The sequence below is a fragment of the Pseudophryne corroboree genome, unplaced genomic scaffold (genome assembly GCF_028390025.1).
Source record: "Pseudophryne corroboree isolate aPseCor3 unplaced genomic scaffold, aPseCor3.hap2 scaffold_396, whole genome shotgun sequence".
Taxonomy (NCBI): Eukaryota; Metazoa; Chordata; class Amphibia; order Anura; family Myobatrachidae; genus Pseudophryne; species Pseudophryne corroboree.
In genome coordinates, this window is record NW_026970037.1 from 396,486 (window position 1) to 599,712 (window position 203,227).

The following is a 203,227-nucleotide window of genomic DNA, read 5'->3' on the forward strand; positions in this document are numbered from 1 at the left end:
GTATTGTACCTTTGCATTTTTCTCCCAAACGAAAGACACTAGAATGAAAATTTTAAATCCTACTGTTAGTGCTTCATCTACACGTTATAGCCCTGAATTTTCCAATGCCTAGCTCTTTGCAAAAGAGAGATATCGACAAGGAAAAGCTGTATTGTACCTTTGCATTTTTCTCCCAAACGAAAGACACTAGAATGAAAATTTTAAAGCCTCCTGTTAGTGCTTCATCTACACGTTATAGCCCTGAATTTTCCAATGCCTATCTCTTTGCAAAAGAGAGATATCGGCAAGGAAAAGCTGTATTGTACCTTTGCATTTTTCTCCCAAACGAAGGACACTAGAATGAAAATTTTAAAGCCTCCTGTTAATGCTTCATCTACACGTAATAGCCCTGAATTTTCCAATGCCTATCTCTTTGCAAAAGAGAGATATCGGCAAGGAAATGCTGTATTGTACCTTTGCATTTTTCTCCCAAACGAAAGACACTAGAATGAAAATTTTAAAGCCTCCTGTTAGTGCTTCATCTACACGTTATAGCCCTGCATTTTCCAATGCCTATCTCTTTGCAAAAGAGAGATATCGGCAAGGAAAAGTTGCATTGTACTTTTGCATTTTTCTCCCAAACGAAAGACACTAGAATGAAAATTGTAAAGCCTCCTGTTAGTGCTTCATCTACACGTTATAGCCCTGCATTTTCCAATGCCTATCTCTTTGCAAAAGAGAGATATCGGCAAGGAAAAGCTGTATTGTACCTGTGCATTTTTCTCCCAAACGAAAGACACTAGAATGAAAATGTTAAAGCCTACTGTTAGTGCTTCATCTACACGTTATAGCCCTGAATTTTCCAATGCCTATCTCTTTGCAAAAGAGAGATATCGGCAAGGAAAAGCTGTATTGTACCTTTGCATTTTTCTCCCAAACGAAAGACACTAGAATGAAAATTTTAAAGCCTCCTGTTAGTGCTTCATCTACACGTTATAGCCCTGAATTTTCCAATGCCTACCTCTTTGCAAAAGAGAGATATCGGCAAGGAAAAGCTGTATTGTACCTTTGCATTTTTCTCCCAAACGAAAGACACTAGAATGAAAATTTTAAAGCCTCCTGTTAGTGCTTCATCTACACGTTATAGCCCTGAATTTTCCAATGCCTATCTCTTTGCAAAAGAGAGATATCGGCAAGGAAAAGCTGTATTGTACCTTTGCATTTTTCTCCCAAACGAAGGACACTAGAATGAAAATTTTAAAGCCTCCTATTAGTGCTTCATCTACACGTTATAGCCCTGAATTTTCCAATGCCTATCTCTTTGCAAAAGAGAGATATCGGCAAGGAAAAGCTGTATTGTACCTTTGCATTTTTCTCCCAAACGAAGTACACTAGAATGAAAATTTTAAAGCCTCCTGTTAGTGCTTCATCTACACGTTATAGCCCTGAATTTTCCAATGCCTATCTCTTTGCAAAAGAGAGATATCGGCAAGGAAATGCTGTATTGTACCTTTGCATTTTTCTCCCAAACGAAAGACACTAGAATGAAAATTTTAAAGCCTCCTGTTAGTGCTTCATCTACACGTTATAGCCCTGCATTTTCCAATGCCTATCTCTTTGCAAAAGAGAGATATCGGCAAGGAAAAGCTGCATTGTACTTTTGCATTTTTCTCCCAAACGAAAGACACTAGAATGAAAATTTTAAAGCCTCCTGTTAGTGCTTCATCTACACGTTATAGCCCTGAATTTTCCAATGCCTAGCTCTTTGCAAAAGAGAGATATTGGCAAGGAAAAGCTGTATTGTACCTTTGCATTTTTCTCCCAAACGAAAGACACTAGAATGAAAATTTTAAAGCCTCCTGTTAGTGCTTCATCTACACGATATAGCCCTGAATTTTCCAATGCCTATCTCTTTGCAAAAGAGAGATATCGGCAAGGAAAAGCTGTATTGTACCTTTGCATTTTTCTCCCAAACGAAGGACACTAGAATGAAAATTTTAAAGCCTCCTGTTAGTGCTTCATCTACACGTTATAGCCCTGAATTTTCCAATGCCTATTTCTTTGCAAAAGAGAGATATCGGCAAGGAAAAGCTGTATTGTACCTTTGCATTTTTCTCCCAAACGAAAGACACTAGAATGAAAATTTTAAAGCCTACTGTTAGTGCTTCATCTACACGTTATAGCCCTGAATTTTCCAATGCCTATCTCTTTGCAAAAGAGAGATATCGGCAAGGAAAAGCTGCATTGTACTTTTGCATTTTTCTCCCAAACGAAAGACACTAGAATGAAAATTTTAAAGCCTCCTGTTAGTGCTTCATCTACACGTTATAGCCCTGAATTTTCCAATGCCTATCTCTTTGCAAAAGAGAGATATCGGCAAGGAAAAGCTGTATTGTACCTTTGCATTTTTCTCCCTAACGAAGGACACTAGAATGAAAATTTTAAAGCCTCCTATTAGTGCTTCATCTACACGTTATAGCCCTGAATTTTCCAATGCCTATCTCTTTGCAAAAGAGAGATATCGGCAAGGAAAAGCTGTATTGTACCTTTGCATTTTTCTCCCAAACGAAGGACACTAGAATGAAAATTTTAAAGCCTCCTGTTAGTGCTTCATCTACACGTAATAGCCCTGAATTTTCCAATGCCTATCTCTTTGCAAAAGAGAGATATCGGCAAGGAAATGCTGTATTGTACCTTTGCATTTTTCTCCCAAACGAAAGACACTAGAATGAAAATTTTAAAGCCTCCTGTTAGTGCTTCATCTACACGTTATAGCCCTGCATTTTCCAATGCCTTATCTCTTTGCAAAAGAGAGATATCGGCAAGGAAAAGTTGCATTGTACTTTTGCATTTTTCTCCCAAACGAAAGACACTAGAATGAAAATTGTAAAGCCTCCTGTTAGTGCTTCATCTACACGTTATAGCCCTGCATTTTCCAATGCCTATCTCTTTGCAAAAGAGAGATATCGGCAAGGAAAAGCTGTATTGTACCTTTGCATTTTTCTCCCAAACGAAAGACACTAGAATGAAAATGTTAAAGCCTACTGTTAGTGCTTCATCTACACGTTATAGCCCTGAATTTTCCAATGCCTATCTCTTTGCAAAAGAGAGATATCGGCAAGGAAAAGCTGTATTGTACCTTTGCATTTTTCTCCCAAACGAAAGACACTAGAATGAAAATTTTAAAGCCTCCTGTTAGTGCTTCATCTACACGTTATAGCCCTGAATTTTCCAATGCCTAGCTCTTTGCAAAAGAGAGATATCGGCAAGGAAAAGCTGTATTGTACCTTTGCATTTTTCTCCCAAACGAAAGACACTAGAATGAAAATTTTAAAGCCTCCTGTTAGTGCTTCATCTACACGTTATAGCCCTGAATTTTCCAATGCCTATCTCTTTGCAAAAGAGAGATATCGGCAAGGAAAAGCTGTATTGTACCTTTGCATTTTTCTCCCAAACGAAGGACACTAGAATGAAAATTTTAAAGCCTCCTATTAGTGCTTCATCTACACGTTATAGCCCTGAATTTTCCAATGCCTATCTCTTTGCAAAAGAGAGATATCGGCAAGGAAAAGCTGTATTGTACCTTTGCATTTTTCTCCCAAACGAAGTACACTAGAATGAAAATTTTAAAGCCTCCTGTTAGTGCTTCATCTACACGTTATAGCCCTGAATTTTCCAATGCCTATCTCTTTGCAAAAGAGAGATATCGGCAAGGAAATGCTGTATTGTACCTTTGCATTTTTCTCCCAAACGAAAGACACTAGAATGAAAATTTTAAAGCCTCCTGTTAGTGCTTCATCGACACGTTATAGCCCTGCATTTTCCAATGCCTATCTCTTTGCAAAAGAGAGATATCGGCAAGGAAAAGCTGCATTGTACTTTTGCATTTTTCTCCCAAACGAAAGACACTAGAATGAAAATTTTAAAGCCTCCTGTTAGTGCTTCATCTACACGTTATAGCCCTGAATTTTCCAATGCCTAGCTCTTTGCAAAAGAGAGATATTGGCAAGGAAAAGCTGTATTGTACCTTTGCATTTTTCTCCCAAACGAAAGACACTAGAATGAAAATTTTAAAGCCTCCTGTTAGTGCTTCATCTACACGTTATAGCCCTGAATTTTCCAATGCCTAGCTCTTTGCAAAAGAGAGATATCGGCAAGGAAAAGCTGTATTGTACCTTTGCATTTTTCTCCCAAACGAAAGACACTAGAATGAAAATTTTAAAGCCTCCTGTTAGTGCTTCATCTACACGTTATAGCCCTGAATTTTCCAATGCCTATCTCTTTGCAAAAGAGAGATATCGGCAAGGAAAAGCTGTATTGTACCTTTGCATTTTTCTCCCAAACGAAGGACACTAGAATGAAAATTTTAAAGCCTCCTATTAGTGCTTCATCTACACGTTATAGCCCTGAATTTTCCAATGCCTATCTCTTTGCAAAAGAGAGATATCGGCAAGGAAAAGCTGTATTGTACCTTTGCATTTTTCTCCCAAACGAAGTACACTAGAATGAAAATTTTAAAGCCTCCTGTTAGTGCTTCATCTACACGTTATAGCCCTGAATTTTCCAATGCCTATCTCTTTGCAAAAGAGAGATATCGGCAAGGAAAAGCTGCATTGTACTTTTGCATTTTTCTCCCAAACGAAAGACACTAGAATGAAAATTTTAAAGCCTCACGTTATAGCCCTGAATTTTCCAATGCCTAGCTCTTTGCAAAAGAGAGATATTGGCAAGGAAAAGCTGTATTGTACCTTTGCATTTTTCTCCCAAACGAAAGACACTAGAATGAAAATTTTAAAGCCTCCTGTTAGTGCTTCATCTACACGATATAGCCCTGAATTTTCCAATGCCTATCTCTTTGCAAAAGAGAGATATCGGCAAGGAAAGCTGTATTGTACCTTTGTTTTTTTCTCCCAAACGAAAGACACTAGAATGAAAATTTTAAAGCCTCCTGTTAGTGCTTCATCTACACGTTATTGCCCTGAATTTTCCAATGCCTATTTCTTTGCAAAAGAGAGATATCGGCAAGGAAAAGCTGTATTGTACCTTTGCATTTTTCTCCCAAACGAAAGACACTAGAATGAAAATTTTAAAGCCTCCTGTTAGTGCTTCATCTACACGTTATAGCCCTGAATTTTCCAATGCCTATCTCTTTGCAAAAGAGAGATATCGGCAAGGAAAAGCTGTATTGTACCTTTGCATTTTTCTCCCAAACGAAGGACACTAGAATGAAAATTTTAAAGCCTCCTATTAGTGCTTCATCTACACGTTATAGCCCTGAATTTTCCAATGCCTATCTCTTTGCAAAAGAGAGATATCGGCAAGGAAAAGCTGTATTGTACCTTTGCATTTTTCTCCCAAACGAAGTACACTAGAATGAAAATTTTAAAGCCTCCTGTTAGTGCTTCATCTACACGTTATAGCCCTGAATTTTCCAATGCCTATCTCTTTGCAAAAGAGAGATATCGGCAAGGAAATGCTGTATTGTACCTTTGCATTTTTCTCCCAAACGAAAGACACTAGAATGAAAATTTTAAAGCCTCCTGTTAGTGCTTCATCTACACGTTATAGCCCTGCATTTTCCAATGCCTAGCTCTTTGCAAAAGAGAGATATTGGCAAGGAAAAGCTGTATTGTACCTTTGCATTTTTCTCCCAAACGAAAGACACTAGAATGAAAATTTTAAAGCCTCCTGTTAGTGCTCCATCTACACGTTATAGCCCTGAATTTTCCAATGCCTATCTCTTTGCAAAAGAGAGATATCGGCAAGGAAATGCTGTATTGTACCTTTGCATTTTTCTCCCAAACGAAAGACACTAGAATGAAAATTTTAAAGCCTCCTGTTAGTGCTTCATCTACACGTTATAGCCCTGAATTTTCCAATGCCTAGCTCTTTGCAAAAGAGAGATATTGGCAAGGAAAAGCTGTATTGTACCTTTGCATTTTTCTCCCAAACGAAGGACACTAGAATGAAAATTTTAAAGCCTCCTATTAGTGCTTCATCTACACGTTATAGCCCTGAATTTTCCAATGCCTATCTCTTTGCAAAAGAGAGATATCGGCAAGGAAAAGCTGTATTGTACCTTTGCATTTTTCTCCCAAACGAAGTACACTAGAATGAAAATTTTAAAGCCTCCTGTTAGTGCTTCATCTACACGTTATAGCCCTGAATTTTCCAATGCCTATCTCTTTGCAAAAGAGAGATATCGGCAAGGAAATGCTGTATTGTACCTTTGCATTTTTCTCCCAAACGAAAGACACTAGAATGAAAATTTTAAAGCCTCCTGTTAGTGCTTCATCTACACGTTATAGCCCTGCATTTTCCAATGCCTATCTCTTTGCAAAAGAGAGATATCGGCAAGGAAAAGCTGCATTGTACTTTTGCATTTTTCTCCCAAACGAAAGACACTAGAATGAAAATTTTAAAGCCTCCTGTTAGTGCTTCATCTACACGTTATAGCCCTGAATTTTCCAATGCCTAGCTCTTTGCAAAAGAGAGATATTGGCAAGGAAAAGCTGTATTGTACCTTTGCATTTTTCTCCCAAACGAAAGACACTAGAATGAAAATTTTAAAGCCTCCTGTTAGTGCTTCATCTACACGTTATAGCCCTGAATTTTCCAATGCCTAGCTCTTTGCAAAAGAGAGATATCGGCAAGGAAAAGCTGTATTGTACCTTTGCATTTTTCTCCCAAACGAAAGACACTAGAATGAAAATTTTAAAGCCTCCTGTTAGTGCTTCATCTACACGTTATAGCCCTGAATTTTCCAATGCCTATCTCTTTGCAAAAGAGAGATATCGGCAAGGAAAAGCTGTATTGTACCTTTGCATTTTTCTCCCAAACGAAGGACACTAGAATGAAAATTTTAAAGCCTCCTATTAGTGCTTCATCTACACGTTATAGCCCTGAATTTTCCAATGCCTATCTCTTTGCAAAAGAGAGATATCGGCAAGGAAAAGCTGTATTGTACCTTTGCATTTTTCTCCCAAACGAAGTACACTAGAATGAAAATTTTAAAGCCTCCTGTTAGTGCTTCATCTACACGTTATAGCCCTGAATTTTCCAATGCCTATCTCTTTGCAAAAGAGAGATATCGGCAAGGAAATGCTGTATTGTACCTTTGCATTTTTCTCCCAAACGAAAGACACTAGAATGAAAATTTTAAAGCCTCCTGTTAGTGCTTCATCTACACGTTATAGCCCTGCATTTTCCAATGCCTATCTCTTTGCAAAAGAGAGATATCGGCAAGGAAAAGCTGCATTGTACTTTTGCATTTTTCTCCCAAACGAAAGACACTAGAATGAAAATTTTAAAGCCTCCTGTTAGTGCTTCATCTACACGTTATAGCCCTGAATTTTCCAATGCCTAGCTCTTTGCAAAAGAGAGATATTGGCAAGGAAAAGCTGTATTGTACCTTTGCATTTTTCTCCCAAACGAAAGACACTAGAATGAAAATTTTAAAGCCTCCTGTTAGTGCTTCATCTACACGATATAGCCCTGAATTTTCCAATGCCTATCTCTTTGCAAAAGAGAGATATCGGCAAGGAAAGCTGTATTGTACCTTTGTTTTTTTCTCCCAAACGAAAGACACTAGAATGAAAATTTTAAAGCCTCCTGTTAGTGCTTCATCTACACGTTATTGCCCTGAATTTTCCAATGCCTATTTCTTTGCAAAAGAGAGATATCGGCAAGGAAAAGCTGTATTGTACCTTTGCATTTTTCTCCCAAACGAAAGACACTAGAATGAAAATTTTAAAGCCTCCTGTTAGTGCTTCATCTACACGTTATAGCCCTGAATTTTCCAATGCCTATCTCTTTGCAAAAGAGAGATATCGGCAAGGAAAAGCTGTATTGTACCTTTGCATTTTTCTCCCAAACGAAGGACACTAGAATGAAAATTTTAAAGCCTCCTATTAGTGCTTCATCTACACGTTATAGCCCTGAATTTTCCAATGCCTATCTCTTTGCAAAAGAGAGATATCGGCAAGGAAAAGCTGTATTGTACCTTTGCATTTTTCTCCCAAACGAAGTACACTAGAATGAAAATTTTAAAGCCTCCTGTTAGTGCTTCATCTACACGTTATAGCCCTGAATTTTCCAATGCCTATCTCTTTGCAAAAGAGAGATATCGGCAAGGAAATGCTGTATTGTACCTTTGCATTTTTCTCCCAAACGAAAGACACTAGAATGAAAATTTTAAAGCCTCCTGTTAGTGCTTCATCTACACGTTATAGCCCTGCATTTTCCAATGCCTAGCTCTTTGCAAAAGAGAGATATTGGCAAGGAAAAGCTGTATTGTACCTTTGCATTTTTCTCCCAAACGAAAGACACTAGAATGAAAATTTTAAAGCCTCCTGTTAGTGCTTCATCTACACGATATAGCCCTGAATTTTCCAATGCCTATCTCTTTGCAAAAGAGAGATATCGGCAAGGAAAAGCTGTATTGTACCTTTGTTTTTTTCTCCCAAACGAAAGACACTAGAATGAAAATTTTAAAGCCTCCTGTTAGTGCTCCATCTACACGTTATAGCCCTGAATTTTCCAATGCCTATCTCTTTGCAAAAGAGAGATATCGGCAAGGAAATGCTGTATTGTACCTTTGCATTTTTCTCCCAAACGAAAGACACTAGAATGAAAATTTTAAAGCCTCCTGTTAGTGCTTCATCTACACGTTATAGCCCTGAATTTTCCAATGCCTAGCTCTTTGCAAAAGAGAGATATTGGCAAGGAAAAGCTGTATTGTACCTTTGCATTTTTCTCCCAAACGAAAGACACTAGAATGAAAATTTTAAAGCCTCCTGTTAGTGCTTCATCTACACGATATAGCCCTGAATTTTCCAATGCCTATCTCTTTGCAAAAGAGAGATATCGGCAAGGAAAAGCTGTATTGTACCTTTGTTTTTTTCTCCCAAACGAAAGACACTAGAATGAAAATTTTAAAGCCTCCTGTTAGTGCTTCATCTACACGTTATAGCCCTGAATTTTCCAATGCCTATTTCTTTGCAAAAGAGAGATATCGGCAAGGAAAAGCTGTATTGTACCTTTGCATTTTTCTCCCAAACGAAAGACACTAGAATGAAAATTTTAAAGCCTACTGTTAGTGCTTCATCTACACGTTATAGCCCTGAATTTTCCAATGCCTAGCTCTTTGCAAAAGAGAGATATCGGCAAGGAAAAGCTGTATTGTACCTTTGCATTTTTCTCCCAAACGAAAGACACTAGAATGAAAATTTTAAAGCCTCCTGTTAGTGCTTCATCTACACGTTATAGCCCTGAATTTTCCAATGCCTATCTCTTTGCAAAAGAGAGATATCGGCAAGGAAAAGCTGTATTGTACCTTTGTTTTTTTCTCCCAAACGAAAGACACTAGAATGAAAATTTTAAAGCCTCCTATTAGTGCTTCATCTACACGTTATAGCCCTGAATTTTCCAATGCCTATCTCTTTGCAAAAGAGAGATATCGGCAAGGAAAAGCTGCATTGTACTTTTGCATTTTTCTCCCAAACGAAAGACACTAGAATGAAAATTTTAAAGCCTCCTGTTAGTGCTTCATCTACACGTTATAGCCCTGAATTTTCCAATGCCTAGCTCTTTGCAAAAGAGAGATATTGGCAAGGAAAAGCTGTATTGTACCTTTGCATTTTTCTCCCAAACGAAAGACACTAGAATGAAAATTTAAAAGCCTCCTGTTAGTGCTTCATGTACGCGGTATAGCCCTGAATTTTCCAATGCCTAGCTCTTTGCAAAAGAGAGATATCGGCAAGGAAAAGCTGTATTGTACCTTTGCATTTTTCTCCCAAACGAAAGACACTAGAATGAAAATTTTAAAGCCTCCTGTTAGTGCTTCATCTACAAGTTATAGCCCTGAATTTTCCAATGCCTATCTCTTTGCAAAAGAGAGATATCGGCAAGGAAATGCTGTATTGTACCTTTGCATTTTTCTCCCAAACGAAAGACACTAGAATGAAAATTTTAAAGCCTCCTGTTAGTGCTTCATCTACACGTTATAGCCCTGCATTTTCCAATGCCTATCTCTTTGCAAAAGAGAGATATCGGCAAGGAAAAGCTGCATTGTACTTTTGCATTTTTCTCCCAAACGAAAGACACTAGAATGAAAATTTTAAAGCCTCCTGTTAGTGCTTCATCTACACGTTATAGCCCTGAATTTTCCAATGCCTAGCTCTTTGCAAAAGAGAGATATTGGCAAGGAAAAGCTGTATTGTACCTTTGCATTTTTCTCCCAAACGAAAGACACTAGAATGAAAATTTTAAAGCCTCCTGTTAGTGCTTCATCTACACGATATAGCCCTGAATTTTCCAATGCCTATCTCTTTGCAAAAGAGAGATATCGGCAAGGAAAAGCTGTATTGTACCTTTGCATTTTTCTCCCAAACGAAGGACACTAGAATGAAAATTTTAAAGCCTCCTGTTAGTGCTTCATCTACACGTTATAGCCCTGAATTTTCCAATGCCTATTTCTTTGCAAAAGAGAGATATCGGCAAGGAAAAGCTGTATTGTACCTTTGCATTTTTCTCCCAAACGAAAGACACTAGAATGAAAATTTTAAAGCCTACTGTTAGTGCTTCATCTACACGTTATAGCCCTGAATTTTCCAATGCCTAGCTCTTTGCAAAAGAGAGATATCGGCAAGGAAAAGCTGTATTGTACCTTTGCATTTTTCTCCCAAACGAAAGACACTAGAATGAAAATTTTAAAGCCTCCTGTTAGTGCTTCATCTACACGTTATAGCCCTGAATTTTCCAATGCCTATCTCTTTGCAAAAGAGAGATATCGGCAAGGAAAAGCTGTATTGTACCTTTGTTTTTTTCTCCCAAACGAAAGACACTAGAATGAAAATTTTAAAGCCTCCTATTAGTGCTTCATCTACACGTTATAGCCCTGAATTTTCCAATGCCTATCTCTTTGCAAAAGAGAGATATCGGCAAGGAAATGCTGTATTGTACCTTTGCATTTTTCTCCCAAACGAAAGACACTAGAATGAAAATTTTAAAGCCTCCTGTTAGTGCTTCATCTACACGTTATAGCCCTGCATTTTCCAATGCCTATCTCTTTGCAAAAGAGAGATATCGGCAAGGAAAAGCTGCATTGTACTTTTGCATTTTTCTCCCAAACGAAAGACACTAGAATGAAAATTTTAAAGCCTCCTGTTAGTGCTTCATCTACACGTTATAGCCCTGAATTTTCCAATGCCTAGCTCTTTGCAAAAGAGAGATATTGGCAAGGAAAAGCTGTATTGTACCTTTGCATTTTTCTCCCAAACGAAAGACACTAGAATGAAAATTTTAAAGCCTCCTGTTAGTGCTTCATCTACACGATATAGCCCTGAATTTTCCAATGCCTATCTCTTTGCAAAAGAGAGATATCGGCAAGGAAAAGCTGTATTGTACCTTTGCATTTTTCTCCCAAACGAAGGACACTAGAATGAAAATTTTAAAGCCTCCTGTTAGTGCTTCATCTACACGTTATAGCCCTGAATTTTCCAATGCCTATTTCTTTGCAAAAGAGAGATATCGGCAAGGAAAAGCTGTATTGTACCTTTGCATTTTTCTCCCAAACGAAAGACACTAGAATGAAAATTTTAAAGCCTACTGTTAGTGCTTCATCTACACGTTATAGCCCTGAATTTTCCAATGCCTAGCTCTTTGCAAAAGAGAGATATCGGCAAGGAAAAGCTGTATTGTACCTTTGCATTTTTCTCCCAAACGAAAGACACTAGAATGAAAATTTTAAAGCCTCCTGTTAGTGCTTCATCTACACGTTATAGCCCTGAATTTTCCAATGCCTATCTCTTTGCAAAAGAGAGATATCGGCAAGGAAAAGCTGTATTGTACCTTTGTTTTTTTCTCCCAAACGAAAGACACTAGAATGAAAATTTTAAAGCCTCCTATTAGTGCTTCATCTACACGTTATAGCCCTGAATTTTCCAATGCCTATCTCTTTGCAAAAGAGAGATATCGGCAAGGAAAAGCTGCATTGTACTTTTGCATTTTTCTCCCAAACGAAAGACACTAGAATGAAAATTTTAAAGCCTCCTGTTAGTGCTTCATCTACACGTTATAGCCCTGAATTTTCCAATGCCTAGCTCTTTGCAAAAGAGAGATATTGGCAAGGAAAAGCTGTATTGTACCTTTGCATTTTTCTCCCAAACGAAAGACACTAGAATGAAAATTTAAAAGCCTCCTGTTAGTGCTTCATGTACGCGGTATAGCCCTGTATTTTCCAATGCCTAGCTCTTTGCAAAAGAGAGATATCGGCAAGGAAAAGCTGTATTGTACCTTTGCATTTTTCTCCCAAACGAAAGACACTAGAATGAAAATTTTAAAGCCTCCTGTTAGTGCTTCATCTACACGTTATAGCCCTGAATTTTCCAATGCCTATCTCTTTGCAAAAGAGAGATATCGGCAAGGAAATGCTGTATTGTACCTTTGCATTTTTCTCCCAAACGAAAGACACTAGAATGAAAATTTTAAAGCCTCCTGTTAGTGCTTCATCTACACGTTATAGCCCTGCATTTTCCAATGCCTATCTCTTTGCAAAAGAGAGATATCGGCAAGGAAAAGCTGCATTGTACTTTTGCATTTTTCTCCCAAACGAAAGACACTAGAATGAAAATTTTAAAGCCTCCTGTTAGTGCTTCATCTACACGTTATTGCCCTGAATTTTCCAATGCCTAGCTCTTTGCAAAAGAGAGATATTGGCAAGGAAAAGCTGTATTGTACCTTTGCATTTTTCTCCCAAACGAAAGACACTAGAATGAAAATGTTAAAGCCTCCTGTTAGTGCTTCATCTACACGTTATAGCCCTGAATTTTCCAATGCCTATCTCTTTGCAAAAGAGAGATATCGGCAAGGAAAAACTGTATTGTACCTTTGCATTTTTCTCCCAAACGAAAGACACTAGAATGAAAATTTTAAAGCCTCCTGTTAGTGCTTCATCTACACGTTATAGCCCTGAATTTTCCAATGCCTATCTCTTTGCAAAAGAGAGATATCGGCAAGGAAAAGCTGTATTGTACCTTTGCATTTTTCTCCCAAACGAAGGACACTAGAATGAAAATTTTAAAGCCTCCTATTAGTGCTTCATCTACACGTTATAGCCCTGAATTTTCCAATGCCTATCTCTTTGCAAAAGAGAGATATCGGCAAGGAAAAGCTGTATTGTACCTTTGCATTTTTCTCCCAAACGAAGTACACTAGAATGAAAATGTTAAAGCCTCCTGTTAGTGCTTCATCTACACGTTATAGCCCTGAATTTTCCAATGCCTATCTCTTTGCAAAAGAGAGATATCGGCAAGGAAAAGCTGTATTGTACCTTTGCATTTTTCTCCCAAACGAAAGACACTAGAATGAAAATTTTAAAGCCTCCTGTTAGTGCTTCATCTACACGTTATAGCCCTGAATTTTCCAATGCCTATCTCTTTGCAAAAGAGAGATATCGGCAAGGAAATGCTGTATTGTACCTTTGCATTTTTCTCCCAAACGAAAGACACTAGAATGAAAATTTTAAAGCCTCCTGTTAGTGCTTCATCTACACGTTATAGCCCTGCATTTTCCAATGCCTATCTCTTTGCAAAAGAGAGATATCGGCAAGGAAAAGCTGCATTGTACTTTTGCATTTTTCTCCCAAACGAAAGACACTAGAATGAAAATTTTAAAGCCTCCTGTTAGTGCTTCATCTACACGTTATAGCCCTGAATTTTCCAAAGCCTAGCTCTTTGCAAAAGAGAGATATTGGCAAGGAAAAGCTGTATTGTACCTTTGCATTTTTCTCCCAAACGAAAGACACTAGAATGAAAATTTTAAAGCCTACTCTTAGTGCTTCATCTACACGTTATAGCCCTGAATTTTCCAATGCCTAGCTCTTTGCAAAAGAGAGATATCGGCAAGGAAAAGCTGTATTGTACCTTTGCATTTTTCTCCCAAACGAAAGACACTAGAATGAAAATTTTAAAGCCTACTCTTAGTGCTTCATCTACACGTTATAGCCCTGAATTTTCCAATGCCTAGCTCTTTGCAAAAGAGAGATATCGGCAAGGAAAAGCTGTATTGTACCTTTGCATTTTTCTCCCAAACGAAAGACACTAGAATGAAAATTTTAAAGCCTCCTGTTAGTGCTTCATCTACACGTTATAGCCCTGAATTTTCCAATGCCTATCTCTTTGCAAAAGAGAGATATCGGCAAGGAAAAGCTGTATTGTACCTTTGCTTTTTTCTCCCAAACGAAAGACACTAGAATGAAAATTTTAAAGCCTCCTATTAGTGCTTCATCTACACGTTATAGCCCTGAATTTTCCAATGCCTATCTCTTTGCAAAAGAGAGATATCGGCAAGGAAAAGCTGCATTGTACTTTTGCATTTTTCTCCCAAACGAAAGACACTAGAATGAAAATTTTAAAGCCTCCTGTTAGTGCTTCATCTACACGTTATAGCCCTGAATTTTCCAATGCCTAGCTCTTTGCAAAAGAGAGATATTGGCAAGGAAAAGCTGTATTGTACCTTTGCATTTTTCTCCCAAACGAAAGACACTAGAATGAAAATTTAAAAGCCTCCTGTTAGTGCTTCATCTACACGGTATAGCCCTGAATTTTCCAATGCCTAGCTCTTTGCAAAAGAGAGATATCGGCAAGGAAAAGCTGTATTGTACCTTTGCATTTTTCTCCCAAACGAAAGACACTAGAATGAAAATTTTAAAGCCTCCTGTTAGTGCTTCATCTACACGTTATAGCCCTGAATTTTCCAATGCCTATCTCTTTGCAAAAGAGAGATATCGGCAAGGAAATGCTGTATTGTACCTTTGCATTTTTCTCCCAAACGAAAGACACTAGAATGAAAATTTTAAAGCCTCCTGTTAGTGCTTCATCTACACGTTATAGCCCTGCATTTTCCAATGCCTATCTCTTTGCAAAAGAGAGATATCGGCAAGGAAAAGCTGCATTGTACTTTTGCATTTTTCTCCCAAACGAAAGACACTAGAATGAAAATTTTAAAGCCTCCTGTTAGTGCTTCATCTACACGTTATTGCCCTGAATTTTCCAATGCCTAGCTCTTTGCAAAAGAGAGATATTGGCAAGGAAAAGCTGTATTGTACCTTTGCATTTTTCTCCCAAACGAAAGACACTAGAATGAAAATTTTAAAGCCTCCTGTTAGTGCTTCATCTACACGTTATAGCCCTGAATTTTCCAATGCCTATCTCTTTGCAAAAGAGAGATATCGGCAAGGAAAAACTGTATTGTACCTTTGCATTTTTCTCCCAAACGAAAGACACTAAAATGAAAATTTTAAAGCCTCCTGTTAGTGCTTCATCTACACGTTATAGCCCTGAATTTTCCAATGCCTATCTCTTTGCAAAAGAGAGATATCGGCAAGGAAAAGCTGTATTGTACCTTTGCATTTTTCTCCCAAACGAAGGACACTAGAATGAAAATTTAAAAGCCTCCTGTTAGTGCTTCATCTACACGGTATAGCCCTGAATTTTCCAATGCCTATCTCTTTGCAAAAGAGAGATATCGGCAAGGAAAAGCTGTATTGTACCTTTGCATTTTTCTCCCAAACGAAAGACACTAGAATGAAAATTTTAAAGCCTCCTGTTAGTGCTTCATCTACACGTTATAGCCCTGAATTTTCCAATGCCTAGCTCTTTGCAAAAGAGAGATATTGTGCTTCCTAGCTGTTTTTTATAAAATCACTTAATTAAATCTAACTCTGATTACGTCAGAGAAGGCCAGGTACCCTACACCATAAGAGGGGGTTTGAAATTTTGACTTGTCTACTTAAAGATCACCAAAATCTGATGACAAGGTCAATTACATCCCTGGGTGGGATTGAACCTCCAACCTTTTGGTTAATAGCCCATGTAAGTGCAAGAAATCCTGAAGCACTCACTCATCATGGGAAAGTACCAATGTGTATCTTGATTATTGACTTTTTAAAGTTTTTCTAGGAAACGTTCTAGATGAATGATTATTAGCCTTTGTCAGTATTGACTTTTGCAAGGTGTCTCTGTGGCGCAATCAGTTAGTGTGTAAGGCTATTAACCAAAAGGTTGGTGGTTCAATCCCACCCAGGGACTTAATTGACCTTGTTATCAGATTTTGGTGATCTTTAAGTAGACAAGTCAAAATTTCAAACCCACTGTTATGGTGTAGGGTACCTGGCCTTCTCTGATGTTTAGATTTGATTCAGTGATTTTATAAAAACAGCTAGGAAGCACAATTTAGCAGTGGGTTGCAGAGAAAAAGAAATATGCTGGCAGAAAAATCCAATTGAGTGATTAAACAGCTCTTCATTTTCTGGCTTTATTTTTATACTAACAAATTTGTTCTCTGAAAAGTGTCCACAAAGCCAAGTCTCTGATTAACACCTTTGTAGGGATGGTTTTTCACCTATTACTAAATTAAACTTGCTTCATTGGAAAGGCAGCAAGATGCATCCTCATTTCAATGTCTACTGAAATAATACAGGTTGACACCAGGAAACATTAACGCCACTGCATCCTTGCTGCTTTCGCATGTGGAAGTCTGTTTAATGTGAAAACAAGGTGATATCTAATTAGCACACAGGTAAGGAATTAAGAAAATCTTTATTTAAGGGTGAAGATGTTTCTCACAAAATCGTTGCCCCAATGCATCATTGAAATTCAAGCTGGAAAGATGATTTTAATATATCACTTGTACATTTTGCATTGCTCTTCTGGTGACAATGTAGTTTGTTTTGTCAATTACCATTTTAATAATCGGGTAAAGAAAATTAATTGGATTTTTGAAAGAAAACAATACTGTCAATATACTATTAAAACAAATTAAAATGGTAAAAGTTATTGTACTTTAAGTAAAAATAAAAGAGCAAAAATATCAATCCCAGTTTTTGATTACTTTAATTAACAAAAAAAAATGCACATAGCAGAGGATAGTTTCGATCAATCAACCTCTGGGTTATGGGCCCAGCATGCTTCCATTGCACTACTCTGCTGCTCATGGAAGTGTAAGAGATCCTGAAGACTAAATTGATTAAAGGCCTAAAAGTACTGGACTATAAGGAAAGACTTACTAGGCTGAATATTTATACACTAGAAAAGAGGTGCCTAAGAGGAGATATTATTAATATCTTCAAATATGTAAAGATACATAACAAAGAGTTATCAGAGGAATTATTTATTAAACGAACACGTGGTCACTCGCTGCGACTGGAGGAAAGTTCAGAACGCAATGGAGGAAAGGTTTCTTCACTGTTAGGGCAATCAGGATGTGGAATTCCCTGCCAGGGAAGGTGGTAATGGCGGACTCTGTAATTGGATTTAAAAAAGGAATGGATACATTTCTGAATGAAAAAGCTATCCAAGGTTATAATACTTAAAATATCAACATGGTTAATCCGGGGGTAACATGAGTTATAGTAGCTAACTAGTCATAAAACATTATTCAGCAAGTATGTAGAATCATCACAACTTAAAACAGGTTGAACACGATGGGCAATTTGCCTCTATTCAACCTCAAAAACTATGTTACTATATTACTATGTTATTGTAGTATACAGAACACCACAATGCAATGAGCAGTGATAGTGAGCACTGATGAGGATACTAGAACTGACACTGAGCAGCAAGATGCAGCACTGGACTATTAGTAATGTACTGTAGTATGCTGAGCACCACAATGCAGCACAAGACAATGAGCAGTGATACTGAGCACTGATGAGGATACTACTGAGAACTGACACTGAGCAGGAGAGACACACTACTAGTATTACTGAGCAGCAATAAGTAACCACTGATACTGAGCACTGATATTGAGATTTCCACTGAGAGAACATAGCCACGTCCTCTCCGCTCTCTCTTCAATGCACGAGTAAAAATGGCAGCAACGCGCAGCTCTTTATATGGAATCCGAATCTCGCGAGAATCCGACAGCGGGATGATGACATTTTCCCTTGTTCAGGTTTTCCGAGTCAGGCGGGAACAACCGAGCCTGCCTCGGACCAGTGTAAACAACGTGGAGTTCGTGGGGAATTCGGTTCTCGGAGAACCGAACCCGCTCCTCTCTACCTTATACCCATCAATTTTTTTATTTTCAATCTAAGCCCCTGCAGTTTTCTGTAAGCATCTGCTTCGCTATGATGATCAACAAGTCACAAGGGCAAACACTCAGGGTTTGAGGCGTAGATCTTAGGACCAGCTGCTACAAGCATGGCAGAGGTGTCACTATCACTGGTGACACCCAGAGAGGTGGCGAGGGAGATTGTAATGCAGTGCGCGCAGATAAGCAGCGCAATGGTAAAAGGAGGCATGGTTTCATAGGTAGGGGCGTGGCCTGGTGGCCTGAATCTACATTTTGTTGCTCCGGGTGTCCCGGGGGTTGGGGGCTGCACCCGGGGACTAGTGTGTGAGCGGTGCTGGCTCCTGCACAGTGACAGGGCATGGCCACCCAGCATGACGCCTCCCTTCTTGACCATGCTGTAATTGCAGTCGCACTGCAGTTCAGCGTGATCATAAAAAATGGTGTAGGCTCCTGCTGGTGCAGACTGTATGTGCGCGCAGGAAGCCGCCACCATTTTTGTGATCACAGCGGCTGAATGTGATGTCATACAGCCGCTGTGACCACGCCCCCTGTGTCTCCTCCGTTGCAGACCCCATTTTGAAGCCTTGCCCCCGCACCGCTCCATCCCTGACTTGGAAATGGAGTGTTGCTGACCCACCTCTCCCCCCCTTCCCCGCCCCGATTGACAGGCAGAGGCGATCACATTCTCTGCGGGGTGCCGCAGAAAATGCAGGCACATGCGTATGCTCTTAGCAATTTTTGCAGTTGGATCGCTTATTGCGATTGCAATCCAACCTGAATCAGGCCCTATTACCTATCACAATGCGCTGCGGGCAGTACAAAATTGGGTTAATATAGGAGAAAAACCCCCAGACCTGTGCTCCTTAACTGTACCTGGTGGCTAGTGGAGCGGCTGCCCAGTAATCAGTGTCCACCGCAGTGCGCACACGGCCCACCCCCTACGGCCTCGCTCCCCTTCATCAGCGGCCTCGTGATCCGGAAGGGTGGTGTGTGTGTGACTGACCTTAGGATGAAACCGGAGCCTCCGCTGCAGTGACCCAGCAACCAGGGCACGGGAGTATACAGCGCCGCTGGGAGTGATGAAGCTGCAGTAAAGATGTCTATTAGACCTAGCCTGCTGCAGCCCTTGTAGATTCTCATAAAACAAGTTCTTCTTTTCTTGTCAAAATTAATAGCTAAGAATAGGCTGCCTGAGGCAGGCCCCTGTTAATTGGCCTGCTACTGAAGGCACCAACTACAAACTGAGCTCCCTGTTCATGGAAGCGGGGTTATAGAGGAGAATGCACTGAGCTTCTTGGGAACAGTCAAAAGCTTTGAGCCGGTTGGTGCCTCAGATCAAGATCCTACTCTACACCCCAATGTGAATCCTTGTGGAGTCCAGTGTACCCCACAGAAGAAATTAATGTGTCACACCCATTGGCAGCAACCTTAGAATAGCTGCTGACGGGCACAATTGAGAAAGGAAGGGGGGGGGGGGACATTTGAATCCAGCACATAGATGCAATTCAAATATGTAATTTGTACCTTCCTATTTTAAAATATAATGGATGAACCTCACCCTGTGAGAACAATCTTCATGATCAAGAGATCTAATATGTAAAATAAGTATGAGTTGGGATAGGGCTGGGGAGGGTGGCAGCTCGGGCAGCCCCTCCCCCGTCAAGTTAAGGAGATTCAACTGAGGAAGCACAAGGGAACTCTCGTCTGGGGACAACAACTGCAGGGAGACCACATCTTTTCAGATGAACATGGGAGGGCGGAAGGCTGCCTAATACTGAAGCACCATCAAATATCAAACCATATCCAACAACTAGTACAAGCATTCCTGGGGGAAGGTCTGCAGCAGACGGATTTGCATACGGTGATGTCATCCAAGCAGTGGGCCAAAGTTGGCTGGAACCCTCATCTGCATATAAAAAGAGAAAAGGGGCATGCAGGGCATGGCGGCCTTTTGCAGTGCTTGGATGACCCCTAGTTCGCATTAAACACCCCCACCCTCCTTTGGTGTGGGGCTCATGTTGGCCATGCCCCATCCCCTGAAGCATTCATGCTGATTTCTTGCAGCAGCTGGGCACTGTAACAGCTCCAGAGCTGCTCTGTAAGGCAAGTAAAAGGGTGTGGGCCCTGCAGCACCACCTGTAGTTCGCATTGTGCGTTGGAAGGCACAAAGTAAGCAGACGGGAGGAGAAGTCAGGATAGTACACAAGGGCATCCTTTTCTCTTAGTCCGTAGAGGATGCTGGGGTCACATTAAGAACCATGGGGTATAGACGGGATCCGCAAGAGACATGGGCACTTTAAGACTTTCAAAGGGTGTGAACTGGCTCCTCCCTCTATGCCCCTCCTCCAGACTCCAGTTATAGGAACTGTGCCCAGGGAGACGGACATTTCGAGGAAAGGATTTATTGTTAAACTAAGGTGAGCATCTTACCAGCTCACACCTTAAGCATGCCGCAGAACGTGGCATTCAACAGAACACAAGCCAACGGCATGAACAATTGCAGCAAAAAGCTGACCAGAACCGTAACACAACATGTGTATAACCACAAGTAATAACTGCAGACACAGTATGGACTGGGACGGGTGCCCAGCATCCTCTACGTACTAAGAGAAAAGGATTTACCGGTAGGTATTAAAATCCTATTTTCTCATACGACCTAGAGGATGCTGGGGTCACATTAAGAACCGTGGGGTTATACCAAAGCTCTTGAACGGGTGGGAGAGTGCGTACGACTCTGCAGCACCGAATGACCCAACTTGAGGTTATCATCAGCCAAGGTATCAAACTTGTAAAACTTAGCAAAAGTGTTTACTAAATAGCTGCTCGGCAAAGTTGCAATGCCGAGACTCCCCGACCAGCTGCCCAGGATGAACCCACCTTTCTAGTAGAATGGGTCTTCACCTAATTCAGTAACGGCAATCCTGCCGTGGAATGAGCATGCTGAATCTTACCACAGATCCAGCGCATAATGGTCTGCATGGAAGCAGGACACCCAATCATGTTGGGAGCATACAGGACAAACAGAGCCTCTGTTTTCCTAATCTGAACCGTTCTGGTGACATAAATTTTCAAAGTTCTGACCACAGCCAGAGACTTTGACTCAACGAAGGTGTCAGTGGCCAAAGGCACCATGTGGAAAGATGAACCACCTTCGGCAGAAATTGTTGACGTGTCCTCAATTCTGCTCTATCTTCATGAAAGATCAAATAAAGGCTCTTGTGATACTGCATGGTTTGTACTGTTTTCCATGTGCTCCCAGATCTTTCAAGCAAGTAGCATGGTCAAGAAAGTTCTGTTTGAAAAGAAACAAACATTTACTGTCATTGTTATGCAAATAAACTTACATTAAAGCTAACAAGAAAGCACACTCGTTCTGTCTTTAAACTGATAAAAGAAACCCCAATAATATGGGGCATGCAAAAATTGAGATAAAACTCAGTTTTGCTCCTCTCCACGGAAATCTTTAATAAAAGGCGAAATATTTGTTAGTTCTGAAGAGAAACCAGAGCATGACCAAGATTCCACCTGTCGCCTGAGTGCCATGCCAGCAGTTCTCATTCAGCTCAAAGTGAGCACCCAATTTGAATGAAAGAAAGCAGATTTCTCACCAGGCTTCCCCTTGCTATAAACATGGTTTGTACTCTTTTCCATGTGCTCCCAGATCTTTCAAACAATTAGTGTGGTCAAGAAAGTTCTGTTTGAAAAGAAACAAACATTTACTGTCATTTCTATGCAAATGAGCTTACATTAAAGCACACTCGTTCTATCTTTAAACCAATAAAATAAAACCCCAATAAGATGGGGCATGCAAAAATTGAGATAAAACTCAGTTTTGCTCCTCTCCACGGAAATCTTTAGTAAAAGGCGAAAGATTTGTTCGTTCTGAAGAGAAACCACAGCATGACCAAGATTCTACCTGTCGCCTGAGTGCCATGCCAGCAGTCCTCATTCAGCTCAAAGTGAGCACCCAATTTGAAAGAAAGAAAGCAGATTTCTCACCAGGCTTCCCCTTGCTATAAACATGGTTTGTACTCTTTTCCATGTGCTCCCAGATCTTTCAAGCAATTAGTATAGTCAAGAAAGTTCTGTTTGAAAAGAAACAAACATTTACTGTCATTTCTACGCAAATGAGCTTACATTAAAGCACACTCGTTCTATCTTTAAACTGATAAAAGAAACCCCAATAAGACGGGGCATGCAAAAATTGAGATAAAACTCAGTTTTGCTCCTCTCCATGGAAATCTTTAGTAAAAGGCGAAAGATTTGTTCGTTCTGAAGAGAAACCAGAGCATGACCAAGATTCCACCTGTCGCCTGAGTGCCGTGCCAGCAGTCCTCATTCAGCTCAAAGTGAGCACCCAATTTGAAAGAAAGAAAGCAGATTTCTCACCAGGCTTCCCCTTGCTATAAGCATGGTTTGTACTCTTTTCCATGTGCTCCCAGATCTTTCAAGCAATTAGTATGGTCAAGAAAGTTCTGCTTGAAAAGAAACAGACATTTATTGTCATTGTTATGCAAATAAACTTACATTAAAGCTAACAAGAAAGCACACTCGTTCTGTCTTTAATCCGATAAAAGAAACCCCAATAATATGGGGCATGCAAAAATTGAGATAAAACTCAGTTTTGCTCCTCTCCACGGAAATCTTTAGTAAAAGGCGAAAGATTTGTTCGTTCTGAAGAGAAACCAGAGCATGACCAAGATTCCACCTGTCGCCTGAGTGCCGTGCCAGCAGTCCTTATTCAGATCAAAGTGAGCGCCCAATTTGAAAGAAAGCAGATTTCTCACCTGTCTTCTCCTTGCTATAAGCATGGTTTGTACTGTATTCCATGTGCTCCCAGATCTTTCAAGCAAGTAGCATGGTCAAGAAAGTTCTGTTTGAAAAGAAACAAACATTTACTGTCATTTCTATGCAAATGAGCTTACATTAAAGCACACTCATTCTATCTTTAAACCGATAAAAGAAACCCCAAAAAGATGGGGCATGCAAAAATTGAGATAAAACTCGGTTTTGCTCCTCTCCACGGAAATCTTTAGTAAAAGGCGAAAGATTTGTTCGTTCTGAAGAGAAACCAGAGCATGACCAAGATTTTTATCTGAAAATATGTGTTCTCCCTGCAGTTGTTGTCCCCAGATGAGAGTTCCCTTGTGCTGCCTCAGTTGAATCTCCTTTACTTGACAGGGGGATGCTCGAGCAGCGACCCTCCCCAGCTCTAGCCCAACTCCTACTTACCTGCCAGGTGAGATACTATGATCATGAAGGTGCTTCTCCCAGGGCAAGGCTCACCCATTGCACTCTGGGTGTGCTGCTTCTGCGATTTCCCCAAATGTGGGAAACTTGACTGCATAATTTGTGTTTCCCCTGGTCGGCTCTCGTATAATTCAGATCTCTTTGTCTCAGGTCTCTCTCCAGCCTAGTTTGTTGTCTGTTTCTACTTCTCTTTTCTTGAGCCGCTCCCTTCTATGCCCTTGCGCACTATCCTGACTTCTCCCGTCTGCTTACTTCGTGCCTTCCAACGCACAATGCAAACTACAGGTAGTGCTGCAGGACCCACACCCTTTTACTTGCCTTACAGAGCGTCTCTGGAGCAGTTACAGTGCCCAGCTGCTGCAAGAAATCAGCTTGAATGCTTCAGGGGCTGGGGAATAGCCAACATGAGCCCCACACCGAAGGAGGGTGGAGGTGTGTAATGCGAACTAGGGGTCATCCAAGCGCCGCAAAAGGCTGCCATGCCCTGCACGCCCCTTGTCTCTTTTCATATGCAGACGAGGGTTGAAGCCAACTTTGACCCACTGTTTGGATGACATCACCATATGCAAATCCATCTGCTGCAGGCCTTCCCCCAGGAATGCTTGCACTAGTTGTTGCATTTGGTTTGTTGTTTGGGGGTGCTTCAGTATTAGGCAGCCTTCTGCCCTCCCATGTTCATCTGAAAATATGTGTTCTCCCTGCAGTTGTTGTCCCCAGATGAGAGTTCCCTTGTGCTGCCTCAGTTGAATCTCCTTTACTTGACAGAGATGTGCCTGAGCAGCGGCCCTCCCCAGCCCTATCCCAAATCATACTTATTTTGCATAGGCGATACCATGGTCATGAAGATTGTTCTCCCAGGGTGAGGTTCATTCATTGCATTCTGGGTATGCTGACCCCTGTGATTTCCCCAAATGTGGGAAACTCGACTGCATTATTTGTGGTAGTGGGGGACTGTGTTTGTGCTTTCCTCTGGTCAGCTCTGGTAAAAATCAGATTTCTTTATCTCAGATCTTCCTCTAGCCTTGTTCTTCTTTCGAGAGTTCCCTTGTGCTGCCTCAGTTGGATCTCTTTCACTTGACAGGGGGGTGCCCGAGCAGCGACCCTCCCCAGCTCTAGCCCAACTCCTACTTACCTGCCAGGTGAGATACTATGATCATGAAGGTGCTTCTCCCAGGGCAAGGCTCACCCATTGCACTCTAGTTGTGCTGCCCCTGTGATTTCCCCAAATGTGGGAAACTTGACTGCATAATTTGTGTTTCCCTTGGTCGGCTCTCGTATAATTCAGATCTCTTTGTCTCAGGTCTCTCTCCAGCCTAGTTTGCTGTCTGTTTCCACTTCTCTTTTCTTGAGCCGCTCCCTTCTATGCCCTTGCGCACTATCCTGACTTCTCCCGTCTGCTTACTTCGTGCCTTCCAACGCACAATGCAAACTACAGGTAGTGCTGCAGGGCCCACACCCTTTTACTTGCCTTACAGAGCAGCTCTGGAGCAGTTACAGTGCCCAGCTGCTGCAAGAAATCAGCTTGAATGCTTCAGGGGCTGGGGCATAGCCAACATGAGCCCCACACCGAAGGAGGGTGGAGGTGTGTAATGCGAACTAGGGGTCATCCAAGCGCCGCAAAAGGCCGCCATGCCCTGCACGCCCCTTTTCTCTTTTCATATGCAGACGAGGGTTGAAGCCAACTTTGACCCACTGCTTGGATGGCATCACCATATGCAAATCCATCTGCTGCAGGCCTTCCCCCAGGAATGCTTGCACTAGTTGTTGCATTTGGTTTGTTGTTTGGGGGTGCTTCAGTATTAGGCAGCCTTCTGCCCTCCCATGTTCATCTGAAAATATGTGTTCTCCCTGCAGTTGTTGTCCCCAGATGAGAGTTCCCTTGTGCTGCCTCAGTTGAATCTCCTTTACTTGACAGAGATGTGCCTGAGCAGCGGCCCTCCCCAGCCCTATCCCAAATCATACTTATTTTGCATAGGAGAGACCATGGTCTTGAAGATTGTTCTCCCAGGGTGAGGTTCATTCATTGCATTCTGGGTATGCTGACCCATGTGATTTCCCCAAATGTGGGAAACTCAACTGCATTATTTGTGGTAGTGGGGGACTGTGTTTGTGCTTTCCTCTGGTCAGCTCTAGTAAAAGTCAGATTTCTTTGTTTCAGTTCTTCCTCTAGCCTTGTTCTTCTTTCGAGAGTTCCCTTGTGCTGCCTCAGTGTGTATGGTTATTAATCAAAAGGTTGGTGGTTCAATCCCACTAAGGGACGTAATTGACCTTGTTATCAGATTTTGGTGATATTTAAGTAGACAAGTCAAAATTTCAAACCCCCTGTTATGGTGTAGGGTACCTGGCCTTCTCTGATGTAATCAGAGTTAGATTTGATTCAGTGATTTTATAAAAACAGCTAGGAAGCACAATTTAGCAGTGGGTTGCAGAGAAAAAGAAATATGCTGGCAAAAAAATCCAATTGAGTGATTAAACAGCTCTTCATTTTCTGGCTTTATTTTTATGCTAACAAATTTGTTCTCTGAAAAGTGTCCACAAAGCCAAGTCTCTGATTAACACCTTTGTAGGGATGGTTTTTCACCTATTACTAAATTAAACTTGCTTCATTGGAAAGGCAGCAAGATGCATCCTCATTTCAATGTCTACTGAAATAATACAGGTTGACACCAGGAAACATTAACGCCACTGCATCCTTGCTGCTTTCGCATGTGGAAGTCTGTTTAATGTGAAAACAAGGTGATATCTAATTAGCACACAGGTAAGGAATTAAGAAAATCTTTATTTAAGGGTGAAGGTGTTTCTCACAAAATCGTTGCCCCAATGCATCATTGAAATTCAAGCTGGAAAGATGATTTTAATATATCACTTGTACATTTTGTATTGCTCTTCTGGTGACAATGTAGTTTGTTTTTGTCAATTACCATTTTAATAATAGGGTAAAGAAAATTAAGTGGATTTTTGAAAGAAAACAATACTGTCAATATACTATTAAAACAAATTAAAATGGTAAAAGTTATTGTACTTTAAGTAAAAATAAAAGAGCAAAAATATCAATCCCAGTTTTGGATTACTTTAATTAACAAAAAAAATGCATATAGCAGAGGATAGTTTCAATCTGCCTACCTCTGGGTTATGGGCCCAGCATTTTTCCATTGCAGTACTCTGCTGCACATGTAAGTGCAAGAGATCCTGAAGCACTCACTCATCATGGGAAAGTACCAATGTGTTTCTTCGTTGGTTGATGGAAGAAACATCTTACAAAAACTCTCCAGATTATTGACTTTTTAAAGTTTTTCTAGGAAACGTTCTAGATGAATGCTTATTAGCCTTTGTCAGTACGGACGTTTGTAAAGTGTCTCTGTGGCGCAATCTGTTAGTGTGTTTGGTTATTAATCAAAGGGTTGGTGGTTCAATCCCACCCAGGGATGTAATTGACCTTGTTATCAGATTTTGGTGATCTTTAAGTAGACAAGTCAAAATTTCAAACCCCCTTCTTATGGTGTAGGGTACCTGGCCTACTCTGATGTAATCAGAGTTAGATTTGAATCAGTGATTTTATAAAAAAAACAGCTAGGAAGCACAATTTAGCAGTGGGTTGCAGAGAAAAAGAAATATGCTGGCAGAAAAATCCAATTGAGTGATTAAACAGCTCTTCATTTTCTGGCTTTATTTTTATGCTAACGAATTTGTTCTCTGAAAAGTGTCCACAAAGCCAAGTATCTGATTAACATATTTGTAGGGATGGTTTTTCACCTATTACTAAATTAAACTTGCTTCATTGGAAAGGCAGCAAGATGCATCCTCATTTCAATATCTACTGAAATAATACAGGTTGACACCAGGAAACATTAACGCCACTGCATCCTTGCTGCTTTCTCATGTGGAAGTCTGTTTAATGTGAAAACAAGGTGATATCTAATTAGCACACAGGTAAGGAATTAAGAAAATCTTTATTTAAGGGTGAAGATGTTTCTCACAAAATCGTTGCCCCAATGCATCATTGAAATTCAAGCTGGAAAGATGATTTTAATATATCACTTGTACATTTTGTATTGCTCTTCTGGTGACAATGTAGTTTGTTTTTGTCAATTACCATTTTAATAATCGGATAAAGAAAATTAATTGGATTTTTGAAAGAAAACAATACTGTCAATATACTATTAAAACAAATTAAAATGGTAAAAGTTATTGTACTTTAAGTAAAAATAAAAGCTAAAATATCAATCCCAGTTTTGGATTACTTTAATGAACAAAAAAAAAATGCATATAGCAAAGGATAGTTTCAATCTGCCTACCTCTGGGTTATGGGCCCAGCATGCTTCCATTGCAGTACTCTGCTGCACATGTAAGTGCAAGAGATCCTGAAGCACTCACTCATCATGCGAAAGTACTAATGTGTTTCTTCATTGGTTGCTGGTGAAACATCTTACAAAAACTCTCCAGATTATTGACTTTTTAAAGTTTTTCTAGGAAACGTTCTAGATGAATGCTTATTAGTCTTTGTCAGTATGTGCTTTTTGCAAAGTGTCTCTGTGGCGCAATCGGTTAGTGTGTTCAGCTATTTATCAAAAGGTTGGTGGTTCAATCCCACCCAGGGACGTAATTGACCTTGTGATCACATTTTGGTGATATTTAAGTAGACAAGTCAAAATTGCAAACCCCCTCTTATGGTATAGGGTACCTGGCCTTCTCTGATGTAATCAGAGTTAGATTTGATTAAGTGATTTTATAAAAAAACAGCTAGGAAGCACAATTTAGCAGTGGGTTGCAGAGAAAAAGAAAAATGCTGGCAGAAAAATCCAATTGAGTGATTAAACAGCTCTTCATTTTCTGGCTTTATTTTTATGATTACAAATTTGTTCTCTGAAAAGTGTCCACAAAGCCAAGTATCTGATTAACATCTTTGTAGGGATGGTTTTTCACCTATTACTAAATTAAACTTGCTTCATTGGAAAGGCAGCAAGATGCATCCTCATTTCAATATCTACGGAAATAATACAGGTTGACACCAGGAAACATTAACGCCACTGCATCTTTGCTGTTTTCTCATGTGGAAGTCTGTTTAATGTGAAAACAAGGTGATATCTAATTAGCACACAGGTAAGGAATTAAGAAAATCTTTATTTAAGGGTGAAGATGTTTCTCACAAAATCGTTGCCCCAATGCATCATTGAAATTCAAGCTGGAAAGATGATTTTAATATATCACTTGTACATTTTGTATTGCTCTTCTGGTGACAATGTAGTTTGTTTTTGTCAATTACCATTTTAATAATCGGGTAAAGAAAATTAATTGGATTTTTGAAAGAAAACAATACTGTCAATATACTATTAAAACAAATTAAAATGGTAAAAGTTATTGTACTTTAAGTAAAAATAAAAGAGCAAAAATATCAATCCCAGTTTTGGATTACTTTAATTAACAAAAAAAAATGCATATAGCAGAGGATAGTTTCAATATGCCTACCTCTGGGTTATGGACCCAGCATGCTTCCATTACAGTACTCTGCTGCACATGTAAGTGCAAAAGATCCTGAAGCACTCACTCATCATGGGAAAGTACCAATGTGTTTCTTCATTGGTTGATGGAAGAAACATCTTACAAAAACTCTCCACATTATTGACTTTTTAAAATGTTTCTAGGAATCGTTCTAGATGAATGCTTATTAGCCTTTGTCAGTATGTACTTTTGCAAAGTGTCGCTGTGGCGCAATCAGTTAGTGTGTAAGGCTATTAACCAAAAGGTTGGTGGTTCAATCCCACCCAGGGACTTAATTGACCTTGTTATCAGATTTTGGTGATCTTTAAGTAGACAAGTCAAAATTTCAAACCCCCTGTTATGGTGTAGGGTACCTGGCCTTCTCTGATGTAATCAGAGTTAGATTTGATTCAGTGATTTTATAAAAACAGCTAGGAAGCACAATTTAGCAGTGGGTTGCAGAGAAAAAGAAATATGCTGGCAGAAAAATCCAATTGAGTGATTAAACAGCTCTTCATTTTCTGGCTTTATTTTTATGCTAACAAATTTGTGCTCTGAAAAGTGTCCACAAAGCCAAGTATCTGATTAACACCTTTGTAGGGATGGTTTTTCACCTATTATTAAATTAAACTTGCTTCATTGGAAAGGCAGCAAGTGATGTCATCCAAGCATTGGGTCAAAGTTGGCTTCAAACCTCGTCTGCTTATGAAAAGAGAAAAGGGGTATGCAGGGCATGGCGGCCTTTTGCGGTGCTTGGATGACCCCTAGTTCGCATTAAATAATGCAGTCGAGTTTCCCACATTTGGGGAAATCACAGAGGTCAGCATACCCAGAATGCAATGAATGAACCGCACCCTGGGAGAACAGTCTTCATGACCATGGTATCTCCTATGCAAAATAAGTATGATTTGGGATAGGGCTGGGGAGGGCCGCTGCTCAGGCACATCTCTGTCAAGTAAAGGAGATTCAACTGAGGCAGCACAAGGGAACTCTCATCTGGGGACAACAACTGCAGGGAGAACACATATTTTCAGATGAACATGGGAGGGCAGAAGGCTGCCTAATACTGAAGCACCCCCAAACAACAAACCAAATGCAACAACTAGTGCAAGCATTCCTGGGGGAAGGCCTGCAGCAGATGGATTTGCATATGGCGATGTCATCCAAGCAGTGGGTCAAAGTTGGCTTCAACCCTCGTCTGCATATGAAAAGAGAAAAGGGGTGTGCAGGGCATGGCGGCCTTTTGCGGCACTTGGATGACCCCTAGTTCGCATTAAACACCTCCACCCTCCGTCGGTGTGGGGCTCATGTTGGCTATGCCCCAGCCCCTGAAGGATTCAAGCTGATTTCTTGCAGCAGCTGGGCACTGTAACAGCTCCAGAGCTGCTCTGTAAGGCAAGTAAAAGGGTGTGGGCCCTGCAGCAATACCTGTAGTTCGCATTGTGCGAGACCCCTAGTTCGCATTAAACACCCCCACCCTCCTTCGGTGTGGGGCTCATGTTGGCCATGCCCCAGCCCCTGAAGCATTCACGCTGATTTCTTGCAGCAGCTGGGCACTGTAACAGCTCAAGAGCTGCTCTGTAAGGCAAGTAAAAGGGTGTGGGCCCTGCAGCACTACCTGTAGTTTGCATTGTGCATTGGAAGGCACAAAGTAAGCAGACGGGAGGAGAAGTCAGGATAGTGCACAAGGGTATAGACGGGAGGGGCTCAAGAAAAAAGAAGTGGAAACAGACAGCAAACTAGGCTTCCAATGCACAATGCAAACTACAGGTAGTGCTGCAGGGCCCACACCCTTTTACTTGCCTTACAGAGCAGCTCTGGAGCTGTTTAATCACTCAATTGGATTTTTCTGCCAGCATAATTTTTCTCTTACGTCCTAGAGGATGCTGGGGATTCCGTAAGGACCATGGGGGATAGACGGGCTCCGCAGGAGACATGGGCACTTTAAGAAAGACTTTAGATCTGGGTGTGCACTGGCTCCTCCCTCTATGCCCCTCCTCCAGACCTCAGTTTACTACTGTGCCCAGAGGAGACTGGGTGCTTTTCAGGGAGCTCTCCTGAGTTTCCTGACAGAAAGTATATTTGTTAGATTTTTTTATTTTCAGGGAGCCTGCTGGCAACAGACTCCCTGCATCGAGGGGCGGAGGGGAGAGATGCACACCTACTTCTGTGAGTTGATAGGCTCTGCTTCTTAGGCTACTGTACAGCATTAGCTCCAGAGGGATCGGTACGCAGGTCTCACCCTCGCCGTCCGTCCCAGAGCCGCGCCGCCGTCCCCCTCGCAGAGCCGGAAGATAGAAGCCGGGTGAGTATGAGAAGAAAAGAAGACTTCAGAGGCGGCGGAAGACTTCATGATCTTCACTGAGGTAACGCACAGCAGTAAAGCTGTGCTCCATTGCTCCAATACACCTCACACACGGCAGTCAGTGTAAGGGTGAAGGGCGCAGGGGGGACGCCCTGGGCAGCAATATAGACCTCTCTTTGGCAAAATAAATATATATGCAGCTAGGCACTGTATATATATATATAAGAGCCCCCGCCATTTTTTTACTATATTTGAGCGGGACAGAAGCCCGTCGCTGAGGGGGTGGGGCTTCTCCCTCAGCACTCACCAGCGCCATTTTCTCCACAGCACCGCTGAGGGGAAGCTCCACGGACTCTCCCCTGCTTATACCACGGTAGAAAGAGGGTCTTAAAGAAGAGGGGGGCACATAATTAGGCGCATATATATATGGAAATACAGCGCTACTGGGTAAACATAAAATTATTGTGTTTTTTTCCTGGGTCATATAGCGCTGGGGTGTGTGCTGGCATACTCTCTCTCTCTGTCTCTCCAAAGGGCCTTGTTGGGGAACTGTCCTCAGATAAGAGGATTCCCTGAGTGTATGGTGTGTCGGTACACGTGTGTCGACATGTCTGAGGTAGAAGGCTCTCCTAGAGAGGAGCAGGAGCAAATTAATGTGGTGTCTCCATCGACAACGCCGACACCTGACTGGATGGATATGTGGAATGTTTTAAGTGCTAATGTAAACTTATTACACAAGAGATTAGACAAAGCTGAAGCTAGGGAACAGTCAGGGAGTCAACCCATGCCTGTCCCTATGTCGCAGGGACCTTCGGGGTCTCAAAAGCGCCCACTATCCCAAATAGTTGACACAGATACCGACACAGATTCTGACTCCAGTGTCGACTACGATGATGCAAAGTTACAGCCAAAATTGGCTAAATGTATTCGATATATGATTATTGCAATAAAAGATGTTTTGCACATCACAGAGTCCCCTGTCCCTGACACGAGGGTACACATGTATAAGGGAAAGAAACCTGAGATAACCTTTCCCTCCTCACATGAGTTGAACGAATTATGTGAAAAAGCTTGGGAATCTCCAGACAAAAAGCTGCAGATTCCCAAAAGGATTCTTATGGCGTATCCTTTCCCGCCAATGGACAGGATACGGTGGGAATCCTCCCCTAGGGTGGATAAAGCATTGACACGCTTATCCAAAAAGGTAGCGCTGCCATCCCAGGATACGGCTACCATCAGGGACCCTGCTGACCGCAAGCAGGAGGTTACCCTAAAGTCCATTTACACACATTCTGGTACCTTACTCAGACCGGCAATTGCGTCGGCCGGGGTTGTAGCGCGGTGGCAGCATGGACAGATACCTTATCAGCAGAGATTGAGACCCTAGATAAGGATGCTATGTTATTGACCATAGGGCATATAAAAGATGCTGTCCTATATATGAGAGATGCTCAAAGTGACATTAGTCTACTGGGTTCTAGAATAAACGCTATGTCGATTTCTGCTAGACGAGTCCTATGGACCCGGCAATGGACAGGTGATGCCGACTCAAAAAGGCATATGGAGGTTTTACCTTACAGGGGTGAGGAATTGTTTGGGGAAGGTCTCTCAGACCTAGTCTCCACAGCTACAGCTGGTAAATCAAATTTTTTGCCTTATATTCCCTCACAGCCTAAGAAAGCACCACATTATCAAATACAGTCCTTTCGATCACAGAGAAACAAGAAAGTACGAGGTGCGTCCTTTCTTGCCAGAGGTAAGGGCAGAGGGAAGAAGCTGCACAACACAGCTAGTTCCCAGGAACAGAAGTCCTCCCCGGCCTCTACAAAATCCACCGCATGACGCTGGGGCTCCGCTAAAGGAGTCCGCCCAGTTGGGGGCACGTCTTCGAGTTTTCAGCCACATCTGGGTTCATTCGCAGGTGGATCCCTAGGCAATAGAAATTGTTTCTCAGGGTTACAAGCTGAAATTCGAAGAGGTGCCTCCTCGCCGGTTTTTCAAATCGGCCCTACCATCTTCTCCCCAGGAAAGGGAGATAGTGTTAAATGCAATTCACAAATTGTATCTTCAACATATGCAGATGAGGGTTCCAGCCAACTTTGGCCCACTGCTTGGATGACATCACCGTATGCAAATCCGTCTTCTGCAGACCTTCTCCCAGGAATGCTTGTACTAGTTGTTGCATTTGGTTTGTTGTTTGGGCGTGCTTCAGTATTAGGCAGCCTTCTGCCCTCCCATGTTCATCTGAAAATATGTGTTCTCCCGGCAGTTGTTGTCCCCAGATGAGAGTTCCCTTGTGCTGCCTCAGTTGAATCTCCTTTACTTGACAGAGATGTGCCTGAGCAGCGGCCCTCCCCAGCCCTATCTCAAATCATACTTATTTTGCATAGGAGATACCATGGTCATAAAGATTGTTCTCCCAGGGTGAGGTTCATTCATTGCATTCTGGGTATGCTGACCCCTGTGATTTCCCCAAATGTGGGAAACTCAACTGCATTATTTGTGGTAGTGGGGGACTGTGTTTGTGTTTTCCTCTGGTCAGCTCTGGTAAAAGTCAGATTTCTTTGTCTCAGATCTTCCTCTAGCCTTGTTCTTCTTTCGAGAGTTCCATTGTGCTGCCTCAGTTTGACCTCCTTCACTTGACAGGGGGGTACCCGAGCAGCGACCCTCCCCAGCTCTAGCCCAACTCCTACATACCTGCCAGGTGAGATACTATGATCATGAAGGTGCTTCTCCCAGGGCAAGGCTCACCCATTGCACTCTGGGTGTGCTGCTCCTGCGATTTCCCCAAATGTGGGAAACTTGACTGCATAATTTGTGTTTCCCCTGGTCGGCTCTCGTATAATTCAGATCTCTTTGTCTCAGGTCTCTCTCCAGCCTAGTTTGCTGTCTGTTTCCACTTCTGTTTTCTTGAGCCGCTCCCTTCTATGCCCTTGCGCACTATCCTGACTTCTCCCGTCTGCTTACTTTGTGCCTTCCAACGCACAATGCGAACTACAGGTAGTGCTGCAGGGCCCACACCCTTTTACTTGCCGTACAGAGCAGCTCTGGAGCTGTTACAGTGCCCAGCTGCTGCAAGAAATCAGCTTGAATGCTTCAGGGGCTGGGGCATAGCCAACATGAGCCCCACACCGAAGGAGGGTGGAGGTATTTAATGCGAACTAGGGGTCATCCAAGCACCGCAAAAGGCCGCCATGCCCTGCATTACCCTTTTCTCTTTTCATATGCAGATGAGGGTTCCAGACAACTTTGGCCCACTGCTTGGATGACATCACCGTATGCAAATCCGTCTTCTGCAGACCTTCTCCCAGGAATGCTTTTACTAGTTGTTACATTTGGTTTGTTGTTTGGGGGTGCTTCAGTATTAGGCAGCCTTCTGCCCTCCCATGTTCATCTGAAAATATGTGTTCTCCCTGCAGTTGTTGTCCCCAGATGAGAGTTCCCTTGTGCTGCCTCAGTTGAATCTCCTTTACTTGACAGAGATGTGCCTGAGCAGCGGCCCTCCCCAGCCCTATCCCAAATCATACTTATTTTGCATAGAAGTTTCCATGGTCATGAAGATTGTTCTCCCAGGGTGAGGTTCATTCATTGCATTCTGGGTATGCTGACCCCTGTGATTTCCCCAAATGTGGGAAACTCGACTGCATTAATTGTGGTAGTGGGGGACTGTGTTTGTGCTTTCCTCTGGTCAGCTCTGGTAAAAGACAGATTTCTTTGTCTCAGATCTTCCTCTAGCCTTGTTCTTTTTTCGAGAGTTTCCTTGTGCTGCCTCAGTTGGATCTCCTTCACTTGACAGGGGGGTGCCCGAGCAGCGACCCTCCCCATCTCTAGCCCAACTCCTACTTACCTGCCAGGTGAGATACTATGATCAGGAAGGTGCTTCTCCCAGGGCAAGGCTCACCCATTGCACTCTGGGTGTGCTGCTCCTACGATTTCCCCAAATGTGGGACACTTGACTGCATAATTTGTGTTTCCTCTAGTCGGCTACTCGTATAATTCAGATCTCTTTGTCTCAGGTCTCTCTCCAGCCTAGTTTGCTGTCTGTTTCCACTTCTCTTTTCTTGAGCCGCTGCCTTCTATGCCCTTGTGCACTCTCCTGACTTCTCCTGTCTGCTTACTTTGTGCCTTCCAACGCACAATGCAAACTACAGGTAGTGCTGCAGGGCCCACACCCTTTTACTTGCCTTTCAGAGCAGCTCTGGAGCTGTTACAGTGCCCAGCTGCTGCAAGAAATCAGCTTGAATGCTTCAGGGGCTGGGGCATAGCCAACATGAGCCCCACACCGACGGAGGGTGGAGGTGTTTAATGCGAACTAAGGGTCATCCAAGCGCCGCAAAAGGTCGCCATGCCCTGCATACCCCTTTTCTCTTTTCATATGCAGATGAGGGTTCCAGCCAACTTTGGCCCACTGCTTGGATGACATCACCGTATGCAAATCCGTCTTCTGCAGACCTTCCCCCAGGAATGCTTGTACTAGTTGTTGCATTTGGTTTGTTGTTTGGGGTGCTTCAGTATTAGGCAGCCTTCAGCTCTCCCATGTTCATCTGAAAATATGTGTTCTCCCTGCAGTTGTTGTCCCCAGATGAGAGTTCCCTTGTGCTGCCTCAGTTGAATCTCCTTTACTTGAAAGAGATGTGCCTGAGCAGCGGCCCTCCCCAGCCCTATCCCAAATCATACTTATTTTGCATAGGAGATACCATGGTCATGAAGATTGTTCTCCCAGGGTGAGGTTCATTCATTGCATTCTGGGTATGCTGACCCCTGTGATTTCCCCAAATGTGGGAAACTCGACTGCATTATTTGTGGTAGTGGGGGACTGTGTTTGTGCTTTCCTCTGGTCAGCTCTGGTAAAAGTCAGATTTCTTTGTCTCAGATCTTCCTCTAGCCTTGTTCTTTTTTTGAGAGTTTCCTTGTGCTGCCTCAGTTGGATCTCCTTCTCTTGACAGGGGGGTGCCCGAGCAGCGACCCTCCCCAGCTCAAGCCCAACTCCTACTTACCTGCCAAGTGAGATACTATGATCAGGAAGGTGCTTCTACCAGGGCAAGGCTCACCCATTGCACTCTGGGTGTGCTGCTCCTACGATTTCCCCAAATGTGGGACACTTGACTGCATAATTTGTGTTTCCTCTGGTCGGCTACTCGTATAATTCAGATCTCTTTGTCTCAGGTCTCTCTCCAGCCTAGTTTGCTGTCTGTTTCCACTTCTCTTTTCTTGAGCCCCTGCCTTCTATGCCCTTGTGCACTCTCCTGACTTCTCCTGTCTGCTTACTTTGTGCCTTCCAACGCACAATGCAAACTACAGGTAGTGCTGCAGGGCCAACACCCTTTTACTTGCCTTACAGAGCAGCTCTGGAGCTGTTACAGTGCCCAGCTGCTGCAAGAAATCAGCTTGAATGCTTCAGGGGCTGGGGCATAGCCAACATGAGCAGCAAGATGCAGCACTGGACTATTAGTAATGTACTGTTGTATGCTGAGCACCACAATGCAGCACAAGACAATGAGCAGTGATACTGAGCACTGATGAGGATACTACTGAGAACTGACACTGAGCAGGAGAGACACACTACTAGTATTACTGAGCAGCAATAAGTAACCACTGATACTGGGCACTGATATTGAGATTTCCACTGAGAGAACATAGCCACGTCCTCTCCGCTCTCTCTTCAATGCACGAGTAAAAATGGCGGCAACGCGCAGCTCTTTATATGGAATCCGAATCTCGCGAGAATCTGACAGCGGGATGATGACATTTTCCCTTGTTCAGGTTTTCATAGTCAGGCGGGAACAACCGAGCCTGCCACGGACCAGTGTAAACCACGTGGAGTTCGTCGGGAATTCGGTTCTCGGAGAACCGAACCCGCTCCTCTATATATACTATATTACTATGTTACTGTAGTATACAGAACACCACAATGCAATGAGCAGTGATAGTGAGCACTGATGAGGATACTAGAACTGACACTGAGCAGCAAGATGCAGCACTGGACTATTAGTAATGTACTGTAGTATGCTGAGCACCACAATGCAGCACAAGACAATGAGCAGTGATACTGAGCACTGATGAGGATACTACTGAGAACTGACACTGAGCAGGAGAGACACACTACTAGTATTACTGAGCAGCAATAAGTAACCACTGATACTGAGCACTGATATTGAGATTTCCACTGAGAGAACATAGCCACGTCCTCTCCGCTCTCTCTTCAATGCACGAGTAAAAATGGCAGCAACGCGCAGCTCTTTATATGGAATCCGAATCTCGCAAGAATCCGACAGCGGGATGATGACATTTTCCCTTGTTCAGGTTTTCCGAGTCAGGCGGGAACAACCGAGCCTGCCTCGGACCAGTGTAAACCACGTGGAGTTCGTGGGGAATTCGGTTCTCGGAGAACCGAACCCGCTCCTCTCTACCTTATACCCATCAATTTTTTTATTTTCAATCTAAGCCCCTGCAGTTTTCTGTAAGCATCTGCTTCGCTATGATGATCAACAAGTCACAAGGGCAAACACTCAGGGCTTGAGGCGTAGATCTTAGGACCAGCTGCTACAAGCATGGCAGAGGTGTCACTATCACTGGTGACACCCAGAAAGGTAGCGAGGGAGATTGTAATGCAGTGCGCGCAGATAAACAGCGCAATGGTAAAAAGGAGGCATGGTTTCATAGGTAGGGGCGTGGCCTGGTGGCCTGAATCTACATTTTGTTGCTCCGGGTGTCCCGGGGGTTGGGGGCTGCACCCGGGGACTAGTGTGTGAGCTGTGCTGGCTCCTGCACAGTGACAGGGCATGGCCACCCAGCATGACGCCTCCCTTCTTGACCATGCTGTAATTGCAGTCGCACTGCAGTTCAGCGTGATCATAAAAAATGGTGTAGGCTCCTGCTGGTGCAGGCTGTAGAGAAAAGCTGCTGTGACCACGCCCCCTGTGTCTCCTCCGTTGCAGACCCCATTTTGAAGCCTTGCCCCCGGACTAAGAGAAAAGTATGCCCTTGCGCACTATCCTGACTTCTCCTCCCGTCTGCTTAATTTGTGCCTTCCAACGCACAATGCGAACAACAGGTGGTGCTGCAGGGCCCACACCCTTTTACTTGCCTTACAGAACAGCTCTGGAGCTGTTACAGTGCCCAGCTGCTGCAAGAAATCAGCTTGAATGCTTCAGGGGATGGGGCATGGCCAACATGAGCCCCACACCAAAGGAGGGTGGTGGTGTTTAATGCGAACTAGGGGTCATCCAAGCACTGCAAAAGGCCGCCATGCCCTGCATGCCCCTTTTCTCTTTTCATATGCAGATGAGGGTTCCAGTCAACTTTGGCCCACTGCTTGGATAACATCACCGTATGCAAATCCGTCTGCTGCAGACCTTCCCCAAGGAGTGCTTGTACTAGTTGTTGCATATGGTTTGATATTTGATGGTGCTTCAGTATTAGGCAGCCTTCCGCCCTCCCATGTTCATCTGAAAAGATGTGGTCTCCCTGCAGTTGTTGTCCCCAGATGAGAGTTCCCTTGTGCTGCCTCAGTTGAATCTCCTTTACTTGACAGAGATGTGCCTGAGCAGCGGCCCTCACCAGCCCTATCCCAAATCATACTTATTTTGCATAGGAGATACCATGGTCATGAAGATTGTTCTCCCAGGGTGAGGTTCATTCATTGCATTCTGGGTATGCTGACCCCTGTGATTTTCCCAAATGTGGGAAACTCGACTGCATTATTTGTGGTAGTGGGGGACTGTGTTTGTGCTTTCCTCTGGTCAGCTCTGGTAAAAGTCAAATTTCTTTGTCTCAGATCTTCCTCTAGCCTTGTTCTTCTTTCGAGAGTTCCCTTGTGCTGCCTCAGTTGGATCTCTTTCACTTGACAGGGGGGTGCCCGAACAGCGACCCTCCCCAGCTCTAGCCCAACTCCTACTTACCTGCCAGGTGAGATACTATGATCATGAAGGTGCTTCTCCCAGGGCAAGGCTCACCCATTGCACTCTGGGTGTGCTGCCCCTGCGATTTCCCCAAATGTGGGAAACTTGACTGCATAATTTGTGTTTCCCCTGGTCGGCTCTCGTATAATTCAGATCTCTTTGTCTCAGGTCTCTCTCCAGCCTAGTTTGCTGTCTGTTTCCACTTCTCTTTTCTTCAACCGCTCCCTTCTATACCCTTGTGCACTATCCTGACTTCTCCTCCCGTCTGCTTACTTTGTGCCTTCCAATGCACAATGCAAACTACAGGTAGTGCTGCAGGGCCCACACCCTTTTACTTGCCTTACAGAGCAGCTCTGGAGCTGTTACAGTGCCCAGCTGCTGCAAGAAATCAGCTTGAATGCTTCAGGGGATGGGGCATGGCCAACATGAGCCCCACACCAAAGGAGGGTGGAGGTGTTTAATGCGAACTAGGGGTCATCCAAGCACCACAAAAGGCCGCCATGCCCTGCACGCCCCTTTTCTCTTTTCATATGCAGATGAGGGTTGAAGCCAACTTTGACCCACTGCTTGGATGACATCACCGTATGCAAATCCGTCTTCTGCAGAACTTCCCCCAGGAATGCTTGCACTAGTTGTTGCATTTGGTTTGTTGTTTGGGGGTGCTTCAGTATTAGGCAGCCTTCTGCCCTCCCATGTTCATCTGAAAATATGTGTTCTCCCTGCAGTTGTTGTCCCCAGATGAGAGTTCCCTTGTGCTGCCTCAGTTGAATCTCCTTTACTTGACAGAGATGTGCATGAGCAGCGGCCCTCCCCAGCCCTATTCCAAATCATACTTATTTTGCATAGGAGATACCATGGTCATGAAGATTGTTCTCCCAGGGTGAGGTTCATTCATTGCATTTTGGGTATGCTGACCCCTGTGATTTCCCCAAATGTGGGAAACTTGACTGCATTATTTGTGGTAGTGGGGGACTGTGTTTGTGCTTTCCTCTGGTCAGCTCTGGTAAAAGTCAGATTTCTTTGTCTCAGATTTTCCTCTAGCCTTGTTCTTCTTTCGAGAGTTCCATTGTGCTGCCTCAGTTGGATCTCCTTCACTTGACAGGGGGGTACCCGAGCAGCGACCCTCCCCAGCTCTAGCCCAACTCCTACTTACCTGCCAGGTGAGATACTATGATCATGAAGGTGCTTCTCCCAGGGCAAGGCTCACCCATTGCACTCTGGGTGTGCTGCCCCTGCGATTTCCCCAAATGTGGGAAACTTGACTGCATAATTTGTGTTTCCCCTGGTCGGCTCTCGTATAATTCAGATCTATTTGTCTCAGGTCTCTCTCCAGCCTAGTTTGCTGTCTGTTTCCACTTCTCTTTTCTTCAGCCGCTCCCTTCTATACCCTTGTGCACTATCCTGACTTCTCCTCCCGTCTGCTTACTTTGTGCCTTCCAATGCACAATGCAAACTACAGGTAGTGCTGCAGGGCCCACACCCTTTTACTTGCCTTACAGAGCAGCTCTGGAGCTGTTACAGTGCCCAGCTGCTGCAAGAAATCAGCTTGAATGCTTCAGGGGATGGGGCATGGCCAACATGAGCCCCACACCAAAGGAGGGGGGAGGTGTTTAATGCGAACTAGGGGTCATCCAAGCACTGCAAAAGGCCGCCATGCCCTGCATGCCCCTTTTCTCTTTTCATATGCAGATGAGGGTTCCAGTCAACTTTGGCCCACTGCTTGGATAACATCACCGTATGCAAATCCGTCTGCTGCAGACCTTCCCCCAGGAGTGCTTGTACTAGTTGTTGCATATGGTTTGATATTTGATGGTGCTTCAGTATTAGGCAGCCTTCCGCCCTCCCATGTTCATCTGAAAAGATGTGGTCTCCCTGCAGTTGTTGTCCCCAGATGAGAGTTCACTTGTGCTGCCTCAGTTGAATCTCCTTTACTTGACAGAGATGTGCCTGAGCAGCTGCCCTCACCAGCCCTATCCCAAATCATACTTATTTTGCATAGGAGATACCATGGTCATGAAGATTGTTCTCCCAGGGTGAGGTTCATTCATTGCATTCTGGGTATGCTGACCCCTGTGATTTTCCCAAATGTGGGAAACTCGACTGCATTATTTGTGGTAGTGGGGGACTGTGTTTGTGCTTTCCTCTGGTCAGCTCTGGTAAAAGTCAGATTTCTTTGTCTCAGATCTTCCTCTAGCCTTGTTCTTCTTTCGAGAGTTCCCTTGTGCTGCCTCAGTTGGATCTCTTTCACTTGACAGGGGGGTGCCCGAACAGCGACCCTCCCCAGCTCTAGCCCAACTCCTACTTACCTGCCAGGTGAGATACTATGATCATGAAGGTGCTTCTCCCAGGGCAAGGCTCACCCATTGCACTCTGGGTGTGCTGCCCCTGCGATTTCCCCAAATGTGGGAAACTTGACTGCATAATTTGTGTTTCCCCTGGTCGGCTCTCGTATAATTCAGATCTCTTTGTCTCAGGTCTCTCTCCAGCCTAGTTTGCTGTCTGTTTCCACTTCTCTTTTCTTCAACCGCTCCCTTCTATACCCTTGTGCACTATCCTGACTTCTCCTCCCGTCTGCTTACTTTGTGCCTTCCAATGCACAATGCAAACTACAGGTAGTGCTGCAGGGCCCACACCCTTTTACTTGCCTTACAGAGCAGCTCTGGAGCTGTTACAGTGCCCAGCTGCTGCAAGAAATCAGCTTGAATGCTTCAGGGGATGGGGCATGGCCAACATGAGCCCCACACCAAAGGAGGGTGGAGGTGTTTAATGCGAACTAGGGGTCATCCAAGCACCGCAAAAGGCCGCCATGCCCTGCACGCCCCTTTTCTCTTTTCAAATGCAGATGAGGGTTGAAGCCAACTTTGACCCACTGCTTGGATGACATCACCGTATGCAAATCCGTCTTCTGCAGAACTTCCCCCAGGAATGCTTGCACTAGTTGTTGCATTTGGTTTGTTGTTTGGGGGTGCTTCAGTATTAGGCAGCCTTCTGCCCTCCCATGTTCATCTGAAAATATGTGTTCTCCCTGCAGTTGTTGTCCCCAGATGAGAGTTCCCTTGTGCTGCCTCAGTTGAATCTCCTTTACTTGACAGAGATGTGCATGAGCAGCGGCCCTCCCCAGCCCTATTCCAAATCATACTTATTTTGCATAGGAGATACCATGGTCATGAAGATTGTTCTCCCAGGGTGAGGTTCATTCATTGCATTTTGGGTATGCTGACCCCTGTGATTTCCCCAAATGTGGGAAACTTGACTGCATTATTTGTGGTAGTGGGGGACTGTGTTTGTGCTTTCCTCTGGTCAGCTCTGGTAAAAGTCAGATTTCTTTGTCTCAGATTTTCCTCTAGCCTTGTTCTTCTTTCGAGAGTTCCATTGTGCTGCCTCAGTTGGATCTCCTTCACTTGACAGGGGGGTACCCGAGCAGCGACCCTCCCCAGCTCTAGCCCAACTCCTACTTACCTGCCAGGTGAGATACTATGATCATGAAGGTGCTTCTCCCAGGGCAAGGCTCACCCATTGCACTCTGGGTGTGCTGCCCCTGCGATTTCCCCAAATGTGGGAAACTTGACTGCATAATTTGTGTTTCCCCTGGTCGGCTCTCGTATAATTCAGATCTATTTGTCTCAGGTCTCTCTCCAGCCTAGTTTGCTGTCTGTTTCCACTTCTCTTTTCTTCAGCCGCTCCCTTCTATACCCTTGTGCACTATCCTGACTTCTCCTCCCGTCTGCTTACTTTGTGCCTTCCAATGCACAATGCAAACTACAGGTAGTGCTGCAGGGCCCACACCCTTTTACTTGCCTTACAGAGCAGCTCTGGAGCTGTTACAGTGCCCAGCTGCTGCAAGAAATCAGCTTGAATGCTTCAGGGGATGGGGCATGGCCAACATGAGCCCCACACCAAAGGAGGGGGGAGGTGTTTAATGCGAACTAGGGGTCATCCAAGCACTGCAAAAGGCCGCCATGCCCTGCATGCCCCTTTTCTCTTTTCATATGCAGATGAGGGTTCCAGTCAACTTTGGCCCACTGCTTGGATAACATCACCGTATGCAAATCCGTCTGCTGCAGACCTTCCCCCAGGAGTGCTTGTACTAGTTGTTGCATATGGTTTGATATTTGATGGTGCTTCAGTATTAGGCAGCCTTCCGCCCTCCCATGTTCATCTGAAAAGATGTGGTCTCCCTGCAGTTGTTGTCCCCAGATGAGAGTTCACTTGTGCTGCCTCAGTTGAATCTCCTTTACTTGACAGAGATGTGCCTGAGCAGCTGCCCTCACCAGCCCTATCCCAAATCATACTTATTTTGCATAGGAGATACCATGGTCATGAAGATTGTTCTCCCAGGGTGAGGTTCATTCATTGCATTCTGGGTATGCTGACCCCTGTGATTTTCCCAAATGTGGGAAACTCGACTGCATTATTTGTGGTAGTGGGGGACTGTGTTTGTGCTTTCCTCTGGTCAGCTCTGGTAAAAGTCAGATTTCTTTGTCTCAGATCTTCCTCTAGCCTTGTTCTTCTTTCGAGAGTTCCCTGGTGCTGCCTCAGTTGGATCTCCTTCACTTCACAGGGGGGAACCCGAGCAGCGACCCTCCCCAGCTCTAGCCCAACTCCTACTTACCTGCCAGGTGAGATACTATGATCATGAAGGTGCTTCTCCCAGGGCAAGGCTCAACCATTGCACTCTGGGTGTGCTGCTCCTGCGATTTCCCCAAATGTGGGAAACTTGACTGCATAATTTGTGTTTCCCCTCGTCGGCTCTCGTATAATTCAGATCTCTTTGTCTCAGGTCTCTCTCCAGCCTAGTTTGCTGTCTGTTTCCACTTCTCTTTTCTTCAGCCGCTCCCTTCTATACCCTTGTGCACTATCCTGACTTCTCCTCCCGTCTGCTTACTTTGTGCCTTCCAATGCACAATGCAAACTACAGGTAGTGCTGCAGGGCCCACACCCTTTTACTTGCCTTACAGAGCAGCTCTGGAGCTGTTACAGTGCCCAGCTGCTGCAAGAAATCAGCTTGAATGCTTCAGGGGCTGGGGCATAGCCAACATGAGCCCCACACCAAAGGAGGGTGGAGGTGTTTAATGCAAACTAGGGGTCAGCCAAGCGCCGCAAAAGGCCACCATGCCCTGCACGCCCCTTTTCTCTTTTCATATGCAGACGAGGGTTGAAGCCAACTTTGACCCACTGCTTGGATGACATCACCATATGCAAATCCATCTGCGGCAGGCCTTCCCCCAGGAATGCTTGCACTAGTTGTTGCATTTGGTTTGTTGTTTGGGGGTGCTTCAGTATTAGGCAGCCTTCTGCCCTCCCATGTTCATCTTCAGGGGATGGGGCATGGCCAACATGAGCCCCACACCAAAGGAGGGTGGAGGTGTTTAATGCGAACTAGGGGTCATCCAAGCACCGCAAAAGGCCGCCATGCCCTGCACGCCCCTTTTCTCTTTTCATATGCAGATGAGGGTTGAAGCCAACTTTGACCCACTGCTTGGATGACATCACCGTATGCAAATCCGTCTTCTGCAGAACTTCACTTGACAGGGGGGTGCCCGAGCAGCGACCCTCCCCATCTCTAGCCCAACTCCTACTTACCTGCCAGGTGAGATACTATGATCAGGAAGGTGCTTCTCCCAGGGCAAGGCTCACCCATTGCACTCTGGGTGTGCTGCTCCTACGATTTCCCCAAATGTGGGACACTTGACTGCATAATTTGTGTTTCCTCTAGTCGGCTACTCGTATAATTCAGATCTCTTTGTCTCAGGTCTCTCTCCAGCCTAGTTTGCTGTCTGTTTCCACTTCTCTTTTTTTGAGCCGCTGCCTTCTATGCCCTTGTGCACTCTCCTGACTTCTCCTGTCTGCTTACTTTGTGCCTTCCAACGCACAATGCAAACTACAGGTAGTGCTGCAGGGCCCACACCCTTTTACTTGCCTTTCAGAGCAGCTCTGGAGCTGTTACAGTGCCCAGCTGCTGCAAGAAATCAGCTTGAATGCTTCAGGGGCTGGGGCATAGCCAACATGAGCCCCACACCGACGGAGGGTGGAGGTGTTTAATGCGAACTAAGGGTCATCCAAGCGCCGCAAAAGGCCGCCATGCCCTGCATACCCCTTTTCTCTTTTCATATGCAGATGAGGGTTCCAGCCAACTTTGGCCCACTGCTTGGATGACATCACCGTATGCAAATCCGTCTTCTGCAGACCTTCCCCCAGGAATGCTTGTACTAGTTGTTGCATTTGGTTTGTTGTTTGGGGTGCTTCAGTATTAGGCAGCCTTCAGCTCTCCCATGTTCATCTGAAAATATGTGTTCTCCCTGCAGTTGTTGTCCCCAGATGAGAGTACCCTTGTGCTGCCTCAGTTGAATCTCCTTTACTTGAAAGAGATGTGCCTGAGCAGCGGCCCTCCCCAGCCCTATCCCAAATCATACTTATTTTGCATAGGAGATACCATGGTCATGAAGATTGTTCTCCCAGGGTGAGGTTCATTCATTGCATTCTGGGTATGCTGACCCCTGTGATTTCCCCAAATGTGGGAAACTCGACTGCATTATTTGTGGTAGTGGGGGACTGTGTTTGTGCTTTCCTCTGGTCAGCTCTGGTAAAAGTCAGATTTCTTTGTCTCAGATCTTCCTCTAGCCTTGTTCTTTTTTTGAGAGTTTCCTTGTGCTGCCTCAGTTGGATCTCCTTCACTTGACAGGGGGGTGCCCGAGCAGCGACCCTCCCCAGCTCAAGCCCAACTCCTACTTACCTGCCAAGTGAGATACTATGATCAGGAAGGTGCTTCTACCAGGGCAAGGCTCACCCATTGCACTCTGGGTGTGCTGCTCCTACGATTTCCCCAAATGTGGGACACTTGACTGCATAATTTGTGTTTCCTCTGGTCGGCTACTCGTATAATTCAGATCTCTTTGTCTCAGGTCTCTCTCCAGCCTAGTTTGCTGTCTGTTTCCACTTCTCTTTTCTTGAGCCCCTGCCTTCTATGCCCTTGTGCACTCTCCTGACTTCTCCTGTCTGCTTACTTTGTGCCTTCCAACGCACAATGCAAACTACAGGTAGTGCTGCAGGGCCAACACCCTTTTACTTGCCTTACAGAGCAGCTCTGGAGCTGTTACAGTGCCCAGCTGCTGCAAGAAATCAGCTTGAATGCTTCAGGGGCTGGGGCATAGCCAACATGAGCAGCAAGATGCAGCACTGGACTATTAGTAATGTACTGTTGTATGCTGAGCACCACAATGCAGCACAAGACAATGAGCAGTGATACTGAGCACTGATGAGGATACTACTGAGAACTGACACTGAGCAGGAGAGACACACTACTAGTATTACTGAGCAGCAATAAGTAACCACTGATACTGGGCACTGATATTGAGATTTCCACTGAGAGAACATAGCCACGTCCTCTCCGCTCTCTCTTCAATGCACGAGTAAAAATGGCGGCAACGCACAGCTCTTTATATGGAATCCGAATCTCGCGAGAATCCGACAGCGGGATGATGACATTTTCCCTTGTTCAGGTTTTCCGAGTCAGGCGGGAACAACCGAGCCTGCCACGGACCAGTGTAAACCACGTGGAGTTCGTCGGGAATTCGGTTCTCGGAGAACCGAACCCGCTCCTCTATATATACTATATTACTATGTTACTGTAGTATACAGAACACCACAATGCAATGAGCAGTGATAGTGAGCACTGATGAGGATACTAGAACTGACACTGAGCAGCAAGATGCAGCACTGGACTATTAGTAATGTACTGTAGTATGCTGAGCACCACAATGCAGCACAAGACAATGAGCAGTGATACTGAGCACTGATGAGGATACTACTGAGAACTGACACTGAGCAGGAGAGACACACTACTAGTATTACTGAGCAGCAATAAGTAACCACTGATACTGAGCACTGATATTGAGATTTCCACTGAGAGAACATAGCCACGTCCTCTCCGCTCTCTCTTCAATGCACGAGTAAAAATGGCAGCAATGCGCAGCTCTTTATATGGAATCCGAATCTCGCAAGAATCCGACAGCGGGATGATGACATTTTCCCTTGTTCAGGTTTTCCGAGTCAGGCGGGAACAACCGAGCCTGCCTCGGACCAGTGTAAACCACGTGGAGTTCGTGGGGAATTCGGTTCTCGGAGAACCGAACCCGCTCCTCTCTACCTTATACCCATCAATTTTTTTATTTTCAATCTAAGCCCCTGCAGTTTTCTGTAAGCATCTGCTTCGCTATGATGATCAACAAGTCACAAGGGCAAACACTCAGGGCTTGAGGCGTAGATCTTAGGACCAGCTGCTACAAGCATGGCAGAGGTGTCACTATCACTGGTGACACCCAGAAAGGTGGCGAGGGAGATTGTAATGCAGTGCGCGCAGATAAACAGCGCAATGGTAAAAAGGAGGCATGGTTTCATAGGTAGGGGCGTGGCCTGGTGGCCTGAATCTACATTTTGTTGCTCCGGGTGTCCCGGGGGTTGGGGGCTGCACCCGGGGACTAGTGTGTGAGCTGTGCTGGCTCCTGCACAGTGACAGGGCATGGCCACCCAGCATGACGCCTCCCTTCTTGACCATGCTGTAATTGCAGTCGTACTGCAGTTCAGCGTGATCATAAAAAATGGTGTAGGCTCCTGCTGGTGCAGGCTGTAGAGAAAAGCTGCTGTGACCACGCCCCCTGTGTCTCCTCCGTTGCAGACCCCATTTTGAAGCCTTGCCCCCGGACTAAGAGAAAAGTATGCCCTTGCGCACTATCCTGACTTCTCCTCCCGTCTGCTTAATTTGTGCCTTCCAACGCACAATGCGAACAACAGGTGGTGCTGCAGGGCCCACACCCTTTTACTTGCCTTACAGAACAGCTCTGGAGCTGTTACAGTGCCCAGCTGCTGCAAGAAATCAGCTTGAATGCTTCAGGGGATGGGGCATGGCCAACATGAGCCCCACACCAAAGGAGGGTGGGGGTGTTTAATGCGAACTAGGGGTCATCCAAGCACTGCAAAAGGCCGCCATGCCCTGCATGCCCCTTTTCTCTTTTCATATGCAGATGAGGGTTCCAGTCAACTTTGGCCCACTGCTTGGATAACATCACCGTATGCAAATCCGTCTGCTGCAGACCTTCCCCAAGGAGTGCTTGTACTAGTTGTTGCATATGGTTTGATATTTGATGGTGCTTCAGTATTAGGCAGCCTTCCGCCCTCCCATGTTCATCTGAAAAGATGTGGTCTCCCTGCAGTTGTTGTCCCCAGATGAGAGTTCCCTTGTGCTGCCTCAGTTGAATCTCCTTTACTTGACAGAGATGTGCCTGAGCAGCGGCCCTCACCAGCCCTATCCCAAATCATACTTATTTTGCATAGGAGATACCATGGTCATGAAGATTGTTCTCCCAGGGTGAGGTTCATTCATTGCATTCTGGGTATGCTGACCCCTGTGATTTTCCCAAATGTGGGAAACTCGACTGCATTATTTGTGGTAGTGGGGGACTGTGTTTGTGCTTTCCTCTGGTCAGCTCTGGTAAAAGTCAGATTTCTTTGTCTCAGATCTTCCTCTAGCCTTGTTCTTCTTTCGAGAGTTCCCTTGTGCTGCCTCAGTTGGATCTCTTTCACTTGACAGGGGGGTGCCCGAACAGCGACCCTCCCCAGCTCTAGCCCAACTCCTACTTACCTGCCAGGTGAGATACTATGATCATGAAGGTGCTTCTCCCAGGGCAAGGCTCACCCATTGCACTCTGGGTGTGCTGCCCCTGCGATTTCCCCAAATGTGGGAAACTTGACTGCATAATTTGTGTTTCCCCTGGTCGGCTCTCGTATAATTCAGATCTCTTTGTCTCAGGTCTCTCTCCAGCCTAGTTTGCTGTCTGTTTCCACTTCTCTTTTCTTCAACCGCTCCCTTCTATACCCTTGTGCACTATCCTGACTTCTCCTCCCGTCTGCTTACTTTGTGCCTTCCAATGCACAATGCAAACTACAGGTAGTGCTGCAGGGCCCACACCCTTTTACTTGCCTTACAGAGCAGCTCTGGAGCTGTTACAGTGCCCAGCTGCTGCAAGAAATCAGCTTGAATGCTTCAGGGGATGGGGCATGGCCAACATGAGCCCCACACCAAAGGAGGGTGGAGGTGTTTAATGCGAACTAGGGGTCATCCAAGCACCGCAAAAGGCCGCCATGCCCTGCACGCCCCTTTTCTCTTTTCATATGCAGATGAGGGTTGAAGCCAACTTTGACCCACTGCTTGGATGACATCACCGTATGCAAATCCGTCTTCTGCAGAACTTCCCCCAGGAATGCTTGCACTAGTTGTTGCATTTGGTTTGTTGTTTGGGGGTGCTTCAGTATTAGGCAGCCTTCTGCCCTCCCATGTTCATCTGAAAATATGTGTTCTCCCTGCAGTTGTTGTCCCCAGATGAGAGTTCCCTTGTGCTGCCTCAGTTGAATCTCCTTTACTTGACAGAGATGTGCATGAGCAGCGGCCCTCCCCAGCCCTATTCCAAATCATACTTATTTTGCATAGGAGATACCATGGTCATGAAGATTGTTCTCCCAGGGTGAGGTTCATTCATTGCATTTTGGGTATGCTGACCCCTGTGATTTCCCCAAATGTGGGAAACTTGACTGCATTATTTGTGGTAGTGGGGGACTGTGTTTGTGCTTTCCTCTGGTCAGCTCTGGTAAAAGTCAGATTTCTTTGTCTCAGATTTTCCTCTAGCCTTGTTCTTCTTTCGAGAGTTCCATTGTGCTGCCTCAGTTGGATCTCCTTCACTTGACAGGGGGGTACCCGAGCAGCGACCCTCCCCAGCTCTAGCCCAACTCCTACTTACCTGCCAGGTGAGATACTATGATCATGAAGGTGCTTCTCCCAGGGCAAGGCTCACCCATTGCACTCTGGGTGTGCTGCCCCTGCGATTTCCCCAAATGTGGGAAACTTGACTGCATAATTTGTGTTTCCCCTGGTCGGCTCTCGTATAATTCAGATCTATTTGTCTCAGGTCTCTCTCCAGCCTAGTTTGCTGTCTGTTTCCACTTCTCTTTTCTTCAGCCGCTCCCTTCTATACCCTTGTGCACTATCCTGACTTCTCCTCCCGTCTGCTTACTTTGTGCCTTCCAATGCACAATGCAAACTACAGGTAGTGCTGCAGGGCCCACACCCTTTTACTTGCCTTACAGAGCAGCTCTGGAGCTGTTACAGTGCCCAGCTGCTGCAAGAAATCAGCTTGAATGCTTCAGGGGATGGGGCATGGCCAACATGAGCCCCACACCAAAGGAGGGGGGAGGTGTTTAATGCGAACTAGGGGTCATCCAAGCACTGCGAAAGGCCGCCATGCCCTGCATGCCCCTTTTCTCTTTTCATATGCAGATGAGGGTTCCAGTCAACTTTGGCCCACTGCTTGGATAACATCACCGTATGCAAATCCGTCTGCTGCAGACCTTCCCCCAGGAGTGCTTGTACTAGTTGTTGCATATGGTTTGATATTTGATGGTGCTTCAGTATTAGGCAGCCTTCCGCCCTCCCATGTTCATCTGAAAAGATGTGGTCTCCCTGCAGTTGTTGTCCCCAGATGAGAGTTCACTTGTGCTGCCTCAGTTGAATCTCCTTTACTTGACAGAGATGTGCCTGAGCAGCTGCCCTCACCAGCCCTATCCCAAATCATACTTATTTTGCATAGGAGATACCATGGTCATGAAGATTGTTCTCCCAGGGTGAGGTTCATTCATTGCATTCTGGGTATGCTGACCCCTGTGATTTTCCCAAATGTGGGAAACTCGACTGCATTATTTGTGGTAGTGGGGGACTGTGTTTGTGCTTTCCTCTGGTCAGCTCTGGTAAAAGTCAGATTTCTTTGTCTCAGATCTTCCTCTAGCCATGTTCTTCTTTCGAGAGTTCCCTGGTGCTGCCTCAGTTGGATCTCCTTCACTTCACAGGGGGGAACCCGAGCAGCGACCCTCCCCAGCATTAGCCCAACTCCTACTTACCTGCCAGGTGAGATACTATGATCATGAAGGTGCTTCTCCCAGGGCAAGGCTCAACCATTGCACTCTGGGTGTGCTGCTCCTGCGATTTCCCCAAATGTGGGAAACTTGACTGCATAATTTGTGTTTCCCCTCGTCGGCTCTCGTATAATTCAGATCTCTTTGTCTCAGGTCTCTCTCCAGCCTAGTTTGCTGTCTGTTTCCACTTTTCTTTTCTTCAGCCGCTCCCTTCTATACCCTTGTGCACTATCCTGACTTCTCCTCCCGTCTGCTTACTTTGTGCCTTCCAATGCACAATGCAAACTACAGGTAGTGCTGCAGGGCCCACACCCTTTTACTTGCCTTACAGAGCAGCTCTGGAGCTGTTACAGTGCCCAGCTGCTGCAAGAAATCAGCTTGAATGCTTCAGGGGCTGGGGCATAGCCAACATGAGCCCCACACCAAAGGAGGGTGGAGGTGTTTAATGCAAACTAGGGGTCAGCCAAGCGCCGCAAAAGGCCACCATGCCCTGCACGCCCCTTTTCTCTTTTCATATGCAGACGAGGGTTGAAGCCAACTTTGACCCACTGCTTGGATGACATCACCATATGCAAATCCATCTGCGGCAGGCCTTCCCCCAGGAATGCTTGCACTAGTTGTTGCATTTGGTTTGTTGTTTGGGGGTGCTTCAGTATTAGGCAGCCTTCTGCCCTCCCATGTTCATCTGAAAATATATGTTCTCCCTGCAGTTGTTGTCCCAAGATGAGAGTTCCCTTGTGCTGCCTCAGTTGAATCTCCTTTACTTGACAGAGATGTGCATGAGCAGCGGCCCTCCCCAGCCCTATTCCAAATCATACTTATTTTGCATAGGAGATACCATGGTCATGAAGATTTTTCTCCCAGGGTGAGGTTCATTCATTGCATTTTGGGTATGCTGACCCCTGTGATTTCCCCAAATGTGGGAAACTTGACTGCATTATTTGTGGTAGTGGGAGACTGTGTTTGTGCTTTCCTCTGGTCAGCTCTGGTAAAAGTCAGATTTCTTTGTCTCAGATTTTCCTTTAGCCTTGTTCTTTTTTCGAGAGTTCCCTTGTGCTGCCTCAGTTGGATCTCCTTCACTTTACAGGGGGGTACCCGAGCAGCGACCCTCCCCAGCTCTAGCCCAACTCCTACTTACCTGCCAGGTGAGATACTATGATCATGAAGGTGCTTCTCCCAGGGCAAGGCTCACCCATTGTACTCTGGGTGTGCTGCTCCTGCGATTTCCCCAAATGTGGGAAACTTGACTGCATAATTTGTGTTTCCCCTGGTCGGCTCTCGTATAATTCAGATCTCTTTGTCTCAGGTCTCTCTCCAGCCTAGTTTGCTGTCTGTTTCCACTTCTCTTTTCTTCAGCCGCTCCCTTTTATACCCTTGTGCACTATCCTGACTTCTCCTCCCGTCTGCTTACTTTGTGCCTTCCAATGCACAATGCAAACTACAGGTAGTGCTGCAGGGCCCACACCCTTTTACTTGCCTTACAGAGCAGCTCTGGAGCTGTTACAGTGCCCAGCTGCTGCAAGAAATCAGCTTGAATGCTTCAGGGGATGGGGCATGGCCAACATGAGCCCCACACCAAAGGAGGGTGGAGGTGTTTAATGCGAACTAGGGGTCATCCAAGCACCGCAAAAGGCCGCCATGCCCTGCACGCCCCTTTTCTCTTTTCATATGCAGATGAGGGTTGAAGCCAACTTTGACCCACTGCTTGGATGACATCACCGTATGCAAATCCGTCTTCTGCAGAACTTCCCCCAGGAATGCTTGCACTAGTTGTTGCATTTGGTTTGTTGTTTGGGGGTGCTTCAGTATTAGGCAGCCTTCTGCCCTCCCATGTTCATCTGAAAATATGTGTTCTCCCTGCAGTTGTTGTCCCCAGATGAGAGTTCCCTTGTGCTGCCTCAGTTGAATCTCCTTTACTTGACAGAGATGTGCCTGAGCAGCGGCCCTCCCCAGCTCTATCCCAAATCATACTTATTTTGCATAGGAGATACCATGGTCATGAAGATTATTCTCCCAGGGTGAGGTTCATTCATTGCATTATGGGTATGCTGACCCCTGTGATTTCCCCAAATGTGGGAAACTCGACTGCTTTATTTGTGGTAGTGGGGGACTGTGTTTGTGTTTTCCTCTGGTCAGCTCTGGTAAAAGTCAGATTTCTTTGTTCAGATCTTCCTCTAGCCTTGTTCTTCTTTCGAGAGTTCCCTTGTGCTGCCTCAGTTGGATCTCCTTCACTTGACAGGGGGGTGCCCAAGCAGAGACCCTCCCCAGCTCTAGCCCAACTCCTACTTACCTGCCAGGTGAGATACTATGATCATGAAGGTGCTTCTCCCAGGGCAAGGCTCACCCATTGCACTCTGGGTGTGCTGCCCCTGCGATTTCCCCAAATGTGGGAAACTTGACTGCATAATTTGTGTTTCCCCTGGTCGGCTCTCGTGTAATTCAGATCTCTTTGTCTCAGGTCTCTCTCCAACCTAGTTTGCTGTCTGTTTCCACTTCTCTTTTCTTCAGCCGCTCCCTTCTATACCCTTGTGCACTATCCTGACTTCTCCTCCCGTCTGCTTACTTTGTGCCTTCCAATGCACAATGCAAACTACAGGTAGTGCTGCAGGGCCCACACCCTTTTACTTGCCTTACAGAGCAGCTCTGGAGATGTTACAGTGCCCAGCTGCTGCAAGAAATCAGCTTGAATGCTTCAGGGGATGGGGCATGGCCAACATGAGCCCCACACCAAAGGAGGGTGGAGGTGTTTAATGCGAACTAGGGGTCATCCAAGCACCGCAAAAGGCCGCCATGCCCTGCACGCTCCTTTTCTCTTTTCATATGCAGATGAGGGTTGAAGCCAACTTTGACCCACTGCTTGGATAACATCACCGTATGCAAATCCGTCTTCTGCAGAACTTCCCCCAGGAATGCTTGCACTAGTTGTTGCATTTGGTTTGTTGTTTGGGGGTGCTTCAGTATTAGGCAGCCTTCTGCCCTCCCATGTTCATCTGAAAATATGTGTTCTCCCTGCAGTTGTTGTCCCCAGATGAGAGTTCCCTTGTGCTGCCTCAGTTGAATCTCCTTTACTTGACAGAGATGTGCATGAGCAGCGGCCCTCCCCAGCCCTATTCCAAATCATACTTATTTTGCATAGGAGATACCATGGTCATAAAGATTGTTCTCCCAGGGTGAGGTTCATTCATTGCATTTTGGGTATGCTGACCCCTGTGATTTCCCCAAATGTGGGAAACTTGACTGCATTATTTGTGGTAGTGGGGGACTGTGTTTGTGCTTTCCTCTGGTCAGCTCTGGTAAAAGTCAGATTTCTTTGTCTCAGATTTTCCTCTAGCCTTGTTCTTCTTTCGAGAGTTCCCTTGTGCTGCCTCAGTTGGATCTCCTTCAGTTTACAGGGGGGTACCCGAGCAGCGATCCTCCCCAGCTCTAGCCCAACTCCTACTTACCTGCCAGGTGAGATACTATGATCATGAAGGTGCTTCTCCCAGGGCAAGGCTCACCCATTGCACTCTAGGTGTGCTGCTCCTGCGATTTCCCCAAATGTGGGAAACTTGACTGCATAATTTGTGTTTCCCCTGGTCGGCTCTCGTATAATTCAGATCTCTTTGTCTCAGGTCTCTCTCCAGCCTAGTTTGCTGTCTGTTTCCACTTCTCTTTTCTTGAGCCGCTCCCTTCTATGCCCTTGCGCACTATCCTGACTTCTCCTCCTGTCTGCTTACTTTGTGCCTTCCAACGCACAATGCGAACTACAGGTAGTGCTGCAGGGCCCACACCCTTTTACTTGCCTTACAGAGCAGCTCTGGAGCTGTTACAGTGCCCAGCTGCTGCAAGAAATCAGCTTGAATGCTTCAGGGGCTGGGGCATAGCCAACATGAGCCCCACACCAAAGGAGGGTGGAGGTGTTTAATGCAAACTAGGGGTCAGCCAAGTGCCGCAAAAGGCCACCATGCCCTGCACGCCCCTTTTCTCTTTTCATATGCAGACGAGGGTTGAAGCCAACTTTGACCCACTGCTTGGATGACATCACCATATGCAAATCCATCTGCGGCAGGCCTTCCCCCAGGAATGCTTGCACTAGTTGTTGCATTTGGTTTGTTGTTTGGGGGTGCTTCAGTATTAGGCAGCTTTCTGCCCTCCCATGTTCATCTGAAAATATATGTTCTCCCTGCAGTTGTTGTCCCCAGATGAGAGTTCCCTTGTGCTGCCTCAGTTGAATCTCCTTTACTTGACAGAGATGTGCATGAGCAGCGGCCCTCCCCAGCCCTATTCCAAATCATACTTATTTTGCATAGGAGATACCATGGTCATGAAGATTTTTCTCCCAGGGTGAGGTTCATTCATTGCATTTTGGGTATGCTGACCCCTGTGATTTCCCCAAATGTGGGAAACTCAACTGCATTATTTGTGGTAGTGGGGGACTGTGTTTGTGCTTTCCTCTGGTCAGCTCTAGTAAAAGTCAGATTTCTTTGTCTCACATTTTCCTCTAGCCTTGTTCTTCTTTCGAGAGTTCCCTTGTGCTGCCTTTGTTGGATCTCCTTCACTTTACAGGGGGGTACCCGAGCAGCGACCCTCCCCAGCTCTAGCCCAACTCCTACTTACCTGCCAGGTGAGATACTATGATCATGAAGGTGCTTCTCCCAGGGCAAGGCTCACCCATTGTACTCTGGGTGTGCTGCTCCTGCGATTTCCCCAAATGTGGGAAACTTGACTGCATAATTTGTGTTTCCCCTCGTCGGCTCTCGTATAATTCAGATCTCTTTGTCTCAGGTCTCTCTCCAGCCTAGTTTGCTGTCTGTTTCCACTTCTCTTTTCTTCAGCCGCTCCCTTCTATACCCTTGTGCACTATCCTGACTTCTCCTCCCGTCTGCTTACTTTGTGCCTTCCAATGCACAATGCAAACTACAGGTAGTGCTGCAGGGCCCACACCCTTTTACTTGCCTTACAGAGCAGCTCTGGAGCTGTTACAGTGCCCAGCTGCTGCAAGAAATCAGCTTGAATGCTTCAGGGGCTGGGGCATAGCCAACATCAGCCCCACACCGAAGGAGGGTGGAGGTGTTTAATGCAAACTAGGGGTCAGTCAAGCGCCGCAAAAGGCCACCATGCCCTGCACGCCCCTTTTCTGTTTTCATATGCAGATGAGGGTTGAAGCCAACTTTGACCCACTGCTTGGATGACATCACCATATGCAAATCCATCTGCGGCAGGCCTTCCCCCAGGAATGCTTGCACTAGTTGTTGCATTTGGTTTGTTGTTTGGGGGTGCTTCAGTATTAGGCAGCCTTCTGCTGCACCCTGCTTTGGTGTGGGGCTCATGTTGGCCATGCCCCATCCCCTGAAGCTTTCAAGCAGATTTCTTGCAGCAGCTGGGCACTGTAACAGCTCAAGAGCTGCTCTGTAAGGCAAGTAAAAGGGTGTGGGCCCTGCAGCACTACCTGTAGTTTGCATTGTGCATTGGAAGGCACAAAGTAAGCAGACGGGAGGAGAAGTCAGGATAGTGCACAAGGGTATAGAAGGGAGCGGCTGAAGAAAAGAGAAGTGGAAACAGAAAGCAAACTAGGCTGGAGAGAGATCTGAGACAAAGAGATCTGAATTATACGATAGCCGACCAGGGGAAACACAAATTATGCAGTCAAGTTTCCCACATTTGGGGAAATCGCAGGGGCAGCACACCCAGAGTGCAATGGGTGAGCCTTGCCCTGGGAGAAGCACCTTCATGATCATAGTATCTCACCTGGCAGGTAAGTATGAGTTGGGCTAGAGCTGGGGAGGGTCGCTGCTCGGGCACCTCCCTGTTAAGTGAAGGAGATCCAACTGAGGCAGCACAAGGGAACTCTCAAAAGAAGAACAAGGCTAGAGGAAGATCTGAAACAAAGAAATCTGACTTTTACCAGAGCTGACCAGAAGAAAACACAAACACAGTCCCCCACTACCACAAATAAAGCAGTCGAGGTGAGGTTCATTCATTGCATTTTGGGTATGCTGACCCCTGTGATTTCCCCAAATGTGGGAAACTCGACTGCTTTATTTGTGGTAGTGGGGGACTGTGTTTGTGTTTTCTTCTGGTCAGCTCTGGTAAAAGTCAGATTTCTTTGTTTCAGATCTTCCTCTAGCCTTGTTCTTCTTTTGAGAGTTCCCTTGTGCTGCCTCAGTTGGATCTCCTTCACTTAACAGGGGGGTGCCCGAGCAGCGACCCTCCCCAGCTCTAGCCCAACTCCTACTTACCTGCCAGGTGAGATACTATGATCATGAAGGTGCTTCTCCCAGGGCAAGGCTCACCCATTGCACTCTGGGTGTGCAGTCCCTGCGATTTCCCCAAATGTGGGAAACTTGACTGCATAATTTGTGTTTCCCCTGGTCGGCTCTCGTATAATTCAGATCTCTTTGTCTCAGATCTCTCTCCAGCCTAGTTTGCTGTCTGTTTCCACATCTCTTTTCTTCAGCCGCTCCCTTCTATACCCTTGTGCACTATCCTGACTTCTCCTCCCGTCTGCTTACTTTGTGCCTTCCAATGCACAATGCAAACTACAGGTAGTGCTGCAGGGCCCACACCCTTTTACTTGCCTTACAGAGCAGCTCTGGAGCTGTTACAGTGCCCAGCTGCTGCAAGAAATCTGCTTGAATGCTTCAGGGGATGGGACATGGCCAACATGAGCCCCACACCAAAGGAGGGTGGAGCAGAAGGCTGACTAATACTGAAGCACCCCCAAACAACAAACCAAATGCAACAACTAGTGCAAGCATTCCTGGGGGAAGGCCTGCCGCAGATGGATTTGCATATGGTGATGTCATCCAAGCAGTGGGTCAAAGTTGGCTTCAACCCTCGTCTGCATATGAAAACAGAAAAGGGGCGTGCAGGGCATGGTGGCCTTTTGCGGCGCTTGACCGACCCCTAGTTTGCATTAAACACCTCCACCCTCCTTCGGTGTGGGGCTCATGTTGGCTATGCCCCAGCCCCTGAAGCATTCAAGCTGATTTCTTGCAGCAGCTGGGCACTGTAACAGCTCCAGAGCTGCTCTGTAAGGCAAGTAAAAGGGTGTGGGCCCTGCAGCACTACCTGTAGTTTGCATTGTGCATTGGAAGGCACAAAGTAAGCAGACGGGAGGAGAAGTCAGGATAGTGCACAAGGGTATAGAAGGGAGCGGCTGAAGAAAAGAGAAGTGGAAACAGACAGCAAACTAGGCTGGAGAGAGACAAAGAGATCTGAATTATACGAGAGCCGACCAGGGGAAACACAAATTATGCAGTCAAGTTTCCCACATTTGGGGAAATCGCAGGAGCAGCACACCCAGAGTGCAATGGGTGAGCCTTGCCCTGGGAGAAGCACCTTCATGATCATAGTATCTCACCTGGCAGGTAAGTAGGAGTTGGGCTAGAGCTGGGGAGGGTCGCTGCTCGGGTACCCCCCTGTCAAGTGAAGGAGATCCAACTGAGGCAGCACAAGGGAACTCTCGAAAGAAGAACACGGCAAGAGGAAAATCTGAGACAAAGAAATCTGACTTTTACCAGAGCTGACCAGAGGAAAGCACAGACACAGTCCCCCACTACCACAAATAATGCAGTTGAGTTTCCCACATTTGGGGAAATCACAGGGGTCAGCATACCCAAAATGCAATGAATGAACCTCACCCTGGGAGAACAATCTTCATGACCATGGTATCTCCTATGCAAAATAAGTATGATTTGGAATAGGGCTGGGGAGGGCCGCTGCTCTGGCACATCTCTGTCAAGTAAAGGAGATTCAACTGAGGCAGCACAAGGGAACTCTCATCTGGGGACAACAACTGCAGGGAGAACACATATTTTCAGATGAACATGGGAGGGCAGAAGGCTGCCTAATACTGAAGCACCCCCAAACAACAAACCAAATGCAACAACTAGTGCAAGCATTCCTGGGGGAAGTTCTGCAGAAGACGGATTTGCATACGGTGATGTCATACAAGCAGTGGGTCAAAGTTGGCTTCAACCCTCATCTGCATATGAAAAGAGAAAAGGGGCGTGCAGGGCATGGCGGCCTTTTGCGGTGCTTGGATGACCCCTAGTTCGCATTAAACACCTCCACCCTCCTTTGGTGTGGGGCTCATGTTGGCCATGCCCCATCCCCTGAAGCATTCAAGCAGATTTCTTGCAGCAGCTGGGCACTGTAACAGCTCCAGAGCTGCTCTGTAAGGCAAGTAAAAGGGTGTGGGCCCTGCAGCACTACCTGTAGTTTGCATTGTGCATTGGAAGGCACAAAGTAAGCAGACGGGAGGAGAAGTCAGGATAGTGCACAAGGGTATAGAAGGGAGCGGCTGAAGAAAAGAGAAGTGGAAACAGACAGCAAACTAGGCTGGAGAGAGACCTGAGACAAAGAGATCTGAATTATACGAGAGCCGACCAGGGGAAACACAAATTATGCAGTCAAGTTTCCCACATTTGGGGAAATCGCAGGGGCAGCACACCCAGAGTGCAATGGGTGAGCCTTGCCCTGGGAGAAGCACCTTCATGATCATAGTATCTCACCTGGCAGGTAAGTAGGAGTTGGGCTAGAGCTGGGGAGGGTCTCTGCTCGGGCACCCCCCTGTCAAGTGAAGGAGATCCAACTGAGGCAGCACAAGGGAACTCTCAAAAGAAGAACAAGGCTCTGAAACAAAGAAATCTGACTTTTACCAGAGCTGACCAGAGGAAAACACAAACACAGTCCCCCACTACCACAAATAAAGCAGTCGAGTTTCCCACATTTGGGGAAATCACAGGGGTCAGCATACCCAGAATGCAATGAATGAACCTCACCCTGGGAGAATAATCTTCATGACCATGGTATCTCCTATGCAAAATAAGTATGATTTGGGATAGAGCTGGGGAGGGCCGCTGCTCAGGCACATCTCTGTCAAGTTAAGGAGATTCAACTGAGGCAGCACAAGGGAACTCTCATCTAGGGACAACAACTGCAGGGAGAACACATATTTTCAGATGAACATGGGAGGGCAGACGGCTGCCTAATACTGAAGCACCCCCAAACAACAAACCAAATGCAACAACTAGTGCAAGCATTCCTGGGGGAAGGCCTGCCGCAGATGGATTTGCATATGGTGATGTCATCCAAGCAGTGGGTCAAAGTTGGCTTCAACCCTCGTCTGCATATGAAAACAGAAAAGGGGCGTGCAGGGCATGGTGGCCTTTTGCTGCGCTTGTCTGACCCCTAGTTTGCATTAAACACCTCCACCCTTCTTCGGTGTGGGGCTCATGTTGGCTATGCCCCAGCCCCTGAAGCATTCAAGCTGATTTCTTGCAGCAGCTTGGCACTGCAACAGCTCCAGAGCTGCTCTGTAAGGCAAGTAAAAGGGTGTGGGCCCTGCAGCACTACCTGTAGTTTGCATTGTGCATTGGAAGGCACAAAGTAAGCAGACGGGAGGAGAAGTCAGGATAGTGCACAAGGGTATAGAAGGGAGCGGCTGAAGAAAAGAGAAGTGGAAACAGACAGCAAACTAGGCTGGAGAGAGACCTGAGACAAAGAGATCTGAATTATACGAGAGCCGACCAGGGGAAACACAAATTATGCAGTCAAGTTTCCCACATTTGGGGAAATCGCAGGAGCAGCACACCCAGAGTACAATGGGTGAGCCTTGCCCTGGGAGAAGCACCTTCATGATCATAGTATCTCACCTGGCAGGTAAGTAGGAGTTGGGCTAGAGCTGGTGAGGGTCGCTGCTCGGGTACCCCCCTGTAAAGTGAAGGAGATCCAACTGAGGCAGCACAAGGGAACTCTCGAAAGAAGAACAAGGCTAAAGGAAAATCTGAGACAAAGAAATCTGACTTTTACCAGAGCTGACCAGAGGAAAGCACAAACACAGTCTCCCACTACCACAAATAATGCAGTCAAGTTTCCCACATTTGGGGAAATCACAGGGGTCAGCATACCCAAAATGCAATGAATGAACCTCACCCTGGGAGAAAAATCTTCATGACCATGGTATCTCCTATGCAAAATAAGTATGATTTGGAATAGGGCTGGGGAGGGCCGCTGCTCATGCACATCTCTGTCAAGTAAAGGAGATTCAACTGAGGCAGCACAAGGGAACTCTCATCTTGGGACAACAACTGCAGGGAGAACATATATTTTCAGATGAACATGGGAGGGCAGAAGGCTGCCTAATACTGAAGCACCCCCAAACAACAAACCAAATGCAACAACTAGTGCAAGCATTCCTGGGGGAAGGCCTGCCGCAGATGGATTTGCATATGGTGATGTCATCCAAGCAGTGGGTCAAAGTTGGCTTCAACCCTCGTCTGCATATGAAAAGAGAAAAGGGGCGTGCAGGGCATGGTGGCCTTTTGCGGCGCTTGGCTGACCCCTAGTTTGCATTAAACACCTCCACCCTCCTTTGGTGTGGGGCTCATGTTGGCTATGCCCCAGCCCCTGAAGCATTCAAGCTGATTTCTTGCAGCAGCTGGGCACTGTAACAGCTCCAGAGCTGCTCTGTAAGGCAAGTAAAAGGGTCTGGGCCCTGCAGCACTACCTGTAGATCGCATTGTGCGTTGGAAGGCACAAAGTAAGCAGACAGGAGGAGAAGTCAGGATAGTGCGCAAGGGCATAGAAGGGAGCGGCTCAAGAAAAGAGAAGTGGAAACAGACAGCAAACTAGGCTGGAGAGAGACCTGAGACAAAGAGATCTGAATTATACGAGAGCCGACCAGGGGAAACACAAATTATGCAGTCAAGTTTCCCACATTTGGGGAAATCGCAGGGGCAGCACACCCAGAGTGCAATGGGTGAGCCTTGCCCTGGGAGAAGCACCTTCATGATCATAGTATCTCACCTGGCAGGTAAGTAGGAGTTGGGCTAGAGCTGGGGAGGGTCGCTGTTCGGGCACCCCCCTGTCAAGTGAAAGAGATCCAACTGAGGCAGCACAAGGGAACTCTCGAAAGAAGAACAAGGCTAGAGGAAGATCTGAGACAAAGAAATCTGACTTTTTCCAGAGCTGACCAGAGGAAAGCACAAACACAGTCCCCCACTACCACAAATAATGCAGTCGAGTTTCCCACATTTGGGGAAATCACAGGGGTCAGCATACCCAGAATGCAATGAATGAACCTCACCTTGGGAGAACAATCTTCATGACCATGGTATCGCCTATGCAAAATAAGTATGATTTGGGATAGGGCTGGGGAGGGCCGCTGCTCAGGCACATCTCTGTCAAGTAAAGGAGATTCAACTGAGGCAGCACAAGGGAACTCTCATCTGGGGACAACAACTGCAGGGAGAACACATATTTTCAGATGAACATGTGAGGGCAGAAGGCTGCCTAATACTGAAGCACCCCCAAACAACAAACCAAATGCAACAACTAGTGCAAGCATTCCTGGGGGAAGGCCTGCAGCAGATGGATTTGCATATGGTGATGTCATCCAAGCAGTGGGTCAAAGTTGGCTTCAACCCTCGTCTGCATATGAAAAGAGAAAAGGGGCGTGCAGGGCATGGTGGCCTTTTGCGGCGCTTGGCTGACCCCTAGTTTGCATTAAACACCTCCACCCTCCTTTGGTGTGGGGCTCATGTTGGCTATGCCCCAGCCCCTGAAGCATTCAAGCTGATTTCTTGCAGCAGCTGGGCACTGTAACAGCTCCAGAGCTGCTCTGTAAGGCAAGTAAAAGGGTGTGGGCCCTGCAGCACTACCTGTAGTTCGCATTGTGCGTTGGAAGGCACAAAGTAAGCAGACAGGAGGAGAAGTCAGGATAGTGCGCAAGGGCATAGAAGTAAGCGGCTCAAGAAAAGAGAAGTGGAAACAGACAGCAAACTAGGCTGGAGAGAGATCTGAGACAAAGAGATCTGAATTATACGAGAGCCGACCAGGGGAAACACAAATTATACAGTCAAGTTTCCCACATTTGGGGAAATCGCAGGAGCAGCACACCCAGAGTGCAATGGGTTAGCCTTGCCCTGGGAGAAGCACCTTCATGATCATAGTATCTCACCTGGCAGGTAAGTAGGAGTTGGGCTAGAGCTGGGGAGGGTCGCTGCTAGGGTACCCCCCTGTAAAGTGAAGGAGATCCAATTAAGGCAGCACAAGGGAACTCTCGAAAGAAGAACAAGGCTAGAGGAAAATCTGAGACAAAGAAATCTGACTTTTACCAGAGCTGACCAGAGGAAAGCACAAACACAGTCCCCCACTACCACAAATAATGCAGTTGAGTTTCCCACATTTGGGGAAATCACAGGGGTCAGCATACCCAAAATGCAATGAATGAACCTCACCCTGGGAGAAAAATCTTCATGACCATGGTATCTCCTATGCAAAATAAGTATGATTTGGAATAGGGCTGGGGAGGGCCGCTGCTCATGCACATCTCTGTCAAGTAAAGGAGATTTAACTGAGGCAGCACAAGGGAACTCTCATCTGGGGACAACAACTGCAGGGAGAACACATATTTTCAGATGAACATGGGAGGGCAGAAGGCTGCCTAATACTGAAGCACCCCCAAACAACAAACCAAATGCAACAACTAGTGCAAGCATTCCTGGGGGAAGTTCTGCAGAAGACGGATTTGCATACGGTGATGTCATCCAAGCAGTGGGTCAAAGTTGGCTTCAACCCTCATCTGCATATGAAAAGAGAAAAGGGGCGTGCAGGGCATGGCGGCCTTTTGCGGTGCTTGGATGACCCCTAGTTCGCATTAAACACCTCCACCCTCCTTTGGTGTGGGGCTCATGTTGGCCATGCCCCATCCCCTGGAGCATTCAAGCTGATTTCTTGCAGCAGCTGGGCACTGTAACAGCTCCAGAGCTGCTCTGTAAGGCAAGTAAAAGGGTGTGGGCCCTGCAGCACTACCTGTAGTTTGCATTGTGCATTGGAAGGCACAAAGTAAGCAGACGGGAGGAGAAGTCAGGATAGTGCACAAGGGTATAGAAGGGAGCGGCTGAAGAAAAGAGAAGTGGAAACAGACAGCAAACTAGGCTGGAGAGAGACCTGAGACAAAGAGATCTGAATTATACGAGAGCCGACCAAGGGAAACACAAATTATGCAGTCAAGTTTCCCACATTTGGGGAAATCGCAGGGGCAGCACACCCAGAGTGCAATGGGTGAGCCTTGCCCTGGGAGAAGCACCTTCATGATCATAGTATCTCACCTGGCAGGTAAGTAGGAGTTGGGCTAGAGCTGGGGAGGGTCGCTGTTCGGGCACCCCCCTGTCAAGTGAAAGAGATCCAACTGAGGCAGCACAAGGGAACTCTCGAAAGAAGAACAAGGCTAGAGGAAGATCTGAGACAAAGAAATCTGACTTTTTCCAGAGCTGGCCAGAGGAAAGCACAAACACAGTCCCCCACTACCACAAATAATGCAGTCGAGTTTCCCACATTTGGGGAAATCACAGGGGTCAGCATACCCAGAATGCAATGACTGAACCTCACCCTGGGAGAACAATCTTCATGACCATGGTATCGCCTATGCAAAATAAGTATGATTTGGGATAGGGCTGGGGAGGGCCGCTGCTCAGGCACATCTCTGTCAAGTAAAGGAGATTCAACTGAGGCAGCACAAGGGAACTCTCATCTGGGGACAACAACTGCAGGGAGAACACATATTTTCAGATGAACATGTGAGGGCAGAAGGCTGCCTAATACTGAAGCACCCCCAAACAACAAACCAAATGCAACAACTAGTGCAAGCATTCCTGGGGGAAGGCCTGCAGCAGATGGATTTGCATATGGTGATGTCATCCAAGCAGTGGGTCAAAGTTGGCTTCAACCCTCGTCTGCATATGAAAAGAGAAAAGGGGCGTGCAGGGCATGGCGGCCTTTTGCAGCGCTTGGATGACCCCTAGTTTGCATTACACACCTCCTCCCTCCTTCTGTGTGGGGCTCATGTTGGCTATGCCCCAGCCCCTGAAGCATTAAAGCTGATTTCTTGCAGCAGCTGGGCACTGTAACTGCTCCAGAGCTACTCTGTAAGGCAAGTAAAAGGGTGTGGGCCCTGCAGCACTACCTGTAGTTCGCATTGTGCGTTGGAAGGCACGAAGTAAGCAGACGGGAGAAGTCAGGATAGTGCGCAAGGGCATAGAAGGGAGCGGCTCAAGAAAAGAGAAGTGGAAACAGACAGCAAACTAGGCTGGAGAGAGACCTGAGACAAAGAGATCTGAATTATACGAGAGCCGACGAGGGGAAACACAAATTATGCAGTCAAGTTTCCCACATTTGGGGAAATCGCAGGAGCAGCACACCCAGAGTGCAATGGTTGAGCCTTGCCCTGGGAGAAGCACCTTCATGATCATAGTATCTCACCTGGCAGGTAAGTAGGAGTTGGGCTAGAGCTGGGGAGGGTCGCTGCTCGGGTTCCCCCCTGTGAAGTGAAGGAGATCCAACTGAAGCAGCACCAGGGAACTCTCGAAAGAAGAACAAGGCTAGAGGAAGATCTGAGACAAAGAAATCTGACTTTTACCAGAGCTGACCAGAGGAAAGCACAAACACAGTCCCCCACTACCACAAATAATGCAGTCGAGTTTCCCACATTTGGGAAAATCACAGGGGTCAGCATACCCAGAATGCAATGAATGAACCTAACCCTGGGAGAACAATCTTCATGACCATGGTATCTCCTATGCAAAATAAGTATGATTTGGGATAGGGCTGGTGAGGGCCGCTGCTCAGGCACATCTCTGTCAAGTAAAGGAGATTCAACTGAGGCAGCACAAGGGAACTCTCATCTGGGGACAACAACTGCAGGGAGACCACATCTTTTCAGATGAACATGGGAGGGCGGAAGGCTGCCTAATACTGAAGCACCATCAAATATCAAACCATGGCCCTCATTCCGAGTTGATCGCTCGCAAGGCGATTTTAGCAGAGTTACACACGCTAAGCCGCCGCCTACTGGGAGTGAATCTTAGCTTCTTAAAATTGCGACCGATGTATTCGCAATATTGCGATTACAAACTACTTAGCAGTTTCAGAGTAGCTTCAGACTTACTCTGCATCTGCGATCAGTTCAGTGCTTGTCGTTCCTGGTTTGACGTCACAAACACTCCCAGAGTTCGCCCAGACACTCCCCCGTTTCTCCGGCCACTCCTGCGTTTTTTCCGGAAACTGTAGCGTTTTTTCCCACACGCCCATAAAACGGCCTGTTTCCGCCCAGTAACACCCATTTCCTGTCAATCACATTACGATCGCCGGAGCGAAGAAAAAGCCGTGAGTAAAAATACTTTCTTCATTGTAAAATTACTTGGCGCAGTCGCAGTGCGAATATTGCGCATGCGTACTAAGCAGAATTTCACTGCGATGCGATGAAATTTACAGAGCGAACGACTCGGAATGAGGGCCCATATGCAACAACTAGTACAAGCACTCCTGGGGGAAGGTCTGCAGCAGACGGATTTGCATACGGTGATGTAAATCCAAGCAGTGGGCCAAAGTTGACTGGAACCCTCATCTGCATATGAAAAGAGAAAAGGGGCATGCAGGGCATGGCGGCCTTTTGCAGTGCTTGGATGACCCCTAGTTCGCATTAAACACCCCCACCCTCCTTTGGTGTGGGGCTCATGTTGGCCATGCCCCATCCCCTGATGCATTCAAGCTGATTTCTTGCAGCAGCTGGGCACTGTAACAGCTCCAGAGCTGTTCTGTAAGGCAAGTAAAAGTGTGTGGGCCCTGCAGCACCACCTGTTGTTCGCATTGTGCGTTGGAAGGCACAAATTAAGCAGACGGGAGGAGAAGTCAGGATAGTGCGCAAGGGCATTCTTTTCTCTTAGTCCGGGGGCAAGGCTTCAAAATGGGGTCTGCAACGGAGGAGACACAGGGGGCGTGGTCACAGCAGCTTTTCTCTACAGTCTGCACCAGCAGGAGCCTACACCATTTTTTATGATCACGCTGAACTGCAGTGCGACTGCAATTACAGCATGGTCAAGAAGGGAGGCGTCATGCTGGGTGGCCATGCCCTGTCACTGTGCAGGAGCCAGCACCGCTCACACACTAGTCCCCGGGTGCAGCCCCCAACCCCCGGGACACCCGGAGCAACAAAATGTAGATTCAGGCCACCAGGCCACGCCCCTACCTATGAAACCATGCCTCCTTTTTACCATTGCGCTGTTTATCTGCGCGCACTGCATTACAATCTCCCTCGCCACCTCTCTGGGTGTCACCAGTGATAGTGACACCTCTGCCATGCTTGTAGCAGCTGGTCCTAAGATCTACGCCTCAAGCCCTGAGTGTTTGCCCTTGTGACTTGTTGATCATCATAGCGAAGCAGATGCTTACAGAAAACTGCAGGGGCTTAGATTGAAAATAAAAACAATTGATGGGTATAAGGTAGAGAGGAGTGGGTTCGGTTCTCCGAGAACCGAATTCCCCACGAACTCCACGTGGTTTACATTGGTCCGAGGCAGGCTCGGTTGTTCCTGCCTGACTCGGAAAACCTGAACAAGGGAAAATGTCATCATCCCGCTGTCAGATTCTCGTGAGATTCGGATTCCATATAAAGAGCTGCGCGTTGCTGCCATTTTTACTCGTGCATTGAAGAGAGAGCGGAGAGGACGTGGCTATGTTCTCTCAGTGGAAATCTCAATATCAGTGCTCAGTATCAGTGGTTACTTATTGCTGCTCAGTAATACTAGTAGTGTGTCTCTCCTGCTCAGTGTCAGTTCTCAGTAGTATCCTCATCAGTGCTCAGTATCACTGCTCATTGTCTTGTGCTGCATTGTGGTGCTCAGCATACTACAGTACATTACTAATAGTCCAGTGCTGCATCTTGCTGCTCAGTGTCAGTTCTAGTATCCTCATCAGTGCTCACTATCACTGCTCATTGCATTGTGGTGTTCTGTATACTACAGTAACATAGTAATATAGTATATATAGAGGAGCGGGTTCGGTTCTCCGAGAACCGAATTCCCGACGAACTCCACGTGGTTTACACTGGTCCGAGGCAGGCTCGGTTGTTCCTGCCTGACTCGGAAAACCTGAACAAGGGAAAATGTCATCATCCCGCTGTCGGATTCTCGCGAGATTCGGATTCCATATAAAGAGCTGCGCGTTGCCGCCATTTTTACTCGTGCATTGAAGAGAGAGCGGAGAGGACGTGGCTATGTTCTCTCAGTGGAAATCTCAATATCAGTGCTCAGTATCAGTGGTTACTTATTGCTGCTCAGTAATACTAGTAGTGTGTCTCTCCTGCTCAGTGTCAGTTCTCAGTAGTATCCTCATCAGTGCTCAGTATCACTGCTCATTGTCTTGTGCTGCATTGTGGTGCTCAGCATACTACAGTACATTACTAATAGTCCAGTGCTGCATCTTGCTGCTCAGTGTCAGTTCTAGTATCCTCATCAGTGCTCACTATCACTGCTCATTACATTGTGGTGTTCTGTATACTACAGTAACATAGTAATATAGTAACATATGGTAACATAGTTTTTGAGGTTGAATAGAGGCAAATTGCCCATCGTGTTCAACCTGTTTTAAGTTGTGATGATTCTACATACTTGCTGAATAATGTTTTATGACTAGTTAGCTACTATAACTCATGTTACCCCCGGATTAACCATGTTGATATTTTAAGTATTATAACCTTGGATAGCTTTTTCATTCAGAAATGTATCCATTCCTTTTTTAAATCCAATTACAGAGTCCGCCATTACCACCTTCCCTGGCAGGGAATTCCACATCCTGATTGCCCTAACAGTGAAGATCATAGTATCTCACCTGGCAGGTAAGTAGGAGTTGGGCTAGAGCTGTGGAGGATTGCTGCTCGGGCACCCCCTGTCAAGTGAAGGAGATCCAACTGAGGCAGCACAAGGGAACTCTCGAAAGAAGAACAAGGCTAGAGGAAGATCTGAGACAAAGAAATCTGACTTTTACCAGAGCTGACCAGAGGAAAGCACAAACACAGTCCCCCACTACCACAAATAATGCAGTCGAGTTTCCCACATTTGGGGAAATCACAGGGGTCAGCATACCCAGAGTGCAATGAATGAACCTCACCCTGGGAGAACAATCTTCATGACCATGGTATCTCCTATGCAAAATAAGTATGATTTGGGATAGGGCTGGGGAGGGCCGCTGCTCAGGCACATCTCTGTCAAGTAAAGGAGATTCAACTGAGGCAGCACAAGGGAACTCTCATCTGGGGACAACAACTGCAGGGAGAACACATATTTTCAGATGAACATGGGAGGGCAGAAGGCTGCCTAATACTGAAGCACCCCCAAACAACAAACCAAATGCAACTACTAGTGCAAGCATTCCTGGGGGAAGGCCTGCAGCAGACGGATTTGCATATGGTGATGTCATCCAAGCAGTGGGTCAAAGTTGGCTTCAACCCTCGTCTGCATATGAAAATAAAAAAGGGGTGTGCAGGGCATGGCTGCCTTTTGCGGCGCTTGGATGACCCCTAGTTCGCATTAAACACCTCCACCCTCCTTCGGTGTGGGGCTCATGTTGGCTATGCCCCAGCCCCTGAAGCATTCAAGCTGATTTCTTGCAGCAGCTGGGCACTGTAACAGCTCCAGAGCTGCTCTGTAAAGCAAGTAAAAGGGTGTGGGCCCTGCAGCACTACCTGTAGTTTGCATTGTGCGTTGGAAGGCACAAAGTAAGCAGACGGGGAAGTCAGGATAGTGCACAAGGGCATAGAAGGGAGCGGCTGAAGAAAAGAGAAGTGGAAACAGACAGCAAACTAGGCTGGAGAGAGACCTGAGACAAAGAGATCTGAATTATACGAGAGCCGACCAGGGGAAACACAAATTATGCAGTCAAGTTTCCCACATTTGGGGAAATCGCAGGGGCAGCACACCCAGAGTGCAATGGGTGAGCCTTGCCCTGGGAGAAGCACCTTCATGATCATAGTATCTCACCTGGCAGGTAAGTAGGAGTTGGGCTAGAGCTGGGGAGGGTCTCTGCTCGGGCACCCCCCTGTCAAGTGAAGGAGATCCAACTGAGGCAGCACAAGGGAACTCTCAAAAGAAGAACAAGGCTCTGAAACAAAGAAATCTGACTTTTACCAGAGCTGACCAGAGGAAAACACAAACACAGTCCCCCACTACCACAAATAAAGCAGTCGAGTTTCCCACATTTGGGGAAATCACAGGGGTCAGCATACCCAGAATGCAATGAATGAACCTCACCCTGGGAGAATAATCTTCATGACCATGGTATCTCCTATGCAAAATAAGTATGATTTGGGATAGAGCTGGGGAGGGCCGCTGCTCAGGCACATCTCTGTCAAGTTAAGGAGATTCAACTGAGGCAGCACAAGGGAACTCTCATCTAGGGACAACAACTGCAGGGAGAACACATATTTTCAGATGAACATGGGAGGGCAGAAGGCTGCCTAATACTGAAGCACCCCCAAACAACAAACCAAATGCAACAACTAGTGCAAGCATTCCTGGGGGAAGGCCTGCCGCAGATGGATTTGCATATGGTGATGTCATCCAAGCAGTGGGTCAAAGTTGGCTTCAACCCTCGTCTGCATATGAAAACAGAAAAGGGGCGTGCAGGGCATGGTGGCCTTTTGCTGCGCTTGTCTGACCCCTAGTTTGCATTAAACACCTCCACCCTCCTTCGGTGTGGGGCTCATGTTGGCTATGCCCCAGCCCCTGAAGCATTCAAGCTGATTTCTTGCAGCAGCTTGGCACTGCAACAGCTCCAGAGCTGCTCTGTAAGGCAAGTAAAAGGGTGTGGGCCCTGCAGCACTACCTGTAGTTTGCATTGTGCATTGGAAGGCACAAAGTAAGCAGACGGGAGGAGAAGTCAGGATAGTGCACAAGGGTATAGAAGGGAGCGGCTGAAGAAAAGAGAAGTGGAAACAGACAGCAAACTAGGCTGGAGAGAGACCTGAGACAAAGAGATCTGAATTATACGAGAGCCGACCAGGGGAAACACAAATTATGCAGTCAAGTTTCCCACATTTGGGGAAATCGCAGGAGCAGCACACCCAGAGTACAATGGGTGAGCCTTGCCCTGGGAGAAGCACCTTCATGATCATAGTATCTCACCTGGCAGGTAAGTAGGAGTTGGGCTAGAGCTGGGGAGGGTCGCTGCTCGGGCACCCCCCTGTAAAGTGAAGGAGATCCAACTGAGGCAGCACAAGGGAACTCTCGAAAGAAGAACAAGGCTAAAGGAAAATCTGAGACAAAGAAATCTGACTTTTACCAGAGCTGACCAGAGGAAAGCACAAACACAGTCTCCCACTACCACAAATAATGCAGTCAAGTTTCCCACATTTGGGGAAATCACAGGGGTCAGCATACCCAAAATGCAATGAATGAACCTCACCCTGGGAGAAAAATCTTCATGACCATGGTATCTCCTATGCAAAATAAGTATGATTTGGAATAGGGCTGGGGAGGGCCGCTGCTCATGCACATCTCTGTCAAGTAAAGGAGATTCAACTGAGGCAGCACAAGGGAACTCTCATCTTGGGACAACAACTGCAGGGAGAACATATATTTTCAGATGAACATGGGAGGGCAGAAGGCTGCCTAATACTGAAGCACCCCCAAACAACAAACCAAATGCAACAACTAGTGCAAGCATTCCTGGGGGAAGGCCTGCCGCAGATGGATTTGCATATGGTGATGTCATCCAAGCAGTGGGTCAAAGTTGGCTTCAACCCTCGTCTGCATATGAAAAGAGAAAAGGGGCGTGCAGGGCATGGTGGCCTTTTGCGGCGCTTGGCTGACCCCTAGTTTGCATTAAACACCTCCACCCTCCTTTGGTGTGGGGCTCATGTTGGCTATGCCCCAGCCCCTGAAGCATTCAAGCTGATTTCTTGCAGCAGCTGGGCACTGTAACAGCTCCAGAGCTGCTCTGTAAGGCAAGTAAAAGGGTCTGGGCCCTGCAGCACTACCTGTAGATCGCATTGTGCGTTGGAAGGCACAAAGTAAGCAGACAGGAGGAGAAGTCAGGATAGTGCGCAAGGGCATAGAAGGGAGCGGCTCAAGAAAAGAGAAGTGGAAACAGACAGCAAACTAGGCTGGAGAGAGACCTGAGACAAAGAGATCTGAATTATACGAGAGCCGACCAGGGGAAACACAAATTATGCAGTCAAGTTTCCCACATTTGGGGAAATCGCAGGGGCAGCACACCCAGAGTGCAATGGGTGAGCCTTGCCCTGGGAGAAGCACCTTCATAATCATAGTATCTCACCTGGCAGGTAAGTAGGAGTTGGGCTAGAGCTGGGGAGGGTCGCTGTTCGGGCACCCCCCTGTGAAGTGAAGGAGATCCAACTGAGGTAGCACAAGGGAACTCTCGAAAGAAGAACAAGGCTAGAGGAAGATCTGAGACAAAGAAATCTGACTTTTTCCAGAGCTGACCAGAGGAAAGCACAAACACAGTCCCCCACTACCACAAATAATGCTGTCGAGTTTCCCACATTTGGGGAAATCACAGGGGTCAGCATACCCAGAATGCAATGAATGAACCTCACCTTGGGAGAACAATCTTCATGACCATGGTATCGCCTATGCAAAATAAGTATGATTTGGGATAGGGCTGGGGAGGGCCGCTGCTCAGGCACATCTCTGTCAAGTAAAGGAGATTCAACTGAGGCAGCACAAGGGAACTCTCATCTGGGGACAACAACTGCAGGGAGAACACATATTTTCTGATGAACATGTGAGGGCAGAAGGCTGCCTAATACTGAAGCACCCCCAAACAACAAACCAAATGCAACAACTAGTGCAAGCATTCCTGGGGGAAGGCCTGCAGCAGATGGATTTGCATATGGTGATGTCATCCAAGCAGTGGGTCAAAGTTGGCTTCAACCCTCGTCTGCATATGAAAAGAGAAAAGGGGCGTGCAGGGCATGGCGGCCTTTTGCAGCGCTTGGATGACCCCTAGTTCGCATTACACACCTCCACCCTCCTTCGGTGTGGGGCTCATGTTGGCTATGCCCCAGCCCCTGAAGCATTCAAGCTGATTTCTTGCAGCAGCTGGGCACTGTAACTGCTCCAGAGCTACTCTGTAAGGCAAGTAAAAGGGTGTGGACCCTGCAGCACTACCTGTAGTTCGCATTGTGCGTTGGAAGGCACGAAGTAAGCAGACGGGAGAAGTCAGGATAGTGCGCAAGGGCATAGAAGGGAGCGGCTCAAGAAAAGAGAAGTGGAAACAGACAGCAAACTAGGCTGGAGAGAGACCTGAGACAAAGAGATCTGAATTATACGAGAGCCGACGAGGGGAAACACAAATTATGCAGTCAAGTTTCCCACATTTGGGGAAATCGCAGGAGCAGCACACCCAGAGTGCAATGGTTGAGCCTTGCCCTGGGAGAAGCACCTTCATGATCATAGTATCTCACCGGGCAGGTAAGTAGGAGTTGGGCTAGAGCTGGGGAGGGTCGCTGCTCGGGTTCCCCCCTGTGAAGTGAAGGAGATCCAACTGAGGCAGCACCAGGGAACTCTTGAAAGAAGAACAAGGCTAGAGGAAGATCTGAGACAAAGAAATCTGACTTTTACCAGAGCTGACCAGAGGAAAGCACAAACACAGTCTCCCACTACCACAAATAATGCAGTCAAGTTTCCCACATTTGGGGAAATCACAGGGGTCAGCATACCCAAAATGCAATGAATGAACCTCACCCTGGGAGAAAAATCTTCATGACCATGGTATCTCCTATGCAAAATAAGTATGATTTGGAATAGGGCTGGGGAGGGCCGCTGCTCATGCACATCTCTGTCAAGTAAAGGAGATTCAACTGAGGCAGCACAAGGGAACTCTCATCTTGGGACAACAACTGCAGGGAGAACATATATTTTCAGATGAACATGGGAGGGCAGAAGGCTGCCTAATACTGAAGCACCCCCAAACAACAAACCAAATGCAACAACTAGTGCAAGCATTCCTGGGGGAAGGCCTGCCGCAGATGGATTTGCATATGGTGATGTCATCCAAGCAGTGGGTTAAAGTTGGCTTCAACCCTCGTCTGCATATGAAAAGAGAAAAGGGGCGTGCAGGGCATGGTGGCCTTTTGCGGCGCTTGGCTGACCCCTAGTTTGCATTAAACACCTCCACCCTCCTTTGGTGTGGGGCTCATGTTGGCTATGCCCCAGCCCCTGAAGCATTCAAGCTGATTTCTTGCAGCAGCTGGGCACTGTAACAGCTCCAGAGCTGCTCTGTAAGGCAAGTAAAAGGGTGTGGGCCCTGCAGCACTACCTGTAGTTCGCATTGTGCGTTGGAAGGCACAAAGTAAGCAGACAGGAGGAGAAGTCAGGATAGTGCGCAAGGGCATAGAAGGGAGCGGCTCAAGAAAAGAGAAGTGGAAACAGACAGCAAACTAGGCTGGAGAGAGACCTGAGACAAAGAGATCTGAATTATACGAGAGCCGACCAGGGGAAACACAAATTATACAGTCAAGTTTCCCACATTTGGGGAAATCGCAGGAGCAGCACACCCAGAGTGCAATGGGTTAGCCTTGCCCTGGGAGAAGCACCTTCATGATCATAGTATCTCACCTGGCAGGTAAGTAGGAGTTGGGCTAGAGCTGGGGAGGGTCGCTGCTCGGGTACCCCCCTGTAAAGTGAAGGAGATCCAACTAAGGCAGCACAAGGGAACTCTCGAAAGAACAAGGCTAGAGGAAAATCTGAGACAAAGAAATCTGACTTTTACCAGAGCTGACCAGAGGAAAGCACAAACACAGTCCCCCACTACCACAAATAATGCAGCTGAGTTTCCCACATTTGGGGAAATCACAGGGGTCAGCATACCCAAAATGCAATGAATGAACCTCACCCTGGGAGAAAAATCTTCATGACCATGGTATCTCCTATGCAAAATAAGTATGATTTGGAATAGGGCTGGGGAGGGCCGCTGCTCATGCACATCTCTGTCAAGTAAAGGAGATTTAACTGAGGCAGCACAAGGGAACTCTCATCTGGGGACAACAACTGCAGGGAGAACACATATTTTCAGATGAACATGGGAGGGCAGAAGGCTGCCTAATACTGAAGCACCCCCAAACAACAAACCAAATGCAACAACTAGTGCAAGCATTCCTGGGGGAAGTTCTGCAGAAGACGGATTTGCATACGGTGATGTCATCCAAGCAGTGGGTCAAAGTTGGCTTCAACCCTCATCTGCATATGAAAAGAGAAAAGGGGCGTGCAGGGCATGGCGGCCTTTTGCGGTGCTTGGATGACCCCTAGTTCGCATTAAACACCTCCACCCTCCTTTGGTGTGGGGCTCATGTTGGCCATGCCCCATCCCCTGAAGCATTCAAGCTGATTTCTTGCAGCAGCTGGGCACTGTAACAGCTCCAGAGCTGCTCTGTAAGGCAAGTAAAAGGGTGTGGGCCCTGCAGCACTACCTGTAGTTTGCATTGTGCATTGGAAGGCACAAAGTAAGCAGACGGGAGGAGAAGTCAGGATAGTGCACAAGGGTATAGAAGGGAGCGGCTGAAGAAAAGAGAAGTGGAAACAGACAGCAAACTAGGCTGGAGAGAGACCTGAGACAAAGAGATCTGAATTATACGAGAGCCGACCAAGGGAAACACAAATTATGCAGTCAAGTTTCCCACATTTGGGGAAATCGCAGGGGCAGCACACCCAGAGTGCAATGGGTGAGCCTTGCCCTGGGAGAAGCACCTTCATGATCATAGTATCTCACCTGGCAGGTAAGTAGGAGTTGGGCTAGAGCTGGGGAGGGTCGCTGTTCGGGCACCCCCCTGTCAAGTGAAAGAGATCCAACTGAGGCAGCACAAGGGAACTCTCGAAAGAAGAACAAGGCTAGAGGAAGATCTGAGACAAAGAAATCTGACTTTTTCCAGAGCTGGCCAGAGGAAAGCACAAACACAGTCCCCCACTACCACAAATAATGCAGTCGAGTTTCCCACATTTGGGGAAATCACAGGGGTCAGCAAACCCAGAATGCAATGAATGAACCTCACCCTGGGAGAACAATCTTCATGACCATGGTATCGCCTATGCAAAATAAGTATGATTTGGGATAGGGCTGGGGAGGGCCGCTGCTCAGGCACATCTCTGTCAAGTAAAGGAGATTCAACTGAGGCAGCACAAGGGAACTCTCATCTGGGGACAACAACTGCAGGGAGAACACATATTTTCAGATGAACATGTGAGGGCAGAAGGCTGCCTAATACTGAAGCACCCCCAAACAACAAACCAAATGCAACAACTAGTGCAAGCATTCCTGGGGGAAGGCCTGCAGCAGATGGATTTGCATATGGTGATGTCATCCAAGCAGTGGGTCAAAGTTGGCTTCAACCCTCGTCTGCATATGAAAAGAGAAAAGGGGCGTGCAGGGCATGGCGGCCTTTTGCAGCGCTTGGATGACCCCTAGTTTGCATTACACACCTCCTCCCTCCTTCGGTGTGGGGCTCATGTTGGCTATGCCCCAGCCCCTGAAGCATTCAAGCTGATTTCTTGCAGCAGCTTGGCACTGCAACAGCTCCAGAGCTGCTCTGTAAGGCAAGTAAAAGGGTGTGGGCCCTGCAGCACTACCTGTAGTTTGCATTGTGCATTGGAAGGCACAAAGTAAGCAGACGGGAGGAGAAGTCAGGATAGTGCACAAGGGTATAGAAGGGAGCGGCTGAAGAAAAGAGAAGTGGAAACAGACAGCAAACTAGGCTGGAGAGAGACCTGAGACAAAGAGATCTGAATTATACGAGAGCCGACCAGGGGAAACACAAATTATGCAGTCAAGTTTCCCACATTTGGGGAAATCGCAGGAGCAGCACACCCAGAGTACAATGGGTGAGCCTTGCCCTGGGAGAAGCACCTTCATGATCATAGTATCTCACCTGGCAGGTAAGTAGGAGTTGGGCTAGAGCTGGGGAGGGTCGCTGCTCGGGCACCCCCCTGTAAAGTGAAGGAGATCCAACTGAGGCAGCACAAGGGAACTCTCGAAAGAAGAACAAGGCTAAAGGAAAATCTGAGACAAAGAAATCTGACTTTTACCAGAGCTGACCAGAGGAAAGCACAAACACAGTCTCCCACTACCACAAATAATGCAGTCAAGTTTCCCACATTTGGGGAAATCACAGGGGTCAGCATACCCAAAATGCAATGAATGAACCTCACCCTGGGAGAAAAATCTTCATGACCATGGTATCTCCTATGCAAAATAAGTATGATTTGGAATAGGGCTGGGGAGGGCCGCTGCTCATGCACATCTCTGTCAAGTAAAGGAGATTCAACTGAGGCAGCACAAGGGAACTCTCATCTTGGGACAACAACTGCAGGGAGAACATATATTTTCAGATGAACATGGGAGGGCAGAAGGCTGCCTAATACTGAAGCACCCCCAAACAACAAACCAAATGCAACAACTAGTGCAAGCATTCCTGGGGGAAGGCCTGCCGCAGATGGATTTGCATATGGTGATGTCATCCAAGCAGTGGGTCAAAGTTGGCTTCAACCCTCGTCTGCATATGAAAAGAGAAAAGGGGCGTGCAGGGCATGGTGGCCTTTTGCGGCGCTTGGCTGACCCCTAGTTTGCATTAAACACCTCCACCCTCCTTTGGTGTGGGGCTCATGTTGGCTATGCCCCAGCCCCTGAAGCATTCAAGCTGATTTCTTGCAGCAGCTGGGCACTGTAACAGCTCCAGAGCTGCTCTGTAAGGCAAGTAAAAGGGTCTGGGCCCTGCAGCACTACCTGTAGATCGCATTGTGCGTTGGAAGGCACAAAGTAAGCAGACAGGAGGAGAAGTCAGGATAGTGCGCAAGGGCATAGAAGGGAGCGGCTCAAGAAAAGAGAAGTGGAAACAGACAGCAAACTAGGCTGGAGAGAGACCTGAGACAAAGAGATCTGAATTATACGAGAGCCGACCAGGGGAAACACAAATTATGCAGTCAAGTTTCCCACATTTGGGGAAATCGCAGGGGCAGCACACCCAGAGTGCAATGGGTGAGCCTTGCCCTGGGAGAAGCACCTTCATAATCATAGTATCTCACCTGGCAGGTAAGTAGGAGTTGGGCTAGAGCTGGGGAGGGTCGCTGTTCGGGCACCCCCCTGTGAAGTGAAGGAGATCCAACTGAGGTAGCACAAGGGAACTCTCGAAAGAAGAACAAGGCTAGAGGAAGATCTGAGACAAAGAAATCTGACTTTTTCCAGAGCTGACCAGAGGAAAGCACAAACACAGTCCCCCACTACCACAAATAATGCTGTCGAGTTTCCCACATTTGGGGAAATCACAGGGGTCAGCATACCCAGAATGCAATGAATGAACCTCACCTTGGGAGAACAATCTTCATGACCATGGTATCGCCTATGCAAAATAAGTATGATTTGGGATAGGGCTGGGGAGGGCCGCTGCTCAGGCACATCTCTGTCAAGTAAAGGAGATTCAACTGAGGCAGCACAAGGGAACTCTCATCTGGGGACAACAACTGCAGGGAGAACACATATTTTCTGATGAACATGTGAGGGCAGAAGGCTGCCTAATACTGAAGCACCCCCAAACAACAAACCAAATGCAACAACTAGTGCAAGCATTCCTGTGGGAAGGCCTGCAGCAGATGGATTTGCATATGGTGATGTCATCCAAGCAGTGGGTCAAAGTTGGCTTCAACCCTCGTCTGCATATGAAAAGAGAAAAGGGGCGTGCAGGGCATGGCGGCCTTTTGCAGCGCTTGGATGACCCCTAGTTCGCATTACACACCTCCACCCTCCTTCGGTGTGGGGCTCATGTTGGCTATGCCCCAGCCCCTGAAGCATTCAAGCTGATTTCTTGCAGCAGCTGGGCACTGTAACTGCTCCAGAGCTACTCTGTAAGGCAAGTAAAAGGGTGTGGACCCTGCAGCACTACCTGTAGTTCGCATTGTGCGTTGGAAGGCACGAAGTAAGCAGACGGGAGAAGTCAGGATAGTGCGCAAGGGCATAGAAGGGAGCGGCTCAAGAAAAGAGAAGTGGAAACAGACAGCAAACTAGGCTGGAGAGAGACCTGAGACAAAGAGATCTGAATTATACGAGAGCCGACGAGGGGAAACACAAATTATGCAGTCAAGTTTCCCACATTTGGGGAAATCGCAGGAGCAGCACACCCAGAGTGCAATGGTTGAGCCTTGCCCTGGGAGAAGCACCTTCATGATCATAGTATCTCACCTGGCAGGTAAGTAGGAGTTGGGCTAGAGCTGGGGAGGGTCGCTGCTCGGGTTCCCCCCTGTGAAGTGAAGGAGATCCAACTGAGGCAGCACCAGGGAACTCTTGAAAGAAGAACAAGGCTAGAGGAAGATCTGAGACAAAGAAATCTGACTTTTACCAGAGCTGACCAGAGGAAAGCACAAACACAGTCTCCCACTACCACAAATAATGCAGTCAAGTTTCCCACATTTGGGGAAATCACAGGGGTCAGCATACCCAAAATGCAATGAATGAACCTCACCCTGGGAGAAAAATCTTCATGACCATGGTATCTCCTATGCAAAATAAGTATGATTTGGAATAGGGCTGGGGAGGGCCGCTGCTCATGCACATCTCTGTCAAGTAAAGGAGATTCAACTGAGGCAGCACAAGGGAACTCTCATCTTGGGACAACAACTGCAGGGAGAACATATATTTTCAGATGAACATGGGAGGGCAGAAGACTGCCTAATACTGAAGCACCCCCAAACAACAAACCAAATGCAACAACTAGTGCAAGCATTCCTGGGGGAAGGCCTGCCGCAGATGGATTTGCATATGGTGATGTCATCCAAGCAGTGGGTCAAAGTTGGCTTCAACCCTCGTCTGCATATGAAAAGAGAAAAGGGGCGTGCAGGGCATGGTGGCCTTTTGCGGCGCTTGGCTGACCCCTAGTTTGCATTAAACACCTCCACCCTCCTTTGGTGTGGGGCTCATGTTGGCTATGCCCCAGCCCCTGAAGCATTCAAGCTGATTTCTTGCAGCAGCTGGGCACTGTAACAGCTCCAGAGCTGCTCTGTAAGGCAAGTAAAAGGGTGTGGGCCCTGCAGCACTACCTGTAGTTCGCATTGTGCGTTGGAAGGCACAAAGTAAGCAGACAGGAGGAGAAGTCAGGATAGTGCGCAAGGGCATAGAAGGGAGCGGCTCAAGAAAAGAGAAGTGGAAACAGACAGCAAACTAGGCTGGAGAGAGACCTGAGACAAAGAGATCTGAATTATACGAGAGCCGACCAGGGGAAACACAAATTATACAGTCAAGTTTCCCACATTTGGGGAAATCGCAGGAGCAGCACACCCAGAGTGCAATGGGTTAGCCTTGCCCTGGGAGAAGCACCTTCATGATCATAGTATCTCACCTGGCAGGTAAGTAGGAGTTGGGCTAGAGCTGGGGAGGGTCGCTGCTCGGGTACCCCCCTGTAAAGTGAAGGAGATCCAACTAAGGCAGCACAAGGGAACTCTCGAAAGAAGAACAAGGCTAGAGGAAAATCTGAGACAAAGAAATCTGACTTTTACCAGAGCTGACCAGAGGAAAGCACAAACACAGTCCCCCACTACCACAAATAATGCAGCTGAGTTTCCCACATTTGGGGAAATCACAGGGGTCAGCATACCCAAAATGCAATGAATGAACCTCACCCTGGGAGAAAAATCTTCATGACCATGGTATCTCCTATGCAAAATAAGTATGATTTGGAATAGGGCTGGGGAGGGCCGCTGCTCATGCACATCTCTGTCAAGTAAAGGAGATTTAACTGAGGCAGCACAAGGGAACTCTCATCTGGGGACAACAACTGCAGGGAGAACACATATTTTCAGATGAACATGGGAGGGCAGAAGGCTGCCTAATACTGAAGCACCCCCAAACAACAAACCAAATGCAACAACTAGTGCAAGCATTCCTGGGGGAAGTTCTGCAGAAGACGGATTTGCATACGGTGATGTCATCCAAGCAGTGGGTCAAAGTTGGCTTCAACCCTCATCTGCATATGAAAAGAGAAAAGGGGCGTGCAGGGCATGGCGGCCTTTTGCGGTGCTTGGATGACCCCTAGTTCGCATTAAACACCTCCACCCTCCTTTGGTGTGGGGCTCATGTTGGCCATGCCCCATCCCCTGAAGCATTCAAGCTGATTTCTTGCAGCAGCTGGGCACTGTAACAGCTCCAGAGCTGCTCTGTAAGGCAAGTAAAAGGGTGTGGGCCCTGCAGCACTACCTGTAGTTTGCATTGTGCATTGGAAGGCACAAAGTAAGCAGACGGGAGGAGAAGTCAGGATAGTGCACAAGGGTATAGAAGGGAGCGGCTGAAGAAAAGAGAAGTGGAAACAGACAGCAAACTAGGCTGGAGAGAGACCTGAGACAAAGAGATCTGAATTATACGAGAGCCGACCAAGGGAAACACAAATTATGCAGTCAAGTTTCCCACATTTGGGGAAATCGCAGGGGCAGCACACCCAGAGTGCAATGGGTGAGCCTTGCCCTGGGAGAAGCACCTTCATGATCATAGTATCTCACCTGGCAGGTAAGTAGGAGTTGGGCTAGAGCTGGGGAGGGTCGCTGTTCGGGCACCCCCCTGTCAAGTGAAAGAGATCCAACTGAGGCAGCACAAGGGAACTCTCGAAAGAAGAACAAGGCTAGAGGAAGATCTGAGACAAAGAAATCTGACTTTTTCCAGAGCTGGCCAGAGGAAAGCACAAACACAGTCCCCCACTACCACAAATAATGCAGTCGAGTTTCCCACATTTGGGGAAATCACAGGGGTCAGCATACCCAGAATGCAATGAATGAACCTCACCCTGGGAGAACAATCTTCATGACCATGGTATCGCCTATGCAAAATAAGTATGATTTGGGATAGGGCTGGGGAGGGCCGCTGCTCAGGCACATCTCTGTCAAGTAAAGGAGATTCAACTGAGGCAGCACAAGGGAACTCTCATCTGGGGACAACAACTGCAGGGAGAACACATATTTTCAGATGAACATGTGAGGGCAGAAGGCTGCCTAATACTGAAGCACCCCCAAACAACAAACCAAATCCAACAACTAGTGCAAGCATTCCTGGGGGAAGGCCTGCAGCAGATGGATTTGCATATGGTGATGTCATCCAAGCAGTGGGTCAAAGTTGGCTTCAACCCTCGTCTGCATATGAAAAGAGAAAAGGGGCGTGCAGGGCATGGCGGCCTTTTGCAGCGCTTGGATGACCCCTAGTTTGCATTACACACCTCCTCCCTCCTTCGGTGTGGGGCTCATGTTGGCTATGCCCCAGCCCCTGAAGCATTCAAGCTGATTTCTTGCAGCAGCTGGGCACTGTAACTGCTCCAGAGCTACTCTGTAAGGCAAGTAAAAGGGTGTGGGCCCTGCAGCACTACCTGTAGTTCGCATTGTGCGTTGGAAGGCACGAAGTAAGCAGACGGGAGAAGTCAGGATAGTGCGCAAGGGCATAGAAGGGAGCGGCTCAAGAAAAGAGAAGTGGAAACAGACAGCAAACTAGGCTGGAGAGAGACCTGAGACAAAGAGATCTGAATTATACGAGAGCCGACGAGGGGAAACACAAATTATGCAGTCAAGTTTCCCACATTTGGGGAAATCGCAGGAGCAGCACACCCAGAGTGCAATGGTTGAGCCTTGCCCTGGGAGAAGCACCTTCATGATCATAGTATCTCACCTGGCAGGTAAGTAGGAGTTGGGCTAGAGCTGGGGAGGGTCGCTGCTCGGGTTCCCCCCTGTGAAGTGAAGGAGATCCAACTGAAGCAGCACCAGGGAACTCTCGAAAGAAGAACAAGGCTAGAGGAAGATCTGAGACAAAGAAATCTGACTTTTACCAGAGCTGACCAGAGGAAAGCACAAACACAGTCCCCCACTACCACAAATAATGCAGTCGAGTTTCCCACATTTGGGCTGGTGAGGGCCGCTGCTCAGGCACATCTCTGTCAAGTAAAGGAGATTCAACTGAGGCAGCACAAGGGAACTCTCATCTGGGGACAACAACTGCAGGGAGACCACATCTTTTCAGATGAACATGGGAGGGCGGAAGGCAGCCTAATACTGAAGCACCATCAAATATCAAACCATGGCCCTCATTCCGAGTTGATCGCTCGCAAGGCGATTTTAGCAGAGTTACACACGCTAAGCCGCCGCCTACTGGGAGTGAATCTTAGCTTCTTAAAATTGCGACCGATGTATTCGCAATATTGCGATTACAAACTACTTAGCAGTTTCAGAGTAGCTTCAGACTTACTCGGCATCTGCGATCAGTTCAGTGCTTGTCGTTCCTGGTTTGACGTCACAAACACTCCCAGAGTTCGCCCAGACACTCCCCCGTTTCTCCGGCCACTCCTGCGTTTTTTCCGGAAACTGTAGCGTTTTTTCCCACACGCCCATAAAACGGCCTGTTTCCGCCCAGTAACACCCATTTCCTGTCAATCACATTACGATCGCCGGAGCGAAGAAAAAGCCGTGAGTAAAAATACTTTCTTCATTGTAAAATTACTTGGCGCAGTCGCAGTGCGAATATTGCGCATGCGTACTAAGCAGAATTTCACTGCGATGCGATGAAATTTACAGAGCGAACGACTCGGAATGAGGGCCCATATGCAACAACTAGTACAAGCACTCCTGGGGGAAGGTCTGCAGCAGACGGATTTGCATACGGTGATGTAAATCCAAGCAGTGGGCCAAAGTTGACTGGAACCCTCATCTGCATATGAAAAGAGAAAAGGGGCATGCAGGGCATGGCGGCCTTTTGCAGTGCTTGGATGACCCCTAGTTCGCATTAAACACCTCCACCCTCCTTTGGTGTGGGGCTCATGTTGGCCATGCCCCATCCCCTGATGCATTCAAGCTGATTTCTTGCAGCAGCTGGGCACTGTAACAGCTCCAGAGCTGTTCTGTAAGGCAAGTAAAAGGGTGTGGGCCCTGCAGCACCACCTGTTGTTCGCATTGTGCGTTGGAAGGCACAAATTAAGCAGACGGGAGGAGAAGTCAGGATAGTGCGCAAGGGCATTCTTTTCTCTTAGTCCGGGGGCAAGGCTTCAAAATGGGGTCTGCAACGGAGGAGACACAGGGGGCGTGGTCACAGCAGCTTTTCTCTACAGTCTGCACCAGCAGGAGCCTACACCATTTTTTATGATCACGCTGAACTGCAGTGCGACTGCAATTACAGCATGGTCAAGAAGGGAGGCGTCATGCTGGGTGGCCATGCCCTGTCACTGTGCAGGAGCCAGCACCGCTCACACACTAGTCCCCGGGTGCAGCCCCCAACCCCCGGGACACCCGGAGCAACAAAATGTAGATTCAGGCCACCAGGCCACGCCCCTACCTATGAAACCATGCCTCCTTTTTACCATTGCGCTGTTTATCTGCGCGCACTGCATTACAATCTCCCTCGCCACCTCTCTGGGTGTCACCAGTGATAGTGACACCTCTGCCATGCTTGTAGCAGCTGGTCCTAAGATCTACGCCTCAAGCCCTGAGTGTTTGCCCTTGTGACTTGTTGATCATCATAGCGAAGCAGATGCTTACAGAAAACTGCAGGGGCTTAGATTGAAAATAAAAACAATTGATGGGTATAAGGTAGAGAGGAGCGGGTTCGGTTCTCCGAGAACCGAATTCCCCACGAACTCCACGTGGTTTACATTGGTCCGAGGCAGGCTCGGTTGTTCCTGCCTGACTCGGAAAACCTGAACAAGGGAAAATGTCATCATCCCGCTGTCAGATTCTCGTGAGATTCGGATTCCATATAAAGAGCTGCGCGTTGCTGCCATTTTTACTCGTGCATTGAAGAGAGAGCGGAGAGGACGTGGCTATGTTCTCTCAGTGGAAATCTCAATATCAGTGCTCAGTATCAGTGGTTACTTATTGCTGCTCAGTAATACTAGTAGTGTGTCTCTCCTGCTCAGTGTCAGTTCTCAGTAGTATCCTCATCAGTGCTCAGTATCACTGCTCATTGTCTTGTGCTGCATTGTGGTGCTCAGCATACTACAGTACATTACTAATAGTCCAGTGCTGCATCTTGCTGCTCAGTGTCAGTTCTAGTATCCTCATCAGTGCTCACTATCACTGCTCATTGCATTGTGGTGTTCTGTATACTACAGTAACATAGTAATATAGTATATATAGAGGAGCGGGTTCGGTTCTCCGAGAACCGAATTCCCGACGAACTCCACGTGGTTTACACTGGTCCGAGGCAGGCTCGGTTGTTCCCGCCTGACTCGGAAAACCTGAACAAGGGAAAATGTCATCATCCCGCTGTCGGATTCTCGCGAGATTCGGATTCCATATAAAGAGCTGCGCGTTGCCGCCATTTTTACTCGTGCATTGAAGAGAGAGCGGAGAGGACGTGGCTATGTTCTCTCAGTGGAAATCTCAATATCAGTGCTCAGTATCAGTGGTTACTTATTGCTGCTCAGTAATACTAGTAGTGTGTCTCTCCTGCTCAGTGTCAGTTCTCAGTAGTATCCTCATCAGTGCTCAGTATCACTGCTCATTGTCTTGTGCTGCATTGTGGTGCTCAGCATACTACAGTACATTACTAATAGTCCAGTGCTGCATCTTGCTGCTCAGTGTCAGTTCTAGTATCCTCATCAGTGCTCACTATCACTGCTCATTACATTGTGGTGTTCTGTATACTACAGTAACATAGTAATATAGTAACATATGGTAACATAGTTTTTGAGGTTGAATAGAGGCAAATTGCCCATCGTGTTCAACCTGTTTTAAGTTGTGATGATTCTACATACTTGCTGAATAATGTTTTATGACTAGTTAGCTACTATAACTCATGTTACCCCCGGATTAACCATGTTGATATTTTAAGTATTATAACCTTGGATAGCTTTTTCATTCAGAAATGTATCCATTCCTTTTTTAAATCCAATTACAGAGTCCGCCATTACCACCTTCCCTGGCAGGGAATTCCACATCCTGATTGCCCTAACAGTGAAGATCATAGTATCTCACCTGGCAGGTAAGTAGGAGTTGGGCTAGAGCTGTGGAGGATTGCTGCTCGGGCACCCCCTGTCAAGTGAAGGAGATCCAACTGAGGCAGCACAAGGGAACTCTCGAAAGAAGAACAAGGCTAGAGGAAGATCTGAGACAAAGAAATCTGACTTTTACCAGAGCTGACCAGAGGAAAGCACAAACACAGTCCCCCACTACCACAAATAATGCAGTCGAGTTTCCCACATTTGGGGAAATCACAGGGGTCAGCATACCCAGAGTGCAATGAATGAACCTCACCCTGGGAGAACAATCTTCATGACCATGGTATCTCCTATGCAAAATAAGTATGATTTGGGATAGGGCTGGGGAGGGCCGCTGCTCAGGCACATCTCTGTCAAGTAAAGGAGATTCAACTGAGGCAGCACAAGGGAACTCTCATCTGGGGACAACAACTGCAGGGAGAACACATATTTTCAGATGAACATGGGAGGGCAGAAGGCTGCCTAATACTGAAGCACCCCCAAACAACAAACCAAATGCAACTACTAGTGCAAGCATTCCTGGGGGAAGGCCTGCAGCAGACGGATTTGCATATGGTGATGTCATCCAAGCAGTGGGTCAAAGTTGGATTCAACCCTCGTCTGCATATGAAAATAAAAAAGGGGTGTGCAGGGCATGGCTGCCTTTTGCGGCGCTTGGATGACCCCTAGTTCGCATTAAACACCTCCACCCTCCTTCGGTGTGGGGCTCATGTTGGCTATGCCCCAGCCCCTGAAGCATTCAAGCTGATTTCTTGCAGCAGCTGGGCACTGTAACAGCTCCAGAGCTGCTCTGTAAAGCAAGTAAAAGGGTGTGGGCCCTGCAGCACTACCTGTAGTTTGCATTGTGCATTGGAAAGCACAAAGTAAGCAGACGGGAGAAGTAAGGATAGTGCGCAAGGCCATAGAATGGAGCGGCTTAAGAAAAGAGAAGTGGAAACAGACAGCAAACTAGGCTGGAGAGAGACCTGAGACAAAGAGATCTGAATTATACGAGAGCCGACCAGGGGAAACACAAATTATGCAGTCAAGTTTCCCACATTTGGGGAAATCGCAGGGGCAGCAAATCCAGAGTGCAATGGGTGAGCCTTGCCCTGGGAGAAGCACCTTCATGATTATAGTATCTCACCTGGCAGGTAAGTAGAAGTTGGGCTAGAGCTGGGGAGGGTCGCTGCTCGGGCACCCCCCTGTCAAGTGAAGGAGATCCAACTGAGGCAGCACAAGGGAACTCTCGAAAGAAGAACAAGGCTAGAGGAAGAACTGAAACAAAGAAATCTGACTTTTACCAGAGCTGACCAGAGGAAAGCACAAACACAGTCCCCCACTACCACAAATAATGCAGTTGAGTTTCCCACATTTGGGGAAATCACAGGGGTCAGCATACCCAGAATGCAATGAATGAACCTCACCCTGGGAGAACAATCTTCAAGACCATGGTCTCTCCTATGCAAAATAAGTATGATTTGGGATAGGGCTGGGGAGGGCCGCTGCTCAGGCACATCTCTGTCAAGTAAAGGAGATTCAACTGAGGCAGCACAAGGGAACTCTCATCTGGGGACAACAACTGCAGGGAGAACACATATTTTCAGATGAACATGGGAGGGCAGAAGGCTGCCTAATACTGAAGCACCCCCAAACAACAAACCAAATGCTACAACTAGTGCAAGCATTCCTGGGGGAAGGCCTGCAGCAGATGGATTTGCATATGGTGATGCCATCCAAGCAGTGGGTCAAAGTTGGCTTCAACCCTCGTCTGCATATGAAAAGAGAAAAGGGGCGTGCAGGGCATGGCGGCCTTTTGCGGCGCTTGGATGACCCCTAGTTAGCATTAAACACCTCCACCCTCCTTCGGTGTGGGGCTCATGTTGGCTATGCCCCAGCCCCTGAAGCATTCAAGCTGATTTCTTGCAGCAGCTGGGCACTGTAACTGCTCCAGAGCTGCTCTGTAAGGCAAGTAAAAGGGTGTGGGCCCTGCAGCACTACCTGTAGATTGCATTGTGCGTTGGAAGGCACGAAGTAAGCAGACGGGAGAAGTCAGGATAGTGCGCAAGGGCATAGAAGGGAGCGGCTCAAGAAAAGAGAAGTGGAAACAGACAGCAAACTAGGCTGGAGAGAGACCTGAGACAAAGAGATCTGAATTATACGAGAGCCGACCAAGGGAAACACAAATTATGCAGTCAAGTTTCCCACATTTGGGGAAATCACAGGGGCAGCACAACCAGAGTGCAATGGGTGAGCCTTGCCCTGGGAGAAGCACCTTCATGATCATAGTATCTCACCTGGCAGGTAAGTAGGAGTTGGGCTAGAGCTGGGGAGGGTCGCTGCTCGGGCACCCCCCTGTCAAGTGAAAGAGATCCAACTGAGGCAGCACAAGGGAACTCTCGAAAGAAGAACAAGGCTAGAGGAAGATCTGAGATAAAGAAATCTGATTTTTACCAGAGCTGACCAGAGGAAAGCACAAACACAGTCCCCCACTACCACAAATAATGCAGTCGAGTTTCCCACATTTGGGGAAATCACAGGGGTCAGCATACCCAGAATGCAATGAATGAACCTCACCCTGGGAGAACAATCTTCATGACCATGGTATCGCCTATGCAAAATAAGTATGATTTGGGATAGGGCTGGGGAGGGCCGCTGCTCAGGCACATCTCTGTCAAGTAAAGGAGATTCAACTGAGGCAGCACAAGGGAACTCTCATCTGGGGACAACAACTGCAGGGAGAACATATATTTTCAGATGAACATGGGAGGGCAGAAGGCTGCCTAATACTGAAGCACCCCCAAACAACAAACCAAATGCAACAACTAGTGCAAGCATTCCTGGGGGAAGGCCTGCAGCAGATGGATTTGCATATGGTGATGTCATCCAAACAGTGGGTCAAAGTTGGCTTCAACCCTCGTCTGCATATGAAAAGAGACAAGGGGCGTGCAGGGCATGGCGGCCTTTTGCGGCGCTTGGATGACCCCTAGTTCGCATTACACACCTCCACCCTCCTTCGGTGTGGGGCTCATGTTGGCTATTCCCCAGCCCCTGAAGCATTCAAGCTGATTTCTTGCAGCAGCTGGGCACTGTAACTGCTCCAGAGACGCTCTGTAAGGCAAGTAAAAGGGTGTGGGTCCTGCAGCACTACCTGTAGTTTGCATTGTGCGTTGGAAGGCACAAAGTAAGCAGACGGGAGAAGTCAGGATAGTGCGCAAGGGCATAGAAGGGAGCGGCTCAAGAAAAGAGAAGTAGAAACAGACAGCAAACTAGGCTGGAGAGAGACCTGAGACAAAGAGATCTGAATTATACGAGAGCCGACCAGGGGAAACACAAATTATGCAGTCAAGTTTCCCACATTTGGGGAAATCGCAGAAGCAGCACACCCAGAGTGCAATGGGTGAGCCTTGCCCTGGGAGAAGCACCTTCATGATCATAGTATCTCACCTGGCAGGTAAGTAGGAGTTGGGCTAGAGCTGGGGAGGGTCGCTGCTCGAGCATCCCCCTGTCAAGTAAAGGAGATTCAACTGAGGCAGCACAAGGGAACTCTCATCTGGGGACAACAACTGCAGGGAGAACACATATTTTCAGATAAAAATCTTGGTCATGCTCTGGTTTCTCTTCAGAACGAACAAATCTTTCGCCTTTTACTAAAGATTTCCGTGGAGAGGAGCAAAACCGAGTTTTATCTCAATTTTTGCATGCCCCATCTTTTTGGGGTTTCTTTTATCGGTTTAAAGATAGAATGAGTGTGCTTTAATGTAAGCTCATTTGCATAGAAATGACAGTAAATGTTTGTTTCTTTTCAAACAGAACTTTCTTGACCATGCTACTTGCTTGAAAGATCTGGGAGCCCATGGAATACAGTACAAACCATGCTTATAGCAAGGAGAAGACAGGTGAGAAATCTGCTTTCTTTCAAATTGTCGCTCACTTTGATCTGAATGAGGACTGCTGGCACGGCACTCAGGCGACAGGTGGAATCTTGGTCATGCTCTGGTTTCTCTTCAGAACGAACAAATCTTTCGCCTTTTACTAAAGATTTCCGTGGAGAGGAGCAAAACTGAGTTTTATCTCAATTTTTGCATGTCCCATATTATTGGGGTTTCTTTTATCGGATTAAAGACAGAACGAGTGTGCTTTCTTGTTAGCTTTAATGTAAGTATATTTGCATAACAATGACAATAAATGTCTGTTTCTTTTCAAGCAGAACTTTCTTGACCATACTAATTGCTTGAAAGATCTGGGAGCACATGGAAAAGAGTACAAACCATGCTTATAGCAAGGGGAAGCCTGGTGAGAAATCTGCTTTCTTTCTTTCAAATTGGGTGCTCACTTTGAGCTGAATGAGGACTGCTGGCATGGCACTCAGGCGACAGGTGGAATCTTGGTCATGCTCTGGTTTCTCTTCAGAACGAACAAATCTTTCGCCTTTTACTAAAGATTTCCGTGGAGAGGAGCAAAACTGAGTTTTATCTCAATTTTTGCATGCCCCGTCTTATTGGGGTTTCTTTTATCAGTTTAAAGATAGAACGAGTGTGCTTTAATGTAAGCTCATTTGCGTAGAAATGACAGTAAATGTTTGTTTCTTTTCAAACAGAACTTTCTTGACTATACTAATTGCTTGAAAGATCTGGGAGCACATGGAAAAGAGTACAAACCATGTTTATAGCAAGGGGAAGCCTGGTGAGAAATCTGCTTTCTTTCTTTCAAATTGGGTGCTCACTTTGAGCTGAATGAGGACTGCTGGCATGGCACTCAGGCGACAGGTAGAATCTTGGTCATGCTGTGGTTTCTCTTCAGAACGAACAAATCTTTCGCCTTTTACTAAAGATTTCCGTGGAGAGGAGCAAAACTGAGTTTTATCTCAATTTTTGCATGCCCCATCTTATTGGGGTTTTATTTTATTGGTTTAAAGATAGAACGAGTGTGCTTTAATGTAAGCTCATTTGCATAGAAATTACAGTAAATGTTTGTTTCTTTTCAAACAGAACTTTCTTGACCACACTAATTGTTTGAAAGATCTGGGAGCACATGGAAAAGAGTACAAACCATGTTTATAGCAAGGGGAAGCCTGGTGAGAAATCTGCTTTCTTTCATTCAAATTGGGTGCTTACTTTGAGCAGAATGAGAACTGCTGGCATGGCACTCAGGCGACAGGTGGAATCTTGGTCATGCTCTGGTTTCTCTTCAGAACTAACAAATATTTCGCCTTTTATTAAAGATTTCCGTGGAGAGGAGCAAAACTGAGTTTTATCTCAATTTTTGCATGCCCCATATTATTGGGGTTTCTTTTATCAGTTTAAAGACAGAACGAGTGTGCTTTCTTGTTAGCTTTAATGTAAGTTTATTTGCATAACAATGACAGTAAATGTTTGTTTCTTTTCAAACAGAACTTTCTTGACCATGCTACTTGCTTGAAAGATCTGGGAGCACATGGAAAACAGTACAAACCATGCAGTATCACAAGAGCCTTTATTTGATCTTTCATGAAGATAGAGCAGAATTGAGGACACGTCAACAATTTCTGCCGAAGGTGGTTCATCTTTCCACATGGTGCCTTTGGCCACTGACACCTTCGTTGAGTCAAAGTCTCTGGCTGTGGTCAGAACTTTGAAAATTTATGTCACCAGAACGGTTCAGATTAGGAAAACAGAGGCTCTGTTTGTCCTGTATGCTCCCAACATGATTGGGTGTCCTGCTTCCATGCAGACCATTATGCGCTGGATCTGTGGTAAGATTCAGCATGCTCATTCCACGGCAGGATTGCCGTTACTGAATTAGGTGAAGACCCATTCTACTAGAAAGGTGGGTTCATCCTGGGCAGCTGGTCGGGGAGTCTCGGCATTGCAACTTTGCCGAGCAGCTATTTAGTAAACACTTTTGCTAAGTTTTACAAGTTTGATACCTTGGCTGATGATAACTTCAAGTTGGGTCATTCGGTGCTGCAGAGTCGTACGCACTCTCCCACCCGTTCAAGAGCTTTGGTATAACCCCATGGTTCTTAATGTGACCCCAGCATCCTCTAGGTCGTATGAGAAAATAGGATTTTAATACCTACCGGTAAATCCTTTTCTCTTAGTACGTAGAGGATGCTGGGCACCCGTCCCAGTCCATACTGTGTCTGCAGTTATTACTTGTGGTTATACACATGTTGTGTTACGGTTCTGGTCAGCTTTTTGCTGCAATTGTTCATGCCGTTGGCTTGTGTTCTGTTGAATGCCACGTTCTGCGGCATGCTTAAGGTGTGAGCTGGTAAGATGCTCACCTTAGTTTAACTATAAATCCTTTCCTCGAAATGTCCGTCTCCCTGGGCACAGTTCCTATAACTGGAGTCTGGAGGAGGGGCATAGAGGGAGGAGCCAGTTCACACCCTTTGAAAGTCTTAAAGTGCCCATGTCTCTTGCGGATCCCGTCTATACCCCATGGTTCTTAATGTGACCCCAGCATCCTCTACGGACTAAGAGAAAAGGATGCCCTTGTGTACTATCCTGACTTCTCCTCCCGTCTGCTTACTTTGTGCCTTCCAACGCACAATGCGAACTACAGGTGGTGCTGCAGGGCCCACACCCTTTTACTTGCCTTACAGAGCAGCTCTGGAGCTGTTACAGTGCCCAGCTGCTGCAAGAAATCAGCTTGAATGCTTCAGGGGATGGGGCATGGCCAACATGAGCCCCACACCAAAGGAGGGTGGGGGTGTTTAATGCGAACAAGGGGTCATCCAAGCACTGCAAAAGGCCGCCATGCCCTGCATGCCCCTTTTCTCTATGGAATCCGAATCTCGCAAGAATCCGACAGCGGGATGATGACATTTTCCCTTGTTCAGGTTTTCCGAGTCAGGCGGGAACAACCGAGCCTGCCTCGGACCAGTGTAAACCACGTGGAGTTCGTGGGGAATTCGGTTCTCGGAGAACCGAACCCGCTCCTCTCTACCTTATACCCATCATTTTTTTTATTTTCAATCTAAGCCCCTGCAGTTTTCTGTAAGCATCTGCTTCGCTATGATGATCAACAAGTCACAAGGGCAAACACTCAGGGTGTGAGGCGTAGATCTTAGGACCAGCTGCTACAAGCATGGCAGAGGTGTCACTATCACTGGTGACACCCAGAGAGGTGGCGAGGGAGATTGTAATGCAGTGCGCGCAGATAAGCAGCGCAATGGTAAAAAGGAGGCATGGTTTCATAGGTAGGGGCGTGGCCTGGTGGCCTGAATCTACATTTTGTTGCTCCGGGTGTCCCGGGGGTTGGGGGCTGCACCCGGGGACTAGTGTGTGAGCGGTGCTGGCTCCTGCACAGTGACAGGGCATGGCCACCCAGCATGACGCCTCCCTTCTTGACCATGCTGTAATTGCAGTCGCACTGCAGTTCAGCGTGATCATAAAAAATGGTGTAGGCTCCTGCTGGTGCAGACTGTATGTGCGCGCAGGAAGCCGCCACCATTTTTGTGATCACAGCGGCTGAATGTGATGTCATACAGCCGCTGTGACCACGCCCCCTGTGTCTCCTCCGTTGCAGACCCCATTTTGAAGCCTTGCCCCCGCACCGCTCCATCCCTGACTTGGAAATGGAGTGTTGCTGACCCACCTCTCCCCCCCTTCCCCGCCCCGATTGACAGGCAGAGGCGATCACATTCTCTGCGGGGTGCCGCAGAAAATGCAGGCACATGCGTATGCTCTTAGCAATTTTTGCAGTTGGATCGCTTATTGTGATTGCAATCCAACCTGAATCAGGCCCTATTACCTATCACAATGCGCTGCGGGCAGTACAAAATTGGGTTAATATAGGAGAAAAACCCCCAGACCTGTGCTCCTTAACTGTACCTGGTGGCTAGTGGAGCGGCTGCCCAGTAATCAGTGTCCACCGCAGTGCGCACACGGCCCACCCCCTACGGCCTCGCTCCCCTTCATCAGCGGCCTCGTCATCCGGAAGGGTGGTGTGTGTGTGACTGACCTTAGGATGAAACCGGAGCCTCCGCTGCAGTGACCCAGCAACCAGGGCACGGGAGTATACAGCGCCGCTGGGAGTGATGAAGCTGCAGTAAAGATGTCTATTAGACCTAGCCTGCTGCAGCCCTTGTAGATTCTCATAAAACAAGTTCTTCTTTTCTTGTCAAAATTAATAGCTAAGAATAGGCTGCCTGAGGCAGGCCCCTGTTAATTGGCCTGCTACTGAAGGCACCAACTACAAACTGAGCTCCCTGTTCATGGAAGCGGGGTTATAGAGGAGAATGCACTGAGCTTCTTGGGAACAGTCAAAAGCTTTGAGCCGGTTGGTGCCTCAGATCAAGATCCTACTCTACACCCCAATGTGAATCCTTGTGGAGTCCAGTGTACCCCACAGAAGAAATGAATGTGTCACACCCATTGGCAGCAACCTTAGAATAGCTGCTGACGGGCACAATTGAGAAAGGAAGGGGGGGGGGACATTTGAATCCAGCACATAGATGCAATTCAAATATGTAATTTGTACCTTCCTATTTTAAAATATAATGGATGAACCTCACCCTGTGAGAACAATCTTCATGATCAAGAGATCTAATATGTAAAATAAGTATGAGTTGGGATAGGGCTGGGGAGGGTGGCAGCTCGGGCAGCCCCTCCCCCGTCAAGTTAAGGAGATTCAACTGAGGAAGCACAAGGGAACTCTCGTCTGGGGACAACAACTGCAGGGAGACCACATCTTTTCAGATGAACATGGGAGGGCGGAAGGCTGCCTAATACTGAAGCACCATCAAATATCAAACCATATCCAACAACTAGTACAAGCATTCCTGGGGGAAGGTCTGCAGCAGAAGGATTTGCATACGGTGATGTCATCCAAGCAGTGGGCCAAAGTTGGCTGGAACCCTCATCTGCATATAAAAAGAGAAAAGGGGCATGCAGGGCATGGCGGCCTTTTGCAGTGCTTGGATGACCCCTAGTTCGCATTAAACACCCCCACCCTCCTTTGGTGTGGGGCTCATGTTGGCCATGCCCCATCCCCTGAAGCATTCATGCTGATTCGGATTCCATAGAGAAAAGGGGCATGCAGGGCATGGCGGCCTTTTGCAGTGCTTGGATGACCCCTAGTTTGCATTAAACACCCCCACCCTCCTTTGGTGTGGGGCTCATGTTGGCCATGCCCCATCCCCTGAAGCATTCAAGCTGATTTCTTGCAGCAGCTGGGCACTGTAACATATAAAGAGCTGCGCGTTGCTGCCATTTTTACTCGTGCATTGAAGAGAGAGCGGAGAGGACGTGGCTATGTTCTCTCAGTGGAAATCTCAATATCAGTGCTCAGTATCAGTGGTTACTTATTGCTGCTCAGTAATACTAGTAGTGTGTCTCTCCTGCTCAGTGTCAGTTCTCAGTAGTCTCCTCATCAGTGCTCAGTATCACTGCTCATTGTCTTGTGCTGCATTGTGGTGCTCAGCATACTACAGTACATTACTAATAGTCCAGTGCTGCATCTTGCTGCTCAGTGTCAGTTCTAGTATCCTCATCAGTGCTCACTATCACTGCTCATTGCATTGTGGTGTTCTGTATACTACAGTAAGATAGTAATATAGTATATATAGAGGAGCGGGTTCGGTTCTCCGAGAACCGAATTCCCGACGAACTCCGCGTGGTTTACACTGGTCCGAGGCAGGCTCGGTTGTTCCCGCCTGACTCGGAAAACCTGAACAAGGGAAAATGTCATCATCCCGCTGTCGGATTCTCGCGAGATTCGGATTCCATATAAAGAGCTGCGCGTTGCCGCCATTTTTACTCGTGCATTGAAGAGAGAGCGGAGAGGACGTGGCTATGTTCTCTCAGTGGAAATCTCAATATCAGTGCCCAGTATCAGTGGTTACTTATTGCTGCTCAGTAATACTAGTAGTGTGTCTCTCCTGCTCAGTGTCAGTTCTCTGTAGTATCCTCATCAGTGCTCAGTATCACTGCTCATTGTCTTGTGCTGCATTGTGGTGCTCAGCATACAACAGTACATTACTAATAGTCCAGTGCTGCATCTTGCTGCTCATGTTGGCTATGCCCCAGCCCCTGAAGCATTCAAGCTGATTTCTTGCAGCAGCTGGGCACTGTAACAGCTCCAGAGCTGCTCTGTAAGGCAAGTAAAAGGGTGTTGGCCCAGCAGCACTACCTGTAGTTTGCATTGTGCGTTGGAAGGCACAAAGTAAGCAGACAGGAGAAGTCAGGAGAGTGCACAAGGGCATAGAAGGCAGGGGCTCAAGAAAAGAGAAGTGGAAACAGACAGCAAACTAGGCTGGAGAGAGACCTGAGACAAAGAGATCTGAATTATACGAGTAGCCGACCAGAGGAAACACAAATTATGCAGTCAAGTGTCCCACATTTGGGGAAATCGTAGGAGCAGCACACCCAGAGTGCAATGGGTGAGCCTTGCCCTGGTAGAAGCACCTTCCTGATCATAGTATCTCACTTGGCAGGTAAGTAGGAGTTGGGCTTGAGCTGGGGAGGGTCGCTGCTCGGATACCCCCCTGTCAAGTGAAGGAGATCCAACTGAGGCAGCACAAGGAAACTCTCGAAAAAAAACAAGGCTAGAGGAAGATCTGAGACAAAGAAATCTGACTTTTACCAGAGCTGACCAGAGGAAAGCACAAACACAGTCCCCCACTACCACAAATAATGCAGTCGAGTTTCCCACATTTGGGGAAATCACAGGGGTCAGCATACCCAGAATGCAATGAATGAACCTCACCCTGGGAGAACAATCTTCATGACCATGGTATCTCCTATGCAAAATAAGTATGATTTGGGATAGGGCTGGGGAGGGCCGCTGCTCAGGCACATCTCTGTCAAGTAAAGGAGATTCAACTGAGGCAGCACAAGGGAACTCTCATCTGGGGACAACAACTGCAGGGAGAACACATATTTTCAGATGAACATGGGAGAGCAGAAGGCTGCCTAATACTGAAGCACCCCAAACAACAAACCAAATGCAACAACTAGTACAAGCATTCCTGGGGGAAGGTCTGCAGAAGACGGATTTGCATACGGTGATGTCATCCAAGCAGTGGGCCAAAGTTGGATGGAACCCTCATCTGCATATGAAAAGAGAAAAGGGGTATGCAGGGCATGGCGGCCTTTTGCGGCGCTTGGATGACCCTTAGTTCCCATTAAACACCTCCACCCTCCGTCGGTGTGGGGCTCATGTTGGCTATGCCCCAGCCCCTGAAGCATTCAAGCTGATTTCTTGCAGCAGCTGGGCACTGTAACAGCTCCAGAGCTGCTCTGAAAGGTAAGTAAAAGGGTGTGGGCCCTGCAGCACTACCTGTAGTTTGCATTGTGCGTTGGAAGGCACAAAGTAAGCAGACAGGAGAAGTCAGGAGAGTGCACAAGGGCATAGAAGGCAGCGGCTCAAGAAAAGAGAAGTGGAAACAGACAGCAAACTAGGCTGGAGAGAGACCTGAGACAAAGAGATCTGAATTATACGAGTAGCCGACTAGAGGAAACACAAATTATGCAGTCAAGTGTCCCACATTTGGGGAAATCGTAGGAGCAGCACACCCAGAGTGCAATGGGTGAGCCTTGCCCTGGGAGAAGCACCTTCATGATCATAGTATCTCACCTGGCAGGTAAGTAGGAGTTGGGCTAGAGATGGGGAGGGTCGCTGCTCGGGCACCCCCCTGTCAAGTGAAGGAGATCCAACTGAGGCAGCACAAGGAAACTCTCGAAAAAAGAACAAGGCTAGAGGAAGATCTGAGACAAAGAAATCTGTCTTTTACCAGAGCTGACCAGAGGAAAGCACAAACACAGTCCCCCACTACCACAATTAATGCAGTCGAGTTTCCCACATTTGGGGAAATCACAGGGGTCAGCATACCCAGAATGCAATGAATGAACCTCACCCTGGGAGAACAATCTTCATGACCATGGAAACTCCTATGCAAAATAAGTATGATTTGGGATAGGGCTGGGGAGGGCCGCTGCTCAGGCACATCTCTGTCAAGTAAAGGAGATTCAACTGAGGCAGCACAAGGGAACTCTCATCTGGGGACAACAACTGCAGGGAGAACACATATTTTCAGATGAACATGGGAGGGCAGAAGGCTGCCTAATACTGAAGCACCCCCAAACAACAAACCAAATGTAACAACTAGTAAAAGCATTCCTGGGAGAAGGTCTGCAGAAGACGGATTTGCATACGGTGATGTCATCCAAGCAGTGGGCCAAAGTTGGCTGGAACCCTCATCTGCATATGAAAAGAGAAAAGGGTTATGCAGGGCATGGCGGCCTTTTGCGGTGCTTGGATGACCCCTAGTTCGCATTAAATACCTCCACCCTCCTTCGGTGTGGGGCTCATGTTGGCTATGCCCCAGCCCCTGAAGCATTCAAGCTGATTTCTTGCAGCAGCTGGGCACTGTAACAGCTCCAGAGCTGCTCTGTACGGCAAGTAAAAGGGTGTGGGCCCTGCAGCACTACCTGTAGTTCGCATTGTGCGTTGGAAGGCACAAAGTAAGCAGACGGGAGAAGTCAGGATAGTGCGCAAGGGCATAGAAGGGAGCGGCTCAAGAAAACAGAAGTGGAAACAGACAGCAAACTAGGCTGGAGAGAGACCTGAGACAAAGAGATCTGAATTATACGAGAGCCGACCAGGGGAAACACAAATTATGCAGTCAAGTTTCCCACATTTGGGGAAATCGCAGGAGCAGCACACCCAGAGTGCAATGGGTGAGCCTTGCCCTGGGAGAAGCACCTTCATGATCATAGTATCTCACCTGGCAGGTATGTAGGAGTTGGGCTAGAGCTGGGGAGGGTCGCTGCTCGGGTACCCCCCTGTCAAGTGAAGGAGATCAAACTGAGGCAGCACAATGGAACTCTCGAAAGAAGAACAAGGCTAGAGGAAGATCTGAGACAAAGAAATCTGACTTTTACCAGAGCTGACAAGAGGAAAACACAAACACAGTCCCCCACTACCACAAATAATGCAGTTGAGTTTCCCACATTTGGGGAAATCACAGGGGTCAGCATACCCAGAATGCAATGAATGAACCTCACCCTGGGAGAACAATCTTTATGACCATGGTATCTCCTATGCAAAATAAGTATGATTTGAGATAGGGCTGGGGAGGGCCGCTGCTCAGGCACATCTCTGTCAAGTAAAGGAGATTCAACTGAGGCAGCACAAGGGAACTCTCATCTGGGGACAACAACTGCCGGGAGAACACATATTTTCAGATGAACATGGGAGGGCAGAAGGCTGCCTAATACTGAAGCACGCCCAAACAACAAACCAAATGCAACAACTAGTACAAGCATTCCTGGGAGAAGGTCTGCAGAAGACGGATTTACATACGGTGATGTCATCCAAGCAGTGGGCCAAAGTTGGCTGGAACCCTCATCTGCATATGTTGAAGATACAATTTGTGAATTGCATTTAACACTATCTCCCTTTCCTGGGGAGAAGATGGTAGGGCCGATTTGAAAAACCGGCGAGGAGGCACCTCTTCGAATTTCAGCTTGTAACCCTGAGAAACAATTTCTATTGCCTAGGGATCCACCTGCGAATGAACCCAGATGTGGCTGAAAACTCGAAGACGTGCCCTCAACTGGGCGGACTCCTTTAGCGGAGCCCCAGCGTCATGCGGTGGATTTTGTAGAAGCCGGGGAGGACTTCTGTTCCTGGGAACTAGCTGTGTTGTGCAGCTTCTTCCCTCTGCCCTTACCTCTGGCAAGAAAGGACGCACCTCGTACTTTCTTGTTTCTCTGTGATCGAAAGGACTGCATTTGATAATGTGGTGCTTTCTTAGGCTGTGAGGGAATATAAGGCAAAAAATTTGATTTACCAGCTGTAGCTGTGGAGACTAGGTCCGAGAGACCTTTCCCAAACAATTCCTCACCCCTGTAAGGTAAAACCTCCATATGCCTTTTTGAGTCGGCATCACCTGTCCATTGCCGGGTCCATAGGACTCGTCTAGCAGAAATCGACATAGCGTTTATTCTAGAACCCAGTAGACTAATGTCACTTTGAGCATCTCTCATATATAGGACAGCATCTTTTATATGCCCTATGGTCAATAACATAGCATCCTTATCTAGGGTCTCAATCTCTGCTGATAAGGTATCTGTCCATGCTGCCACCGCGCTACAACCCCGGCCGACGCAATTGCCGGTCTGAGTAAGGTACCAGAATGTGTGTAAATGGACTTTAGGGTAACCTCCTGCATGCGGTCAGCAGGGTCCCTGATGGTAGCCGTATCCTGGGATGGCAGCGCTACCTTTTTGGATAAGCGTGTCAATGCTTTATCCACCCTAGGGGAGGATTCCCACCGTATCCTGTCCATTGGCGGGAAAGGATACGCCATAAGAATCCTTTTGGGAATCTGCAGCTTTTTGTCTGGAGATTCCCAAGCTTTTTCACATAATTCGTTCAACTCATGTGAGGGGGGAAAGGTTATCTCAGGTTTCTTTCCCTTATACATGTGTACCCTCGTGTCAGGGACAGGGGACTCTGTGATGTGCAAAACATCTTTTATTGCAATAATCATATATCGAATACATTTAGCCAATTTTGGTTGTAACTTTGCATCATCGTAGTCGACACTGGAGTCAGAATCCGTGTCGGTATCTGTGTCAACTATTTGGGATAGTGGGCGCTTTTGAGACCCCGAAGGTCCCTGCGACATAGGGACAGGCATGGGTTGACTCCCTGACTGTTCCCTAGCTTCAGCTTTGTCTAATCTCTTGTGTAATAAGTTTACATTAGCACTTAAAACATTCCACATATCCATCCAGTCAGGTGTCGGCGTTGTCGATGGAGACACCACATTAATTTGCTCCTGCTCCTCTCTAGGAGAGCCTTCTACCTCAGACATGTCGACACACGTGTACCGACACACCATACACTCAGGGAATCCTCTTATCTGAGGACAGTTCCCCAACAAGGCCCTTTGGAGAGACAGAGAGAGAAAGTATGCCAGCACACACCCCAGCGCTATATGACCCAGGAAAAAAACACAATCATTTTATGTTTACCCAGTAGCGCTGTATTTCCATATATATATGCGCCTAATTATGTGCCCCCCTCTTCTTTAAGACCCTCTTTCTACCGTGGTATAAGCAGGGGAGAGTCCGTGGAGCTTCCCCTCAGCGGTGCTGTGGAGAAAATGGCGCTGGTGAGTGCTGAGGGAGAAGCCCCACCCCCTCAGCGACGGGCTTCTGTCCCGCTGAAATATAGTAAAAAAATGGCGGGGGCTCTTATATATATATACAGTGCCTAGCTGCATATATATTTATTTTGCCAAAGAGAGGTCTATATTGCTGCCCAGGGCGTCCCCCCTGCGCCCTTCACCCTTACACTGACTGCCGTGTGTGAGGTGTATTGGAGCAATGGAGCACAGCTTTACTGCTGTGCGTTACCTCAGTGAAGATCATGAAGTCTTCCGCCGCCTCTGAAGTCTTCTTTTCTTCTCATACTCACCCGGCTTCTATCTTCCGGCTCTGCGAGGGGGACGGCGGCGCGGCTCTGGGACGGACGGCGAGGGTGAGACCTGCGTACCGATCCCTCTGGAGCTAATGCTGTACAGTAGCCTAAGAAGCAGAGCCTATCAACTCACAGAAGTAGGTGTGCATCTCTCCCCTCCGCCCCTCGATGCAGGGAGTCTGTTGCCAGCAGGCTCCCTGAAAATAAAAAAATCTAACAAATATACTTTCTGTCAGGAAACTCAGGAGAGCTCCCTGAAAAGCACCCAGTCTCCTCTGGGCACAGTAGTAAACTGAGGTCTGGAGGAGGGGCATAGAGGGAGGAGCCAGTGCACACCCAGATCTAAAGTCTTTCTTAAAGTGCCCATGTCTCCTGCGGAGCCCGTCTATCCTTACGGAGTCCCCAGCATCCTCTAGGACGTAAGAGAAAAATTATGCTGGCAGAAAAATCCAATTGAGTGATTAAACAGCTCCAGAGCTGCTCTGTAAGGCAAGTAAAAGGGTGTGGGCCCTGCAGCACTACCTGTAGTTTGCATTGTGCATTGGAAGCCTAGTTTGCTGTCTGTTTCCACTTCTTTTTTCTTGAGCCCCTCCCGTCTATACCCTTGTGCACTATCCTGACTTCTCCTCCCGTCTGCTTACTTTGTGCCTTCCAATGCACAATGCAAACTACAGGTAGTGCTGCAGGGCCCACACCCTTTTACTTGCCTTATAGAGCAGCTCTTGAGCTGTTACAGTGCCCAGCTGCTGCAAGAAATCAGCGTGAATGCTTCAGGGGCTGGGGCATGGCCAACATGAGCCCCACACCGAAGGAGGGTGGGGGTGTTTAATGCGAACTAGGGGTCTCGCACAATGCGAACTACGGGTAGTGCTGCAGGGCCCACACCCTTTTACTTGCCTTACAGAGCAGCTCTGGAGCTGTTACAGTGCCCAGCTGCTGCAAGAAATCAGCTTGAATCCTTCAGGGGCTGGGGCATAGCCAACATGAGCCCCACACCGACGGAGGGTGGAGGTGTTTAATGCGAACTAGGGGTCATCCAAGTGCCGCAAAAGGCTGCCATGCCCTGCACGCCCCTTTTCTCTTTTCATATGCAGACGAGGGTTGAAGCCAACTTTGACCCACTGCTTGGATGACATCGCCATATGCAAATCCATCTGCTGCAGGCCTTCCCCCAGGAATGCTTGCACTAGTTGTTGCATTTGGTTTGTTGTTTGGGGGTGCTTCAGTATTAGGCAGCCTTCTGCCCTCCCATGTTCATCTGAAAATATGTGTTCTCCCTGCAGTTGTTGTCCCCAGATGAGAGTTCCCTTGTGCTGCCTCAGTTGAATCTCCTTTACTTGACAGAGATGTGCCTGAGCAGCGGCCCTCCCCAGCCCTATCCCAAATCATACTTATTTTGCATAGGAGATACCATGGTCATGAAGACTGTTCTCCCAGGGTGCGGTTAATTCATTGCATTCTGGGTATGCTCACCCCTGTGATTTCCCCAAATGTGGGAAACTCGACTGCATTATTTAATGCGAACTAGGGGTCATCCAAGCACCGCAAAAGGCCGCCATGCCCTGCATACCCCTTTTCTCTTTTCATAAGCAGACGAGGTTTGAAGCCAACTTTGACCCACTGCTTGGATGACATCACTTGCTGCCTTTCCAATGAAGCAAGTTTAATTTAATAATAGGTGAAAAACCATCCCTACAAAGGTGTTAATCAGATACTTGGCTTTGTGGACACTTTTCAGAGCACAAATTTGTTAGCATAAAAATAAAGCCAGAAAATGAAGAGCTGTTTAATCACTCAATTGGATTTTTCTGCCAGCATATTTCTTTTTCTCTGCAACCCACTGCTAAATTGTGCTTCCTAGCTGTTTTTATAAAATCACTGAATCAAATCTAACTCTGATTACATCAGAGAAGGCCAGGTACCCTACACCATAACAGGGGGTTTGACATTTTGACTTGTCTACTTAAAGATCACCAAAATCTGATAACAAGGTCAATTAAGTCCCTGGGTGGGATTGAACCACCAACCTTTTGGTTAATAGCCTTACACACTAACTGATTGCGCCACAGCGACACTTTGCAAAAGTACATACTGACAAAGGCTAATAAGCATTCATCTAGAACGATTCCTAGAAACATTTTAAAAAGTCAATAATGTGGAGAGTTTTTGTAAGATGTTTCTTCCATCAACCAATGAAGAAACACATTGGTACTTTCCCATGATGAGTGAGTGCTTCGGGATCTTTTGCACTTACATGTGCAGCAGAGTACTGTAATGGAAGCATGCTGGGTCCATAACCCAGAGGTAGGCAGATTGAAACTATCCTCTGCTATATGCATTTTTTTTTGTTAATTAAAGTAATCCAAAACTGGGATTGATATTTTTGCTCTTTTATTTTTACTTAAAGTACAATAACTTTTACCATTTTAATTTGTTTTAATAGTATATTGACAGTATTGTTTTCTTTCAAAAATCCAATTAATTTTCTTTACCCGATTATTAAAATGGTAATTGACAAAAACAAACTACATTGTCACCAGAAGAGCAATACAAAATGTACAAGTGATATATTAAAATCATCTTTCCAGCTTGAATTTCAATGATGCATTGGGGCAACGATTTTGTGAGAAACATCTTCACCCTTAAATAAAGATTTTCTTAATTCCTTACCTGTGTGCTAATTAGATATCACCTTGTTTTCACATTAAACAGACTTCCACATGAGAAAACAGCAAATATGCAGTGGCGTTAATGTTTCCTGGTGTCAACCTGTATTATTTCCGTAGATATTGAAATGAGGATGCATCTTGCTGCCTTTCCAATGAAACAAGTTTAATTTAGTAATAGGTGAAAAACCATCCCTACAAAGATGTTAATCAGATACTTGGCTTTGTGGACACTTTTCAGAGAACAAATTTGTAATCATAAAAATAAAGCCAGAAAATGAAGAGCTGTTTAATCACTCAATTGGATTTTTCTGCCAGCATTTTTCTTTTTATCTGCAACCCACTGCTAAATTGTGCTTCCTAGCTGTTTTTTTATAAAATCACTTAATCAAATCTAACTCTGATTACATCAGAGAAGGCCAGGTACCCTATACCATAAGAGGGGGTTTGCAATTTTGACTTGTCTACTTAAATATCACCAAAATCTGATCACAAGGTCAATTACGTCCCTGGGTGGGATTGAACCACCAACCTTTTGATAAATAGCTGAACACACTAACCGATTGCGCCACAGAGACACTTTGCAAAAAGCACATACTGACAAAGACTAATAAGCATTCATCTAGAACGTTTCCTAGAAAAACTTTAAAAAGTCAATAATCTGGAGAGTTTTTGTAAGATGTTTCTTCCAGCAACCAATGAAGAAACACATTGGTACTTTCGCATGATGAGTGAGTGCTTCAGGATCTCTTGCACTTACATGTGCAGCAGAGTACTGCAATGGAAGCATGCTGGGCCCATAACCCAGAGGTAGGCAGATTGAAACTATCCTTTGCTATATGATTTTTTTTTTTTTGTTCATTAAAGTAATCCAAAACTGGGATTGATATTTTAGCTTTTATTTTTACTTAAAGTACAATAACTTTTACCATTTTAATTTGTTTTAATAGTATATTGACAGTATTGTTTTCTTTCAAAAATCCACTTAATTTTCTTTACCCTATTATTAAAATGGTAATTGACAAAAACAAACTACATTGTCACCATAAGAGCAATACAAAATGTACAAGTGATATATTAAAATCATCTTTCCAGCTTGAATTTCAATGATGCATTGGGGCAACGATTTTGTGAGAAACATCTTCACCCTTAAATAAAGATTTTCTTAATTCCTTACCTGTGTGCTAATTAGATATCACCTTGTTTTCACATTAAACAGACTTCCACATGAGAAAGCAGCAAGGATGCAGTGGCGTTAATGTTTCCTGGTGTCAACCTGTATTATTTCAGTAGATATTGAAATGAGGATGCATCTTGCTGCCTTTCCAATGAAGCAAGTTTAATTTAGTAATAGGTGAAAAACCATCCCTACAAATATGTTAATCAGATACTTGGCTTTGTGGACACTTTTCAGAGAACAAATTAGTTAGCATAAAAATAAAGCCAGAAAATGAAGAGCTGTTTAATCACTCAATTGGATTTTTCTGCCAGCATATTTCTTTTTCTCTGCAACCCACTGCCAAATTGAGCTTCCTAGCTGTTTTTATAAAATCACTGAATCAAATCTAACTCTGATTACATCAGAGAAGGCCAGGTACCCTACACCATAACAGGGGGTTTGAAATTTTGACTTGTCTACTTAAAGATCACCAAAATCTGATAACAAGGTCAATTAAGTCCCTGGGTGGGATTGAACAACCAACCTTTTGGTTAATAGCCTTACACACTAACTGATTGCGCCACAGCTACACTTTGCAAAAGTACATACTGACAAAGGCTAATAAGCATTCATCTAGAACGATTCCTAGAAACATTTTAAAAAGTCAATAATGTGGAGAGTTTTTGTAAGATGTTTCTTCCATCAACCAATGAAGAAACACATTGGTACTTTCCCATGATAAGTGAGTGCTTCAGGACCTCTTGCACTTACATGTGCAGCAGAGTACTGTAATGGAAGCATGCTGGGTCCATAACCCAGAGGTAGGCAGATTGAAACTATCCTCTGCTATATGCATTTTTTTTTGTTAATTAAAGTAATCCAAAACTGGGATTGATATTTTTGCTCTTTTATTTTTACTTAAAGTACAATAACTTTTACCATTTTAATTTGTTTTAATAGTATATTGACAGTATTGTTTTCTTTCAAAAATCCACTTAATTTTCTTTACCCGATTATTAAAATGGTAATTGACAAAAACAAACTACATTGTCACCAGAAGAGCAATACAAAATGTACAAGTGATATATTAAAATCATCTTTCCAGCTTGAATTTCAATGATGCATTGGGGCAACGATTTTGTGAGAAACATCTTCACCCTTAAATAAAGATTTTCTTAATTCCTTACCTGTGTGCTAATTAGATATCACCTTGTTTTCACATTAAACAGACTTCCACATGAGAAAACAGCAAAGATGCAGTGGCGTTAATGTTTCCTGGTGTCAACCTGTATTATTTCAGTAGACATTGAAATGAAGATGCATCTTGCTGCCTTTCCAATGAAGCAAGTTTAATTTAGTAATAGGTGAAAAACCATCCCTACAAAGGTGTTAATCAGAGACTTGGCTTTGTGGACACTTTTCAGAGAACAAATTTGTTAGTATAAAAATAAAGCCAGAAAATGAAGAGCTGTTTAATCACTCAATTGGATTTTTCTGCCATCATATTTCTTTTTCTCTGCAACCCACTGCTAAATTGTTCTTCCTAGCTGTTTTTATAAAATCACTGAATCAAATCTAACTCTGATTACATTAGAGAAGGCCAGGTACCCTACACCATAACAGGGGGTTTGAAATTTTGACTTGTCTACTTAAAGATCACCAAAATCTGATAACAAGGTCAATTAAGTCCCTTGGTGGGATTGAACCACCAACCTTTTGGTTAATAGCCTTACACACTAACTGATTGCGCCACAGCGACACTTTTCAAAAGAACATACTGACAAAGGCTAATAAGCATTCATCTAGAACGATTCCTAGAAACATTTTAAAAAGTCAATAATGTGGAGAGTTTTTGTAAGATGTTTCTTCCATCAACCAATGAAGAAACACATTGGTACTTTCCCATGATGAGTGAGTGCTTCAGGATCTCTTGCACTTACATGTGCAGCAGAGTACTGTAATGGAAGCATGCTGGGTCCATAACCCAGAGGTAGGCAGATTGAAACTATCCTCTGCTATATGCATTTTTTTTGTTAATTAAAGTAATCCAAAACTGGGATTGATATTTTTGCTCTTTTATTTTTACTTAAAGTACAATAACTTTTACCATTTTAATTTGTTTTAATAGTATATTGACAGTATTGTTTTCTTTCAAAAATCCAATTAATTTTCTTTACCCGATTATTAAAATGGTAATTGACAAAAACAAACTACATTGTCACCAGAAGAGCAATACAAAATGTACAAGTGATATATTAAAATCATCTTTCCAGCTTGAATTTCAATGATGCATTGGGGCAACGATTTTGTGAGAAACATCTTCACCCTTAAATAAAGATTTTCTTAATTCCTTACCTGTGTGCTAATTAGATATCACCTTGTTTTCACATTAAACAGACTTCCACATGAGAAAGCAGCAATGATGCAGTGGCGTTAATGTTTCCTGGTGTCAACCTGTATTATTTCAGTAGATATTGAAATGAGGATGCATCTTGCTGCCTTTCCAATGAAGCAAGTTTAATTTAGTAATAGGTGAAAAACCATCCCTACAAATATGTTAATCAGATACTTGGCTTTGTGGACACTTTTCAGAGAACAAATTCGTTAGCATAAAAATAAAGCCAGAAAATGAATAGCTGTTTAATCACTCAATTGGATTTTTCTGCCAGCATATTTCTTTTTCTCTGCAACCCACTGCTAAATTGTGCTTCCTAGCTGTTTTTTTTATAAAATCACTTATTCAAATCTAACTCTGATTACATCAGAGTAGGCCAGGTACCCTACACCATAAGAAGGGGGTTTGAAATTTTGACTTGTCTACTTAAAGATCACCAAAATCTGATAACAAGGTCAATTACATCCCTGGGTGGGATTGAACCACCAACCCTTTGATTAATAACCAAACACACTAACAGATTGCGCCACAGAGACACTTTACAAACGTACATACTGACAAAGGCTAATAAGCATTCATCTAGAACGTTTCCTAGAAAAACTTTAAAAAGTCAATAATCTGGAGAGTTTTTGTAAGATGTTTCTTCCATCAACCAACGAAGAAACACATTGGTACTTTCCCATGATGAGTGAGTGCTTCAGGATCTCTTGCACTTACATGTGCAGCAGAGTACTGCAATGGAAAAATGCTGGGCCCATAACCCAGAGGTAGGCAGATTGAAACTATCCTCTGCTATATGCATTTTTTTTTGTTAATTAAAGTAATCCAAAACTGGGATTGATATTTTTGCTCTTTTATTTTTACTTAAAGTACAATAACTTTTACCATTTTAATTTGTTTTAATAGTATATTGACAGTATTGTTTTCTTTCAAAAATCCACTTAATTTTCTTTACCCTATTATTAAAATGGTAATTGACAAAAACAAACGACATTGTCACCAGAAGAGCAATACAAAATGTACAAGTGATATATTAAAATCATCTTTCCAGCTTGAATTTCAATGATGCATTGGGGCAACGATTTTGTGAGAAACACCTTCACCCTTAAATAAAGATTTTCTTAATTCCTTACCTGTGTGCTAATTAGATATCACCTTGTTTTCACATTAAACAGACTTCCACATGCGAAAGCAGCAAGGATGCAGTGGCGTTAATGTTTCCTGGTGTCAACCTGTATTATTTCAGTAGACATTGAAATGAGGATGCATCTTGCTGCCTTTCCAATGAAGCAAGTTTAATTTAGTAATAGGTGAAAAACCATCCCTACAAAGGTGTTAATCAGAGACTTGGCTTTGTGGACACTTTTCAGAGAACAAATTTGTTAGCATAAAAATAAAGCCAGAAAATGAAGAGCTGTTTAATCACTCAATTGGATTTTTTTGCCAGCATATTTCTTTTTCTCTGCAACCCACTGCTAAATTGTGCTTCCTAGCTGTTTTTATAAAATCACTGAATCAAATCTAACTCTGATTACATCAGAGAAGGCCAGGTACCCTACACCATAACAGGGGGTTTGAAATTTTGACTTGTCTACTTAAAGATCACCAAAATCTGATAACAAGGTCAATTACGTCCCTGGGTGGGATTGAACCACCAACCTTTTGGTTAATAACCATACACACTAACTGATTGCGCCACAGCGACACTTTGCAAAAGTACATACTGACAAAGGCTAATAAGCATATATCTAGAACGTTTCCTAGAAACATTTTAAAAAGTCAATAATGTGGAGAGTTTTTGTAAGATGTTTCTTCCATCAACCAATGAAGAAACACATTGGTACTTTCCCATGATAAGTGAGTGCTTCAGGACCTCTTGCACTTACATGTGCAGCAGAGTACTGTAATGGAAGCATGCTGGGTCCATAACCCAGAGGTAGGCAGATTGAAACTATCCTTTGCTATATGCATTTTTTTTTGTTAATTAAAGTAATCCAAAACTGGGATTGATATTTTTGCTCTTTTATTTTTACTTAAAGTACAATAACTTTTACCATTTTAATTTGTTTTAATAGTATATTGACAGTATTGTTTTCTTTCAAAAATCCAATTAATTTTCTTTACCCGATTATTAAAATGGTAATTGACAAAAACAAACTACATTGTCACCAGAAGAGCAATACAAAATGTACAAGTGATATATTAAAATCATCTTTCCAGCTTGAATTTCAATGATGCATTGGGGCAACGATTTTGTGAGAAACATCTTCACCCTTAAATAAAGATTTTCTTAATTCCTTACCTGTGTGCTAATTAGATATCACCTTGTTTTCACATTAAACAGACTTCCACATGAGAAAGCAGCAAGGATGCAGTGGCGTTAATGTTTCCTGGTGTCAACCTGTATTATTTCTGTAGATATTGAAATGAGGATGCATCTTGCTGCCTTTCCAATGAAGCAAGTTTAATTTAGTAATAGGTGAAAAACCATCCCTACAAAGGTGTTAATCAGAGACTTGGCTTTGTGGACACTTTTCAGAGAACAAATTTGTTAGCATAAAAATAAAGCCAGAAAATGAAGAGCTGTTTAATCACTCAATTGGATTTTTTTGCCAGCATATTTCTTTTTCTCTGCAACCCACTGCTAAATTGTGCTTCCTAGCTGTTTTTATAAAATCACTGAATCAAATCTAACTCTGATTACATCAGAGAAGGCCAGGTACCCTACACCATAACAGGGGGTTTGAAATTTTGACTTGTCTACTTAAAGATCACCAAAATCTGATAACAAGGTCAATTACGTCCCTGGGTGGGATTGAACCACCAACCTTTTGGTTAATAGCCTTACACACTAACTGATTGCGCCACAGCGACACTTTGCAAAAGCATATACTGAAAAAGGCTAATAAGCATTCATCTAGAACGTTTCCTAGAAACATTTTAAAAAGTCAATAATGTGGAGAGTTTTTGTAAGATGTTTCTTCCATCAACCAATGAAGAAACACATTGGTACTTTCCCATGATGAGTGAGTGCTTCAGGATCTCTTGCACATACATGTGCAGCAGAGTACTGTAATGGAAGCATGCTGGGTCCATAACCCAGAGGTAGGCAGATTGAAACTATCCTCTGCTATATGCATTTTTTTTGTTAATTAAAGTAATCCAAAACTGGGATTGACATTTTTGCTCTTTTATTTTTACTTAAAGTACAATAACTTTTACCATTTTAATTTGTTTTAATAGTATATTGACAGTATTGTTTTCTTTCAAAAATTCACTTAATTTTCTTTTCTGTGTGCTAATTAGATATCACCTTGTTTTCACATTAAATAGACTACCACATGAGAAAGCAGCAAGGATGCAGTGGCGTTAATGTTTCCTGGTGGTAGTGGGGTACTGTGTTTGTGCTTTCCTCTGGTCAGCTCTGGTAAAAGTCAGATTTCTTTGTCTCAGATCTTCCTCTAGCCTTGTTCTTCTTTCGAGAGTTCCCTTGTGCTGCCTCAGTTGGATCTCCTTCACTTGACAGGGGCGTACCCGAGCAGCGACCCTCCCCAGCACTAGCCCAACTCCTACTTACCTGCCAGGTGAGATACTATGATCATGAAGGTGCTTCTCCCAGGGCAAGGCTCACCCATTGCACTCTGGGTGTGCTGCTCCTGCGATTTCCCCAAATGTGGGAAACTTGACTGCATAATTTGTGTTTCCCCTGGTCGGCTCTCGTATAATTCAGATCTCTTTGTCTCAGGTCTCTCTCCAGCCTAGTTTGCTGTCTGTTTCCACTTCTCTTTTCTTAAACCGCTCCCTTCTATGCCCTTGCGCACCTTAATTAAATCTAACTCTGATTACGTCAGAGAAGGCCAGGTACCCTACACCATAAGAGGGGGTTTGAAATTTTGACTTGTCTACTTAAAGATCACCAAAATCTGATCACAAGGTCAATTACATCACTGGGTGGGAACCTTTTGGTTAATAGCCCATGTAAGTGCAAGAGATCCTGAAGCACTCACTCATCATGGGAAAGTACCAATGTGTTTCTTACAAAAATTCTCCAGATTATTGACTTTTTAAAGTTTTTCTAGGAAACGTTCTAGATGAATGCTTATTAGCCTTTGTCAGTATGTACTTTCGCAAAGTGTCGCTATGGCGCAATCAGTTAGTGTGTATGGCTATTAACCTAAAGGTTGGTGATTCAATCCCACCCAGGGACGTAATTGACCTTGTTATCAGATTTTGGTGATCTTTAAGTAGACAAGTCAAAATTTCAAACCCCCTCTTATGGTGTAGGGTACCCGGCCTTCTCTGATGTAATCAGAGTTAGATTTGATTAAGTGATTTTATAAAAAACAGCTAGGAAGCACAATTTAGCAGTGGGTTGCAGAGAAAAAAAATTATGCTGGCAGAAAAGTCCAATTGAGTGATTAAACAGCTCTTCATTTTCTGATTTTATGTTTATGCTAACAAATTTGCTCTCTGAAAAGTGTCCACAAAGCCAAGTCTCTGATTAACACCTTTAGTAGGAATGGTTTTTCACCTATTACTGAATTAAACTTGCTTCATTGGAAAGGCAGCAAGATGCATCCTCATTTCAATGTCTACTGAAATAATACAGGTTGACACCAGGAAACATAAACGTCACTGCATCCTTGCTGCTTCCTCAAGGGGAAGTCTGTTTAATGTGAAAACAAGGTGATATCTAATCAGCACACAGGTAAGGAATTAAGAAAATCTTTCTTTATGGGTGAAGATGTTTCTCACAAAATTGTTGCACCAAGGCATCATTGAAATTAAAGCTGGAAAGATGATTTTAATATATCACTTGTATATTTTGTACTGCTCTTCTGGTGACAATGTAGTTTGTTTTTGTCAATTACCATTTTAATAATAGGGTAAAGAAAATTAAGTGGATTTTTGAAAGAAAACAATACTGTCAATATACTATTAAAACAAATTAAAATGGTAAAAGTTATTGTACTTTAAGTAAAAATAAAAGAGCAAAAATATCAATCCCAGTTTTGGATTACTTTAATTAACAAAAAACAATGCATATAGCAGAGGATAGTTTCAATCTGCCTACCTCTGGGTTATGGACCCAGCATGCTTCCATTACAGTACTCTGCTGCACATGTAAGTGCAAGAGATCCTGAAGCACTCACTCATCATGGGAAAGTACCAATGTGTTTCTTCATTGGTTGATGGAAGAAACATCTTACAAAAACTCTCCAGATTATTGACTTTTTAAAGTTTTTCTAGGAAACGTTCTAGATGAATGCTTATTAGCCTTTGTCAGTATGTACTTTCGCAAAGTGTCTCTGAGGCACAAACAGTTAGCGTGTTCAGTTGTTAACCAAAAGGTTGGTGGTTCAATCCCACCTAGGGACGTAATTGACCTTGTTATCAGATTTTGGTGATCTTTAAGTAGACAAGTAAAAATTTCAAACCACCTCTTATGGTGTAGGGTACCTGGCCTTCTCTGATGTAATCAGAGTTAGATTTGATTAAGTGATTTTATAAAAAAAACAGCCACAAAGCACAATTTAGCAGTGGGTTGCAGAGAAAAAGAAATATGCTGGCAGAAAAATCCAATTGAGTGATTAAACAGCTCTTCATTTTCTGGCTTTATTTTTATGCTAACAAATTTGTGCTCTGAAAAGTGTCCACAAAGCCAAGTATCTGATTAACACCTTTGTAGGGATGGTTTTTCACCTATTATTAAATTAAACTTGCTTCATTGGAAAGGCAGCAAGTGATGTCATCCAAGCAGTGGGTCAAGGTTGGCTTCAAACCTCGTCTGCTTATGAAAAGAGAAAAGGGGTATGCAGGGCATGGCGGCCTTTTGCGGTGCTTGGATGACCCCTAGTTCGCATTAAATAATGCAGTCGAGTTTCCCACATTTGGGGAAATCACAGGGGTCAGCATACCCAGAATGCAATGAATGAACCGCACCCTGGGAGAACAGTCTTCATGACCATGGTATCTCCTATGCAAAATAAGTATGATTTGGGATAGGGCTGGGGAGGGCCGCTGCTCAGGCACATCTCTGTCAAGTAAAGGAGATTCAACTGAGGCAGCACAAGGGAACTCTCATCTGGGGACAACAACTGCAGGGAGAACACATATTTTCAGATGAACATGGGAGGGCAGAAGGCTGCCTAATACTGAAGCACCCCCAAACAACAAACCAAATGCAACAACTAGTGCAAGCATTCCTGGGGGAAGGCCTTCTAGGCTGGCGATGACCGCTCTTAGCGATTCCATCTTGAACTTGAACCTTTTCAAGTATAGGTTCAGGGATTTTAAATTTAATATGGGTCTGACCAAACCGTCCGGTTTTGGGACTACAAACAGGGTCGAATAATTTCCCTTTCCTTGTTGAAGCAGGGGAACCTTGACCACCACCTGTTGAAGATACAATTTGTGAATTGCATTTAACACTATCTCCCTTTCCTGGGGAGAAGATGGTAGGGCCGATTTGAAAAACCGGCGAGGAGGCACCTCTTCGAATTTCAGCTTGTAACCCTGAGAAACAATTTCTATTGCCTAGGGATCCACCTGCGAATGAACCCAGATGTGGCTGAAAACTCGAAGACGTGCCCCCAACTGGGCGGACTCCTTTAGCGGAGCCCCAGCGTCATGCGGTGGATTTTGTAGAGGCCGGGGAGGACTTCTGTTCCTGGGAACTAGCTGTGTTGTGCAGCTTCTTCCCTCTGCCCTTACCTCTGGCAAGAAAGGACGCACCTCGTACTTTCTTGTTTCTCTGTGATCGAAAGGACTGCATTTGATAATGTGGTGCTTTCTTAGGCTGTGAGGGAATATAAGGCAAAAAATTTGATTTACCAGCTGTAGCTGTGGAGACAAGGTCCGAGAGACCTTCCCCAAACAATTCCTCACCCCTGTAAGGTAAAACCTCCATATGCCTTTTTGAGTCGGCATCACCTGTCTATTGCCGGGTCCATAGGACTCGTCTAGCAGAAATCGACATAGCGTTTATTCTAGAACCCAGTAGACTAATGTCACTTTGAGCATCTCTCATATATAGGACAGCATCTTTTATATGCCCTATGGTCAATAACATAGCATCCTTATCTAGGGTCTCAATCTCTGCTGATAAGGTATCTGTCCATGACCTTGTTATCAGATTTTGGTGATCTTTAAGTAGACAAGTCAAAATTTCAAACCCCCTTCTTATGGTGTAGGGTACCTGGCCTTCTCTGATGTAATCAGAGTTAGATTTGATTAAGTGATTTTATAAAAAAAACAGCTAGGAAGCACAATTTAGCAGTGGGTTGCAGAGAAAAAGAAAAATGCTGGCAGAAAAATCCAATTGAGTGATTAAACAGCTCTTCATTTTCTGGCTTTATTTTTATGATAACAAATTTGTTCTCTGAAAAGTGTCCACAAAGCCAAGTATCTGATTAACATCTTTGTAGGGATGGTTTTTCACCTATTACTAAATTAAACTTGCTTCATTGGAAAGGCAGCAAGATGCATCCTCATTTCAATATCTACGGAAATAATACAGGTTGACACCAGGAAACATTAACGCCACTGCATCTTTGCTGTTTTCTCATGTGGAAGTCAGTTTAATGTGAAAACAAGGTGATATCTAATTAGCACACAGGTAAGGAATTAAGAACATCTTTATTTAAGGGTGAAGATGTTTCTCACAAAATTGTTGCCCCAATGCATCATTGAAATTCAAGCTGGAAAGATGATTTTAATATATCACTTGTACATTTTGTATTGCTCTTCTGGTGACAATGTAGTTTGTTTTTGTCAATTACCATTTTAATAATCGGGTAAAGAAAATTAATAGGATTTTTGAAAGAAAACAATACTATTAAAACAAATTAAAATGGTAAAAGTTATTGTACTTTAAGTAAAAATAAAAGAGCAAAAATATCAATCCCAGTTTTGGATTACTTTAATTAACAAAAAAAATGCATATAGCAGAGGATAGTTTCAATCTGCCTACCTCTGGGTTATGGACCCAGCATGCTTCCATTACAGTACTCTGCTGCACATGTAAGTGCAAGAGATCCTGAAGCACTCACTCATCACGGGAAAGTACCAATGTGTTTCTTCATTGGTTGATGGAAGAAACATCTTACAAAAACTCTCCACATTATTGACTTTTTAAAATGTTTCTAGGAATCGTTCTAGATGAATGCTTATTAGCCTTTGTCAGTATGTTCTTTTGCAAAGTGTCGTTTTGGCGCAATCAGTTAGTGTGTAAGGCTATTAACCAAAAGGTTGGTGGTTCAATCCCACCCAGGGACTTAATTGACCTTGTTATCAGATTTTGGTGATCTTTAAGTAGACAAGTCAAAATTTCAAACCCCCTGTTATGGTGTAGGGTACCTGGCCTTCTCTAATGTAATCAGAGTTAGATTTGATTCAGTGATTTTATAAAAACAGCTAGGAAGAACAATTTAGCAGTGGGTTGCAGAGAAAAAGAAATATGCTGGCAGAAAAATCCAATTGAGTGATTAAACAGCTCTTCATTTTCTGGCTTTATTTTTATACTAACAAATTTGTTCTCTGAAAAGTGTCCACAAAGCCAAGTCTCTGATTAACACCTTTGTAGGGATGGTTTTTCACCTATTACTAAATTAAACTTGCTTCATTGGAAAGGCAGCAAGATGCATCTTCATTTCAATGTCTACTGAAATAATACAGGTTGACACCAGGAAACATTAACGCCACTGCATCCTTGCTGCTTTCGCATGTGGAAGTCTGTTTAATGTGAAAACAAGGTGATATCTAATTAGCACACAGGTAAGGAATTAAGAAAATCTTTATTTAAGGGTGAAGATGTTTCTCACAAAATCGTTGCCCCAATGCATCATTGAAATTCAAGCTGGAAAGATGATTTTAATATATCACTTGTACATTTTGTATTGCTCTTCTGGTGACAATGTAGTTTGTTTTTGTCAATTACCATTTTAATAATCGGGTAAAGAAAATTAAGTGGATTTTTGAAAGAAAACAATACTGTCAATATACTATTAAAACAAATTAAAATGGTAAAAGTTATTGTACTTTAAGTAAAAATAAAAGAGCAAAAATATCAATCCCAGTTTTGGATTACTTTAATTAACAAAAAAAATGCATATAGCAGAGGATAGTTTCAATCTGCCTACCTCTGGGTTATGGACCCAGCATGCTTCCATTACAGTACTCTGCTGCACATGTAAGTGCAAGAGGTCCTGAAGCACTCACTTATCATGGGAAAGTACCAATGTGTTTCTTCATTGGTTGATGGAAGAAACATCTTACAAAAACTCTCCACATTATTGACTTTTTAAAATGTTTCTAGGAATCGTTCTAGATGAATGCTTATTAGCCTTTGTCAGTATGTACTTTTGCTAAGTGTAGCTGTGGCGCAATCAGTTAGTGTGTAAGGCTATTAACCAAAAGGTTGGTTGTTTAATCCCACCCAGGGATTTAATTGACCTTGTTATCAGATTTTGGTGATCTTTAAGTAGACAAGTCAAAATTTCAAACCCCCTGTTATGGTGTAGGGTACCTGGCCTTCTCTGATGTAATCAGAGTTAGATTTGATTCAGTGATTTTATAAAAACAGCTAGGAAGCACAATTTGGCAGTGGGTTGCAGAGAAAAAGAAATATGCTGGCAGAAAAATCCAATTGAGTGATTAAACAGCTCTTCATTTTCTGGCTTTATTTTTATGCTAACTAATTTGTTCTCTGAAAAGTGTCCACAAAGCCAAGTATCTGATTAACATATTTGTAGGGATGGTTTTTCACCTTTTACTAAATTAAACTTGCTTCATTGGAAAGGCAGCAAGATGCATCCTCATTTCAATATCTACTGAAATAATACAGGTTGACACCAGGAAACATTAACGCCACTGCATACTTGCTGCTTTCTCATGTGGAAGTCTGTTTAATGTGAAAACAAGGTGATATCTAATTAGCACACAGGTAAGGAATTAAGAAAATCTTTATTTAAGGGTGAAGATGTTTCTCACAAAATCGTTGCCCCAATGCATCATTGAAATTCAAGCTGGAAAGATGATTTTAATATATCACTTGTACATTTTGTATTGCTCTTATGGTGACAATGTAGTTTGTTTTTGTCAATTACCATTTTAATAATAGGGTAAAGAAAATTAAGTGGATTTTTGAAAGAAAACAATACTGTCAATATACTATTAAAACAAATTAAAATGGTAAAAGTTATTGTACTTTAAGTAAAAATAAAAGAATGAACCTCACCCTGGGAGAATAATCTTCATGACCATGGTATCTCCTATGCAAAATAAGTATGATTTGGAATAGGGCTGGGGAGGGCCGCTGCTCATGCACATCTCTGTCAAGTAAAGGAGATTCAACTGAGGCAGCACAAGGGAACTCTCATCTGGGGACAACAACTGCAGGGAGAACACATATTTTCAGATGAACATGGGAGGGCAGAAGGCTGCCTAATACTGAAGCACCCCCAAACAACAAACCAAATGCAACAACTAGTGCAAGCATTCCTGGGGGAAGTTCTGCAGAAGACGGATTTGCATACGGTGATGTCATCCAAGCAGTGGGTCAAAGTTGGCTTCAACCCTCATCTGCATATGAAAAGAGAAAAGGGGCGTGCAGGGCATGGCGGCCTTTTGCGGTGCTTGGATGACCCCTAGTTCGCATTAAACACCTCAACCCTCCTTTGGTGTGGGGCTCATGTTGGCCATGCCCCATCCCCTGAAGCATTCAAGCAGATTTCTTGCAGCAGCTGGGCACTGTAACAGCTCCAGAGCTGCTCTGTAAGGCAAGTAAAAGGGTGTGGGCCCTGCAGCACTACCTGTAGTTTGCATTGTGCATTGGAAGGCACAAAGTAAGCAGACGGGAGGAGAAGTCAGGATAGTGCACAAGGGTATAGAAGGGAGCGGCTGAAGAAAAGAGAAGTGGAAACAGACAGCAAACTAGGCTGGAGAGAGACCTGAGACAAAGAGATCTGAATTATACGAGAGCCGACCAGGGGAAACACAAATTATGCAGTCAAGTTTCCCACATTTGGGGAAATCGCAGGGGCAGCACACCCAGAGTGCAATGGGTGAGCCTTGCCCTGGGAGAAGCACCTTCATGATCATAGTATCTCACCTGGCAGGTAAGTAGGAGTTGGGCTAGAGCTGGTGAGGGTCTCTGCTCGGGCACCCCCCTGTCAAGTGAAGGAGATCCAACTGAGGCAGCACAAGGGAACTCTCAAAAGAAGAACAAGGCTCTGAAACAAAGAAATCTGACTTTTACCAGAGCTGACCAGAGGAAAACACAAACACAGTCCCCCACTACCACAAATAAAGCAGTCGAGTTTCCCACATTTGGGGAAATCACAGGGGTCAGCATACCCAGAATGCAATGAATGAACCTCACCCTGGGAGAATAATCTTCATGACCATGGTATCTCCTATGCAAAATAAGTATGATTTGGGATAGAACTGGGGAGGGCCGCTGCTCAGGCACATCTCTGTCAAGTTAAGGAGATTCAACTGAGGCAGCACAAGGGAACTCTCATCTGGGGACAACAACTGCAGGGAGAACACATATTTTCAGATGAACATGGGAGGGCAGAAGGCTGCCTAATACTGAAGCACCCCCAAACAACAAACCAAATGCAACAACTAGTGCAAGCATTCCTGGGGGAAGGCCTGCCGCAGATGGATTTGCATATGGTGATGTCATCCAAGCAGTGGGTCAAAGTTGGCTTCAACCCTCGTCTGCATATGAAAACAGAAAAGGGGCGTGCAGGGCATGGTGGCCTTTTGCGGCGCTTGTCTGACCCCTAGTTTGCATTAAACACCTCCACCCTCCTTCGGTGTGGGGCTCATGTTGGCTATGCCCCAGCCCCTGAAGCATTCAAGCTGATTTCTTGCAGCAGCTTGGCACTGTAACAGCTCCAGAGCTGCTCTGTAAGGCAAGTAAAAGGGTGTGGGCCCTGCAGCACTACCTGTAGTTTGCATTGTGCATTGGAAGGCACAAAGTAAGCAGACGGGAGGAGAAGTCAGGATAGTGCACAAGGGTATAGAAGGGAGCGGCTGAAGAAAAGAGAAGTGGAAACAGACAGCAAACTAGGCTGGAGAGAGACCTGAGACAAAGAGATCTGAATTATACGAGAGCCGACCAGGGGAAACACAAATTATGCAGTCAAGTTTCCCACATTTGGGGAAATCGCAGGAGCAGCACACCCAGAGTACAATGGGTGAGCCTTGCCCTGGGAGAAGCACCTTCATGATCATAGTATCTCACCTGGCAGGTAAGTAGGAGTTGGGCTAGAGCTGGGGAGGGTCGCTGCTCGGGTACCCCCCTGTAAAGTGAAGGAGATCCAACTGAGGCAGCACAAGGGAACTCTCGAAAGAAGAACAAGGCTAAAGGAAAATCTGAGACAAAGAAATCTGACTTTTACCAGAGCTGACCAGAGGAAAGCACAAACACAGTCTCCCACTACCACAAATAATGCAGTCAAGTTTCCCACATTTGGGGAAATCACAGGGGTCAGCATACCCAAAATGCAATGAATGAACCTCACCCTGGGAGAATAATCTTCATGACCATGGTATCTCCTATGCAAAATAAGTATGATTTGGAATAAGGCTGGGGAGGGCCGCTGCTCATGCACATCTCTGTCAAGTAAAGGAGATTCAACTGAGGCAGCACAAGGGAACTCTCATCTTGGGACAACAACTGCAGGGAGAACATATATTTTCAGATGAACATGGGAGGGCAGAAGGCTGCCTAATACTGAAGCACCCCCAAACAACAAACCAAATGCAACAACTAGTGCAAGCATTCCTGGGGGAAGGCCTGCCGCAGATGGATTTGCATATGGTGATGTCATCCAAGCAGTGGGTCAAAGTTGGCTTCAACCCTCGTCTGCATATGAAAAGAGAAAAGGGGCGTGCAGGGCATGGTGGCCTTTTGCGGCGCTTGGCTGACCCCTAGTTTGCATTAAACACCTCCACCCTCCTTTGGTGTGGGGCTCATGTTGGCTATGCCGCAGCCCCTGAAGCATTCAAGCTGATTTCTTGCAGCAGCTGGGCACTGTAACAGCTCCAGAGCTGCTCTGTAAGGCAAGTAAAAGGGTGTGGGCCCTGAAGCACTACCTGTAGTTCGCATTGTGCGTTGGAAGGCACAAAGTAAGCAGACAGGAGGAGAAGTCAGGATAGTGCGCAAGGGCATAGAAGGGAGCGGCTCAAGAAAAGAGAAGTGGAAACAGACAGCAAACTAGGCTGGAGAGAGACCTGAGACAAAGAGATCTGAATTATACGAGAGCCGACCAGGGGAAACACAAATTATACAGTCAAGTTTCCCACATTTGGGGAAATCGCAGGAGCAGCACACCCAGAGTGCAATGGGTGAGCCTTGCCCTGGGAGAAGCACCTTCATGATCATAGTATCTCACCTGGCAGGTAATTAGGAGTTGGGCTAGAGCTGGGGAGGGTCGCTGCTCGGGTACCCCCCTGTAAAGTGAAGGAGATCCAACTGAGGCAGCACAAGGGAACTCTCGAAAGAAGAACAAGGCTAGAGGAAAATCTGAGACAAAGAAATCTGACTTTTACCAGAGCTGACCAGAGGAAAGCACAAACACAGTCCCCCACTACCACAAATAATGCAGTTGAGTTTCCCACATTTGGGGAAATCACAGGGGTCAGCATACCCAAAATGCAATGAATGAACCTCACCCTGGGAGAAAAATCTTCATGACCATGGTATCTCCTATGCAAAATAAGTATGATTTGGAATAGGGATGGGGAGGGCCGCTGCTCATGCACATCTCTGTCAAGTAAAAGAGATTCAACTGAGGCAGCACAAGGGAACTCTCATCTGGTGACAACAACTGCAGGGAGAACACATATTTTCAGATGAACATGGGAGGGCAGAAGGCTGCCTAATACTGAAGCACCCCCAAACAACAAACCAAATGCAACAACTAGTGCAAGCATTCCTGGGGGAAGTTCTGCAGAAGACGGATTTGCATACGGTGATGTCATCCAAGCAGTGGGTCAAAGTTGGCTTCAACCCTCATCTGCATATGAAAAGAGAAAAGGGGCGTGCAGGGCATGGCGGCCTTTTGCGGTGCTTGGATGACCCCTAGTTCGCATTAAACACCTCCACCCTCCTTTGGTGTGGGGCTCATGTTGGCCATGCCCCATCCCCTGAAGCATTCAAGCTGATTTCTTGCAGCAGCTGGGCACTGTAACAGCTCCAGAGCTGCTCTGTAAGGCAAGTAAAAGGGTGTGGGCCCTGCAGCACTACCTGTAGTTTGCATTGTGCATTGGAAGGCACAAAGTAAGCAGACGGGAGGAGAAGTCAGGATAGTGCACAAGGGTATAGAAGGGAGCGGCTGAAGAAAAGAGAAGTGGAAACAGACAGCAAACTAGGCTGGAGAGAGACCTGAGACAAAGAGATCTGAATTATACGAGAGCCGACCAGGGGAAACACAAATTATGCAGTCAAGTTTCCCACATTTGGGGAAATCGCAGGGGCAGCACACCCAGAGTGCAATGGGTGAGCCTTGCCCTGGGAGAAGCACCTTCATGATCATAGTATCTCACCTGGCAGGTAAGTAGGAGTTGGGCTAGAGCTGGGGAGGGTCGCTGTTCGGGCACCCCCCTGTCAAGTGAAAGAGATCCAACTGAGGCAGCACAAGGGAACTCTCGAAAGAAGAACAAGGCTAGAGGAAGATCTGAGACAAAGAAATCTGACTTTTTCCAGAGCTGACCAGAGGAAAGCACAAACACAGTCCCCCACTACCACAAATAATGCAGTCGAGTTTCCCACATTTGGGGAAATCACAGGGGTCAGCATACCCAGAATGCAATGAATGAACCTCACCTTGGGAGAACAATCTTCATGACCATGGTATCGCCTATGCAAAATAAGTATGATTTGGGATAGGGCTGGGGAGGGCCGCTGCTCAGGCACATCTCTGTCAAGTAAAGGAGATTCAACTGAGGCAGCACAAGGGAACTCTCATCTGGGGACAACAACTGCAGGGAGAACACATATTTTCAGATGAACATGTGAGGGCAGAAGGCTGCCTAATACTGAAGCACCCCCAAACAACAAACCAAATGCAACAACTAGTGCAAGCATTCCTGGGGGAAGGCCTGCAGCAGATGGATTTGCATATGGTGATGTCATCCAAGCAGTGGGTCAAAGTTGGCTTCAACCCTCGTCTGCATATGAAAAGAGAAAAGGGGCGTGCAGGGCATGGCGGCCTTTTGCAGTGCTTGGATGACCCCTAGTTCGCATTACACACCTCCACCATCCTTCGGTGTGGGGCTCATGTTGGCTATGCCCCAGCCCCTGAAGCATTCAAGCTGATTTCTTGCAGCAGCTGGGCACTGTAACTGCTCCAGAGCTACTCTGCAAGGCAAGTAAAAGGGTGTGGGCCCTGCAGCACTACCTGTAGTTCGCATTGTGCGTTGGAAGGCACGAAGTAAGCAGACGGGAGAAGTCAGGATAGTGCGCAAGGGCATAGAAGGGAGCGGCTCAAGAAAAGAGAAGTGGAAACAGACAGCAAACTAGGCTGGAGAGAGACCTGAGACAAAGAGATCTGAATTATACGAGAGCCGACGAGGGGAAACACAAATTATGCAGTCAAGTTTCCCACATTTGGGGAAATCGCAGGAGCAGCACATCCAGAGTGCAATGGTTGAGCCTTGCCCTGGGAGAAGCACCTTCATGATCATAGTATCTCACCTGGCAGGTAAGTAGGAGTTGGGCTAGAGCTGGGGAGGGTCGCTGCTCGGGTTCCCCCCTGTGAAGTGAAGGAGATCCAACTGAGGCAGCACCAGGGAACTCTCGAAAGAAGAACAAGGCTAGAGGAAGATCTGAGACAAAGAAATCTGACTTTTACCAGAGCTGACCAGAGGAAAGCACAAACACAGTCCCCCACTACCACAAATAATGCAGTCGAGTTTCCCACATTTGGGAAAATCACAGGGGTCAGCATACCCAGAATGCAATGAATGAACCTCACCCTGGGAGAACAATCTTCATGACCATGGTATCTCCTATGCAAAATAAGTATGATTTGGAATAGGGCTGGGGAGGGCCGCTGCTCATGCACATCTCTGTCAAGTAAAGGAGATTCAACTGAGGCAGCACAAGGGAACTCTCATCTTGGGACAACAACTGCAGGGAGAACATATATTTTCAGATGAACATGGGAGGGCAGAAGACTGCCTAATACTGAAGCACCCCCAAACAACAAACCAAATGCAACAACTAGTGCAAGCATTCCTGGGGGAAGGCCTGCCGCAGATGGATTTGCATATGGTGATGTCATCCAAGCAGTGGGTCAAAGTTGGCTTCAACCCTCGTCTGCATATGAAAAGAGAAAAGGGGCGTGCAGGGCATGGTGGCCTTTTGCGGCGCTTGGCTGACCCCTAGTTTGCATTAAACACCTCCACCCTCCTTTGGTGTGGGGCTCATGTTGGCTATGCCCCAGCCCCTGAAGCATTCAAGCTGATTTCTTGCAGCAGCTGGGCACTGTAACAGCTCCAGAGCTGCTCTGTAAGGCAAGTAAAAGGGTGTGGGCCCTGCAGCACTACCTGTAGTTCGCATTGTGCGTTGGAAGGCACAAAGTAAGCAGACAGGAGGAGAAGTCAGGATAGTGCGCAAGGGCATAGAAGGGAGCGGCTCAAGAAAAGAGAAGTGGAAACAGACAGCAAACTAGGCTGGAGAGAGACCTGAGACAAAGAGATCTGAATTATACGAGAGCCGACGAGGGGAAACACAAATTATGCAGTCAAGTTTCCCACATTTGGGGAAATCGCAGGAGCAGCACATCCAGAGTGCAATGGTTGAGCCTTGCCCTGGGAGAAGCACCTTCATGATCATAGTATCTCACCTGGCAGGTAAGTAGGAGTTGGGCTAGAGCTGGGGAGTGTCGCTGCTCGGGTTCCCCCCTGTGAAGTGAAGGAGATCCAACTGAGGCAGCACCAGGGAACTCTCGAAAGAAGAACAAGGCTAGAGGAAGATCTGAGACAAAGAAATCTGACTTTTACCAGAGCTGACCAGAGGAAAGCACAAACACAGTCTCCCACTACCACAAATAATGCAGTCAAGTTTCCCACATTTGGGGAAATCACAGGGGTCAGCATACCCAAAATGCAATGAATGAACCTCACCCTGGGAGAAAAATCTTCATGACCATGGTATCTCCTATGCAAAATAAGTATGATTTGGAATAGGGCTGGGGAGGGCCGCTGCTCATGCACATCTCTGTCAAGTAAAGGAGATTCAACTGAGGCAGCACAAGGGAACTCTCATCTTGGGACAACAACTGCAGGGAGAACATATATTTTCAGATGAACATGGGAGGGCAGAAGACTGCCTAATACTGAAGCACCCCCAAACAACAAACCAAATGCAACAACTAGTGCAAGCATTCCTGGGGGAAGGCCTGCCGCAGATGGATTTGCATATGGTGATGTCATCCAAGCAGTGGGTCAAAGTTGGCTTCAACCCTCGTCTGCATATGAAAAGAGAAAAGGGGCGTGCAGGGCATGGTGGCCTTTTGCGGCGCTTGGCTGACCCCTAGTTTGCATTAAACACCTCCACCCTCCTTTGGTGTGGGGCTCATGTTGGCTATGCCCCAGCCCCTGAAGCATTCAAGCTGATTTCTTGCAGCAGCTGGGCACTGTAACAGCTCCAGAGCTGCTCTGTAAGGCAAGTAAAAGGGTGTGGGCCCTGCAGCACTACCTGTAGTTCGCATTGTGCGTTGGAAGGCACAAAGTAAGCAGACAGGAGGAGAAGTCAGGATAGTGCGCAAGGGCATAGAAGGGAGCGGCTCAAGAAAAGAGAAGTGGAAACAGACAGCAAACTAGGCTGGAGAGAGACCTGAGACAAAGAGATCTGAATTATACGAGAGCCGACCAGGGGAAACACAAATTATACAGTCAAGTTTCCCACATTTGGGGAAATCGCAGGAGCAGCACACCCAGAGTGCAATGGGTGAGCCTTGCCCTGGGAGAAGCACCTTCATGATCATAGTATCTCACCTGGCAGGTAAGTAGGAGTTGGGCTAGAGCTGGGGAGGGTCGCTGCTCGGGTACCCCCCTGTAAAGTGAAGGAGATCCAACTAAGGCAGCACAAGGGAACTCTCGAAAGAAGAACAAGGCTAGAGGAAAATCTGAGACAAATAAATCTGACTTTTACCAGAGCTGACCAGAGGTAAGCACAAACACAGTCCCCCACTACCACAAATAATGCAGTTGAGTTTCCCACATTTGGGGAAATCACAGGGGTCAGCATACCCAAAATGCAATGAATGAACCTCACCCTGGGAGAAAAATCTTCATGACCATGGTATCTCCTATGCAAAATAAGTATGATTTGGAATAGGGCTGGGGAGGGCCGCTGCTCATGCACATCTCTGTCAAGTAAAGGAGATTTAACTGAGGCAGCACAAGGGAACTCTCATCTGGGGACAACAACTGCAGGGAGAACACATATTTTCAGATGAACATGGGAGGGCAGAAGGCTGCCTAATACTGAAGCACCCCCAAACAACAAACCAAATGCAACAACTAGTGCAAGCATTCCTAGGGGAAGTTCTGCAGAAGACGGATTTGCATACGGTGATGTCATCCAAGCAGTGGGTCAAAGTTGGCTTCAACCCTCATCTGCATATGAAAAGAGAAAAGGGGCGTGCAGGGCATGGCAGCCTTTTGCGGTGCTTGGATGACCCCTAGTTCGCATTAAACACCTCCACCCTCCTTTGGTGTGGGGCTCATGTTGGCCATGCCCCATCCCCTGAAGCATTCAAGCTGATTTCTTGCAGCAACTGGGCACTGTAACAGCTCCAGAGCTGCTCTGTAAGGCAAGTAAAAGGGTGTGGGCCCTGCAGCACTACCTGTAGTTTGCATTGTGCATTGGAAGGCACAAAGTAAGCAGACGGGAGGAGAAGTCAGGATAGTGCACAAGGGTATAGAAGGGAGCGGCTGAAGAAAAGAGAAGTGGAAACAGACAGCAAACTAGGCTGGAGAGAGACCTGAGACAAAGAGATCTGATTTATACGAGAGCCGACCAAGGGAAACACAAATTATGCAGTCAAGTTTCCCACATTTGGGGAAATCGCAGGGGCAGCACACCCAGAGTGCAATGGGTGAGCCTTGCCCTGGGAGAAGCACCTTCATGATCATAGTATCTCACCTGGCAGGTAAGTAGGAGTTGGGCTAGAGCTGGTGAGGGTCGCTGTTCGGGCACCCCCCTGTCAAGTGAAAGAGATCCAACTGAGGCAGCACAAGGGAACTCTCGAAAGAAGAACAAGGCTAGAGGAAGATCTGAGACAAAGAAATCTGACTTTTTCCAGAGCTGGCCAGAGGAAAGCACAAACACAGTCCCCCACTACCACAAATAATGCAGTTGAGTTTCCCACATTTGGGGAAATCACAGGGGTCAGCATACCCAAAATGCAATGAATGAACCTCACCCTCGGAGAACAATCTTCATGATAATGGTATCTCCTATGCAAAATAAGTATGATTTGGGATAGGGCTGGGGAGGGCCGCTGCTCAGGCACATCTCTGTCAAGTAAAGGAGATTCAACTGAGGCAGCACAAGGGAACTCTCATCTGGGGACAACAACTGCAGGGAGAACACATATTTTCAGATGAACATGGGAGGGCAGAAGGCTGCCTAATACTGAAGCACCCCCAAACAACAAACCAAATGCAACAACTAGTGCAAGCATTCCTGGGGGAAGGTCTGCAGAAGACGGATTTGCATACGGTGATGTCATCCAAGCAGTGGGCCAAAGTTGGCTGGAACCCTCATCTGCATATGAAAAGAGAAAAGGGTTAAGCAGGGCATGGCGGCCTTTTGCGGCGCTTGGATGACCCCTAGTTCGCATTAAACACCTCCATTCTCCTTCGGTGTGGGGCTCATGTTGGCTATGCCCCAGCCCCTGAAGTATTCAAGCTGATTTCTTGCAGCAGCTGGGCACTGTAACAGCTCCAGAGCTGCTCTGTAAGGCAAGTAAAAGGGTGTGGGCCCTGCAGCACTACCTGTAGTTCGCATTGTGCGTTGGAAGGCACAAAGTAAGCAGACGGGAGAAGTCAGGATAGTGCGCAAGGGCATAGAAGGGAGCGGCTCAAGAAAAGAGAAGTGGAAACAGGCAGCAAACTAGGCTGGAGAGAGACCTGAGACAAAGAGATCTAAATTATACGAGAGCCGACCAGGGGAAACACAAATTATGCAGTCAAGTGTCCCACATTTGGGGAAATCGCAGGAGCAGCATACCCAGAGTGCAATGGGTGAGCCTTGCCCTGGGAGAAGCACCTTCATGATCATAGTATCTCACCTGGCAGGTAAGTAGGAGTTGGGCTAGAGCTGGGGAGGGCTGCTGCTCGGGTACCCCCCTGTCAAGTGAAGGAGATCCAACTGAGGCAGCACAAGGGAACTCTCGAAAGAAGAACAAGGCTAGAGGAAAATCTGAGACAAAGAAATCTGACTTTTACCAGAGCTGACCAGAGGAAAGCACAAACACAGTCCCCCACTACCACAAATAATGCAGTCGAGTTTCCCACATTTGGGGAAATCACAGGGGTCAGCATACCCAAAATGCAATGAATGAACCTCACCCTCGGAGAACAATCTTCATGACCATGGTATCTCCTATGCAAAATAAGTATGATTTGGGATAGGGCTGGGGAGGGCCGCTGCTCAGGCACATCTCTGTCAAGTAAAGGAGATTCAACTGAGGCAGCACAAGGGAACTCCCATCTGGGGACAACAACTGCAGGGAGAACACATATTTTCAGATGAACATGGGAGGGCAGAAGGCTGCCTAATACTGAAGCACCCCCAAACAACAAACCAAATGCAACAACTAGTACAAGCATTCCTGGGGGAAGTTCTGCAGAAGACGGATTTGCATACGGTGATGTCATCCAAGCAGTGGGCCAAAGTTGGCTGGAACCCTCATCTGCATATGAAAAGAGAAAAGGGGTATGCAGGGCATGGCGGCCTTTTGCGGCGCTTGGATGACCCTTAGTTCGCATTAAACACCCCCACCCTCCTTCGGTGTGGGGCTCATGTTGGCTATGCCCCAGCCCCTGAAGCATTCAAGCTGATTTCTTGCAGCAGCTGGGCACTGTAACAGCTCCAGAGCTGCTCTGTACGGCAAGTAAAAGGGTGTGGGCCCTGCAGCACTACCTGTAGTTTGCATTGTGCATTGGAAGGCACTTAAGAATAGAGAAGTGGAAACAGACAGCAAACTAGGCTGGAGAGAGACCTGAGACAAAGAGATCTGAATTATACGAGAGCCGACCAGGGGAAACACAAATTATGCAGTCAAGTTTCCCACATTTGGGGAAATCGCAGGAGCAGCACACCCAGAGTGCAATGGGTGAGCCTTGCCCTGGGAGAAGCACCTACGTGATCATAGTATCTCACCTGGCAGGTAAGTAGGAGTTGGGCTAGAGCTGGGGAGGGTCGCTGCTCGGGTACCCCCCTGTCAAGTGAAGGAGATCCAACTGAGGCAGCACAAGGGAATTCTCGAAAGAAGAACAAGGCTAGAGGAAGATCTGAGACAAAGAAATCTGACTTTTACCTGAGCTGACCAGAGGAAAACACAAACACAGTCCCCCACTACCACAAATAATGCTGTCGAGTTTCACACATTTGGGGAAATCACAGGGGTCAGCATACCCAGAATGCAATGAATGAACCTCACACTGGGAGAATAATCTTTATGACCATGGTATCTCCTATGCAAAATAAGTATGATTTGGGATAGGGCTGGGGAGGGCCGCTGCTCAGGCACATCTCTGTCAAGTAAAGGAGATTCAACTGAGGCAGCATAAGGGAACTCTCATCTGGGGACAACAACTGCAGGGAGAACACATATTTTCAGATGAACATGGGAGGGCAGAAGGCTGCCTAATACTGAAGCACCCCCAAACAACAAACCAAATGCAACAACTAGTGCAAGCATTCCTGGGGGAAGGCCTGCAGCAGATGGATTTGCATATGGTGATGTCATCCAAGCAGTGGGTCAAAGTTGGCTTCAACCCTCGTCTGCATATGAAAAGAGAAAAGGGGCGTGCAGGGCATGGCGGCCTTTTGCGGCGCTTGGATGACCCCTAGTTCGCATTAAACACCTCCACCCTCCTTTGGTGTGGGGCTCATGTTGGCTATGCCCCAGCCCCTGAAGCATTCAAGCTGATTTCTTGCAGTAGCTGGGCACTGTAACAGCTCCAGAGCTGCTCTGTACGGCAAGTAAAAGGGTGTGGGCCCTGCAGCACTACCTGTAGTTTGCATTGTGCATTGGAAGGCACAAAGTAAGCAGACGGGAGAAGTAAGGATAGTGCGCAAGGCCATAGAATGGAGCGGCTTAAGAAAAGAGAAGTGGAAACAGACAGCAAACTAGGCTGGAGAGAGACCTGAGACAAAGAGATCTGAATTATACGAGAGCCGACCAGGGGAAACACAAATTATGCAGTCAAGTTTCCCACATTTGGGGAAATCGCAGGGGCAGCACATCCAGAGTGCAATGGGTGAGCCTTGCCCTGGGAGAAGCACCTTCATGATTATAGTATCTCACCTGGCAGGTAAGTAGAAGTTGGGCTAGAGCTGGGGAGGGTCGCTGCTCGGGCACCCCCCTGTCAAGTGAAGGAGATCCAACTGAGGCAGCACAAGGGAACTCTCGAATGAAGAACAAGGCTAGAGGAAGAACTGAAACAAAGAAATCTGACTTTTACCAGAGCTGACCAGAGGAAAGCACAAACACAGTCCCCCACTACCACAAATAATGAAGTTGAGTTTCCCACATTTGGGGAAATCACAGGGGTCAGCATACCCAGAATGCAATGAATGAACCTCACCCTGGGAGAACAATCTTCAAGACCATGGTCTCTCCTATGCAAAATAAGTATGATTTGGGATAGGGCTGGGGAGGGCCGCTGCTCAGGCACATCTCTGTCAAGTAAAGGAGATTCAACTGAGGCAGCACAAGGGAACTCTCATCTGGGGACAACAACTGCAGGGAGAACACATATTTTCAGATGAACATGGGAGGGCAGAAGGCTGCCTAATACTGAAGCACCCCCAAACAACAAACCAAATGCAACAACTAGTGCAAGCATTCCTGGGGGAAGGCCTGCAGCAGATGGATTTGCATATGGTGATGCCATCCAAGCAGTGGGTCAAAGTTGGCTTCAACCCCCGTCTGCATATGAAAAGAGAAAAGGGGCGTGCAGGGCATGGCGGCCTTTTGCGGCGCTTGGATGACCCCTAGTTCGCATTACACACCTCCACCCTCCTTCGGTGTGGGGCTCATGTTGGCTATGCCCCAGCCCCTGAAGCATTCAAGCTGATTTCTTGCAGCAGCTGGGCACTGTAACTGCTCCCGAGCTGCTCTGTAAGGCAAGTAAAAGGGTGTGGGCCCTGCAGCACTACCTGTAGTTTGCATTGTGCGTTGGAAGGCACGAAGTAAGCAGACGGGAGAAGTCAGGATAGTGCGCAAGGGCATAGAAGGGAGCGGCTCAAGAAAAGAGAAGTGGAAACAGACAGCAAACTAGGCTGGAGAGAGACCTGAGACAAAGAGATCTGAATTATACGAGAGCCGACCAAGGGAAACACAAATTATGCAGTCAAGTTTCCCACATTTGGGGAAATCACAGGGGCAGCACAACCAGAGTGCAATGGGTGAGCCTTGCCCTGGGAGAAGCACCTTCATGATCATAGTATCTCACCTGGCAGGTAAGTAGGAGTTGGGCTAGAGCTGGGGAGGGTCGCTGCTCGGGCACCCCCCTGTCAAGTGAAAGAGATCCAACTGAGGCAGCACAAGGGAACTCTCGAAAGAAGAACAAGGCTAGAGGAAGATCTGAGATAAAGAAATCTGATTTTTACCAGAGCTGACCAGAGGAAAGCACAAACACAGTCCCCCACTACCACAAATAATGCAGTCGAGTTTCCCACATTTGGGGAAATCACAGGGGTCAGCATACCCAGAATGCAATGAATGAACCTCACCCTGGGAGAACAGTCTTCATGACCATGGTATCGCCTATGCAAAATAAGTATGATTTGGGATAGGGCTGGGGAGGGCCGCTGCTCAGGCACATCTCTGTCAAGTAAAGGAGATTCAACTGAGGCAGCACAAGGGAACTCTCATCTGGGGACAACAACTGCAGGGAGAACACATATTTTCAGATGAACATGGGAGGGCAGAAGGCTGCCTAATACTGAAGCACCCCCAAACAACAAACCAAATGCAACAACTAGTGCAAGCATTACTGGGGGAAGGCCTGCAGCAGATGGATTTGCATATGGTGATGTCATCCAAACAGTGGGTCAAAGTTGGCTTCAACCCTCGTCTGCATATGAAAAGAGACAAGGGGCGTGCAGGGCATGGCGGCCTTTTGCGGCGCTTGGATGACCATTAGTTCGCATTACACACCTCCACCCTCCTTTGGTGTGGGGCTCATGTTGGCTATTCCCCAGCCCCTGAAGCATTCAAGCTGATTTCTTGCAGCAGCTGGGCACTGTAACTGCTCCAGAGACGCTCTGTAAGGCAAGTAAAAGGGTGTGGGTCCTGCAGCACTACCTGTAGTTTGCATTGTGCGTTGGAAGGCACGAAGTAAGCAGACGGGAGAAGTCAGGATAGTGCGCAAGGGCATAGAAGGGAGCGGCTCAAGAAAAGAGAAGTAGAAACAGACAGCAAACTAGGCTGGAGAGAGACCTGAGACAAAGAGATCTGAATTATACGAGAGCCGACCAGGGGAAACACAAATTATGCAGTCAAGTTTCCCACATTTGGGGAAATCGCAGAAGCAGCACACCCAGAGTGCAATGGGTGAGCCTTGCCCTGGGAGAAGCACCTTCATGATCATAGTATCTCACCTGGCAGGTAAGTAGGAGTTGGGCTAGAGCTGGGGAGGGTCGCTGCTCGAGCATCCCCCTGTCAAGTAAAGGAGATTCAACTGAGGCAGCACAAGGGAACTCTCATCTGGGGACAACAACTGCAGGGAGAACACATATTTTCAGATAAAAATCTTGGTCATGCTCTGGTTTCTCTTCAGAACGAACAAATCTTTCGCCTTTTACTAAAGATTTCCGTGGAGAGAAGCAAAACCGAGTTTTATCTAAATTTTTGCATGCCCCATCTTTTTGGGGTTTCTTTTATCGGTTTAAAGATAGAATGAGTGTGCTTTAATGTAAGCTCATTTGCATAGAAATTACAGTAAATGTTTGTTTCTTTTCAAACAGAACTTTCTTGACCATGCTACTTGCTTGAAAGATCTGGGAGCACATGGAATACAGTACAAACCATGCTTATAGCAAGGAGAAGACAGGTGAGAAATCTGCTTTCTTTCAAATTGGGCGCTCACTTTGATCTGAATGAGGACTGCTGGCACGGCACTCAGGCGACAGGTGGAATCTTGGTCATGCTCTGGTTTCTCTTCAGAACGAACAAATCTTTCGCCTTTTACTAAAGATTTCCGTGGAGAGGAGCAAAACTGAGTTTTATCTCAATTTTTGCATGCCCCATATTATTGGGGTTTCTTTTATCGGATTAAAGACAGAACGAGTGTGCTTTCTTGTTAGCTTTAATGTAAGTTTATTTGCATAACAATGACAATAAATGTCTGTTTCTTTTCAAGCAGAACTTTCTTGACCATACTAATTGCTTGAAAGATCTGGGAGCACATGGAAAAGAGTACAAACCATGTTTATAGCAAGGGGAAGCCTGGTGAGAAATCTGCTTTCTTTCTTTCAAATTGGGTGCTCACTTTGAGCTGAATGAGGACTGCTGGCATGGCACTCAGGCGACAGGTGGAATCTTGGTCATGCTCTGGTTTCTCTTCAGAACGAACAAATCTTTCGCCTTTTACTAAAGATTTCCGTGGAGAGGAGCAAAACTGAGTTTTATCTCAATTTTTGCATGCCCCGTCTTATTGGGGTTTCTTTTATCAGTTTAAAGATAGAACGAGTGTGCTTTAATGTAAGCTCATTTGCGTAGAAATGACAGTAAATGTTTGTTTCTTTTCAAACAGAACTTTCTTGACTATACTAATTGCTTGAAAGATCTGGGAGCACATGGAAAAGAGTACAAACCATGTTTATAGCAAGGGGAAGCCTGGTGAGAAATCTGCTTTCTTTCTTTCAAATTGGGTGCTCACTTTGAGCTGAATGAGGACTGCTGGCATGGCACTCAGGCGACAGGTAGAATCTTGGTCATGCTGTGGTTTCTCTTCAGAACGAACAAATCTTTCGCCTTTTACTAAAGATTTCCGTGGAGAGGAGCAAAACTGAGTTTTATCTCAATTTTTGCATGCCCCATCTTATTGGGGTTTTATTTTATTGGTTTAAAGATAGAACGAGTGTGCTTTAATGTAAGCTCATTTGCATAGAAATGACAGTAAATGTTTGTTTCTTTTCAAACAGAACTTTCTTGACCACACTAATTGTTTGAAAGATCTGGGAGCACATGGAAAAGAGTACAAACCATGTTTATAGCAAGGGGAAGCCTGGTGAGAAATCTGCTTTCTTTCATTCAAATTGGGTGCTCACTTTGAGCTGAATGAGAACTGCTGGCATGGCACTCAGGCGACAGGTGGAATCTTGGTCATGCTCTGGTTTCTCTTCAGAACTAACAAATATTTCGCCTTTTATTAAAGATTTCCGTGGAGAGGAGCAAAACTGAGTTTTATCTCAATTTTTGCATGCCCCATATTATTGGGGTTTCTTTTATCAGTTTAAAGACAGAACGAGTGTGCTTTCTTGTTAGCTTTAATGTAAGTTTATTTGCATAACAATGACAGTAAATGTTTGTTTCTTTTCAAACAGAACTTTCTTGACCATGCTACTTGCTTGAAAGATCTGGGAGCACATGGAAAACAGTACAAACCATGCAGTATCACAAGAGCCTTTATTTGATCTTTCATGAAGATTAGGAAAACAGAGGCTCTGTTTGTCCTGTATGCTCCCAACATGATTGGGTGTCCTGCTTCCATGCAGACCATTATGCGCTGGATCTGTGGTAAGATTCAGCATGCTCATTCCACGGCAGGATTGCCGTTACTGAATTAGGTGAAGACACATTCTACTAGAAAGGTGGGTTCATCCTGGGCAGCTGGTCGGGGAGTCTCGGCATTGCAACTTTGCCGAGCAGCTATTTAGTAAACACTTTTGCTAAGTTTTACAAGTTTGATACCTTGGCTGATGATAACCTCAAGTTGGGTCATTCGGTGCTGCAGAGTCGTACGCACTCTCCCACCCGTTCAAGAGCTTTGGTATAACCCCATGGTTCTTAATGTGACCCCAGCATCCTCTAGGTCGTATGAGAAAATAGGATTTTAATACCTACCGGTAAATCCTTTTCTCTTAGTACGTAGAGGATGCTGGGCACCCGTCCCAGTCCATACTGTGTCTGCAGTTATTACTTGTGGTTATACACATGTTGTGTTACGGTTCTGGTCAGCTTTTTGCTGCAATTGTTCATGCCGTTGGCTTGTGTTCTGTTGAATGCCACGTTCTGCGGCATGCTTAAGGTGTGAGCTGGTAAGATGCTCACCTTAGTTTAACAATAAATCCTTTCCTCGAAATGTCCGTCTCCCTGGGCACAGTTCCTATAACTGGAGTCTGGAGGAGGGGCATAGAGGGAGGAGCCAGTTCACACCCTTTGAAAGTCTTAAAGTGCCCATGTCTCTTGCGGATCCCGTCTATACCCCATGGTTCTTAATGTGACCCCAGCATCCTCTACGGACTAAGAGAAAAGGATGCCCTTGTGTACTATCCTGACTTCTCCTCCCGTCTGCTTACTTTGTGCCTTCCAACGCACAATGCGAACTACAGGTGGTGCTGCAGGGCCCACACCCTTTTACTTGCCTTACAGAGCAGCTCTGGAGCTGTTACAGTGCCCAGCTGCTGCAAGAAATCAGCATGAATGCTTCAGGGGATGGGGCATGGCCAACATGAGCCCCACACCAAAGGAGGGTGGGGGTGTTTAATGCGAACTAGGGGTCATCCAAGCACTGCAAAAGGCCGCCATGCCCTGCATGCCCCTTTTCTCTTTTTATATGCAGATGAGGGTTCCAGCCAACTTTGGCCCACTGCTTGGATGACATCACCGTATGCAAATCCGTCTGCTGCAGACCTTCCCCCAGGAATGCTTGTACTAGTTGTTGGATATGGTTTGATATTTGATGGTGCTTCAGTATTAGGCAGCCTTCCGCCCTCCCATGTTCATCTGAAAAGATGTGGTCTCCCTGCAGTTGTTGTCCCCAGACGAGAGTTCCCTTGTGCTTCCTCAGTTGAATCTCCTTAACTTGACGGGGGAGGGGCTGCCCGAGCTGCCACCCTCCCCAGCCCTATCCCAACTCATACTTATTTTACATATTAGATCTCTTGATCATGAAGATTGTTCTCACAGGGTGAGGTTCATCCATTATATTTTAAAATAGGAAGGTACAAATTACATATTTGAATTGCATCTATGTGCTGGATTCAAATGTCCCCCCCCCCCTTCCTTTCTCAATTGTGCCCGTCAGCAGCTATTCTAAGGTTGCTGCCAATGGGTGTGACACATTAATTTCTTCTGTGGGGTACACTGGACTCCACAAGGATTCACATTGGGGTGTAGAGTAGGATCTTGATCTGAGGCACCAACCGGCTCAAAGCTTTTGACTGTTCCCAAGAAGCTCAGTGCATTCTCCTCTATAACCCCGCTTCCATGAACAGGGAGCTCAGTTTGTAGTTGGTGCCTTCAGTAGCAGGCCAATTAACAGGGGCCTGCCTCAGGCAGCCTATTCTTAGCTATTAATTTTGACAAGAAAAGAAGAACTTGTTTTATGAGAATCTACAAGGGCTGCAGCAGGCTAGGTCTAATAGACATCTTTACTGCAGCTTCATCACTCCCAGCGGCGCTGTATACTCCCGTGCCCTGGTTGCTGGGTCACTGCAGCGGAGGCTCCGGTTTCATCCTAAGGTCAGTCACACACACACCACCCTTCCGGATCACGAGGCCGCTGATGAAGGGGAGCGAGGCCGTAGGGGGTGGGCCGTGTGCGCACTGCGGTGGACACTGATTACTGGGCAGCCGCTCCACTAGCCACCAGGTACAGTTAAGGAGCACAGGTCTGGGGGTTTTTCTCCTATATTAACCCAATTTTGTACTGCCCGTAGCGCATTGTGATAGGTAATAGGGCCTGATTCAGGTTGGATTGCAATCACAATAAGCGATCCAACTGCAAAAATTGCTAAGAGCATACGCATGTGCCTGCATTTTCTGCGGCACCCCGCAGAGAATGGGATCGCCTCTGCCTGTCAATCGGGGCGGGGAAGGGGGGGAGAGGTGGGTCAGCAACACTCCATTTCCAAGTCAGGGATGGAGCGGTGCGGGGGCAAGGCTTCAAAATGGGGTCTGCAACGGAGGAGACACAGGGGGCGTGGTCACAGCGGCTGTATGACATCACATTCAGCCGCTGTGATCACAAAAATGGTGGCGGCTTCCTGCGCGCACATACAGTCTGCACCAGCAGGAGCCTACACCATTTTTTATGATCACGCTGAACTGCAGTGCGACTGCAATTACAGCATGGTCAAGAAGGGAGGCGTCATGCTGGGTGGCCATGCCCTGTCACTGTGCAGGAGCCAGCACCGCTCACACACTAGTCCCCGGGTGCAGCCCCCAACCCCCGGGACACCCGGAGCAACAAAATGTAGATTCAGGCCACCAGGCCACGCCCCTACCTATGAAACCATGCCTCCTTTTTACCATTGCGCTGCTTATCTGCGCGCACTGCATTACAATCTCCCTCGCCACCTCTCTGGGTGTCACCAGTGATAGTGACACTTCTGCCATGCTTGTAGCAGCTGGTCCTAAGATCTACGCCTCAAACCCTGAGTGTTTGCCCTTGTGACTTGTTGATCATCATAGCGAAGCAGATGCTTACAGAAAACTGCAGGGGCTTAGATTGAAAATAAAAAAATTGATGGGTATAAGGTAGAGAGGAGCGGGTTCGGTTCTCCGAGAACCGAATTCCCCACGAACTCCACGTGGTTTACACTGGTCCGAGGCAGGCTCGGTTGTTCCCGCCTGACTCGGAAAACCTGAACAAGGGAAAATGTCATCATCCCGCTGTCGGATTCTCGCGAGATTCGGATTCCATATAAAGAGCTGCGCGTTGCTGCCATTTTTACTCGTGCATTGAAGAGAGAGCGGAGAGGACGTGGCTATGTTCTCTCAGTGGAAATCTCAATATCAGTGCTCAGTATCAGTGGTTACTTATTGCTGCTCAGTAATACTAGTAGTGTGTCTCTCCTGCTCAGTGTCAGTTCTCAGTAGTATCCTCATCAGTGCTCAGTATCACTGCTCATTGTCTTGTGCTGCATTGTGGTGCTCAGCATACTACAGTACATTACTAATAGTCCAGTGCTGCATCTTGCTGCTCAGTGTCAGTTCTAGTATCCTCATCAGTGCTCACTATCACTGCTCATTGCATTGTGGTGTTCTGTATACTACAATAACATAGTAATATAGTAACATAGTTTTTGAGGTTGAATAGAGGCAAATTGCCCATCGTGTTCAACCTGTTTTAAGTTGTGATGATTCTACATACTTGCTGAATAATGTTTTATGACTAGTTAGCTACTATAACTCATGTTACCCCCGGATTAACCATGTTGATATTTTAAGTATTATAACCTTGGATAGCTTTTTCATTCAGAAATGTATCCATTCCTTTTTTAAATCCAATTACAGAGTCCGCCATTACCACCTTCCCTGGCAGGGAATTCCACATCCTGATTGCCCTAACAGTGAAGAAACCTTTCCTCCATTGCGTTCTGAACTTTCCTCCAGTCGCAGCGAGTGACCACGTGTTCTTTTAATAAATAATTCCTCTGATAACTTTTTGTTATGTATCTTTACATATTTGAAGATATTAATAATATCTCCTCTTAGGCACCTCTTTTCTAGTGTATAAATATTCAGCCTAGTAAGTCTTTCCTTATAGTCCAGTACTTTTAGGCCTTTAATCAATTTAGTCTTCAGGATCTCTTACACTTCCATGAGCAGCAGAGTAGTGCAATGGAAGCATGCTGGGCCCATAACCCAGAGGTCGATTGATCGAAACTATCCTCTGCTATGTGCATTTTTTTTTTTATAATTAAAGTAATCAAAAACTGGGATTGATATTTTGGCTCTTTTATTTTTACTTAAAGTACAATAACTTTTATCATTTTAATTTGTTTTAATAGTATATTGACAGCATTGTTTTCTTTAAAAAATCCACTTAATTTTCTTTACCCTATTACTGAAATGGTAATTGACAAAAACAAACTACATTGTCACCAGAAGAGCAATGCAAAATGTACAAGTGATATATGAAAATCATCTTCCATCTTGAATTTCAATGATGCATTGGGACAACAATTTGTGAGAAACATCTTCACCCATAAAGAAAGATTTTCTTAATTCCTTACCTGTGTGCTGATTAGATATCACCTTGTTTTCACATTAAACAGACTTCCCCGTGAGGAAGCAGCAAGGATGCAGTGACGTTTCCTGGTGTCAACCTGTATTATTTCAGTAGACATTGAAATGAGGATGCATCTTTGATGCCTTTCCAATGAAGCAAGTTTATTTCAGTAATAGGTGAAAAACCATTCCTACAAAGGTGTTAATCAGAGACTTGGCTTTGTGGACACTTTTCAGAGAGCAAATTTGTTAGCATAAACATAAAATCAGAAAATGAAGAGCTGTTTAATCACTCAATTGGACTTTTCTGCCAGCATATTTTTTTTTCTCTGCAACCCACTGCTAAATTGTGCTTCCTAGCTGTTTTTTTTATAAAATCACTTAATCAAATCTAACTCTGATTACATCAGAGAAGGCCAGGTACCCTACACCATAAGGGGGGTTTTTGAAATTTTGACTTGTCTACTTAAAGATCACCAAAATCTGATTACAAGGTCAATTACATCCCTGGGTGGGATTGAACCACCAACCTTTTGGTTAATAGCCAAACATGCTAACCGATTGCGCCACAGAGACACCTTGCGAAAGTCAATACTGGATACAGAATGATTTGGTGGGTGTGGAAGAGCCCACATCTTACCAAATAGAAGAAATTCCTATATTTGGAGCACTCTTTTGATGATTAATGATGTGAAAAAGATGAAAACTGTCTATAATTAAAACTTAGCTTTTATTTATCCAATACTCAACTAAAATAAAATAACAGGGGTATATTAGACGTATCAATTACTTATTCCCCTTTTAAACAGTGGTAAAAATATGAATAATTCAAAAAAGAGCAAATATCATCATCTTAAAATTATTTGTATATTTTGCTCAACAATGGATGATAAGAAAAATGATAGTAATCTATCAAACTTATCCAATGAACAGCAGTAATCACAGAAATTAATGACAAAAAATGATAGTAATCTATCAAAAAGTGGCAACAGGGTCCGCCTAACACCACATACGGCTTCTCAGGCTGCCGTCCGCTGCCTTTCTTTCCACGGCACAACCCACGATCCCACTCTCATCTGTCCTCCGCTCCAATGATGAGGTCAGACAGCAGATGGGATCAGTGAACTGGAGTGCCGACTATCCTTTGCCCTCAGAGTTACAGTCACAGTCTCACACTTGACCAGTTACCTGCAGGTAATTTTGATAAAATAACAAGTACCAACGCATACAAAAACATGGCAATAAACAAGGCGCAATTATTGGGGATATAAACACCTGTGATTTTGTTTTAACTTGTGCCTATTAAGATAATATCAATTGTTACCTAGCAACAGCAATGTTTTTTATTAGGAGCAGGTCTGTTTTGTGCAATCTCATTGCACAATAAATGTTGTTAAATGATGCAGTGTTATTAACACAATTGTGATTTAGTCTATTACTGTGGGCCTTTTTATTTCATTTTCGGACTCTGGCTCAGACCCAAGTGGCGCATTTAGGACCCTGCAAGGCTCATAAGCATCAGGGCCCATCTAACACCACGTTGGGGTCTCTAGCCAGTGTGCCAGTTCTATCTTTTTTCTGTGACACAGTCGACGGTCCTACTCTCATCTTTCCTCCGCTCATGGATGAGGTTAGACAGCAGATGGGACTAGCAGACTAGAGTGTCACTATCTAATTTTCTACTATCCATGCCAGCATAATCTTGTTTTTTCTTTATTTGCATTTGTTACATACCTGACAAACAACACTAATGTGTCAGTTTTTCATTCAAGATACAAATGAATCATTTTGGAGACAGAATGTTGCAGTAAAACCCAATTGTAACTATGTATTCTCTAACAGACATGGATATTATTTTCTCTTTAACATGGAAGAGATGTTAAAACACAGATTTACTCTGTGAAATATGGGGAGAAGCTGATCTCACATACACAGCAGTATTTTTCTGCAAGGTGTAATTAATTATATCACCAATATCATCTCTGCTGCTCACAGGATATTTTTGATAGATTACTATCATTTTTTGTCATTAATTTCTGTGATTACTGCTGTTCATTGGATAAGTTTGATAGATTACTATCATTTTTCTTATCATCCATTGTTGAGCAAAATATACAAATAATTTTAAGATGATGATATTTGCTCTTTTTTGAATTATTCATATTTTTGCCACTGTTTAAAAGGGGAATAAGTAATTGATACGTCTAATATACCCCTGTTATTTTATTTTAGTTGAGTATTGGATAAATAAAAGCTAAGTTTTAATTATAGACAGTTTTCATCTTTTTCACATCATTAATCATCAAAAGAGTGCTCCAAATATAGGAATTTCTTCTATTTGGTAAGATGTGGGCTCTTCCACACCCACCAAATCATTCTGTATCTGGTACACTATTCCTGGGAGCACCTCCAACGTCAGAATAGTTGCCCACTTGGGCTTGATATATTTTTTCTGTTTAGTTGGTTGTTTGAGATTTAGTCATTCAATTATAACCAGTCTGGTGCAGGGTAAACCAAGTTTTGCCACATACTGTTTTCTGAGTTCTTTACTCAGCTCTCCACCCTAGCACAGACATAACAATTCTTCTCAGATCGGACAGACCATTCTATGAAAAACGTTCCTTAGCTGTCTGTTTCTCTAATCTTGACCACTTCACCAGATAGATATGTCTCAGTTCAAACTTCTCTCGGAACTAACATCGAAACGTAAAATAGATGATTTGGATAGTATTTTTTCCAGCTCTGTCAGCGTTTCTGAACCAGAACCAAACTGGGAAGGGGACTTTCAAAAACTAAAAAGACTGTTACAGAAACAAATCCGAACCAACTGGGACCTAACGAGTTTGGAGATTTATATCAAACACAAAATCGTCCCAAGGGGTCTACGCCCAAAAACCTTCCCGGCTTTTGAGTTAGCAACGGAGAACTTAAAACAGGAGTGGGAAAAAGCTCTCCAGAAATGTTCATCAGAACTGATCGGGATCCTCATTAAGCACGACCATTTGGCCCTTGAAGAATGCCAAAAAGAGATTAACATCCTGGGCAAGAAATTAGAAACCTGGGAACAAAACAAGAATTTTCAGAAGTGCTTTGAGGACCAGAAAAAGGAACTGGAACAATACGAAGATACTATCATAGAGAGAAAAAGAACAAAGTTTGCACGAGACACAAGAGATTTTGTCAACAATAAAGTGTTCAGATGGCATAAGATATCAGATCAACAACCTAGAAGGCATAGAGAGGACTCTTATATATCATCTGAAATTGACTCCTCAGGCAGTGAGGATACAGGTGATCACACATCTTCAAGCACTGCTAGCCACAAAGGAGAATTGGATCAAAGACTCTCTTTTTTAGAGGACGGCAGGACACGTCGGGGACAAGCCACAAGAGGAAGACGAGACGTGGCCGTAAGAAAAACCAAAAACAGACAGAGATGGGAATCACCCCCACCGGGGAGATATCCAATTCGAACGTACAAGAAAAAATGAGCGATAGTGACACACTCAATATTATCAACCTCTCTGAACGGATCCTTACAGAAGATCATATCAATATATTCAGGAAGGGCCTATCTTTTTCACCCTCTAAGCCTTTTAATAGGTTTTTGTGGGAGAAAAACCTACGCCTTTTTGGAAGAAAACTTCTTTTAAAGAAGTTCTTCTCGATGAAATCAGATGATAATCTTTCTCTTCCACACTCCTCAGGTCAGGGAATAAGCCCAGAAGAAGGGGACAATATTCCATCATGGTCCTCTCAAGAAGAGGAAGCTCTGGAGTCCCTTGAGGAACTATCCAGGAATGAATCACAATCCCTGGATAACTCTATTACTACCAGAAAAATTTGCAAAAAAAGATCAACATTTATTCCTCAGGAATCTATTAGTCCAGAAACCACGGTTTTCCTAAATTTGGTGTCCAGAGAATTTGACAATATTTACAAAAAATCTGGACATAACAGACGGACAGGTAACCTGAACCAGAAGGAAAGATCGGCCGTAGCAGAGATAAAGGAATGGGATGATGTCATAATCAAACCCTCGGATAAAGGGGGCAACACCGTTTTGTGGCCCAAAGTTATGTACATGAGGGAAGCTTCAAGACAGCTAAATGATACAACATGCTATCAAAAACTTATACTCAACCCTACCCAAAACTATATGGAGTTGTATAACAACATGATAAACCGGGCTTTCACAAATGGTACGATCCTTAAGGAAGAACGTGATTTTCTATATATGACCAATCCAAAAATCCCAACATTTTATCTACTCCCAAAAGTTCATAAGGATCTACAGGAACCGCCAGGACGCCCTATAGTGTCCGGAATAGGTGGACTCTCGGAAAAGGCCAGTATTTTTCTGGACACCCATCTCAGAACACATGTAACACAGCTAGCCTCATATGTTAAAGACACACCAGATGTCCTGAGAAGACTAAATGATGTCCACCTAGAGTCCAGACACATCTTAGTCAGTATGGACGTCGAGTCTCTTTATACGTGCATATCCCATGATCTTGGGTTAAAAGCAGTTGAATATTTCCTACGCATGGAAGGAATGGGTGATTTTCAACTCTTTTTGCTGAAATTATTAAAATTTGTACTGCACAGAAATTATTTTGTCTTCAATGACCACTACTACCTTCAGGTTAGAGGGACGGCTATGGGGGCGGCATGTGCGCCCACATATGCCAACCTCTTCCTGGGGTGGTGGGAAAGAGAACATGTTTTTTCTGACATCAATGATCAACATACACAGCATATTATCACCTGGCTGCGTTATATAGATGACGTTCTCGTCATCTGGGATGGTTCTGAAAGTGAACTGTTTGATTTTCTAACAGATCTTAATAAGAACAACCTCAATTTGAGACTAACGATGAATCATAGCAGTCAGGAAATCTCCTTTCTTGATCTAAAAATCTATAGGGATGGAGGAAACATGTTAGCTACAGAGCTACATCGTAAGGAGACAGCTACAAATAGCATTCTCCATAATTCCAGCTCACATTTCCCTCCCACTATAGCGAACATCCCCAAAGGGGAGTTCCTAAGATTAAAGAGGAACTGTTCGGATGAGGCAACCTACCGACACAAAAGTGAGGAGGTAGCGGCCCGTCTCAAGGAACGAGGCTACAGCAATAGATCCATTAAAAAGGCACGGAACTCCCTTTTGAAAACAACTAGGAATTCCCTCATCTTCCAAGAAAAGAAAGTGAAGGATCAAGATGACCTGAGATTTGTGGGAGACTTCTGTCAGGAGTGGAGACAACTTAAAGAAGGTATACAAAAACACTGGCATGTTCTGTTGTCTGACTCAGACCTAGCAACTAGCCTGGGAGACAAGGTCTCGATGAGCTGGAGAAGGTCACCCAACCTAAAGGACTATTGGGTACAAAGTCATTACCAACGACTCCCTTCCGTCTCTCCTTCAGTAAGAGGCACATACCCTTGTGGGACCTGCAGGGCCTGTGACTATATGAAGCCAACACAAGAAATCACAGACAAATTTGGTAACCAACACAGGATCTCCGATTACTTCAACTGCAAAACAACCAATGTGGTGTATTGCCTACAGTGCCTGTGTGGCAAAAGATATGTGGGAATAACCACACGGATGTTTAAACAACGGATTTTGGAACATGCAGGAACAATCCGAAACGTGGATAGGGATATGCAGAACTTCCGACAAATAACCACGGTGGCCAGACATTTTCATCTCCACCATAATGACAACACCCATCGAATGCAAGCTTTTGGCCTGGAAAAGGTCAAACTTGGAATCAGAGGGGGCGATGTAATGCAGGAACTACTCAAAAAGGAGAGCCAGTGGACCTACCTATTGGGAAGTTTAGCTCCATCAGGTCTCAACGAACACATAAACTATACGGTGTTCCTATGATGATTATTTACATGTGATATTGAGACACGCCATTTAGATCTCGATGGCGCCAATGTATGCGCTCTCTCTCTTTCTCTCTTTCCCCTTTCTTAACTCAACCTTTCCTTAGGCTCCAACAAATTCGTGCTACCCCGGCCTGCAAGACCTATTTTCATTACATGCTGTGTATCAGGCCACTTTTCATTAGATGTATCAACATAATAATTGCAATAGCAAATTAAATCACCAGTATATTTCAACAATATACAACTATTACCCCAATTTTTAACCTACTCCCCCCTTGGTGTCCTCCTTGACTCACCGTCCTTTCCCTTTCCTCCCCACTTTTCACCAGTTCTATTATTATCATTATTTTTATTTCTATAATTCTTACACATTCTGTACTCACTAGTATTCTTATTATTTGAATATACACACTCTTTAGACCGTTTTGAACAACAACTAGGTACACTTTTTGACATTACCTATCAAGGTAACATCTTTATCACCCACAAACATTTGTTTTGTGTTTTCTCACATGTGCACTTTTAATTTTGTGTTTAATGTCACTTTTTTCAATTTTGTCACTTTTATTCACATATTTTTCATCTCTGATACCACAACCATCAGGTCACAATTACATCTGCTCGATGATTTTTCGAGCAGACCTACACATAGAACCTAAATTAATCACCTGCAGTCAATTTCTACACAATCAGGTTTCATAACATTCACAATACAGAGCACCAACACTAATGATACACAACAACCAAACAAGCCTCCCCTGCACTGTAGTCACCCATTTCCCATTATTTAACCCTTTTTTTCCCCATTCTGTCATCCCTTCCCCCTCCCCTTCCAATTTTCCCTTCCCTCAATTACACCCCCCTTTTCTCCTCCCCCTTTTGTTTTCACTTCCCTCCCCCCCCTCCCCCTTTCCCCCCTCTTTTTCCCCCCTCCCCCCCCCCTCCCTCTCCCCCCCCCCCTCCCCCGCTTTTTTCCCCCTGGTCCCTCCATACCCATTTCCCCCCCCCCCCCTCCCAAACCCCCGCCCCCCCCACCCCCCTTTTATAAAAAAAAAAAATTTTTATATTTATATTTATCTTTATAATCTCTAATCCTTAATTTTCATGTTTCATTTTTAATTTCTAATTTTATATTTATATTTATTCTTATTTTTACATTCTTTATATTTATTTTTATTTTACAGTTATATTTATTGTCTTATCTATACCTATCTCATACCCATTTACATTTATCATTATTATTACTATTATTTTCAAATTTATACTCATTTTTATTCTTATTTATTATTTTTTATTATTATCATTATTACTTTTATTTATTTTGCATTTTTCTCTCCTCCGTATTTCCCCAAATTTCAACTTCGTATTCATCAGTGCATAATTTTACTCTATACGGACTTTGGCGGGAAAGCCTAAACTTTAAGGTTATATTATCAAAGATGAATATTCGGCGAGGATAATGCACAATATTTCCATCTCCAGAACAAGATTTGTTCCTCTAAATAGAGTTTTATTTATTTATTATTTATCATAACCGTCTATTAATTAGTAAATTACAGTCACTTTTATCTTACTTACGACGATTGGGTCACCAACCTCTGTCACTGGCATATTTTGATTAACAGGTCGGTCATGTTTATATCTATTTTCATTATTTTTTATTATTATTTCCTATTATCCCTATTATGATTATTACTTTTATTTTGATATCACTATTATTATTAGTATTATCACAGGAGATATTTCCTCTTACTAATCAATTAATTTCTGCATTAAGAATGTCATAGCTTAAATCTCCTGAAACATATTGTCGATTCTAATTATATTAAATGTATGTTTAGAAAACGCACATTGTCTTTAATCTTATTTTTCTGTTGGATTTTCAGCTTATATAACTGTGATTTGATTAACCATTATCCTCCATAAAAAAATTCTGTTTATTAATTAAACCGTTATTCGATATTTTTGATCTAACACACCATACGCTTTGAACATTACTTTAATTGATTCCATTGTGATCCACATATATTAACTTTCATTTATGGAGGTTTAATAGAATAAGCACTGCCTGGTGGATAGAATTGTTTAACAAAAATTATGCCATAATTAGTGGTCTACGTATATTAACTATTACTTATGGAGCTTCAATAGAATAAGCACAGCCAGGTGGATGGAAGCGCTGAACAAACCTATGCCATAATTAGGCAATTAAGAACTCAGGAAAGGGATTGGTTGATGATCCCCTTTTTAAATGCACCATCTGAACACCACCATAGGCTGCCAGGTGAGCAAGCCCAGGTGGTGAAACGTACGTCCAACTAACGGCCTCACGCACGGACTCCTCACTGCAGGAGGAGCCGTGACCAACAGCAGTCATTCAGAACGGCTGAGCGGCAATGATCCATCGAGTTCGGGGAGATCGCGAGTGGTAATGTACAATAACCTACGGGTCAGACTCACTCACCCGACACTCCCCACACACTCTCTCTCTTCCTGTCAACTTTCACTTTCACGGACAGACACCCGGTCTCCGGTGGCGCATCCGGACCCTGCAAGGCAAGTGGCAACAGGGTCCGCCTAACACCACATACGGCTTCTCAGGCTGCCGTCCGCTGCCTTTCTTTCCACGGCACAACCCACGATCCCACTCTCATCTGTCCTCCGCTCCAATGATGAGGTCAGACAGCAGATGGGATCAGTGAACTGGAGTGCCGACTATCCTTTGCCCTCAGAGTTACAGTCTCACACTTGACCAGTTACCTGCAGGTAATTTTGATAAAATAACAAGTACCAACGCATACAAAAACATGGCAATAAACAAGGCGCAATTATTGGGGATATAAACACCTGTGATTTTGTTTTAACTTGTGCCTATTAAGATAATATCAATTGTTACCTAGCAACAGCAATGTTTTTTATTAGGAGCAGGTCTGTTTTGTGCAATCTCATTGCACAATAAATGTTGTTAAATGATGCAGTGTTATTAACACAATTGTGATTTAGTCTATTACTGTGGGCCTTTTTATTTCATTTTCGGACTCTGGCTCAGACCCAAGTGGCGCATTTAGGACCCTGCAAGGCTCATAAGCATCAGGGCCCATCTAACACCACGTTGGGGTCTCTAGCCAGTGTGCCAGTTCTATCTTTTTTCTGTGACACAGTCGACGGTCCTACTCTCATCTTTCCTCCGCTCATGGATGAGGTTAGACAGCAGATGGGACTAGCAGACTAGAGTGTCACTATCTAATTTTCTACTATCCATGCCAGCATAATCTTGTTTTTTCTTTATTTGCATTTGTTACATACCTGACAAACAACACTAATGTGTCAGTTTTTCATTCAAGATACAAATGAATCATTTTGGAGACAGAATGTTGCAGTAAAACCCAATTGTAACTATGTATTCTCTAACAGACATGGATATTATTTTCTCTTTAACATGGAAGAGATGTTAAAACACAGATTTACTCTGTGAAATATGGGGAGAAGCTGATCTCACATACACAGCAGTATTTTTCTGCAAGGTGTAATTAATTATATCACCAATATCATCTCTGCTGCTCACAGGATATTTTTGATAGATTACTATCATTTTTTGTCATTAATTTCTGTGATTACTGCTGTTCATTGGATAAGTTTGATAGATTACTATCATTTTTCTTATCATCCATTGTTGAGCAAAATATACAAATAATTTTAAGATGATGATATTTGCTCTTTTTTGAATTATTCATATTTTTACCACTGTTTAAAAGGGGAATAAGTAATTGATACGTCTAATATACCCCTGTTATTTTATTTTAGTTGAGTATTGGATAAATAAAAGCTAAGTTTTAATTATAGACAGTTTTCATCTTTTTCACATCATTAATCATCAAAAGAGTGCTCCAAATATAGGAATTTCTTCTATTTGGTAAGATGTGGGCTCTTCCACACCCACCAAATCATTCTGTATCTGGTACACTATTCCTGGGAGCACCTCCAACGTCAGAATAGTTGCCCACTTGGGCTTGATATATTTTTTCTGTTTAGTTGGTTGTTTGAGATTTAGTCATTCAATTATAACCAGTCTGGTGCAGGGTAAACCAAGTTTTGCCACAAAAGTCAATACTGACAAAGGCTAATAATCATTCATCTAGAACGTTTCCTAGAAAAACTTTAAAAAGTCAATAATCTGGAGAATTTTTGTAAGAAACACATTGGTACTTTCCCATGATGAGTGAGTGCTTCAGGATTTCTTGCACTTACATGGGCTATTAACCAAAAGGTTGGTGGTTCAATCCCACCCAGGGATGTAATTGACCTTGTCATCAGATTTTGGTGATCTTTAAGTAGACAAGTCAAAATTTCAAACCCCCTCCTTTGGTGTAGGGTACCTGGCCTTCTCTGACGTAATCAGAGTTAGATTTAATTAAGTGATTTTATAAAAAACAGCTAGGAAGCACAATTTAGCAGTGGGTTGCAGAGAAAAAAATAACATTTTAAACCTACCGGTAATTTTTTTTTCTCGTAGTCCGTAGAGGATGATGGGGACTCCGTAAGGACCATGGGGGATAGACGGGCTCCGCAGCAGACATGGGCACTTTAAGAAAGACTTTAGATCTGGGTGTGCACTGGCTCCTCCCTCTATGCCCCTCCTCCATACCTCAGTTAGAGAAACTGTGCCCAGAGGAGACGGACAGTACGAGGAAAGGATTTTTGTTAATCCAAGGTCAAGATTCATACCAGCCACACCAATCACACCGTATAACTTGTGATATACTACCCAGTTAACAGTATGAATCAAATCTAACTCTGATTACATCAGAGAAGGCCAGGTACCCTACACCATAGCAGGGGTTTTCGAAATTTTGACTTGTCTACTTAAAGATCAACAAAATCTGATAATAAGTTCAATTACATCCCTGGGTGGGATTGAACCACCAACCTTTTGGTTAATAGCCGTATACACTAACTGATTGCGCCACAGCGAAACTTTGCAAAAGTACATACTGACAAAGGCTAATAAGCATTCATCTAGAACGTTTCCTATAAAAACTTTAAATAGTCAATAATCTGGAGAGTTTTTGTAAGATGTTTCTTCCATCAACCAATGAAGAAACACATTGGTACTTTCCCATGATGAGTGAGTGCTTCAGGATCTCTTGCACTTACATGTGCAGCAGAGTACTGTAATGGAAGCATGCTGGGTCCATAACCCAGAGGTAGGCAGATTGAAACTATCCTCTGCTATATGACTTGTCTACTTAAATATTACCAAAATTTGATCACAAGGTCAATTACGTCCCTGGATGGGATTGAACCACCAACCTTTTGATTAATAGCTGAACACACTAACCGATTGCGCCACAGAGACACTTTGCAAAAAGTACATACTGACAAAGACTAATAAGCATTCATCTAGAACGTTTCCTAGAAAAACTTTAAAAAGTCAATAACCTGGAGAGTTTTTGTAAGATGTTTCTTCCAGCAACCAATGAAGAAACACATTGGTACTTTCCCATGATGAGTGAGTGCTTCAGGATCTCTTGCACTTACATGTGCAGCAGAGTACTGCAATGGAAGCATGCTGGGCCCATAACCCAGAGGTAGGCAGATTGATACTATCCTTTGCTATATGCATTTTTTTTGTTCATTAAAGTAATCCAAAACTGGGATTGATATTTTAGCTTTTATTTTTACTTAAAGTACAATAACTTTTACCATTTTAATTTGTTTTAATAGTATATTGACAGTGTTGTTTTCTTTCAAAAATCCAATTAATTTTCTTTACCCGATTATTAAAATGGTAAGTGACAAAAACAAACTACATTGTCACCAGAAGAGCAATACAAAATGTACAAGTGATATATTAAAATCATCTTTCCAGCTTGAATTTCAATGATGCATTGGGGCAACGATTTTGTAAGAAACATCTTCACCCTTAAATAAAGATTTTCTTAATTCCTTACCTGTGTGCTAATTAGATATCACCTTGTTTTCACATTAAACAGACTTCCACATGAGAAAGCAGCAAGGATGCAGTGGCGTTAATGTTTCCTGGTGTCAACCTGTATTATTTCAGTAGATATTGAAATGAGGATGCATCTTGCTGCCTTTCCAATGAAGCAAGTTTAATTTAGTAATAGGTGAAAAACCATCCCTACAAATATGTTAATCAGATACTTGGCTTTGTGGACACTTTTCAGAGAACAAATTAGTTAGCATAAAAATAAAGCCAGAAAATGAAGAGCTGTTTAATCACTCAATTGGATTTTTCTGCCAGCATATTTCTTTTTCTCTGCAACCCACTGCTAAATTGTGCTTCCTAGCTGTTTTTTTATAAAATCACTGATTCAAATCTAACTCTGATTACATCAGAGTAGGCCAGGTACCCTACACCATAAGAAGGGGGTTTGAAATTTTGACTTGTCTACTTAAAGATCACCAAAATCTGATAACAAGGTCAATTACATCGCTGGGTGGGATTGAACCACCAACCCTTTGATTAATAACCAAACACACTAACCGATTGCGCCACAGAGACACTTTACAAACATACATACTGACAAAGGCTAATAAGCATTCATCTAGAACGTTTCCTAGAAAAACTTTAAAAAGTCAATAATCTGGAGAGTTTTTGTAAGATGTTTCTTCCATCAACCAACGAAGAAACACATTGGTACTTTCCCATGATGAGTGAGTGCTTCAGGATCTCTTGCACTTACATGTGCAGCAGAGTACTGCAATGGAAACATGCTGGGCCCATAACCCAGAGGTAGGCAGATTGAAACTATCCTCTGCTATATGCATTTTTTTTAGTTAATTAAAGTAATCCAAAACTGGGATTGATATTTTTGCTCTTTTATTTTTACTTAAAGTACAATAACTTTTACCATTTTAATTTGTTTTAATAGTATATTGACAGTATTGTTTTCTTTCAAAAATCCAATTAATTTTCTTTACCCTATTATTAAAATGGTAATTGACAAAAACAAACTACATTGTCACCAGAAGAGCAATACAAAATGTACAAGTGATATATTAAAATCATCTTTCCAGCTTGAATTTCAATGATGCATTGGGGCAACGATTTTGTGAGAAACACCTTCACCCTTAAATAAAGATTTTCTTAATTCCTTACCTGTGTGCTAATTAGATATCACCTTGTTTTCACATTAAACATACTTCCACATGCGAAAGCAGCAAGGATGCAGTGGCGTTAATGTTTCCTGGTGTCAACCTGTATTATTTCAGTAGACATTGAAATGAGGATGCATCTTGCTGCCTTTCCAATGAAGCAAGTTTAATTCAGTAATAGGTGAAAAACCATTCCTACAAAGGTGTTAATCAGAGACTTGGCTTTGTGGACACTTTTCAGAGAGCAAATTTGTTAGCATAAACATAAAATCAGAAAATGAAGAGCTGTTTAAACAGCTACTGCCTGAGGGTCTCTTGACCTGGTGCAATACCTCTGTAGCTTTTTGTTGAGGCGGGACGCCATCATGTCTATCTGGAACAGTCCCCACCGACTTGCAATCTGTGCGAAGACTTCCTGATGGAGTCCCCACTCTCCTGGATGTAGGTCGTGTCTGCTGAGGAAGTCTGCTTCCCAGTTGTCCACTCCCGGAATGAACACTGCTGACAGTGCGCTTACATGATTCTCCACCCAGCGAAGAATTCTGGTGGCTTCCGCCATCGCCACTCTGCTCCTTGTGCCGCCTTGGCGGTTTACATGAACTACTGCGGTGACGTTGTCTGACTGGATCAGAACTGGTTGGTCGCGAAGTAAGGTCTCCGCTTGACATAGGGCGTTGTATATGGCCCTTAGCTCCAGGATGTTGATGTGAAGACAAGTCTCCTGACTTGACCAAAGACCTTGGAAATTTCTTCCCTGTGTGGCTGCTCCCCAACCTCGGAGGCTCGCGTTCGTGGTCACCAGGATCCAGTCCTGAATGCCGAACCTGCGGCCCTCTAGAAGGTGAGCACTCTGCAGCCACCACAGGAGAGATACCCTGGCCCTGGGGGACAGGGTGATCAACTGATGAATCTGTAGATGTGACCCGGACCACTTGTCCAGTAGGTCCCATTGCAAGATCCTCGCATGGAACCTGCCGAAGGGAATGGCCTCGTATGATGCCACCATCATTCCCAGGACTCGAGTGCAGTGATGCACTGACACCTGTTTTGGTTTCAATAGGTTCCTGACCAGAGTCATGAGTTCCTGGGCCTTTTCTATCGGAAGATAAACCCTTTTCTGGTCCGTATCCAGAATAATGCCCAAGCAAAGTCAGACGAGTCGTAGGAACCAACTGCGACTTCGGGATATTGAGAATCCAGCCGTTTTGCTGTAACACCTTCAATGAAAGTTATACGCTGTTCAGCAACTGCTCTCTTGATCTCGCTTTTATGAGGAGATCGTTCAAGTACGGGATAATTGTGACACCTTGCTTTCGCAGGAGCACCATAATTTCTGTCATTACCTTGGTGAAAATTCTCGGAGAAAATTCTGGAGAGACCAAACGGCAACGTCTGAAATTGGTAATGACAATACTGTACCGCAAATCTTAGGTACGCCTGATGAGGTGGATAAATGAGTACATGAAGGTATGCATCCTTTATGTCCAGAGATATCATAAAATCCCCCCCTTCTAGGCTGGCGATGACCGCTCTTAGCGATTCCATCTTGAACTTGAACCTTTTCAAGTATAGGTTCAGGGATTTTAAATTTAATATGGGTCTGACCAAACCGTCCGGTTTTGGGACTACAAACAGGGTCGAATAATTTCCCTTTCCTTGTTGAAGCAGGGGAACCTTGACCACCACCTGTTGAAGATACAATTTGTGAATTGCATTTAACACTATCTCCCTTTCCTGGGGAGAAGATGGTAGGGCCGATTTGAAAAACCGGCGAGGAGGCACCTCTTCGAATTTCAGCTTGTAACCCTGAGAAACAATTTCTATTGCCTAGGGATCCACCTGCGAATGAACCCAGATGTGGCTGAAAACTCGAAGACGTGCCCCCAACTGGGCGGACTCCTTTAGCGGAGCCCCAGCGTCATGCGGTGGATTTTGTAGAGGCCGGGGAGGACTTCTGTTCCTGGGAACTAGCTGTGTTGTGCAGCTTCTTCCCTCTGCCCTTACCTCTGGCAAGAAAGGACGCACCTCGTACTTTCTTGTTTCTCTGTGATCGAAAGGACTGCATTTGATAATGTGGTGCTTTCTTAGGCTGTGAGGGAATATAAGGCAAAAAATTTGATTTACCAGCTGTAGCTGTGGAGACAAGGTCCGAGAGACCTTCCCCAAACAATTCCTCACCCCTGTAAGGTAAAACCTCCATATGCCTTTTTGAGTCGGCATCACCTGTCTATTGCCGGGTCCATAGGACTCGTCTAGCAGAAATCGACATAGCGTTTATTCTAGAACCCAGTAGACTAATGTCACTTTGAGCATCTCTCATATATAGGACAGCATCTTTTATATGCCCTATGGTCAATAACATAGCATCCTTATCTAGGGTCTCAATCTCTGCTGATAAGGTATCTGTCCATGCTGCCACCGCGCTACAACCTCGGCCGACGCAATTGCCGGTCTGAGTAAGGTACCAGAATGTGTGTAAATGGACTTTAGGGTAACCTCCTGCTTGCGGTCAGCAGGGTCCCTGATGGTAGCCGTATCCTGGGATGGCAGCGCTACCTTTTTGGATAAGCGTGTCAATGCTTTATCCACCCTAGGGGAGGATTCCCACCGTATCCTGTCCATTGGCGGGAAAGGATACGCCATAAGAATCCTTTTGGGAATCTGCAGCTTTTTGTCTGGAGATTCCCAAGCTTTTTCACATAATTCGTTCAACTCATGTGAGGGGGGAAAGGTTATCTCAGGTTTCTTTCCCTTATACATGTGTACCCTCGTGTCAGGGACAGGGGACTCTGTGATGTGCAAAACATCTTTTATTGCAATAATCATATATCGAATACATTTAGCCAATTTTGGTTGTAACTTTGCATCATCGTAGTCGACACTGGAGTCAGAATCCGTGTCGGTATCTGTGTCAACTATTTGGGATAGTGGGCGCTTTTGAGACCCCGAAGGTCCCTGCGACATAGGGACAGGCATGGGTTGACTCCCTGACTGTTCCCTAGCTTCAGCTTTGTCTAATCTCTTGTGTAATAAGTTTACATTAGCACTTAAAACATTCCACATATCCATCCAGTCAGGTGTCGGCGTTGTCGATGGAGACACCACATTAATTTGCTCCTGCTCCTCTCTAGGAGAGCCTTCTACCTCAGACATGTCGACACACGTGTACCGACACACCATACACTCAGGGAATCCTCTTATCTGAGGACAGTTCCCCAACAAGGCCCTTTGGAGAGACAGAGAGAGAAAGTATGCCAGCACACACCCCAGCGCTATATGACCCAGGAAAAAAACACAATCATTTTATGTTTACCCAGTAGCGCTGTATTTCCATATATATATGCGCCTAATTATGTGCCCTCTCTTCTTTAAGACCCTCTTTCTACCGTGGTATAAGCAGGGGAGAGTCCATGGAGCTTCCCCTCAGCGGTGCTGTGGAGAAAATGGCGCTGGTGAGTGCTGAGGGAGAAGCCCCACCCCCTCAGCGACGGGCTTCTGTCCCGCTCAAATATAGTAAAAAAATGGCGGGGGCTCTTATATATATATACAGTGCCTAGCTGCATATATATTTATTTTGCCAAAGAGAGGTCTATATTGCTGCCCAGGGCGTCCCCCCTGCGCCCTTCACCCTTACACTGACTGCCGTGTGTGAGGTGTATGGGAGCAATGGAGCACAGCTTTACTGCTGTGCGTTACCTCAGTGAAGATCATGAAGTCTTCCGCCGCCTCTGAAGTCTTCTTTTCTTCTCATACTCACCCGGCTTCTATCTTCCGGCTCTGCGAGGGGGACGGCGGCGCGGCTCTGGGACGGACGGCGAGGGTGAGACCTGCGTACCGATCCCTCTGGAGCTAATGCTGTACAGTAGCCTAAGAAGCAGAGCCTATCAACTCACAGAAGTAGGTGTGCATCTCTCCCCTCCGCCCCTCGATGCAGGGAGTCTGTTGCCAGCAGGCTCCCTGAAAATAAAAAAATCTAACAAATATACTTTCTGTCAGGAAACTCAGGAGAGCTCCCTGAAAAGCACCCAGTCTCCTCTGGGCACAGTAGTAAACTGAGGTCTGGAGGAGGGGCATAGAGGGAGGAGCCAGTGCACACCCAGATCTAAAGTCTTTCTTAAAGTGCCCATGTCTCCTGCGGAGCCCGTCTATCCCCCATGGTCCTTACGGAGTCCCCAGCATCCTCTAGGACGTAAGAGAAAAATTATGCTGGCAGAAAAATCCAATTGAGTGATTAAACAGCTCCAGAGCTGCTCTGTAAGGCAAGTAAAAGGGTGTGGGCCCTGCAGCACTACCTGTAGTTTGCATTGTGCATTGGAAGCCTAGTTTGCTGTCTGTTTCCACTTCTTTTTTCTTGAGCCCCTCCCGTCTATACCCTTGTGCACTATCCTGACTTCTCCTCCCGTCTGCTTACTTTGTGCCTTCCAATGCACAATGCAAACTACAGGTAGTGCTGCAGGGCCCACACCCTTTTACTTGCCTTACAGAGCAGCTCTTGAGCTGTTACAGTGCCCAGCTGCTGCAAGAAATCAGCGTGAATGCTTCAGGGGCTGGGGCATGGCCAACATGAGCCCCACACCGAAGGAGGGTGGGGGTGTTTAATGCAAACTAGGGGTCTCGCACAATGCGAACTACAGGTAGTGCTGCAGGGCCCACACCCTTTTACTTGCATTACAGAGCAGCTCTGGAGCTGTTACAGTGCCCAGCTGCTGCAAGAAATCAGCTTGAATCCTTCAGGGGCTGGGGCATAGCCAACATGAGCCCCACACCGACGGAGGGTGGAGGTGTTTAATGCGAACTAGGGGTCATCCAAGTGCCGCAAAAGGCCGCCATGCCCTGCACGCCCCTTTTCTCTTTTCATATGCAGACGAGGGTTGAAGCCAACTTTGACCCACTGCTTGGATGACATCGCCATATGCAAATCCATCTGCTGCAGGCCTTCCCCCAAGAATGCTTGCACTAGTTGTTGCATTTGGTTTGTTGTTTGGGGGTGCTTCAGTATTAGGCAGCCTTCTGCCCTCCCATGTTCATCTGAAAATATGTGTTCTCCCTGCAGTTGTTGTCCCCAGATGAGAGTTCCCTTGTGCTGCCTCAGTTGAATCTCCTTTACTTGACAGAGATGTGCCTGAGCAGCGGCCCTCCCCAGCCCTATCCCAAATCATACTTATTTTGCATAGGAGATACCATGGTCATGAAGACTGTTCTCCCAGGGTGCGGTTCATTCATTGCATTCTGGGTATGCTGACCCCTGTGATTTCCCCAAATGTGGGAAACTCGACTGCATTATTTAATGCGAACTAGGGGTCATCCAAGCACCGCAAAAGGCCGCCATGCCCTGCATACCCCTTTTCTCTTTTCATAAGCAGACGAGGTTTGAAGCCAACCTTGACCCACTGCTTGGATGACATCACTTGCTGCCTTTCCAATGAAGCAAGTTTAATTTAATAATAGGTGAAAAACCATCCCTACAAAGGTGTTAATCAGATACTTGGCTTTGTGGACACTTTTCAGAGCACAAATTTGTTAGCATAAAAATAAAGCCAGAAAATGAAGAGCTGTTTAATCACTCAATTGGATTTTTCTGCCAGCATATTTCTTTTTCTCTGCAACCCACTGCTAAATTGTGCTTTGTGGCTGTTTTTTTTATAAAATCACTTAATCAAATCTAACTCTGATTACATCAGAGAAGGCCAGGTACCCTACACCATAAGAGGTGGTTTGAAATTTTTACTTGTCTACTTAAAGATCACCAAAATCTGATAACAAGGTCAATTACGTCCCTAGGTGGGATTGAACCACCAACCTTTTGGTTAACAACTGAACACGCTAACTGTTTGTGCCTCAGAGACACTTTGCGAAAGTACATACTGACAAAGGCTAATAAGCATTCATCTAGAACGTTTCCTAGAAAAACTTTAAAAAGTCAATAATCTGGAGAGTTTTTGTAAGATGTTTCTTCCATCAACCAATGAAGAAACACATTGGTACTTTCCCATGATGAGTGAGTGCTTCAGGATCTCTTGCACTTACATGTGCAGCAGAGTACTGTAATGGAAGCATGCTGGGTCCATAACCCAGAGGTAGGCAGATTGAAACTATCCTCTGCTATATGCATTGTTTTTTGTTAATTAAAGTAATCCAAAACTGGGATTGATATTTTTGCTCTTTTATTTTTACTTAAAGTACAATAACTTTTACCATTTTAATTTGTTTTAATAGTATATTGACAGTATTGTTTTCTTTCAAAAATCCACTTAATTTTCTTTACCCTATTATTAAAATGGTAATTGACAAAAACAAACTACATTGTCACCAGAAGAGCAGTACAAAATATACAAGTGATATATTAAAATCATCTTTCCAGCTTTAATTTCAATGATGCCTTGGTGCAACAATTTTGTGAGAAACATCTTCACCCATAAAGAAAGATTTTCTTAATTCCTTACCTGTGTGCTGATTAGATATCACCTTGTTTTCACATTAAACAGACTTCCCCTTGAGGAAGCAGCAAGGATGCAGTGACGTTTATGTTTCCTGGTGTCAACCTGTATTATTTCAGTAGACATTGAAATGAGGATGCATCTTGCTGCCTTTCCAATGAAGCAAGTTTAATTCAGTAATAGGTGAAAAACCATTCCTACTAAAGGTGTTAATCAGAGACTTGGCTTTGTGGACACTTTTCAGAGAGCAAATTTGTTAGCATAAACATAAAATCAGAAAATGAAGAGCTGTTTAATCACTCAATTGGACTTTTCTGCCAGCATAATTTTTTTTCTCTGCAACCCACTGCTAAATTGTGCTTCCTAGCTGTTTTTTATAAAATCACTTAATCAAATCTAACTCTGATTACATCAGAGAAGGCCGGGTACCCTACACCATAAGAGGGGGTTTGAAATTTTGACTTGTCTACTTAAAGATCACCAAAATCTGATAACAAGGTCAATTACGTCCCTGGGTGGGATTGAATCACCAACCTTTAGGTTAATAGCCATACACACTAACTGATTGCGCCATAGCGACACTTTGCGAAAGTACATACTGACAAAGGCTAATAAGCATTCATCTAGAACGTTTCCTAGAAAAACTTTAAAAAGTCAATAATCTGGAGAATTTTTGTAAGAAACACATTGGTACTTTCCCATGATGAGTGAGTGCTTCAGGATCTCTTGCACTTACATGGGCTATTAACCAAAAGGTTCCCACCCAGTGATGTAATTGACCTTGTGATCAGATTTTGGTGATCTTTAAGTAGACAAGTCAAAATTTCAAACCCCCTCTTATGGTGTAGGGTACCTGGCCTTCTCTGACGTAATCAGAGTTAGATTTAATTAAGGTGCGCAAGGGCATAGAAGGGAGCGGTTTAAGAAAAGAGAAGTGGAAACAGACAGCAAACTAGGCTGGAGAGAGACCTGAGACAAAGAGATCTGAATTATACGAGAGCCGACCAGGGGAAACACAAATTATGCAGTCAAGTTTCCCACATTTGGGGAAATCGCAGGAGCAGCACACCCAGAGTGCAATGGGTGAGCCTTGCCCTGGGAGAAGCACCTTCATGATCATAGTATCTCACCTGGCAGGTAAGTAGGAGTTGGGCTAGTGCTGGGGAGGGTCGCTGCTCGGGTACGCCCCTGTCAAGTGAAGGAGATCCAACTGAGGCAGCACAAGGGAACTCTCGAAAGAAGAACAAGGCTAGAGGAAGATCTGAGACAAAGAAATCTGACTTTTACCAGAGCTGACCAGAGGAAAGCACAAACACAGTACCCCACTACCACCAGGAAACATTAACGCCACTGCATCCTTGCTGCTTTCTCATGTGGTAGTCTATTTAATGTGAAAACAAGGTGATATCTAATTAGCACACAGAAAAGAAAATTAAGTGAATTTTTGAAAGAAAACAATACTGTCAATATACTATTAAAACAAATTAAAATGGTAAAAGTTATTGTACTTTAAGTAAAAATAAAAGAGCAAAAATGTCAATCCCAGTTTTGGATTACTTTAATTAACAAAAAAAATGCATATAGCAGAGGATAGTTTCAATCTGCCTACCTCTGGGTTATGGACCCAGCATGCTTCCATTACAGTACTCTGCTGCACATGTATGTGCAAGAGATCCTGAAGCACTCACTCATCATGGGAAAGTACCAATGTGTTTCTTCATTGGTTGATGGAAGAAACATCTTACAAAAACTCTCCACATTATTGACTTTTTAAAATGTTTCTAGGAAACGTTCTAGATGAATGCTTATTAGCCTTTTTCAGTATATGCTTTTGCAAAGTGTCGCTGTGGCGCAATCAGTTAGTGTGTAAGGCTATTAACCCAAAAGGTTGGTGGTTCAATCCCACCCAGGGACGTAATTGACCTTGTTATCAGATTTTGGTGATCTTTATGTAGACAAGTCAAAATTTCAAACCCCCTCTTATGGTGTAGGGTACCTGGCCTTCTCTGATGTAATCAGAGTTAGATTTGATTCAGTGATTTTATAAAAACAGCTAGGAAGCACAATTTAGCAGTGGGTTGCAGAGAAAAAGAAATATGCTGGCAAAAAAATCCAATTGAGTGATTAAACAGCTCTTCATTTTCTGGCTTTATTTTTATGCTAACAAATTTGTTCTCTGAAAAGTGTCCACAAAGCCAAGTCTCTGATTAACACCTTTGTAGGGATGGTTTTTCACCTATTACTAAATTAAACTTGCTTCATTGGAAAGGCAGCAAGATGCATCCTCATTTCAATATCTACAGAAATAATACAGGTTGACACCAGGAAACATTAACGCCACTGCATCCTTGCTGCTTTCTCATGTGGAAGTCTGTTTAATGTGAAAACAAGGTGATATCTAATTAGCACACAGGTAAGGAATTAAGAAAATCTTTATTTAAGGGTGAAGATGTTTCTCACAAAATCGTTGCCCCAATGCATCATTGAAATTCAAGCTGGAAAGATGATTTTAATATATCACTTGTACATTTTGTATTGCTCTTCTGGTGACAATGTAGTTTGTTTTTGTCAATTACCATTTTAATAATCGGGTAAAGAAAATTAATTGGATTTTTGAAAGAAAACAATACTGTCAATATACTATTAAAACAAATTAAAATGGTAAAAGTTATTGTACTTTAAGTAAAAATAAAAGAGCAAAAATATCAATCCCAGTTTTGGATTACTTTAATTAACAAAAAAAAATGCATATAGCAAAGGATAGTTTCAATCTGCCTACCTCTGGGTTATGGACCCAGCATGCTTCCATTACAGTACTCTGCTGCACATGTAAGTGCAAGAGGTCCTGAAGCACTCACTTATCATGGGAAAGTACCAATGTGTTTCTTCATTGGTTGATGGAAGAAACATCTTACAAAAACTCTCCACATTATTGACTTTTTAAAATGTTTCTAGGAAACGTTCTAGATATATGCTTATTAGCCTTTGTCAGTATGTACTTTTGCAAAGTGTCACTGTGGCGCAATCAGTTAGTGTGTATGGTTATTAACCAAAAGGTTGGTGGTTCAATCCCACCCAGGGACGTAATTGACCTTGTTATCAGATTTTGGTGATCTTTAAGTAGACAAGTCAAAATTTCAAACCCCCTGTTATGGTGTAGGGTACCTGGCCTTCTCTGATGTAATCAGAGTTAGATTTGATTCAGTGATTTTATAAAAACAGCTAGGAAGCACAATTTAGCAGTGGGTTGCAGAGAAAAAGAAATATGCTGGCAAAAAAATCCAATTGAGTGATTAAACAGCTCTTCATTTTCTGGCTTTATTTTTATGCTAACAAATTTGTTCTCTGAAAAGTGTCCACAAAGCCAAGTCTCTGATTAACACCTTTGTAGGGATGGTTTTTCACCTATTACTAAATTAAACTTGCTTCATTGGAAAGGCAGCAAGATGCATCCTCATTTCAATGTCTACTGAAATAATACAGGTTGACACCAGGAAACATTCACGCCACTGCATCCTTGCTGCTTTTGCATGTGGAAGTCTGTTTAATGTGAAAACAAGGTGATATCTAATTAGCACACAGGTAAGGAATTAAGAAAATCTTTATTTAAGGGTGAAGGTGTTTCTCACAAAATCGTTGCCCCAATGCATCATTGAAATTCAAGCTGGAAAGATGATTTTAATATATCACTTGTACATTTTGTATTGCTCTTCTGGTGACAATGTCGTTTGTTTTTGTCAATTACCATTTTAATAATAGGGTAAAGAAAATTAAGTGGATTTTTGAAAGAAAACAATACTGTCAATATACTATTAAAACAAATTAAAATGGTAAAAGTTATTGTACTTTAAGTAAAAATAAAAGAACAAAAATATCAATCCCAGTTTTGGATTACTTTAATTAACAAAAAAAAATGCATATAGCAGAGGATAGTTTCAATCTGCCTACCTCTGGGTTATGGGCCCAGCATTTTTCCATTGCAGTACTCTGCTGCACATGTAAGTGCAAGAGATCCTGAAGCACTCACTCATCATGGGAAAGTACCAATGTGTTTCTTCGTTGGTTGATGGAAGAAACATCTTACAAAAACTCTCCAGATTATTGACTTTTTAAAGTTTTTCTAGGAAACGTTCTAGATGAATGCTTATTAGCCTTTGTCAGTATGCACGTTTGTAAAGTGTCTCTGTGGCGCAATCTGTTAGTGTGTTTGGTTATTAATCAAAGGGTTGGTGGTTCAATCCCACCCAGGGATGTAATTGACCTTGTTATCAGATTTTGGTGATCTTTAAGTAGACAAGTCAAAATTTCAAACCCCCTTCTTATGGTGTAGGGTACCTGGCCTACTCTGATGTAATCAGAGTTAGATTTGAATAAGTGATTTTATAAAAAAAACAGCTAGGAAGCACAATTTAGCAGTGGGTTGCAGAGAAAAAGAAATATGCTGGCAGAAAAATCCAATTGAGTGATTAAACAGCTCTTCATTTTCTGGCTTTATTTTTATGCTAACGAATTTGTTCTCTGAAAAGTGTCCACAAAGCCAAGTATCTGATTAACATATTTGTAGGGATGGTTTTTCACCTATTACTAAATTAAACTTGCTTCATTGGAAAGGCAGCAAGATGCATCCTCATTTCAATATCTACTGAAATAATACAGGTTGACACCAGGAAACATTAACGCCACTGCATCATTGCTGCTTTCTCATGTGGAAGTCTGTTTAATGTGAAAACAAGGTGATATCTAATTAGCACACAGGTAAAGAATTAAGAAAATCTTTATTTAAGGGTGAAGATGTTTCTCACAAAATCGTTGCCCCAATGCATCATTGAAATTCAAGCTGGAAAGATGATTTTAATATATCACTTGTACATTTTGTATTGCTCTTCTGGTGACAATGTAGTTTGTTTTTGTCAATTACCATTTTAATAATCGGGTAAAGAAAATTAATTGGATTTTTGAAAGAAAACAATACTGTCAATATACTATTAAAACAAATTAAAATGGTAAAAGTTATTGTACTTTAAGTAAAAATAAAAGCTAAAATATCAATCCCAGTTTTGGATTACTTTAATGAACAAAAAAAAATGCATATAGCAAAGGATAGTTTCAATCTGCCTACCTCTGGGTTATGGGCCCAGCATGCTTCCATTGCAGTACTCTGCTGCACATGTAAGTGCAAGAGATCCTGAAGCACTCACTCATCATGCGAAAGTACCAATGTGTTTCTTCATTGGTTGCTGGAAGAAACATCTTACAAAAACTCTCCAGATTATTGACTTTTTAAAGTTTTTCTAGGAAACGTTCTAGATGAATGCTTATTAGTCTTTGTCAGTATGTACTTTTCGCAAAGTGTCTCTGTGGCGCAATCGGTTAGTGTGTTCAGCTATTAATCAAAAGGTTGGTGGTTCAATCCCATCCAGGGACGTAATTGACCTTGTGATCAGATTTTGGTAATATTTAAGTAGACAAGTCAAAATTGCAAACCCCCTCTTATGGTGTAGGGTACCTGGCCTTCTCTGATGTAATCAGAGTTAGATTTCATTAAGTGATTTTATAAAAAAACAGCTAGGAAGCACAATTTAGCAGTGGGTTGCAGAGAAAAAGAAAAATGCTGGCAGAAAAATCCAATTGAGTGATTAAACAGCTCTTCATTTTCTGGCTTTATTTTTATGATAACAAATTTGTTCTCTGAAAAGTGTCCACAAAGCCAAGTATCTGATTAACATCTTTGTAGGGATGGTTTTTCACCTATTACTAAATTAAACTTGCTTCATTGGAAAGGCAGCAAGATGCATCCTCATTTCAATATCTACGGAAATAATACAGGTTGACACCAGGAAACATTAACGCCACTGCATCTTTGCTGTTTTCTCATGTGGAAGTCTGTTTAATGTGAAAACAAGGTGATATCTAATTAGCACACAGGTAAGGAATTAAGAACATCTTTATTTAAGGGTGAAGATGTTTCTCACAAAATCGTTGCCCCAATGCATCATTGAAATTCAAGCTGGAAAGATGATTTTAATATATCACTTGTACATTTTGTATTGCTCTTCTGGTGACAATGTAGTTTGTTTTTGTCAATTACCATTTTAATAATCGGGTAAAGAAAATTAATAGGATTTTTGAAAGAAAACAATACTGTCAATATACTATTAAAACAAATTAAAATGGTAAAAGTTATTGTACTTTAAGTAAAAATAAAAGAGCAAAAATATCAATCCCAGTTTTGGATTACTTTAATTAACAAAAAAAATGCATATAGCAGAGGATAGTTTCAATCTGCCTACCTCTGGGTTATGGACCCAGCATGCTTCCATTACAGTACTCTGCTGCACATGTAAGTGCAAGAGATCCTGAAGCACTCACTCATCATGGGAAAGTACCAATGTGTTTCTTCATTGGTTGATGGAAGAAACATCTTACAAAAACTCTCCACATTATTGACTTTTTAAAATGTTTCTAGGAATCGTTCTAGATGAATGCTTATTAGCCTTTGTCAGTATGTACTTTTGCAAAGTGTAGCTGTGGCGCAATCAGTTAGTGTGTAAGGCTATTAACCAAAAGGTTGGTGATTCAATCCCACCAAGGGACTTAATTGACCTTGTTATCAGATTTTGGTGATCTTTAAGTAGACAAGTCAAAATTTCAAACCCCCTATTATGGTGTAGGGTACCTGGCCTTCTCTAATGTAATCAGAGTTAGATTTGATTCAGTGATTTTATAAAAACAGCTAGGAAGAACAATTTAGCAGTGGGTTGCAGAGAAAAAGAAATATGCTGGCAGAAAAATCCAATTGAGTGATTAAACAGCTCTTCATTTTCTGGCTTTATTTTTATACTAACAAATTTGTTCTCTGAAAAGTGTCCACAAAGCCAAGTCTCTGATTAACACCTTTGTAGGGATGGTTTTTCACCTATTACTAAATTAAACTTGCTTCATTGGAAAGGCAGCAAGATGCATCTTCATTTCAATGTCTACTGAAATAATACAGGTTGACACCAGGAAACATTAACGCCACTGCATCCTTGCTGCTTTCGCATGTGGAAGTCTGTTTAATATGAAAACAAGGTGATATCTAATTAGCACACAGGTAAGGAATTAAGAAAATCTTTATTTAAGGGTGAAGATGTTTCTCACAAAATCGTTGCCCCAATGCATCATTGAAATTCAAGCTGGAAAGATGATTTTAATATATCACTTGTACATTTTGTATTGCTCTTCTGGTGACAATGTAGTTTGTTTTTGTCAATTACCATTTTAATAATCGGGTAAAGAAAATTAAGTGGATTTTTGAAAGAAAACAATACTGTCAATATACTATTAAAACAAATTAAAATGGTAAAAGTTATTGTACTTTAAGTAAAAATAAAAGAGCAAAAATATCAATCCCAGTTTTGGATTACTTTAATTAACAAAAAAAAATGCATATAGCAGAGGATAGTTTCAATCTGCCTACCTCTGGGTTATGGACCCAGCATGCTTCCATTACAGTACTCTGCTGCACATGTAAGTGCAAGAGGTCCTGAAGCACTCACTTATCATGGGAAAGTACCAATGTGTTTCTTCATTGGTTGATGGAAGAAACATCTTACAAAAACTCTCCACATTATTGACTTTTTAAAATGTTTCTAGGAATCGTTCTAGATGAATGCTTATTAGCCTTTGTCAGTATGTACTTTTGCAAAGTGTAGCTGTGGCGCAATCAGTTAGTGTGTAAGGCTATTAACCAAAAGGTTGGTTATTCAATCCCACCCAGGGACTTAATTGACCTTGTTATCAGATTTTGGTGATCTTTAAGTAGACAAGTCAAAATTTCAAACCCCCTGTTATGGTGTAGGGTACCTGGCCTTCTCTGATGTAATCAGAGTTAGATTTGATTCAGTGATTTTATAAAAACAGCTAGGAAGCACAATTTGGCAGTGGGTTGCAGAGAAAAAGAAATATGCTGGCAGAAAAATCCAATTGAGTGATTAAACAGCTCTTCATTTTCTGGCTTTATTTTTATGCTAACTAATTTGTTCTCTGAAAAGTGTCCACAAAGCCAAGTATCTGATTAACATATTTGTAGGGATGGTTTTTCACCTATTACTAAATTAAACTTGCTTCATTGGAAAGGCAGCAAGATGCATCCTCATTTCAATATCTACTGAAATAATACAGGTTGACACCAGGAAACATTAACGCCACTGCATCCTTGCTGCTTTCTCATGTGGAAGTCTGTTTAATGTGAAAACAAGGTGATATCTAATTAGCACACAGGTAAGGAATTAAGAAAATCTTTATTTAAGGGTGAAGATGTTTCTCACAAAATCGTTGCCCCAATGCATCATTGAAATTCAAGCTGGAAAGATGATTTTAATATATCACTTGTACATTTTGTATTGCTCTTATGGTGACAATGTAGTTTGTTTTTGTCAATTACCATTTTAATAATAGGGTAAAGAAAATTAAGTGGATTTTTGAAAGAAAACAATACTGTCAATATACTATTAAAACAAATTAAAATGGTAAAAGTTATTGTACTTTAAGTAAAAATAAAAGCTAAAATATCAATCCCAGTTTTGGATTACTTTAATGAACAAAAAAAAAAATTCATATAGCAAAGGATAGTTTCAATCTGCCTACCTCTGGGTTATGGGCCCAGCATGCTTCCATTGCAGTACTCTGCTGCACATGTAAGTGCAAGAGATCCTGAAGCACTCACTCATCATGCGAAAGTACCAATGTGTTTCTTCATTGGTTGCTGGAAGAAACATCTTACAAAAACTCTCCAGATTATTGACTTTTTAAAGTTTTTCTAGGAAACGTTCTAGATGAATGCTTATTAGTCTTTGTCAGTATGTGCTTTTAGCAAAGTGTCTCTGTGGCGCAATCGGTTAGTGTGTTCAGCTATTTATCAAAAGGTTGGTGGTTCAATCCCACCCAGGGACGTAATTGACCTTGTGATCAGATTTTGGTGATATTTAAGTAGACAAGTCAAAATTGCAAACCCCCTCTTATGGTATAGGGTACCTGGCCTTCTCTGATGTAATCAGAGTTAGATTTGATTAAGTGATTTTATAAAAAAACAGCTAGGAAGCACAATTTAGCAGTGGGTTGCAGAGAAAAAGAAAAATGCTGGCAGAAAAATCCAATTGAGTGATTAAACAGCTCTTCATTTTCTGGCTTTATTTTTATGATTACAAATTTGTTCTCTGAAAAGTGTCCACAAAGCCAAGTATCTGATTAACATCTTTGTAGGGATGGTTTTTTACCTATTACTAAATTAAACTTGCTTCATTGGAAAGGCAGCAAGATGCATCCTCATTTCAATATCTACGGAAATAATACAGGTTGACACCAGGAAACATTAACGCCACTGCATCTTTGCTGTTTTCGCATGTGAAAGTCTGTTTAATGTGAAAACAAGGTGATATCTAATTAGCACACAGGTAAGGAATTAAGAAAATCTTTATTTAAGGGTGAAGGTGTTTCTCACAAAATCGTTGCCCCAATGCATCATTGAAATTCAAGCTGGAAAGATGATTTTAATATATCACTTGTACATTTTGTATTGCTCTTCTGGTGACAATGTAGTTTGTTTTTGTCAATAACCATTTTAATAATAGGGTAAAGAAAATTAAGTGGATTTTTGAAAGAAAACAATACTGTCAATATACTATTAAAACAAATTAAAATGGTAAAAGTTATTGTACTTTAAGTAAAAATAAAAGAGCAAAAATATCAATCCCAGTTTTGGATTACTTTAATTAACAAAAAAAAATGCATATAGCAGAGGATAGTTTCAATCTGCCTACCTCTGGGTTATGGGCCCAGCATTTTTCCATTGCAGTACTCTGCTGCACATGTAAGTGCAAGAGATCCTGAAGCACTCACTCATCATGGGAAAGTACCAATGTGTTTCTTCGTTGGTTGATGGAAGAAACATCTTACAAAAACTCTCCAGATTATTGACTTTTTAAAGTTTTTCTAGGAAACGTTCTAGATGAATGCTTATTAGCCTTTGTCAGTATGTACGTTTGTAAAGTGTCTCTGTGGCGCAATCTGTTAGTGTGTTTGGTTATTAATCAAAGGGTTGGTGGTTCAATCCCACACAGGGATGTAATTGACCTTGTTATCAGATTTTGGTGATCTTTAAGTAGACAAGTCAAAATTTCAAACCCCCTTCTTATGGTATAGGGTACCTGGCCTTCTCTGATGTAATCAGAGTTAGATTTGATTAAGTGATTTTATAAAAAAACAGCTAGGAAGCACAATTTAGCAGTGGGTTGCAGATAAAAAGAAAAATGCTGGCAGAAAAATCCAATTGAGTGATTAAACAGCTCTTCATTTTCTGGCTTTATTTTTATGATTACAAATTTGTTCTCTGAAAAGTGTCCACAAAGCCAAGTATCTGATTAACATCTTTGTAGGGATGGTTTTTCACCTATTACTAAATTAAACTTGTTTCATTGGAAAGGCAGCAAGATGCATCCTCATTTCAATATCTACGGAAATAATACAGGTTGACACCAGGAAACATTAACGCCACTGCATATTTGCTGTTTTCTCATGTGGAAGTCTGTTTAATGTGAAAACAAGGTGATATCTAATTAGCACACAGGTAAGGAATTAAGAAAATCTTTATTTAAGGGTGAAGATGTTTCTCACAAAATCGTTGCCCCAATGCATCATTGAAATTCAAGCTGGAAAGATGATTTTAATATATCACTTGTACATTTTGTATTGCTCTTCTGGTGACAATGTAGTTTGTTTTTGTCAATTACCATTTTAATAATCGGGTAAAGAAAATTAATTGGATTTTTGAAAGAAAACAATACTGTCAATATACTATTAAAACAAATTAAAATGGTAAAAGTTATTGTACTTTAAGTAAAAATAAAAGAGCAAAAATATCAATCCCAGTTTTGGATTACTTTAATTAACAAAAAAAAATGCATATAGCAGAGGATAGTTTCAATCTGCCTACCTCTGGGTTATGGACCCAGCAAGCTTCCATTACAGTACTCTGCTGCACATGTAAGTGCAAAAGATCCTGAAGCACTCACTCATCATGGGAAAGTACCAATGTGTTTCTTCATTGGTTGATGGAAGAAACATCTTACAAAAACTCTCCACATTATTGACTTTTTAAAATGTTTCTAGGAATCGTTCTAGATGAATGCTTATTAGCCTTTGTCAGTATGTACTTTTGCAAAGTGTCGCTGTGGCGCAATAAGTTAGTGTGTAAGGCTATTAACCAAAAGGTTGGTGGTTCAATCCCACCCAGGGACTTAATTGACCTTGTTATCAGATTTTGGTGATCTTTAAGTAGACAAGTCAAAATGTCAAACCCCCTGTTATGGTGTAGGGTACCTGGCCTTCTCTGATGTAATCAGAGTTAGATTTGATTCAGTGATTTTATAAAAACAGCTAGGAAGCACAATTTAGCAGTGGGTTGCAGAGAAAAAGAAATATGCTGGCAGAAAAATCCAATTGAGTGATTAAACAGCTCTTCATTTTCTGGCTTTATTTTTATGCTAACAAATTTGTGCTCTGAAAAGTGTCCACAAAGCCAAGTATCTGATTAACACCTTTGTAGGGATGGTTTTTCACCTATTATTAAATTAAACTTGCTTCATTGGAAAGGCAGCAAGTGATGTCATCCAAGCAGTGGGTCAAAGTTGGCTTCAAACCTCGTCTGCTTATGAAAAGAGAAAAGGGGTATGCAGGGCATGGTGGCCTTTTGCGGTGCTTGGATGACCCCTAGTTCGCATTAAATAATGCAGTCGAGTTTCCCACATTTGGGGAAATCACAGGGGTGAGCATACCCAGAATGCAATGAATGAACCGCACCCTGGGAGAACAGTCTTCATGACCATGGTATCTCCTATGCAAAATAAGTATGATTTGGGATAGGGCTGGGGAGGGCCGCTGCTCAGGCACATCTCTGTCAAGTAAAGGAGATTCAACTGAGGCAGCACAAGGGAACTCTCATCTGGGGACAACAACTGCAGGGAGAACACATATTTTCAGATGAACATGGGAGGGCAGAAGGCTGCCTAATACTGAAGCACCCCCAAACAACAAACCAAATGCAACAACTAGTGCAAGCATTCCTGGGGGAAGGCCTGCAGCAGATGGATTTGCATATGGCGATGTCATCCAAGCAGTGGGTCAAAGTTGGCTTCAACCCTCGTCTGCATATGAAAAGAGAAAAGGGGCGTGCAGGGCATGGCGGCCTTTTGCGGCACTTGGATGACCCCTAGTTCGCATTAAACACCTCCACCCTCCGTCGGTGTGGGGCTCATGTTGGCTATGCCCCAGCCCCTGAAGGATTCAAGCTGATTTCTTGCAGCAGCTGGGCACTGTAACAGCTCCAGAGCTGCTCTGTAAGGCAAGTAAAAGGGTGTGGGCCCTGCAGCACTACCTGTAGTTCGCATTGTGCGAGACCCCTAGTTCGCATTAAACACCCCCACCCTCCTTCGGTGTGGGGCTCATGTTGGCCATGCCCCAGCCCCTGAAGCATTCACGCTGATTTCTTGCAGCAGCTGGGCACTGTAACAGCACAAGAGCTGCTCTATAAGGCAAGTAAAAGGGTGTGGGCCCTGCAGCACTACCTGTAGTTTGCATTGTGCATTGGAAGGCACAAAGTAAGCAGACGGGAGGAGAAGTCAGGATAGTGCACAAGGGTATAGATGGGAGGGGCTCAAGAAAAAAGAAGTGGAAACAGACAGCAAACTAGGCTTCCAATGCACAATGCAAACTACAGGTAGTGCTGCAGGGCCCACACCCTTTTACTTGCCTTACAGAGCAGCTCTGGAGCTGTTTAATCACTCAATTGGATTTTTCTGCCAGCATAATTTTTCTCTTACGTCCTAGAGGATGCTGGGGACTCCGTAAGGATAGACGGGCTCCGCAGGAGACATGGGCACTTTAAGAAAGACTTTAGATCTGGGTGTGCACTGGCTCCTCCCTCTATGCCCCTCCTCCAGACCTCAGTTTACTACTGTGCCCAGAGGAGACTGGGTGCTTTTCAGGGAGCTCTCCTGAGTTTCCTGACAGAAAGTATATTTGTTAGATTTTTTTATTTTCAGGGAGCCTGCTGGCAACAGACTCCCTGCATCGAGGGGCGGAGGGGAGAGATGCACACCTACTTCTGTGAGTTGATAGGCTCTGCTTCTTAGGCTACTGTACAGCATTAGCTCCAGAGGGATCGGTACGCAGGTCTCACCCTCGCCGTCCGTCCCAGAGCCGCGCCGCCGTCCCCCTCGCAGAGCCGGAAGATAGAAGCCGGGTGAGTATGAGAAGAAAAGAAGACTTCAGAGGCGGCGGAAGACTTCATGATCTTCACTGAGGTAACGCACAGCAGTAAAGCTGTGCTCCATTGCTCCAATACACCTCACACACGGCAGTCAGTGTAAGGGTGAAGGGCGCAGGGGGGACGCCCTGGGCAGCAATATAGACCTCTCTTTGGCAAAATAAATATATATGCAGCTAGGCACTGTATATATATATAAGAGCCCCCGCCATTTTTTTACTATATTTCAGCGGGACAGAAGCCCGTCGCTGAGGGGGTGGGGCTTCTCCTTCAGCACTCACCAGCACCATTTTCTCCACAGCACCGCTGAGGGGAAGCTCCACGGACTCTCCCCTGCTTATACCACGGTAGAAAGAGGGTCTTAAAGAAGAGGGGGGCACATAATTAGGCGCATATATATATGGAAATACAGCGCTACTGGGTAAACATAAAATTATTGTGTTTTTTTCCTGGGTCATATAGCGCTGGGGTGTGTGCTGGCATACTCTCTCTCTCTGTCTCTCCAAAGGGCCTTGTTGGGGAACTGTCCTCAGATAAGAGGATTCCCTGAGTGTATGGTGTGTCGGTACACGTGTGTCGACATGTCTGAGGTAGAAGGCTCTCCTAGAGAGGAGCAGGAGCAAATTAATGTGGTGTCTCCATCGACAACGCCGACACCTGACTGGATGGATATGTGGAATGTTTTAAGTGCTAATGTAAACTTATTACACAAGAGATTAGACAAAGCTGAAGCTAGGGAACAGTCAGGGAGTCAACCCATGCCTGTCCCTATGTCGCAGGGACCTTCGGGGTCTCAAAAGCGCCCACTATCCCAAATAGTTGACACAGATACCGACACAGATTCTGACTCCAGTGTCGACTACGATGATGCAAAGTTACAGCCAAAATTGGCTAAATGTATTCGATATATGATTATTGCAATAAAAGATGTTTTGCACATCACAGAGTCCCCTGTCCCTGACACGAGGGTACACATGTATAAGGGAAAGAAACCTGAGATAACCTTTCCCCCCTCACATGAGTTGAACGAATTATGTGAAAAAGCTTGGGAATCTCCAGACAAAAAGCTGCAGATTCCCAAAAGGATTCTTATGGCGTATCCTTTCCCGCCAATGGACAGGATACGGTGGGAATCCTCCCCTAGGGTGGATAAAGCATTGACACGCTTATCCAAAAAGGTAGCGCTGCCATCCCAGGATACGGCTACCATCAGGGACCCTGCTGACCGCAAGCAGGAGGTTACCCTAAAGTCCATTTACACACATTCTGGTACCTTACTCAGACCGGCAATTGCGTCGGCCGGGGTTGTAGCGCGGTGGCAGCATGGACAGATACCTTATCAGCAGAGATTGAGACCCTAGATAAGGATGCTATGTTATTGACCATAGGGCATATAAAAGATGCTGTCCTATATATGAGAGATGCTCAAAGTGACATTAGTCTACTGGGTTCTAGAATAAACGCTATGTCGATTTCTGCTAGACGAGTCCTATGGACCCGGCAATGGACAGGTGATGCCGACTCAAAAAGGCATATGGAGGTTTTACCTTACAGGGGTGAGGAATTGTTTGGGAAAGGTCTCTCGGACCTAGTCTCCACAGCTACAGCTGGTAAATCAAATTTTTTGCCTTATATTCCCTCACAGCCTAAGAAAGCACCACATTATCAAATGCAGTCCTTTCGATCACAGAGAAACAAGAAAGTACGAGGTGCGTCCTTTCTTGCCAGAGGTAAGGGCAGAGGGAAGAAGCTGCACAACACAGCTAGTTCCCAGGAACAGAAGTCCTCCCCGGCCTCCACAAAATCCACCGCATGACGCTGGGGCTCCGCTAAAGGAGTCCGCCCAGTTGAGGGCACGTCTTCGAGTTTTCAGCCACATCTGGGTTCATTCGCAGGTGGATCCCTAGGCAATAGAAATTGTTTCTCAGGGTTACAAGCTGAAATTCGAAGAGGTGCCTCCTCGCCGGTTTTTCAAATCGGCCCTACCATCTTCTCCCCAGGAAAGGGAGATAGTGTTAAATGCAATTCACAAATTGTATCTTCAACATATGCAGATGAGGGTTCCAGCCAACTTTGGCCCACTGCTTGGATGACATCACCGTATGTAAATCCGTCTTCTGCAGACCTTCTCCCAGGAATGCTTGTACTAGTTGTTGCATTTGGTTTGTTGTTTGGGCGTGCTTCAGTATTAGGCAGCCTTCTGCCCTCCCATGTTCATCTGAAAATATGTGTTCTCCCGGCAGTTGTTGTCCCCAGATGAGAGTTCCCTTGTGCTGCCTCAGTTGAATCTCCTTTACTTGACAGAGATGTGCCTGAGCAGCGGCCCTCCCCAGCCCTATCTCAAATCATACTTATTTTGCATAGGAGATACCATGGTCATAAAGATTGTTCTCCCAGGGTGAGGTTCATTCATTGCATTCTGGGTATGCTGACCCCTGTGATTTCCCCAAATGTGGGAAACTCAACTGCATTATTTGTGGTAGTGGGGGACTGTGTTTGTGTTTTCCTCTTGTCAGCTCTGGTAAAAGTCAGATTTCTTTGTCTCAGATCTTCCTCTAGCCTTGTTCTTCTTTCGAGAGTTCCATTGTGCTGCCTCAGTTTGATCTCCTTCACTTGACAGGGGGGTACCCGAGCAGCGACCCTCCCCAGCTCTAGCCCAACTCCTACATACCTGCCAGGTGAGATACTATGATCATGAAGGTGCTTCTCCCAGGGCAAGGCTCACCCATTGCACTCTGGGTGTGCTGCTCCTGCGATTTCCCCAAATGTGGGAAACTTGACTGCATAATTTGTGTTTCCCCTGGTCGGCTCTCGTATAATTCAGATCTCTTTGTCTCAGGTCTCTCTCCAGCCTAGTTTGCTGTCTGTTTCCACTTCTGTTTTCTTGAGCCGCTCCCTTCTATGCCCTTGTGCACTATCCTGACTTCTCCCGTCTGCTTACTTTGTGCCTTCCAACGCACAATGCGAACTACAGGTAGTGCTGCAGGGCCCACACCCTTTTACTTGCCGTACAGAGCAGCTCTGGAGCTGTTACAGTGCCCAGCTGCTGCAAGAAATCAGCTTGAATGCTTCAGGGGCTGGGGCATAGCCAACATGAGCCCCACACCGAAGGAGGGTGGAGGTATTTAATGCGAACTAGGGGTCATCCAAGCACCGCAAAAGGCCGCCATGCCCTGCATAACCCTTTTCTCTTTTCATATGCAGATGAGGGTTCCAGCCAACTTTGGCCCACTGCTTGGATGACATCACCGTATGCAAATCCGTCTTCTGCAGACCTTCTCCCAGGAATGCTTTTACTAGTTGTTACATTTGGTTTGTTGTTTGGGGGTGCTTCAGTATTAGGCAGCCTTCTGCCCTCCCATGTTCATCTGAAAATATGTGTTCTCCCTGCAGTTGTTGTCCCCAGATGAGAGTTCCCTTGTGCTGCCTCAGTTGAATCTCCTTTACTTGACAGAGATGTGCCTGAGCAGCGGCCCTCCCCAGCCCTATCCCAAATCATACTTATTTTGCATAGGAGTTTCCATGGTCATGAAGATTGTTCTCCCAGGGTGAGGTTCATTCATTGCATTCTGGGTATGCTGACCCCTGTGATTTCCCCAAATGTGGGAAACTCGACTGCATTAATTGTGGTAGTGGGGGACTGTGTTTGTGCTTTCCTCTGGTCAGCTCTGGTAAAAGACAGATTTCTTTGTCTCAGATCTTCCTCTAGCCTTGTTCTTTTTTCGAGAGTTTCCTTGTGCTGCCTCAGTTGGATCTCCTTCACTTGACAGGGGGGTATCCGAGCAGCGACCCTCCCCAGCTCAAGCCCAACTCCTACTTACCTGCCAAGTGAGATACTATGATCAGGAAGGTGCTTCTACCAGGGCAAGGCTCACCCATTGCACTCTGGGTGTGCTGCTCCTACGATTTCCCCAAATGTGGGACACTTGACTGCATAATTTGTGTTTCCTCTGGTCGGCTACTCGTATAATTCAGATCTCTTTGTCTCAGGTCTCTCTCCAGCCTAGTTTGCTGTCTGTTTCCACTTCTCTTTTCTTGAGCCCCTGCCTTCTATGCCCTTGTGCACTCTCCTGACTTCTCCTGTCTGCTTACTTTGTGCCTTCCAACGCACAATGCAAACTACAGGTAGTGCTGCAGGGCCAACACCCTTTTACTTGCCTTACAGAGCAGCTCTGGAGCTGTTACAGTGCCCAGCTGCTGCAAGAAATCAGCTTGAATGCTTCAGGGGCTGGGGCATAGCCAACATGAGCAGCAAGATGCAGCACTGGACTATTAGTAATGTACTGTTGTATGCTGAGCACCACAATGCAGCACAAGACAATGAGCAGTGATACTGAGCACTGATGAGGATACTACAGAGAACTGACACTGAGCAGGAGAGACACACTACTAGTATTACTGAGCAGCAATAAGTAACCACTGATACTGGGCACTGATATTGAGATTTCCACTGAGAGAACATAGCCACGTCCTCTCCGCTCTCTCTTCAATGCACGAGTAAAAATGGCGGCAACGCGCAGCTCTTTATATGGAATCCGAATCTCGCGAGAATCCGACAGCGGGATGATGACATTTTCCCTTGTTCAGGTTTTCCGAGTCAGGCGGGAACAACCGAGCCTGCCTCGGACCAGTGTAAACCACGTGGAGTTCGTCGGGAATTCGGTTCTCGGAGAACCGAACCCGCTCCTCTATATATACTATATTACTATGTTACTGTAGTATACAGAACACCACAATGCAATGAGCAGTGATAGTGAGCACTGATGAGGATACTAGAACTGACACTGAGCAGCAAGATGCAGCACTGGACTATTAGTAATGTACTGTAGTATGCTGAGCACCACAATGCAGCACAAGACAATGAGCAGTGATACTGAGCACTGATGAGGATACTACTGAGAACTGACACTGAGCAGGAGAGACACACTACTAGTATTACTGAGCAGCAATAAGTAACCACTGATACTGAGCACTGATATTGAGATTTCCACTGAGAGAACATAGCCACGTCCTCTCCGCTCTCTCTTCAATGCACGAGTAAAAATGGCAGCAACGCGCAGCTCTTTATATGTTACAGTGCCCAGCTGCTGCAAGAAATCAGCTTGAATGCTTCAGGGGATGGGGCATGGCCAACATGAGCCCCACACCAAAGGAGGGTGGGGGTGTTTAATGCAAACTAGGGGTCATCCAAGCACTGCAAAAGGCCGCCATGCCCTGCATGCCCCTTTTCTCTATGGAATCCGAATCAGCATGAATGCTTCAGGGGATGGGGCATGGCCAACATGAGCCCCACACCAAAGGAGGGTGGGGGTGTTTAATGCGAACTAGGGGTCATCCAAGCACTGCAAAAGGCCGCCATGCCCTGCATGCCCCTTTTCTCTTTTTATATGCAGATGAGGGTTCCAGCCAACTTTGGCCCACTGCTTGGATGACATCACCGTATGCAAATCCTTCTGCTGCAGACCTTCCCCCAGGAATGCTTGTACTAGTTGTTGGATATGGTTTGATATTTGATGGTGCTTCAGTATTAGGCAGCCTTCCGCCCTCCCATGTTCATCTGAAAAGATGTGGTCTCCCTGCAGTTGTTGTCCCCAGACGAGAGTTCCCTTGTGCTTCCTCAGTTGAATCTCCTTAACTTGACGGGGGAGGGGCTGCCCGAGCTGCCACCCTCCCCAGCCCTATCCCAACTCATACTTATTTTACATATTAGATCTCTTGATCATGAAGATTGTTCTCACAGGGTGAGGTTCATCCATTATATTTTAAAATAGGAAGGTACAAATTACATATTTGAATTGCATCTATGTGCTGGATTCAAATGTCCCCCCCCCCTTCCTTTCTCAATTGTGCCCGTCAGCAGCTATTCTAAGGTTGCTGCCAATGGGTGTGACACATTCATTTCTTCTGTGGGGTACACTGGACTCCACAAGGATTCACATTGGGGTGTAGAGTAGGATCTTGATCTGAGGCACCAACCGGCTCAAAGCTTTTGACTGTTCCCAAGAAGCTCAGTGCATTCTCCTCTATAACCCCGCTTCCATGAACAGGGAGCTCAGTTTGTAGTTGGTGCCTTCAGTAGCAGGCCAATTAACAGGGGCCTGCCTCAGGCAGCCTATTCTTAGCTATTAATTTTGACAAGAAAAGAAGAACTTGTTTTATGAGAATCTACAAGGGCTGCAGCAGGCTAGGTCTAATAGACATCTTTACTGCAGCTTCATCACTCCCAGCGGCGCTGTATACTCCCGTGCCCTGGTTGCTGGGTCACTGCAGCGGAGGCTCCGGTTTCATCCTAAGGTCAGTCACACACACACCACCCTTCCGGATCACGAGGCCGCTGATGAAGGGGAGCGAGGCCGTAGGGGGTGGGCCGTGTGCGCACTGCGGTGGACACTGATTACTGGGCAGCCGCTCCACTAGCCACCAGGTACAGTTAAGGAGCACAGGTCTGGGGGTTTTTCTCCTATATTAACCCAATTTTGTACTGCCCGCAGCGCATTGTGATAGGTAATAGGGCCTGATTCAGGTTGGATTGCAATCACAATAAGCGATCCAACTGCAAAAATTGCTAAGAGCATACGCATGTGCCTGCATTTTCTGCGGCACCCCGCAGAGAATGTGATCGCCTCTGCCTGTCAATCGGGGCGGGGAAGGGGGGGAGAGGTGGGTCAGCAACACTCCATTTCCAAGTCAGGGATGGAGCGGTGCGGGGGCAAGGCTTCAAAATGGGGTCTGCAACGGAGGAGACACAGGGGGCGTGGTCACAGCGGCTGTATGACATCACATTCAGCCGCTGTGATCACAAAAATGGTGGCGGCTTCCTGCGCGCACATACAGTCTGCACCAGCAGGAGCCTACACCATTTTTTATGATCACGCTGAACTGCAGTGCGACTGCAATTACAGCATGGTCAAGAAGGGAGGCGTCATGCTGGGTGGCCATGCCCTGTCACTGTGCAGGAGCCAGCACCGCTCACACACTAGTCCCCGGGTGCAGCCCCCAACCCCCGGGACACCCGGAGCAACAAAATGTAGATTCAGGCCACCAGGCCACGCCCCTACCTATGAAACCATGCCTCCTTTTTACCATTGCGCTGCTTATCTGCGCGCACTGCATTACAATCTCCCTCGCCACCTCTCTGGGTGTCACCAGTGATAGTGACACCTCTGCCATGCTTGTAGCAGCTGGTCCTAAGATCTACGCCTCACACCCTGAGTGTTTGCCCTTGTGACTTGTTGATCATCATAGCGAAGCAGATGCTTACAGAAAACTGCAGGGGCTTAGATTGAAAATAAAAAAAATGATGGGTATAAGGTAGAGAGGAGCGGGTTCGGTTCTCCGAGAACCGAATTCCCCACGAACTCCACGTGGTTTACACTGGTCCGAGGCAGGCTCGGTTGTTCCCGCCTGACTCGGAAAACCTGAACAAGGGAAAATGTCATCATCCCGCTGTCGGATTCTTGCGAGATTCGGATTCCATAGAGAAAAGGGGCATGCAGGGCATGGCGGCCTTTTGCAGTGCTTGGATGACCCCTTGTTCGCATTAAACACCCCCACCCTCCTTTGGTGTGGGGCTCATGTTGGCCATGCCCCATCCCCTGAAGCATTCAAGCTGATTTCTTGCAGCAGCTGGGCACTGTAACAGCTCCAGAGCTGCTCTGTAAGGCAAGTAAAAGGGTGTGGGCCCTGCAGCACCACCTGTAGTTCGCATTGTGCGTTGGAAGGCACAAAGTAAGCAGACGGGAGGAGAAGTCAGGATAGTACACAAGGGCATCCTTTTCTCTTAGTCCGTAGAGGATGCTGGGGTCACATTAAGAACCATGGGGTATAGACGGGATCCGCAAGAGACATGGGCACTTTAAGACTTTCAAAGGGTGTGAACTGGCTCCTCCCTCTATGCCCCTCCTCCAGACTCCAGTTATAGGAACTGTGCCCAGGGAGACGGACATTTCGAGGAAAGGATTTATAGTTAAACTAAGGTGAGCATCTTACCAGCTCACACCTTAAGCATGCCGCAGAACGTGGCATTCAACAGAACACAAGCCAACGGCATGAACAATTGCAGCAAAAAGCTGACCAGAACCGTAACACAACATGTGTATAACCACAAGTAATAACTGCAGACACAGTATGGACTGGGACGGGTGCCCAGCATCCTCTACGTACTAAGAGAAAAGGATTTACCGGTAGGTATTAAAATCCTATTTTCTCATACGACCTAGAGGATGCTGGGGTCACATTAAGAACCATGGGGTTATACCAAAGCTCTTGAACGGGTGGGAGAGTGCGTACGACTCTGCAGCACCGAATGACCCAACTTGAGGTTATCATCAGCCAAGGTATCAAACTTGTAAAACTTAGCAAAAGTGTTTACTAAATAGCTGCTCGGCAAAGTTGCAATGCCGAGACTCCCCGACCAGCTGCCCAGGATGAACCCACCTTTCTAGTAGAATGGGTCTTCACCTAATTCAGTAACGGCAATCCTGCCGTGGAATGAGCATGCTGAATCTTACCACAGATCCAGCGGATAATGGTCTGAATGGAAGCAGGACACCCAATCATGTTGGGAGCATACAGGACAAACAGAGCCTCTGTTTTCCTAATCTGAACCGTTCTGGTGACATAAATTTTCAAAGTTCTGACCACAGCCAGAGACTTTGACTCAACGAAGGTGTCAGTGGCCAAAGGCACCATGTGGAAAGATGAACCACCTTCGGCAGAAATTGTTGACGTGTCCTCAATTCTGCTCTATCTTCATGAAAGATCAAATAAAGGCTCTTGTGATACTGCATGGTTTGTACTGTTTTCCATGTGCTCCCAGATCTTTCAAGCAAGTAGCATGGTCAAGAAAGTTCTGTTTGAAAAGAAACAAACATTTACTGTCATTGTTATGCAAATAAACTTACATTAAAGCTAACAAGAAAGCACACTCGTTCTGTCTTTAAACTGATAAAAGAAACCCCAATAATATGGGGCATGCAAAAATTGAGATAAAACTCAGTTTTGCTCCTCTCCACGGAAATCTTTAATAAAAGGCGAAATATTTGTTAGTTCTGAAGAGAAACCAGAGCATGACCAAGATTCCACCTGTCGCCTGAGTGCCATGCCAGCATTTCTCATTCAGCTCAAAGTGAGCACCCAATTTGAATGAAAGAAAGCAGATTTCTCACCAGGCTTCCCCTTGCTATAAACATGGTTTGTACTCTTTTCCATGTGCTCCCATATCTTTCAAACAATTAGTGTGGTCAAGAAAGTTCTGTTTGAAAAGAAACAAACATTTACTGTAATTTCTATGCAAATGATCTTACATTAAAGCACACTCGTTCTATCTTTAAACCAATAAAATAAAACCCCAATAAGATGGGGCATGCAAAAATTGAGATAAAACTCAGTTTTGCTCCTCTCCACGGAAATCTTTAGTAAAAGGCGAAAGATTTGTTCGTTCTGAAGAGAAACCACAGCATGACCAAGATTCTACCTGTCGCCTGAGTGCCATGCCAGCAGTCCTCATTCAGCTCAAAGTGAGCACCCAATTTGAAAGAAAGAAAGCAGATTTCTCACCAGGCTTCCCCTTGCTATAAACATGGTTTGTACTCTTTTCCATGTGCTCCCAGATCTTTCAAGCAATTAGTATAGTCAAGAAAGTTCTGTTTGAAAAGAAACAAACATTTACTGTCATTTCTACGCAAATGAGCTTACATTAAAGCACACTCGTTCTATCTTTAAACTGATAAAAGAAACCCCAATAAGACGGGGCATGCAAAAATTGAGATAAAACTCAGTTTTGCTCCTCTCCACGGAAATCTTTAGTAAAAGGCGAAAGATTTGTTCGTTCTGAAGAGAAACCAGAGCATGACCAAGATTCCACCTGTCGCCTGAGTGCCATGCCAGCAGTCCTCATTCAGCTCAAAGTGAGCACCCAATTTGAAAGAAAGAAAGCAGATTTCTCACCAGGCTTCCCCTTGCTATAAGCATGGTTTGTACTCTTTTCCATGTGCTCCCAGATCTTTCAAGCAATTAGTATGGTCAAGAAAGTTCTGCTTGAAAAGAAACAGACATTTATTGTCATTTCTATGCAAATGAGCTTACATTAAAGCACACTCATTCTATCTTTAAACCGATAAAAGAAACCCCAAAAAGATGGGGCATGCAAAAATTGAGATAAAACTCGGTTTTGCTCCTCTCCACGGAAATCTTTAGTAAAAGGCGAAAGATTTGTTCGTTCTGAAGAGAAACCAGAGCATGACCAAGATTTTTATCTGAAAATATGTGTTCTCCCTGCAGTTGTTGTCCCCAGATGAGAGTTCCCTTGTGCTGCCTCAGTTGAATCTCCTTTACTTGACAGGGGGATGCTCGAGCAGCGACCCTCCCCAGCTCTAGCCCAACTCCTACTTACCTGCCAGGTGAGATACTATGATCATGAAGGTGCTTCTCCCAGGGCAAGGCTCACCCATTGCACTCTGGGTGTGCTGCTTCTGCGATTTCCCCAAATGTGGGAAACTTGACTGCATAATTTGTGTTTCCCCTGGTCGGCTCTCGTATAATTCAGATCTCTTTGTCTCAGGTCTCTCTCCAGCCTAGTTTGCTGTCTGTTTCTACTTCTCTTTTCTTGAGCCGCTCCCTTCTATGCCCTTGCGCACTATCCTGACTTCTCCCGTCTGCTTACTTTGTGCCTTCCAACGCACAATGCAAACTACAGGTAGTGCTGCAGGACCCACACCCTTTTACTTGCCTTACAGAGCGTCTCTGGAGCAGTTACAGTGCCCAGCTGCTGCAAGAAATCAGCTTGAATGCTTCAGGGGCTGGGGAATAGCCAACATGAGCCCCACACCGAAGGAGGGTGGAGGTGTGTAATGCGAACTAGGGGTCATCCAAGCGCCGCAAAAGGCCGCCATGCCCTGCACGCCCCTTGTCTCTTTTCATATGCAGACGAGGGTTGAAGCCAACTTTGACCCACTGTTTGGATGACATCACCATATGCAAATCCATCTGCTGCAGGCCTTCCCCCAGGAATGCTTGCACTAGTTGTTGCATTTGGTTTGTTGTTTGGGGGTGCTTCAGTATTAGGCAGCCTTCTGCCCTCCCATGTTCATCTGAAAATATATGTTCTCCCTGCAGTTGTTGTCCCCAGATGAGAGTTCCCTTGTGCTGCCTCAGTTGAATCTCCTTTACTTGACAGAGATGTGCCTGAGCAGCGGCCCTCCCCAGCCCTATCCCAAATCATACTTATTTTGCATAGGCGATACCATGGTCATGAAGATTGTTCTCCCAGGGTGAGGTTCATTCATTGCATTCTGGGTATGCTGACCCCTGTGATTTCCCCAAATGTGGGAAACTCGACTGCATTATTTGTGGTAGTGGGGGACTGTGTTTGTGCTTTCCTCTGGTCAGCTCTGGTAAAAATCAGATTTCTTTATCTCAGATCTTCCTCTAGCCTTGTTCTTCTTTCGAGAGTTCCCTTGTGCTGCCTCAGTTGGATCTCTTTCACTTGACAGGGGGGTGCCCGAGCAGCGACCCTCCCCAGCTCTAGCCCAACTCCTACTTACCTGCCAGGTGAGATACTATGATCATGAAGGTGCTTCTCCCAGGGCAAGGCTCACCCATTGCACTCTGGTTGTGCTGCCCCTGTGATTTCCCCAAATGTGGGAAACTTGACTGCATAATTTGTGTTTCCCTTGGTCGGCTCTCGTATAATTCAGATCTCTTTGTCTCAGGTCTATCTCCAGCCTAGTTTGCTGTCTGTTTCCACTTCTCTTTTCTTGAGCCGCTCCCTTCTATGCCCTTGCGCACTATCCTGACTTCTCCCGTCTGCTTACTTCGTGCCTTCCAACGCACAATGCAATCTACAGGTAGTGCTGCAGGGCCCACACCCTTTTACTTGCCTTACAGAGCAGCTCTGGAGCAGTTACAGTGCCCAGCTGCTGCAAGAAATCAGCTTGAATGCTTCAGGGGCTGGGGCATAGCCAACATGAGCCCCACACCGAAGGAGGGTGGAGGTGTGTAATGCTAACTAGGGGTCATCCAAGCGCCGCAAAAGGCCGCCATGCCCTGCACGCCCCTTTTCTCTTTTCATATGCAGACGAGGGTTGAAGCCAACTTTGACCCACTGCTTGGATGGCATCACCATATGCAAATCCATCTGCTGCAGGCCTTCCCCCAGGAATGCTTGCACTAGTTGTAGCATTTGGTTTGTTGTTTGGGGGTGCTTCAGTATTAGGCAGCCTTCTGCCCTCCCATGTTCATCTGAAAATATGTGTTCTCCCTGCAGTTGTTGTCCCCAGATGAGAGTTCCCTTGTGCTGCCTCAGTTGAATCTCCTTTACTTGACAGAGATGTGCCTGAGCAGCGGCCCTCCCCAGCCCTATCCCAAATCATACTTATTTTGCATAGGAGAGACCATGGTCTTGAAGATTGTTCTCCCAGGGTGAGGTTCATTCATTGCATTCTGGGTATGCTGACCCCTGTGATTTCCCCAAATGTGGGAAACTCAACTGCATTATTTGTGGTAGTGGGGGACTGTGTTTGTGCTTTCCTCTGGTCAGCTCTGGTAAAAGTCAGATTTCTTTGTTTCAGTTCTTCCTCTAGCCTTGTTCTTCTTTCGAGAGTTCCCTTGTGCTGCCTCAGTTGGATCTCCTTCACTTGACAGGGGGGTGCCCGAGCAGCGACCCTCCCCAGCTCTAGCCCAACTTCTACTTACCTGCCAGGTGAGATACTATAATCATGAAGGTGCTTCTCCCAGGGCAAGGCTCACCCATTGCACTCTGGATTTGCTGCCCCTGCGATTTCCCCAAATGTGGGAAACTTGACTGCATAATTTGTGTTTCCCCTGGTCGGCTCTCGTATAATTCAGATCTCTTTGTCTCAGGTCTCTCTCCAGCCTAGTTTGCTGTCTGTTTCCACTTCTCTTTTCTTAAGCCGCTCCATTCTATGGCCTTGCGCACTATCCTTACTTCTCCCGTCTGCTTACTTTGTGCCTTCCAATGCACAATGCAAACTACAGGTAGTGCTGCAGGGCCCACACCCTTTTACTTGCTTTACAGAGCAGCTCTGGAGCTGTTACAGTGCCCAGCTGCTGCAAGAAATCAGCTTGAATGCTTCAGGGGCTGGGGCATAGCCAACATGAGCCCCACACCGAAGGAGGGTGGAGGTGTTTAATGCGAACTAGGGGTCATCCAAGCGCCGCAAAAGGCAGCCATGCCCTGCACACCCCTTTTTTATTTTCATATGCAGACGAGGGTTGAATCCAACTTTGACCCACTGCTTGGATGACATCACCATATGCAAATCCGTCTGCTGCAGGCCTTCCCCCAGGAATGCTTGCACTAGTAGTTGCATTTGGTTTGTTGTTTGGGGGTGCTTCAGTATTAGGCAGCCTTCTGCCCTCCCATGTTCATCTGAAAATATGTGTTCTCCCTGCAGTTGTTGTCCCCAGATGAGAGTTCCCTTGTGCTGCCTCAGTTGAATCTCCTTTACTTGACAGAGATGTGCCTGAGCAGCGGCCCTCCCCAGCCCTATCCCAAATCATACTTATTTTGCATAGGAGATACCATGGTCATGAAGATTGTTCTCCCAGGGTGAGGTTCATTCATTGCACTCTGGGTATGCTGACCCCTGTGATTTCCCCAAATGTGGGAAACTCGACTGCATTATTTGTGGTAGTGGGGGACTGTGTTTGTGCTTTCCTCTGGTCAGCTCTGGTAAAAGTCAGATTTCTTTGTCTCAGATCTTCCTCTAGCCTTGTTCTTCTTTCGAGAGTTCCCTTGTGCTGCCTCAGTTGGATCTCCTTCACTTGACAGGGGGTGCCCGAGCAGCAATCCTCCACAGCTCTAGCCCAACTCCTACTTACCTGCCAGGTGAGATACTATGATCTTCACTGTTAGGGCAATCAGGATGTGGAATTCCCTGCCAGGGAAGGTGGTAATGGCGGACTCTGTAATTGGATTTAAAAAAGGAATGGATACATTTCTGAATGAAAAAGCTATCCAAGGTTATAATACTTAAAATATCAACATGGTTAATCCGGGGGTAACATGAGTTATAGTAGCTAACTAGTCATAAAACATTATTCAGCAAGTATGTAGAATCATCACAACTTAAAACAGGTTGAACACGATGGGCAATTTGCCTCTATTCAACCTCAAAAACTATGTTACCATATGTTACTATATTACTATGTTACTGTAGTATACAGAACACCACAATGTAATGAGCAGTGATAGTGAGCACTGATGAGGATACTAGAACTGACACTGAGCAGCAAGATGCAGCACTGGACTATTAGTAATGTACTGTAGTATGCTGAGCACCACAATGCAGCACAAGACAATGAGCAGTGATACTGAGCACTGATGAGGATACTACTGAGAACTGACACTGAGCAGGAGAGACACACTACTAGTATTACTGAGCAGCAATAAGTAACCACTGATACTGAGCACTGATATTGAGATTTCCACTGAGAGAACATAGCCACGTCCTCTCCGCTCTCTCTTCAATGCACGAGTAAAAATGGCGGCAACGCGCAGCTCTTTATATGGAATCCGAATCTCGCGAGAATCCGACAGCGGGATGATGACATTTTCCCTTGTTCAGGTTTTCCGAGTCAGGCGGGAACAACCGAGCCTGCCTCGGACCAGTGTAAACCACGTGGAGTTCGTCGGGAATTCGGTTCTCGGAGAACCGAACCCGCTCCTCTATATATACTATATTACTATGTTACTGTAGTATACAGAACACCACAATGCAATGAGCAGTGATAGTGAGCACTGATGAGGATACTAGAACTGACACTGAGCAGCAAGATGCAGCACTGGACTATTAGTAATGTACTGTAGTATGCTGAGCACCACAATGCAGCACAAGACAATGAGCAGTGATACTGAGCACTGATGAGGATACTACTGAGAACTGACACTGAGCAGGAGAGACACACTACTAGTATTACTGAGCAGCAATAAGTAACCACTGATACTGAGCACTGATATTGAGATTTCCACTGAGAGAACATAGCCACGTCCTCTCCGCTCTCTCTTCAATGCACGAGTAAAAATGGCAGCAACGCGCAGCTCTTTATATGGAATCCGAATCTCACGAGAATCTGACAGCGGGATGATGACATTTTCCCTTGTTCAGGTTTTCCGAGTCAGGCAGGAACAACCGAGCCTGCCTCGGACCAATGTAAACCACGTGGAGTTCGTGGGGAATTCGGTTCTCGGAGAACCGAACCCGCTCCTCTCTACCTTATACCCATCAATTGTTTTTATTTTCAATCTAAGCCCCTGCAGTTTTCTGTAAGCATCTGCTTCGCTATGATGATCAACAAGTCACAAGGGCAAACACTCAGGGCTTGAGGCGTAGATCTTAGGACCAGCTGCTACAAGCATGGCAGAGGTGTCACTATCACTGGTGACACCCAGAGAGGTGGCGAGGGAGATTGTAATGCAGTGCGCGCAGATAAACAGCGCAATGGTAAAAAGGAGGCATGGTTTCATAGGTAGGGGCGTGGCCTGGTGGCCTGAATCTACATTTTGTTGCTCCGGGTGTCCCGGGGGTTGGGGGCTGCACCCGGGGACTAGTGTGTGAGCGGTGCTGGCTCCTGCACAGTGACAGGGCATGGCCACCCAGCATGACGCCTCCCTTCTTGACCATGCTGTAATTGCAGTCGCACTGCAGTTCAGCGTGATCATAAAAAATGGTGTAGGCTCCTGCTGGTGCAGACTGTAGAGAAAAGCTGCTGTGACCACGCCCCCTGTGTCTCCTCCGTTGCAGACCCCATTTTGAAGCCTTGCCCCCGGACTAAGAGAAAAGAATGCCCTTGCGCACTATCCTGACTTCTCCTCCCGTCTGCTTAATTTGTGCCTTCCAACGCACAATGCGAACAACAGGTGGTGCTGCAGGGCCCACACCCTTTTACTTGCCTTACAGAACAGCTCTGGAGCTGTTACAGTGCCCAGCTGCTGCAAGAAATCAGCTTGAATGCATCAGGGGATGGGGCATGGCCAACATGAGCCCCACACCAAAGGAGGGTGGAGGTGTTTAATGCGAACTAGGGGTCATCCAAGCACTGCAAAAGGCCGCCATGCCCTGCATGCCCCTTTTCTCTTTTCATATGCAGATGAGGGTTCCAGTCAACTTTGGCCCACTGCTTGGATTTACATCACCGTATGCAAATCCGTCTGCTGCAGACCTTCCCCCAGGAGTGCTTGTACTAGTTGTTGCATATGGGCCCTCATTCCGAGTCGTTCGCTCTGTAAATTTCATCGCATCGCAGTGAAATTCTGCTTAGTACGCATGCGCAATATTCGCACTGCGACTGCGCCAAGTAATTTTACAATGAAGAAAGTATTTTTACTCACGGCTTTTTCTTCGCTCCGGCGATCGTAATGTGATTGACAGGAAATGGGTGTTACTGGGCGGAAACAGGCCGTTTTATGGGCGTGTGGGAAAAAACGCTACAGTTTCCGGAAAAAACGCAGGAGTGGCCGGAGAAACGGGGGAGTGTCTGGGCGAACTCTGGGAGTGTTTGTGACGTCAAACCAGGAACGACAAGCACTGAACTGATCGCAGATGCCGAGTAAGTCTGAAGCTACTCTGAAACTGCTAAGTAGTTTGTAATCGCAATATTGCGAATACATCGGTCGCAATTTTAAGAAGCTAAGATTCACTCCCAGTAGGCGGCGGCTTAGCGTGTGTAACTCTGCTAAAATCGCCTTGCGAGCGATCAACTCGGAATGAGGGCCATGGTTTGATATTTGATGGTGCTTCAGTATTAGGCTGCCTTCCGCCCTCCCATGTTCATCTGAAAAGATGTGGTCTCCCTGCAGTTGTTGTCCCCAGATGAGAGTTCCCTTGTGCTGCCTCAGTTGAATCTCCTTTACTTGACAGAGATGTGCCTGAGCAGCGGCCCTCACCAGCCCTATCCCAAATCATACTTATTTTGCATAGGAGATACCATGGTCATGAAGATTGTTCTCCCAGGGTGAGGTTCATTCATTGCATTCTGGGTATGCTGACCCCTGTGATTTTCCCAAATGTGGGAAACTCGACTGCATTATTTGTGGTAGTGGGGGACTGTGTTTGTGCTTTCCTCTGGTCAGCTCTGGTAAAAGTCAGAATTCTTTGTCTCAGATCTTCCTCTAGCCTTGTTCTTCTTTCGAGAGTTCCCTGGTGCTGCTTCAGTTGGATCTCCTTCACTTCACAGGGGGGAACCCGAGCAGCGACCCTCCCCAGCTCTAGCCCAACTCCTACTTACCTGCCAGGTGAGATACTATGATCATGAAGGTGCTTCTCCCAGGGCAAGGCTCAACCATTGCACTCTGGGTGTGCTGCTCCTGCGATTTCCCCAAATGTGGGAAACTTGACTGCATAATTTGTGTTTCCCCTCGTCGGCTCTCGTATAATTCAGATCTCTTTGTCTCAGGTCTCTCTCCAGCCTAGTTTGCTGTCTGTTTCCACTTCTCTTTTCTTGAGCCGCTCCCTTCTATGCCCTTGCGCACTATCCTGACTTCTCCCGTCTGCTTACTTCGTGCCTTCCAACGCACAATGCGAACTACAGGTAGTGCTGCAGGGCCCACACCCTTTTACTTGCCTTACAGAGTAGCTCTGGAGCAGTTACAGTGCCCAGCTGCTGCAAGAAATCAGCTTGAATGCTTCAGGGGCTGGGGCATAGCCAACATGAGCCCCACACCGAAGGAGGGAGGAGGTGTGTAATGCAAACTAGGGGTCATCCAAGCGCTGCAAAAGGCCGCCATGCCCTGCACGCCCCTTTTCTCTTTTCATATGCAGACGAGGGTTGAAGCCAACTTTGACCCACTGCTTGGATGACATCACCATATGCAAATCCATCTGCTGCAGGCCTTCCCCCAGGAATGCTTGCACTAGTTGTTGCATTTGGTTTGTTGTTTGGGGGTGCTTCAGTATTAGGCAGCCTTCTGCCCTCACATGTTCATCTGAAAATATGTGTTCTCCCTGCAGTTGTTGTCCCCAGATGAGAGTTCCCTTGTGCTGCCTCAGTTGAATCTCCTTTACTTGACAGAGATGTGCCTGAGCAGCGGCCCTCCCCAGCCCTATCCCAAATCATACTTATTTTGCATAGGCGATACCATGGTCATGAAGATTGTTCTCCCAGGGTGAGGTTCATTCATTGCATTCTGGGTATGCTGACCCCTGTGATTTCCCCAAATGTGGGAAACTCGACTGCATTATTTGTGGTAGTGGGGGACTGTGTTTGTGCTTTCCTCTGGCCAGCTCTGGAAAAAGTCAGATTTCTTTGTCTCAGATCTTCCTCTAGCCTTGTTCTTCTTTCGAGAGTTCCCTTGTGCTGCCTCAGTTGGATCTCTTTCACTTGACAGGGGGGTGCCCGAACAGCGACCCTCCCCAGCTCTAGCCCAACTCCTACTTACCTGCCAGGTGAGATACTATGATCATGAAGGTGCTTCTCCCAGGGCAAGGCTCACCCATTGCACTCTGGGTGTGCTGCCCCTGCGATTTCCCCAAATGTGGGAAACTTGACTGCATAATTTGTGTTTCCCTTGGTCGGCTCTCGTATAATTCAGATCTCTTTGTCTCAGGTCTCTCTCCAGCCTAGTTTGCTGTCTGTTTCCACTTCTCTTTTCTTCAGCCGCTCCCTTCTATACCCTTGTGCACTATCCTGACTTCTCCTCCCGTCTGCTTACTTTGTGCCTTCCAATGCACAATGCAAACTACAGGTAGTGCTGCAGGGCCCACACCCTTTTACTTGCCTTACAGAGCAGCTCTGGAGCTGTTACAGTGCCCAGCTGCTGCAAGAAATCAGCTTGAATGCTTCAGGGGATGGGGCATGGCCAACATGAGCCCCACACCAAAGGAGGGTGGAGGTGTTTAATGCGAACTAGGGGTCATCCAAGCACCGCAAAAGGCCGCCATGCCCTGCACGCCCCTTTTCTCTTTTCATATGCAGATGAGGGTTGAAGCCAACTTTGACCCACTGCTTGGATGACATCACCGTATGCAAATCCGTCTTCTGCAGAACTTCCCCCAGGAATGCTTGCACTAGTTGTTGCATTTGGTTTGTTGTTTGGGGGTGCTTCAGTATTAGGCAGCCTTCTGCCCTCCCATGTTCATCTGAAAATATGTGTTCTCCCTGCAGTTGTTGTCCCCAGATGAGAGTTCCCTTGTGCTGCCTCAGTTAAATCTCCTTTACTTGACAGAGATGTGCATGAGCAGCGGCCCTCCCCAGCCCTATTCCAAATCATACTTATTTTGCATAGGAGATACCATGGTCATGAAGATTTTTCTCCCAGGGTGAGGTTCATTCATTGCATTTTGGGTATGCTGACCCCTGTGATTTCCCCAAATGTGGGAAACTCAGCTGCATTATTTGTGGTAGTGGGGGACTGTGTTTGTGCTTTCCTCTGGTCAGCTCTGGTAAAAGTCAGATTTCTTTGTCTCAGATTTTCCTCTAGCCTTGTTCTTCTTTCGAGAGTTCCCTTGTGCTGCCTTAGTTGGATCTCCTTCACTTTACAGGGGGGTACCCGAGCAGCGACCCTCCCCAGCTCTAGCCCAACTCCTACTTACCTGCCAGGTGAGATACTATGATCATGAAGGTGCTTCTCCCAGGGCAAGGCTAACCCTTTCCACTCTGGGTGTGCTGCTCCTGCGATTTCCCCAAATGTGGGAAACTTGACTGTATAATTTGTGTTTCCCCTGGTCGGCTCTCGTATAATTCAGATCTCTTTGTCTCAGGTCTCTCTCCAGCCTAGTTTGCTGTCTGTTTCCACTTCTCTTTTCTTGAGCCGCTCCCTTCTATGCCCTTGCGCACTATCCTGACTTCTCCTCCTGTCTGCTTACTTTGTGCCTTCCAACGCACAATGCGAACTACAGGTAGTGCTGCAGGGCCCACACCCTTTTACTTGCCTTACAGAGCAGCTCTGGAGCTGTTACAGTGCCCAGCTGCTGCAAGAAATCAGCTTGAATGCTTCAGGGGCTGGGGCATAGCCAACATGAGCCCCACACCAAAGGAGGGTGGAGGTGTTTAATGCAAACTAGGGGTCAGCCAAGCGCCGCAAAAGGCCACCATGCCCTGCACGCCCCTTTTCTCTTTTCATATGCAGACGAGGGTTGAAGCCAACTTTGACCCACTGCTTGGATGACATCACCATATGCAAATCCATCTGCGGCAGGCCTTCCCCCAGGAATGCTTGCACTAGTTGTTGCATTTGGTTTGTTGTTTGGGGGTGCTTCAGTATTAGGCAGTCTTCTGCCCTCCCATGTTCATCTGAAAATATATGTTCTCCCTGCAGTTGTTGTCCCAAGATGAGAGTTCCCTTGTGCTGCCTCAGTTGAATCTCCTTTACTTGACAGAGATGTGCATGAGCAGCGGCCCTCCCCAGCCCTATTCCAAATCATACTTATTTTGCATAGGAGATACCATGGTCATGAAGATTTTTCTCCCAGGGTGAGGTTCATTCATTGCATTTTGGGTATGCTGACCCCTGTGATTTCCCCAAATGTGGGAAACTTGACTGCATTATTTGTGGTAGTGGGAGACTGTGTTTGTGCTTTCCTCTGGTCAGCTCTGGTAAAAGTCAGATTTCTTTGTCTCAGATCTTCCTCTAGCCTTGTTCTTCTTTCAAGAGTTCCCTGGTGCTGCCTCAGTTGGATCTCCTTCACTTCACAGGGGGGAACCCGAGCAGCGACCCTCCCCAGCTCTAGCCCAACTCCTACTTACCTGCCAGGTGAGATACTATGATCATGAAGGTGCTTCTCCCAGGGCAAGGCTCAACCATTGCACTCTGGGTGTGCTGCTCCTGCGATTTCCCCAAATGTGGGAAACTTGACTGCATAATTTGTGTTTCCCCTCGTCGGCTCTCGTATAATTCAGATCTCTTTGTCTCAGGTCTCTCTCCAGCCTAGTTTGCTGTCTGTTTCCACTTCTCTTTTCTTGAGCCGCTCCCTTCTATGCCCTTGCGCACTATCCTGACTTCTCCCGTCTGCTTACTTCGTGCCTTCCAACGCACAATGCGAACTACAGGTAGTGCTGCAGGGTCCACACCCTTTTACTTGCCTTACAGAGTAGCTCTGGAGCAGTTACAGTGCCCAGCTGCTGCAAGAAATCAGCTTGAATGCTTCAGGGGCTGGGGCATAGCCAACATGAGCCCCACACCGAAGGAGGGTGGAGGTGTGTAATGCGAACTAGGGGTCATCCAAGCGCTGCAAAAGGCCGCCATGCCCTGCACGCCCCTTTTCTCTTTTCATATGCAGACGAGGGTTGAAGCCAACTTTGACCCACTGCTTGGATGACATCACCATATGCAAATCCATCTGCTGCAGGCCTTCCCCCAGGAATGCTTGCACTAGTTGTTGCATTTGGTTTGTTGTTTGGGGGTGCTTCAGTATTAGGCAGCCTTCTGCCCTCACATGTTCATCTGAAAATATGTGTTCTCCCTGCAGTTGTTGTCCCCAGATGAGAGTTCCCTTGTGCTGCCTCAGTTGAATCTCCTTTACTTGACAGAGATGTGCCTGAGCAGCGGCCCTCCCCAGCCCTATCCCAAATCATACTTATTTTGCATAGGCGATACCATGGTCATGAAGATTGTTCTCCCAAGGTGAGGTTCATTCATTGCATTCTGGGTATGCTGACCCCTGTGATTTCCCCAAATGTGGGAAACTCGACAGCATTATTTGTGGTAGTGGGGGACTGTGTTTGTGCTTTCCTCTGGTCAGCTCTGGAAAAAGTCAGATTTCTTTGTCTCAGATCTTCCTCTAGCCTTGTTCTTCTTTCGAGAGTTCCCTTGTGCTACCTCAGTTGGATCTCCTTCACTTCACAGGGGGGTGCCCGAACAGCGACCCTCCCCAGCTCTAGCCCAACTCCTACTTACCTGCCAGGTGAGATACTATGATTATGAAGGTGCTTCTCCCAGGGCAAGGCTCACCCATTGCACTCTGGGTGTGCTGCCCCTGCGATTTCCCCAAATGTGGGAAACTTGACTGCATAATTTGTGTTTCCCCTGGTCGGCTCTCGTATAATTCAGATCTCTTTGTCTCAGGTCTCTCTCCAGCCTAGTTTGCTGTCTGTTTCCACTTCTCTTTTCTTGAGCCGCTCCCTTCTATGCCCTTGCGCACTATCCTGACTTCTCCTCCTGTCTGCTTACTTTGTGCCTTCCAACGCACAATGCGATCTACAGGTAGTGCTGCAGGGCCCAGACCCTTTTACTTGCCTTACAGAGCAGCTCTGGAGCTGTTACAGTGCCCAGCTGCTGCAAGAAATCAGCTTGAATGCTTCAGGGGCTGGGGCATAGCCAACATGAGCCCCACACCAAAGGAGGGTGGAGGTGTTTAATGCAAACTAGGGGTCAGCCAAGCGCCGCAAAAGGCCACCATGCCCTGCACGCCCCTTTTCTCTTTTCATATGCAGACGAGGGTTGAAGCCAACTTTGACCCACTGCTTGGATGACATCACCATATGCAAATCCATCTGCGGCAGGCCTTCCCCCAGGAATGCTTGCACTAGTTGTTGCATTTGGTTTGTTGTTTGGGGGTGCTTCAGTATTAGGCAGCCTTCTGCCCTCCCATGTTCATCTGAAAATATATGTTCTCCCTGCAGTTGTTGTCCCAAGATGAGAGTTCCCTTGTGCTGCCTCAGTTGAATCTCCTTTACTTGACAGAGATGTGCATGAGCAGCGGCCCTCCCCAGCCCTATTCCAAATCATACTTATTTTGCATAGGAGATACCATGGTCATGAAGATTTTTCTCCCAGGGTGAGGTTCATTCATTGCATTTTGGGTATGCTGACCCCTGTGATTTCCCCAAATGTGGGAAACTTGACTGCATTATTTGTGGTAGTGGGAGACTGTGTTTGTGCTTTCCTCTGGTCAGCTCTGGTAAAAGTCAGATTTCTTTGTCTCAGATTTTCCTTTAGCCTTGTTCTTCTTTCGAGAGTTCCCTTGTGCTGCCTCAGTTGGATCTCCTTCACTTTACAGGGGGGTGCCCGAGCAGCGACCCTCCCCAGCTCTAGCCCAACTCCTACTTACCTGCCAGGTGAGATACTATGATCATGAAGGTGCTTCTCCCAGGGCAAGGCTCACCCATTGTACTCTGGGTGTGCTGCTCCTGCGATTTCCCCAAATGTGGGAAACTTGACTGCATAATTTGTGTTTCCCCTGGTCGGCTCTCGTATAATTCAGATCTCTTTGTCTCAGGTCTCTCTCCAGCCTAGTTTGCTGTCTGTTTCCACTTCTCTTTTCTTCAGCCGCTCCCTTCTATACCCTTGTGCACTATCCTGACTTCTCCTCCCGTCTGCTTACTTTGTGCCTTCCAATGCACAATGCAAACTACAGGTAGTGCTGCAGGGCCCACACCCTTTTACTTGCCTTACAGAGCAGCTCTGGAGCTGTTGCAGTGCCAAGCTGCTGCAAGAAATCAGCTTGAATGCTTCAGGGGCTGGGGCATAGCCAACATGAGCCCCACACCGAAGGAGGGAGGAGGTGTGTAATGCAAACTAGGGGTCATCCAAGCGCTGCAAAAGGCCGCCATGCCCTGCACGCCCCTTTTCTCTTTTCATATGCAGACGAGGGTTGAAGCCAACTTTGACCCACTGCTTGGATGACATCACCATATGCAAATCCATCTGCTGCAGGCCTTCCCCCAGGAATGCTTGCACTAGTTGTTGCATTTGGTTTGTTGTTTGGGGGTGCTTCAGTATTAGGCAGCCTTCTGCCCTCACATGTTCATCTGAAAATATGTGTTCTCCCTGCAGTTGTTGTCCCCAGATGAGAGTTCCCTTGTGCTGCCTCAGTTGAATCTCCTTTACTTGACAGAGATGTGCCTGAGCAGCGGCCCTCCCCAGCCCTATCCCAAATCATACTTATTTTGCATAGGCGATACCATGGTCATGAAGATTGTTCTCCCAGGGTGAGGTTCATTCATTGCATTCTGGGTATGCTGACCCCTGTGATTTCCCCAAATGTGGGAAACTCGACTGCATTATTTGTGGTAGTGGGGGACTGTGTTTGTGCTTTCCTCTGGCCAGCTCTGGAAAAAGTCAGATTTCTTTGTCTCAGATCTTCCTCTAGCCTTGTTCTTCTTTCGAGAGTTCCCTTGTGCTGCCTCAGTTGGATCTCTTTCACTTGACAGGGGGGTGCCCGAACAGCGACCCTCCCCAGCTCTAGCCCAACTCCTACTTACCTGCCAGGTGAGATACTATGATCATGAAGGTGCTTCTCCCAGGGCAAGGCTCACCCATTGCACTCTGGGTGTGCTGCCCCTGCGATTTCCCCAAATGTGGGAAACTTGACTGCATAATTTGTGTTTCCCTTGGTCGGCTCTCGTATAATTCAGATCTCTTTGTCTCAGGTCTCTCTCCAGCCTAGTTTGCTGTCTGTTTCCACTTCTCTTTTCTTCAGCCGCTCCCTTCTATACCCTTGTGCACTATCCTGACTTCTCCTCCCGTCTGCTTACTTTGTGCCTTCCAATGCACAATGCAAACTACAGGTAGTGCTGCAGGGCCCACACCCTTTTACTTGCCTTACAGAGCAGCTCTGGAGCTGTTACAGTGCCCAGCTGCTGCAAGAAATCAGCTTGAATGCTTCAGGGGATGGGGCATGGCCAACATGAGCCCCACACCAAAGGAGGGTGGAGGTGTTTAATGCGAACTAGGGGTCATCCAAGCACCGCAAAAGGCCGCCATGCCCTGCACGCCCCTTTTCTCTTTTCATATGCAGATGAGGGTTGAAGCCAACTTTGACCCACTGCTTGGATGACATCACCGTATGCAAATCCGTCTTCTGCAGAACTTCCCCCAGGAATGCTTGCACTAGTTGTTGCATTTGGTTTGTTGTTTGGGGGTGCTTCAGTATTAGGCAGCCTTCTGCCCTCCCATGTTCATCTGAAAATATGTGTTCTCCCTGCAGTTGTTGTCCCCAGATGAGAGTTCCCTTGTGCTGCCTCAGTTAAATCTCCTTTACTTGACAGAGATGTGCATGAGCAGCGGCCCTCCCCAGCCCTATTCCAAATCATACTTATTTTGCATAGGAGATACCATGGTCATGAAGATTTTTCTCCCAGGGTGAGGTTCATTCATTGCATTTTGGGTATGCTGACCCCTGTGATTTCCCCAAATGTGGGAAACTCAGCTGCATTATTTGTGGTAGTGGGGGACTGTGTTTGTGCTTTCCTCTGGTCAGCTCTGGTAAAAGTCAGATTTCTTTGCCTCAGATTTTCCTCTAGCCTTGTTCTTTCGAGAGTTCCCTTGTGCTGCCTTAGTTGGATCTCCTTCACTTTACAGGGGGGTACCCGAGCAGCGACCCTCCCCAGCTCTAGCCCAACTCCTACTTACCTGCCAGGTGAGATACTATGATCATGAAGGTGCTTCTCCCAGGGCAAGGCTAACCCATTGCACTCTGGGTGTGCTGCTCCTGCGATTTCCCCAAATGTGGGAAACTTGACTGTATAATTTGTGTTTCCCCTGGTCGGCTCTCGTATAATTCAGATCTCTTTGTCTCAGGTCTCTCTCCAGCCTAGTTTGCTGTCTGTTTCCACTTCTCTTTTCTTGAGCCGCTCCCTTCTATGCCCTTGCGCACTATCCTGACTTCTCCTCCTGTCTGCTTACTTTGTGCCTTCCAACGCACAATGCGAACTACAGGTAGTGCTGCAGGGCCCACACCCTTTTACTTGCCTTACAGAGCAGCTCTGGAGCTGTTACAGTGCCCAGCTGCTGCAAGAAATCAGCTTGAATGCTTCAGGGGCTGGGGCATAGCCAACATGAGCCCCACACCAAAGGAGGGTGGAGGTGTTTAATGCAAACTAGGGGTCAGCCAAGCGCCGCAAAAGGCCACCATGCCCTGCACGCCCCTTTTCTCTTTTCATATGCAGACGAGGGTTGAAGCCAACTTTGACCCACTGCTTGGATGACATCACCATATGCAAATCCATCTGTGGCAGGCCTTCCCCCAGGAATGCTTGCACTAGTTGTTGCATTTGGTTTGTTGTTTGGGGGTGCTTCAGTATTAGGCAGCCTTCTGCCCTCCCATGTTCATCTGAAAATATATGTTCTCCCTGCAGTTGTTGTCCCAAGATGAGAGTTCCCTTGTGCTGCCTCAGTTGAATCTCCTTTACTTGACAGAGATGTGCATGAGCAGCGGCCCTCCCCAGCCCTATTCCAAATCATACTTATTTTGCATAGGAGATACCATGGTCATGAAGATTTTTCTCCCAGGGTGAGGTTCATTCATTGCATTTTGGGTATGCTGACCCCTGTGATTTCCCCAAATGTGGGAAACTTGACTGCATTATTTGTGGTAGTGGGAGACTGTGTTTGTGCTTTCCTCTGGTCAGCTCTGGTAAAAGTCAGATTTCTTTGTCTCAGATCTTCCTCTAGCCTTGTTCTTCTTTCAAGAGTTCCCTGGTGCTGCCTCAGTTGGATCTCCTTCACTTCACAGGGGGGAACCCGAGCAGCGACCCTCCCCAGCTCTAGCCCAACTCCTACTTACCTGCCAGGTGAGATACTATGATCATGAAGGTGCTTCTCCCAGGGCAAGGCTCAACCATTGCACTCTGGGTGTGCTGCTCCTGCGATTTCCCCAAATGTGGGAAACTTGACTGCATAATTTGTGTTTCCCCTCGTCGGCTCTCGTATAATTCAGATCTCTTTGTCTCAGGTCTCTCTCCAGCCTAGTTTGCTGTCTGTTTCCACTTCTCTTTTCTTGAGCCGCTCCCTTCTATGCCCTTGCGCACTATCCTGACTTCTCCCGTCTGCTTACTTCGTGCCTTCCAACGCACAATGCGAACTACAGGTAGTGCTGCAGGGTCCACACCCTTTTACTTGCCTTACAGAGTAGCTCTGGAGCAGTTACAGTGCCCAGCTGCTGCAAGAAATCAGCTTGAATGCTTCAGGGGCTGGGGCATAGCCAACATGAGCCCCACACCGAAGGAGGGTGGAGGTGTGTAATGCGAACTAGGGGTCATCCAAGCGCTGCAAAAGGCCGCCATGCCCTGCACGCCCCTTTTCTCTTTTCATATGCAGACGAGGGTTGAAGCCAACTTTGACCCACTGCTTGGATGACATCACCATATGCAAATCCATCTGCTGCAGGCCTTCCCCCAGGAATGCTTGCACTAGTTGTTGCATTTGGTTTGTTGTTTGGGGGTGCTTCAGTATTAGGCAGCCTTCTGCCCTCACATGTTCATCAGAAAATATGTGTTCTCCCTGCAGTTGTTGTCCCCAGATGAGAGTTCCCTTGTGCTGCCTCAGTTGAATCTCCTTTACTTGACAGAGATGTGCCTGAGCAGCGGCCCTCCCCAGCCCTATCCCAAATCATACTTATTTTGCATAGGCGATACCATGGTCATGAAGATTGTTCTCCCAAGGTGAGGTTCATTCATTGCATTCTGGGTATGCTGACCCCTGTGATTTCCCCAAATGTGGGAAACTCGACAGCATTATTTGTGGTAGTGGGGGACTGTGTTTGTGCTTTCCTCTGGTCAGCTCTGGAAAAAGTCAGATTTCTTTGTCTCAGATCTTCCTCTAGCCTTGTTCTTCTTTCGAGAGTTCCCTTGTGCTACCTCAGTTGGATCTCCTTCACTTCACAGGGGGGTGCCCGAACAGCGACCCTCCCCAGCTCTAGCCCAACTCCTACTTACCTGCCAGGTGAGATACTATGATTATGAAGGTGCTTCTCCCAGGGCAAGGCTCACCCATTGCACTCTGGGTGTGCTGCACCTGCGATTTCCCCAAATGTGGGAAACTTGACTGCATAATTTGTGTTTCCCCTGGTCGGCTCTCGTATAATTCAGATCTCTTTGTCTCAGGTCTCTCTCCAGCCTAGTTTGCTGTCTGTTTCCACTTCTCTTTTCTTGAGCCGCTCCCTTCTATGCCCTTGCGCACTATCCTGACTTCTCCTCCTGTCTGCTTACTTTGTGCCTTCCAACGCACAATGCGATCTACAGGTAGTGCTGCAGGGCCCAGACCCTTTTACTTGCCTTACAGAGCAGCTCTGGAGCTGTTACAGTGCCCAGCTGCTGCAAGAAATCAGCTTGAATGCTTCAGGGGCTGGGGCATAGCCAACATGAGCCCCACACCAAAGGAGGGTGGAGGTGTTTAATGCAAACTAGGGGTCAGCCAAGCGCCGCAAAAGGCCACCATGCCCTGCACGCCCCTTTTCTCTTTTCATATGCAGACGAGGGTTGAAGCCAACTTTGACCCACTGCTTGGATGACATCACCATATGCAAATCCATCTGCGGCAGGCCTTCCCCCAGGAATGCTTGCACTAGTTGTTGCATTTGGTTTGTTGTTTGGGGGTGCTTCAGTATTAGGCAGCCTTCTGCCCTCCCATGTTCATCTGAAAATATATGTTCTCCCTGCAGTTGTTGTCCCAAGATGAGAGTTCCCTTGTGCTGCCTCAGTTGAATCTCCTTTACTTGACAGAGATGTGCATGAGCAGCGGCCCTCCCCAGCCCTATTCCAAATCATACTTATTTTGCATAGGAGATACCATGGTCATGAAGATTTTTCTCCCAGGGTGAGGTTCATTCATTGCATTTTGGGTATGCTGACCCCTGTGATTTCCCCAAATGTGGGAAACTTGACTGCATTATTTGTGGTAGTGGGAGACTGTGTTTGTGCTTTCCTCTGGTCAGCTCTGGTAAAAGTCAGATTTCTTTGTCTCAGATTTTCCTTTAGCCTTGTTCTTCTTTCGAGAGTTCCCTTGTGCTGCCTCAGTTGGATCTCCTTCACTTTACAGGGGGGTGCCCGAGCAGCGACCCTCCCCAGCTCTAGCCCAACTCCTACTTACCTGCCAGGTGAGATACTATGATCATGAAGGTGCTTCTCCCAGGGCAAGGCTCACCCATTGTACTCTGGGTGTGCTGCTCCTGCGATTTCCCCAAATGTGGGAAACTTGACTGCATAATTTGTGTTTCCCTGGTCGGCTCTCGTATAATTCAGATCTCTTTGTCTCAGGTCTCTCTCCAGCCTAGTTTGCTGTCTGTTTCCACTTCTCTTTTCTTCAGCCGCTCCCTTCTATACCCTTGTGCACTATCCTGACTTCTCCTCCCGTCTGCTTACTTTGTGCCTTCCAATGCACAATGCAAACTACAGGTAGTGCTGCAGGGCCCACACCCTTTTACTTGCCTTACAGAGCAGCTCTGGAGCTGTTGCAGTGCCAAGCTGCTGCAAGAAATCAGCTTGAATGCTTCAGGGGCTGGGGCATAGCCAACATGAGCCCCACACCGAAGGAGGGTGGAGGTGTTTAATGCAAACTAGGGGTCAGACAAGCGCAGCAAAAGGCCACCATGCCCTGCACGCCCCTTTTCTGTTTTCATATGCAGACGAGGGTTGAAGCCAACTTTGACCCACTGCTTGGATGACATCACCATATGCAAATCCATCTGCGGCAGGCCTTCCCCCAGGAATGCTTGCACTAGTTGTTGCATTTGGTTTGTTGTTTGGGGGTGCTTCAGTATTAGGCAGCCTTCTGCCCTCCCATGTTCATCTGAAAATATGTGTTCTCCCTGCAGTTGTTGTCCCTAGATGAGAGTTCCCTTGTGCTGCCTCAGTTGAATCTCCTTAACTTGACAGAGATGTGCCTGAGCAGCGGCCCTCCCCAGCTCTATCCCAAATCATACTTATTTTGCATAGGAGATACCATGGTCATGAAGATTATTCTCCCAGGGTGAGGTTCATTCATTGCATTCTGGGTATGCTGACCCCTGTGATTTCCCCAAATGTGGGAAACTCGACTGCTTTATTTGTGGTAGTGGGGGACTGTGTTTGTGTTTTCCTCTGGTCAGCTCTGGTAAAAGTCAGATTTCTTTGTTTCAGAGCCTTGTTCTTCTTTTGAGAGTTCCCTTGTGCTGCCTCAGTTGGATCTCCTTCACTTGACAGGGGGGTGCCCGAGCAGAGACCCTCCCCAGCTCTAGCCCAACTCCTACTTACCTGCCAGGTGAGATACTATGATCATGAAGGTGCTTCTCCCAGGGCAAGGCTCACCCATTGCACTCTGGGTGTGCTGCCCCTGCGATTTCCCCAAATGTGGGAAACTTGACTGCATAATTTGTGTTTCCCCTGGTCGGCTCTCGTATAATTCAGATCTCTTTGTCTCAGGTCTCTCTCCAGCCTAGTTTGCTGTCTGTTTCCACTTCTCTTTTCTTCAGCCGCTCCCTTCTATGCCCTTGTGCACTATCCTGACTTCCCCGTCTGCTTACTTTGTGCCTTCCAACGCACAATGCAAACTACAGGTAGTGCTGCAGGGCCCACACCCTTTTACTTGCTTTACAGAGCAGCTCTGGAGCTGTTACAGTGCCCAGCTGCTGCAAGAAATCAGCTTGAATGCTTCAGGGGCTGGGGCATAGCCAACATGAGCCCCACACCGAAGGAGGGTGGAGGTGTTTAATGCGAACTAGGGGTCATCCAAGCGCCGCAAAAGGCAGCCATGCCCTGCACACCCCTTTTTTATTTTCATATGCAGACGAGGGTTGAAGCCAACTTTGACCCACTGCTTGGATGACATCACCATATGCAAATCCGTCTGCTGCAGGCCTTCCCCCAGGAATGCTTGCACTAGTAGTTGCATTTGGTTTGTTGTTTGGGGGTGCTTCAGTATTAGGCAGCCTTCTGCCCTCCCATGTTCATCTGAAAATATGTGTTCTCCCTGCAGTTGTTGTCCCCAGATGAGAGTTCCCTTGTGCTGCCTCAGTTGAATCTCCTTTACTTGACAGAGATGTGCCTGAGCAGCGGCCCTCCCCAGCCCTATCCCAAATCATACTTATTTTGCATAGGAGATACCATGGTCATGAAGATTGTTCTCCCAGGGTGAGGTTCATTCATTGCACTCTGGGTATGCTGACCCCTGTGATTTCCCCAAATGTGGGAAACTCGACTGCATTATTTGTGGTAGTGGGGGACTGTGTTTGTGCTTTCCTCTGGTCAGCTCTGGTAAAAGTCAGATTTCTTTGTCTCAGATCTTCCTCTAGCCTTGTTCTTCTTTCGAGAGTTCCCTTGTGCTGCCTCAGTTGGATCTCCTTCACTTGACAGGGGGTGCCCGAGCAGCAATCCTCCACAGCTCTAGCCCAACTCCTACTTACCTGCCAGGTGAGATACTATGATCTTCACTGTTAGGGCAATCAGGATGTGGAATTCCCTGCCAGGGAAGGTGGTAATGGCGGACTCTGTAATTGGATTTAAAAAAGGAATGGATACATTTCTGAATGAAAAAGCTATCCAAGGTTATAATACTTAAAATATCAACATGGTTAATCCGGGGGTAACATGAGTTATAGTAGCTAACTAGTCATAAAACATTATTCAGCAAGTATGTAGAATCATCACAACTTAAAACAGGTTGAACACGATGGGCAATTTGCCTCTATTCAACCTCAAAAACTATGTTACCATATGTTACTATATTACTATGTTACTGTAGTATACAGAACACCACAATGTAATGAGCAGTGATAGTGAGCACTGATGAGGATACTAAAACTGACACTGAGCAGCAAGATGCAGCACTGGACTATTAGTAATGTACTGTAGTATGCTGAGCACCACAATGCAGCACAAGACAATGAGCAGTGATACTGAGCACTGATGAGGATACTACTGAGAACTGACACTGAGCAGGAGAGACACACTACTAGTATTACTGAGCAGCAATAAGTAACCACTGATACTGAGCACTGATATTGAGATTTCCACTGAGAGAACATAGCC

The 203,227-nt window shown here is 45.4% G+C and overlaps 158 non-coding genes and 18 pseudogenes across 158 annotated transcripts; 86 read left to right on the forward strand and 90 right to left on the reverse strand.

Moving 5' to 3' along the window:
- Positions 1-21,446: 21,446 nt before the first annotated feature.
- LOC135023416 (U5 spliceosomal RNA) lies at positions 21,447-21,562 on the reverse strand. Its single transcript, XR_010220370.1, has one exon. It is a non-coding gene; the product is annotated as a U5 spliceosomal RNA (small nuclear RNA).
- Positions 21,563-21,837: 275 nt separating this feature from the next.
- LOC135023402 (U5 spliceosomal RNA) lies at positions 21,838-21,953 on the reverse strand. Its single transcript, XR_010220356.1, has one exon. It is a non-coding gene; the product is annotated as a U5 spliceosomal RNA (small nuclear RNA).
- A 274-nt stretch (positions 21,954-22,227) lies between these two features.
- LOC135023409 (U5 spliceosomal RNA) lies at positions 22,228-22,343 on the reverse strand. Its single transcript, XR_010220363.1, has one exon. It is a non-coding gene; the product is annotated as a U5 spliceosomal RNA (small nuclear RNA).
- Positions 22,344-22,629: 286 nt separating this feature from the next.
- Positions 22,630-22,745, reverse strand: LOC135023376 (U5 spliceosomal RNA). The gene has a single exon (XR_010220330.1). It is a non-coding gene; the product is annotated as a U5 spliceosomal RNA (small nuclear RNA).
- A 270-nt stretch (positions 22,746-23,015) lies between these two features.
- On the reverse strand, positions 23,016-23,131 carry LOC135023383 (U5 spliceosomal RNA). The gene has a single exon (XR_010220337.1). It is a non-coding gene; the product is annotated as a U5 spliceosomal RNA (small nuclear RNA).
- Positions 23,132-23,275: 144 nt separating this feature from the next.
- On the forward strand, positions 23,276-23,438 carry LOC135023241 (U1 spliceosomal RNA). The gene has a single exon (XR_010220243.1). It is a non-coding gene; the product is annotated as a U1 spliceosomal RNA (small nuclear RNA).
- Positions 23,439-24,109: 671 nt separating this feature from the next.
- LOC135023043 (U1 spliceosomal RNA) lies at positions 24,110-24,273 on the forward strand. Its single transcript, XR_010220051.1, has one exon. It is a non-coding gene; the product is annotated as a U1 spliceosomal RNA (small nuclear RNA).
- A 152-nt stretch (positions 24,274-24,425) lies between these two features.
- Positions 24,426-24,588, forward strand: LOC135023354 (U1 spliceosomal RNA). Its single transcript, XR_010220322.1, has one exon. It is a non-coding gene; the product is annotated as a U1 spliceosomal RNA (small nuclear RNA).
- A 671-nt stretch (positions 24,589-25,259) lies between these two features.
- Positions 25,260-25,423, forward strand: LOC135023061 (U1 spliceosomal RNA). The gene has a single exon (XR_010220070.1). It is a non-coding gene; the product is annotated as a U1 spliceosomal RNA (small nuclear RNA).
- A 4,082-nt stretch (positions 25,424-29,505) lies between these two features.
- On the reverse strand, positions 29,506-29,684 carry LOC135023370 (U1 spliceosomal RNA; annotated as a pseudogene).
- A 3,773-nt stretch (positions 29,685-33,457) lies between these two features.
- Positions 33,458-33,621, forward strand: LOC135023026 (U1 spliceosomal RNA). The gene has a single exon (XR_010220035.1). It is a non-coding gene; the product is annotated as a U1 spliceosomal RNA (small nuclear RNA).
- Positions 33,622-33,773: 152 nt separating this feature from the next.
- On the forward strand, positions 33,774-33,936 carry LOC135023254 (U1 spliceosomal RNA). Its single transcript, XR_010220256.1, has one exon. It is a non-coding gene; the product is annotated as a U1 spliceosomal RNA (small nuclear RNA).
- A 671-nt stretch (positions 33,937-34,607) lies between these two features.
- Positions 34,608-34,771, forward strand: LOC135023135 (U1 spliceosomal RNA). The gene has a single exon (XR_010220141.1). It is a non-coding gene; the product is annotated as a U1 spliceosomal RNA (small nuclear RNA).
- Positions 34,772-34,923: 152 nt separating this feature from the next.
- LOC135023283 (U1 spliceosomal RNA) lies at positions 34,924-35,087 on the forward strand. The gene has a single exon (XR_010220280.1). It is a non-coding gene; the product is annotated as a U1 spliceosomal RNA (small nuclear RNA).
- Positions 35,088-35,757: 670 nt separating this feature from the next.
- Positions 35,758-35,921, forward strand: LOC135023145 (U1 spliceosomal RNA). The gene has a single exon (XR_010220151.1). It is a non-coding gene; the product is annotated as a U1 spliceosomal RNA (small nuclear RNA).
- Positions 35,922-36,073: 152 nt separating this feature from the next.
- On the forward strand, positions 36,074-36,237 carry LOC135023346 (U1 spliceosomal RNA). Its single transcript, XR_010220314.1, has one exon. It is a non-coding gene; the product is annotated as a U1 spliceosomal RNA (small nuclear RNA).
- A 2,424-nt stretch (positions 36,238-38,661) lies between these two features.
- On the forward strand, positions 38,662-38,825 carry LOC135023315 (U1 spliceosomal RNA). Its single transcript, XR_010220291.1, has one exon. It is a non-coding gene; the product is annotated as a U1 spliceosomal RNA (small nuclear RNA).
- A 152-nt stretch (positions 38,826-38,977) lies between these two features.
- On the forward strand, positions 38,978-39,140 carry LOC135023161 (U1 spliceosomal RNA). Its single transcript, XR_010220166.1, has one exon. It is a non-coding gene; the product is annotated as a U1 spliceosomal RNA (small nuclear RNA).
- Positions 39,141-39,814: 674 nt separating this feature from the next.
- LOC135023021 (U1 spliceosomal RNA) lies at positions 39,815-39,978 on the forward strand. Its single transcript, XR_010220030.1, has one exon. It is a non-coding gene; the product is annotated as a U1 spliceosomal RNA (small nuclear RNA).
- Positions 39,979-40,130: 152 nt separating this feature from the next.
- LOC135023176 (U1 spliceosomal RNA) lies at positions 40,131-40,293 on the forward strand. Its single transcript, XR_010220181.1, has one exon. It is a non-coding gene; the product is annotated as a U1 spliceosomal RNA (small nuclear RNA).
- Positions 40,294-40,967: 674 nt separating this feature from the next.
- Positions 40,968-41,131, forward strand: LOC135023327 (U1 spliceosomal RNA). Its single transcript, XR_010220299.1, has one exon. It is a non-coding gene; the product is annotated as a U1 spliceosomal RNA (small nuclear RNA).
- Positions 41,132-41,283: 152 nt separating this feature from the next.
- On the forward strand, positions 41,284-41,446 carry LOC135023162 (U1 spliceosomal RNA). Its single transcript, XR_010220167.1, has one exon. It is a non-coding gene; the product is annotated as a U1 spliceosomal RNA (small nuclear RNA).
- Positions 41,447-42,120: 674 nt separating this feature from the next.
- LOC135023022 (U1 spliceosomal RNA) lies at positions 42,121-42,284 on the forward strand. The gene has a single exon (XR_010220031.1). It is a non-coding gene; the product is annotated as a U1 spliceosomal RNA (small nuclear RNA).
- Positions 42,285-42,436: 152 nt separating this feature from the next.
- LOC135023177 (U1 spliceosomal RNA) lies at positions 42,437-42,599 on the forward strand. The gene has a single exon (XR_010220182.1). It is a non-coding gene; the product is annotated as a U1 spliceosomal RNA (small nuclear RNA).
- Positions 42,600-43,273: 674 nt separating this feature from the next.
- On the forward strand, positions 43,274-43,437 carry LOC135023339 (U1 spliceosomal RNA). Its single transcript, XR_010220307.1, has one exon. It is a non-coding gene; the product is annotated as a U1 spliceosomal RNA (small nuclear RNA).
- A 152-nt stretch (positions 43,438-43,589) lies between these two features.
- LOC135023296 (U1 spliceosomal RNA) lies at positions 43,590-43,725 on the forward strand (annotated as a pseudogene).
- Positions 43,726-44,560: 835 nt separating this feature from the next.
- LOC135023284 (U1 spliceosomal RNA) lies at positions 44,561-44,724 on the forward strand. Its single transcript, XR_010220281.1, has one exon. It is a non-coding gene; the product is annotated as a U1 spliceosomal RNA (small nuclear RNA).
- A 670-nt stretch (positions 44,725-45,394) lies between these two features.
- Positions 45,395-45,558, forward strand: LOC135023157 (U1 spliceosomal RNA). The gene has a single exon (XR_010220162.1). It is a non-coding gene; the product is annotated as a U1 spliceosomal RNA (small nuclear RNA).
- Positions 45,559-45,710: 152 nt separating this feature from the next.
- On the forward strand, positions 45,711-45,874 carry LOC135023347 (U1 spliceosomal RNA). Its single transcript, XR_010220315.1, has one exon. It is a non-coding gene; the product is annotated as a U1 spliceosomal RNA (small nuclear RNA).
- A 2,424-nt stretch (positions 45,875-48,298) lies between these two features.
- LOC135023350 (U1 spliceosomal RNA) lies at positions 48,299-48,462 on the forward strand. Its single transcript, XR_010220318.1, has one exon. It is a non-coding gene; the product is annotated as a U1 spliceosomal RNA (small nuclear RNA).
- Positions 48,463-48,614: 152 nt separating this feature from the next.
- Positions 48,615-48,777, forward strand: LOC135023163 (U1 spliceosomal RNA). The gene has a single exon (XR_010220168.1). It is a non-coding gene; the product is annotated as a U1 spliceosomal RNA (small nuclear RNA).
- A 674-nt stretch (positions 48,778-49,451) lies between these two features.
- On the forward strand, positions 49,452-49,615 carry LOC135023023 (U1 spliceosomal RNA). The gene has a single exon (XR_010220032.1). It is a non-coding gene; the product is annotated as a U1 spliceosomal RNA (small nuclear RNA).
- A 152-nt stretch (positions 49,616-49,767) lies between these two features.
- On the forward strand, positions 49,768-49,930 carry LOC135023178 (U1 spliceosomal RNA). Its single transcript, XR_010220183.1, has one exon. It is a non-coding gene; the product is annotated as a U1 spliceosomal RNA (small nuclear RNA).
- A 674-nt stretch (positions 49,931-50,604) lies between these two features.
- Positions 50,605-50,768, forward strand: LOC135023361 (U1 spliceosomal RNA). Its single transcript, XR_010220324.1, has one exon. It is a non-coding gene; the product is annotated as a U1 spliceosomal RNA (small nuclear RNA).
- Positions 50,769-50,920: 152 nt separating this feature from the next.
- Positions 50,921-51,056, forward strand: LOC135023297 (U1 spliceosomal RNA; annotated as a pseudogene).
- A 701-nt stretch (positions 51,057-51,757) lies between these two features.
- On the forward strand, positions 51,758-51,921 carry LOC135023103 (U1 spliceosomal RNA). The gene has a single exon (XR_010220111.1). It is a non-coding gene; the product is annotated as a U1 spliceosomal RNA (small nuclear RNA).
- A 152-nt stretch (positions 51,922-52,073) lies between these two features.
- On the forward strand, positions 52,074-52,236 carry LOC135023224 (U1 spliceosomal RNA). The gene has a single exon (XR_010220226.1). It is a non-coding gene; the product is annotated as a U1 spliceosomal RNA (small nuclear RNA).
- Positions 52,237-52,910: 674 nt separating this feature from the next.
- On the forward strand, positions 52,911-53,074 carry LOC135023079 (U1 spliceosomal RNA). The gene has a single exon (XR_010220088.1). It is a non-coding gene; the product is annotated as a U1 spliceosomal RNA (small nuclear RNA).
- Positions 53,075-53,225: 151 nt separating this feature from the next.
- On the forward strand, positions 53,226-53,388 carry LOC135023139 (U1 spliceosomal RNA). Its single transcript, XR_010220145.1, has one exon. It is a non-coding gene; the product is annotated as a U1 spliceosomal RNA (small nuclear RNA).
- Positions 53,389-54,062: 674 nt separating this feature from the next.
- On the forward strand, positions 54,063-54,226 carry LOC135023033 (U1 spliceosomal RNA). The gene has a single exon (XR_010220041.1). It is a non-coding gene; the product is annotated as a U1 spliceosomal RNA (small nuclear RNA).
- A 152-nt stretch (positions 54,227-54,378) lies between these two features.
- On the forward strand, positions 54,379-54,541 carry LOC135023321 (U1 spliceosomal RNA). The gene has a single exon (XR_010220297.1). It is a non-coding gene; the product is annotated as a U1 spliceosomal RNA (small nuclear RNA).
- A 674-nt stretch (positions 54,542-55,215) lies between these two features.
- Positions 55,216-55,379, forward strand: LOC135023426 (U1 spliceosomal RNA). Its single transcript, XR_010220379.1, has one exon. It is a non-coding gene; the product is annotated as a U1 spliceosomal RNA (small nuclear RNA).
- Positions 55,380-55,531: 152 nt separating this feature from the next.
- LOC135023261 (U1 spliceosomal RNA) lies at positions 55,532-55,667 on the forward strand (annotated as a pseudogene).
- An 855-nt stretch (positions 55,668-56,522) lies between these two features.
- On the reverse strand, positions 56,523-56,685 carry LOC135023142 (U1 spliceosomal RNA). Its single transcript, XR_010220148.1, has one exon. It is a non-coding gene; the product is annotated as a U1 spliceosomal RNA (small nuclear RNA).
- Positions 56,686-57,153: 468 nt separating this feature from the next.
- Positions 57,154-57,316, forward strand: LOC135023181 (U1 spliceosomal RNA). Its single transcript, XR_010220185.1, has one exon. It is a non-coding gene; the product is annotated as a U1 spliceosomal RNA (small nuclear RNA).
- An 821-nt stretch (positions 57,317-58,137) lies between these two features.
- Positions 58,138-58,300, reverse strand: LOC135023186 (U1 spliceosomal RNA). Its single transcript, XR_010220190.1, has one exon. It is a non-coding gene; the product is annotated as a U1 spliceosomal RNA (small nuclear RNA).
- A 152-nt stretch (positions 58,301-58,452) lies between these two features.
- Positions 58,453-58,616, reverse strand: LOC135023395 (U1 spliceosomal RNA). The gene has a single exon (XR_010220349.1). It is a non-coding gene; the product is annotated as a U1 spliceosomal RNA (small nuclear RNA).
- A 674-nt stretch (positions 58,617-59,290) lies between these two features.
- Positions 59,291-59,453, reverse strand: LOC135023164 (U1 spliceosomal RNA). Its single transcript, XR_010220169.1, has one exon. It is a non-coding gene; the product is annotated as a U1 spliceosomal RNA (small nuclear RNA).
- A 142-nt stretch (positions 59,454-59,595) lies between these two features.
- Positions 59,596-59,759, reverse strand: LOC135023072 (U1 spliceosomal RNA). The gene has a single exon (XR_010220081.1). It is a non-coding gene; the product is annotated as a U1 spliceosomal RNA (small nuclear RNA).
- Positions 59,760-60,433: 674 nt separating this feature from the next.
- On the reverse strand, positions 60,434-60,596 carry LOC135023226 (U1 spliceosomal RNA). The gene has a single exon (XR_010220228.1). It is a non-coding gene; the product is annotated as a U1 spliceosomal RNA (small nuclear RNA).
- Positions 60,597-60,748: 152 nt separating this feature from the next.
- LOC135023106 (U1 spliceosomal RNA) lies at positions 60,749-60,912 on the reverse strand. Its single transcript, XR_010220113.1, has one exon. It is a non-coding gene; the product is annotated as a U1 spliceosomal RNA (small nuclear RNA).
- A 674-nt stretch (positions 60,913-61,586) lies between these two features.
- On the reverse strand, positions 61,587-61,749 carry LOC135023165 (U1 spliceosomal RNA). Its single transcript, XR_010220170.1, has one exon. It is a non-coding gene; the product is annotated as a U1 spliceosomal RNA (small nuclear RNA).
- Positions 61,750-61,901: 152 nt separating this feature from the next.
- Positions 61,902-62,065, reverse strand: LOC135023084 (U1 spliceosomal RNA). Its single transcript, XR_010220093.1, has one exon. It is a non-coding gene; the product is annotated as a U1 spliceosomal RNA (small nuclear RNA).
- A 674-nt stretch (positions 62,066-62,739) lies between these two features.
- Positions 62,740-62,902, reverse strand: LOC135023269 (U1 spliceosomal RNA). Its single transcript, XR_010220269.1, has one exon. It is a non-coding gene; the product is annotated as a U1 spliceosomal RNA (small nuclear RNA).
- A 152-nt stretch (positions 62,903-63,054) lies between these two features.
- On the reverse strand, positions 63,055-63,218 carry LOC135023427 (U1 spliceosomal RNA). Its single transcript, XR_010220380.1, has one exon. It is a non-coding gene; the product is annotated as a U1 spliceosomal RNA (small nuclear RNA).
- A 674-nt stretch (positions 63,219-63,892) lies between these two features.
- LOC135023199 (U1 spliceosomal RNA) lies at positions 63,893-64,055 on the reverse strand. The gene has a single exon (XR_010220203.1). It is a non-coding gene; the product is annotated as a U1 spliceosomal RNA (small nuclear RNA).
- Positions 64,056-64,207: 152 nt separating this feature from the next.
- On the reverse strand, positions 64,208-64,371 carry LOC135023052 (U1 spliceosomal RNA). Its single transcript, XR_010220061.1, has one exon. It is a non-coding gene; the product is annotated as a U1 spliceosomal RNA (small nuclear RNA).
- A 698-nt stretch (positions 64,372-65,069) lies between these two features.
- Positions 65,070-65,205, reverse strand: LOC135023298 (U1 spliceosomal RNA; annotated as a pseudogene).
- Positions 65,206-65,357: 152 nt separating this feature from the next.
- LOC135023029 (U1 spliceosomal RNA) lies at positions 65,358-65,521 on the reverse strand. The gene has a single exon (XR_010220038.1). It is a non-coding gene; the product is annotated as a U1 spliceosomal RNA (small nuclear RNA).
- A 3,240-nt stretch (positions 65,522-68,761) lies between these two features.
- LOC135022997 (U1 spliceosomal RNA) lies at positions 68,762-68,925 on the reverse strand. Its single transcript, XR_010220006.1, has one exon. It is a non-coding gene; the product is annotated as a U1 spliceosomal RNA (small nuclear RNA).
- Positions 68,926-69,595: 670 nt separating this feature from the next.
- LOC135023166 (U1 spliceosomal RNA) lies at positions 69,596-69,758 on the reverse strand. The gene has a single exon (XR_010220171.1). It is a non-coding gene; the product is annotated as a U1 spliceosomal RNA (small nuclear RNA).
- A 142-nt stretch (positions 69,759-69,900) lies between these two features.
- LOC135023073 (U1 spliceosomal RNA) lies at positions 69,901-70,064 on the reverse strand. The gene has a single exon (XR_010220082.1). It is a non-coding gene; the product is annotated as a U1 spliceosomal RNA (small nuclear RNA).
- A 674-nt stretch (positions 70,065-70,738) lies between these two features.
- LOC135023227 (U1 spliceosomal RNA) lies at positions 70,739-70,901 on the reverse strand. Its single transcript, XR_010220229.1, has one exon. It is a non-coding gene; the product is annotated as a U1 spliceosomal RNA (small nuclear RNA).
- Positions 70,902-71,053: 152 nt separating this feature from the next.
- LOC135023107 (U1 spliceosomal RNA) lies at positions 71,054-71,217 on the reverse strand. The gene has a single exon (XR_010220114.1). It is a non-coding gene; the product is annotated as a U1 spliceosomal RNA (small nuclear RNA).
- Positions 71,218-71,891: 674 nt separating this feature from the next.
- Positions 71,892-72,054, reverse strand: LOC135023249 (U1 spliceosomal RNA). Its single transcript, XR_010220251.1, has one exon. It is a non-coding gene; the product is annotated as a U1 spliceosomal RNA (small nuclear RNA).
- A 152-nt stretch (positions 72,055-72,206) lies between these two features.
- LOC135023127 (U1 spliceosomal RNA) lies at positions 72,207-72,370 on the reverse strand. The gene has a single exon (XR_010220134.1). It is a non-coding gene; the product is annotated as a U1 spliceosomal RNA (small nuclear RNA).
- Positions 72,371-73,068: 698 nt separating this feature from the next.
- LOC135023328 (U1 spliceosomal RNA) lies at positions 73,069-73,204 on the reverse strand (annotated as a pseudogene).
- Positions 73,205-73,356: 152 nt separating this feature from the next.
- Positions 73,357-73,520, reverse strand: LOC135023108 (U1 spliceosomal RNA). The gene has a single exon (XR_010220115.1). It is a non-coding gene; the product is annotated as a U1 spliceosomal RNA (small nuclear RNA).
- A 674-nt stretch (positions 73,521-74,194) lies between these two features.
- On the reverse strand, positions 74,195-74,357 carry LOC135023271 (U1 spliceosomal RNA). Its single transcript, XR_010220271.1, has one exon. It is a non-coding gene; the product is annotated as a U1 spliceosomal RNA (small nuclear RNA).
- A 149-nt stretch (positions 74,358-74,506) lies between these two features.
- On the reverse strand, positions 74,507-74,670 carry LOC135023004 (U1 spliceosomal RNA). The gene has a single exon (XR_010220013.1). It is a non-coding gene; the product is annotated as a U1 spliceosomal RNA (small nuclear RNA).
- Positions 74,671-75,344: 674 nt separating this feature from the next.
- LOC135023200 (U1 spliceosomal RNA) lies at positions 75,345-75,507 on the reverse strand. The gene has a single exon (XR_010220204.1). It is a non-coding gene; the product is annotated as a U1 spliceosomal RNA (small nuclear RNA).
- A 152-nt stretch (positions 75,508-75,659) lies between these two features.
- On the reverse strand, positions 75,660-75,823 carry LOC135023049 (U1 spliceosomal RNA). The gene has a single exon (XR_010220058.1). It is a non-coding gene; the product is annotated as a U1 spliceosomal RNA (small nuclear RNA).
- A 674-nt stretch (positions 75,824-76,497) lies between these two features.
- Positions 76,498-76,660, reverse strand: LOC135023228 (U1 spliceosomal RNA). Its single transcript, XR_010220230.1, has one exon. It is a non-coding gene; the product is annotated as a U1 spliceosomal RNA (small nuclear RNA).
- A 152-nt stretch (positions 76,661-76,812) lies between these two features.
- Positions 76,813-76,976, reverse strand: LOC135023109 (U1 spliceosomal RNA). The gene has a single exon (XR_010220116.1). It is a non-coding gene; the product is annotated as a U1 spliceosomal RNA (small nuclear RNA).
- Positions 76,977-77,650: 674 nt separating this feature from the next.
- On the reverse strand, positions 77,651-77,813 carry LOC135023250 (U1 spliceosomal RNA). The gene has a single exon (XR_010220252.1). It is a non-coding gene; the product is annotated as a U1 spliceosomal RNA (small nuclear RNA).
- A 152-nt stretch (positions 77,814-77,965) lies between these two features.
- On the reverse strand, positions 77,966-78,129 carry LOC135023128 (U1 spliceosomal RNA). Its single transcript, XR_010220135.1, has one exon. It is a non-coding gene; the product is annotated as a U1 spliceosomal RNA (small nuclear RNA).
- A 698-nt stretch (positions 78,130-78,827) lies between these two features.
- LOC135023299 (U1 spliceosomal RNA) lies at positions 78,828-78,963 on the reverse strand (annotated as a pseudogene).
- Positions 78,964-79,115: 152 nt separating this feature from the next.
- LOC135023110 (U1 spliceosomal RNA) lies at positions 79,116-79,279 on the reverse strand. Its single transcript, XR_010220117.1, has one exon. It is a non-coding gene; the product is annotated as a U1 spliceosomal RNA (small nuclear RNA).
- A 674-nt stretch (positions 79,280-79,953) lies between these two features.
- LOC135023272 (U1 spliceosomal RNA) lies at positions 79,954-80,116 on the reverse strand. The gene has a single exon (XR_010220272.1). It is a non-coding gene; the product is annotated as a U1 spliceosomal RNA (small nuclear RNA).
- A 152-nt stretch (positions 80,117-80,268) lies between these two features.
- On the reverse strand, positions 80,269-80,432 carry LOC135023005 (U1 spliceosomal RNA). Its single transcript, XR_010220014.1, has one exon. It is a non-coding gene; the product is annotated as a U1 spliceosomal RNA (small nuclear RNA).
- Positions 80,433-81,106: 674 nt separating this feature from the next.
- LOC135023202 (U1 spliceosomal RNA) lies at positions 81,107-81,269 on the reverse strand. The gene has a single exon (XR_010220206.1). It is a non-coding gene; the product is annotated as a U1 spliceosomal RNA (small nuclear RNA).
- A 152-nt stretch (positions 81,270-81,421) lies between these two features.
- Positions 81,422-81,585, reverse strand: LOC135023044 (U1 spliceosomal RNA). Its single transcript, XR_010220052.1, has one exon. It is a non-coding gene; the product is annotated as a U1 spliceosomal RNA (small nuclear RNA).
- A 698-nt stretch (positions 81,586-82,283) lies between these two features.
- LOC135023300 (U1 spliceosomal RNA) lies at positions 82,284-82,419 on the reverse strand (annotated as a pseudogene).
- A 3,444-nt stretch (positions 82,420-85,863) lies between these two features.
- LOC135023008 (U1 spliceosomal RNA) lies at positions 85,864-86,027 on the reverse strand. Its single transcript, XR_010220017.1, has one exon. It is a non-coding gene; the product is annotated as a U1 spliceosomal RNA (small nuclear RNA).
- A 671-nt stretch (positions 86,028-86,698) lies between these two features.
- On the reverse strand, positions 86,699-86,861 carry LOC135023332 (U1 spliceosomal RNA). The gene has a single exon (XR_010220303.1). It is a non-coding gene; the product is annotated as a U1 spliceosomal RNA (small nuclear RNA).
- A 152-nt stretch (positions 86,862-87,013) lies between these two features.
- On the reverse strand, positions 87,014-87,177 carry LOC135022998 (U1 spliceosomal RNA). Its single transcript, XR_010220007.1, has one exon. It is a non-coding gene; the product is annotated as a U1 spliceosomal RNA (small nuclear RNA).
- Positions 87,178-87,848: 671 nt separating this feature from the next.
- Positions 87,849-88,011, reverse strand: LOC135023316 (U1 spliceosomal RNA). Its single transcript, XR_010220292.1, has one exon. It is a non-coding gene; the product is annotated as a U1 spliceosomal RNA (small nuclear RNA).
- A 152-nt stretch (positions 88,012-88,163) lies between these two features.
- LOC135023045 (U1 spliceosomal RNA) lies at positions 88,164-88,327 on the reverse strand. The gene has a single exon (XR_010220053.1). It is a non-coding gene; the product is annotated as a U1 spliceosomal RNA (small nuclear RNA).
- Positions 88,328-88,998: 671 nt separating this feature from the next.
- On the reverse strand, positions 88,999-89,161 carry LOC135023242 (U1 spliceosomal RNA). The gene has a single exon (XR_010220244.1). It is a non-coding gene; the product is annotated as a U1 spliceosomal RNA (small nuclear RNA).
- A 144-nt stretch (positions 89,162-89,305) lies between these two features.
- On the forward strand, positions 89,306-89,421 carry LOC135023385 (U5 spliceosomal RNA). Its single transcript, XR_010220339.1, has one exon. It is a non-coding gene; the product is annotated as a U5 spliceosomal RNA (small nuclear RNA).
- Positions 89,422-89,690: 269 nt separating this feature from the next.
- LOC135023397 (U5 spliceosomal RNA) lies at positions 89,691-89,806 on the forward strand. Its single transcript, XR_010220351.1, has one exon. It is a non-coding gene; the product is annotated as a U5 spliceosomal RNA (small nuclear RNA).
- A 286-nt stretch (positions 89,807-90,092) lies between these two features.
- On the forward strand, positions 90,093-90,208 carry LOC135023391 (U5 spliceosomal RNA). Its single transcript, XR_010220345.1, has one exon. It is a non-coding gene; the product is annotated as a U5 spliceosomal RNA (small nuclear RNA).
- Positions 90,209-90,482: 274 nt separating this feature from the next.
- On the forward strand, positions 90,483-90,598 carry LOC135023403 (U5 spliceosomal RNA). The gene has a single exon (XR_010220357.1). It is a non-coding gene; the product is annotated as a U5 spliceosomal RNA (small nuclear RNA).
- A 275-nt stretch (positions 90,599-90,873) lies between these two features.
- LOC135023419 (U5 spliceosomal RNA) lies at positions 90,874-90,989 on the forward strand. Its single transcript, XR_010220372.1, has one exon. It is a non-coding gene; the product is annotated as a U5 spliceosomal RNA (small nuclear RNA).
- A 4,977-nt stretch (positions 90,990-95,966) lies between these two features.
- LOC135023348 (U1 spliceosomal RNA) lies at positions 95,967-96,130 on the reverse strand. The gene has a single exon (XR_010220316.1). It is a non-coding gene; the product is annotated as a U1 spliceosomal RNA (small nuclear RNA).
- A 151-nt stretch (positions 96,131-96,281) lies between these two features.
- On the reverse strand, positions 96,282-96,445 carry LOC135023168 (U1 spliceosomal RNA). The gene has a single exon (XR_010220173.1). It is a non-coding gene; the product is annotated as a U1 spliceosomal RNA (small nuclear RNA).
- Positions 96,446-97,115: 670 nt separating this feature from the next.
- On the reverse strand, positions 97,116-97,279 carry LOC135023264 (U1 spliceosomal RNA). Its single transcript, XR_010220264.1, has one exon. It is a non-coding gene; the product is annotated as a U1 spliceosomal RNA (small nuclear RNA).
- Positions 97,280-97,431: 152 nt separating this feature from the next.
- Positions 97,432-97,595, reverse strand: LOC135023065 (U1 spliceosomal RNA). The gene has a single exon (XR_010220074.1). It is a non-coding gene; the product is annotated as a U1 spliceosomal RNA (small nuclear RNA).
- A 671-nt stretch (positions 97,596-98,266) lies between these two features.
- LOC135023255 (U1 spliceosomal RNA) lies at positions 98,267-98,429 on the reverse strand. The gene has a single exon (XR_010220257.1). It is a non-coding gene; the product is annotated as a U1 spliceosomal RNA (small nuclear RNA).
- A 152-nt stretch (positions 98,430-98,581) lies between these two features.
- LOC135023011 (U1 spliceosomal RNA) lies at positions 98,582-98,745 on the reverse strand. Its single transcript, XR_010220020.1, has one exon. It is a non-coding gene; the product is annotated as a U1 spliceosomal RNA (small nuclear RNA).
- Positions 98,746-102,506: 3,761 nt separating this feature from the next.
- On the forward strand, positions 102,507-102,685 carry LOC135023366 (U1 spliceosomal RNA; annotated as a pseudogene).
- Positions 102,686-110,908: 8,223 nt separating this feature from the next.
- LOC135023191 (U1 spliceosomal RNA) lies at positions 110,909-111,071 on the forward strand. The gene has a single exon (XR_010220195.1). It is a non-coding gene; the product is annotated as a U1 spliceosomal RNA (small nuclear RNA).
- A 2,083-nt stretch (positions 111,072-113,154) lies between these two features.
- Positions 113,155-113,333, reverse strand: LOC135023360 (U1 spliceosomal RNA; annotated as a pseudogene).
- Positions 113,334-118,301: 4,968 nt separating this feature from the next.
- On the reverse strand, positions 118,302-118,464 carry LOC135023167 (U1 spliceosomal RNA). The gene has a single exon (XR_010220172.1). It is a non-coding gene; the product is annotated as a U1 spliceosomal RNA (small nuclear RNA).
- Positions 118,465-118,606: 142 nt separating this feature from the next.
- Positions 118,607-118,770, reverse strand: LOC135023074 (U1 spliceosomal RNA). Its single transcript, XR_010220083.1, has one exon. It is a non-coding gene; the product is annotated as a U1 spliceosomal RNA (small nuclear RNA).
- Positions 118,771-119,444: 674 nt separating this feature from the next.
- Positions 119,445-119,607, reverse strand: LOC135023229 (U1 spliceosomal RNA). The gene has a single exon (XR_010220231.1). It is a non-coding gene; the product is annotated as a U1 spliceosomal RNA (small nuclear RNA).
- Positions 119,608-119,759: 152 nt separating this feature from the next.
- LOC135023119 (U1 spliceosomal RNA) lies at positions 119,760-119,923 on the reverse strand. Its single transcript, XR_010220126.1, has one exon. It is a non-coding gene; the product is annotated as a U1 spliceosomal RNA (small nuclear RNA).
- Positions 119,924-120,597: 674 nt separating this feature from the next.
- On the reverse strand, positions 120,598-120,760 carry LOC135023234 (U1 spliceosomal RNA). Its single transcript, XR_010220236.1, has one exon. It is a non-coding gene; the product is annotated as a U1 spliceosomal RNA (small nuclear RNA).
- A 152-nt stretch (positions 120,761-120,912) lies between these two features.
- LOC135023428 (U1 spliceosomal RNA) lies at positions 120,913-121,076 on the reverse strand. Its single transcript, XR_010220381.1, has one exon. It is a non-coding gene; the product is annotated as a U1 spliceosomal RNA (small nuclear RNA).
- A 674-nt stretch (positions 121,077-121,750) lies between these two features.
- On the reverse strand, positions 121,751-121,913 carry LOC135023169 (U1 spliceosomal RNA). The gene has a single exon (XR_010220174.1). It is a non-coding gene; the product is annotated as a U1 spliceosomal RNA (small nuclear RNA).
- A 152-nt stretch (positions 121,914-122,065) lies between these two features.
- LOC135023085 (U1 spliceosomal RNA) lies at positions 122,066-122,229 on the reverse strand. The gene has a single exon (XR_010220094.1). It is a non-coding gene; the product is annotated as a U1 spliceosomal RNA (small nuclear RNA).
- A 698-nt stretch (positions 122,230-122,927) lies between these two features.
- Positions 122,928-123,063, reverse strand: LOC135023274 (U1 spliceosomal RNA; annotated as a pseudogene).
- A 152-nt stretch (positions 123,064-123,215) lies between these two features.
- LOC135023373 (U1 spliceosomal RNA) lies at positions 123,216-123,379 on the reverse strand. Its single transcript, XR_010220327.1, has one exon. It is a non-coding gene; the product is annotated as a U1 spliceosomal RNA (small nuclear RNA).
- Positions 123,380-124,080: 701 nt separating this feature from the next.
- LOC135023275 (U1 spliceosomal RNA) lies at positions 124,081-124,216 on the reverse strand (annotated as a pseudogene).
- A 152-nt stretch (positions 124,217-124,368) lies between these two features.
- On the reverse strand, positions 124,369-124,532 carry LOC135023112 (U1 spliceosomal RNA). The gene has a single exon (XR_010220119.1). It is a non-coding gene; the product is annotated as a U1 spliceosomal RNA (small nuclear RNA).
- A 674-nt stretch (positions 124,533-125,206) lies between these two features.
- LOC135023182 (U1 spliceosomal RNA) lies at positions 125,207-125,369 on the reverse strand. Its single transcript, XR_010220186.1, has one exon. It is a non-coding gene; the product is annotated as a U1 spliceosomal RNA (small nuclear RNA).
- A 152-nt stretch (positions 125,370-125,521) lies between these two features.
- LOC135023031 (U1 spliceosomal RNA) lies at positions 125,522-125,685 on the reverse strand. Its single transcript, XR_010220040.1, has one exon. It is a non-coding gene; the product is annotated as a U1 spliceosomal RNA (small nuclear RNA).
- Positions 125,686-126,359: 674 nt separating this feature from the next.
- Positions 126,360-126,522, reverse strand: LOC135023144 (U1 spliceosomal RNA). Its single transcript, XR_010220150.1, has one exon. It is a non-coding gene; the product is annotated as a U1 spliceosomal RNA (small nuclear RNA).
- A 152-nt stretch (positions 126,523-126,674) lies between these two features.
- LOC135022992 (U1 spliceosomal RNA) lies at positions 126,675-126,838 on the reverse strand. Its single transcript, XR_010220001.1, has one exon. It is a non-coding gene; the product is annotated as a U1 spliceosomal RNA (small nuclear RNA).
- Positions 126,839-127,530: 692 nt separating this feature from the next.
- LOC135023323 (U1 spliceosomal RNA) lies at positions 127,531-127,672 on the reverse strand (annotated as a pseudogene).
- Positions 127,673-127,824: 152 nt separating this feature from the next.
- LOC135022994 (U1 spliceosomal RNA) lies at positions 127,825-127,988 on the reverse strand. Its single transcript, XR_010220003.1, has one exon. It is a non-coding gene; the product is annotated as a U1 spliceosomal RNA (small nuclear RNA).
- A 615-nt stretch (positions 127,989-128,603) lies between these two features.
- LOC135023260 (U1 spliceosomal RNA) lies at positions 128,604-128,766 on the reverse strand. The gene has a single exon (XR_010220262.1). It is a non-coding gene; the product is annotated as a U1 spliceosomal RNA (small nuclear RNA).
- A 152-nt stretch (positions 128,767-128,918) lies between these two features.
- On the reverse strand, positions 128,919-129,082 carry LOC135023184 (U1 spliceosomal RNA). Its single transcript, XR_010220188.1, has one exon. It is a non-coding gene; the product is annotated as a U1 spliceosomal RNA (small nuclear RNA).
- A 671-nt stretch (positions 129,083-129,753) lies between these two features.
- LOC135023310 (U1 spliceosomal RNA) lies at positions 129,754-129,916 on the reverse strand. Its single transcript, XR_010220286.1, has one exon. It is a non-coding gene; the product is annotated as a U1 spliceosomal RNA (small nuclear RNA).
- A 152-nt stretch (positions 129,917-130,068) lies between these two features.
- On the reverse strand, positions 130,069-130,232 carry LOC135023057 (U1 spliceosomal RNA). Its single transcript, XR_010220066.1, has one exon. It is a non-coding gene; the product is annotated as a U1 spliceosomal RNA (small nuclear RNA).
- Positions 130,233-130,903: 671 nt separating this feature from the next.
- On the reverse strand, positions 130,904-131,066 carry LOC135023317 (U1 spliceosomal RNA). The gene has a single exon (XR_010220293.1). It is a non-coding gene; the product is annotated as a U1 spliceosomal RNA (small nuclear RNA).
- Positions 131,067-131,218: 152 nt separating this feature from the next.
- Positions 131,219-131,382, reverse strand: LOC135023058 (U1 spliceosomal RNA). Its single transcript, XR_010220067.1, has one exon. It is a non-coding gene; the product is annotated as a U1 spliceosomal RNA (small nuclear RNA).
- Positions 131,383-132,053: 671 nt separating this feature from the next.
- LOC135023243 (U1 spliceosomal RNA) lies at positions 132,054-132,216 on the reverse strand. The gene has a single exon (XR_010220245.1). It is a non-coding gene; the product is annotated as a U1 spliceosomal RNA (small nuclear RNA).
- A 144-nt stretch (positions 132,217-132,360) lies between these two features.
- On the forward strand, positions 132,361-132,476 carry LOC135023387 (U5 spliceosomal RNA). Its single transcript, XR_010220341.1, has one exon. It is a non-coding gene; the product is annotated as a U5 spliceosomal RNA (small nuclear RNA).
- A 270-nt stretch (positions 132,477-132,746) lies between these two features.
- LOC135023377 (U5 spliceosomal RNA) lies at positions 132,747-132,862 on the forward strand. The gene has a single exon (XR_010220331.1). It is a non-coding gene; the product is annotated as a U5 spliceosomal RNA (small nuclear RNA).
- A 286-nt stretch (positions 132,863-133,148) lies between these two features.
- Positions 133,149-133,264, forward strand: LOC135023392 (U5 spliceosomal RNA). The gene has a single exon (XR_010220346.1). It is a non-coding gene; the product is annotated as a U5 spliceosomal RNA (small nuclear RNA).
- Positions 133,265-133,538: 274 nt separating this feature from the next.
- LOC135023404 (U5 spliceosomal RNA) lies at positions 133,539-133,654 on the forward strand. Its single transcript, XR_010220358.1, has one exon. It is a non-coding gene; the product is annotated as a U5 spliceosomal RNA (small nuclear RNA).
- Positions 133,655-133,929: 275 nt separating this feature from the next.
- Positions 133,930-134,045, forward strand: LOC135023420 (U5 spliceosomal RNA). Its single transcript, XR_010220373.1, has one exon. It is a non-coding gene; the product is annotated as a U5 spliceosomal RNA (small nuclear RNA).
- A 5,238-nt stretch (positions 134,046-139,283) lies between these two features.
- TRNAN-AUU (transfer RNA asparagine (anticodon AUU)) lies at positions 139,284-139,357 on the reverse strand. The gene has a single exon. It is a non-coding gene; the product is annotated as a tRNA-Asn (tRNA).
- Positions 139,358-156,964: 17,607 nt separating this feature from the next.
- Positions 156,965-157,143, forward strand: LOC135023362 (U1 spliceosomal RNA; annotated as a pseudogene).
- Positions 157,144-159,226: 2,083 nt separating this feature from the next.
- On the reverse strand, positions 159,227-159,389 carry LOC135023192 (U1 spliceosomal RNA). Its single transcript, XR_010220196.1, has one exon. It is a non-coding gene; the product is annotated as a U1 spliceosomal RNA (small nuclear RNA).
- Positions 159,390-169,954: 10,565 nt separating this feature from the next.
- On the reverse strand, positions 169,955-170,133 carry LOC135023365 (U1 spliceosomal RNA; annotated as a pseudogene).
- A 3,761-nt stretch (positions 170,134-173,894) lies between these two features.
- Positions 173,895-174,058, forward strand: LOC135023012 (U1 spliceosomal RNA). Its single transcript, XR_010220021.1, has one exon. It is a non-coding gene; the product is annotated as a U1 spliceosomal RNA (small nuclear RNA).
- A 152-nt stretch (positions 174,059-174,210) lies between these two features.
- LOC135023256 (U1 spliceosomal RNA) lies at positions 174,211-174,373 on the forward strand. The gene has a single exon (XR_010220258.1). It is a non-coding gene; the product is annotated as a U1 spliceosomal RNA (small nuclear RNA).
- Positions 174,374-175,044: 671 nt separating this feature from the next.
- LOC135023066 (U1 spliceosomal RNA) lies at positions 175,045-175,208 on the forward strand. The gene has a single exon (XR_010220075.1). It is a non-coding gene; the product is annotated as a U1 spliceosomal RNA (small nuclear RNA).
- Positions 175,209-175,360: 152 nt separating this feature from the next.
- Positions 175,361-175,524, forward strand: LOC135023349 (U1 spliceosomal RNA). The gene has a single exon (XR_010220317.1). It is a non-coding gene; the product is annotated as a U1 spliceosomal RNA (small nuclear RNA).
- A 4,977-nt stretch (positions 175,525-180,501) lies between these two features.
- On the reverse strand, positions 180,502-180,617 carry LOC135023421 (U5 spliceosomal RNA). The gene has a single exon (XR_010220374.1). It is a non-coding gene; the product is annotated as a U5 spliceosomal RNA (small nuclear RNA).
- Positions 180,618-180,892: 275 nt separating this feature from the next.
- LOC135023405 (U5 spliceosomal RNA) lies at positions 180,893-181,008 on the reverse strand. The gene has a single exon (XR_010220359.1). It is a non-coding gene; the product is annotated as a U5 spliceosomal RNA (small nuclear RNA).
- Positions 181,009-181,282: 274 nt separating this feature from the next.
- On the reverse strand, positions 181,283-181,398 carry LOC135023393 (U5 spliceosomal RNA). Its single transcript, XR_010220347.1, has one exon. It is a non-coding gene; the product is annotated as a U5 spliceosomal RNA (small nuclear RNA).
- A 274-nt stretch (positions 181,399-181,672) lies between these two features.
- On the reverse strand, positions 181,673-181,788 carry LOC135023386 (U5 spliceosomal RNA). Its single transcript, XR_010220340.1, has one exon. It is a non-coding gene; the product is annotated as a U5 spliceosomal RNA (small nuclear RNA).
- Positions 181,789-181,932: 144 nt separating this feature from the next.
- LOC135023244 (U1 spliceosomal RNA) lies at positions 181,933-182,095 on the forward strand. Its single transcript, XR_010220246.1, has one exon. It is a non-coding gene; the product is annotated as a U1 spliceosomal RNA (small nuclear RNA).
- Positions 182,096-182,766: 671 nt separating this feature from the next.
- On the forward strand, positions 182,767-182,930 carry LOC135023046 (U1 spliceosomal RNA). Its single transcript, XR_010220054.1, has one exon. It is a non-coding gene; the product is annotated as a U1 spliceosomal RNA (small nuclear RNA).
- Positions 182,931-183,082: 152 nt separating this feature from the next.
- LOC135023318 (U1 spliceosomal RNA) lies at positions 183,083-183,245 on the forward strand. The gene has a single exon (XR_010220294.1). It is a non-coding gene; the product is annotated as a U1 spliceosomal RNA (small nuclear RNA).
- A 671-nt stretch (positions 183,246-183,916) lies between these two features.
- On the forward strand, positions 183,917-184,080 carry LOC135022999 (U1 spliceosomal RNA). Its single transcript, XR_010220008.1, has one exon. It is a non-coding gene; the product is annotated as a U1 spliceosomal RNA (small nuclear RNA).
- Positions 184,081-184,232: 152 nt separating this feature from the next.
- Positions 184,233-184,395, forward strand: LOC135023334 (U1 spliceosomal RNA). Its single transcript, XR_010220305.1, has one exon. It is a non-coding gene; the product is annotated as a U1 spliceosomal RNA (small nuclear RNA).
- Positions 184,396-185,066: 671 nt separating this feature from the next.
- On the forward strand, positions 185,067-185,230 carry LOC135023019 (U1 spliceosomal RNA). Its single transcript, XR_010220028.1, has one exon. It is a non-coding gene; the product is annotated as a U1 spliceosomal RNA (small nuclear RNA).
- A 3,240-nt stretch (positions 185,231-188,470) lies between these two features.
- LOC135023384 (U1 spliceosomal RNA) lies at positions 188,471-188,634 on the forward strand. Its single transcript, XR_010220338.1, has one exon. It is a non-coding gene; the product is annotated as a U1 spliceosomal RNA (small nuclear RNA).
- A 152-nt stretch (positions 188,635-188,786) lies between these two features.
- LOC135023301 (U1 spliceosomal RNA) lies at positions 188,787-188,922 on the forward strand (annotated as a pseudogene).
- A 698-nt stretch (positions 188,923-189,620) lies between these two features.
- LOC135023047 (U1 spliceosomal RNA) lies at positions 189,621-189,784 on the forward strand. Its single transcript, XR_010220056.1, has one exon. It is a non-coding gene; the product is annotated as a U1 spliceosomal RNA (small nuclear RNA).
- A 152-nt stretch (positions 189,785-189,936) lies between these two features.
- On the forward strand, positions 189,937-190,099 carry LOC135023203 (U1 spliceosomal RNA). The gene has a single exon (XR_010220207.1). It is a non-coding gene; the product is annotated as a U1 spliceosomal RNA (small nuclear RNA).
- A 674-nt stretch (positions 190,100-190,773) lies between these two features.
- On the forward strand, positions 190,774-190,937 carry LOC135023006 (U1 spliceosomal RNA). Its single transcript, XR_010220015.1, has one exon. It is a non-coding gene; the product is annotated as a U1 spliceosomal RNA (small nuclear RNA).
- A 152-nt stretch (positions 190,938-191,089) lies between these two features.
- On the forward strand, positions 191,090-191,252 carry LOC135023352 (U1 spliceosomal RNA). Its single transcript, XR_010220320.1, has one exon. It is a non-coding gene; the product is annotated as a U1 spliceosomal RNA (small nuclear RNA).
- A 674-nt stretch (positions 191,253-191,926) lies between these two features.
- Positions 191,927-192,090, forward strand: LOC135023113 (U1 spliceosomal RNA). The gene has a single exon (XR_010220120.1). It is a non-coding gene; the product is annotated as a U1 spliceosomal RNA (small nuclear RNA).
- A 152-nt stretch (positions 192,091-192,242) lies between these two features.
- On the forward strand, positions 192,243-192,378 carry LOC135023302 (U1 spliceosomal RNA; annotated as a pseudogene).
- A 698-nt stretch (positions 192,379-193,076) lies between these two features.
- LOC135023129 (U1 spliceosomal RNA) lies at positions 193,077-193,240 on the forward strand. Its single transcript, XR_010220136.1, has one exon. It is a non-coding gene; the product is annotated as a U1 spliceosomal RNA (small nuclear RNA).
- A 152-nt stretch (positions 193,241-193,392) lies between these two features.
- LOC135023251 (U1 spliceosomal RNA) lies at positions 193,393-193,555 on the forward strand. The gene has a single exon (XR_010220253.1). It is a non-coding gene; the product is annotated as a U1 spliceosomal RNA (small nuclear RNA).
- A 674-nt stretch (positions 193,556-194,229) lies between these two features.
- On the forward strand, positions 194,230-194,393 carry LOC135023114 (U1 spliceosomal RNA). Its single transcript, XR_010220121.1, has one exon. It is a non-coding gene; the product is annotated as a U1 spliceosomal RNA (small nuclear RNA).
- A 152-nt stretch (positions 194,394-194,545) lies between these two features.
- Positions 194,546-194,708, forward strand: LOC135023230 (U1 spliceosomal RNA). The gene has a single exon (XR_010220232.1). It is a non-coding gene; the product is annotated as a U1 spliceosomal RNA (small nuclear RNA).
- Positions 194,709-195,382: 674 nt separating this feature from the next.
- On the forward strand, positions 195,383-195,546 carry LOC135023048 (U1 spliceosomal RNA). Its single transcript, XR_010220057.1, has one exon. It is a non-coding gene; the product is annotated as a U1 spliceosomal RNA (small nuclear RNA).
- A 152-nt stretch (positions 195,547-195,698) lies between these two features.
- LOC135023204 (U1 spliceosomal RNA) lies at positions 195,699-195,861 on the forward strand. The gene has a single exon (XR_010220208.1). It is a non-coding gene; the product is annotated as a U1 spliceosomal RNA (small nuclear RNA).
- Positions 195,862-196,535: 674 nt separating this feature from the next.
- Positions 196,536-196,699, forward strand: LOC135023007 (U1 spliceosomal RNA). The gene has a single exon (XR_010220016.1). It is a non-coding gene; the product is annotated as a U1 spliceosomal RNA (small nuclear RNA).
- Positions 196,700-196,848: 149 nt separating this feature from the next.
- LOC135023273 (U1 spliceosomal RNA) lies at positions 196,849-197,011 on the forward strand. Its single transcript, XR_010220273.1, has one exon. It is a non-coding gene; the product is annotated as a U1 spliceosomal RNA (small nuclear RNA).
- A 674-nt stretch (positions 197,012-197,685) lies between these two features.
- On the forward strand, positions 197,686-197,849 carry LOC135023115 (U1 spliceosomal RNA). The gene has a single exon (XR_010220122.1). It is a non-coding gene; the product is annotated as a U1 spliceosomal RNA (small nuclear RNA).
- Positions 197,850-198,001: 152 nt separating this feature from the next.
- On the forward strand, positions 198,002-198,137 carry LOC135023304 (U1 spliceosomal RNA; annotated as a pseudogene).
- Positions 198,138-198,835: 698 nt separating this feature from the next.
- On the forward strand, positions 198,836-198,999 carry LOC135023131 (U1 spliceosomal RNA). Its single transcript, XR_010220137.1, has one exon. It is a non-coding gene; the product is annotated as a U1 spliceosomal RNA (small nuclear RNA).
- A 152-nt stretch (positions 199,000-199,151) lies between these two features.
- Positions 199,152-199,314, forward strand: LOC135023311 (U1 spliceosomal RNA). Its single transcript, XR_010220287.1, has one exon. It is a non-coding gene; the product is annotated as a U1 spliceosomal RNA (small nuclear RNA).
- Positions 199,315-199,988: 674 nt separating this feature from the next.
- On the forward strand, positions 199,989-200,152 carry LOC135023116 (U1 spliceosomal RNA). Its single transcript, XR_010220123.1, has one exon. It is a non-coding gene; the product is annotated as a U1 spliceosomal RNA (small nuclear RNA).
- A 152-nt stretch (positions 200,153-200,304) lies between these two features.
- LOC135023210 (U1 spliceosomal RNA) lies at positions 200,305-200,465 on the forward strand. Its single transcript, XR_010220213.1, has one exon. It is a non-coding gene; the product is annotated as a U1 spliceosomal RNA (small nuclear RNA).
- A 675-nt stretch (positions 200,466-201,140) lies between these two features.
- LOC135023076 (U1 spliceosomal RNA) lies at positions 201,141-201,304 on the forward strand. Its single transcript, XR_010220085.1, has one exon. It is a non-coding gene; the product is annotated as a U1 spliceosomal RNA (small nuclear RNA).
- A 142-nt stretch (positions 201,305-201,446) lies between these two features.
- On the forward strand, positions 201,447-201,609 carry LOC135023170 (U1 spliceosomal RNA). Its single transcript, XR_010220175.1, has one exon. It is a non-coding gene; the product is annotated as a U1 spliceosomal RNA (small nuclear RNA).
- Positions 201,610-202,279: 670 nt separating this feature from the next.
- On the forward strand, positions 202,280-202,443 carry LOC135023030 (U1 spliceosomal RNA). Its single transcript, XR_010220039.1, has one exon. It is a non-coding gene; the product is annotated as a U1 spliceosomal RNA (small nuclear RNA).
- Positions 202,444-203,227: the final 784 nt, after the last annotated feature.